Genomic DNA, 288,358 nt, shown 5'->3' with positions numbered 1-288,358 from the left:
ATAGGAGCTATCGGGAAAATTCCAACGGTTTTGTCTTAGTTTCGTCCTTCTGAATCCAACGAGGCCATCCGCAAGGTCGTAGCTCCCATATTAGCTGAGATCTTGCATTTTTGTGGCCCATTTTTGGGCTCAAAAACGGGGTCGAAAATTGACTTTTTTCCGAATTTTCAAAGAGCTATAATTCCACTTGTTCTGGTCGAATTTCGTTATAACCCGGTGTTTTCGTAATGTAGGTGATGGGAATCAGCCGCTGATATGGGTTTCTATAGCTATTTTTGGGTTTAAAGAAAATCGATTTTTCGCATGTTCAAAGTGCTATAATTCCCTTAGTGTTTATCGAAATTCATTATAACCCAGTGTTTTCTTGTTGTAGGTGATGGGAACAAGCCGCTGGTATAGTTAATTCAAATTCGAAAAAAATCAATTTTTGGTGAAAAATTCGATACGGGGGGGTATACCCGAAAAATGAAAAAACCCAAACTTTGAAGGCCTATATCTCGGCTTCTATGGGAGCTATCGGGAAAATTCCAACGGTTTTGTCTTAGTTTCGTCCTTCTGAATCCAACGAGGCCATCCGCAAGGTCGTAGCTCCCATATTAGCTGAGATCTTGCATTTTTGTGGCCCATTTTTGGGCTCAAAAACGGGGTCGAAAACTGACTTTTTTCCGAATTTTCAAAGAGCTATAATTCCACTTGTTCTGGTCGAATATCGTTATAACCCGGTGTTTTCGTAATGTAGGTGATGGGAATAAGCCTCTGAGAGGGGTTTCTATAGCTATTTTTGGGTTTAAAGAAAATCGATTTTTCGCATTTTCAAAGTGCTATAATTCCCTTAGTGCTTATCGAAATTCATTATAACCCAGTGTTTTCGTGTTGTAGGTGATGGGAACAAGCCGCTGGTATAGTTAATTCAAATTCGAAAAAAATCAATTTTTGGTGAAAAATTCGATACGGGGGGGTATACCCGAAAAATGAAAAAACCCAAACTTTGAAGGCTTATATCTCGGCTCCTATAGGAGCTATCGGGAAAATTCCAACGGTTTTGTCTTAGTTTCGTCCTTCTGAATCCAACGAGGCCATCCGCAAGGTCGTAGCTCCCATATTAGCTGAGATCTTGCATTTTTGTGGCCCATTTTTGGGCTCAAAAACGGGGTCGAAAACTGACTTTTTTCCGAATTTTCAAAGAGCTATAATTCCACTTGTTCTGGTCGAATATCGTTATAACCCGGTGTTTTCGTAATGTAGGTGATGGGAATAAGCCTCTGAGAGGGGTTTCTATAGCTATTTTTGGGTTTAAAGAAAATCGATTTTTCGCATTTTCAAAGTGCTATAATTCCCTTAGTGCTTATCGAAATTCATTATAACCCAGTGTTTTCGTGTTGTAGGTGATGGGAACAAGCCGCTGGTATAGTTAATTCAAATTCGAAAAAAATCAATTTTTGGTGAAAAATTCGATACGGGGGGGTATACCCGAAAAATGAAAAAACCCAAACTTTGAAGGCTTATATCTCGGCTTCTATGGGAGCTATCGGGAAAATTCCAACGGTTTTGTCTTAGTTTCGTCCTTCTGAATCCAACGAGGCCATCCGCAAGGTCGTAGCTCCCATATTAGCTGAGATCTTGCATTTTTGTGGCCCATTTTTGGGCTCAAAAACGGGGTCGAAAATTGACTTTTTTCCGAATTTTCAAAGAGCTATAATTCCACTTGTTCTGGTCGAATTTCGTTATAACCCGGTGTTTTCGTAATGTAGGTGATGTGAATAAGCCGCTGATATGGGTTTCTATAGCTATTTTTGGGTTTAAAGAAAATCGATTTTTCGCATTTTCAAAGTGCTATAATTCCCTTAGTGTTTATCGAAATTCATTATAACCCAGTGTTTTCGTGTTGTAGGTGATGGGAACAAGCCGCTGGTATAGTTAATTCAAATTCGAAAAAAATCAATTTTTGGTGAAAAATTCGATACGGGGGGGTATACCCGAAAAATGAAAAAACCCAAACTTTGAAGGCCTATATCTCGGCTTCTATGGGAGCTATCGGGAAAATTCCAACGGTTTTGTCTTAGTTTCGTCCTTCTGAATCCAACGAGGCCATCCGCAAGGTCGTAGCTCCCATATTAGCTGAGATCTTGCATTTTTGTGGCCCATTTTTGGGCTCAAAAACGGGGTCGAAAATTGACTTTTTTCCGAATTTTCAAAGAGCTATAAGTCCACTTGTTCTGGTCGAATTTCGTTATAACCCGGTGTTTTCGTAAATTAGGTGATGGGAATAAGCCTCTGAAAGGGGTTTCTATAGCTATTTTTGGGTTTAAAGAAAATCGATTTTTCGCATTTTCAAAGTGCTATAATTCCCTTAGTGTTTATCGAAATTCATTATAACCCAGTGTTTTCTTGTTGTAGGTGATGGGAACAAGCCGCTGGTATAGTTAATTCAAATTCGAAAAAAATCAATTTTTGGTGAAAAATTCGATACGGGGGGGTATACCCGAAAAATGAAAAAACCCAAACTTTGAAGGCCTATATCTCGGCTTCTATGGGAGCTATCGGGAAAATTCCAACGGTTTTGTCTTAGTTTCGTCCTTCTGAATCCAACGAGGCCATCCGCAAGGTCGTAGCTCCCATATTAGCTGAGATCTTGCATTTTTGTGGCCCATTTTTGGGCTCAAAAACGGGGTCGAAAATTGACTTTTTTCCGAATTTTCAAAGAGCTATAATTCCACTTGTTCTGGTCGAATTTCGTTATAACCCGGTGTTTTCGTAATGTAGGTGATGGGAATAAGCCTCTGAGAGAGGTTTCTATAGCTATTTTTGGGTTTAAAGAAAATCGATTTTTCGCATTTTCAAAGTGCTATAATTCCCTTAGTGTTTATCGAAATTCATTATAACCCAGTGTTTTCGTGTTGTAGGTGATGGGAACAAGCCGCTGGTATAGTTAATTCAAATACGAAAAAAATCAATTTTTGGTGAAAAATTCGATACGGGGGGGTATACCCGAAAAATGAAAAAACCCAAACTTTGAAGGCCTATATCTCGGCTTCTATGGGAGCTATCGGGAAAATTCCAACGGTTTTGTCTTAATTTCGTCCTTCTGAATCCAACGAGGCCATCCGCAAGGTCGTAGCTCCCATATTAGCTGAGATCTTGCATTTTTGTGGCCCATTTTTGGGCTCAAAAACGGGGTCGAAAACTGACTTTTTTCCGAATTTTCAAAGAGCTATAATTCCACTTGTTCTGGTCGAATATCGTTATAACCCGGTGTTTTCGTAATGTAGGTGATGGGAATAAGCCTCTGATAGGGGTTTCTATAGCTATTTTTGGGTTTAAAGAAAATCGATTTTTCGCATGTTCAAAGTGCTATAATTCCCTTAGTGTTTATCGAAATTCATTATAACCCAGTGTTTTCGTGTTGTAGGTGATGGGAACAAGCCGCTGGTATAGTTAATTCAAATTCGAAAAAAATCAATTTTTGGTGAAAAATTCGATACGGGGGGGTATACCCGAAAAATGAAAAAACCCAAACTTTGAAGGCCTATATCTCGGCTCCTATAGGAGCTATCGGGAAAATTCCAACGGTTTTGTCTTAGTTTCGTCCTTCTGAATCCAACGAGGCCATCCGCAAGGTCGTAGCTCCCATATTAGCTGAGATCTTGCATTTTTGTGGCCCATTTTTGGGCTCAAAAACGGGGTCGAAAACTGACTTTTTTCCGAATTTTCAAAGAGCTATAATTCCACTTGTTCTGGTCGAATATCGTTATAACCCGGTGTTTTCGTAATGTAGGTGATGGGAATAAGCCTCTGATAGGGGTTTCTATAGCTATTTTTGGGTTTAAAGAAAATCGATTTTTCGCATTTTCAAAGTGCTATAATTCCCTTAGTGTTTATCGAAATTCATTATAACCCAGTGTTTTCGTGTTGTAGGTGATGGGAACAAGCCGCTGGTATAGTTAATTCAAATTCGAAAAAAATCAATTTTTGGTGAAAAATTCGATACGGGGGGGTATACCCGAAAAATGAAAAAACCCAAACTTTGAAGGCCTATATCTCGGCTCCTATAGGAGCTATCGGGAAAATTCCAACGGTTTTGTCTTAGTTTCGTCCTTCTGAATCCAACGAGGCCATCCGCAAGGTCGTAGCTCACATATTAGCTGAGATCTTGCATTTTTGTGGCCCATTTTTGGGCTCAAAAACGGGGTCGAAAACTGACTTTTTTCCGAATTTTCAAAGAGCTATAATTTCACTTGTTCTGGTCGAATTTCGTTATAACCCGGTGTTTTCGTAATGTAGGTGATGGGAATAAGCCGCTGATATGGGTTTCTATAGCTATTTTTGGGTTTAAAGAAAATCGATTTTTCGCATGTTCAAAGTGCTATAATTCCCTTAGTGTTTATCGAAATTCATTATAACCCAGTGTTTTCGTGTTGTAGGTGATGACACATCTCGTGAGAGTTTAATTCAAATTCGAAAAAAATCAATTTTTGGTAAAAAATTCGATACGGGGGGGTATACCCGAAAAATGAAAAAACCCAAATTTTGAAGGCCTATATCTCGGCTTCTATGGGAGCTATCGGGAAAATTCCAACGGTTATTTTGTCTTAGTTTCGTCCTTCTGAATCCAACGAGGCCATCCGCAAGGTCGTAGCTCCCATATTAGCTGAGATCTTGCATTTTTGTGGCCCATTTTTGGGCTCAAAAACGGGGTCGAAAACTGACTTTTTTCCGAATTTTCAAAGAGCTATAATTCCACTTGTTCTGGTCGAATATCGTTATAACCCGGTGTTTTCGTAATGTAGGTGATGAGAATAAGCCTCTGATAGGGGTTTCTATAGCTAGTTTTGGGTTTAAAGAAAATCGATTTTTCGCATTTTCAAAGTGCTATAATTCCCTTAGTGTTTATCGAAATTCATTATAACCCAGTGTTTTTCGTGTTGTAGGTGATGGGAACAAGCCGCTGGTATAGTTAATTCAAATTCGAAAAAAATCAATTTTTGGTGAAAAATTCGATACGGGGGGGTATACCCGAAAAATGAAAAAACCCAAACTTTGAAGGCCTATATCTCGGCTCCTATAGGAGCTATCGGGAAAATTCCAACGGTTTTGTCTTAGTTTCGTCCTTCTGAATCCAACGAGGCCATCCGCAAGGTCGTAGCTCCCATATTAGCTGAGATCTTGCATTTTTGTGGCCCATTTTTGGGCTCAAAAACGGGGTCGAAAACTGACTTTTTTCCGAATTTTCAAAGAGCTATAATTCCACTTGTTCTGGTCGAATATCGTTATAACCCGGTGTTTTCGTAATGTAGGTGATGGGAATAAGCCTCTGAGAGGGGTTTCTATAGCTATTTTTGGGTTTAAAGAAAATCGATTTTTCGCATTTTCAAAGTGCTATAATTCCCTTAGTGTTTATCGAAATTCATTATAACCCAGTGTTTTCGTGTTGTAGGTGATGGGAACAAGCCGCTGGTATAGTTAATTCAAATTCGAAAAAAATCAATTTTTGGTGAAAAATTCGATACGGGAGGGTATACCCGAAAAATGAAAAAACCCAAACTTTGAAGGCCTATATCTCGGCTCCTATAGGAGCTATCGGGAAAATTCCAACGGTTTTGTCTTAGTTTCGTCCTTCTGAATCCAACGAGGCCATCCGCAAGGTCGTAGCTCCCATATTAGCTGAGATCTTGCATTTTTGTGGCCCATTTTTGGGCTCAAAAAACGGGGTCGAAAACTGACTTTTTTCCGAATTTTCAAAGAGCTATAATTCCACTTGTTCTGGTCGAATATCGTTATAACCCGGTGTTTTCGTAATGTAGGTGATGGGAATAAGCCTCTGAGAGGGGTTTCTATAGCTATTTTTTGGGTTTAAAGAAAATCGATTTTTCGCATTTTCAAAGTGCTATAATTCCCTTAGTGTTTATCGAAATTCATTATAACCCAGTGTTTTCGTGTTGTAGGTGATGGGAACAAGCCGCTGGTATAGTTAATTCAAATTCGAAAAAAATCAATTTTTGGTGAAAAATTCGATACGGGAGGTATACCCGAAAAATGAAAAAACCCAAACTTTGAAGGCCTATATCTCGGCTTCTATGGGAGCTATCGGGAAAATTCCAACGGTTTTGTCTTAGTTTCGTCCTTCTGAATCCAACGAGGCCAGCCGCAAGGTCGTAGCTCCCATATTAGCTGAGATCTTGCATTTTTTGTGGCCCATTTTTGGGCTCAAAAACGGGGTCGAAAACTGACTTTTTTCCGAATTTTCAAAGAGCTATAATTCCACTTGTTCTGGTCGAATATCGTTATAACCCGGTGTTTTCGTAATGTAGGTGATGGGAATAAGCCGCTGATATGGGTTTCTATAGCTATTTTTGGGTTTAAAGAAAATCGATTTTTCGCATTTTCAAAGTGCTTTAATTCCCTTAGTGTTTATCGAAATTCATTATAACCCAGTGTTTTCGTGTTGTAGGTGATGGGAACAAGCCGCTGGTATAGTTAATTCAAATTCGAAAAAAATCAATTTTTGTTGAAAAATTCGATACGGGGGGGTATACCCGAAAAATGAAAAAACCCAAACTTTGAAGGCCTATATCTCGGCTCCTATAGGAGCTATCGGGAAAATTCCAACGGTTTTGTCTTAGTTTCGTCCTTCTGAATCCAACGAGGCCATCCGCAAGGTCGTAGCTCACATATTAGCTGAGATCTTGCATTTTTGTGGCCCATTTTTGGGCTCAAAAACGGGGTCGAAAACTGACTTTTTTCCGAATTTTCAAAGAGCTATAATTTCACTTGTTCTGGTCGAATTTCGTTATAACCCGGTGTTTTCGTAATGTAGGTGATGGGAATAAGCCGCTGATATGGGTTTCTATAGCTATTTTTGGGTTTAAAGAAAATCGATTTTTCGCATGTTCAAAGTGCTATAATTCCCTTAGTGTTTATCGAAATTCATTATAACCCAGTGTTTTCGTGTTGTAGGTGATGGGAACAAGCCGCTGGTATAGTTAATTCAAATTCGAAAAAAATCAATTTTTGGTAAAAAATTCGATACGGGGGGGTATACCCGAAAAATGAAAAAACCCAAACTTTGAAGGCCTATATCTCGGCTTCTATGGGAGCTATCGGGAAAATTCCAACGGTTTTGTCTTAGTTTCGTCCTTCTGAATCCAACGAGGCCATCCGCAAGGTCGTAGCTCCCATATTAGCTGAGATCTTGCATTTTTGTGGCCCATTTTTGGGCTCAAAAACGGGGTCGAAAACTGACTTTTTTCCGAATTTTCAAAGAGCTATAATTCCACTTGTTCTGGTCGAATATCGTTATAACCCGGTGTTTTCGTAATGTAGGTGATGAGAATAAGCCTCTGATAGGGGTTTCTATAGCTAGTTTTGGGTTTAAAGAAAATCGATTTTTCGCATTTTCAAAGTGCTATAATTCCCTTAGTGTTTATCGAAATTCATTATAACCCAGTGTTTTCGTGTTGTAGGTGATGGGAACAAGCCGCTGGTATAGTTAATTCAAATTCGAAAAAAATCAATTTTTGGTGAAAAATTCGATACGGGGGGGTATACCCGAAAAATGAAAAAACCCAAACTTTGAAGGCCTATATCTCGGCTCCTATAGGAGCTATCGGGAAAATTCCAACGGTTTTGTCTTAGTTTCGTCCTTCTGAATCCAACGAGGCCATCCGCAAGGTCGTAGCTCCCATATTAGCTGAGATCTTGCATTTTTGTGGCCCATTTTTGGGCTCAAAAACGGGGTCGAAAACTGACTTTTTTCCGAATTTTCAAAGAGCTATAATTCCACTTGTTCTGGTCGAATATCGTTATAACCCGGTGTTTTCGTAATGTAGGTGATGGGAATAAGCCTCTGAGAGGGGTTTCTATAGCTATTTTTGGGTTTAAAGAAAATCGATTTTTCGCATTTTCAAAGTGCTATAATTCCCTTAGTGTTTATCGAAATTCATTATAACCCAGTGTTTTCGTGTTGTAGGTGATGGGAACAAGCCGCTGGTATAGTTAATTCAAATTCGAAAAAAATCAATTTTTGGTGAAAAATTCGATACGGGAGGTATACCCGAAAAATGAAAAAACCCAAACTTTGAAGGCCTATATCTCGGCTTCTATGGGAGCTATCGGGAAAATTCCAACGGTTTTGTCTTAGTTTCGTCCTTCTGAATCCAACGAGGCCAGCCGCAAGGTCGTAGCTCCCATATTAGCTGAGATCTTGCATTTTTGTGGCCCATTTTTGGGCTCAAAAACGGGGTCGAAAACTGACTTTTTTCCGAATTTTCAAAGAGCTATAATTCCACTTGTTCTGGTCGAATATCGTTATAACCCGGTGTTTTCGTAATGTAGGTGATGGGAATAAGCCGCTGATATGGGTTTCTATAGCTATTTTTGGGTTTAAAGAAAATCGATTTTTCGCATTTTCAAAGTGCTTTAATTCCCTTAGTGTTTATCGAAATTCATTATAACCCAGTGTTTTCGTGTTGTAGGTGATGGGAACAAGCCGCTGGTATAGTTAATTCAAATTCGAAAAAAATCAATTTTTGTTGAAAAATTCGATACGGGGGGGTATACCCGAAAAATGAAAAAACCCAAACTTTGAAGGCCTATATCTCGGCTTCTATAGGAGCTATCGGGAAAATTCCAACGGTTTTGTCTTAGTTTCGTCCTTCTGAATCCAACGAGGCCATCCGCAAGGTCGTAGCTCCCATATTAGCTGAGATCTTGCATTTTTGTGGCCCATTTTTGGGCTCAAAAACGGGGTCGAAAACTGACTTTTTTCCGAATTTTCAAAGAGCTATAATTCCACTTGTTCTGGTCGAATATCGTTATAACCCGGTGTTTTCGTAATGTAGGTGATGGGAATAAGCCGCTGATATGGGTTTCTATAGCTATTTTTGGGTTTAAAGAACATCGATTTTTCGCATTTTCAAAGTGCTTTAATTCCCTTAGTGTTTATCGAAATTCATTATAACCCAGTGTTTTCGTGTTGTAGGTGATGGGAACAAGCCGCTGGTATAGTTAATTCAAATTCGAAAAAAATCAATTTTTGGTGAAAAATTCGATACGGGGGGGTATACCCGAAAAATGAAAAAACCCAAACTTTGAAGGCCTATATCTCGGCTCCTATAGGAGCTATCGAGAAAATTCCAACATTTTTGTGTTAGCTTCGTCCTTCTGAATCCAACGAGGCCAGCCGCAAGGTCGTAGCTCCCAGATTAGCTGAGATCTTGCATTTTTGTGGCCCATTTTTGGGCTCAAAAACGGGGTCGAAAATTGACTTTTTTCCGAATTTTCAAAGAGCTATAATTCCACTTGTTCTGGTCGAATTTCGTTATAACCCGGTGTTTTCGTAATGTAGGTGATGGGAATAAGCCGCTGATATGGGTTTCTATAGCTATTTTTGGGTTTAAAGAAAATCGATTTTTCGCATTTTCAAAGTGCTATAATTCCCTTAGTGTTTATCGAAATTCATTATAACCCAGTGTTTTCGTGTTGTAGGTGATGGGAACAAGCCGCTGGTATAGTTAATTCAAATTCGAAAAAAATCAATTTTTGGTGAAAAATTCGATACGGGGGGGTATACCCGAAAAATGAAAAAACCCAAACTTTGAAGGCCTATATCTCGGCTTCTATGGGAGCTATCGGGAAAATTCCAACGGTTTTGTCTTAGTTTCGTCCTTCTGAATCCAACGAGGCCATCCGCAAGGTCGTAGCTCTCATATTAGCTGAGATCTTGCATTTTTGTGGCCCATTTTTGGGCTCAAAAACGGGGTCGAAAACTGACTTTTTTCCGAATTTTCAAAGAGCTATAATTCCACTTGTTCTGGTCGAATATCGTTATAACCCGGTGTTTTCGTAATGTAGGTGATGGGAATAAGCCTCTGAGAGGGGTTTCTATAGCTATTTTTGGGTTTAAAGAAAATCGATTTTTCGCATTTTTAAAGTGCTATAATTCCCTTAGTGTTTATCGAAATTCATTATAACCCAGTGTTTTCGTGTTGTAGGTGATGGGAACAAGCCGCTGGTATAGTTAATTCAAATTCGAAAAAAATCAATTTTTGGTGAAAAATTCGATACGGGGGGGTATACCCGAAAAATGAAAAAACCCAAACTTTGAAGGCCTATATCTCGGCTTCTATGGGAGCTATCGGGAAAATTCCAACGGTTTTGTCTTAGTTTCGTCCTTCTGAATCCAACGAGGCCATCCGCAAGGTCGTAGCTCCCATATTAGCTGAGATCTTGCATTTTTGTGGCCCATTTTTGGGCTCAAAAACGGGGTCGAAAACTGACTTTTTTCCGAATTTTCAAAGAGCTATAATTCCACTTGTTCTGGTCGAATATCGTTATAACCCGGTGTTTTCGTAATGTAGGTGATGGGAATAAGCCTCTGATAGGGGTTTCTATAGCTATTTTTGGGTTTAAAGAAAATCGATTTTTCGCATGTTCAAAGTGCTATAATTCCCTTAGTGTTTATCGAAATTCATTATAACCCAGTGTTTTCGTGTTGTAGGTGATGGGAACAAGCCGCTGGTATAGTTAATTCAAATTCGAAAAAAATCAATTTTTGGTGAAAAATTCGATACGGGGGGGTATACCCGAAAAATGAAAAAACCCAAACTTTGAAGGCCTATATCTCGGCTCCTATAGGAGCTATCGGGAAAATTCCAACGGTTTTGTCTTAGTTTCGTCCTTCTGAATCCAACGAGGCCATCCGCAAGGTCGTAGCTCCCATATTAGCTGAGATCTTGCATTTTTGTGGCCCATTTTTGGGCTCAAAAACGGGGTCGAAAACTGACTTTTTTCCGAATTTTCAAAGAGCTATAATTCCACTTGTTCTGGTCGAATATCGTTATAACCCGGTGTTTTCGTAATGTAGGTGATGGGAATAAGCCTCTGATAGGGGTTTCTATAGCTATTTTTGGGTTTAAAGAAAATCGATTTTTCGCATTTTCAAAGTGCTATAATTCCCTTAGTGTTTATCGAAATTCATTATAACCCAGTGTTTTCGTGTTGTAGGTGATGGGAACAAGCCGCTGGTATAGTTAATTCAAATTCGAAAAAAATCAATTTTTGGTGAAAAATTCGATACGGGAGGGTATACCCGAAAAATGAAAAAACCCAAACTTTGAAGGCCTATATCTCGGCTCCTATAGGAGCTATCGGGAAAATTCCAACGGTTTTGTCTTAGTTTCGTCCTTCTGAATCCAACGAGGCCATCCGCAAGGTCGTAGCTCCCATATTAGCTGAGATCTTGCATTTTTGTGGCCCATTTTTGGGCTCAAAAACGGGGTCGAAAACTGACTTTTTTCCGAATTTTCAAAGAGCTATAATTCCACTTGTTCTGGTCGAATATCGTTATAACCCGGTGTTTTCGTAATGTAGGTGATGGGAATAAGCCTCTGAGAGGGGTTTCTATAGCTATTTTTGGGTTTAAAGAAAATCGATTTTTCGCATTTTCAAAGTGCTATAATTCCCTTAGTGTTTATCGAAATTCATTATAACCCAGTGTTTTCGTGTTGTAGGTGATGGGAACAAGCCGCTGGTATAGTTAATTCAAATTCGAAAAAAATCAATTTTTGGTGAAAAATTCGATACGGGAGGTATACCCGAAAAATGAAAAAACCCAAACTTTGAAGGCCTATATCTCGGCTTCTATGGGAGCTATCGGGAAAATTCCAACGGTTTTGTCTTAGTTTCGTCCTTCTGAATCCAACGAGGCCAGCCGCAAGGTCGTAGCTCCCATATTAGCTGAGATCTTGCATTTTTGTGGCCCATTTTTGGGCTCAAAAACGGGGTCGAAAACTGACTTTTTTCCGAATTTTCAAAGAGCTATAATTCCACTTGTTCTGGTCGAATATCGTTATAACCCGGTGTTTTCGTAATGTAGGTGATGGGAATAAGCCGCTGATATGGGTTTCTATAGCTATTTTTGGGTTTAAAGAAAATCGATTTTTCGCATTTTCAAAGTGCTTTAATTCCCTTAGTGTTTATCGAAATTCATTATAACCCAGTGTTTTCGTGTTGTAGGTGATGGGAACAAGCCGCTGGTATAGTTAATTCAAATTCGAAAAAAATCAATTTTTGTTGAAAAATTCGATACGGGGGGGTATACCCGAAAAATGAAAAAACCCAAACTTTGAAGGCCTATATCTCGGCTTCTATAGGAGCTATCGGGAAAATTCCAACGGTTTTGTCTTAGTTTCGTCCTTCTGAATCCAACGAGGCCATCCGCAAGGTCGTAGCTCCCATATTAGCTGAGATCTTGCATTTTTGTGGCCCATTTTTGGGCTCAAAAACGGGGTCGAAAACTGACTTTTTTCCGAATTTTCAAAGAGCTATAATTCCACTTGTTCTGGTCGAATATCGTTATAACCCGGTGTTTTCGTAATGTAGGTGATGGGAATAAGCCGCTGATATGGGTTTCTATAGCTATTTTTGGGTTTAAAGAACATCGATTTTTCGCATTTTCAAAGTGCTTTAATTCCCTTAGTGTTTATCGAAATTCATTATAACCCAGTGTTTTCGTGTTGTAGGTGATGGGAACAAGCCGCTGGTATAGTTAATTCAAATTCGAAAAAAATCAATTTTTGGTGAAAAATTCGATACGGGGGGGTATACCCGAAAAATGAAAAAACCCAAACTTTGAAGGCCTATATCTCGGCTCCTATAGGAGCTATCGAGAAAATTCCAACATTTTTGTGTTAGCTTCGTCCTTCTGAATCCAACGAGGCCAGCCGCAAGGTCGTAGCTCCCAGATTAGCTGAGATCTTGCATTTTTGTGGCCCATTTTTGGGCTCAAAAACGGGGTCGAAAATTGACTTTTTTCCGAATTTTCAAAGAGCTATAATTCCACTTGTTCTGGTCGAATTTCGTTATAACCCGGTGTTTTCGTAATGTAGGTGATGGGAATAAGCCGCTGATATGGGTTTCTATAGCTATTTTTGGGTTTAAAGAAAATCGATTTTTCGCATTTTCAAAGTGCTATAATTCCCTTAGTGTTTATCGAAATTCATTATAACCCAGTGTTTTCGTGTTGTAGGTGATGGGAACAAGCCGCTGGTATAGTTAATTCAAATTCGAAAAAAATCAATTTTTGGTGAAAAATTCGATACGGGGGGGTATACCCGAAAAATGAAAAAACCCAAACTTTGAAGGCCTATATCTCGGCTTCTATGGGAGCTATCGGGAAAATTCCAACGGTTTTGTCTTAGTTTCGTCCTTCTGAATCCAACGAGGCCATCCGCAAGGTCGTAGCTCCCATATTAGCTGAGATCCTGCATTTTTGTGGCCCATTTTTGGGCTCAAAAACGGGGTCGAAAATTGACTTTTTTCCGAATTTTCAAAGAGCTATAATTCCACTTGTTCTTTTCAAATTCCATTATAACCCGGTGTTTTCGTAATGTAGGTGATGGGAATAAGCCGCTGATATGGGTTTCTATAGCTATTTTTGGGTTTAAAGAAAATCGATTTTTCGCATTTTCAAAGTGCTATAATTCCCTTAGTGTTTATCGAAATTCATTATAACCCAGTGTTTTCGTGTTGTAGGTGATGGGAACAAGCCGCTGGTATAGTTAATTCAAATTCGAAAAAAATCAATTTTTGGTGAAAAATTCGATACGGGGGGGTATACCCGAAAAATGAAAAAACCCAAACTTTGAAGGCCTATATCTCGGCTTCTATGGGAGCTATCGGGAAAATTCCAACGGTTTTGTCTTAGTTTCGTCCTTCTGAATCCAAGGAGGCCATCCGCAAGGTCGTAGCTCCCATATTAGCTGAGATCTTGCATTTTTGTGGCTCATTTTTGGGCTCAAAAACGGGGTCGAAAACTGACTTTTTTCCGAATTTTCAAAGAGCTATAATTCCACTTGTTCTGGTCGAATTTCGTTATAACCCGGTGTTTTCGTAATGTAGGTGATGGGAATAAGCCGCCGATATGGGTTTCTATAGCTATTTTTGGGTTTAAAGAAAATCGATTTTTCGCATGTTCAAAGTGCTATAATTCCCTTAGTGTTTATCGAAATTCATTATAACCCAGTGTTTTCGTGTTGTAGGTGATGGGAACCATCCGCTGGTATAGTTAATTCAAATTCGAAAAAAATCAATTTTTGGTGAAAAATTCGATACGGGGGGGTATACCCGAAAAATGAAAAAACCCAAACTTTGAAGGCCTATATCTCGGCTTCTATGGGAGCTATCGGGAAAATTCCAACGGTTTTGTCTTAGTTTCGTCCTTCTGAATCCAACGAGGCCATCCGCAAGGTCGTAGCTCCCATATTAGCTGAGATCTTGCATTTTTGTGGCCCATTTTTGGGCTCAAAAACGGGGTCGAAAACTGACTTTTTTCCGAATTTTCAAAGACCTATAATTCCACTTGTTCTGGTCGAATTTCGTTATAACCCGGTGTTTTCGTAATGTAGGTGATGGGAATAAGCCGCCGATATGGGTTTCTATAGCTATTTTTGGGTTTAAAGAAAATCGATTTTTCGCATGTTCAAAGTGCTATAATTCCCTTAGTGTTTATCGAAATTCATTATAACCCAGTGTTTTCGTGTTGTAGGTGATGGGAACCATCCGCTGGTATAGTTAATTCAAATTCGAAAAAAATCAATTTTTGGTGAAAAATTCGATACGGGGGGGTATACCCGAAAAATGAAAAAACCCAAACTTTGAAGGCCTATATCTCGGCTTCTATGGGAGCTATCGGGAAAATTCCAACGGTTTTGTCTTAGTTTCGTCCTTCTGAATCCAACGAGGCCATCCGCAAGGTCGTAGCTCCCATATTAGCTGAGATCTTGCATTTTTGTGGCCCATTTTTGGGCTCAAAAACGGGGTCGAAAACTGACTTTTTTCCGAATTTTCAAAGAGCTATAATTCCACTTGTTCTGGTCGAATTTCGTTATAACACGGTGTTTTCGTAATGTAGGTGATGGGAATAAGCCGCTGATATGGGTTTCTATAGCTATTTTTGGGTTTAAAGAAAATCGATTTTTCGCATGTTCAAAGTGCTATAATTCCCTTAGTGTTTATCGAAATTCATTATAACCCAGTGTTTTCGTGTTGTAGGTGATGGGAACAAGCCGCTGGTATAGTTAATTCAAATTCGAAAAAAATCAATTTTTGGTGAAAAATTCGATACGGGGGGGTATACCCGAAAAATGAAAAAACCCAAACTTTGAAGGCCTATATCTCGGCTTCTATGGGAGCTATCGGGAAAATTCCAACGGTTTTGTCTTAGTTTCGTCCTTCTGAATCCAACGAGGCCATCCGCAAGGTCGTAGCTCCCATATTAGCTGAGATCTTGCATTTTTGTGGCCCATTTTTGGGCTCAAAAACGGGGTCGAAAACTGACTTTTTTCCGAATTTTCAAAGAGCTATAATTCCACTTGTTCTGGTCGAATTTCGTTATAACCCGGTGTTTTCGTAATGTAGGTGATGGGAATAAGCCGCTGATATGGGTTTCTATAGCTATTTTTGGGTTTAAAGAAAATCGATTTTTCGCATTTTCAAAGTGCTATAATTCCCTTAGTGTTTATCGAAATTCATTATAACCCAGTGTTTTCGTGTTGTAGGTGATGGGAACAAGCCGCTGGTATAGTTAATTCAAATTCGAAAAAAATCAATTTTTGGTGAAAAATTCGATACGGGGGGGTATACCCGAAAAATGAAAAAACCCAAACTTTGAAGGCCTATATCTCGGCTTCTATGGGAGCTATCGGGAAAATTCCAACGGTTTTGTCTTAGTTTCGTCCTTGTGAATCCAACGAGGCCATCCGCAAGGTCGTAGCTCCCATATTAGCTGAGATCTTGCATTTTTGTGGCCCATTTTTGGGCTCAAAAACGGGGTCGAAAATTGACTTTTTTCCGAATTTTCAAAGAGCTATAATTCCACTTGTTCTTTTCAAATTCCATTATAACCCGGTGTTTTCGTAATGTAGGTGATGGGAATAAGCCGCTGATATGGGTTTCTATAGCTATTTTTGGGTTTAAAGAAAATCGATTTTTCGCATTTTCAAAGTGCTATAATTCCCTTAGTGTTTATCGAAATTCATTATAACCCAGTGTTTTCGTGTTGTAGGTGATGGGAACAAGCCGCTGGTATAGTTAATTCAAATTCGAAAAAAATCAATTTTTGGTGAAAAATTCGATACGGGGGCGTATACCCGAAAAATGAAAAAACCCAAACTTTGAAGGCCTATATCTCGGCTTCTATGGGAGCTATCGGGAAAATTCCAACGGTTTTGTCTTAGTTTCGTCCTTCTGAATCCAACGAGGCCATCCGCAAGGTCGTAGCTCCCATATTAGCTGAGATCTTGCATTTTTGTGGCCCATTTTTGGGCTCAAAAACGGGGTCGAAAACTGACTTTTTTCCGAATTTTCAAAGAGCTATAATTCCACTTGTTCTGGTCGAATTTCGTTATAACCCGGTGTTTTCGTAATGTAGGTGATGGGAATAAGCCGCCGATATGGGTTTCTATAGCTATTTTTGGGTTTAAAGAAAATCGATTTTTCGCATGTTCAAAGTGCTATAATTCCCTTAGTGTTTATCGAAATTCATTATAACCCAGTGTTTTCGTGTTGTAGGTGATGGGAACCATCCGCTGGTATAGTTAATTCAAATTCGAAAAAAATCAATTTTTGGTGAAAAATTCGATACGGGGGGGTATACCCGAAAAATGAAAAAACCCAAACTTTGAAGGCCTATATCTCGGCTTCTATGGGAGCTATCGGGAAAATTCCAACGGTTTTGTCTTAGTTTCGTCCTTCTGAATCCAACGAGGCCATCCGCAAGGTCGTAGCTCCCATATTAGCTGAGATCTTGCATTTTTGTGGCCCATTTTTGGGCTCAAAAACGGGGTCGAAAACTGACTTTTTTCCGAATTTTCAAAGAGCTATAATTCCACTTGTTCTGGTCGAATTTCGTTATAACACGGTGTTTTCGTAATGTAGGTGATGGGAATAAGCCGCTGATATGGGTTTCTATAGCTATTTTTGGGTTTAAAGAAAATCGATTTTTCGCATGTTCAAAGTGCTATAATTCCCTTAGTGTTTATCGAAATTCATTATAACCCAGTGTTTTCGTGTTGTAGGTGATGGGAACAAGCCGCTGGTATAGTTAATTCAAATTCGAAAAAAATCAATTTTTGGTGAAAAATTCGATACGGGGGGGTATACCCGAAAAATGAAAAAACCCAAACTTTGAAGGCCTATATCTCGGCTTCTATGGGAGCTATCGGGAAAATTCCAACGGTTTTGTCTTAGTTTCGTCCTTCTGAATCCAACGAGGCCATCCGCAAGGTCGTAGCTCCCATATTAGCTGAGATCTTGCATTTTTGTGGCCCATTTTTGGGCTCAAAAACGGGGTCGAAAATTGACTTTTTTCCGAATTTTCAAAGAGCTATAATTCCACTTGTTCTTTTCAAATTCCATTATAACCCGGTGTTTTCGTAATGTAGGTGATGGGAATAAGCCGCTGATATGGGTTTCTATAGCTATTTTTGGGTTTAAAGAAAATCGATTTTTCGCATTTTCAAAGTGCTATAATTCCCTTAGTGTTTATCGAAATTCATTATAACCCAGTGTTTTCGTGTTGTAGGTGATGGGAACAAGCCGCTGGTATAGTTAATTCAAATTCGAAAAAAATCAATTTTTGGTGAAAAATTCGATACGGGGGGGTATACCCGAAAAATGAAAAAACCCAAACTTTGAAGGCCTATATCTCGGCTTCTATGGGAGCTATCGGGAAAATTCCAACGGTTTTGTCTTAGTTTCGTCCTTCTGAATCCAACGAGGCCATCCGCAAGGTCGTAGCTCCCATATTAGCTGAGATCTTGCATTTTTGTGGCCCATTTTTGGGCTCAAAAACGGGGTCGAAAACTGACTTTTTTCCGAATTTTCAAAGAGCTATAATTCCACTTGTTCTGGTCGAATTTCGTTATAACCCGGTGTTTTCGTAATGTAGGTGATGGGAATAAGCCGCCGATATGGGTTTCTATAGCTATTTTTGGGTTTAAAGAAAATCGATTTTTCGCATGTTCAAAGTGCTATAATTCCCTTAGTGTTTATCGAAATTCATTATAACCCAGTGTTTTCGTGTTGTAGGTGATGGGAACAAGCCGCTGGTATAGTTAATTCAAATTCGAAAAAAATCAATTTTTGGTGAAAAATTCGATACGGGGGGGTATACCCGAAAAATGAAAAAACCCAAACTTTGAAGGCCTATATCTCGGCTTCTATGGGAGCTATCGGGAAAATTCCAACGGTTTTGTCTTAGTTTCGTCCTTCTGAATCCAACGAGGCCATCCGCAAGGTCGTAGCTCCCATATTAGCTGAGATCTTGCATTTTTGTGGCCCATTTTTGGGCTCAAAAACGGGGTCGAAAACTGACTTTTTTCCGAATTTTCAAAGAGCTATAATTCCACTTGTTCTGGTCGAATTTCGTTATAACCCGGTGTTTTCGTAATGTAGGTGATGGGAATAAGCCGCTGATATGGGTTTCTATAGCTATTTTTGGGTTTAAAGAAAATCGATTTTTCGCATTTTCAAAGTGCTATAATTCCCTTAGTGTTTATCGAAATTCATTATAACCCAGTGTTTTCGTGTTGTAGGTGATGGGAACAAGCCGCTGGTATAGTTAATTCAAATTCGAAAAAAATCAATTTTTGGTGAAAAATTCGATACGGGGGGGTATACCCGAAAAATGAAAAAACCCAAACTTTGAAGGCCTATATCTCGGCTTCTATGGGAGCTATCGGGAAAATTCCAACGGTTTTGTCTTAGTTTCGTCCTTCTGAATCCAACGAGGCCATCCGCAAGGTCGTAGCTCCCATATTAGCTGAGATCTTGCATTTTTGTGCCCCATTTTTGGGCTCAAAAACGGGGTCGAAAACTGACTTTTTTCCGAATTTTCAAAGAGCTATAATTCCACTTGTTCTGGTCGAATTTCGTTATAACCCGGTGTTTTCGTAATGTAGGTGATGGGAATAAGCCGCTGATATGGGTTTCTATAGCTATTTTTCGGTTTAAAGAAAATAGATTTTTCGCATTTTCAAAGTGCTATAATTCCCTTAGTGTTTATCGAAATTCATTATAACCCAGTGTTTTCGTGTTGTAGGTGATGGGAACAAGCCGCTGGTATAGTTAATTCAAATTCGAAAAAAAATAATTTTTGGTGAAAAATTCGATACGGGGGGGTTAACCCGAAAAATGAAAAAACCCAAACTTTGAAGGCCTATATCTCGGCTTCTATGGGAGCTATCGGGAAAATTCCAACGGTTTTGTCTTAGTTTCGTCCTTCTGAATCCAACGAGGCCATCCGCAAGGTCGTAGCTCCCATATTAGCTGAGATCTTGCATTTTTGTGCCCCATTTTTGGGCTCAAAAACGGGGTCGAAAACTGACATTTTTCCGAATTTTCAAAGAGCTATAATTCCCTTAGTGTTTATCGAAATTCATTATAACCCAGTGTTTTCGTGTTGTAGGTGATGGGAACAAGCCGCTGGTATAGTTAATTCAAATTCGAAAAAAATCAATTTTTGGTGAAAAATTCGATACGGGGGGGTATACCCGAAAAATGAAAAAACCCAAACTTTGAAGGCCTATATCTCGGCTTCTATAGGAGCTATCGGGAAAATTCCAACGGTTTTGTCTTAGTTTCGTCCTTCTGAATCCAACGAGGCCATCCGCAAGGTCGTAGCTCCCATATTAGCTGAGATCTTGCATTTTTGTGCCCCATTTTTGGGCTCAAAAACGGGGTCGAAAACTGACATTTTTCCGAATTTTCAAAGAGCTATAATTCCACTTGTTCTGGTCGAATTTCGTTATAACCCGGTGTTTTCGTAATGTAGGTGATGGGAATAAGCCTCTGATAGGGGTTTCTATAGCTATTTTTGGGTTTAAAGAAAATCGATTTTTCGCATTTTCAAAGTGCTATAATTCCCTTAGTGTTTATCGAAATTCATTATAACCCAGTGTTTTCGTGTTGTAGGTGATGGGAACAAGCCACTGGTATAGTTAATTCAAATTCGAAAAAAATCAATTTTTGGTGAAAAATTCGATACGGGGGGGTATACCCGAAAAATGAAAAAACCCAAACTTTGAAGGCCTATATCTCGGCTTCTATAGGAGCTATCGGGAAAATTCCAACGGTTTTGTCTTAGTTTCGTCCTTCTGAATCCAACGAGGCCATCCGCAAGGTCGTAGCTCCCATATTAGCTGAGATCTTGCATTTTTGTGCCCCATTTTTGGGCTCAAAAACGGGGTCGAAAACTGACATTTTTCCGAATTTTCAAAGAGCTATAATTCCCTTAGTGTTTATCGAAATTCATTATAACCCAGTGTTTTCGTGTTGTAGGTGATGGGAACAAGCCGCTGGTATAGTTAATTCAAATTCGAAAAAAATCAATTTTTGGTGAAAAATTCGATACGGGGGGGTATACCCGAAAAATGAAAAAACCCAAACTTTGAAGGCCTATATCTCGGCTTCTATAGGAGCTATCGGGAAAATTCCAACGGTTTTGTCTTAGTTTCGTCCTTCTGAATCCAACGAGGCCATCCGCAAGGTCGTAGCTCCCATATTAGCTGAGATCTTGCATTTTTGTGCCCCATTTTTGGGCTCAAAAACGGGGTCGAAAACTGACATTTTTCCGAATTTTCAAAGAGCTATAATTCCACTTGTTCTGGTCGAATTTCGTTATAACCCGGTGTTTTCGTAATGTAGGTGATGGGAATAAGCCGCTGATATGGGTTTCTCTAGCTATTTTTGGGTTTAAAGAAAATCGATTTTTCGCATTTTCAAAGTGCTATAATTCCCTTAGTGTTTATCGAAATTCATTATAACCCAGTGTTTTCGTGTTGTAGGTGATGGGAACAAGCCGCTGGTATAGTTAATTCAAATTCGAAAAAAATCAATTTTTGGTGAAAAATTCGATACGGGGGGGTATACCCGAAAAATGAAAAAACCCAAACTTTGAAGGCCTATATCTCGGCTTCTATGGGAGCTATCGGGAAAATTCCAACGGTTTTGTCTTAGTTTCGTCCTTCTGAATCCAACGAGGCCATCCGCAAGGTCGTAGCTCCCATATTAGCTGAGATCTTGCATTTTTGTGCCCCATTTTTGGGCTCAAAAACGGGGTCGAAAACTGACATTTTTCCGAATTTTCAAAGAGCTATAATTCCACTTGTTCTGGTCGAATTTCGTTATAACCCGGTGTTTTCGTAATGTAGGTGATGGGAATAAGCCTCTGATAGGGGTTTCTATAGCTATTTTTGGGTTTAAAGAAAATCGATTTTTCGCATTTTCAAAGTGCTATAATTCCCTTAGTGTTTATCGAAATTCATTATAACCCAGTGTTTTCGTGTTGTAGGTGATGGGAACAAGCCACTGGTATAGTTAATTCAAATTCGAAAAAAATCAATTTTTGGTGAAAAATTCGATACGGGGGGGTATACCCGAAAAATGAAAAAACCCAAACTTTGAAGGCCTATATCTCGGCTTCTATAGGAACTATCGGGAAAATTCCAACGGTTTTGTCTTAGTTTCGTCCTTCTGAATCCAACGAGGCCATCCGCAAGGTCGTAGCTCCCATATTAGCTGAGATCTTGCATTTTTGTGCCCCATTTTTGGGCTCAAAAACGGGGTCGAAAACTGACATTTTTCCGAATTTTCAAAGAGCTATAATTCCCTTAGTGTTTATCGAAATTCATTATAACCCAGTGTTTTCGTGTTGTAGGTGATGGGAACAAGCCGCTGGTATAGTTAATTCAAATTCGAAAAAAATCAATTTTTGGTGAAAAATTCGATACGGGGGGGTATACCCGAAAAATGAAAAAACCCAAACTTTGAAGGCCTATATCTCGGCTTCTATAGGAGCTATCGGGAAAATTCCAACGGTTTTGTCTTAGTTTCGTCCTTCTGAATCCAACGAGGCCATCCGCAAGGTCGTAGCTCCCATATTAGCTGAGATCTTGCATTTTTGTGCCCCATTTTTGGGCTCAAAAACGGGGTCGAAAACTGACATTTTTCCGAATTTTCAAAGAGCTATAATTCCACTTGTTCTGGTCGAATTTCGTTATAACCCGGTGTTTTCGTAATGTAGGTGATGGGAATAAGCCGCTGATATGGGTTTCTCTAGCTATTTTTGGGTTTAAAGAAAATCGATTTTTCGCATTTTCAAAGTGCTATAATTCCCTTAGTGTTTATCGAAATTCATTATAACCCAGTGTTTTCGTGTTGTAGGTGATGGGAACAAGCCGCTGGTATAGTTAATTCAAATTCGAAAAAAATCAATTTTTGGTGAAAAATTCGATACGGGGGGGTATACCCGAAAAATGAAAAAACCCAAACTTTGAAGGCCTATATCTCGGCTTCTATGGGAGCTATCGGGAAAATTCCAACGGTTTTGTCTTAGTTTCGTCCTTCTGAATCCAACGAGGCCATCCGCAAGGTCGTAGCTCCCATATTAGCTGAGATCTTGCATTTTTGTGCCCCATTTTTGGGCTCAAAAACGGGGTCGAAAACTGACATTTTTCCGAATTTTCAAAGAGCTATAATTCCACTTATTCTGGTCGAATTTCGTTATAACCCGGTGTTTTCGTAATGTAGGTGATGGGAATAAGCCTCTGATAGGGGTTTCTATAGCTATTTTTGGGTTTAAAGAAAATCGATTTTTCGCATTTTCAAAGTGCTATAATTCCCTTAGTGTTTATCGAAATTCATTATAACCCAGTGTTTTCGTGTTGTAGGTGATGGGAACAAGCCGCTGGTATAGTTAATTCAAATTCGAAAAAAATCAATTTTTGGTGAAAAATTCGATACGGGGGGGTATACCCGAAAAATGAAAAAACCCAAACTTTGAAGGCCTATATCTCGGCTTCTATGGGAGCTATCGGGAAAATTCCAACGGTTTTGTCTTAGTTTCGTCGTTCTGAATCCAACGAGGCCATCCGCAAGGTCGTAGCTCCCATATTAGCTGAGATCTTGCATTTTTGTGGCCCATTTTTGGGCTCAAAAACGGGGTCGAAAACTGACTTTTTTCCGAATTTTCAAAGAGCTATAATTCCACTTGTTCTGGTCGAATTTCGTTATAACCCGGTGTTTTCGTAATGTAGGTGATGGGAATAAGCCTCTGAGAGGGGTTTCTATAGCTATTTTTGGGTTTAAAGAAAATCGATTTTTCGCATTTTCAAAGTCCTATAATTCCCTTAGTTTTTATCGAAATTCATTATAATTCAGTGTTTTCGTGTTGTAGGTGATGGAAACAAGCCGCTGGTATAGTTAATTCAAATTCGAAAAAAATCAATTTTTGGTGAAAAATTCGATACGGGGGGGTATACCCGAAAAATGAAAAAACCCAAACTTTGAAGGCCTATATCTCGGCTTCTATGGGAGCTATCGGGAAAATTCCAACGGTTTTGTCTTAGTTTCGTCGTTCTGAATCCAACGAGGCCATCCGCAAGGTCGTAGCTCCCATATTAGCTGAGATCTTGCATTTTTGTGGCCCATTTTTGGGCTCAAAAACGGGGTCGAAAACTGACTTTTTTCCGAATTTTCAAAGAGCTATAATTCCACTTGTTCTGGTCGAATATCGTTATAACCCGGTGTTTTCGTAATGTAGGTGATGGGAATAAGCCTCTGAGAGGGGTTTCTATAGCTATTTTTGGGTTTAAAGAAAATCGATTTTTCGCATTTTCAAAGTCCTATAATTCCCTTAGTTTTTATCGAAATTCATTATAATTCAGTGTTTTCGTGTTGTAGGTGATGGGAACAAGCCGCTGGTATAGTTAATTCAAATTCGAAAAAAATCAATTTTTGGTGAAAAATTCGATACGGGGGGGTATACCTGAAAAATGAAAAAACCCAAACTTTGAAGGCCTATATCTCGGCTTCTATGGGAGCTATCGGGAAAATTCCAACGGTTTTGTCTTAGTTTCGTCCTTCTGAATCCAACGAGGCCATCCGCAAGGTCGTAGCTCCCATATTAGCTGAGATCTTGCATTTTTGTGGCCCATTTTTGGGCTCAAAAACGGGGTCGAAAACTGACTTTTTTCCGAATTTTCAAAGAGCTATAATTCCACTTGTTCTGGTCGAATATCGTTATAACCCGGTGTTTTCGTAATGTAGGTGATGGGAATAAGCCTCTGAGAGGGGTTTCTATAGCTATTTTTGGGTTTAAAGAAAATCGATTTTTCGCATTTTCAAAGTGCTATAATTCCCTTAGTGTTTATCGAAATTCATTATAACCCAGTGTTTTCGTGTTGTAGGTGATGGGAACAAGCCGCTGGTATAGTTAATTCAAATTCGAGAAAAATCAATTTTTGTTGAAAAATTCGATACGGGGGGGTATACCCGAAAAATGAAAAAACCCAAACTTTGAAGGCCTATATCTCGGCTTCTATGGGAGCTATCGGGAAAATTCCAACGGTTTTGTCTTAGTTTCGTCCTTCTGAATCCAACGAGGCCATCCGCAAGGTCGTAGCTCCCATATTAGCTGAGATCTTGCATTTTTGTGGCCCATTTTTGGGCTCAAAAACGGGGTCGAAAACTGACTTTTTTCCGAATTTTCAAAGAGCTATAATTCCACTTGTTCTGGTCGAATATCGTTATAACCCGGTGTTTTCGTAATGTAGGTGATGGGAATAAGCCTCTGAGAGGGGTTTCTATAGCTATTTTTGGGTTTAAAGAAAATCGATTTTTCGCATTTTCAAAGTGCTATAATTCCCTTAGTGTTTATCGAAATTCATTATAACCCAGTATTTTCGTGTTTTAGGTGATGGGAACAAGCCGCTGGTATAGTTAATTCAAATTCGAAAAAAATCAATTTTTGTTGAAAAATTCGATACGGGGGGGTATACCCGAAAAATGAAAAAACCCAAACTTTGAAGGCCTATATCTCGGCTTCTATGGGAGCTATCGGGAAAATTCCAACGGTTTTGTCTTAGTTTCGTCGTTCTGAATCCAACGAGGCCATCCGCAAGGTCGTAGCTCCCATATTAGCTGAGATCTTGCATTTTTGTGGCCCATTTTTGGGCTCAAAAACGGGGTCGAAAACTGACTTTTTTCCGAATTTTCAAAGAGCTATAATTCCACTTGTTCTGGTCGAATATCGTTATAACCCGGTGTTTTCGTAAAGTAGGTGATGGGAATAAGCCTCTGATAGGGGTTTCTATAGCTATTTTTGGGTTTAAAGAAAATCGATTTTTCGCATTTTCAAAGTGCTATAATTCCCTTAGTGTTTATCGAAATTCATTATAACCCAGTGTTTTCGTGTTGTAGGTGATGGGAACAAGCCGCTGGTATAGTTAATTCAAATTCGAAAAAAATCAATTTTTGGTGAAAAATTCGATACGGGGGGGTATACCCGAAAAATGAAAAAACCCAAACTTTGAAGGCCTATATCTCGGCTTCTATGGGAGCTATCGGGAAAATTCCAACGGTTTTGTCTTAGTTTCGTCCTTCTGAATCCAACGAGGCCATCCGCAAGGTCGTAGCTCCCATATTAGCTGAGATCTTGCATTTTTGTGGCCCTTTTTGGGGCTCAAAAACGGGGTCGAAAACTGACTTTTTTCCGAATTTTCAAAGAGCTATAATTCCACTTGTTCTGGTCGAATATCGTTATAACCCGGTGTTTTCGTAATGTAGGTGATGGGAATAAGCCTCTGAGAGGGGTTTCTATAGCTATTTTTGGGTTTAAAGAAAATCGATTTTTCGCATTTTCAAAGTGCTATAATTCCCTTAGTGTTTATCGAAATTCATTATAACCCAGTGTTTTCGTGTTGTAGGTGATGGGAACAAGCCGCTGGTATAGTTAATTCAAATTCGAAAAAAATCAATTTTTGGTGAAAAATTCGATACGGGGGGGTATACCCGAAAAATGAAAAAACTTAAACTTTGAAGGCCTATATCTCGGCTTCTATGGGAGCTATCGGGAAAATTCCAACGGTTTTGTCTTAGTTTCGTCCTTCTGAATCCAACGAGGCCATCCGCAAGGTCGTAGCTCCCATATTAGCTGAGATCTTGCATTTTTGTGCCCCATTTTTGGGCTCAAAAACGGGGTCGAAAACTGACTTTTTTCCGAATTTTCAAAGAGCTATAATTTCACTTGTTCTGGTCGAATTTCGTTATAACCCGGTGTTTTCGTAATGTAGGTGATAAGAATAAGCCGCTGATATGGGTTTCTATAGCTATTTTTGGGTTTAAAGAAAATCGATTTTTCGCATTTTCAAAGTGCTATAATTCCCTTAGTGTTTATCGAAATTCATTATAACCCAGTGTTTTCGTGTTGTAGGTGATGGGAACAAGCCGCTGGTATAGTTAATTCAAATTCGAAAAAAATCAATTTTTGGTGAAAAATTCGATACGGGGGGGTATACCCGAAAAATGAAAAAACCCAAACTTTGAAGGCCTATATCTCGGCTTCTATGGGAGCTATCGGGAAAATTCCAACGGTTTTGTCTTAGTTTCGTCCTTCTGAATCCAACGAGGCCATCCGCAAGGTCGTAGCTCCCATATTAGCTGAGATCTTGCATTTTTGTGGCCCTTTTTGGGGCTCAAAAACGGGGTCGAAAACTGACTTTTTTCCGAATTTTCAAAGAGCTATAATTCCACTTGTTCTGGTCGAATTTCGTTATAACCCGGTGTTTTCGTAATGTAGGTGATGGGAATAAGCCTCTGAGAGGGGTTTCTATAGCTATTTTTCGGTTTAAAGAAAATCGATTTTTCGCATTTTCAAAGTGCTATAATTCCCTTAGTGTTTATCGAAATTCATTATAACCCAGTGTTTTCGTGTTGTAGGTGATGGGAACAAGCCGCTGGTATAGTTAATTCAAATTCGAAAAAAAATAATTTTTGGTGAAAAATTCGATACGTATACCCGAAAAATGAAAAAACCCAAACTTTGAAGGCCTATATCTCGGCTTCTATGGGAGCTATCGGAAAAATTCCAACGGTTTTGTCTTAGTTTCGTCCTTCTGAATCCAACGAGGCCATCCGCAAGGTCGTAGCTCCCATATTAGCTGAGATCTTGCATTTTTGTGCCCCATTTTTGGGCTCAAAAACGGGGTCGAAAACTGACTTTTTTCCGAATTTTCAAAGAGCTTTAATTCCACTTGTTCTGGTCGAATTTCGTTATAACCCGGTGTTTTCGTAATGTAGGTGATGGGAATAAGCCTCTGAGAGGGGTTTCTATAGCTATTTTTCGGTTTAAAGAAAATCGATTTTTCGCATTTTCAAAGTGCTATAATTCCCTTAGTGTTTATCGAAATTCATTATAACCCAGTGTTTTCGTGTTGTAGGTGATGGGAACAAGCCGCTGGTATAGTTAATTCAAATTCGAAAAAAAATAATTTTTGGTGAAAAATTCGATACGTATACCCGAAAAATGAAAAAACCCAAACTTTGAAGGCCTATATCTCGGCTTCTATGGGAGCTATCGGGAAAATTCCAACGGTTTTGTCTTAGTTTCGTCCTTCTGAATCCAACGAGGCCATCCGCAAGGTCGTAGCTCCCATATTAGCTGAGATCTTGCATTTTTGTGCCCCATTTTTGGGCTCAAAAACGGGGTCGAAAACTGACTTTTTTCCGAATTTTCAAAGAGCTATAATTTCACTTGTTCTGGTCGAATTTCGTTATAACCCGGTGTTTTCGTAATGTAGGTGATAAGAATAAGCCGCTGATATGGGTTTCTATAGCTATTTTTGGGTTTAAAGAAAATCGATTTTTCGCATTTTCAAAGTGCTATAATTCCCTTAGTGTTTATCGAAATTCATTATAACCCAGTGTTTTCGTGTTGTAGGTGATGGGAACAAGCCGCTGGTATAGTTAATTCAAATTCGAAAAAAATCAATTTTTGGTGAAAAATTCGATACGGGGGGGTATACCCGAAAAATGAAAAAACCCAAACTTTGAAGGCCTATATCTCGGCTTCTATGGGAGCTATCGGGAAAATTCCAACGGTTTTGTCTTAGTTTCGTCCTTCTGAATCCAACGAGGCCATCCGCAAGGTCGTAGCTCCCATATTAGCTGAGATCTTGCATTTTTGTGGCCCATTTTTGGGCTCAAAAACGGGGTCGAAAATTGACTTTTTTCCGAATTTTCAAAGAGCTATAATTCCACTTGTTCTTTTCAAATTCCATTATAACCCGGTGTTTTCGTAATGTAGGTGATGGGAATAAGCCGCTGATATGGGTTTCTATAGCTATTTTTGGGTTTAAAGAAAATCGATTTTTCGCATTTTCAAAGTGCTATAATTCCCTTAGTGTTTATCGAAATTCATTATAACCCAGTGTTTTCGTGTTGTAGGTGATGGGAACAAGCCGCTGGTATAGTTAATTCAAATTCGAAAAAAATCAATTTTTGGTGAAAAATTCGATACGGGGGGTATACCCGAAAAATGAAAAAACCCAAACTTTGAAGGCCTATATCTCGGCTTCTATGGGAGCTATCGGGAAAATTCCAACGGTTTTGTCTTAGTTTCGTCCTTCTGAATCCAACGAGGCCATCCGCAAGGTCGTAGCTCCCATATTAGCTGAGATCTTGCATTTTTGTGGCCCATTTTTGGGCTCAAAAACGGGGTCGAAAATTGACTTTTTTCCGAATTTTCAAAGAGCTATAATTCCACTTGTTCTGGTCGAATATCGTTATAACCCGGTGTTTTCGTAATGTAGGTGATGGGAATAAGCCTCTGAGAGGGGTTTCTATAGCTATTTTTCGGTTTAAAGAAAATCGATTTTTCGCATTTTCAAAGTGCTATAATTCCCTTAGTGTTTATCGAAATTCATTATAACCCAGTGTTTTCGTGTTGTAGGTGATGGGAACAAGCCGCTGGTATAGTTAATTCAAATTCGAAAAAAATCAATTTTTGGTGAAAAATTCGGTACGGGGGGGTATACCCGAAAAATAAAAAAAACCCAAACTTTGAAGGCCTATATCTCGGCTCCTATAGGAGCTATCGGGAAAATTCCAACGGTTTTGTCTTAGTTTCGTCCTTCTGAATCCAACGAGGCCATCCGCAAGGTCGTAGCTCCCATATTAGCTGAGATCTTGCATTTTTGTGCCCCATTTTTGGGCTCAAAAACGAAGTCGAAAACTGACTTTTTTCCGAATTTTCAAAGAGCTATAATTCCACTTGTTCTGGTCGAATTTCGTTATAACCCGGTGTTTTCGTAATGTAGGTGATGGGAATAAGCCTCTGATAGGGGTTTCTATAGCTATTTTTGGGTTTAAAGAAAATCGATTTTTCGCATGTTCAAAGTGCTATAATTCCCTTAGTGTTTATCGAAATTCATTATAACCCAGTGTTTTCGTGTTGTAGGTGATGGGAACAAGCCGCTGGTATAGTTAATTCAAATTCGAAAAAAAATAATTTTTGGTGAAAAATTCGATACGGGGGGGTATACCCGAAAAATGAAAAAACCCAAACTTTGAAGGCCTATATCTCGGCTTCTATGGGAGCTATCGGGAAAATTCCAACGGTTTTGTCTTAGTTTCGTCCTTCTGAATCCAACGAGGCCATCCGCAAGGTCGTAGCTCCCATATTAGCTGAGATCTTGCATTTTTGTGCCCCATTTTTGGGCTCAAAAACGGGGTCGAAAACTGACTTTTTTCCGAATTTTCAAAGAGCTATAATTCCACTTGTTCTGGTCGAATTTCGTTATAACCCGGTGTTTTCGTAATGTAGGTGATGGGAATAAGCCGCTGATATGGGTTTCTATAGCTATTTTTGGGTTTAAAGAAAATCGATTTTTCGCATGTTCAAAGTGCTATAATTCCCTTAGTGTTTATCGAAATTCATTATAACCCAATGTTTTCGTGTTGTAGGTGATGGGAACAAGCCGCTGGTATAGTTAATTCAAATTCGAAAAAAATCAATTTTTGGTGAAAAATTTGATACTGGGGGGTATACCCGAAAAATGAAAAAACCCAAACTTTGAAGGCCTATATCTCGGCTTCTATGGGAGCTATCGGGAAAATTCCAACGGTTTTGTCTTAGTTTCGTCCTTCTGAATCCAACGAGGCCATCCGCAAGGTCGTAGCTCCCATATTAGCTGAGATCTTGCATTTTTGTGGCCCATTTTTGGGCTCAAAAACGGGGTCGAAAATTGACTTTGTTCCGAATTTTCAAAGAGCTATAATTCCACTTGTTCTGGTCGAATTTCGTTATAACCCGGTGTTTTCGTAATGTAGGTGATGGGAATAAGCCTCTGAGAGGGGTTTCTATAGCTATTTTTCGGTTTAAAGAAAATCGATTTTTCGCATTTTCAAAGTGCTATAATTCCCTTAGTGTTTATCGAAATTCATTATAACCCAGTGTTTTCGTGTTGTAGGTGATGGGAACAAGCCGCTGGTATAGTTAATTCAAATTCGAAAAAAAATAATTTTTGGTGAAAAATTCGATACGGGGGGTATACCCGAAAAATGAAAAAACCCAAACTTTGAAGGCCTATATCTCGGCTTCTATGGGAGCTATCGGGAAAATTCCAACGGTTTTGTCTTAGTTTCGTCCTTCTGAATCCAACGAGGCCATCCGCAAGGTCGTAGCTCCCATATTAGCTGAGATCTTGCATTTTTGTGGCCCATTTTTGGGCTCAAAAACGGGGTCGAAAATTGACTTTGTTCCGAATTTTCAAAGAGCTATAATTCCACTTGTTCTGGTCGAATTTCGTTATAACCCGGTGTTTTCGTAATGTAGGTGATGGGAATAAGCCTCTGAGAGGGGTTTCTATAGCTATTTTTGGGTTTAAAGAAAATCGATTTTTCGCATTTTCAAAGTGCTATAATTCCCTTAGTGTTTATCGAAATTCATTATAACCCAGTGTTTTCGTGTTGTAGGTGATCGGAACAAGCCGCTGGTATAGTTAATTCAAATTCGAAAAAAAATAATTTTTGGTGAAAAATTCGATACGGGGGGGTATACCCGAAAAATGAAAAAACCCAAACTTTGAAGGCCTATATCTCGGCTTCTATGGGAGCTATCGGGAAAATTCCAACGGTTTTGTCTTAGTTTCGTCCTTCTGAATCCAACGAGGCCATCCGCAAGGTCGTAGCTCCCATATTAGCTGAGATCTTGCATTTTTGTGGCCCATTTTTGGGCTCAAAAACGGGGTCGAAAATTGACTTTTTTCCGAATTTTCAAAGAGCTATAATTCCACTTGTTCTGGTCGAATTTCGTTATAACCCGGTGTTTTCGTAATGTAGGTGATGGGAATAAGCCGCTGATATGGGTTTCTATAGCTATTTTTGGGTTTAAAGAAAATCGATTTTTCGCATGTTCAAAGTGCTATAATTCCCTTAGTGTTTATCGAAATTCATTATAACCCAGTGTTTTCGTGTTGTAGGTGATGGGAACAAGCCGCTGGAATAGTTAATTCAAATTCGAAAAAAAATCAATTTTTGGTGAAAAATTTGATACGGGGGGGTATACCCGAAAAATGAAAAAACCCAAACTTTGAAGGCCTATATCTCGGCTTCTATGGGAGCTATCGGGAAAATTCCAACGGTTTTGTCTTAGTTTCGTCCTTCTGAATCCAACGAGGCTATCCGCAAGGTCGTAGCTCCCATATTAGCTGAGATCTTGCATTTTTGTGCCCCATTTTTGGGCTCAAAAACGGGGTCGAAAACTGACTTTTTTCCGAATTTTCAAAGAGCTATAATTCCACTTGTTCTGGTCGAATTTCGTTATAACCCGGTGTTTTCGTAATGTAGGTGATGGGAATAAGCCTCTGAGAGGGGTTTCTATAGCTATTTTTCGGTTTAAAGAAAATCGATTTTTCGCATTTTCAAAGTGCTATAATTCCCTTAGTGTTTATCGAAATTCATTATAACCCAGTGTTTTCGTGTTGTAGGTGATGGGAACAAGCCGCTGGTATAGTTAATTCAAATTCGAAAAAAAATAATTTTTGGTGAAAAATTCGATACGTATACCCGAAAAATGAAAAAACCCAAACTTTGAAGGCCTATATCTCGGCTTCTATGCTCCCATATTAGCTGAGATCTTGCATTTTTGTGCCCCATTTTTGGGCTCAAAAACGGGGTCGAAAACTGACTTTTTTCCGAATTTTCAAAGAGCTATAATTCCACTTGTTCTGGTCGAATTTCGTTATAACCCGGTGTTTTCGTAATGTAGGTGATGGGAATAAGCCTCTGAGAGGGGTTTCTATAGCTATTTTTCGGTTTAAAGAAAATCGATTTTTCGCATTTTCAAAGTGCTATAATTCCCTTAGTGTTTATCGAAATTCATTATAACCCAGTGTTTTCGTGTTGTAGGTGATGGGAACAAGCCGCTGGTATAGTTAATTCAAATTCGAAAAAAAATAATTTTTGGTGAAAAATTCGATACGTATACCCGAAAAATGAAAAAACCCAAACTTTGAAGGCCTATATCTCGGCTTCTATGGGAGCTATCGGGAAAATTCCAACGGTTTTGTCTTAGTTTCGTCCTTCTGAATCCAACGAGGCTATCCGCAAGGTCGTAGCTCCCATATTAGCTGAGATCTTGCATTTTTGTGCCCCATTTTTGGGCTCAAAAACGGGGTCGAAAACTGACTTTTTTCCGAATTTTCAAAGAGCTATAATTCCACTTGTTCTGGTCGAATTTCGTTATAACCCGGTGTTTTCGTAATGTAGGTGATGGGAATAAGCCTCTGAGAGGGGTTTCTATAGCTATTTTTCGGTTTAAAGAAAATCGATTTTTCGCATTTTCAAAGTGCTATAATTCCCTTAGTGTTTATCGAAATTCATTATAACCCAGTGTTTTCGTGTTGTAGGTGATGGGAACAAGCCGCTGGTATAGTTAATTCAAATTCGAAAAAAAATAATTTTTGGTGAAAAATTCGATACGTATACCCGAAAAATGAAAAAACCCAAACTTTGAAGGCCTATATCTCGGCTTCTATGGGAGCTATCGGGAAAATTCCAACGGTTTTGTCTTAGTTTCGTCCTTCTGAATCCAACGAGGCCATCCGCAAGGTCGTAGCTCCCATATTAGCTGAGATCTTGCATTTTTGTGGCCCATTTTTGGGCTCAAAAACGGGGTCGAAAATTGACTTTTTTCCGAATTTTCAAAGAGCTATAATTCCACTTGTTCTTTTCAAATTCCATTATAACCCGGTGTTTTCGTAATGTAGGTGATGGGAATAAGCCGCTGATATGGGTTTCTATAGCTATTTTTGGGTTTAAAGAAAATCGATTTTTCGCATGTTCAAAGTGCTATAATTCCCTTAGTGTTTATCGAAATTCATTATAACCCAGTGTTTTCGTGTTGTAGGTGATGGGAACAAGCCGCTGGTATAGTTAATTCAAATTCGAAAAAAATCAATTTTTGGTGAAAAATTCGATACGGGGGGGTATACCCGAAAAATGAAAAAACCCAAACTTTGAAGGCCTATATCTCGGCTTCTATGGGAGCTATCGGGAAAATTCCAACGGTTTTGTCTTAGTTTCGTCCTTCTGAATCCAACGAGGCCATCCGCAAGGTCGTAGCTCCCATATTAGCTGAGATCTTGCATTTTTGTGGCCCATTTTTGGGCTCAAAAACGGGGTCGAAAACTGACTTTTTTCCGAATTTTCAAAGAGCTATAATTCCACTTGTTCTGGTCGAATTTCGTTATAACCCGGTATTTTCGTAATGTAGGTGATGGGAATAAGCCTCTGAGAGGGGTTTCTATAGCTATTTTTGGGTTTAAAGAAAATCGATTTTTCGCATTTTCAAAGTGCTATAATTCCCTTAGTGTTTATCGAAATTCATTATAACCCAGTGTTTTCGTGTTGTAGGTGATGGGAACAAGCCGCTGGTATAGTTAATTCAAATTCGAAAAAAATCAATTTTTGGTGAAAAATTCGATACGGGGGGGTATACCCGAAAAATGAAAAAACCCAAACTTTGAAGGCCTATATCTCGGCTTCTATGGGAGCTATCGGGAAAATTCCAACGGTTTTGTCTTAGTTTCGTCCTTCTGAATCCAACGAGGCCATCCGCAAGGTCGTAGCTCCCATATTAGCTGAGATCTTGCATTTTTGTGGCCCATTTTTGGGCTCAAAAACAGGGTCGAAAACTGACTTTTTTCCGAATTTTCAAAGAGCTATAATTCTACTTGTTCTGGTCGAATTTCGTTATAACCCGGTGTTTTCGTAATGTAGGTGATGGGAATAAGCCGCTGATATGGGTTTCTATAGCTATTTTTGGGTTTAAAGAAAATCGATTTTTCGCATGTTCAAAGTGCTATAATTCCCTTAGTGTTTATCGAAATTCATTATAATTTGGTGTTTTCGTGTTGTAGGTGATGGGAACAAGCCGCTGGTATAGTTAATTCAAATTCGAAAAAAATTAATTTTTGGTGAAAAATTCGATACGGGGGGGTATACCCGAAAAATGAAAAAACCCAAACTTTGAAGGCCTATATCTCGGCTTCTATGGGAGCTATCGGGAAAATTCCAGCGGTTTTGTCTTAGTTTCGTCTTTCTGAATCCAACGAGGCCATCCGCAAGGTCGTAGCTCCCATATTAGCTGAGATCTTGCATTTTTGTGGCCCTTTTTGGGGCTCAAAAACGGGGTCGAAAACTGACTTTTTTCCGAATTTTCAAAGAGCTATAATTCCACTTGTTCTGGTCGAATTTCGTTATAACCCGGTGTTTTCCTAATGTAGGTGATGGGAATAAGCCTCTGATAGGGGTTTCTATAGCTATTTTTGGATTTAAAGAAAATCGATTTTTCGCATTTTCAAAGTGCTATAATTCCCTTAGTGTTTATCGAAATTCATTATAACCCAGTGTTTTCGTGTTGTAGGTGATGGGAACAAGCCGCTGGTATAGTTAATTCAAATTCGAAAAAAAATAATTTTTGGTGAAAAATTCGATAGGAGGGGGTATACCCGAAAAATGAAAAAACCCAAACTTTGAAGGCCTATATCTCGGCTTCTATGGGAGCTATCGGGAAAATTCCAACGGTTTTGTCTTAGTTTCGTCCTTCTGAATCCAACGAGGCCATCCGCAAGGTCGTAGCTCCCATATTAGCTGAGATCTTGCTTTTTTGTGCCCCATTTTTGGGCTCAAAAACGGGGTCGAAAACTGACTTTTTTCCGAATTTTCAAAGAGCTATAATTCCACTTGTTCTGGTCGAATTTCGTTATAACCCAGTGTTTTCGTAATGTAGGTGATGGGAACAAGCCGCTGGAATAGTTAATTCAAATTCGAAAAAAAATCAATTTTTGGTGAAAAATTTGATACGGGGGGGTATACCCGAAAAATGAAAAAACCCAAACTTTGAAGGCCTATATCTCGGCTTCTATGGGAGCTATCGGGAAAATTCCAACGGTTTTGTCTTAGTTTCGTCCTTCTGAATCCAACGAGGCCATCCGCAAGGTCGTAGCTCCCATATTAGCTGAGATCTTGCATTTTTGTGGCCCATTTTTGGGCTCAAAAACGGGGTCGAAAACTGACTTTTTCCGAATTTTCAAAGAGCTATAATTCCACATGTTCTGGTCGAATATCGTTATAACCCGGTGTTTTCGTAATGTAGGTGATGGGAATAAGCCTCTGAGAGGGGTTTCTATAGCTATTTTTGGGTTTAAAGAAAATCGATTTTTCGCATTTTCAAAGTGCTATAATTCCCTTAGTGTTTATCGAAATTCATTATAACCCAGTGTTTTCGTGTTGTAGGTGATGGGAACAAGCCGCTGGTATAGTTAATTCAAATTCGAAAAAAATCAATTTTTGGTGAAAAATTCGATACGGGGGGGTATACCCGAAAAATGAAAAAACCCAAACTTTGAAGGCCTATATCTCGGCTTCTATGGGAGCTATCGGGAAAATTCCAACGGTTTTGTCTTAGTTTCGTCCTTCTGAATCCAACGAGGCCATCCGCAAGGTCGTAGCTCCCATATTAGCTGAGATCTTGCATTTTTGTGGCCCATTTTTGGGCTCAAAAACGGGGTCGAAAACTGACTTTTTTCCGAATTTTCAAAGAGCTATAATTCCACTTGTTCTGGTCGAATTTCGTTATAACCCGGTGTTTTCGTAATGTAGGTGATGGGAATAAGCCGCTGATATGGGTTTCTATAGCTATTTTTGGGTTTAAAGAAAATCGATTTTTCGCATGTTCAAAGTGCTATAATTCCCTTAGTGTTTATCGAAATTCATTATAACCCAGTGTTTTCGTGTTGTAGGTGATGGGAACAAGCCGCTGGTATAGTTAATTCAAATTCGAAAAAAATCAATTTTTGGTGAAAAATTCGATACGGGGGGGTATACCCGAAAAATGAAAAAACCCAAACTTTGAAGGCCTATATCTTGGCTTCTATGGGAGCTATCGGGAAAATTCCAACGGTTTTGTCTTAGTTTCGTCCTTCTGAATCCAACGAGGCCATCCGCAAGGTCGTAGCTCCCATATTAGCTGAGATCTTGCATTTTTGTGGCCCATTTTTGGGCTCAAAAACAGGGTCGAAAACTGACTTTTTTCCGAATTTTCAAAGAGCTATAATTCCACTTGTTCTGGTCGAATATCGTTATAACCCGGTGTTTTCGTAATGTAGGTGATGGGAATAAGCCTCTGATAGGGGTTTCTATAGCTATTTTTGGATTTAAAGAAAATCGATTTTTCGCATTTTCAAAGTGCTATAATTCCCTTAGTGTTTATCGAAATTCATTATAACCCAGTGTTTTCGTGTTGTAGGTGATGGGAACAAGCCGCTGGTATAGTTAATTCAAATTCGAAAAAAAATAATTTTTGGTGAAAAATTCGATAGGGGGGGGTATACCCGAAAAATGAAAAAACCCAAATTTTGAAGGCCTATATCTCGGCTTCTATGGGAGCTATCGGGAAAATTCCAACGGTTTTGTCTTAGTTTCGCCCTTCTGAATCCAACGAGGCCATCCGCAAGGTCGTAGCTCCCATATTAGCTGAGATCTTGCATTTTTGTGCCCCATTTTTGGGCTCAAAAACGGGGTCGAAAACTGACTTTTTTCCGAATTTTCAAAGAGCTATAATTCCACTTGTTCTGGTCGAATTTCGTTATAACCCGGTGTTTTCGTAATGTAGGTGATGGGAACAAGCCGCTGGAATAGTTAATTCAAATTCGAAAAAAAATCAATTTTTGGTGAAAAATTTGATACGGGGGGGTATACCCGAAAAATGAAAAAACCCAAACTTTGAAGGCCTATATCTCGGCTTCTATGGGAGCTATCGGGAAAATTCCAACGGTTTTGTCTTAGTTTCGTCCTTCTGAATCCAACGAGGCCATCCGCAAGGTCGTAGCTCCCATATTAGCTGAGATCTTGCATTTTTGTGGCCCGTTTTTGGGCTCAAAAACGGGGTCGAAAACTGACTTTTTCCGAATTTTCAAAGAGCTATAATTCCACTTGTTCTGGTCGAATATCGTTATAACCCGGTGTTTTCGTAATGTAGGTGATGGGAATAAGCCTCTGAGAGGGGTTTCTATAGCTATTTTTGGGTTTAAAGAAAATCGATTTTTCGCATTTTCAAAGTGCTATAATTCCCTTAGTGTTTATCGAAATTCATTATAACCCAGTGTTTTCGTGTTGTAGGTGATGGGAACAAGCCGCTGGTATAGTTAATTCAAATTCGAAAAAAATCAATTTTTGGTGAAAAATTCGATACGGGGGGGTATACCCGAAAAATGAAAAAACCCAAACTTTGAAGGCCTATATCTCGGCTTCTATGGGAGCTATCGGGAAAATTCCAACGGTTTTGTCTTAGTTTCGTCCTTCTGAATCCAACGAGGCCATCCGCAAGGTCGTAGCTCCCATATTAGCTGAGATCTTGCATTTTTGTGGCCCATTTTTGGGCTCAAAAACGGGGTCGAAAACTGACTTTTTTCCGAATTTTCAAAGAGCTATAATTCCACTTGTTCTGGTCGAATTTCGTTATAACCCGGTGTTTTCGTAATGTAGGTGATGGGAATAAGCCTCTGAGAGGGGTTTCTATAGCTATTTTTGGGTTTAAAGAAAATCGATTTTTCGCATTTTCAAAGTGCTATAATTCCCTTAGTGTTTATCGAAATTCATTATAACCCAGTGTTTTCGTGTTGTAGGTGATGGGAACAAGCCGCTGGTATAGTTAATTCAAATTCGAAAAAAATCAATTTTTGGTGAAAAATTCGATACGGGGGGTATACCCGAAAAATGAAAAAACCCAAACTTTGAAGGCCTATATCTCGGCTTCTATGGGAGCTATCGGGAAAATTCCAACGGTTTTGTCTTAGTTTCGTCCTTCTGAATCCAACGAGGCCATCCGCAAGGTCGTAGCTCCCATATTAGCTGAGATCTTGCATTTTTGTGGCCCATTTTTGGGCTCAAAAACGGGGTCGAAAACTGACTTTTTTCCGAATTTTCAAAGAGCTATAATTCCACTTGTTCTGGTCGAATATCGTTATAACCCGGTGTTTTCGTAATGTAGGTGATGGGAATAAGCCTCTGATAGGGGTTTCTATAGCTATTTTTGGATTTAAAGAAAATCGATTTTTCGCATTTTCAAAGTGCTATAATTCCCTTAGTGTTTATCGAAATTCATTATAACCCAGTGTTTTTGTGTTGTAGGTGATGGGAACAAGCCGCTGGTATAGTTAATTCAAATTCGAAAAAAAATAATTTTTGGTGAAAAATTCGATACGGGGGGGTATACCTGAAAAATGAAAAAACCCAAACTTTGAAGGCCTATATCTCGGCTTCTATGGGAGCTGTCGGGAAAATTCCAACGGTTTTGTCTTAGTTTCGTCCTTCTGAATCCAACGAGGCCATCCGCAAGGTCGTAGCTCCCATATTAGCTGAGATCTTGCATTTTTGTGCCCCATTTTTGGGCTCAAAAACGGGGTCGAAAACTGACTTTTTTCCGAATTTTCAAAGAGCTATAATTCCACTTGTTCTGGTCGAATTTCGTTATAACCCGGTGTTTTCGTAATGTAGGTGATGGGAACAAGCCGCTGGAATAGTTAATTCAAATTCGAAAAAAAATCAATTTTTGGTGAAAAATTCGATACGGGGGGGTATACCCGAAAAATGAAAAAACCCAAATTTGAAGGCCTATATCTCGGCTTCTATGGGAGCTATCGGGAAAATTCCAACGGTTTTGTCTTAGTTTCGTCCTTCTGAATCCAACGAGGCCATCCGCAAGGTCGTAGCTCCCATATTAGCTGAGATCTTGCATTTTTGTGGCCCATTTTTGGGCTCAAAAACGGGGTCGAAAATTGACTTTTTTCCGAATTTTCAAAGAGCTATAATTCCTCTTGTTCTGGTGGAATTTCGTTATAACCCGGTGTTTTCGTAATGTAGGTGATGGGAATAAGCCGCTGATATGGGTTTCTATAGCTATTTTTGGGTTTAAAGAAAATCGATTTTTCGCATGTTCAAAGTGCTATAATTCCCTTAGTGTTTATCGAAATTCATTATAACCCAGTGTTTTCGTGTTGTAGGTGATGGGAACAAGCCGCTGGTATAGTTAATTCAAATTCGAAAAAAATCAATTTTTGGTGAAAAATTCGATACGTATACCCGAAAAATGAAAAAACCCAAACTTTGAAGGCCTATATCTCGGCTTCTATGGGAGCTATCGGGAAAATTCCAACGGTTTTGTCTTAGTTTCGTCCTTCTGAATCCAACGAGGCCATCCGCAAGGTCGTAGCTCCCATATTAGCTGAGATCTTGCATTTTTGTGGCCCATTTTTGGGCTCAAAAACGGGGTCGAAAACTGACTTTTTTCCGAATTTTCAAAGAGCTATAATTCCACTTGTTCTGGTCGAATATCGTTATAACCCGGTGTTTTCGTAATGTAGGTGATGGGAATAAGCCTCTGAGAGGGGTTTCTATAGCTATTTTTGGGTTTAAAGAAAATCGATTTTTCGCATTTTCAAAGTGCTATAATTCCCTTAGTGTTTATCGAAATTCATTATAACCCAGTGTTTTCGTGTTGTAGGTGATGGGAACAAGGCGCTGGTATAGTTAATTCAAATTCGAAAAAAATCAATTTTTGGTGAAAAATTCGATACGGGGGGGTATACTCGAAAAATGAAAAAACCCAAACTTTGAAGGCCTATATCTCGGCTTTTATGGGAGCTATCGGGAAAATTCCAACGGTTTTGTCTTAGTTTCGTCCTTCTGAATCCAACGAGGCCATCCGCAAGGTCGTAGCTCCCATATTAGCTGAGATCTTGCATTTTTGTGGTCCATTTTTGGGCTCAAAAACGGGGTCGAAAACTGACTTTTTTCCGAATTTTCAAAGAGCTATAATTCCACTTGTTCTGGTCGAATTTCGTTATAACCCGGTGTTTTCGTAATGTAGGTGATGGGAATAAGCCTCTGAGAGGGGTTTCTATAGCTATTTTTGGGTTTAAAGAAAATCGATTTTTCGCATTTTCAAAGTGCTATAATTCCCTTAGTTTTTATCGAAATTCATTAAAATTCAGTGTTTTCGTGTTGTAGGTGATGGGAACAAGCCGCTGGTATAGTTAATTCAAATTCGAAAAAAGACAATTTTTGGTGAAAAATTCGATACGGGGGGGTATACCCGAAAAATGAAAAAACCCAAACTTTGAAGGCCTATATCTCGGCTTCTATGGGAGCTATCGGGAAAATTCCAACGGTTTTGTCTTAGTTTCGTCCTTCTGAATCCAACGAGGTCATCCGCAAGGTCGTAGCTCCCATATTAGCTGAGATCTTGCATTTTTGTGGCCCATTTTTGGGCTCAAAAACAGGGTCGAAAACTGACTTTTTTCCGAATTTTCAAAGAGCTATAATTCCACTTGTTCTGGTCGAATATCGTTATAACCCGGTGTTTTCGTAATGTAGGTGATGGGAATAAGCCTCTGATAGGGGTTTCTATAGCTATTTTTGGATTTAAAGAAAATCGATTTTTCGCATTTTCAAAGTGCTATAATTCCCTTAGTGTTTATCGAAATTCATTATAACCCAGTGTTTTTGTGTTGTAGGTGATGGGAACAAGCCGCTGGTATAGTTAATTCAAATTCGAAAAAAAATAATTTTTGGTGAAAAATTCGATACGGGGGGGTATACCCGAAAAATGAAAAAACCCAAACTTCGAAGGCCTATATCTCGGCTTCTATGGGAGCTGTCGGGAAAATTCCAACGGTTTTGTCTTAGTTTCGTCCTTCTGAATCCAACGAGGCCATCCGCAAGGTCGTATCTCCCATATTAGCTGAGATCTTGCATTTTTGTGTCCCATTTTTGGGCTCAAAAACGGGGTCGAAAACTGACTTTTTTCCGAATTTTCAAAGAGCTATAATTCCACTTGTTCTGGTCGAATTTCGTTATAACCCGGTGTTTTCGTAATGTAGGTGATGGGAACAAGCCGCTGGAATAGTTAATTCAAATTCGAAAAAAAATCAATTTTTGGTGAAAAATTCGATACGGGGGGGTATACCCGAAAAATGAAAAAACCCAAACTTTGAAGGCCTATATCTCGGCTTCTATGGGAGCTATCGGGAAAATTCCAACGGTTTTGTCTTAGTTTCGTCCTTCTGAATCCAACGAGGCCATCCGCAAGGTCGTAGCTCCCATATTAGCTGAGATCTTGCATTTTTGTGCCCCATTTTTGGGCTCAAAAACGGGGTCGAAAACTGACTTTTTTCCGAATTTTCAAAGAGCTATAATTCCACTTGTTCTGGTCGAATTTCGTTATAACCCGGTGTTTTCGTAATGTAGGTGATGGGAACAAGCCGCTGGAATAGTTAATTCAAATTCGAAAAAAATCAATTTTTGGTGAAAAATTCGATACGTATACCCGAAAAATGAAAAAACCCAAACTTTGAAGGCCTATATCTCGGCTTCTATGGGAGCTATCGGGAAAATTCCAACGGTTTTGTCTTAGTTTCGTCCTTCTGAATCCAACGAGGCTATCCGCAAGGTCGTAGCTCCCATATTAGCTGAGATCTTGCATTTTTGTGGCCCATTTTTGGGCTCAAAAACGGGGTCGAAAACTGACTTTTTTCCGAATTTTCAAAGAGCTATAATTCCACTTGTTCTGGTCGAATATCGTTATAACCCGGTGTTTTCGTAATGTAGGTGATGGGAATAAGCCTCTGAGAGGGGTTTCTATAGCTATTTTTGGGTTTAAAGAAAATCGATTTTTCGCATTTTCAAAGTGCTATAATTCCCTTAGTGTTTATCGAAATTCATTATAACCCAGTGTTTTCGTGTTGTAGGTGATGGGAACAAGCCGCTGGTATAGTTAATTCAAATTCGAAAAAAATCAATTTTTGGTGAAAAATTCGATACGGGGGGGTATACCCGAAAAATGAAAAAACCCAAACTTTGAAGGCCTATATCTCGGCTTCTATGGGAGCTATCGGGAAAATTCCAACGGTTTTGTCTTAGTTTCGTCCTTCTGAATCCAACGAGGCCATCCGCAAGGTCGTAGCTCCCATATTAGCTGAGATCTTGCATTTTTGTGGCCCATTTTTGGGCTCAAAAACGGGGTCGAAAACTGACTTTTTTCCGAATTTTCAAAGAGCTATAATTCCACTTGTTCTGGTCGAATATCGTTATAGCCCGGTGTTTTCGTAATGTAGGTGATGGGAATAAGCCTCTGAGAGGGGTTTCTATAGCTATTTTTGGGTTTAAAGAAAATCGATTTTTCGCATTTTCAAAGTGCTATAATTCCCTTAGTGTTTATCGAAATTCATTATAACCCAGTGTTTTCGTGTTGTAGGTGATGGGAACAAGCCGCTGGTATAGTTAATTCAAATTCGAAAAAAATCAATTTTTGGTGAAAAATTCGATACGGGGGGGTATACCCGAAAAATGAAAAAACCCAAACTTTGAAGGCCTATATCTCGGCTTCTATGGGAGCTATCGAGAAAATTCCAACGGTTTTGTCTTAGTTTCGTCCTTCTGAATCCAACGAGGCCATCCGCAAGGTCGTAGCTCCCATATTAGCTGAGATCTTGCATTTTTGTGGCCCATTTTTGGGCTCAAAAACGGGGTCGAAAACTGACTTTTTTCCGAATTTTCAAAGAGCTGTAATTCCACTTGTTCTGGTCAAATATCGTTATAACCCGGTGTTTTCGTAAAGTAGGTGATGGGAATAAGCCTCTGATAGGGGTTTCTATAGCTATTTTTGGGTTTAAAGAAAATCGATTTTTCGCATTTTCAAAGTGCTATAATTCCCTTAGTGTTTATCGAAATTCATTATAACCCAGTGTTTTCGTGTTGTAGGTGATGGGAACAAGCCGCTGGTATAGTTAATTCAAATTCGAAAAAAATCAATTTTTGGTGAAAAATTCGATACGGGGGGGTATACCCGAAAAATGAAAAAACCCAAACTTTGAAGGCCTATATCTCGGCTTCTATGGGAGCTATCGGGAAAATTCCAACGGTTTTGTCTTAGTTTCGTCCTTCTGAATCCAACGAGGCCATCCGCAAGGTCGTAGCTCCCATATTAGCTGAGATCTTGCATTTTTGTGGCCCATTTTTGGGCTCAAAAACGGGGTCGAAAATTGACTTTTTTCCGAATTTTCAAAGAGCTATAATTCCACTTGTTCTGGTCGAATATCGTTATAACCCGGTGTTTTCGTAAAGTAGGTGATGGGAATAAGCCTCTGATAGGGGTTTCTATAGCTATTTTTGGGTTTAAAGAAAATCGATTTTTCGCATTTTCAAAGTGCTATAATTCCCTTAGTTTTTATCGAAATTCATTAAAATTCAGTGTTTTCGTGTTGTAGGTGATGGGAACAAGCCGCTGGTATAGTTAATTCAAATTCGAAAAAAGACAATTTTTGGTGAAAAATTCGATACGGGGGGGTATACCCGAAAAATGAAAAAACCCAAACTTTGAAGGCCTATATCTCGGCTTCTATGGGAGCTATCGAGAAAATTCCAACGGTTTTGTCTTAGTTTCGTCCTTCTGAATCCAACGAGGCCATCCGCAAGGTCGTAGCTCCCATATTAGCTGAGATCTTGCATTTTTGTGGCCCATTTTTGGGCTCAAAAACGGGGTCGAAAACTGACTTTTTTCCGAATTTCCAAAGAGCTATAATTCCACTTGTTCTGGTCGAATTTCGTTATAACCCGGTGTTTTCGTAATGTAGGTGATGGGAATAAGCCGCTGATATGGGTTTCTATAGCTATTTTTGGGTTTAAAGAAAATCGATTTTTCGCATGTTCAAAGTGCTATAATTCCCTTAGTGTTTATCGAAATTCATTATAACCCAGTGTTTTCGTGTTGTAGGTGATGGGAACAAGCCGCTGGTATAGTTAATTCAAATTCGAAAAAAATCAATTTTTGGTGAAAAATTCGATACGGGGGGGTATACCCGAAAAATGAAAAAACCCAAACTTTGAAGGCCTATATCTCGGCTTCTATGGGAGCTATCGGGAAAATTCCAACGGTTTTGTCTTAGTTTCGTCCTTCTGAATCCAACGAGGCCATCCGCAAGGTCGTAGCTCCCATATTAGCTGAGATCTTGCATTTTTGTGGCCCATTTTTGGGCTCAAAAACGGGGTCGAAAACTGACTTTTTTCCGAATTTTTAAAGAGCTATAATTCCACTTGTTCTGGTCGAATATCGTTATAACCCGGTGTTTTCGTAATGTAGGTGATGGGAATAAGCCTCTGAGAGGGGTTTCTATAGCTATTTTTGGGTTTAAAGAAAATCGATTTTTCGCATTTTCAAAGTGCTATAATTCCCTTAGTGTTTATCGAAATTCATTATAACCCAGTGTTTTCGTGTTGTAGGTGATGGGAACAAGCCGCTGGTATAGTTAATTCAAATTCGAAAAAAATCAATTTTTGGTGAAAAATTCGATACGGGGGGGTATTACCGAAAAATGAAAAAACCCAAACTTTGAAGGCCTATATCTCGGCTTCTATGGGAGCTATCGAGAAAATTCCAACGGTTTTGTCTTAGTTTCGTCCTTCTGAATCCAACGAGGCCATCCGCAAGGTCGTAGCTCCCATATTAGCTAAGATCTTGCATTTTTGTGGCCCATTTTTGGGCTCAAAAACGGGGTCGAAAACTGACTTTTTTCCGAATTTTCAAAGAGCTATAATTCCACTTGTTCTGGTCGAATATCGTTATAACCCGGTGTTTTCGTAATGTAGGTGATGGGAATAAGCCTCTGATAGGGGTTTCTATAGCTATTTTTGGATTTAAAGAAAATCGATTTTTCGCATTTTCAAAGTGATATAATTCCCTTAGTGTTTATCGAAATTCATTATAACCCAGTGTTTTCGTGTTGTAGGTGATGGGAACAAGCCGCTGGTATAGTTAATTCAAATTCGAAAAAAATCAATTTTTGGTGAAAAATTCGATACGGGGGGGTATACTCGAAAAATGAAAAAACCCAAACTTTGAAGGCCTATATCTCGGCTCCTATAGGAGCTATCGGGAAAATTCCAACGGTTTTGTCTTAGTTTCGTCCTTCTGAATCCAACGAGGCCATCCGCAAGGTCGTAGCTCCCATATTAGCTGAGGTCTTGCATTTTTGTGGCCCATTTTTGGGCTCAAAAACGGGGTCGAAAATTGACTTTTTTCCGAATTTTCAAAGAGCTATAATTCCACTTGTTCTGGTCGAATATCGTTATAACCCGGTGTTTTCGTAATGTAGGTGATGGGAATAAGCCTCTGAGAGGGGTTTCTATAGCTATTTTTGGGTTTAAAGAAAATCGATTTTTCGCATTTTCAAAGTGCTATAATTCCCTTAGTGTTTATCGAAATTCATTATAACCCAGTGTTTTCGTGTTGTAGGTGATGGGAACAAGCCGCTGGTATAGTAAATTCAAATTCGAAAAAAATCAATTTTTGGTGAAAAATTCGATACGGGGGGGTATACCCGAAAAATGAAAAAACCCAAACTTTGAAGGCCTATATCTCGGCTTCTATGGGAGCTATCGGGAAAATTCCAACGGTTTTGTCTTAGTTTCGTCCTTCTGAATCCAACGAGGCCATCCGCAAGGTCGTAGCTCCCATATTAGCTGAGATCTTGCATTTTTGTGGCCCATTTTTGGGCTCAAAAACGGGGTCGAAAATTGACTTTTTTCCGAATTTTCAAAGAGCTATAATTCCACTTGTTCTGGTCGAATTTCGTTATAACCCGGTGTTTTCGTAATGTAGGTGATGGGAATAAGCCGCTGATATGGGTTTCTATAGCTATTTTTGGGTTTAAAGAAAATCGATTGTTCGCATGTTCAAAGTGCTATAATTCCCTTAGTGTTTATCGAAATTCATTATAACCCAGTGTTTTCGTGTTGTAGGTGATGGGAACAAGCCGCTGGTATAGTAAATTCAAATTCGAAAAAAATCAATTTTTGGTGAAAAATTCGATACGGGGGGGTATACCCGAAAAATGAAAAAACCCAAACTTTGAAGGCCTATATGTCGGCTTCTATGGGAGCTATCGGGAAAATTCCAACGGTTTTGTCTTAGCTTCGTCCTTCTGAATCCAACGAGGCCATCCGCAAGGTCGTAGCTCCCATATTAGCTGAGATCTTGCATTTTTGTGGTCCATTTTTGGGCTCAAAAACGGGGTCGAAAACTGACTTTTTTCCGAATTTTCAAAGAGCTATAATTCCACTTGTTCTGGTCGAATTTCGTTATAACCCGGTGTTTTCGTAATGTAGGTGATGGGAATAAGCCTCTGAGAGGGGTTTCTATAGCTATTTTTGGGTTTAAAGAAAATCGATTTTTCGCATTTTCAAAGTGCTATAATTCCCTTAGTGTTTATCGAAATTCATTATAACCCAGTGTTTTCGTGTTGTAGGTGATGGGAACAAGCCGCTGGTATAGTTAATTCAAATTCGAAAAAAATCAATTTTTGGTGAAAAATTCGATACGGGGGGGTATACCCGAAAAATGAAAAAACCCAAACTTTGAAGGCCTATATCTCGGCTTCTATGGGAGCTATCGGGAAAATTCCAACGGTTTTGTCTTAGTTTCGTCCTTCTGAATCCAACGAGGCCATCCGCAAGGTCGTAGCTCCCATATTAGCTGAGATCTTGCATTTTTGTGCCCCATTTTTGGGCTCAAAAACGGGGTCGAAAATTGACTTTTTTCCGAATTTTCAAAGAGCTATAATTCCACTTGTTCTGGTCGAATTTCGTTATAACCCGGTGTTTTCGTAATGTAGGTGATGGGAATAAGCCGCTGATATGGGTTTCTATAGCTATTTTTGGGTTTAAAGAAAATCGATTTTTCGCATTTTCAAAGTGCTATAATTCCCTTAGTGTTTATCGAAATTCATTATAACCCAGTGTTTTCGTGTTGTAGGTGATGGGAACAAGCCGCTGGTATAGTTAATTCAAATTCGAAAAAAATTAATTTTTGGTGAAAAATTCGATACGGGGGGGTATACCCGAAAAATGAAAAAACCCAAACTTTGAAGGCCTATACCTCGACTTCTATGGGAGCTATCGGAAAAATTCCAACGATTTTGTCTTAGTTTCGTCCTTCTGAATCCAACGAGGCCATCCGCAAGGTCGTAGCTCCCATATTAGCTGAGATCTTGCATTTTTGTGGCCCATTTTTGGGCTCAAAAACGGGGTCGAAAACTGACTTTTTTCCGAATTTTCAAAGAGCTATTATTCCACTTGTTCTGGTCGAATATCGTTATAACCCGGTGTTTTCGTAATGTAGGTGATGGGAATAAGCCTCTGAGAGGGGTTTCTATAGCTATTTTTGGGTTTAAAGAAAATCGATTTTTCGCATTTTCAAAGTGCTATAATTCCCTTAGTGTTTATCGAAATTCATTATAACCCAGTGTTTTCGTGTTGTAGGTGATGGGAACAAGCCGCTGGTATAGTTAATTCAAATTCGAAAAAAATTAATTTTTGGTGAAAAATTCGATACGGGGGGGTATACCCGAAAAATGAAAAAACCCAAACTTTGAAGGCCTATATCTCGACTTCTATGGGAGCTATCGGAAAAATTCCAACGATTTTGTCTTAGTTTCGTCCTTCTGAATCCAACGAGGCCATCCGCAAGGTCGTAGCTCCCATATTAGCTGAGATCTTGCATTTTTGTGGCCCATTTTTGGGCTCAAAAACGGGGTCGAAAACTGACTTTTTTCCGAATTTTCAAAGAGCTATTATTCCACTTGTTCTGGTCGAATATCGTTATAACCCGGTGTTTTCGTAATGTAGGTGATGGGAATAAGCCTCTGATAGGGGTTTCTATAGCTATTTTTGGGTTTAAAGAAAATCGATTTTTCGCATTTTCAAAGTGCTATAATTCCCTTAGTGTTTATCGAAATTCATTATAACCCAGTGTTTTCGTGTTGTAGGTGATGGGAACAAGCCGCTGGTATAGTTAATTCAAATTCGAAAAAAATCAATTTTTGGTGAAAAATTCGATACGGGAGGGTATACCCGAAAAATGAAAAAACCCAAACTTTGAAGGCCTATATCTCGGCTTCTATGGGAGCTATCGGGAAAATTCCAACGGTTTTGTCTTAGTTTCGTCCTTCTGAATCCAACGAGGCCATCCGCAAGGTCGTAGCTCCCATATTAGCTGAGATCTTGCATTTTTGTGGCCCATTTTTGGGCTCAAAAACGGGGTCGAAAACTGACTTTTTTCCGAATTTTCAAAGAGCTATAATTCCACTTGTTCTGGTCGAATATCGTTATAACCCGGTGTTTTCGTAATGTAGGTGATGGGAATAAGCCTCTGAGAGGGGTTTCTATAGCTATTTTTGGGTTTAAAGAAAATCGATTTTTCGCATTTTCAAAGTGCTATAATTCCCTTAGTGTTTATCGAAATTCATTATAACCCAGTGTTTTCGTGTTGTAGGTGATGGGAACAAGCCGCTGGTATAGTTAATTCAAATTCGAAAAAAATCAATTTTTGGTGAAAAATTCGATACGGGGGGGTATACCCGAAAAATGAAAAAACCCAAACTTTGAAGGCCTATATCTCGGCTTCTATGGGTGCTATCGGGAAAATTCCAACGGTTTTGTCTTAGTTTCGTCCTTCTGAATCCAACGAGGCCATCCGCAAGGTCGTAGCTCCCATATTAGCTGAGATCTTGCATTTTTGTGGCCCATTTTTGGGCTCAAAAACGGGGTCGAAAACTGACTTTTTTCCGAATTTTCGAAGAGCTATAATTCCACTTGTTCTGGTCGAATATCGTTAAAACCCGGTGTTTTCGTAATGTAGGTGATGGAAATAAGCCTCTGATAGGGGTTTCTATAGCTATTTTTGGGTTTAAAGAAAATCGATTTTTCGCATTTTCAAAGTGCTATAATTCCCTTAGTGTTTATCGAAATTCATTATAACCCAGTGTTTTCGTGTTGTAGGTGATGGGAACAAGCCGCTGGTATAGTTAATTCAAATTCGAAAAAAATCAATTTTTGGTGAAAAATTCGATACGGGGGGGTATACCCGAAAAATGAAAAAACCCAAACTTTGAAGACCTATATCTCGGCTTCTATGGGAGCTATCGGGAAAATTCCAACGGTTTTGTCTTAGTTTCGTCCTTCTGAATCCAACGAGGCCATCCGCAAGGTCGTAGCTCCCATATTAGCTGAGATCTTGCATTTTTGTGGCCCATTTTTGGGCTCAAAAACGGGGTCGAAAACTGACTTTTTTCCGAATTTTCAAAGAGCTATAATTCCACTTGTTCTGGTCGAATATCGTTATAACCCGGTGTTTTCGTAAAGTAGGTGATGGGAATAAGCCTCTGATAGGGGTTTCTATAGCTATTTTTGGGTTTAAAGAAAATCGATTTTTCGCATTTTCAAAGTGCTATAAATCCCTTAGTGTTTATCGAAATTCATTATAACCCAGTGTTTTCGTGTTGTAGGTGATGGGAACAAGCCGCTGGTATAGTTAATTCAAATTCGAAAAAAATCAATTTTTGGTGAAAATTTCGATACGGGGGGGTATACCCGAAAAATGAAAAAACCCAAACTTTGAAGGCCTATATCTCGGCTTCTATGGGAGCTATCGGGAAAATTCCAACGGTTTTGTCTTAGTTTCGTCCTTCTGAATCCAACGAGGCCATCCGCAAGGTCGTAGCTCCCATATTAGCTGAGATCTTGCATTTTTGTGGCCCATTTTTGGGCTCAAAAACGGGGTCGAAAACTGACTTTTTTCCGAATTTTCAAAGAGCTATAATTCCACTTGTTCTGGTCGAATATCGTTATAACCCGGTGTTTTCGTAATGTAAGTGATGGGAATAAGCCTCTGAGAGGGGTTTCTATAGCTATTTTTGGGTTTAAAGAAAATCGATTTTTCGCATTTTCAAAGTGCTATAATTCCCTTAGTGTTTATCGAAATTCATTATAACCCAGTGTTTTCGTGTTGTAGGTGATGGGAACAAGCCGCTGGTATAGTTAATTCAAATTCGAAAAAAATTAATTTTTGGTGAAAAATTCGATACGGGGGGGTATACCCGAAAAATGAAAAAACCCAAACTTTGAAGGCCTATATCTCGGCTTCTATGGGAGGTATCGGGAAAATTCCAACGATTTTGTCTTAGTTTCGTCCTTCTGAATCCAACGAGGCCATCCGCAAGGTCGTAGCTCCCATATTAGCTGAGATCTTGCATTTTTGTGGCCCATTTTTGGGCTCAAAAACGGGGTCGAAAACTGACTTTTTTCCGAATTTTCAAAGAGCTATAATTCCACTTGTTCTGGTCGAATTTCGTTATAACCCGGTGTTTTCGTAATGTAGGTGATGGGAATAAGCCTCTGAAAGGGGTTTCTATAGCTATTTTTGGGTTTAAAGAAAATCGATTTTTCGCATTTTCAAAGTGCTATAATTCCCTTAGTGTTTATCGAAATTCATTATAACCCAGTGTTTTCGTGTTGTAGGTGATGGGAACAAGCCGCTGGTATAGTTAATTCAAATTCGAAAAAAATCAATTTTTGGTGAAAAATTCGATACGGGGGGGTATACCCGAAAAATGAAAAAACCCAAACTTTGAAGGCTTATATCTCGGCTTCTATGGGAGCTATCGGGAAAATTCCAACGGTTTTGTCTTAGTTTCGTCCTTCTGAATCCAACGAGGCCATCCGCAAGGTCGTAGCTCCCATATTAGCTGAGATCTTGCATTTTTGTGGCCCATTTTTGGGCTCAAAAACGGGGTCGAAAACTGACTTTTTTCCGAATTTTCAAAGAGCTATAATTCCACTTGTTCTGGTCGAATTTCGTTATAACCCGGTGTTTTCGTAATGTAGGTGATGGGAATAAGCCTCTGAAAGGGGTTTCTATAGCTATTTTTGGGTTTAAAGAAAATCGATTTTTCGCATTTTCAAAGTGCTATAATTCCCTTAGTGTTTATCGAAATTCATTATAACCCAGTGTTTTCGTGTTGTGTGTTGTAGATGATGGGAACAAGCCGCTGGTATAGTTAATTCAAATTCGAAAAAAATTAATTTTTGGTGAAAAATTCGATACGGGGGGGTATACCCGAAAAATGAAAAAACCCAAACTTTGAAGGCCTATATCTCGGCTTCTATGGGAGGTATCGGGAAAATTCCAACGATTTTGTCTTAGTTTCGTCCTTCTGAATCCAACGAGGCCATCCGCAAGGTCGTAGCTCCCATATTAGCTGAGATCTTGCATTTTTGTGGCCCATTTTTGGGCTCAAAAACGGGGGTCGAAAACTGACTTTTTTCCGAATTTTCAAAGAGCTATAATTCCACTTGTTCTGGTCGAATTTCGTTATAACCCGGTGTTTTCGTAATGTAGGTGATGGGAATAAGCCGCTGATATGGGTTTCTATAGCTATTTTTGGGTTTAAAGAAAATCGATTTTTCGCATTTTCAAAGTGCTATAATTCCCTTAGTGTTTATCGAAATTCATTATAACCCAGTGTTTTCGTGTTGTAGGTGATGGGAACAAGCCGCTGGTATAGTAAATTCAAATTCGAAAAAAATCAATTTTTGGTGAAAAATTCGATACGGGGGGGTATACCCGAAAAATGAAAAAACCCAAACTTTGAAGGCCTATATCTCGGCTTCTATGGGAGCTATCGGGAAAATTCCAACGGTTTTGTCTTAGTTTCGTCCTTCTGAATCCAACGAGGCCATCCGCAAGGTCGTAGCTCCCATATTAGCTGAGATCTTGCATTTTTGTGGCCCTTTTTGGGGCTCAAAAACGGGGTCGAAAACTGACTTTTTTCCGAATTTTCAAAGAGCTATAATTCCACTTGTTCTGGTCGAATATCGTTATAACCCGGTGTTTTCGTAATGTAGGTGATGGGAATAAGCCGCTGATATGGGTTTCTATAGCTATTTTTGGGTTTAAAGAAAATCGATTTTTCGCATTTTCAAAGTGCTATAATTCCCTTAGTGTTTATCGAAATTCATTATAACCCAGTGTTTTCGTGTTGTAGGTGATGGGAACAAGCCGCTGGTATAGTTAATTCAAATTCGAAAAAAATCAATTTTTGGTGAAAAATTCGATACGGGGGGGTATACCCGAAAAATGAAAAAACCCAAACTTTGAAGGCCTATATCTCGGCTTCTATGGGAGCTATCGGGAAAATTCCAACGGTTTTGTCTTAGTTTCGTCCTTCTGAATCCAACGAGGCCATCCGCAAGGTCGTAGCTCCCATATTAGCTGAGATCTTGCATTTTTGTGGCCCATTTTTGGGCTCAAAAACGGGGTCGAAAATTGACTTTTTTCCGAATTTTCAAAGAGCTATAATTCCACTTGTTCTGGTCGAATATCGTTATAACCCGATGTTTTCGTAATGTAGGTGATGGGAATAAGCCTCTGATAGGGGTTTCTATAGCTATTTTTGGGTTTAAAGAAAATCGATTTTTCGCATTTTCAAAGTGCTATAATTCCCTTAGTGTTTATCGAAATTCATTATAACCCAGTGTTTTCGTGTTGTAGGTGATGGGAACAAGCCGCTGGTATAGTTAATTCAAATTCGAAAAAAATCAATTTTTGTTGAAAAATTCAATACGGGGGGGTATACCCGAAAAATGAAAAAACCCAAACTTTGAAGGCCTATATCTCGGCTTCTATGGGAGCTATCGGGAAAATTCCAACGGTTTTGTCTTAGTTTCGTCCTTCTGAATCCAACGAGGCCATCCGCAAGGTCGTAGCTCCCATATTAGCTGAGATCTTGCATTTTTGTGGCCCATTTTTGGGCTCAAAAACGGGGTCGAAAATTGACTTTTTTCCGAATTTTCAAAGAGCTATAATTCCACTTGTTCTGGTCGAATATCGTTATAACCCGATGTTTTCGTAATGTAGGTGATGGGAATAAGCCTCTGATAGGGGTTTCTATAGCTATTTTTGGGTTTAAAGAAAATCGATTTTTCGCATTTTCAAAGTGCTATAATTCCCTTAGTGTTTATCGAAATTCATTATAACCCAGTGTTTTCGTGTTGTAGGTGATGGGAACAAGCCGCTGGTATAGTTAATTCAAATTCGAAAAAAAATAATTTTTGGTGAAAAATTTGATACGGGGGGGTATACCCGAAAAATGAAAAAACCCAAACTTTGAAGGCCTATATCTCGGCTTCTATGGGAGCTATCGGGAAAATTCCAACGGTTTTGTCTTAGTTTCGTCCTTCTGAATCCAACGAGGCCATCCGCAAGGTCGTAGCTCCCATATTAGCTGAGATCTTGCATTTTTGTGGCCCATTTTTGGGCTCAAAAACGGGGTCGAAAATTGACTTTTTTCCGAATTTTCAAAGAGCTATAATTCCACTTGTTCTGGTCGAATTTCGTTATAACCCGGTGTTTTCGTAATGTAGGTGATGGGAATAAGCCGCTGATATGGGTTTCTATAGCTATTTTTGGGTTTAAAGAAAATCGATTGTTCGCATGTTCAAAGTGCTATAATTCCCTTAATGTTTATCGAATTTCATTATAACCCAGTGTTTTCGTGTTGTAGGTGATGGGAACAAGCCGCTGGTATAGTTAATTCAAATTCGAAAAAAAATAATTTTTGGTGAAAAATTTGATACGGGGGGGTATACCCGAAAAATGAAAAAACCCAAACTTTGAAGGCCTATATCTCGGCTTCTATGGGAGCTATCGGGAAAATTCCAACGGTTTTGTCTTAGTTTCGTCCTTCTGAATCCAACGAGACCATCCGCAAGGTCGTAGCTCCCATATTAGCTGAGATCTTGCATTTTTGTGCCCCATTTTTGGGCTCAAAAACGGGGTCGAAAATTGACTTTTTTCCGAATTTTCAAAGAGCTATAATTCCACTTGTTCTGGTCGAATATCGTTATAACCCGGTGTTTTTGTAATGTAGGTGATGGGAATAAGCCTCTGATAGGGGTTTCTATAGCTATTTTTGGGTTTAAAGAAAATCGATTTTTCGCATTTTCAAAGTGCTATAATTCCCTTAGTGTTTATCGAAATTCATTATAACCCAGTGTTTTCGTATTGTAGGTGATGGGAACAAGCCGCTGGTATAGTTAATTCAAATTCGAAAAAAAATAATTTTTGGTGAAAAATTCGATACGGGGGGGTATACCCGAAAAATGAAAAAACCCAAACTTTGAAGGCCTATATCTCGGCTTCTATGGGAGCTATCGGGAAAATTCCAACGGTTTTGTCTTAGTTTCGTCCTTCTGAATCCAACGAGGCCATCCGCAAGGTCGTAGCTCCCATATTAGCTGAGATCTTGCATTTTTGTGGTCCATTTTTGGGCTCAAAAACGGGGTCGAAAACTGACTTTTTTCCGAATTTTCAAAGAGCTATAATTCCACTTGTTCTGGTCGAATTTCGTTATAACCCGGTGTTTTCGTAATGTAGGTGATGGGAATAAGCCTCTGAGAGGGGTTTCTATAGCTATTTTTGGGTTTACTGAAAATCGATTTTTCGCATTTTCAAAGTGCTATAATTCCCTTAGTTTTTATCGAAATTCATTAAAATTCAGTGTTTTCGTGTTGTAGGTGATGGGAACAAGCCGCTGGTATAGTTAATTCAAATTCGAAAAAAATTAATTTTTGGTGAAAAATTCGATACGGGGGGGTATACCCGAAAAATGAAAAAACCCAAACTTTGAAGGCCTATATCTCGGCTTCTATGGGAGCTATCGGGAAAATTCCAACGATTTTGTCTTAGTTTCGTCCTTCTGAATCCAACGAGGCCATCCGCAAGGTCGTAGCTCCCATATTAGCTGAGAACTTGCATTTTTGTGGTCCATTTTTGGGCTCAAAAACGGGGTCGAAAACTGACTTTTTTCCGAATTTTCAAAGAGCTATAATTCCACTTGTTCTGGTCGAATATCGTTATAACCCGGTGTTTTCGTAATGTAGGTGATGGGAACAAGCCGCTGGTATAGTTAATTCAAATTCGAAAAAAATCAATTTTTGGTGAAAAATTCGATACGGGGGGGTATACCCGAAAAATGAAAAAACCCAAACTTTGAAGGCCTATATCTCGGCTTCTATGGGAGCTATCGGGAAAATTCCAACGGTTTTGTCTTAGTTTCGTCCTTCTGAATCCAACGAGGCCATCCGCAAGGTCGTAGCTCCCATATTAGCTGAGATCTTGCATTTTTGTGGCCCATTTTTGGGCTCAAAAACGGGGTCGAAAACTGACTTTTTTCCGAATTTTCAAAGAGCTGTAATTCCACTTGTTCTGGTCGAATATCGTTATAACCCGGTGTTTTCGTAAAGTAGGTGATGGGAATAAGCCTCTGATAGGGGTTTCTATAGCTATTTTTGGGTTTAAAGAAAATCGATTTTTCGCATTTTCAAAGTGCTATAATTCCCTTAGTGTTTATCGAAATTCATTATAACCCAGTGTTTTCGTGTTGTAGGTGATGGGAACAAGCCGCTGGTATAGTTAATTCAAATTCGAAAAAAATCAATTTTTGGTGAAAAATTCGATACGGGGGGGTATACCCGAAAAATGAAAAAACCCAAACTTTGAAGGCCTATATCTCGGCTTCTATGGGAGCTATCGGGAAAATTCCAACGGTTTTGTCTTAGTTTCGTCCTTCTGAATCCAACGAGGCCATCCGCAAGGTCGTAGCTCCCATATTAGCTGAGATCTTGCATTTTTGTGGCCCATTTTTGGGCTCAAAAACGGGGTCGAAAATTGACTTTTTTCCGAATTTTCAAAGAGCTATAATTCCACTTGTTCTGGTCGAATATCGTTATAACCCGGTGTTTTCGTAAAGTAGGTGATGGGAATAAGCCTCTGATAGGGGTTTCTATAGCTATTTTTGGGTTTAAAGAAAATCGATTTTTCGCATTTTCAAAGTGCTATAATTCCCTTAGTTTTTATCGAAATTCATTAAAATTCAGTGTTTTCGTGTTGTAGGTGATGGGAACAAGCCGCTGGTATAGTTAATTCAAATTCGAAAAAAGACAATTTTTGGTGAAAAATTCGATACGGGGGGGTATACCCGAAAAATGAAAAAACCCAAACTTTGAAGGCCTATATCTCGGCTTCTATGGGAGCTATCGGGAAAATTCCAACGGTTTTGTCTTAGTTTCGTCCTTCTGAATCCAACGAGGCCATCCGCAAGGTCGTAGCTCCCATATTAGCTGAGATCTTGCATTTTTGTGGCCCATTTTTGGGCTCAAAAACAGGGTCGAAAACTGACTTTTTTCCGAATTTTCAAAGAGCTATAATTCCACTTGTTCTGGTCGAATATCGTTATAACCCGGTGTTTTCGTAATGTAGGTGATGGGAATAAGCCTCTGATAGGGGTTTCTATAGCTATTTTTGGATTTAAAGAAAATCGATTTTTCGCATTTTCAAAGTGCTATAATTCCCTTAGTGTTTATCGAAATTCATTATAACCCAGTGTTTTTGTGTTGTAGGTGATGGGAACAAGCCGCTGGTATAGTTAATTCAAATTCGAAAAAAAATAATTTTTGGTGAAAAATTCGATACGGGGGGGTATACCCGAAAAATGAAAAAACCCAAACTTTGAAGGCCTATATCTCGGCTTCTATGGGAGCTATCGGGAAAATTCCAACGGTTTTGTCTTAGTTTCGTCCTTCTGAATCCAACGAGGCCATCCGCAAGGTCGTAGCTCCCATATTAGCTGAGATCTTGCATTTTTGTGCCCCATTTTTGGGCTCAAAAACGGGGTCGAAAACTGACTTTTTTCCGAATTTTCAAAGAGCTATAATTCCACTTGTTCTGGTCGAATTTCGTTATAACCCGGTGTTTTCGTAATGTAGGTGATGGGAACAAGCCGCTGGAATAGTTAATTCAAATTCGAAAAAAAATCAATTTTTGGTGAAAAATTCGATACGGGGGGGTATACCCGAAAAATGAAAAAACCCAAACTTTGAAGGCCTATATCTCGGCTTCTATGGGAGCTATCGGGAAAATTCCAACGGTTTTGTCTTAGTTTCGTCCTTCTGAATCCAACGAGGCCATCCGCAAGGTCGTAGCTCCCATATTAGCTGAGATCTTGCATTTTTGTGCCCCATTTTTGGGCTCAAAAACGGGGTCGAAAACTGACTTTTTTCCGAATTTTCAAAGAGCTATAATTCCACTTGTTCTGGTCGAATTTCGTTATAACCCGGTGTTTTCGTAATGTAGGTGATGGGAACAAGCCGCTGGAATAGTTAATTCAAATTCGAAAAAAAATCAATTTTTGGTGAAAAATTCGATACGGGGGGGTATACCCGAAAAATGAAAAAACCCAAACTTTGAAGGCCTATATCTCGGCTTCTATGGGAGCTATCGGGAAAATTCCAACGGTTTTGTCTTAGTTTCGTCCTTCTGAATCCAACGAGGCCATCCGCAAGGTCGTAGCTCCCATATTAGCTGAGATCTTGCATTTTTGTGCCCCATTTTTGGGCTCAAAAACGGGGTCGAAAACTGACTTTTTTCCGAATTTTCAAAGAGCTATAATTCCACTTGTTCTGGTCGAATTTCGTTATAACCCGGTGTTTTCGTAATGTAGGTGATGGGAACAAGCCGCTGGAATAGTTAATTCAAATTCGAAAAAAAATCAATTTTTGGTGAAAAATTCGATACGGGGGGGTATACCCGAAAAATGAAAAAACCCAAACTTTGAAGGCCTATATCTCGGCTTCTATGGGAGCTATCGGGAAAATTCCAACGGTTTTGTCTTAGTTTCGTCCTTCTGAATCCAACGAGGTCATCCGCAAGGTCGTAGCTCCCATATTAGCTGAGATCTTGCATTTTTGTGGCCCATTTTTGGGCTCAAAAACGGGGTCGAAAATTGACTTTTTTCCGAATTTTCAAAGAGCTATAATTCCTCTTGTTCTGGTGGAATTTCGTTATAACCCGGTGTTTTCGTAATGTAGCTGATGGGAATAAGCCGCTGATATGGGTTTCTATAGCTATTTTTGGGTTTAAAGAAAATCGATTTTTCGCATGTTCAAAGTGCTATAATTCCCTTAGTGTTTATCGAAATTCATTATAACCCAGTGTTTTCGTGTTGTAGGTGATGGGAACAAGCCGCTGGTATAGTTAATTCAAATTCGAAAAAAATCAATTTTTGGTGAAAAATTCGATACGTATACCCGAAAAATGAAAAAACCCAAACTTTGAAGGCCTATATCTCGGCTTCTATGGGAGCTATCGGGAAAATTCCAACGGTTTTGTCTTAGTTTCGTCCTTCTGAATCCAACGAGGCTATCCGCAAGGTCGTAGCTCCCATATTAGCTGAGATCTTGCATTTTTGTGGCCCATTTTTGGGCTCAAAAACGGGGTCGAAAACTGACTTTTTTCCGAATTTTCAAAGAGCTATAATTCCACTTGTTCTGGTCGAATATCGTTATAACCCGGTGTTTTCGTAATGTAGGTGATGGGAATAAGCCTCTGAGAGGGGTTTCTATAGCTATTTTTGGGTTTAAAGAAAATCGATTTTTCGCATTTTCAAAGTGCTATAATTCCCTTAGTGTTTATCGAAATTCATTATAACCCAGTGTTTTCGTGTTGTAGGTGATGGGAACAAGCCGCTGGTATAGTTAATTCAAATTCGAAAAAAATCAATTTTTGGTGAAAAATTCGATACGGGGGGGTATACCCGAAAAATGAAAAAACCCAAACTTTGAAGGCCTATATCTCGGCTTCTATGGGAGCTATCGGGAAAATTCCAACGGTTTTGTCTTAGTTTCGTCCTTCTGAATCCAACGAGGCCATCCGCAAGGTCGTAGCTCCCATATTAGCTGAGATCTTGCATTTTTGTGGCCCATTTTTGGGCTCAAAAACGGGGTCGAAAACTGACTTTTTTCCGAATTTTCAAAGAGCTATAATTCCACTTGTTCTGGTCGAATATCGTTATAGCCCGGTGTTTTCGTAATGTAGGTGATGGGAATAAGCCTCTGAGAGGGGTTTCTATAGCTATTTTTGGGTTTAAAGAAAATCGATTTTTCGCATTTTCAAAGTGCTATAATTCCCTTAGTGTTTATCGAAATTCATTATAACCCAGTGTTTTCGTGTTGTAGGTGATGGGAACAAGCCGCTGGTATAGTTAATTCAAATTCGAAAAAAATCAATTTTTGGTGAAAAATTCGATACGGGGGGGTATACCCGAAAAATGAAAAAACCCAAACTTTGAAGGCCTATATCTCGGCTTCTATGGGAGCTATCGAGAAAATTCCAACGGTTTTGTCTTAGTTTCGTCCTTCTGAATCCAACGAGGCCATCCGCAAGGTCGTAGCTCCCATATTAGCTGAGATCTTGCATTTTTGTGGCCCATTTTTGGGCTCAAAAACGGGGTCGAAAACTGACTTTTTTCCGAATTTTCAAAGAGCTGTAATTCCACTTGTTCTGGTCAAATATCGTTATAACCCGGTGTTTTCGTAAAGTAGGTGATGGGAATAAGCCTCTGATAGGGGTTTCTATAGCTATTTTTGGGTTTAAAGAAAATCAATTTTTCGCATTTTCAAAGTGCTATAATTCCCTTAGTGTTTATCGAAATTCATTATAACCCAGTGTTTTCGTGTTGTAGGTGATGGGAACAAGCCGCTGGTATAGTTAATTCAAATTCGAAAAAAATCAATTTTTGGTGAAAAATTCGATACGGGGGGGTATACCCGAAAAATGAAAAAACCCAAACTTTGAAGGCCTATATCTCGGCTTCTATGGGAGCTATCGGGAAAATTCCAACGGTTTTGTCTTAGTTTCGTCCTTCTGAATCCAACGAGGCCATCCGCAAGGTCGTAGCTCCCATATTAGCTGAGATCTTGCATTTTTGTGGCCCATTTTTGGGCTCAAAAACGGGGTCGAAAACTGACTTTTTTCCGAATTTCCAAAGAGCTATAATTCCACTTGTTCTGGTCGAATTTCGTTATAACCCGGTGTTTTCGTAATGTAGGTGATGGGAATAAGCCGCTGATATGGGTTTCTATAGCTATTTTTGGGTTTAAAGAAAATCGATTTTTCGCATGTTCAAAGTGCTATAATTCCCTTAGTGTTTATCGAAATTCATTATAACCCAGTGTTTTCGTGTTGTAGGTGATGGGAACAAGCCGCTGGTATAGTTAATTCAAATTCGAAAAAAATCAATTTTTGGTGAAAAATTCGATACGGGGGGGTATACCCGAAAAATGAAAAAACCCAAACTTTGAAGGCCTATATCTCGGCTTCTATGGGAGCTATCGGGAAAATTCCAACGGTTTTGTCTTAGTTTCGTCCTTCTGAATCCAACGAGGCCATCCGCAAGGTCGTAGCTCCCATATTAGCTGAGATCTTGCATTTTTGTGGCCCATTTTTGGGCTCAAAAACGGGGTCGAAAACTGACTTTTTTCCGAATTTTCAAAGAGCTATAATTCCACTTGTTCTGGTCGAATATCGTTATAACCCGGTGTTTTCGTAATGTAGGTGATGGGAATAAGCCTCTGATAGGGGTTTCTATAGCTATTTTTGGATTTAAAGAAAATCGATTTTTCGCATTTTCAAAGTGATATAATTCCCTTAGTGTTTATCGAAATTCATTATAACCCAGTGTTTTCGTGTTGTAGGTGATGGGAACAAGCCGCTGGTATAGTTAATTCAAATTCGAAAAAAATCAATTTTTGGTGAAAAATTCGATACGGGGGGGTATACTCGAAAAATGAAAAAACCCAAACTTTGAAGGCCTATATCTCGGCTCCTATAGGAGCTATCGGGAAAATTCCAACGGTTTTGTCTTAGTTTCGTCCTTCTGAATCCAACGAGGCCATCCGCAAGGTCGTAGCTCCCATATTAGCTGAGGTCTTGCATTTTTGTGGCCCATTTTTGGGCTCAAAAACGGGGTCGAAAATTGACTTTTTTCCGAATTTTCAAAGAGCTATAATTCCACTTGTTCTGGTCGAATATCGTTATAACCCGGTGTTTTCGTAATGTAGGTGATGGGAATAAGCCTCTGAGAGGGGTTTCTATAGCTATTTTTGGGTTTAAAGAAAATCGATTTTTCGCATTTTCAAAGTGCTATAATTCCCTTAGTGTTTATCGAAATTCATTATAACCCAGTGTTTTCGTGTTGTAGGTGATGGGAACAAGCCGCTGGTATAGTTAATTCAAATTCGAAAAAAATCAATTTTTGGTGAAAAATTCGATACGGGGGGGTATACCCGAAAAATGAAAAAACCCAAACTTTGAAGGCCTATATCTCGGCTTCTATGGGAGCTATCGGGAAAATTCCAACGGTTTTGTCTTAGTTTCGTCCTTCTGAATCCAACGAGGCCATCCGCAAGGTCGTAGCTCCCATATTAGCTGAGATCTTGCATTTTTGTGGTCCATTTTTGGGCTCAAAAACGGGGTCGAAAACTGACTTTTTTCCGAATTTTCAAAGAGCTATAATTCCACTTGTTCTGGTCGAATTTCGTTATAACCCGGTGTTTTCGTAATGTAGGTGATGGGAATAAGCCTCTGAAAGGGGTTTCTATAGCTATTTTTGGGTTTAAAGAAAATCGATTTTTCGCATTTTCAAAGTGCTATAATTCCCTTAGTGTTTATCGAAATTCATTATAACCCAGTGTTTTCGTGTTGTAGGTGATGGGAACAAGCCGCTGGTATAGTTAATTCAAATTCGAAAAAAATCAATTTTTGGTGAAAAATTCGATACGGGGGGGTATACCCGAAAAATGAAAAAACCCAAACTTTGAAGGCTTATATCTCGGCTTCTATGGGAGCTATCGGGAAAATTCCAACGGTTTTGTCTTAGTTTCGTCCTTCTGAATCCAACGAGGCCATCCGCAAGGTCGTAGCTCCCATATTAGCTGAGATCTTGCATTTTTGTGGCCCATTTTTGGGCTCAAAAACGGGGTCGAAAACTGACTTTTTTCCGAATTTTCAAAGAGCTATAATTCCACTTGTTCTGGTCGAATTTCGTTATAACCCGGTGTTTTCGTAATGTAGGTGATGGGAATAAGCCTCTGAAAGGGGTTTCTATAGCTATTTTTGGGTTTAAAGAAAATCGATTTTTCGCATTTTCAAAGTGCTATAATTCCCTTAGTGTTTATCGAAATTCATTATAACCCAGTGTTTTCGTGTTGTGTGTTGTAGATGATGGGAACAAGCCGCTGGTATAGTTAATTCAAATTCGAAAAAAATTAATTTTTGGTGAAAAATTCGATACGGGGGGGTATACCCGAAAAATGAAAAAACCCAAACTTTGAAGGCCTATATCTCGGCTTCTATGGGAGCTATCGGGAAAATTCCAACGGTTTTGTCTTAGTTTCGTCCTTCTGAATCCAACGAGGCCATCCGCAAGGTCGTAGCTCCCATATTAGCTGAGATCTTGCATTTTTGTGGCCCTTTTTGGGGCTCAAAAACGGGGTCGAAAACTGACTTTTTTCCGAATTTTCAAAGAGCTATAATTCCACTTGTTCTGGTCGAATATCGTTATAACCCGGTGTTTTCGTAATGTAGGTGATGGGAATAAGCCGCTGATATGGGTTTCTATAGCTATTTTTGGGTTTAAAGAAAATCGATTTTTCGCATTTTCAAAGTGCTATAATTCCCTTAGTGTTTATCGAAATTCATTATAACCCAGTGTTTTCGTGTTGTAGGTGATGGGAACAAGCCGCTGGTATAGTTAATTCAAATTCGAAAAAAATCAATTTTTGGTGAAAAATTCGATACGGGGGGGTATACCCGAAAAATGAAAAAACCCAAACTTTGAAGGCCTATATCTCGGCTTCTATGGGAGCTATCGGGAAAATTCCAACGGTTTTGTCTTAGTTTCGTCCTTCTGAATCCAACGAGGCCATCCGCAAGGTCGTAGCTCCCATATTAGCTGAGATCTTGCATTTTTGTGGCCCATTTTTGGGCTCAAAAACGGGGTCGAAAATTGACTTTTTTCCGAATTTTCAAAGAGCTATAATTCCACTTGTTCTGGTCGAATATCGTTATAACCCGATGTTTTCGTAATGTAGGTGATGGGAATAAGCCTCTGATAGGGGTTTCTATAGCTATTTTTGGGTTTAAAGAAAATCGATTTTTCGCATTTTCAAAGTGCTATAATTCCCTTAGTGTTTATCGAAATTCATTATAACCCAGTGTTTTCGTGTTGTAGGTGATGGGAACAAGCCGCTGGTATAGTTAATTCAAATTCGAAAAAAATCAATTTTTGTTGAAAAATTCAATACGGGGGGGTATACCCGAAAAATGAAAAAACCCAAACTTTGAAGGCCTATATCTCGGCTTCTATGGGAGCTATCGGGAAAATTCCAACGGTTTTGTCTTAGTTTCGTCCTTCTGAATCCAACGAGGCCATCCGCAAGGTCGTAGCTCCCATATTAGCTGAGATCTTGCATTTTTGTGGCCCATTTTTGGGCTCAAAAACGGGGTCGAAAATTGACTTTTTTCCGAATTTTCAAAGAGCTATAATTCCACTTGTTCTGGTCGAATATCGTTATAACCCGATGTTTTCGTAATGTAGGTGATGGGAATAAGCCTCTGATAGGGGTTTCTATAGCTATTTTTGGGTTTAAAGAAAATCGATTTTTCGCATTTTCAAAGTGCTATAATTCCCTTAGTGTTTATCGAAATTCATTATAACCCAGTGTTTTCGTGTTGTAGGTGATGGGAACAAGCCGCTGGTATAGTTAATTCAAATTCGAAAAAAAATAATTTTTGGTGAAAAATTTGATACGGGGGGGTATACCCGAAAAATGAAAAAACCCAAACTTTGAAGGCCTATATCTCGGCTTCTATGGGAGCTATCGGGAAAATTCCAACGGTTTTGTCTTAGTTTCGTCCTTCTGAATCCAACGAGGCCATCCGCAAGGTCGTAGCTCCCATATTAGCTGAGATCTTGCATTTTTGTGGCCCATTTTTGGGCTCAAAAACGGGGTCGAAAATTGACTTTTTTCCGAATTTTCAAAGAGCTATAATTCCACTTGTTCTGGTCGAATTTCGTTATAACCCGGTGTTTTCGTAATGTAGGTGATGGGAATAAGCCGCTGATATGGGTTTCTATAGCTATTTTTGGGTTTAAAGAAAATCGATTGTTCGCATGTTCAAAGTGCTATAATTCCCTTAATGTTTATCGAATTTCATTATAACCCAGTGTTTTCGTGTTGTAGGTGATGGGAACAAGCCGCTGGTATAGTTAATTCAAATTCGAAAAAAAATAATTTTTGGTGAAAAATTTGATACGGGGGGGTATACCCGAAAAATGAAAAAACCCAAACTTTGAAGGCCTATATCTCGGCTTCTATGGGAGCTATCGGGAAAATTCCAACGGTTTTGTCTTAGTTTCGTCCTTCTGAATCCAACGAGACCATCCGCAAGGTCGTAGCTCCCATATTAGCTGAGATCTTGCATTTTTGTGCCCCATTTTTGGGCTCAAAAACGGGGTCGAAAATTGACTTTTTTCCGAATTTTCAAAGAGCTATAATTCCACTTGTTCTGGTCGAATATCGTTATAACCCGGTGTTTTTGTAATGTAGGTGATGGGAATAAGCCTCTGATAGGGGTTTCTATAGCTATTTTTGGGTTTAAAGAAAATCGATTTTTCGCATTTTCAAAGTGCTATAATTCCCTTAGTGTTTATCGAAATTCATTATAACCCAGTGTTTTCGTATTGTAGGTGATGGGAACAAGCCGCTGGTATAGTTAATTCAAATTCGAAAAAAAATAATTTTTGGTGAAAAATTCGATACGGGGGGGTATACCCGAAAAATGAAAAAACCCAAACTTTGAAGGCCTATATCTCGGCTTCTATGGGAGCTATCGGGAAAATTCCAACGGTTTTGTCTTAGTTTCGTCCTTCTGAATCCAACGAGGCCATCCGCAAGGTCGTAGCTCCCATATTAGCTGAGATCTTGCATTTTTGTGCCCCATTTTTGGGCTCAAAAACGGGGTCGAAAATTGACTTTTTTCCGAATTTTCAAAGAGCTATAATTCCACTTTTTCTGGTCGAATATCGTTATAACCCGGTGTTTTCGTAATGTAGGTGATGGGAATAAGCCGCTGATATGGGTTTTTATAGCTATTTTTGGGTTTAAAGGAAATCGATTTTTCGCATTTTCAAAGTGCTATAATTCCCTTAGTGTTTATCGAATTTCATTATAACCCAGTGTTTTCGTGTTGTAGGTGATGGGAACAAGCCGCTGGTCTTATACCCGAAAAATGAAAAAACCCAAACTTTGAAGACCTTTATCTCGGCTTCTATGGGAGCTATCGGGAAAATTTCAACGTTTTTGTCTTAGTTTGGTCCTTCTGAATCCAACGAGGCCATCCGCAAAGTCGTAGCTCCCATATTAGCTGAGATCTTGCATTTTTGTGCCCCATTTTTGGGCTCAAAAACGGGGTCGCAAACTGACTTTTTTCCGAATTTTCAAAGAGCTATAATTCCACTTGTTCTGGTCGAATATCGTTATAACCCGGTGTTTTCGTAATGTAGGTGATGGGATAAGCCGCTGATATGGGTTTCTATAGCTATTTTTGGGTTTAAAGAAAATCGATTTTTCGCATTTTCAAAGTGCTATAATTCCCTTAGTGTTTATCGAAATTCATTATAACCCAGTGTTTTCGTGTTGTAGGTGATGGGAACAAGCCGCTGGTATAGTTAATTCAAATTCGAAAAAAATCAATTTTTGGTGAAAAATTCGATACGGGGGGGTATACTCGAAAAATGAAAAAACCCAAACTTTGAAGGCCTATATCTCGGCTTCTATGGGAGCTATCGGGAAAATTCCAACGGTTTTGTCTTAGTTTCGTCCTTCTGAATCCAGCGAGGCCATCCGCAAGGTCGTAGCTCCCATATTAGCTGAGATCTTGCATTTTTGTGGTCCATTTTTGGGCTCAAAAACGGGGTCGAAAACTGACTTTTTTCCGAATTTTCAAAGAGCTATAATTCCACTTGTTCTGGTCGAATTTCGTTATAACCCGGTGTTTTCGTAATGTAGGTGATGGGAATAAGCCTCTGAGAGGGGTTTCTATAGCTATTTTTGGGTTTACTGAAAATCGATTTTTCGCATTTTCAAAGTGCTATAATTCCCTTAGTTTTTATCGAAATTCATTAAAATTCAGTGTTTTCGTGTTGTAGGTGATGGGAACAAGCCGCTGGTATAGTTAATTCAAATTCGAAAAAAATTAATTTTTGGTGAAAAATTCGATACGGGGGGGTATACCCGAAAAATGAAAAAACCCAAACTTTGAAGGCCTATATCTCGGCTTCTATGGGAGCTATCGGGAAAATTCCAACGATTTTGTCTTAGTTTCGTCCTTCTGAATCCAACGAGGCCATCCGCAAGGTCGTAGCTCCCATATTAGCTGAGAACTTGCATTTTTGTGGTCCATTTTTGGGCTCAAAAACGGGGTCGAAAACTGACTTTTTTCCGAATTTTCAAAGAGCTATAATTCCACTTGTTCTGGTCGAATATCGTTATAACCCGGTGTTTTCGTAATGTAGGTGATGGGAACAAGCCGCTGGTATAGTTAATTCAAATTCGAAAAAAATCAATTTTTGGTGAAAAATTCGATACGGGGGGGTATACCCGAAAAATGAAAAAACCCAAACTTTGAAGGCCTATATCTCGGCTTCTATGGGAGCTATCGGGAAAATTCCAACGGTTTTGTCTTAGTTTCGTCCTTCTGAATCCAACGAGGCCATCCGCAAGGTCGTAGCTCCCATATTAGCTGAGATCTTGCATTTTTGTGGCCCATTTTTGGGCTCAAAAACGGGGTCGAAAATTGACTTTTTTCCGAATTTTCAAAGAGCTATAATTCCACTTGTTCTTTTCGAATTCCATTATAACCCGGTGTTTTCGTAATGTAGGTGATGGGAATAAGCCTCTGAGAGGGGTTTCTATAGCTATTTTTGGGTTTAAAGAAAATCGATTTTTCGCATTTTCAAAGTGCTATAATTCCCTTAGTGTTTATCGAAATTCATTATAACCCAGTGTTTTCGTGTTGTAGGTGATGGGAACAAGCCGCTGGTATAGTTAATTCAAATTCGAAAAAAATCAATTTTTGGTGAAAAATTCGATACGGGGGGGTATACCCGAAAAATGAAAAAACCCAAACTTTGAAGGCCTATATCTCGGCTTCTATGGGAGCTATCGGGAAAATTCCAACGGTTTTGTCTTAGTTTCGTCCTTCTGAATCCAACGAGGCCATCCGCAAGGTCGTAGCTCCCATATTAGCTGAGATCTTGCATTTTTGTGGCCCATTTTTGGGCTCAAAAACGGGGTCGAAAACTGACTTTTTTCCGAATTTTCAAAGAGCTATAATTCCACTTGTTCTGGTCGAATATCGTTATAACCCGGTGTTTTCGTAAAGTAGGTGATGGGAATAAGCCTCTGATAGGGGTTTCTATAGCTATTTTTGGGTTTAAAGAAAATCGATTTTTCGCATTTTCAAAGTGCTATAATTCCCTTAGTGTTTATCGAAATTCATTATAACCCAGTGTTTTCGTGTTGTAGGTGATGGGAACAAGCCGCTGGTATAGTTAATTCAAATTCGAAAAAAATCAATTTTTGGTGAAAAATTCGATACGGGGGGGTATACCCGAAAAATGAAAAAACCCAAACTTTGAAGGCCTATATCTCGGCTTCTATGGGAGCTATCGGGAAAATTCCAACGGTTTTGTCTTAGTTTCGTCCTTCTGAATCCAACGAGGCCATCCGCAAGGTCGTAGCTCCCATATTAGCTGAGATCTTGCATTTTTGTGGCCCATTTTTGGGCTCAAAAACGGGGTCGAAAATTGACTTTTTTCCGAATTTTCAAAGAGCTATAATTCCACTTGTTCTGGTCGAATTTCGTTATAACCCGGTGTTTTCGTAATGTAGGTGATGGGAATAAGCCGCTGATATGGGTTTCTATAGCTATTTTTGGGTTTAAAGAAAATCGATTTTTCGCATTTTCAAAGTGCTATAATTCCCTTAGTGTTTATCGAAATTCATTATAACCCAGTGTTTTCGTGTTGTAGGTGATGGGAACAAGCCGCTGGTATAGTAAATTCAAATTCGAAAAAAATCAATTTTTGGTGAAAAATTCGATACGGGGGGGTATACCCGAAAAATGAAAAAACCCAAACTTTGAAGGCCTATATCTCGGCTTCTATGGGAGCTATCGGGAAAATTCCAACGGTTTTGTCTTAGTTTCGTCCTTCTGAATCCAACGAGGCCATCCGCAAGGTCGTAGCTCCCATATTAGCTGAGATCTTGCATTTTTGTGGCCCATTTTTGGGCTCAAAAACGGGGTCGAAAACTGACTTTTTTCCGAATTTTCAAAGAGCTATAATTCCACTTGTTCTGGTCGAATATCGTTATAACCCGGTGTTTTCGTAATGTAGGTGATGGGAATAAGCCTCTGAGAGGGGTTTCTATAGCTATTTTTGGGTTTAAAGAAAATCGATTTTTCGCATTTTCAAAGTGCTATAATTTCCTTAGTGTTTATCGAAATTCATTATAACCCAGTGTTTTCGTGTTGTAGGTGATGGGAACAAGCCGCTGGTATAGTTAATTCAAATTCGAAAAAAATCAATTTTTGGTGAAAAATTCGATACGGGGGGGTATACCCGAAAAATGAAAAAACCCAAACTTTGAAGGCCTATATCTCGGCTTCTATGGGTGCTATCGGGAAAATTCCAACGGTTTTGTCTTAGTTTCGTCCTTCTGAATCCAACAAGGCCATCCGCAAGGTCGTAGCTCCCATATTAGCTGAGATCTTGCATTTTTGTGGCCCATTTTTGGGCTCAAAAACGGGGTCGAAAACTGACTTTTTTCCGAATTTTCGAAGAGCTATAATTCCACTTGTTCTGGTCGAATATCGTTATAACCCAGTGTTTTCGTAATGTAGGTGATGGGAATAAGCCTCTGATAGGGGTTACACATCTCGTGAGAGTGTTTAAAGAAAATCGATTTTTCGCATTTTTAAAGTGCTATAATTCCCTTAGTGTTTATCGAAATTCATTATAACCCAGTGTTTTCGTGTTGTAGGTGATGGGAACAAGCCGCTGGTATAGTTAATTCAAATTCGAAAAAAATCAATTTTTGGTGAAAAATTCGATACGGGGGGGTATACCCGAAAAATGAAAAAACCCAAACTTTGAAGGCCTATATCTCGGCTTCTATGGGAGCTATCGAGAAAATTCCAACGGTTTTGTCTTAGTTTCGTCCTTCTGAATCCAACGAGGCCATCCGCAAGGTCGTAGCTCCCATATTAGCTGAGATCTTGCATTTTTGTGGCCCATTTTTGGGCTCAAAAACGGGGTCGAAAACTGACTTTTTTCCGAATTTTCAAAGAGCTATAATTCCACTTGTTCTGGTCGAATATCGTTATAACCCGGTGTTTTCGTAATGTAGGTGATGGGAATAAGCCTCTGATAGGGGTTTCTATAGCTATTTTTGGATTTAAAGAAAATCGATTTTTCGCATTTTCAAAGTGCTATAATTCCCTTAGTGTTTATCGAAATTCATTATAACCCAGTGTTTTCGTGTTGTAGGTGATGGGAACAAGCCGCTGGTATAGTAAATTCAAATTCGAAAAAAATCAATTTTTGGTGAAAATTTCGATACGGGGGGGTATACCCGAAAAATGAAAAAACCCAAACTTTGAAGGCCTATATTTCGGCTTCTATGGGAGCTATCGGGAAAATTCCAACGGTTTTGTCTTAGTTTCGTCCTTCTGAATCCAACGAGGCCATCCGCAAGGTCGTAGCTCCCATATTAGCTGAGATCTTGCATTTTTGTGGCCCATTTTTGGGCTCAAAAACGGGGTCGAAAACTGACTTTTTTCCGAATTTTCAAAGAGCTATAATTCCACTTGTTCTGGTCGAATATCGTTATAACCCGGTGTTTTCGTAATGTAGGTGATGGGAACAAGCCGCTGGTATAGTTAATTCAAATTCGAAAAAAATCAATTTTTGGTGAAAAATTCGATACGGGGGGGTATACCCGAAAAATGAAAAAACCCAAACTTTGAAGGCCTATATCTCGGCTTCTATGGGAGCTATCGGGAAAATTCCAACGGTTTTGTCTTAGTTTCGTCCTTCTGAATCCAACGAGGCCATCCGCAAGGTCGTAGCTCCCATATTAGCTGAGATCTTGCATTTTTGTGGCCCATTTTTGGGCTCAAAAACGGGGTCGAAAATTGACTTTTTTCCGAATTTTCAAAGAGCTATAATTCCACTTGTTCTTTTCGAATTCCATTATAACCCGGTGTTTTCGTAATGTAGGTGATGGGAATAAGCCTCTGAGAGGGGTTTCTATAGCTATTTTTGGGTTTAAAGAAAATCGATTTTTCGCATTTTCAAAGTGCTATAATTCCCTTAGTGTTTATCGAAATATATTTCATTATAACCCAGTGTTTTCGTGTTGTAGGTGATGGGAACAAGCCGCTGGTATAGTTAATTCAAATTCGAAAAAAATCAATTTTTGGTGAAAAATTCGATACGGGGGGGTATACCCGAAAAATGAAAAAACCCAAACTTTGAAGGCCTATATCTCGGCTTCTATGGGAGCTATCGGGAAAATTCCAACGGTTTTGTCTTAGTTTCGTCCTTCTGAATCCAACGAGGCCATCCGCAAGGTCGTAGCTCCCATATTAGCTGAGATCTTGCATTTTTGTGGCCCATTTTTGGGCTCAAAAACGGGGTCGAAAACTGACTTTTTTCCGAATTTTCAAAGAGCTATAATTCCACTTGTTCTGGTCGAATATCGTTATAACCCGGTGTTTTCGTAAAGTAGGTGATGGGAATAAGCCTCTGATAGGGGTTTCTATAGCTATTTTTGGGTTTAAAGAAAATCGATTTTTCGCATTTTCAAAGTGCTATAATTCCCTTAGTGTTTATCGAAATTCATTATAACCCAGTGTTTTCGTGTTGTAGGTGATGGGAACAAGCCGCTGGTATAGTTAATTCAAATTCGAAAAAAATCAATTTTTGGTGAAAAATTCGATACGGGGGGGTATACCCGAAAAATGAAAAAACCCAAACTTTGAAGGCCTATATCTCGGCTTCTATGGGAGCTATCGGGAAAATTCCAACGGTTTTGTCTTAGTTTCGTCCTTCTGAATCCAACGAGGCCATCCGCAAGGTCGTAGCTCCCATATTAGCTGAGATCTTGCATTTTTGTGGCCCATTTTTGGGCTCAAAAACGGGGTCGAAAATTGATTTTTTTCCGAATTTTCAAAGAGCTATAATTCCACTTGTTCTGGTCGAATATCGTTATAACCCGGTGTTTTCGTAATGTAGGTGATGGGAATAAGCCTCTGAGAGGGGTTTCTATAGCTATTTTTGGGTTTAAAGAAAATCGATTTTTCGCATTTTCAAAGTGCTATAATTCCCTTAGTGTTTATCGAAATTCATTATAACCCAGTGTTTTCGTGTTGTAGGTGATGGGAACAAGCCGCTGGTATAGTAAATTCAAATTCGAAAAAAATCAATTTTTGGTGAAAATTTCGATACGGGGGGGTATACCCGAAAAATGAAAAAACCCAAACTTTGAAGGCCTATATTTCGGCTTCTATGGGAGCTATCGGGAAAATTCCAACGGTTTTGTCTTAGTTTCGTCCTTCTGAATCCAACGAGGCCATCCGCAAGGTCGTAGCTCCCATATTAGCTGAGATCTTGCATTTTTGTGGCCCATTTTTGGGCTCAAAAACGGGGTCGAAAACTGACTTTTTTCCGAATTTTCAAAGAGCTATAATTCCACTTGTTCTGGTCGAATATCGTTATAACCCGGTGTTTTCGTAATGTAGGTGATGGGAACAAGCCGCTGGTATAGTTAATTCAAATTCGAAAAAAATCAATTTTTGGTGAAAAATTCGATACGGGGGGGTATACCCGAAAAATGAAAAAACCCAAACTTTGAAGGCCTATATCTCGGCTTCTATGGGAGCTATCGGGAAAATTCCAACGGTTTTGTCTTAGTTTCGTCCTTCTGAATCCAACGAGGCCATCCGCAAGGTCGTAGCTCCCATATTAGCTGAGATCTTGCATTTTTGTGGCCCATTTTTGGGCTCAAAAACGGGGTCGAAAATTGACTTTTTTCCGAATTTTCAAAGAGCTATAATTCCACTTGTTCTTTTCGAATTCCATTATAACCCGGTGTTTTCGTAATGTAGGTGATGGGAATAAGCCTCTGAGAGGGGTTTCTATAGCTATTTTTGGGTTTAAAGAAAATCGATTTTTCGCATTTTCAAAGTGCTATAATTCCCTTAGTGTTTATCGAAATTCATTATAACCCAGTGTTTTCGTGTTGTAGGTGATGGGAACAAGCCGCTGGTATAGTTAATTCAAATTCGAAAAAAATCAATTTTTGGTGAAAAATTCGATACGGGGGGGTATACCCGAAAAATGAAAAAACCCAAACTTTGAAGGCCTATATCTCGGCTTCTATGGGAGCTATCGGGAAAATTCCAACGGTTTTGTCTTAGTTTCGTCCTTCTGAATCCAACGAGGCCATCCGCAAGGTCGTAGCTCCCATATTAGCTGAGATCTTGCATTTTTGTGGCCCATTTTTGGGCTCAAAAACGGGGTCGAAAACTGACTTTTTTCCGAATTTTCAAAGAGCTATAATTCCACTTGTTCTGGTCGAATATCGTTATAACCCGGTGTTTTCGTAAAGTAGGTGATGGGAATAAGCCTCTGATAGGGGTTTCTATAGCTATTTTTGGGTTTAAAGAAAATCGATTTTTCGCATTTTCAAAGTGCTATAATTCCCTTAGTGTTTATCGAAATTCATTATAACCCAGTGTTTTCGTGTTGTAGGTGAAGGGAACAAGCCGCTGGTATAGTTAATTCAAATTCGAAAAAAATCAATTTTTGGTGAAAAATTCGATACGGGGGGGTATACCCGAAAAATGAAAAAACCCAAACTTTGAAGGCCTATATCTCGGCTTCTATGGGAGCTATCGGGAAAATTCCAACGGTTTTGTCTTAGTTTCGTCCTTCTGAATCCAACGAGGCCATCCGCAAGGTCGTAGCTCCCATATTAGCTGAGATCATGCATTTTTGTGGCCCATTTTTGGGCTCAAAAACGGGGTCGAAAATTGACTTTTTTCCGAATTTTCAAAGAGCTATAATTCCACTTGTTCTGGTCGAATTTCGTTATAACCCGGTGTTTTCGTAATGTAGGTGATGGGAATAAGCCGCTGATATGGGTTTCTATAGCTATTTTTGGGTTTAAAGAAAATCGATTTTTCGCATTTTCAAAGTGCTATAATTCCCTTAGTGTTTATCGAAATTCATTATAACCCAGTGTTTTCGTGTTGTAGGTGATGGGAACAAGCCGCTGGTATAGTAAATTCAAATTCGAAAAAAATCAATTTTTGGTGAAAAATTCGATACGGGGGGGTATACCCGAAAAATGAAAAAACCCAAACTTTGAAGGCCTATATCTCGGCTTCTATGGGAGCTATCGGGAAAATTCCAACGGTTTTGTCTTAGTTTCGTCCTTCTGAATCCAACGAGGCCATCCGCAAGGTCGTAGCTCCCATATTAGCTGAGATCTTGCATTTTTGTGGCCCATTTTTGGGCTCAAAAACGGGGTCGAAAACTGACTTTTTTCCGAATTTTCAAAGAGCTATAATTCCACTTGTTCTGGTCGAATATCGTTATAACCCGGTGTTTTCGTAATGTAGGTGATGGGAATAAGCCTCTGAGAGGGGTTTCTATAGCTATTTTTGGGTTTAAAGAAAATCGATTTTTCGCATTTTCAAAGTGCTATAATTTCCTTAGTGTTTATCGAAATTCATTATAACCCAGTGTTTTCGTGTTGTAGGTGATGGGAACAAGCCGCTGGTATAGTTAATTCAAATTCGAAAAAAATCAATTTTTGGTGAAAAATTCGATACGGGGGGGTATACCCGAAAAATGAAAAAACCCAAACTTTGAAGGCCTATATCTCGGCTTCTATGGGTGCTATCGGGAAAATTCCAACGGTTTTGTCTTAGTTTCGTCCTTCTGAATCCAACAAGGCCATCCGCAAGGTCGTAGCTCCCATATTAGCTGAGATCTTGCATTTTTGTGGCCCATTTTTGGGCTCAAAAACGGGGTCGAAAACTGACTTTTTTCCGAATTTTCGAAGAGCTATAATTCCACTTGTTCTGGTCGAATATCGTTATAACCCAGTGTTTTCGTAATGTAGGTGATGGGAATAAGCCTCTGATAGGGGTTTCTATAGCTATTTTTGGGTTTAAAGAAAATCGATTTTTCGCATTTTTAAAGTGCTATAATTCCCTTAGTGTTTATCGAAATTCATTATAACCCAGTGTTTTCGTGTTGTAGGTGATGGGAACAAGCCGCTGGTATAGTTAATTCAAATTCGAAAAAAATCAATTTTTGGTGAAAAATTCGATACGGGGGGGTATACCCGAAAAATGAAAAAACCCAAACTTTGAAGGCCTATATCTCGGCTTCTATGGGAGCTATCGAGAAAATTCCAACGGTTTTGTCTTAGTTTCGTCCTTCTGAATCCAACGAGGCCATCCGCAAGGTCGTAGCTCCCATATTAGCTGAGATCTTGCATTTTTGTGGCCCATTTTTGGGCTCAAAAACGGGGTCGAAAACTGACTTTTTTCCGAATTTTCAAAGAGCTATAATTCCACTTGTTCTGGTCGAATATCGTTATAACCCGGTGTTTTCGTAATGTAGGTGATGGGAATAAGCCTCTGATAGGGGTTTCTATAGCTATTTTTGGATTTAAAGAAAATCGATTTTTCGCATTTTCAAAGTGCTATAATTCCCTTAGTGTTTATCGAAATTCATTATAACCCAGTGTTTTCGTGTTGTAGGTGATGGGAACAAGCCGCTGGTATAGTTAATTCAAATTCGAAAAAAATCAATTTTTGGTGAAAAATTCGATACGGGGGGGTATACCCGAAAAATGAAAAAACCCAAACTTTGAAGGCCTATATCTCGGCTTCTATGGGAGCTATCGGGAAAATTCCAACGGTTTTGTCTTAGTTTCGTCCTTCTGAATCCAACGAGGCCATCCGCAAGGTCGTAGCTCCCATATTAGCTGAGATCTTGCATTTTTGTGGCCCATTTTTGGGCTCAAAAACGGGGTCGAAAACTGACTTTTTTCCGAATTTTCGAAGAGCTATAATTCCACTTGTTCTGGTCGAATATCGTTATAACCCGGTGTTTTCGTAATGTAGGTGATGGAAATAAGCCTCTGATAGGGGTTTCTATAGCTATTTTTGGGTTTAAAGAAAATCGATTTTTCGCATTTTCAAAGTGCTATAATTCCCTTAGTGTTTATCGAAATTCATTATAACCCAGTGTTTTCGTGTTGTAGGTGATGGGAACAAGCCGCTGGTATAGTTAATTCAAATTCGAAAAAAATCAATTTTTGGTGAAAAATTCGATACGGGGGGGTATACCCGAAAAATGAAAAAACCCAAACTTTGAAGACCTATATCTCGGCTTCTATGGGAGCTATCGGGAAAATTCCAACGGTTTTGTCTTAGTTTCGTCCTTCTGAATCCAACGAGGCCATCCGCAAGGTCGTAGCTCCCATATTAGCTGAGATCTTGCATTTTTGTGGCCCATTTTTGGGCTCAAAAACGGGGTCGAAAACTGACTTTTTTCCGAATTTTCAAAGAGCTATAATTCCACTTGTTCTGGTCGAATATCGTTATAACCCGGTGTTTTCGTAATGTAGGTGATGGGAATAAGCCTCTGAGAGGGGTTTCTATAGCTATTTTTGGGTTTAAAGAAAATCGATTTTTCGCATTTTCAAAGTGCTATAATTCCCTTAGTGTTTATCGAAATTCATTATAACCCAGTGTTTTCGTGTTGTAGGTGATGGGAACAAGCCGCTGGTATAGTTAATTCAAATTCGAAAAAAATCAATTTTTGGTGAAAAATTCGATACGGGGGGGTATACTCGAAAAATGAAAAAACCCAAACTTTGAAGGCCTATATCTCGGCTTCTATGGGAGCTATCGGGAAAATTCCAACGGTTTTGTCCTAGTTTCGTCCTTCTGAATCCAACGAGGCCATCCGCAAGGTCGTAGCTCCCATATTAGCTGAGATCTTGCATTTTTGTGGTCCATTTTTGGGCTCAAAAACGGGGTCGAAAACTGACTTTTTTCCGAATTTTCAAAGAGCTATAATTCCACTTGTTCTGGTCGAATTTCGTTATAACCCGGTGTTTTCGTAATGTAGGTGATGGGAATAAGCCTCTGAGAGGGGTTTCTATAGCTATTTTTGGGTTTAATGAAAATCGATTTTTCGCATTTTCAAAGTGCTATAATTCCCTTAGTTTTTATCGAAATTCATTAAAATTCAGTGTTTTCGTGTTGTAGGTGATGGGAACAAGCCGCTGGTATAGTTAATTCAAATTCGAAAAAAATTAATTTTTGGTGAAAAATTCGATACGGGGGGGTATACCCGAAAAATGAAAAAACCCAAACTTTGAAGGCCTATATCTCGGCTTCTATGGGAGCTATCGGGAAAATTCCAACGGTTTTGTCTTAGTTTCGTCCTTCTGAATCCAACGAGGCCATCCTCAAGGTCGTAGCTCCCATATTAGCTGAGATCTTGCATTTTTGTGGCCCATTTTTGGGCTCAAAAACGGGGTCGAAAATTGACTTTTTTCCGAATTTTCAAAGAGCTATAATTCCACTTGTTCTGGTCGAATATCGTTATAACCCGGTGTTTTCGTAATGTAGGTGATGGGATTAAGCCTCTGAGAGGGGTTTTTATAGCTATTTTTGGGTTTAAAGAAAATCGATTTTTCGCATTTTCAAAGTGCTATAATTCCCTTAGTGTTTATTGAAATTCATTATAACCCAGTGTTTTCGTGTTGTAGGTGATGGGAACAAGCCGCTGGTATAGTTAATTCAAATTCGAAAAAAATCAATTTTTGGTGAAAAATTCGATACGGGGGGGTATACCCGAAAAATGAAAAAACCCAAACTTTGAAGACCTATATCTCGGCTTCTATGGGAGCTATCGGGAAAATTCCAACGATTTTGTCTTAGTTTCGTCCTTCTGAATCCAACGAGGCCATCCGCAAGGTCGTAGCTCCCATATTAGCTGAGATCTTGCATTTTTGTGGCCCATTTTTGGGCTCAAAAACGGGGTCGAAAACTGACTTTTTTCCGAATTTTCAAAGAGCTATAATTCCACTTGTTCTGGTCGAATATCGTTATAACCCGGTGTTTTCGTAATGTAGGTGATGGGAATAAGCCTCTGATAGGGGTTTCTATAGCTATTTTTGGGTTTAAAGAAAATCGATTTTTCGCATTTTCAAAGTGCTATAATTCCCTTAGTGTTTATCGAAATTCATTATAACCCAGTGTTTTCGTGTTGTAGGTAATGGGAACAAGCCGCTGGTATAGTTAATTCAAATTCGAAAAAAATCAATTTTTGGTGAAAAATTCGATACGGGGGGGTATACTCGAAAAATGAAAAAACCCAAACTTTGAAGGCCTATATCTCGGCTTCTATGGGAGCTATCGGGAAAATTCCAACGGTTTTGTCTTAGTTTCGTCCTTCTGAATCCAACGAGGCCATCCGCAAGGTCGTAGCTCCCATATTAGCTGAGATCTTGCATTTTTGTGGTCCATTTTTGGGCTCAAAAACGGGGTCGAAAACTGACTTTTTTCCGAATTTTCAAAGAGCTATAATTCCACTTGTTCTGGTCGAATTTCGTTATAACCCGGTGTTTTCGTAATGTAGGTGATGGGAATAAGCCTCTGAGAGGGGTTTCTATAGCTATTTTTGGGTTTAATGAAAATCGATTTTTCGCATTTTCAAAGTGCTATAATTCCCTTAGTTTTTATCGAAATTCATTAAAATTCAGTGTTTTCGTGTTGTAGGTGATGGGAACAAGCCGCTGGTATAGTTAATTCAAATTCGAAAAAAATTAATTTTTGGTGAAAAATTCGATACGGGGGGGTATACCCGAAAAATGAAAAAACCCAAACTTTGAAGGCCTATATCTCGGCTTCTATGGGAGCTATCGGGAAAATTCCAACGGTTTTGTCTTAGTTTCGTCCTTCTGAATCCAACGAGGCCATCCGCAAGGTCGTAGCTCCCATATTAGCTGAGATCTTGCATTTTTGTGGTCCATTTTTGGGCTCAAAAACGGGGTCGAAAACTGACTTTTTTCCGAATTTTCAAAGAGCTATAATTCCACTTGTTCTGGTCGAATTTCGTTATAACCCGGTGTTTTCGTAATGTAGGTGATGGGAATAAGCCTCTGAGAGGGGTTGCTATAGCTATTTTTGGGTTTAATGAAAATCGATTTTTCGCATTTTCAAAGTGCTATAATTCCCTTAGTTTTTATCGAAATTCATTAAAATTCAGTGTTTTCGTGTTGTAGGTGATGGGAACAAGCCGCTGGTATAGTTAATTCAGATTCGAAAAAAATTAATTTTTGGTGAAAAATTCGATACGGGGGGGTATACCCGAAAAATGAAAAAACCCAAACTTTGAAGGCCTATATCTCGGCTTCTATGGGAGCTATCGGGAAAATTCCAACGATTTTGTCTTAGTTTCGTCCTTTTGAATCCAACGAGGCCATCCGCAAGGTCGTAGCTCCCATATTAGCTGAGATCTTGCATTTTTGTGGCCCATTTTTGGGCTCAAAAACGGGGTCGAAAACTGACTTTTTTCCGAATTTTCAAAGAGCTATAATTCCACTTGTTCTGGTCGAATATCGTTATAACCCGGTGTTTTCGTAAAGTAGGTGATGGGAATAAGCCTCTGATAGGGGTTTCTATAGCTATTTTTGGGTTTAAAGAAAATCGATTTTTCGCATTTTCAAAGTGCTATAATTCCCTTAGTGTTTATCGAAATTCATTATAACCCAGTGTTTTCGTGTTGTAGGTGATGGGAACAAGCCGCTGGTATAGTTAATTCAAATTCGAAAAAAATCAATTTTTGGTGAAAAATTCGATACGGGGGGGTATACCCGAAAAATGAAAAAACCCAAACTTTGAAGGCCTATATCTCGGCTTCTATGGGAGCTATCGGGAAAATTCCAACGGTTTTGTCTTAGTTTCGTCCTTCTGAATCCAACGAGGCCATCCGCAAGGTCGTAGCTCCCATATTAGCTGAGATCTTGCATTTTTGTGGCCCATTTTTGGGCTCAAAAACGGGGTCGAAAACTGACTTTTTTCCGAATTTTCAAAGAGCTATAATTCCACTTGTTCTGGTCGAATATCGTTATAACCCGGTGTTTTCGTAATGTAGGTGATGGGAATAAGCCTCTGAGAGGGGTTTCTATAGCTATTTTTGGGTTTAAAGAAAATCGATTTTTCGCATTTTCAAAGTGCTATAATTCCCTTAGTGTTTATCGAAATTCATTATAACCCAGTGTTTTCGTGTTGTAGGTGATGGGAACAAGCCGCTGGTATAGTTAATTCAAATTCGAAAAAAATCAATTTTTGGTGAAAAATTCGATACGGGGGGGTATACCCGAAAAATGAAAAAACCCAAACTTTGAAGGCCTATATCTCGGCTTCTATGGGAGCTATCGGGAAAATTCCAACGGTTTTGTCTTAGTTTCGTCCTTCTGAATCCAACGAGGCCATCCGCAAGGTCGTAGCTCCCATATTAGCTGAGATCTTGCATTTTTGTGGCCCATTTTTGGGCTCAAAAACGGGGTCGAAAACTGACTTTTTTCCGAATTTTCAAAGAGCTATAATTCCACTTGTTCTGGTCGAATATCGTTATAACCCGGTGTTTTCGTAATGTAGGTGATGGGAATAAGCCTCTGAGAGGGGTTTCTATAGCTATTTTTGGGTTTAAAGAAAATCGATTTTTCGCATTTTCAAAGTGCTATAATTCCCTTAGTGTTTATCGAAATTCATTATAACCCAGTGTTTTCGTGTTGTAGGTGATGGGAACAAGCCGCTGGTATAGTTAATTCAAATTCGAAAAAAATCAATTTTTGGTGAAAAATTCGATACGGGGGGGTATACTCGAAAAATGAAAAAACCCAAACTTTGAAGGCCTATATCTCGGCTTCTATGGGAGCTATCGGGAAAATTCCAACGGTTTTGTCCTAGTTTCGTCCTTCTGAATCCAACGAGGCCATCCGCAAGGTCGTAGCTCCCATATTAGCTGAGATCTTGCATTTTTGTGGTCCATTTTTGGGCTCAAAAACGGGGTCGAAAACTGACTTTTTTCCGAATTTTCAAAGAGCTATAATTCCACTTGTTCTGGTCGAATTTCGTTATAACCCGGTGTTTTCGTAATGTAGGTGATGGGAATAAGCCTCTGAGAGGGGTTTCTATAGCTATTTTTGGGTTTAATGAAAATCGATTTTTCGCATTTTCAAAGTGCTATAATTCCCTTAGTTTTTATCGAAATTCATTAAAATTCAGTGTTTTCGTGTTGTAGGTGATGGGAACAAGCCGCTGGTATAGTTAATTCAAATTCGAAAAAAATTAATTTTTGGTGAAAAATTCGATACGGGGGGGTATACCCGAAAAATGAAAAAACCCAAACTTTGAAGGCCTATATCTCGGCTTCTATGGGAGCTATCGGGAAAATTCCAACGGTTTTGTCTTAGTTTCGTCCTTCTGAATCCAACGAGGCCATCCTCAAGGTCGTAGCTCCCATATTAGCTGAGATCTTGCATTTTTGTGGCCCATTTTTGGGCTCAAAAACGGGGTCGAAAATTGACTTTTTTCCGAATTTTCAAAGAGCTATAATTCCACTTGTTCTGGTCGAATATCGTTATAACCCGGTGTTTTCGTAATGTAGGTGATGGGATTAAGCCTCTGAGAGGGGTTTTTATAGCTATTTTTGGGTTTAAAGAAAATCGATTTTTCGCATTTTCAAAGTGCTATAATTCCCTTAGTGTTTATTGAAATTCATTATAACCCAGTGTTTTCGTGTTGTAGGTGATGGGAACAAGCCGCTGGTATAGTTAATTCAAATTCGAAAAAAATCAATTTTTGGTGAAAAATTCGATACGGGGGGGTATACCCGAAAAATGAAAAAACCCAAACTTTGAAGACCTATATCTCGGCTTCTATGGGAGCTATCGGGAAAATTCCAACGATTTTGTCTTAGTTTCGTCCTTCTGAATCCAACGAGGCCATCCGCAAGGTCGTAGCTCCCATATTAGCTGAGATCTTGCATTTTTGTGGCCCATTTTTGGGCTCAAAAACGGGGTCGAAAACTGACTTTTTTCCGAATTTTCAAAGAGCTATAATTCCACTTGTTCTGGTCGAATATCGTTATAACCCGGTGTTTTCGTAATGTAGGTGATGGGAATAAGCCTCTGATAGGGGTTTCTATAGCTATTTTTGGGTTTAAAGAAAATCGATTTTTCGCATTTTCAAAGTGCTATAATTCCCTTAGTGTTTATCGAAATTCATTATAACCCAGTGTTTTCGTGTTGTAGGTAATGGGAACAAGCCGCTGGTATAGTTAATTCAAATTCGAAAAAAATCAATTTTTGGTGAAAAATTCGATACGGGGGGGTATACTCGAAAAATGAAAAAACCCAAACTTTGAAGGCCTATATCTCGGCTTCTATGGGAGCTATCGGGAAAATTCCAACGGTTTTGTCTTAGTTTCGTCCTTCTGAATCCAACGAGGCCATCCGCAAGGTCGTAGCTCCCATATTAGCTGAGATCTTGCATTTTTGTGGTCCATTTTTGGGCTCAAAAACGGGGTCGAAAACTGACTTTTTTCCGAATTTTCAAAGAGCTATAATTCCACTTGTTCTGGTCGAATTTCGTTATAACCCGGTGTTTTCGTAATGTAGGTGATGGGAATAAGCCTCTGAGAGGGGTTTCTATAGCTATTTTTGGGTTTAATGAAAATCGATTTTTCGCATTTTCAAAGTGCTATAATTCCCTTAGTTTTTATCGAAATTCATTAAAATTCAGTGTTTTCGTGTTGTAGGTGATGGGAACAAGCCGCTGGTATAGTTAATTCAAATTCGAAAAAAATTAATTTTTGGTGAAAAATTCGATACGGGGGGGTATACCCGAAAAATGAAAAAACCCAAACTTTGAAGGCCTATATCTCGGCTTCTATGGGAGCTATCGGGAAAATTCCAACGGTTTTGTCTTAGTTTCGTCCTTCTGAATCCAACGAGGCCATCCGCAAGGTCGTAGCTCCCATATTAGCTGAGATCTTGCATTTTTGTGGTCCATTTTTGGGCTCAAAAACGGGGTCGAAAACTGACTTTTTTCCGAATTTTCAAAGAGCTATAATTCCACTTGTTCTGGTCGAATTTCGTTATAACCCGGTGTTTTCGTAATGTAGGTGATGGGAATAAGCCTCTGAGAGGGGTTGCTATAGCTATTTTTGGGTTTAATGAAAATCGATTTTTCGCATTTTCAAAGTGCTATAATTCCCTTAGTTTTTATCGAAATTCATTAAAATTCAGTGTTTTCGTGTTGTAGGTGATGGGAACAAGCCGCTGGTATAGTTAATTCAGATTCGAAAAAAATTAATTTTTGGTGAAAAATTCGATACGGGGGGGTATACCCGAAAAATGAAAAAACCCAAACTTTGAAGGCCTATATCTCGGCTTCTATGGGAGCTATCGGGAAAATTCCAACGATTTTGTCTTAGTTTCGTCCTTTTGAATCCAACGAGGCCATCCGCAAGGTCGTAGCTCCCATATTAGCTGAGATCTTGCATTTTTGTGGCCCATTTTTGGGCTCAAAAACGGGGTCGAAAACTGACTTTTTTCCGAATTTTCAAAGAGCTATAATTCCACTTGTTCTGGTCGAATATCGTTATAACCCGGTGTTTTCGTAAAGTAGGTGATGGGAATAAGCCTCTGATAGGGGTTTCTATAGCTATTTTTGGGTTTAAAGAAAATCGATTTTTCGCATTTTCAAAGTGCTATAATTCCCTTAGTGTTTATCGAAATTCATTATAACCCAGTGTTTTCGTGTTGTAGGTGATGGGAACAAGCCGCTGGTATAGTTAATTCAAATTCGAAAAAAATCAATTTTTGGTGAAAAATTCGATACGGGGGGGTATACCCGAAAAATGAAAAAACCCAAACTTTGAAGGCCTATATCTCGGCTTCTATGGGAGCTATCGGGAAAATTCCAACGGTTTTGTCTTAGTTTCGTCCTTCTGAATCCAACGAGGCCATCCGCAAGGTCGTAGCTCCCATATTAGCTGAGATCTTGCATTTTTGTGGCCCATTTTTGGGCTCAAAAACGGGGTCGAAAACTGACTTTTTTCCGAATTTTCAAAGAGCTATAATTCCACTTGTTCTGGTCGAATATCGTTATAACCCGGTGTTTTCGTAATGTAGGTGATGGGAATAAGCCTCTGAGAGGGGTTTCTATAGCTATTTTTGGGTTTAAAGAAAATCGATTTTTCGCATTTTCAAAGTGCTATAATTCCCTTAGTGTTTATCGAAATTCATTATAACCCAGTGTTTTCGTGTTGTAGGTGATGGGAACAAGCCGCTGGTATAGTTAATTCAAATTCGAAAAAAATCAATTTTTGGTGAAAAATTCGATACGGGGGGGTATACCCGAAAAATGAAAAAACCCAAACTTTGAAGGCCTATATCTCGGCTTCTATGGGAGCTATCGGGAAAATTCCAACGGTTTTGTCTTAGTTTCGTCCTTCTGAATCCAACGAGGCCATCCGCAAGGTCGTAGCTCCCATATTAGCTGAGATCTTGCATTTTTGTGGCCCATTTTTGGGCTCAAAAACGGGGTCGAAAACTGACTTTTTTCCGAATTTTCAAAGAGCTATAATTCCACTTGTTCTGGTCGAATATCGTTATAACCCGGTGTTTTCGTAAAGTAGGTGATGGGAATAAGCCTCTGATAGGGGTTTCTATAGCTATTTTTGGGTTTAAAGAAAATCGATTTTTCGCATTTTCAAAGTGCTATAATTCCCTTAGTGTTTATCGAAATTCATTATAACCCAGTGTTTTCGTGTTGTAGGTGATGGGAACAAGCCGCTGGTATAGTTAATTCAAATTCGAAAAAAATCAATTTTTGGTGAAAATTTCGATACGGGGGGGTATACCCGAAAAATGAAAAAACCCAAACTTTGAAGGCCTATATTTCGGCTTCTATGGGAGCTATCGGGAAAATTCCAACGGTTTTGTCTTAGTTTCGTCCTTCTGAATCCAACGAGGCCATCCGCAAGGTCGTAGCTCCCATATTAGCTGAGATCTTGCATTTTTGTGGCCCATTTTTGGGCTCAAAAACGGGGTCGAAAACTGACTTTTTTCCGAATTTTCAAAGAGCTATAATTCCACTTGTTCTGGTCGAATATCGTTATAACCCGGTGTTTTCGTAATGTAGGTGATGGGAATAAGCCTCTGAGAGGGGTTTCTATAGCTATTTTTGGGTTTAAAGAAAATCGATTTTTCGCATTTTCAAAGTGCTATAATTCCCTTAGTGTTTATCGAAATTCATTATAACCCAGTGTTTTCGTGTTGTAGGTGATGGGAACAAGCCGCTGGTATAGTTAATTCAAATTCGAAAAAAATCAATTTTTGGTGAAAAATTCGATACGGGGGGGTATACCCGAAAAATGAAAAAACCCAAACTTTGAAGGCCTATATCTCGGCTTCTATGGGAGCTATCGGGAAAATTCCAACGGTTTTGTCTTAGTTTCGTCCTTCTGAATCCAACGAGGCCATCCGCAAGGTCGTAGCTCCCATATTAGCTGAGATCTTGCATTTTTGTGGCCCATTTTTGGGCTCAAAAACGGGGTCGAAAACTGACTTTTTTCCGAATTTTCAAAGAGCTATAATTCCACTTGTTCTGGTCGAATATCGTTATAACCCGGTGTTTTCGTAAAGTAGGTGATGGGAATAAGCCTCTGATAGGGGTTTCTATAGCTATTTTTGGGTTTAAAGAAAATCGATTTTTCGCATTTTCAAAGTGCTATAATTCCCTTAGTGTTTATCGAAATTCATTATAACCCAGTGTTTTCGTGTTGTAGGTGATGGGAACAAGCCGCTGGTATAGTTAATTCAAATTCGAAAAAAATCAATTTTTGGTGAAAATTTCGATACGGGGGGGTATACCCGAAAAATGAAAAAACCCAAACTTTGAAGGCCTATATCTCGGCTTCTATGGGAGCTATCGGGAAAATTCCAACGGTTTTGTCTTAGTTTCGTCCTTCTGAATCCAACGAGGCCATCCGCAAGGTCGTAGCTCCCATATTAGCTGAGATCTTGCATTTTTGTGGCCCATTTTTGGGCTCAAAAACGGGGTCGAAAACTGACTTTTTTCCGAATTTTCAAAGAGCTATAATTCCACTTGTTCTGGTCGAATATCGTTATAACCCAGTGTTTTCGTAAAGTAGGTGATGGGAATAAGCCTCTGATAGGGGTTTCTATAGCTATTTTTGGGTTTAAAGAAAATCGATTTTTCGCATTTTTAAAGTGCTATAATTCCCTTAGTGTTTATCGAAATTCATTATAACCCAGTGTTTTCGTGTTGTAGGTGATGGGAACAAGCCGCTGGTATAGTTAATTCAAATTCGAAAAAAATCAATTTTTGGTGAAAATTTCGATACGGGGGGGTATACCCGAAAAATGAAAAAACCCAAACTTTGAAGGCCTATATCTCGGCTTCTATGGGAGCTATCGGGAAAATTCCAACGGTTTTGTCTTAGTTTCGTCCTTCTGAATCCAACGAGGCCATCCGCAAGGTCGTAGCTCCCATATTAGCTGAGATCTTGCATTTTTGTGGCCCATTTTTGGGCTCAAAAACGGGGTCGAAAACTGACTTTTTTCCGAATTTTCAAAGAGCTATAATTCCACTTGTTCTGGTCGAATATCGTTATAACCCGGTGTTTTCGTAATGTAAGTGATGGGAATAAGCCTCTGAGAGGGGTTTCTATAGCTATTTTTGGGTTTAAAGAAAATCGATTTTTCGCATTTTCAAAGTGCTATAATTCCCTTAGTGTTTATCGAAATTCATTATAACCCAGTGTTTTCGTGTTGTAGGTGATGGGAACAAGCCGCTGGTATAGTTAATTCAAATTCGAAAAAAATCAATTTTTGGTGAAAAATTCGATACGGGGGGGTATACCCGAAAAATGAAAAAACCCAAACTTTGAAGGCCTATATCTCGGCTCCTATAGGAGCTATCGGGAAAATTCCAACGGTTTTGTCTTAGTTTCGTCCTTCTGAATCCAACGAGGCCATCCGCAAGGTCGTAGCTCCCATATTAGCTGAGATCTTGCATTTTTGTGGCCCATTTTTGGGCTCAAAAACGGGGTCGAAAACTGACTTTTTTCCGAATTTTCAAAGAGCTATAATTCCACTTGTTCTGGTCGAATATCGTTATAACCCGGTGTTTTCGTAATGTAGGTGATGGGTATAAGCCTCTGAGAGGGGTTTCTATAGCTATTTTTGGGTTTAAAGAAAATCGATTTTTCGCATTTTCAAAGTGCTATAATTCCCTTAGTGTTTATCGAAATTCATTATAACCCAGTGTTTTCGTGTTGTGTGTTGTAGATGATGGGAACAAGCCGCTGGTATAGTTAATTCAAATTCGAAAAAAATTAATTTTTGGTGAAAAATTCGATACGGGGGGGTATACCCGAAAAATGAAAAAACCCAAACTTTGAAGGCCTATATCTCGGCTTCTATGGGAGGTATCGGGAAAATTCCAACGATTTTGTCTTAGTTTCGTCCTTCTGAATCCAACGAGGCCATCCGCAAGGTCGTAGCTCCCATATTAGCTGAGATCTTGCATTTTTGTGGCCCATTTTTGGGCTCAAAAACGGGGTCGAAAACTGACTTTTTTCCGAATTTTCAAAGAGCTATAATTCCACTTGTTCTGGTCGAATTTCGTTATAACCCGGTGTTTTCGTAATGTAGGTGATGGGAATAAGCCGCTGATATGGGTTTCTATAGCTATTTTTGGGTTTAAAGAAAATCGATTTTTCGCATTTTCAAAGTGCTATAATTCCCTTAGTGTTTATCGAAATTCATTATAACCCAGTGTTTTCGTGTTGTAGGTGATGGGATCAAGCCGCTGGTATAGTTAATTCAAATTCGAAAAAAATCAATTTTTGGTGAAAAATTCGATACGGGGGGGTATACCCGAAAAATGAAAAAACCCAAACTTTGAAGGCCTATATCTCGGCTTCTATGGGAGCTATCGGGAAAATTCCAACGGTTTTGTCTTAGTTTCGTCCTTCTGAATCCAACGAGGCCATCCGCAAGGTCGTAGCTCCCATATTAGCTGAGATCTTGCATTTTTGTGGCCCATTTTTGGGCTCAAAAACGGGGTCGAAAATTGATTTTTTTCCGAATTTTCAAAGAGCTATAATTCCACTTGTTCTGGTCGAATATCGTTATAACCCGGTGTTTTCGTAATGTAGGTGATGGGAATAAGCCTCTGAGAGGGGTTTCTATAGCTATTTTTGGGTTTAAAGAAAATCGATTTTTCGCATTTTCAAAGTGCTATAATTCCCTTAGTGTTTATCGAAATTCATTATAACCCAGTGTTTTCGTGTTGTAGGTGATGGGAACAAGCCGCTGGTATAGTAAATTCAAATTCGAAAAAAATCAATTTTTGGTGAAAATTTCGATACGGGGGGGTATACCCGAAAAATGAAAAAACCCAAACTTTGAAGGCCTATATTTCGGCTTCTATGGGAGCTATCGGGAAAATTCCAACGGTTTTGTCTTAGTTTCGTCCTTCTGAATCCAACGAGGCCATCCGCAAGGTCGTAGCTCCCATATTAGCTGAGATCTTGCATTTTTGTGGCCCATTTTTGGGCTCAAAAACGGGGTCGAAAACTGACTTTTTTCCGAATTTTCAAAGAGCTATAATTCCACTTGTTCTGGTCGAATATCGTTATAACCCGGTGTTTTCGTAATGTAGGTGATGGAAATAAGCCTCTGAGAGGGGTTTCTATAGCTATTTTTGGGTTTAAAGAAAATCGATTTTTCGCATTTTCAAAGTGCTATAATTCCCTTAGTGTTTATCGAAATTCATTATAACCCAGTGTTTTCGTGTTGTAGGTAATGGGAACAAGCCGCTGGTATAGTTAATTCAAATTCGAAAAAAATCAATTTTTGGTGAAAAATTCGATACGGGGGGGTATACTCGAAAAATGAAAAAACCCAAACTTTGAAGGCCTATATCTCGGCTTCTATGGGAGCTATCGGGAAAATTCCAACGGTTTTGTCTTAGTTTCGTCCTTCTGAATCCAACGAGGCCATCCGCAAGGTCGTAGCTCCCATATTAGCTGAGATCTTGCATTTTTGTGGTCCATTTTTGGGCTCAAAAACGGGGTCGAAAACTGACTTTTTTCCGAATTTTCAAAGAGCTATAATTCCACTTGTTCTGGTCGAATTTCGTTATAACCCGGTGTTTTCGTAATGTAGGTGATGGGAATAAGCCTCTGAGAGGGGTTTCTATAGCTATTTTTGGGTTTAATGAAAATCGATTTTTCGCATTTTCAAAGTGCTATAATTCCCTTAGTTTTTATCGAAATTCATTAAAATTCAGTGTTTTCGTGTTGTAGGTGATGGGAACAAGCCGCTGGTATAGTTAATTCAAATTCGAAAAAAATTAATTTTTGGTGAAAAATTCGATACGGGGGGGTATACCCGAAAAATGAAAAAACCCAAACTTTGAAGGCCTATATCTCGGCTTCTATGGGAGCTATCGGGAAAATTCCAACGGTTTTGTCTTAGTTTCGTCCTTCTGAATCCAACGAGGCCATCCGCAAGGTCGTAGCTCCCATATTAGCTGAGATCTTGCATTTTTGTGGTCCATTTTTGGGCTCAAAAACGGGGTCGAAAACTGACTTTTTTCCGAATTTTCAAAGAGCTATAATTCCACTTGTTCTGGTCGAATTTCGTTATAACCCGGTGTTTTCGTAAAGTAGGTGATGGGAATAAGCCTCTGATAGGGGTTTCTATAGCTATTTTTGGGTTTAAAGAAAATCGATTTTTCGCATTTTCAAAGTGCTATAATTCCCTTAGTGTTTATCGAAATTCATTATAACCCAGTGTTTTCGTGTTGTAGGTGATGGGAACAAGCCGCTGGTATAGTTAATTCAAATTCGAAAAAAATCAATTTTTGGTGAAAAATTCGATACGGGGGGGTATACCCGAAAAATGAAAAAACCCAAACTTTGAAGGCCTATATCTCGGCTTCTATGGGAGCTATCGGGAAAATTCCAACGGTTTTGTCTTAGTTTCGTCCTTCTGAATCCAACGAGGCCATCCGCAAGGTCGTAGCTCCCATATTAGCTGAGATCTTGCATTTTTGTGGCCCATTTTTGGGCTCAAAAACGGGGTCGAAAACTGACTTTTTTCCGAATTTTCAAAGAGCTATAATTCCACTTGTTCTGGTCGAATATCGTTATAACCCGGTGTTTTCGTAAAGTAGGTGATGGGAATAAGCCTCTGATAGGGGTTTCTATAGCTATTTTTGGGTTTAAAGAAAATCGATTTTTCGCATTTTCAAAGTGCTATAATTCCCTTAGTGTTTATCGAAATTCATTATAACCCAGTGTTTTCGTGTTGTAGGTGATGGGAACAAGCCGCTGGTATAGTTAATTCAAATTCGAAAAAAATCAATTTTTGGTGAAAATTTCGATACGGGGGGGTATACCCGAAAAATGAAAAAACCCAAACTTTGAAGGCCTATATCTCGGCTTCTATGGGAGCTATCGGGAAAATTCCAACGGTTTTGTCTTAGTTTCGTCCTTCTGAATCCAACGAGGCCATCCGCAAGGTCGTAGCTCCCATATTAGCTGAGATCTTGCATTTTTGTGGCCCATTTTTGGGCTCAAAAACGGGGTCGAAAACTGACTTTTTTCCGAATTTTCAAAGAGCTATAATTCCACTTGTTCTGGTCGAATATCGTTATAACCCGGTGTTTTCGTAATGTAGGTGATGGGAATAAGCCTCTGAGAGGGGTTTCTATAGCTATTTTTGGGTTTAAAGAAAATCGATTTTTCGCATTTTCAAAGTGCTATAATTCCCTTAGTGTTTATCGAAATTCATTATAACCCAGTGTTTTCGTGTTGTAGGTGATGGGAACAAGCCGCTGGTATAGTTAATTCAAATTCGAAAAAAATCAATTTTTGGTGAAAAATTCGATACGGGGGGGTATACCCGAAAAATGAAAAAACCCAAACTTTGAAGGCCTATATCTCGGCTTCTATGGGAGCTATCGGGAAAATTCCAACGGTTTTGTCTTAGTTTCGTCCTTCTGAATCCAACGAGGCCATCCGCAAGGTCGTAGCTCCCATATTAGCTGAGATCTTGCATTTTTGTGGCCCATTTTTGGGCTCAAAAACGGGGTCGAAAATTGACTTTTTTCCGAATTTTCAAAGAGCTATAATTCCACTTGTTCTGGTCGAATTTCGTTATAACCCGGTGTTTTCGTAATGTAGGTGATGGGAATAAGCCTCTGAAAGGGGTTTCTATAGCTATTTTTGGGTTTAAAGAAAATCGATTTTTCGCATTTTCAAAGTGCTATAATTCCCTTAGTGTTTATCGAAATTCATTATAACCCAGTGTTTTCGTGTTGTAGGTGATGGGAACAAGCCGCTGGTATAGTTAATTCAAATTCGAAAAAAATCAATTTTTGGTGAAAAATTCGATACGGGGGGGTATACCCGAAAAATGAAAAAACCCAAACTTTGAAGGCCTATATCTCGGCTTCTATGGGAGCTATCGGGAAAATTCCAACGGTTTTGTCTTAGTTTCGTCCTTCTGAATCCAACGAGGCCATCCGCAAGGTCGTAGCTCCCATATTAGCTGAGATCTTGCATTTTTGTGGCCCATTTTTGGGCTCAAAAACGGGGTCGAAAACTGACTTTTTTCCGAATTTTCAAAGAGCTATAATTCCACTTGTTCTGGTCGAATTTCGTTATAACCCGGTGTTTTCGTAATGTAGGTGATGGGAATAAGCCTCTGAAAGGGGTTTCTATAGCTATTTTTGGGTTTAAAGAAAATCGATTTTTCGCATTTTCAAAGTGCTATAATTCCCTTAGTGTTTATCGAAATTCATTATAACCCAGTGTTTTCGTGTTGTAGGTGATGGGAACAAGCCGCTGGTATAGTAAATTCAAATTCGAAAAAAATCAATTTTTGGTGAAAAATTCGATACGGGGGGGTATACCCGAAAAATGAAAAAACCCAAACTTTGAAGGCCTATATCTCGGCTTCTATGGGAGCTATCGGGAAAATTCCAACGGTTTTGTCTTAGTTTCGTCCTTCTGAATCCAACGAGGCCATCCGCAAGGTCGTAGCTCCCATATTAGCTGAGATCTTGCATTTTTGTGGCCCTTTTTGGGGCTCAAAAACGGGGTCGAAAACTGACTTTTTTCCGAATTTTCAAAGAGCTATAATTCCACTTGTTCTGGTCGAATATCGTTATAACCCGGTGTTTTCGTAATGTAGGTGATGGGAATAAGCCTCTGAGAGGGGTTTCTATAGCTATTTTTGGGTTTAAAGAAAATCGATTTTTCGCATTTTCAAAGTGCTATAATTCCCTTAGTGTTTATCGAAATTCATTATAACCCAGTGTTTTCGTGTTGTAGGTGATGGGAACAAGCCGCTGGTATAGTTAATTCAAATTCGAAAAAAATCAATTTTTGGTGAAAATTTCGATACGGGGGGGTATACCCGAAAAATGAAAAAACCCAAACTTTGAAGGCCTATATCTCGGCTTCTATGGGAGCTATCGGGAAAATTCCAACGGTTTTGTCTTAGTTTCGTCCTTCTGAATCCAACGAGGCCATCCGCAAGGTCGTAGCTCCCATATTAGCTGAGATCTTGCATTTTTGTGGCCCATTTTTGGGCTCAAAAACGGGGTCGAAAACTGACTTTTTTCCGAATTTTCAAAGAGCTATAATTCCACTTGTTCTGGTCGAATATCGTTATAACCCAGTGTTTTCGTAAAGTAGGTGATGGGAATAAGCCTCTGATAGGGGTTTCTATAGCTATTTTTGGGTTTAAAGAAAATCGATTTTTCGCATTTTCAAAGTGCTATAATTCCCTTAGTGTTTATCGAAATTCATTATAACCCAGTGTTTTCGTGTTGTAGGTGATGGGAACAAGCCGCTGGTATAGTTAATTCAAATTCGAAAAAAATCAATTTTTGGTGAAAATTTCGATACGGGGGGGTATACCCGAAAAATGAAAAAACCCAAACTTTGAAGGCCTATATCTCGGCTTCTATGGGAGCTATCGGGAAAATTCCAACGGTTTTGTCTTAGTTTCGTCCTTCTGAATCCAACGAGGCCATCCGCAAGGTCGTAGCTCCCATATTAGCTGAGATCTTGCATTTTTGTGGCCCATTTTTGGGCTCAAAAACAGGGTCGAAAACTGACTTTTTTCCGAATTTTCAAAGAGCTATAATTCCACTTGTTCTGGTCGAATATCGTTATAACCCGGTGTTTTCGTAATGTAAGTGATGGGAATAAGCCTCTGAGAGGGGTTTCTATAGCTATTTTTGGGTTTAAAGAAAATCGATTTTTCGCATTTTCAAAGTGCTATAATTCCCTTAGTGTTTATCGAAATTCATTATAACCCAGTGTTTTCGTGTTGTAGGTGATGGGAACAAGCCGCTGGTATAGTTAATTCAAATTCGAAAAAAATCAATTTTTGGTGAAAAATTCGATACGGTGGGGTATACCCGAAAAATGAAAAAACCCAAACTTTGAAGGCCTATATCTCGGCTCCTATAGGAGCTATCGGGAAAATTCCAACGGTTTTGTCTTAGTTTCGTCCTTCTGAATCCAACGAGGCCATCCGCAAGGTCGTAGCTCCCATATTAGCTGAGATCTTGCATTTTTGTGGCCCTTTTTGGGGCTCAAAAACGGGGTCGAAAACTGACTTTTTTCCGAATTTTCAAAGAGCTATAATTCCACTTGTTCTGGTCGAATATCGTTATAACCCGGTGTTTTCGTAATGTAGGTGATGGGAATAAGCCGCTGATATGGGTTTCTATAGCTATTTTTGGGTTTAAAGAAAATCGATTTTTCGCATTTTCAAAGTGCTATAATTCCCTTAGTGTTTATCGAAATTCATTATAACCCAGTGTTTTCGTGTTGTAGGTGATGGGAACAAGCCGCTGGTATAGTTAATTCAAATTCGAAAAAAATCAATTTTTGTTGAAAAATTCGATACGGGGGGGTATACCCGAAAAATGAAAAAACCCAAACTTTGAAGGCCTATATCTCGGCTTCTATGGGAGCTATCGGGAAAATTCCAACGGTTTTGTCTTAGTTTCGTCCTTCTGAATCCAACGAGGCCATCCGCAAGGTCGTAGCTCCCATATTAGCTGAGATCTTGCATTTTTGTGGCCCATTTTTGGGCTCAAAAACGGGGTCGAAAATTGACTTTTTTCCGAATTTTCAAAGAGCTATAATTCCACTTGTTCTGGTCGAATATCGTTATAACCCGATGTTTTCGTAATGTAGGTGATGGGAATAAGCCTCTGATAGGGGTTTCTATAGCTATTTTTGGGTTTAAAGAAAATCGATTTTTCGCATTTTCAAAGTGCTATAATTCCCTTAGTGTTTATCGAAATTCATTATAACCCAGTGTTTTCGTGTTGTAGGTGATGGGAACAAGCCGCTGGTATAGTTAATTCAAATTCGAAAAAAATCAATTTTTGTTGAAAAATTCGATACGGGGGGGTATACCCGAAAAATGAAAAAACCCAAACTTTGAAGGCCTATATCTCGGCTTCTATGGGAGCTATCGGGAAAATTCCAACGGTTTTGTCTTAGTTTCGTCCTTCTGAATCCAACGAGGCCATCCGCAAGGTCGTAGCTCCCATATTAGCTGAGATCTTGCATTTTTGTGGCCCATTTTTGGGCTCAAAAACGGGGTCGAAAATTGACTTTTTTCCGAATTTTCAAAGAGCTATAATTCCACTTGTTCTGGTCGAATATCGTTATAACCCGATGTTTTCGTAATGTAGGTGATGGGAATAAGCCTCTGATAGGGGTTTCTATAGCTATTTTTGGGTTTAAAGAAAATCGATTTTTCGCATTTTCAAAGTGCTATAATTCCCTTAGTGTTTATCGAAATTCATTATAACCCAGTGTTTTCGTGTTGTAGGTGATGGGAACAAGCCGCTGGTATAGTTAATTCAAATTCGAAAAAAATCAATTTTTGTTGAAAAATTCAATACGGGGGGGTATACCCGAAAAATGAAAAAACCCAAACTTTGAAGGCCTATATCTCGGCTTCTATGGGAGCTATCGGGAAAATTCCAACGGTTTTGTCTTAGTTTCGTCCTTCTGAATCCAACGAGGCCATCCGCAAGGTCGTAGCTCCCATATTAGCTGAGATCTTGCATTTTTGTGGCCCATTTTTGGGCTCAAAAACGGGGTCGAAAACTGACTTTTTTCCGAATTTTCAAAGAGCTATAATTCCACTTGTTCTGGTCGAATATCGTTATAACCCGGTGTTTTCGTAATGTAGGTGATGGGAATAAGCCTCTGAGAGGGGTTTCTATAGCTATTTTTGGGTTTAAAGAAAATCGATTTTTCGCATTTTCAAAGTGCTATGATTCCCTTAGTGTTTATCGAAATTCATTATAACCCAGTGTTTTCGTGTTGTAGGTGATGGGAACAAGCCGCTGGTATAGTTAATTCAAATTCGAAAAAAATCAATTTTTGGTGAAAAATTCGATACGGGGGGGTATACCCGAAAAATGAAAAAACCCAAACTTTGAAGGCCTATATCTCGGCTTCTATGGGTGCTATCGGGAAAATTCCAACGGTTTTGTCTTAGTTTCGTCCTTCTGAATCCAACGAGGCCATCCGCAAGGTCGTAGCTCCCATATTAGCTGAAATCTTGCATTTTTGTGGCCCATTTTTGGGCTCAAAAACGGGGTCGAAAACTGACTTTTTTCCGAATTTTCAAAGAGCTATAATTCCACTTGTTCTGGTCGAATTTCGTTATAACCCGGTGTTTTCGTAATGTAGGTGATGGGAATAAGCCGCTGATATGGGTTTCTATAGCTATTTTTGGGTTTAAAGAAAATCGATTTTTCGCATTTTCAAAGTGCTATAATTCCCTTAGTGTTTATCGAAATTCATTATAACCCAGTGTTTTCGTGTTGTAGGTGATGGGAACAAGCCGCTGGTATAGTTAATTCAAATTCGAAAAAAATCAATTTTTGGTGAAAAATTCGATACGGGGGGGTATACCCGAAAAATGAAAAAACCCAAACTTTGAAGGCCTATATCTCGGCTTCTATGGGAGCTATCGGGAAAATTCCAACGGTTTTGTCTTAGTTTCGTCCTTCTGAATCCAACGAGGCCATCCGCAAGGTCGTAGCTCCCATATTAGCTGAGATCTTGCATTTTTGTGGCCCATTTTTGGGCTCAAAAACGGGGTCGAAAACTGACTTTTTTCCGAATTTTCAAAGAGCTATAATTCCACTTGTTCTGGTCGAATTTCGTTATAACCCGGTGTTTTCGTAATGTAGGTGATGGGAATAAGCCTCTGAAAGGGGTTTCTATAGCTATTTTTGGGTTTAAAGAAAATCGATTTTTCGCATTTTCAAAGTGCTATAATTCCCTTAGTGTTTATCGAAATTCATTATAACCCAGTGTTTTCGTGTTGTAGGTGATGGGAACAAGCCGCTGGTATAGTTAATTCAAATTCGAAAAAAATCAATTTTTGTTGAAAAATTCAATACGGGGGGGTATACCCGAAAAATGAAAAAACCCAAACTTTGAAGGCCTATATCTCGGCTTCTATGGGAGCTATCGGGAAAATTCCAACGGTTTTGTCTTAGTTTCGTCCTTCTGAATCCAACGAGGCCATCCGCAAGGTCGTAGCTCCCATATTAGCTGAGATCTTGCATTTTTGTGGCCCATTTTTGGGCTCAAAAACGGGGTCGAAAACTGACTTTTTTCCGAATTTTCAAAGAGCTATAATTCCACTTGTTCTGGTCGAATATCGTTATAACCCGGTGTTTTCGTAATGTAGGTGATGGGAATAAGCCTCTGAGAGGGGTTTCTATAGCTATTTTTGGGTTTAAAGAAAATCGATTTTTCGCATTTTCAAAGTGCTATAATTCCCTTAGTGTTTATCGAAATTCATTATAACCCAGTGTTTTCGTGTTGTAGGTGATGGGAACAAGCCGCTGGTATAGTTAATTCAAATTCGAAAAAAATCAATTTTTGGTGAAAATTTCGATACGGGGGGGTATACCCGAAAAATGAAAAAACCCAAACTTTGAAGGCCTATATCTCGGCTTCTATGGGAGCTATCGGGAAAATTCCAACGGTTTTGTCTTAGTTTCGTCCTTCTGAATCCAACGAGGCCATCCGCAAGGTCGTAGCTCCCATATTAGCTGAGATCTTGCATTTTTGTGGCCCATTTTTGGGCTCAAAAACGGGGTCGAAAACTGACTTTTTTCCGAATTTTCAAAGAGCTATAATTCCACTTGTTCTGGTCGAATATCGTTATAACCCGGTGTTTTCGTAATGTAAGTGATGGGAATAAGCCTCTGAGAGGGGTTTCTATAGCTATTTTTGGGTTTAAAGAAAATCGATTTTTCGCATTTTCAAAGTGCTATAATTCCCTTAGTGTTTATCGAAATTCATTATAACCCAGTGTTTTCGTGTTGTAGGTGATGGGAACAAGCCGCTGGTATAGTTAATTCAAATTCGAAAAAAATCAATTTTTGTTGAAAAATTCGATACGGGGGGGTATACCCGAAAAATGAAAAAACCCAAACTTTGAAGGCCTATATCTCGGCTTCTATGGGAGCTATCGGGAAAATTCCAACGGTTTTGTCTTAGTTTCGTCCTTCTGAATCCAACGAGGCCATCCGCAAGGTCGTAGCTCCCATATTAGCTGAGATCTTGCATTTTTGTGGCCCATTTTTGGGCTCAAAAACGGGGTCGAAAATTGACTTTTTTCCGAATTTTCAAAGAGCTATAATTCCACTTGTTCTGGTCGAATATCGTTATAACCCGATGTTTTCGTAATGTAGGTGATGGGAATAAGCCTCTGATAGGGGTTTCTATAGCTATTTTTGGGTTTAAAGAAAATCGATTTTTCGCATTTTCAAAGTGCTATAATTCCCTTAGTGTTTATCGAAATTCATTATAACCCAGTGTTTTCGTGTTGTAGGTGATGGGAACAAGCCGCTGGTATAGTTAATTCAAATTCGAAAAAAATCAATTTTTGTTGAAAAATTCAATACGGGGGGGTATACCCGAAAAATGAAAAAACCCAAACTTTGAAGGCCTATATCTCGGCTTCTATGGGAGCTATCGGGAAAATTCCAACGGTTTTGTCTTAGTTTCGTCCTTCTGAATCCAACGAGGCCATCCGCAAGGTCGTAGCTCCCATATTAGCTGAGATCTTGCATTTTTGTGGCCCATTTTTGGGCTCAAAAACGGGGTCGAAAACTGACTTTTTTCCGAATTTTCAAAGAGCTATAATTCCACTTGTTCTGGTCGAATATCGTTATAACCCGGTGTTTTCGTAATGTAGGTGATGGGAATAAGCCTCTGAGAGGGGTTTCTATAGCTATTTTTGGGTTTAAAGAAAATCGATTTTTCGCATTTTCAAAGTGCTATAATTCCCTTAGTGTTTATCGAAATTCATTATAACCCAGTGTTTTCGTGTTGTAGGTGATGGGAACAAGCCGCTGGTATAGTTAATTCAAATTCGAAAAAAATCAATTTTTGGTAAAAAATTCGATACGGGGGGGTATACCCGAAAAATGAAAAAACCCAAACTTTGAAGGCCTATATCTCGGCTTCTATGGGTGCTATCGGGAAAATTCCAACGGTTTTGTCTTAGTTTCGTCCTTCTGAATCCAACGAGGCCATCCGCAAGGTCGTAGCTCCCATATTAGCTGAGATCTTGCATTTTTGTGGCCCATTTTTGGGCTCAAAAACGGGGTCGAAAACTGACTTTTTTCCGAATTTTCAAAGAGCTATAATTCCACTTGTTCTGGTCGAATATCGTTATAACCCGGTGTTTTCGTAATGTAGGTGATGGGAATAAGCCTCTGATAGGGGTTTCTATAGCTATTTTTGGGTTTAAAGAAAATCGATTTTTCGCATTTTCAAAGTGCTATAATTCCCTTAGTGTTTATCGAAATTCATTATAACCCAGTGTTTTCGTGTTGTAGGTGATGGGAACAAGCCGCTGGTATAGTTAATTCAAATTCGAAAAAAATCAATTTTTGTTGAAAAATTCGATACGGGGGGGTATACCCGAAAAATGAAAAAACCCAAACTTTGAAGGCCTATATCTCGGCTTCTATGGGAGCTATCGGGAAAATTCCAACGGTTTTGTCTTAGTTTCGTCCTTCTGAATCCAACGAGGCCATCCGCAAGGTCGTAGCTCCCATATTAGCTGAGATCTTGCATTTTTGTGGCCCATTTTTGGGCTCAAAAACGGGGTCGAAAATTGACTTTTTTCCGAATTTTCAAAGAGCTATAATTCCACTTGTTCTGGTCGAATATCGTTATAACCCGATGTTTTCGTAATGTAGGTGATGGGAATAAGCCTCTGATAGGGGTTTCTATAGCTATTTTTGGGTTTAAAGAAAATCGATTTTTCGCATTTTCAAAGTGCTATAATTCCCTTAGTGTTTATCGAAATTCATTATAACCCAGTGTTTTCGTGTTGTAGGTGATGGGAACAAGCCGCTGGTATAGTTAATTCAAATTCGAAAAAAATCAATTTTTGTTGAAAAATTCAATACGGGGGGGTATACCCGAAAAATGAAAAAACCCAAACTTTGAAGGCCTATATCTCGGCTTCTATGGGAGCTATCGGGAAAATTCCAACGGTTTTGTCTTAGTTTCGTCCTTCTGAATCCAACGAGGCCATCCGCAAGGTCGTAGCTCCCATATTAGCTGAGATCTTGCATTTTTGTGGCCCATTTTTGGGCTCAAAAACGGGGTCGAAAATTGACTTTTTTCCGAATTTTCAAAGAGCTATAATTCCACTTGTTCTGGTCGAATTTCGTTATAACCCGGTGTTTTCGTAATGTAGGTGATGGGAATAAGCCGCTGATATGGGTTTCTATAGCTATTTTTGGGTTTAAAGAAAATCGATTGTTCGCATGTTCAAAGTGCTATAATTCCCTTAATGTTTATCGAATTTCATTATAACCCAGTGTTTTCGTGTTGTAGGTGATGGGAACAAGCCGCTGGTATAGTTAATTCAAATTCGAAAAAAAATAATTTTTGGTGAAAAATTTGATACGGGGGGGTATACCCGAAAAATGAAAAAACCCAAACTTTGAAGGCCTATATCTCGGCTTCTATGGGAGCTATCGGGAAAATTCCAACGGTTTTGTCTTAGTTTCGTCCTTCTGAATCCAACGAGACCATCCGCAAGGTCGTAGCTCCCATATTAGCTGAGATCTTGCATTTTTGTGCCCCATTTTTGGGCTCAAAAACGGGGTCGAAAATTGACTTTTTTCCGAATTTTCAAAGAGCTATAATTCCACTTGTTCTGGTCGAATATCGTTATAACCCGGTGTTTTTGTAATGTAGGTGATGGGAATAAGCCTCTGATAGGGGTTTCTATAGCTATTTTTGGGTTTAAAGAAAATCGATTTTTCGCATTTTCAAAGTGCTATAATTCCCTTAGTGTTTATCGAAATTCATTATAACCCAGTGTTTTCGTATTGTAGGTGATGGGAACAAGCCGCTGGTATAGTTAATTCAAATTCGAAAAAAAATAATTTTTGGTGAAAAATTCGATACGGGGGGGTATACCCGAAAAATGAAAAAACCCAAACTTTGAAGGCCTATATCTCGGCTTCTATGGGAGCTATCGGGAAAATTCCAACGGTTTTGTCTTAGTTTCGTCCTTCTGAATCCAACGAGGCCATCCGCAAGGTCGTAGCTCCCATATTAGCTGAGATCTTGCATTTTTGTGCCCCATTTTTGGGCTCAAAAACGGGGTCGAAAATTGACTTTTTTCCGAATTTTCAAAGAGCTATAATTCCACTTTTTCTGGTCGAATTTCGTTATAACCCGGTGTTTTCGTAATGTAGGTGATGGGAATAAGCCGCTGATATGGGTTTTTATAGCTATTTTTGGGTTTAAAGAAAATCGATTTTTCGCATTTTCAAAGTGCTATAATTCCCTTAGTGTTTATCGAATTTCATTATAACCCAGTGTTTTCGTGTTGTAGGTGATGGGAACAAGCCGCTGGTCTTATACCCGAAAAATGAAAAAACCCAAACTTTGAAGACCTATATCTCGGCTTCTATGGGAGCTATCGGGAAAATTTCAACGTTTTTGTCTTAGTTTGGTCCTTCTGAATCCAACGAGGCCATCCGCAAAGTCGTAGCTCCCATATTAGCTGAGATCTTGCATTTTTGTGCCCCATTTTTGGGCTCAAAAACGGGGTCGCAAACTGACTTTTTTCCGAATTTTCAAAGAGCTATAATTCCACTTGTTCTGGTCGAATATCGTTATAACCCGGTGTTTTCGTAATGTAGGTGATGGGATAAGCCGCTGATATGGGTTTCTATAGCTATTTTTGGGTTTAAAGAAAATCGATTTTTCGCATTTTCAAAGTGCTATAATTCCCTTAGTGTTTATCGAAATTCATTATAACCCAGTGTTTTCGTGTTGTAGGTGATGGGAACAAGCCGCTGGTATAGTTAATTCAAATTCGAAAAAAATCAATTTTTGGTGAAAAATTCGATACGGGGGGGTATACCCGAAAAATGAAAAAACCCAAACTTTGAAGGCCTATATCTCGGCTTCTATGGGAGCTATCGGGAAAATTTCAACGTTTTTGTCTTAGTTTCGTCCTTCTGAATCCAACGAGGCCATCCGCAAAGTCGTAGCTCCCATATTAGCTGAGATCTTGCATTTTTGTGCCCCATTTTTGGGCTCAAAAACGGGGTCGCAAACTGACTTTTTTCCGAATTTTCAAAGAGCTATAATTCCACTTGTTCTGGTCGAATTTCGTTATAACCCGGTGTTTTCGTAATGTAGGTGATGGAAATAAGCCGCTGATATGGGTTTCTATAGCTATTTTTGGGTTTAAAGAAAATCGATTTTTCGCATGTTCAAAGTGCTATAATTCCCTTAGTGTTTATCGAAATTCATTATAACCCAGTGTTTTCGTGTTGTAGGTGATGGGAACAAGCCGCTGGTATAGTTAATTCAAATTCGAAAAAAATCAATTTTTGGTGAAAAATTCGATACGGGGGGGTATACCCGAAAAATGAAAAAACCCAAACTTTGAAGGCCTATATCTCGGCTTCTATGGGAGCTATCGGGAAAATTCCAACGGTTTTGTCTTAGTTTCGTCCTTCTGAATCCAACGAGGCCATCCGCAAGGTCGTAGCTCCCATATTAGCTGAGATCTTGCATTTTTGTGGCCCATTTTTGGGCTCAAAAACGGGGTCGAAAATTGACTTTTTTCCGAATTTTCAAAGAGCTATAATTCCACTTGTTCTGGTCGAATATCGTTATAACCCGGTGTTTTCGTAATGTAGGTGATGGGAACAAGCCGCTGGTATAGTTAATTCAAATTCGAAAAAAAATATTTTTTGGTGAAAAATTTGATACGGGGGGGTATACCCGAAAAATGAAAAAACCCAAACTTTGAAGGCCTATATCTCGGCTTCTATGGGAGCTATCGGGAAAATTCCAACGGTTTTGTCTTAGTTTCGTCCTTCTGAATCCAACGAGGCCATCCGCAAGGTCGTAGCTCCCATATTAGCTGAGATCTTGCATTTTTGTGGCCCAATTTTGGGCTCAAAAACGGGGTCGAAAATTGACTTTTTTCCGAATTTTCAAAGAGCTATAATTCCACTTGTTCTGGTCGAATATCGTTATAACCCGGTGTTTTCGTAATGTAGGTGATGGGAATAAGCCTCTGAGAGGGGTTTCTATAGCTATTTTTGGGTTTAAAGAAAATCGATTTTTCGCATTTTCAAAGTGCTATAATTCCCTTAGTTTTTATCGAAATTCATTATAATTTGGTGTTTTCGTGTTGTAGGTGATGGGAACAAGCCGCTGGTATAGTTAATTCAAATTCGAAAAAAATCAATTTTTGGTGAAAAATTCGATACGGGGGGTATACCCGAAAAATGAAAAAACCCAAACTTTGAAGGCCTATATCTCGGCTTCTATGGGAGCTATCGGGAAAATTCCAACGGTTTTGTCTTAGTTTCGTCCTTCTGAATCCAACGAGGCCATCCGCAAGGTCGTAGCTCCCATTTTAGCTGAGATCTTGCATTTTTGTGGCATATTTTTGGGCTCAAAAACGGAGTCGAAAACTGACTTTTTTCCGAATTTTCAAAGAGCTATAATTCCACTTGTTCTGGTCGAATATCGTTATAACCCGGTGTTTTCGTAATGTAGGTGATGGGAATAAGCCTCTGAGAGGGGTTTCTATAGCTATTTTTGGGTTTAAAGAAAATCGATTTTTCGCATTTTCAAAGTGCTATAATTCCCTTAGTGTTTATCGAAATTCATTATAACCCAGTGTTTTCGTGTTGTAGGTGATGGGAACAAGCCGCTGGTATAGTTAATTCAAATTCGAAAAAAATCAATTTTTGGTGAAAAATTCGATACGGGGGGGTATACCCGAAAAATGAAAAAACCCAAACTTTGAAGGCCTATATCTCGGCTTCTATGGGAGCTATCGGGAAAATTCCAACGGTTTTGTCTTAGTTTCGTCCTTCTGAATCCAACGAGGCCATCCGCAAGGTCGTAGCTCCCATATTAGCTGAGATCTTGCATTTTTGTGGCCCATTTTTGGGCTCAAAAACGGGGTCGAAAATTGACTTTTTTCCGAATTTTCAAAGAGCTATAATTCCACTTGTTCTGGTCGAATTTCGTTATAACCCGGTGTTTTCGTAATGTAGGTGATGGGAATAAGCCGCTGATATGGGTTTCTATAGCTATTTTTGGGTTTAAAGAAAATCGATTTTTCGCATTTTCAAAGTGCTATAATTCCCTTAGTGTTTATCGAAATTCATTATAACCCAGTGTTTTCGTGTTGTAGGTGATGGGAACAAGCCGCTGGTATAGTTAATTCAAATTCGAAAAAAATCAATTTTTGGTGAAAAATTCGATACGGGGGGGTATACCCGAAAAATGAAAAAACCCAAACTTTGAAGGCCTATATCTCGGCTTCTATGGGAGCTATCGGGAAAATTCCAACGGTTTTGTCTTAGTTTCGTCCTTCTGAATCCAACGAGGCCATCCGCAAGGTCGTAGCTCCCATATTAGCTGAGATCTTGCATTTTTGTGGCCCATTTTTGGGCTCAAAAACGGGGTCGAAAACTGACTTTTTTCCGAATTTTCAAAGAGCTATAATTCCACTTGTTCTGGTCGAATATCGTTATAACCCGGTGTTTTCGTGTTGTAGGTGATGGGAATAAGCCGCTGATATGGGTTTCTATAGCTATTTTTGGGTTTAAAGAATATCGATTTTTCGCTTGTTCAAAGTGCTATAATTCCCTTAGTGTTCGTAATTGCGAATGATGGAATCGAGTAGTTGGAAGTACATTCACTCTTAAATAATTTTAGTTATTTGGTGATTACTTTCTTCTTTCCTTATTGCTTACCCACCTATCTGAGCCCTGCTGTGTTTTGTCTTTAAAAAAAAAGTCCTGTATTAACGCCACGATGAGAAGCGTGAGAGAACCTTGTGTAAGATCCCTAGTATTAATTATTCTTCTGCAATGCTTCTCTTTTATTCTGCTTCACTTTGTACATAACATTATTTTGCTAGTTACAAATAAAGCTATCTTTTTTTACTTTGACTTTTTTTCTCTTTTTTTGGAAGATGAAGATAATAATATACTGCCCAATTATTGTATACTTGGTTAAATGCTATATTACCAGCTCTTTTTGTTAGGAATGTGTTCCTATATTGGAACAATTGGCTAAATGGGACAAGCACAAGGCGAAAAAACGCAAAAAAAATTATATGATAGTTTTCTAATTTTTTTAAAGGACTGCTATTCTAGCACATTCAATGCTCTAAGCATATACAGTTCTGGCAACCCTGTAAACGGTTATCTCTCACCTAAATGTCAGTGTCAGATTTTGTTTGTTTACGTGTTTTTTTTTCATAACCTCACAAAGCAAAAAAGGGCAAAAACCCAAAATGTTCATTTTTTCCAATCTAAACAGTTAAAAAAAGTTTAATTATGAAAGTAATAGCGTACGAAATATTATCCCTGTTATGTGTGACTCTTATAGGGTCTGCGATGAACGTGGAATTAAAAAAACCGACGATTCTGGTGTCGGTTTTAGTGAGGAACAAGGGCCACATCCTGCCTTATTTTTTGTCCAATTTAGAAAGGCTCGATTACCCTAAAGATCGAATTTCTTTGTGGTACGTACTGATAAAATTAAAATAACATGCTTTATTATCATAATTACATAGTACTCATAGACAAAGCTTAGTAAGGTAAAAATAAAAATACAAAGTTAAAAATCTATACACACATACTTAATAAAATGTCACTTAAAGAGTTCACAGTACACAAAATTATGTTTAATTAAAAAAGAAACATAGAAATATACACTATACGTTTATCATACAATTTATATATACAGTTAATGCTGTCTTAATCTAATGCTCAGTTAGCTAAAAAATAGGTAATAATAATAATAATAATACCTCTTTATTTGCTCATATACATCCAACAGCTTAGCATCGTCAAAAAGTATAGACTGTCAAACGCCAATACTACAGTGCATAAAGGGAGACATTAATGTATCAGAGTTCTACCTACATAACATAGCAAACAAAAAAACTTACATTTTTTTCACAATATAAAACAAAATACAATTTTGGTTCGCATCAGAAATGCTCACTAAGTATGTATGAAACATTTGTTATACAGGTATGAAAGTATAATATTCGATAAATTTTGATAGACTAGGTTAAAGACTATTGTAGAATTCATCCAATGAGTATGGACAGATCTCCAAAATCAGGTTTTTCATTACTTGCTTAAATCTATTTAAATGTAGTTGTTTTGTGGTTTCAGGTATTGCATTAAAAAGTTTTATGGCATTAGTGAAGCAAGGTAGTAAAGTGATTAGTTTGTTTTTTTTAAACATTTTTATATTTCTAACTCTTCTATACACACCTACACATGAATACATACACACTCCTTCACGCATAGTTACATAGAATTTTTGCCCTAAAGTAATTAGGAACTAAGTATATGATCTTTTAGAAGCTTTTTAAACCCATTGACAGTCCTATCATTTTTTATATTATCAGATATTTTATTAAGTTTATTAAGACCCCTGTAAAACAGAGTTGTATCTTATTCTATTTAAATAGCAGCTATTATTCATGTTTTCTTGTCATTCATATTTGTTCTTAATGTTAAAAATTAATTAAAACATACTGGCATTAGAGCCTTTTAAGTTTATACAAGGCATAGGAAGAAAATATAATTATTAAAAAAAAATAGCAAAAAGTGGTTTTTTTTGCATTAATTGACTTTCATTTGTATTATGGGATCAGCTTCTAGGGAAATTACTCTAGAGGATTATTCCAGTCTGTATTCTGAGGAGTTTAGGGCAAGTTTACAACAGGTAGATTGGCATAACATATACTATTCTAATGACATAAATATAAAAATTCAAATATTCAATGAAAATATATTGTCCCTTAAAACCACTAAAACAAAGAGGGTCTAAACCATTATGGTTAACACATAATTTAAAAAAGATGATAGAGTTACAACATAAAGCTTTTAAAAAATATCTTTATCTAAAGACTGATGATAGTCGAAAGTATTACATCAATCTTAAGAATTGTGTAAATGTGGCAGTAAAGGCAGAAAAAAAGGCATATTATTCTCATGAAATTAACAAGTGTCAAGAACCACATAAAACTAAGGACTTCTGGAAAAAATCTCTAATTGGAAAGTCAATAACAATGCACCTGCAGAAATTCCTTCTAGTGTGCCTCAATTACAGATTGATCCAGATAATTTGGATACATTTCTTAATTCCTCAATCGATGGGGAGCCGTTTCATTTTAAACTAGTCTCTGAAAATGAAGTTTATAAAACCATAAACAGTATTAGAAGCAATGCTATTGGGGTAGATGAGATCTCTATAAAAATGTTAAAAGCTTGCATTCCTATTTGCCTAAAACCTCTAGTGAACATTATTAATAATTCTTTATCTTCTAGGTGTGTCCCTGACATCTGGAAAAAAGTCCTTGTTACTCCAGTACCTAAAGTGAACAATCCAACCAATATTAATGAACTAAGACCAATTAGTATTTTGCCAACTTTATCTAAACTAATTGAGAAAATTGTAAAAGCTCAATTGCTGGCTTATTTATTAAGCAGAAACATTATCCCAAAATTTCAGTCTGGGCTTTAGACCAAATTATAGCTGTATGACAGCTCTTCTAAAAATAACAACAGATATTGCTCTATCTCTGGCTAATGGACAATGTGGTCCCTCTGTTTTGATAGATATGACAAAAGCCTTTGATACTCTCAATATAGAACTTTTAATGGCAAAACTAAAGCACTACAATATTCAGGCAAATGGGTGGTTTAAAAGCTACTTTCAAAACAGGCAACAGACAGTAAAGCTGACTAATAACGAGGGTGTGGTAACTTCTGGGTGGAGAAATGTAACTCAGGGAGTCCCGCAAGGGTCGGTGTTGGGACCACTTCTCTTTATAATATTTGTGGCTGCCTTAATTCATAAAATAATTTACTGCAGGTATCACAAGTATGCAGATGATTCGCAAATTTATCTGCCATCATTGGTTGGTTGCCTGCCTGAAGCTTTGAATTTAATTAATGCTAACTTACAGAGGATCTCTGATTGGGCTGACAAAAACTCACTTTTTATAAATTCTGGTAAAACACAGGCAATCCTGTTGTCAAGAAATGAAAGTACCTTGAATAATGGAGCACCAAATAAATTAAATATTAAGGGTGTTGAATTGGAATGGGTAGATCAAGTAAAAAATCTGGGCCTTTGTATGGATAATCGAATGTCATTTAATGCGCATGTAAATAAGATCTGTCAACAGTCATATTATATGAATTTAGGGATATTTTGCCTGCTAGTACAAAAAAATCCTTACAGAGAGTTTAGTAAATATTGTATATGGTCCTTTTTTAACTGAACAAAATAAATATAAAATCCAGAAAATTCCAAATTCCTGTGTAAGATTTACTAGAAATTTGCCTCGGAGGGTTCATGTGAGTGAGCATGTAAAGCAGGTCTATAGTCTTAATATGGCCCAAAGAAGATTTTTGGGTATAGGCTGCACTGTACATAAATTACTTAATTTTCATGAACCAGAATATCTGTTAGAATTCCTTATTCAAAGGGGAGATAATGTAATTTCTATAAAAGTAATTCACTATAAAAGCACACTGGCAATCCCCCAGCATAAGACTGAATTTCTGAAAAGTTCTTTCATATATACTTCTGCCTGTATTTACAATACCTGCAGAAATTAAAGATTTAGGCATGGCATCTTTTAAGTCTAAATTAAAAAACATTTTGGAGACTGCTGATATTTTAATACGGGTATAACTTTGATACTGGTATGGTTGGTTCTCTGAATCATTTTTGTTCAAATTTTTATGTTTAAGAAAATTGTATGTTGAAAAATGTCCTTTTATTATTTATTGTGGTGGTTATTAAAACACGCCTAGCAGCACTCTTTACCTTTATATGTATATAGAATAGATGTAACTAATTTATTTGTTGCATACAATAAAGATTATTTTATTTTATTTATTTCATTTGTCTTGCAAAAGCTAGCATTAAGATATTTATGTAATATTGGCGATAGAGAATTCTGTAGAACATTTTTTGTTTCTGAAAAGACACCACCGTCAGTTTTTATTTTTATGAGACAGTTTGCCTAATGCACAGAAAATATTCCTTTTATTATCAATTCTAGCGACAACCAAACTCGTTCTTCTTTTAAAATTGATTTACCAATTCCATCATTAGCCTTGACATACAATTCAATTAATTATGTCAGTAAGAAATTATTTAATCACCTTCCTGTTGCATTAAGATTGCTATCCAATAAAACAAATTTCAAGAAGCAGGTTTGAAGTAGCTTTTTATGATGTTGAAGAGTATTTATTATGGAATTGTGAATGTGTGGGGTTTTTTATTCTTTACAATCTTTAGATAATAAAGGATATTTTGACTTATTATTTATATATCAAGCGGCAAGTTTCTACTGTAAACAGACAGCATGATGTTAATGTTTTTAAGTCTTTAAGTAAGGGCCTACATGTTTCTCTTGGGTTTTTGTGACATACAGACCTGATAGCCCTTTTTTGTAGTGCAAAAACAGAATGAAAAGATATTGACTGCAGCAGTCTCAAAGTGGGATGCCATAGTTCAAATGACCTTCTATAAGTGAATAATATACATCACAAAGAACATTAAGAACATCAACATATCTTTTGCCACAATCCTGATCAATCAATCAATCAATTCTAACCGAGGAGTTATTTAAAGTCTCTGGACTGCTTAACATTAGTCAACCGTACATAAAAAGCAGCATTCGATTCTACTGCAGAAATCTTCTTCCAATTTTTCTCTTCTGATAGATTCTAAAAATTATTGTAACTTTTTTGTAATGTATTAATTTAAATGAAATTAATATTTATTTTAAATTAGGAAGAAATACAAATCTTATGATTCATTGTGTCCTTGAATCAACTTTGTCAAATTATAATACATATCATATATTATCATTAATATATGTATCATCAATCACAATATATTTTCTACAAATTAAATTTAAAATAATATATTTTTTTCCATTTAACAATACTCATTTACATAAAAAAAACTAATAGTAAACATGGAAATAAAAAGAGATTCTGAGGTTCTAGGACTAGTGTGTTTTATATTCATTTCTAAGATAATACAGTGAATTAGAAAACCGCAATAAAAGTATTAATTAAATAATCAGTATTATATAAATGTAATAAATTAAAATCAAAGGAATCCAAAAAAATTATGGTATTCTAGATACAAATACTGTGGTACACAAGCCTTCCAATAAGTTAACAAAAATTCTTAAGGGCCAAAATATAGAAATGTGCATCCTAGATAAGATACCTGACACGTTCAATAAATATTTTTCAGACATCAGCTCAAAACTAGGATCTGATATTATTAAAAAAAATAATTATGATACAGTAGGTCCGTACATAAATGAGTGCTGCATCAATAGGATGAATTGTAGGTACTAAATAAAGGATATAAGAAAAAAAACGAAAAAATAAATAAGGGTCCTATTTATCCTAAATCTTTTTGCTAACCACTTTAAACCTTTGACAGTAAGGATTTCTGTGTCAAGAGACATTTAATTAAAACACTTATTATAATAATATAATATATGTATATGCAAGAACAAACACCCACATTATATATTTTTATGAACAGATATATTTATTACAAGAAATATTCCAAATTAAATTTATTTACTTGGCAATAAGTAGCATACCAATATAATATCCCATGTTTGTCTAATTCAGATCAATAAGATTAGAAATGTCAACTCTTGTGTGCTTGAAGATCTATTTCTTTAGATGTTTTTTAAATGTATAGTCTAGAGTACTTGGTAAGAATTTGTGACTTTGACTATGTGTTGTTGCAACCTTTAAACTTCTTGTTTTAACTTATTTTTTGTATCGGGTATCATAATGATGAGAAATTGATTCGAGAAAGAATTTGTCGTTGATATTGAATTGTTAGTATTCTAAATGTACATAATTGTTGTATGTCAAAAACCTGACAGTCCTTTTATATCTGTTCACTCAAATAAACAGCGTTCTTACCATTGTTTTTAAAAACAGTTTCTGAATTGTTTCTACTGTTGTTAATGTTTGTAGTATGAACCTTCTCAACAACTTATTCCCTACTGAATATGCGAACCAGCTAGAGCATAATAGATAAACATAACCTGAGGAACTTCTAGAATTTTTTTCGGATACCTAAATATGTAAAGGAAACATCTTAACTTGTTAATGAGTCTTTTCATGTATATAATATCCCATTTAAAAGATTTCTAAATTTCGACGCGAAGATACCTTATCTGATAAACCCTTTCAATGAAAATATCAACTGATGTTAAACTTCATTTAATTTAGTTATATTTAGGTACATTCCTGTTATTGTAACTATCAGCTACAAATTTGGTTTTGTCAAAGCCTGTTGTTAGCGAGATTGTAACAAACCAGTTTTTAATATCATAAAATCCCCTCTTTGCAATTTTTTTAACCTCTTCCCATGATTCACCTTCATACAAGACCACAGTAATAGCATACTAAGCAGTTTCTGTCTTAAATAAAGTAGAAATACTTTACATGAACTTTCAACTTATCATCAATGACCACTCCAAGAAACATTATTATTAATTCATCAGTTATTAATTTCTAAGGTTTAATTGATTATGACTATTTGATTGATACAGTTAAACTTGAATTTTAATAAATAACACTTAACCTTTATTAAATCTTTGGACACTGCTCATTAAGTTACAAGATTATTGTATCTTCCGCAAATACTGTTAGTGACCTATTAATTTATAACAAAAATAATATCCAAGCAGAGCAACCTGTGGAACTTCTTGTTCTATTGAGCATTACCTGAATTAATACAATATTTTAAACAACTACTCTATTATATTAGAAGCAAAAAAGTAGTTGAACTGATAGTTTCCCTTACATTAACAAATTTGCAATATATTTAAATAACATGTCCTATCTGTAGGATAAGAAGTGACCACAACTCGGATAACAGCATTGAAATCCTTAAATTTTGGATTACCTCAATCAAAGATCAATATCATGCGGTGTTTACTGAATTTGAAGAGGGCGAAAGGAAATATCCAGGTAAGTTTCCTTAAAAATTCTTAAAATTTAATAATAAACGTACTTCAGAAGAGGATGGAGTTGCTCATTGGACAGACCAAAGATTCAATCATCTGATGAACATGAGGGAAAATTCTTTAAACTTTGCCAGGAACATATGGGCAGACTACTATTTTGTAAGTAGCTTTTTAAGACACTCACTTTAATTTTAAACTGTATGATTCTTTTAGTCAATTGATTCGGATGTGATTTTGACCAACCCAAATGTATTAAACTACTTAATAAGCAAAAATGTACTTGTAGCAGCCCCTTTACTAAATTCCGCAGGTCTTTATTCAAACTTCTGGTCAGGAATGACAGAGGATTTTTACTATAAAAGAACCGAAGCTTATAAACCAATATTAAACAGAGAAAATGTTAGCTGCTATTCAGTTCCGATGGTTCATAGTTGTGTATTGGTCGACTTGAGGATGCAAGACAGTGATTTCTTGACTTATTTGTAAGAAGGAGGTTTTCAAAATTAAATTATTATGTTTGAAATTTAATTTTGTAGACCCTCAAATATTCCTAATTACATTGGACCTAATGATGACATAATAGTTTTCGCTTTATCAGCTTTAAGACGTAATATTTCCTTGCATATATGTAATGAGGACTTTTTCGGTTATATTAGTCAACCTTTAGAAGAAAATGATGATCTTTCATATGACTATCAGCACTTGTTGAATATTAAAATGCTTGAATTAAATAGAGGTAAAATTTTCATTTTTTGTTAAATGTCTCTAGAGGTTTAATTTTTTAGGGTTTTCTCTGTATTTGAGTGAAAAATTTACGAAATATGTAACTATTCCTCAAAAAGACAGTTTGGTCTTTGATAATATTTTTGTTATAAACCTAAAAAGACGACCAGATAGACGGGAAAGGATGACAAAGTGTTTTGACGAATTAGGATTGGATGTTGAATTTGTAGATGCCGTAGATGGAAAGTGGGTTTTATATATTTTTTTTTTCTGTAAATACTGTTACAAACTTAATTTTGTAGGGTATTAAATGAAAGCTTTTTACAACATATTAAGTTTATGCCCGACTTTAAGGATCCATACCATCAAAGGTAAACTTGTGTTTAAACCTCTGATGTTCCTTATTATAAAAACAATTTTAGGCCCATGAAGTTAGGTGAAATTGGCTGCTTCCTTAGCCACTACCAGATTTGGAAAAAGGTGAGACAACCATAAAATTTAGTAAGTAAAATATTCTACTAATTTTTTGTTTCTAACATTAAATTAACCTATATCAGTATTTTGAATTAATAATCATATAGAGTATGACATAGGCAGTTGGAGGATATACATTCATCCAGAGAGTTGAAGGTGATTTATAGTTTCTTTGAAACAGTTTCTTCCAGAAATGATATTAAAACGCCTAAAAGAGACCAGAAATATCTTTACATTGTTCAAAGAAACTACAAAAAGCGTTTAACTCAAAAAAAAAAACAAACACAAGTTCTTCAACTTCGATTGCTAAAAAGCTTGAAGTAATCTGAAATTATCTCCGCATCACCTGGAAGAAATTACAAAGAGTAACTATGAACTGCCTGGAATAAGTCATAGAAACTCGAAATTTAACTCACTGGAAACAGTATAAAATAAGTCTCAAATTCAAACATTATTAAAGCATTAGATGTAATCGAGTTATAGTGTGGTGTAGAAGGCAACTTACTATTAAAAAGGACCCCGAAATCCCTGAATTTATCTAAAAGTGTAAGTAGTTCTAGGTTCAAGTAATAGTCAGAGAATTTGTTGTTTTTTCCTTGTGTAAGACACAACAACACATTTTTTTATATTTAAATAGAAGTTATAATATAAATAGATTTACATTACGCCAATTATTAATTAAATTTGGGTTTGGTCCAATAGTCAAACAATCGTTAATAGATCCAATTTTTGTATAGAACTTTATGTCATCCGCATATAACAGATAATTAACATTTTGCGAACTCCCTATATCATTAATGAATAAGGTCAGGTGGGGTAACAGTGTACGCGGGGTAAGTGTGTACACAAATTATAATATAATAACTTTCGCCAAAACACCTGCGACATCTATGAAAAAAGTATTCAATCATATATCTCCACTAATCTAAAACATTAAATTGTCATAGATGTCATGTATTTTAACGTAGCGTGCTTTTTAAATTCGGAAGGCATTTTTTGCAACGTTAAATAATTTGAGTGCTATAGATTAATCCACTATCATCCGACGATCACAATACCATTTTCTGTAAGTATCAGTTTTGATAGAGATTAGAGGTATGTATTATTGTATATCTATTCATATTTTTAGTTTTTTTTACTACTAACCTAAATATGTTGTTTACTAAACAGCTGCCCCATGAAAAAAACGTATTGGGGCAATTGTGTAGTGATTAAGGCGGGCAAGTGTGTAGCATACTACACACTTACCCCTTTCCTACGATTAGCAAAATTCATTATTAATTACCTATATTTTTTCCTTATTTTCAGGCAAACATGGTTAGAAACTATAAACGAACTTCAAGTAGAAAAACTTCATACACTACAGATACATTAAAAAGGGCTTTAAATGAAATTGAGAGAGGTTTGATAACTCAATACGGCGCGCACAAAAAATATAACATTCCACAAATGACCCTGAGCTATCATCGAAGAGGTTATCGAGGTGTAAAGAGCTTAACGATGGGAAGAAGTACAGCGATTTCCAGCGAACAAGAAGAAAAGCTTGCTCAATGTTTAATAACAATGGAAAAATGGGGATGGGAACTAACTCGACGAGATTTATTTAATATTGTTGAAAAGTATGTCATTCTAAATAAACTTAAAACGCCATTTAAAGCAGGCCGGCCAGGTAAAGATTGGTTTATAAGTTTTTCGAAGCGCCACAATTTATCCATTAAAAAACCCCAATCAGTGGAGTTTGCTAGTAGGAAATGCTTAGATCCATTCGTAATTAATGGCTACTTTGATATTTTAAAAACACAGTTGGTTTCCCTAAATTTGCACGACAAACCACGGCAAATATGGAATCTTGATGAAACCAATTTTTGTCTAGATCCAAGCAAGACAAAAATAGTAGGCAAAAGAGGAGCTCCATCTTCTAGAACAACTGCAGGCAGTGGAAGGCAAAATATTACGGTCTTAATGGCTGTTAGTGAAGATGGGTTTAAGGCGCCACCGTTAATAGTTTTCAAGGCAAAACATATGTGGCAGGAATGGGTTGCTCCACGTGATGAAGAATTCCCTGGAATAACGTATGCCACAACAGCAAACGGATGGATGGAATCCGATATATTTCTACAATATTTTAAAAAAAGTTTGTTAGAATGCTTTGGCCCAGAAAGACCAGTCTTGTTGATATGTGACGGTCACGCGTCCCACGTGGATGAAAGAATTATTAGAGCAGCCAGGGAGAATGGGGTGATCATTCTTAAATTACCACCCCATTCATCCCATATTCTACAACCGCTTGACCTCAGTGTTTTTAAGTCTTTAAAAGTTAGATGGGAGTATGAGTTGATCAACTGGCAGAAGCATGAGGGAAGACAAATTCAAGTAGACAAAATTAGTTTGTAAAATATGGAAAGAAATAAACCACGAAATTATATCTAATGGTTTTAAGAAAGGAGGTATTTTTCTATTTAATGCATGTGTTGTTGACAAGGAAAAGTACGATCCATTATTTTACAAGAGATGGGAGCAACATCAAGGGGTACGAAGATTTCCTGATGAGTCGATGGATATATTGCAACCAGGACCCTCAAATCTAGGTCAAAAGGACAATAGTGCTATTGCCAATAATTTGAGACAACATTCCCTAAATATTAACAGAGAAGATACAAATCATCCTCATTTGTCAAGCTCTAATTCAAAACCAGGTCCAAGTGGATACCAAGGGCTACCAGAACAGCGATACTCTTTTGAAGAATTGCTATTGTCTACAGTTCAACAGACTAACGCACCCGAAAAAGTAAAGAAAAGAGAAGTGTGTTCTGGAGCCGAAGTTATAACTTCTGAAGAAGTTATGCGTCGCTTGATCGAAAAGTATTCGACTGTTTGTGTTAAAACAAAAATCAAAATCAAATAAAAATCGGCGCAAAAAATTTAAACCAAATTCCATGAATGAAGAAGAGGACATAAGTGATAAAGAAATTATATTCCAAGAGAGTGATGATGATATAATAGAGGAAGAGATGAGAAACGCAGAAGCAGTTGATGCATGTATGGAGCAAATCAGTAAGCCTTCTACAGATATACAAGAAGATGACTGGGTGCTAGTCTGCCTTTTAGGGAAAAAATCAAAAAAATATTTTGTCTGACAAGTAATCTCTCATAATAAAGAGGATGAAGAATTGGAAATAAAATTTACCAAAAGAGTGTTAACTTTAGACCCCTTGGCTTCTTCAACATTCACATGGAAAGATCCCGAAGAATGTGCTGTAGTTAGCAGAAGCGACATTATAAGGTCTCTCCCAAATCCCGTTTTAAACGGTCGGCGAGGTTTAATAAAGTTTGATGTAAATTTTTCTGCATATAATATTCTGTTTTCATTTTGTGTTTATAAATAAAAAATATTCACCTACATGTCACTTTGTGCCAAGTCTTAGTATTTTAAAACAATCGCAATATAGGTAAGTTTTACACACTTGCCCCAAAATAGAGAGGAAGTGTGTAGTATAGACTTTGTTTTAAAAAGAAATTATAGTTTATTCTAAAAATAAAAAGTAGGCGTTAGAATTGCGGTAATATATTAAGCAAAGCCGAAAGATTTTTTAAATAAAACGAGAAATTTGTGTTTGATTCTGCTTTATTTTTTATTAATAAATAAACCTAAACTTTCGCAACTTTACTAGATATTTACCCCACTTCACCTTATATTAAACAGTGGGGGACCGAAAACCGAGTCTTGAGGTCCCCCGCAGTGGCTGTGTATTCTTTTGATTGAAGCCCAATTGTAGCTACATATCGACACTGATTTTAAAAATTACATCTCAAAAGATTTATAAGCATTTTTACCAGTAGAAGAGCATGATCTAGTCTGTCAAACGCTTTTGAAAAGTCCAAATAAATAAAATCCGTCTGAAAAAAAAATATTTGAGACTGGTCATAATTTTGAATGCCATTTTTCTCACCTTTTTTAAATATAGGACAAACTTTATATTTTTTATATACAAGGTATCCGGAAAAAGGAGGCCAATCCGCCGGCCACATATGGGGTGGATCAAAATAATGCGACTTTCGTTATGGCATTTTTTAAGTGGGCGCTCGGTATTCAATATACAGGGCATCAAAATAAGAAATATCGAATCTTTTTTTTAAAATAAGTCGAGTGTTTCATAAGATATTAAATTAAAATTTGGTATGAGGGGGTTTTTTGGAACGAGAAATTGAAATCCGTTCGCGGATTTGCTATACCTTGCAGAGGGCGCCACCTGCGGTATGTTGCATGTGTTAAAAATACCAAAAGTTTTTTGTTTCCCTGTATAATAAAGTTCTAGTAAAAAATTCTAATTATCCAATATTTTCTTGTAAAAAAAGTATTCTTAGTAAATGTCGGCCTGAGAATCCGTTTACTAGATATCTTAATTTTAAAATCTAGGTACTTCTTTCTAAACAAATTGGCTGACCTCAGGATCCAGTAACTTTTTACGTACTATCAAAGTAACAAATTTAAACGCCTCTGACGCTCTTTACAAGCTTCTCAATTACTCCTAAAATAAATCTACGTTTTTTAATTACATATTGGTATTTGGTGTGTTTTCTTACAACTTATAAAACCATAATGACTCATAGACCAAGAAATGTACCCTTTTCCGAAATGGCGGATATGTTTTTGATGTTTGGCAAGTTTTAAATATTATTGTAAACGGTAAATACCTGTCAATTCTTAACTAGGAAAATGTGACTCCAATGCTAGTTTAGCCGCTAGACGCTATACCCAGACATTCCCAAATCGATTTCATCCCAAAAGAAAATATTTTTTAAATTTGATTAACTGCTTAAGGGAGACTGGAAGTTTCATCGAAAGACAGAAGGGTAATTGCGGCGGACCTCGTGCAGTGCAATTAGGGCAAGAGGAAGAAATTTTAAGAATTGTCGAAGAATCACCAAACAATAGCACTGGCTGAACGGGTGAGAATTGAGAAAACCGAGACACAAAATATTTTCCGGACAACTTTACCCATTTCATCTTCACCTGAATACCCGACGATCCCGGCGCAAATCTTGCTTTTTGTACATGGTTATGTGAAATGAATAATAGAAATGTGAATTTTATAAGGGCGATTCTGTTTGCTGCTGAGGCCACGTTCACGAGAAACGGTATGACAAATATCCATAACGCACACATATTGGCTGAAGAGAATCCTAGGGCCATAGTTGAGACACATCATCAAGTGGGCAGGTGTTCTGGATAACTTTCTTTTAGGACCTGTCATTTTACCAGGTAATTTGACTGATTTCTGTTGTTTCTACAAGAAATACTGCTCGATTTGCTTGATGATTTGCCTCTAAATTTAAGACAAAATCTTTGGTTTCAACTCGATGGCTCATTTTGCTATAAATGTTAGGAACTATTTACATCAAGTATTTTCTAATCGCTGGATTGGTAGGGGTCGAGATGCTCCTGTTCCGTGGCCACCCCGTTCGCCCGACCTTATATATTTGGATTTTTCAGTCTGGGGATGTATGGAAGACTTCATGATAATTTAAGGGAAAGAATCATTGCAGCTGGAGAGTATTTCAGGTTAAAACCAAATATTTTTCAAAGCCTTAGATTTTCATTAATAAAGAGAGCTCGTATGTATACACAAACAAATGGAGGTCACGTAGACAAATAATTTAAGGTATTTATTCTATGATTTTTATTATAATAAGTAATTTAGCATTAATTTAGAAAAAATAATTTACGTTTATTTTGTTAACATGTTAAAATGTATCTAGATTTTAAAATTAAGATATCTAATAAACGGATCTTCAGGCCGACATTTACAAAGAATACTTTTTTTACAAGAAAAGATTGGATAATTAATATTTTTTACTAGAACTTTATTATACAGGGGTACAAAAAAGTTTTGGCATTTTTAACACATGCAATATACCGCAGGTGGGGCCCTCTGCGAGGTATAGCAAATCCGTGAACCGATTTTAATTTCTCGTTTCAAAAAAACCCCTCACACCAAATTTTAATTTAATGTCTTATCAAACACTCGACTTATTAAAAAAAAACGATTTTATATTTCTCATTTTGACGCCCTGTATATTGAATACCGAGCTCCCAATTAAAAAATAGCATAACGAAAGTCGCATTATTTTGGTCCGACCTATGGAGAACCCTTTCACTAGGGCAGTTTAAAAGAATAGTTAAAATGTTTCTATTACGGTAAACTTACTATATTCTTATGACATTATTGCCATCAGGATTTGTTTCTATTTTTGTTTTAAGAATGTTCAATTTATATTATGTTTCTACTGTAATACTAAAGATTTGCATTGTGTAATTGTCTTTTATATTACTTTACACTCTATTGTTTAGATAAGTTTATTGATAAGCAATGATCTAAGGATGCACCAATATAGATATTGCATCTTTGGGTTTTTATAAATAATTTTCTTTCTTCTATATACAACAAAATTAATTCTTAAATTGTAGATTATTGATAACAACTACCAAACTTCCTTGATCCTCGAGGACGATGTCAGATTCGAACCGTTTTTCAGGCAAAAAGTTGAAAGAGTGATGTCCGAGGCGTCTAAAGTGCAAAATTGGGACTTAGTGTATGTCAAAAATTCCCATAAATGCCTTTATTAGTCTAATACATTTAATATTACAGGTACTTTGGGAGAAAACGTCTTAGGGATCAAGAAGAACCTTGGGTAGAAGGAGCCAAATATCTGGTCGAAGCTGGTTATTCTTATTGGACCTTGGGTTATGCCTTGAGCTTGTCTGGGGCACAAAAACTACTAGACGCTAAGCCCCTTACTAAATTAGTGAGTTTTTATTATCGTATTTTAAAATATTTACTTTGTATTTAATTTTTACTTAATACAATTAATCTTCGGTTATAACGGTAAAATCAAAATATTTGTCCTCAGTTTATTGTTGATGGATAGTTGGTCCTCATATTTTTTTAATACCTTGTGTAGTTTTTGTCCATCTTCCTCCACTTCACTTTCTTAATGCACTAGATGAAAACATACTTAGAGAAACATCAATATTTGTAAAACTATAAACTTATACACTTAACGTTTCCCTTCGATTTATGTTTCCAAATTTATTTCTCGGCTAAAACATTTAAAATGAATAAATTCGAATAAATTCTCAAACTTTGGTCTAAATCATCTGGAAAATGCTCATCAAGTCAATTTGCTTTTATTAAAATATCCTCTCTAAATAATTTTCGAAATATAAAAACCCAAACATTTTTGAGATGTTAGCATAAGCATTTTCACTTTTTTTGAGTTATCTCTTTCACTAAAAATACTTTCATTTTATTTATTCTCGTCAAATTGTGATTTTCATTTTTTTTCTTCTTTTACTATCTAATTTAAATGTGGAACAGTTTGGAAGTTTTTAACCACATCCCTTGTAATATACAGGACGTTCTCGTTGTTGTTAAACTTAATTAGTGAATCGTACAAATCGCTAAGCACATATCTATCGATCTTATCCTGTAGCGTTTTTATCGTTAGTTTAGGTATGAATTAAAACACTTGATTCACAAAAATGTTTAAGTGATTTAATACGCACCATTAAAAATATTTATTTACACTGTATTTATTCATAGACTCGCAGTAATGATTGTTAGACTTCGTGTAAATTAGAATACTTAACCTATAATAGCGACCGAATTAAATCAATTTTTGACCCATAGTCATATTTTGTACCACATAATGTTTCTTTCTAACAACTTTGAAGTAATATGGAAAAATGTCAACAAACAACAAATAAATTTTCAAAGTTTTCAATTTATTCCAAAACCCTCAAGCACTGGGTCATGGTCAATAAAACTGGCTCTAGTTGAGAAAGTATTAGACCGATAAAAATGGTTCATATATTAAATTATTCATCGGAAAACGTTCTTTCTTTAGAGATAAATATTATTGAAGTATCTAAAATGATATAATTCTCATAAAACTGGAAAATTTAGTGCGAAATGTATTAAATTATTTATCAGGAAATACTTTTTAATTACGTGAAAAGTCTATTTACGTATTTCGAAAATTATTTAAATAATCCTTAAAAAAAAACTAACTAACTAGGTCTTTAATTATACATTTAAATTTACTTTACTTATAGGCTTAATCCATCAATCTTTATCCTTTCTTTTAGGTTCCTGTAGATGAATACCTCCCAATACTATTTGATAAGCATCCCAGAGAAAACTGGAAGGGCTACTACCCAAAACGGGATTTAGTAGCCCTAAGTGCCGACCCTTTACTGATATACCCTACCCATTATACAGGGGAAGAAGGGTATATCAGTGATACCGAAGATAGTGTGGTGATTCCTGAGGAAATTATTGTCCGGGAAGATCTTTAAAAGCTTTAATAAAGAATCATTTACAGATCTGATAATTTGCTTTAAATTTTAGTGCCATATATTTATAGTCTTTATATTTGCAATTAAAAAAAAATTATAGTTCTTTTGCAAATTATATATTTATCGTTGTTTTATATTAAATGTAGTGCCATATTTATAACTTTTAGAAATTAGTGTTCACGTGCCTTCGCTATTAAGTTTTAATTAACCCCAATGTGTTCAAGTTTTTTATAATATATTAATTTGTTATGCAGAAATCTAGTTTTATTATTTATACCTATAAAATAATTTTTATTTGGATACCCTTGGGTGCACCCAGATGCTATTTTTAATGTCATCAGCCTGGATTTGTTGAGTTTTTTCTCTTTTTGATTCGTTTAATTCCTTACAGAAAAAATAAAGAAAAAGTTTAAGCAATTGGCTCCTAAAATCTAGCCTCTATAAAAAGGAAGAAATTTTTGAGTTTATAAACAGTTAAATCCATATTTCCTGGTACTTCTTCAATGTTTCTTATAAGTCATAAAAGCCTTTTTTTTCTGGAGTTCAAGATCATTTTTGATCTGTTTTTTTTTTCTAGGTAACTAAAATTCATATCTACGCTCTATTCTAGATAATTAAAAATGGTTGCTCGTTGGAATTTTATTTTCCGGTCCTGGAAGAAACCAAAATAGTTAAAGAGTGTTTCTGGTTTCTTGCAGGTCGTTCAAGTTCCTATTTCATCTAGGCAGTTGAAGATAATTTTCGACTTTTTCAGGCAGTTTACGGTCAATTCTGGATGAAATTTTATTTTCCTTGCTTATACAGGGTGATTTTTAAGTTGATACTTTTTTTCAACTGTGTATAGAACTCGGTAAAATAATTTTTTTTTCAAATAACTTTATTAAACAAAACGGAAAAATAAAAAAATGCATTGCCAAAACGTTATAAAATAAGTCCAATACGGTCCTCTCTAATTTAAATAAGTTGTTCAAAGTTGTCACCATTAACTTCAACACGATTTGCTCGACGTAACCACTGTTCCGTAACGGCACGCAATAGAGAAATCGGTTTTTGTCTAACTGTTGGCGCAGCCTGCTCAATACGTGCTATTAGTTCTTCTTGTGTGGCGATAGGCGTCTTGAAAACTAAACTTTTCATATACCCCCACAAAAAGTCACATGGACTTAGGTCATCCTTTCGGCCAATCCACCGATTTGGGTAACTTATATTCAAAAATTCGCTCACTTCTCGTCTAAAATGGGCAGGTGCTCCAGCCTGCAGGAGCCACATAGCTTGCCTGATATTCGAGTGGCATGTCTTGAGATTCAACAGACAGATTATTTTGCAAAAAGTCCAAATAAACATCGCCCGTCAAACGGTCTGGTAAGATAAATGGTCCAACAAGTATCCCATTCACAATTCCTGCCCACAAATTAGCAGAAAATCGGTGTTAAAAATTGGTTCTGCGAATTGCATGGGGATTATCAACATACCAAACATGCGTATTTCGAAAATTGTTAATTCCGTTTCGGGTGAATGTTGCCTCGTCCATGGCTAAAATTTTGTTCAAAAAATGTTGATCATTTTCATGTTGTTGTAGGAACCATTCACAAAACTGAACTCTGCGGGGGAAGTCTTCAGGCAGTAGCGTATGGACACGTTGAACGTGAAAGGGATTAAATTGATTCTCGCGCAATGTTGTCCATACTTTTGTTTGACTTAATCCGACCTGCCTTGCAACAACTCGAGTACTTGTTGTTGGATCTTCTTCGATGAGATTTAAAATTTGTTCTTCCCTATGAACATTTTCAAGTCTCCTTCCTCTTCCTGCATGCCCTCCACGATGTTTCCGTAAATTCGCCAGTATTCCTACCCCGTTGAATAAGATTTATGAAACTTCTGGGTGTAGGATGATTCCGCAAAGAAAAGCGGTCTGCGTATAATACCGAAGCAGCAGCAGCACTTTGAAGACACTCTCCATAAATAAGCAACATATCCATAAGTTCATTGTTTTCATAAAGATATGCCATTTTTAGGATTTGTAAATTTAAAATTAACAACAATAAATCAAAAGTGTCTAAGACTAACTGATCGGTACAATGCGTGATCGATAATACAAAAATTCGAGCAAAAACTAAACATCAACAGACGATGAAAAACAAACTCATATTCACTTTTTTTATTCTGTATGCCCCTTGTTTTTGAGTGTATCGAAAAAAGTTATTTGAAAAAATGTATATTTTAACGAGTTCATACACAGTTAAAAAAAAAGTATCAACTTAAAAATCACCCTGTATATTGCAGGCAGTTAAGGTAATTTAACTAAGATTAAACCTCAACTTCCTTGAATAATTAATTAATTAATTTTTTATGTATATTTAAGTTCAAATTTATATCACAATTTCAAACAGTTGAATTTTCTTCACTTTTTAGAGTTAAAAGACTTTTAATTAAAATTATGCCTCAATTGCTTGGAATAATGAATTAATTTATCACAATTTTTAAGTTAAAATTGTTTTACAATTCTAGACAGTTGATGTATTTTAATTAAACTCCAACTGCCTGGACCAATTAATTAATTAATTTTTTAATTGACATATAAGTTAAAATTTATTTTATAATTCCAGACAGTTGAATTTTATAAATTTTGATCCTTTTAATTCCAATTATCCCAACTGGCTTGAATAATTAATTAATAAAGTAACATTAAGTTAAATTCATTTTACAATTCCAAACATTTGAATTTCTTAGGACTTTTTCAATTTTAATCATTTTAAGTAGAATTTTGTCTCAGCTACCTGGAATAATTGATAAATTTATAACTAACGTTATTAATTTAAATATTTGAATTAAAATAGTTTTTCAATTCCAGGCAGTTGAAATATTTTAATTAGTATTAAATGTCAACTAACTGGAATAGTTAATTAATTAATTTATTAATGACATTAAAGTTAAAATTGTTTAACCATTCCAGTCAGTTGAGGCGTCTTAATTAAGATTAAACATTAACTGCCTGGAAAAATATTTAATTAATTTTTAATTGCTGTTTAAGTTAAAATTTATTTAACAATTCCAGATAATGTTCTTATTTTCTTAAAATTTTAACCATTTTATTAAATAATTAAACTCAACATTCTCAGGTATTTTTAAATTTAATCATTTTAGTTAAGATTAAGTCTTAATTACCTGAAATGCTTAATTAATTAATTTTTAATTGACGTTAAGGTTAAAATTTATTTTACAATTCCACGCATTTGCAGTTTTTAAGTTGTTGTTAAATTTTAACAATTTTAATTACAATTATGTCTCAACTGCCTGAAATATTGAATTAGTTTATAAATGACCTTAAAGTTAAAATTGTTTTACCATTTCAGGCAGTTTAATTAAAATTAAACCTCAAGTGCGACCTCAAGAATAATTAATAATTTAATAATGATATCAAAGTTAATTTTTTTTTACAATTTCAGGTAGTTGAGGCTTTTTAATTAGGATTAAACATTAACTGCCTGGAAAAATTAATTAAATAATTTTTGATTGCCGTTTAAGTTTAAATTTATTTAACAAATTAAGACAATTTTTTTATTTTCTTAAAATTTTAAGCATTCTAATAAAAAAATTATACTCGACTTTCTCAGGTATTTTTAAATTTTAATAATTTTAGTTAAGATTAACTCTTAACTGCCTGGAATGCTTAATTAATTAATTTTTAATTGACGTTTAAGTTAAAATTTATTTTACAATTCCACGCATTTGCAGTTTTTGTTAAATTTTAATATTAAATTAATTTTTTTTACAATTTCAGGTAGTTGAAGCATTCTAATGAAGATTAAACATTAACTGCCTGAAAAAATTAATTATTTAATTTTTAATAGACGCTTAAGTTAATTTTTGTTATTAAAATTTTAACCATTTTAATGAGAATTATGTCATTATGTCTCTACTGCCTGGCATAATTAATTAATTTATTAACGACGTTGATTTAAATTTATATTACAATTTCGGACATTTAAGGAATTTTAGTTAAGATTAAGTCGCAAGCGCGACCCTAAGAATAATTAATTATTTTATTAAAAAAAATTAAAGTTAAATTTTTATTAGAAATCCAGGCAGTTTAATTAAGATTAAGCATCGATCAATTGCCTAATTATTAATTAATTAATTAAGTAATGACGTTAAAGTTAAAATTGTTTTACAATTCTACACTTAATTTTTTTTTAATTTTAAGCATCTAAATTAAAATAACGCCGCAACTGCCTGAAATAATTTATTAATGACACTAATTTTAAAAATTGTTTTACAATTCAAGACTGTTAAGACACTTTAATTAAGATTAAGCGTTAACTGCCTCAAATAGTTAATTAATTAGTTTTTAACTGACGTTTAAGTTAAAATTTAGTTACAACTCCAAGCAGTTTATTTTAAAAAAATTCTAAAGAATTTTAATTAAAATTATGCCTCAACTGCCTAAAATAATTTATTAATAACATTAAAGTTATAATTCCAGACAGTTAGGAATTTGAATAAAAAATACGTCTCATCTGCCTTATATCATTAATTTATTTATAATTAAAATTTAAATTGGTTTATAATTCCAGGCAGTTGTGGCATTTTAATTAAGATTTAGCATCAACTTCCTGGAATAATTAATTAATTTTTATTTGACATCTAAGTTAAAATTGTTTTACAATACCAGACAGTTGAATTTTTTAAGATTTTTATCATTTTAATAACAATTATGCCTCAACTGTCTGAAATAATTAATTTATTATTGACGTTAAAATTAAAATTATTTTACAATTCTAGGCAGTTATTTCAATTAATATGAAACCCCATGCAACTGCCTGGAAAAATTAATGAAGTAATTTTTATTTGACATTTATAAGTTAAAATTAATTTTACAAATCTGTACTATACGTCTTAACAGGTTTGAATACTTAATTAATTAATTAATTTTTAATTAACGTTTAGGTAATTTTTTTACAATTCTCAACAGTTGAATTTTCTTATTTTTCAAAAATTATAAGCATTTTAATTAAATTATGCCTTAACTGCCTGAATTAATGAAATTAATTTATTACTGATGTTTCATTTACACGTGTTTACTCATGTTTTTACTATTTTATATAGTTGAATTTTTTAAAGATAAATTTTTTAAATTTCAAGCATTTTAAAATATAGTCAATAATATTAATTAAATAATGAAGCAAATATATATAAGCAATTAAATAAGTTTATAACTACTTATATCCTAAGCTGCGGACACCGCAATACAGTCTCAATATGCTCGGACAGCAGAGCTGCCATTAGGGCTATTACGGCCGCAAAGGTAAGCTCCAAGCTTGTACTAGAGCATAAAAGTCCTGAAAAAACTGGTACAGGTTGGCTGCAGGATCCAGCTCGTCTGGATACCTGGCCACGTAGGCCATGCAGGTAATGAGGAAGCGGACTCTCTCGCCAGACTGGGATCCGCGAATGTGCCGATGGGGCCGGAACCCATAGTTGGTATCGCCAAATGCGTTGCGGTCGCGTCAATGAAGGACACAGCGCACATAGGTGGGCCCTCTGCCTGTCTCACCAAAAATCTACTACGCCTAAAAAGACGCGAAATTCGGCTAGTCTAGTCAAGGTCTTTTAACCGGTCACTGGCACTTAAGAAGCCAGCTCCATACTATCGGTATTGCGGACAACCCGGAATGCTGATGGTGCTGTGAGGAGGATGAAACCGTTAACCATGTAGTCGGGGAGTGCCCAGCACTCACGCGCGCCAGGTTCAAATACTTGGGTAACACTTTCAGTCTATCGAGTGACTTAAAGTCCTTCAAACCAGAGAGCCTTATCGGTTTCTCTAAGGCCGTTGGGCTCTGGTAAACCCCGGTGGGGCATGACGGGTCCATCGGGAGACCTATATGCACAAGTGCCTTGGCAGCCCACTGTTACGACAATTCAATTCATTCACAATTCAACTACTTATATATATTTGCTATATAATAAGTTTATTGCCATTTATGGCTTGTTTTAGGAAATAAGATGTTTTCCTGGCAGAGTATATATAGTGATCTCAACTGCCTGGAAATGTAAATCAATTTTAGGTTTAACGTCATTAATAAATTAATTCCAAAACTCCAGGAAGTTGAAAATCATTTTCAAAAAATACAGAAATTACACTTTTAGTGTTGAAGAAAACACAACTGCGCCTCACCTACATGAAAAAAACCATCTATAGAAACCACACTATAGGCGAAATTAACCCAAAACCATCCTTATATGCCTAAAACAAATCAGAAATAACTTTGAACTGTCTAAAAGAACCTAAAACTACATATTTTCTACATAATAGATACTATAAAGTATATTGCCTTCTTGAACATTCCGGAATCATCTCATCCTAGACTCAAAGGTGCGATAAGGATGGAGCAAGCGGTGGAAATACCTCGTGACATCTCTGAACACACGTACAAAGTTAGCGAATACTCTCGCCGCTAGGAGGCTAGTGGCGCGAGTTTTAAATCGAAATAAATAGTGGGAAGTAAATATAGTATAAATACTTGTTTCTATAAGTTTAAGTTATTGAGTTTAGTGTGTACGTGTGTAATAAATCAGTTGTCTATTTTTGTGTATTGAATATTTTTAATTTACACCTAAACGAACGACATTGAGAAATTTCTGCCACCTTTAATGATTCTATTAAATTTGCACTAATTTTACGGCGCACATATTTTTTTTTCTTCGCCTCTAATCAACCAATTTAATTTCAAAACAACATTTTTAATAGTCATCAATATAAAACCTGTTGCCCGCGCACTTATTAATTTAAATTTCATTATCAAGAGTACGTGCTTAAGTCGTATCTACGTTTCCTCGCTATCTATATAACTAAAAAATCACATTGTCACAAGTACTTATTTTCGTAAAGCTTTGAAAGCCTTTTAAAAGGCATTTTTGTTGCAATGTTTGTTTGCCGTGTTTCTTTTTGTATAGTGTTTACCTTTCCCTGACACAAGTTGAAAATGGCCGAAGGGCAGTTAATGGACACAAAAAATGTCCATTTTTCCAGTAACCATCACTTTTCTCATAGAAATGAGAAACTAAGACCATTATCTCTCAGGAACGATAAGCTGATGTGGGTGCTGATTTGTTTGGTCTCCGTATTGCCTGTTGTGCTACTTTTATTGAAGTTATGTCGAAAAGGTAATAATAGATCTTAAGATCATAAATAATGTCCCACTGTTTTCTGAATTTGGGTGAAAGTAGGGTGGTATCTAAATTTATAAATAACAAGTTCTATATATGGGAATAAATAGTTGACATTCAGTATATGTTGATTTTGGGAGAATACTTGATAGTACCAAAACTTTTCTCTAGAAAAAATGAGTTTCATTTTTATTTCAGCTTCGGAACGTTATGAATCTCGAAGGCAACGAGAGCAACCATCAAGCAATCATCTCACAGGTAATTGTTGCAAAATCACCATCATAATTGTTTATTGTTCCTAAAGTGTATCCACTCCGAAAATTGCATATTGATTGTGATTGTTTTTTAATTAATCGTCAACATGTTTATTTGTTTGTTTTATTTTAGATTAGATTATAGGCTATTGACCAAATGCGTTCTTTATTTTGTCATATGATTTAGCCGATATGAATAGGGCTATTTAATTCTTTTAATTCTTTTCCAGACTCGTTTCATAGGCAGAGCAATTCCAGTGTTTACACCATAACGAAACAGGATTATTCTAATATGGCTCCTCCCAGATATTCCACTATTTCCATTTACCCAGTTCGGAGCACTTATGAGAAACCACCACCTTATTATAGCTGAAGTCTTTTGGAACATTTTTGGAATTTTAATTTCCAATTTTTTTTCCTATGGAAATCGAAAAAACTAATTCGCTTTACATTTAAAAAAATTATTCATTAAGGATTTTTGTATTTTTTTATTGTAAAAGAAAAAAAGTCAATCTCCTTTGAAGAAAATATTTAATAATAATAATAATGTATATTTGCTTAGCACTATATAAAAAGAAAATATTTTTAATGTAATAGCATACATAAATATTTAAAGAATACAATTAATGACATATGGTATAAGTATGTCAATATGGTAAAAATATGAAAACAAGAGAAATATATATATACAACAAACCAAAAATCATTATAAAGTGCATATATGCTTTATTAACAAAAATGTATATTTTTAAAAAAAATAAAGCACTTTTTGACTTTGACTTTAACTGAAGAAATTAGAATACAATTTCAGACAATAAATAAATGCATTAAAACTTTTAAATTTCTTAACATTTTTTTGGCAGCCGATTATATTTTAACAAACCTTTGTTCAAAATAGTGTTTAACATCTGTGCTTCAATCTACTAGGATGAAATTAGTACGGTGCTAGTATAGGGGAGTGTAAGGCAAAATGGCATGTCAGGCAAAATAACATACTTTCCCATTCTACGGAGATTTTAAATATATTCGGCAACACTGTACCCATTTACTATTAGCTTACTCGCGGATGCGACTATTAGTGTAATGATCCGGCCATCAAACAGGGTTGTAGTGCTTGTCAAAAAAAGTTTTTGTTTACACGTGTTGGAGCAGGCAGAAAAGATTAAGGTATGTTATTACGTTTTTGTCGCTTTTGGGCTAAATATAAATAAAACTGTTCACATTTGCATATAGTTTTGCGGCCATTATAGGGTTGTATTTAATGTAGTGAAGTAGTGTTTTAATAGTGTTTTGTTTCAATAGATTTTAATGAAATAATTTTTAATTATTTAATTATAATAATTTAATAAAATGTTACCAAGAGGCAAAATGACATATCCCTTTGGAAGGCAAAATAACATAGTATGTCGTTTTGCCTTTCAGTGTGAATATACCGCTGATTATTCATTAATACAGGAATTTTGTTTTAGAATGGTATCTAACTATTCCAGAAAATCTAATCGCCAATCCTGGTCAACGGCAGACGTGCAAAAGGCAATTGAGGCAGTTCGAGAAAAAAGAATGGGTTGGTTAAGGGCTTCTAAGGCATTCAATGTTCCACAGGCAACCCTGCGAAGGCATTATAATAACAAGAATTTGTACGCTCGTGAAGGGAAGTAAAGTCTGGGAATATTTAGAAAATCCTTAAATGAAGAAATGGAAAAAGCTTTATGAGAGCACATTTTGGATTTAGAGTCAAAATTTTTTGGGTTAACACAAATAGAGCTCCGTACGGTTGCATACGAGCTTGCCGATCGTAGTGGTATGCCACACCAGTTTAACAAAGTGAAAAACATAGCTAGCTGAGGGTGGTTTCGTGATTTTATGTCAAGACATCCAACAATATCGCTCAGAAAGCCAGAAGCAACGTCGGCAGCACGGGCCCGGGCCTTCAATAAAGAAGAGGTAGCAAAATATTTTCAGAACTTGGAAAAAATAATTAAAAAGGAAAAAATAAACCCGACGATGATTTATAACATGGATGAAAGTGGAATAACCAATGTCCAAAAAACTCAAAAGATTGTTGCCCAAAAAGGCAAGAAGCAAGTAGGGTCACTAACAAGTGGAGAACGGGGATTTCATACACCTGCTGTGATTTGCGTAAGCAGCATTGGTAACTATATCCCTCCAGCTCTAATTTTTGCTACCAAAAAGAAAAATGAACTACTTTATGATGGAGCACCTCAATAAACGCTTAAATCGTATAATAAACCTGCCTATATGATAAAACCATTATTTTTTAAATGGATTAAACATTTTGTTCAATATGTTAGACCCACTTTCGATAATAAAGCCCTGCTAATTTTGGATGGGCATACAAGTCACAAAGATTATAGTGCCCTAAAATATGCAAAAGAAAATTATGTAGTGATTTTTTGTTTACCAGCGCATTGTACCCATAGACTTCAACCACTAGATGTGTCATTTTTTGGACCTCTGGGATCCTATTATGATCAAGAAGTAACGAACTGGTTAAAAGCAAATCCTGGGAGGACAGTGTCGATGTATCACATTTCATCACTGTTTGAAAAGGCGTACAATAAAGCAGCCACTGTTGGAATTGCTGTTAGTGGTTTTAGAGCAACCGGTATTTGCCCACTAAATCCACAAATTTTTCCGGATCATCTTTTTGCCCCCAGTTTAGTAACATCACTGGTTGAGGATACCGAAAACACGGATATTGAAAATGCAGGTAAAAATTCACCTAACAAACATAATGATGATAAGGATGACAATAACCAACCCGGATGCTCGAAGGACAGCGGCTGTTCAAACTTTCGGTAAGGTCCCTACTTCGAATAATAACGGAAATAAAATGGCAAATATATCGAAAATAGATAAAATTTTAGAAGAAATACACCCCAAACCTGTAGCTAAGATAGCAATAAAAAAATCAAGAAAGGAGTCTCAAAGTGTCTTAACAATTTCTCCATTTATTAACGAGTAAAAAGAATTCGAAATAAAAAAAAGAGAAAGAGAAGTCAGGAAAAGTAATCGAGCCCGGGTTACCAAACAAGTTTTTCATGATTCAGATGAAGAACTTGAACCTTTTGGAAATGAATCAGAGGACGAGGATGATCCAGCGTGCATCTACTGCAATGAAGTTTTCAGTAGATCTAGGTCCAAGGATCAATGGATAAAATGCCAACTCTGCAAAATGTGGGCTCACACTGACTGCGCAGATGTGTCAAAAAAAAACCAAGTAATTTATTTGTGATGCATGCAAAGATTAGTTTAAGCAAATGTATTTTTTAAAGAGTGGGATCTTTAGAATAATGTTTTCCTTTTGTTCTTTATGATTTTATTTGTTTTCATTAAAAGTTTACTTTATATACATTTGTTTAATAAATGTTTTAAACCGTACATATTTTTTGTTTTGAAATTTAATGTCATTATGAATATGTATGTCATTTTACCTACCTGCCTATGTTATCTTGCCTACACAGTGGTGGGAAAAATGACACTTTGAGGTATTTGTTAAATATTTTATTTCTGGTGAACGTGACCTGCTTTTAGTCTTAAACTTTTTTATATATAGTTTACATACACCAATAATATTTTAAACATTAGAATAATGCGTTTAACATTTTTTGAAAAAAAATTATGCGGTCTTAAACACAAAGTATGCCATTTTGCCTTACACTCCCCTAATAGTCGTGAACATTCATAAAGCAATTAACCCTATTACAAATTTAGGTAGGTATTTTGCTTTACAGACAATATATATACGACTTTTAATATGGTTATCACAGGTATATACAGAATGTTCATTTGAAGACTTCCCACCACGGATTTATCGAAAACCACTGTTAAAAAAAAACGCCGAAATACGTCCAAAGGTTTGTCAAGGGGGACAACTTTCTAACCTAAAATTACTTCACCCCCTTTCACTCATTGCCCCCCAAGGTCATCCTCTTAAAAATTTTAAATGGCAAGGGGTATCAAGTAATAGCTTGTTAAAAGCGTATTGTAAGAACGCATCAAGAAAAAATGGTGGAGGTTCCGACTTGCGACACATAAACGCTAATAACTTTTGTTTAAAGGGTCTTTCGAAGTCTTTTATTTTGACGTTTGATTTTTTTTAATCGGTCGATTCGTTTTCGAGAAAATTAGAAAAATCTTTGTTATCTTAATTTCTTCAGATAGAAAACAAAAACATCAAAATATCAGTTTTTATTTCAATAAGTGTTCAAAATGTTGCCCGTTTTTGGCCAAACAATGATATAGGCGATGTTCAAATTCCTGACGGACATTTTCAAAAACATGTTGTGGGAAATCATGGCAGCCGTCGCACATAGGGGTATTTCATTAATCTATGCGGCCAAAATTTTTATTTTTTTGTTTTTATCTATGCCAAAGGATATTTTAAAGTAAATAACATCTTATTTTAATAAGTCAAGTATATTTAATATAAAAAAAATTAATGATAATAAAATTAATAATGATAAAAAACTAACATTCGTCAAATAAAATATCATCTTCGCTGTCTGATGGATCTGCAGTAGTTACGCTGTCTGGAGGACTGGCAGGCATCAGAAGTGTTATGGTTTCTGGTAGAAAAGATCCCAATTTTCTTCTGTTTACTTTCCTTATGCCACTTAATACCGGATCGGAACTTAAAAGAAGCCGATTAAAAATGTCCCTGTTGCTGTCCTTCCTGGAGAATTTTCGGGCAAAATCTTGACGGTATGCTCGGAAATGTTTATTTCGGGCTTCTGCAGCCTCTTCGGAGAGCTGTCCAATGGGCAATAATGCATTTTTTATTATAACTGCATCATGAATAAGTACTTTATGCATAGTTGGACTCATTGGGTGCCAAGGGTACAAACTAACATATAACCTAGCAGTTTCCAATGCATATATGTTGTATTTTTCATGATTAATTATATAACCACTTGAAATTACTTTCAAAATTACTTTTAGTCTATAGATTAGCTCATAGCTAATGCCAGTTATTTCTGATGACAGTTTTGGGTCCTCGAAAAACCTCCTGCTCGTGTTGCCGTCATTTGTATTGCCGAAATTAGCCTTTGGCATATCCACTAAGAGTCCAGTTTCTCGGCGAAATCTTTCCTGAATTTCCAGCTTTCTCTCCTTTTCCATACTTTTTTCTGTTTCGGTCTTTGGTTCTCTGTATTTTTTCACCGGCAATTTATATGCCAAGTGGAGGATAGTTTCGAAAAAGCGAATTCTCGCATGTAAAATTGAGAGTCCAAACTCTAAAGCTTCAGAACAGACTGGCTTTTCTAGATTTAACTAGTTAAATTCTTTGGAGGTTGCACCACATATATAGCACTTGCTGGTTGATTTAGTGCCTGTAGCTGCATTGCAGACCTTTCCATCCACCATTGTCATGATAAAGACATGCCTAACTAACAATTCTTTTTCTTGTAAATTAACACGTGTTGGTTGAAGTCCCTGTATAGACTTATTTATATACTCAATTTCTTCCTGCGTAACATCTGTACTTTCTTTTACGAATCGAAACCTTATTGGTCTACAGTACCTGGGAGATGAGGGAGTAGGATTTTCCCAGACTATATTTTTACCTTCTTTACCACAAACTAGTCTTAGAGGTACAAAACAGCTTTGAAATATGTTAGCGCCTGAGTCGGCGTCATTTTCAAATGTTTGTTTGAATTGACATTGTTGTGAGCCATCACAGCCCCATTTGCAAATAACCTTTAAACTGTCTTTTTCTTCCTCTCTCAGCGTTATTAGGACTTCGTTCAGGTAGGTAGATAAACGCATTACGGTGAGATCAACCAAAGCTTGCAAATTACTTTCGGCACTGCTATTGGTTACGTTGCATTCTTCTGTTGGTGGGTAACATTTTTGTTTTTCTTTTTGTAAAAGACTGTAACAAGGAAAAAACTTTTTGTTCGTATTTCGGATTACCTTATATTGTCTTCGAGTTAAATCTGCTTCCACAAACATTGATAGCGCCTCCAATGGAGCAAGTTGGGTAGGCTCTTTGGTTTTTGTTTCTGAAAACGCCTTCTTATATTTCGTAGCACGTAACGGGCTACTTGTGGTTATTTCCTTTAGTATGTCGGAAGCATCGCGTTTTCCGCTTTTTCGCAACTCAACCTGAGCAGCATGAATGATAAATTCCTTGGCTAATGAAGCCCGTATTTCTTCGGTTTTTCTTCTTTTAGTCCTTTCACTTGATTCTTCAAACATCTTAGGTGGTCGGCCTGGCCTTTTTTGAATAACCACGGGAATTTCAATAGTTCCTTCTAACCATGATTGATTGTATTTTAAAAACACGTCTTCCTTCTTATGGGCCTTTACCCACCTTTGCTTCGTTTGTGATTTAAAACGTGCAAAACTGGCTTTAAAACTTTCAATTTGATCTTCTGTAAAATTGTCACAGGACAAAATTTGATCCTTCAAAGAATTTAGTTTTTCTTCCAAACTTGGTAGACCCAGGGCCTGCATACGGTCGAACATGTTTCTACGGGTCACTAGTTTTACTCCCGAGGGACCTTGGCAATCTATAACAAAAAAATGTTTGCCTGTTATTACTCTTACAATAACAATGTTTTTATTTTATTTTTATTCAGATAAAAACAAATCAATTCAATGTGCCCTAGTAGTACTTATCCGCGCTTTTCCGCGACTAATTATAAAAACAATTACTTCTACAGGACTAAAACCTTTAATCGTAATAGAAATAATAGCTGGATCTAGGTGAAAAGTATATCAAATCCATTAGTAAGCAAAAATAATACCCAAAAAAATCTTCATAATACTTGTTACGGTTTAAATTTTATTAACTAAATAAAAATATTTTAGAACAATTTAAATTATATCGAAACTAGTGGATTCTTACCTGGTCTATCCAAATCCATCACTACCGCGTCCAAAATAAAGGCACAACTATTATTAATATTCACTGAAAGCGTAGCGAATTGAGAAAAATGCGAGAAACAAAAGTAACAGCACGAGCGACGGTCGACTTCAAACTAACGCTGGACGAATGGTGCGCACGGGAGAAAGGCGTGAAAGGTGGGGTGTTATTCTTGGATTAGATGATGGAATAGATTTCAAATGACCCCATAGAAAAAAGTCTAACGGCGTTATATCAGGAGAACTAGCAGGCCATTCTATAGGTCTCCTTCGCCCTATCCATTTATCTGGAAACTCGTTGTCTAGCCATTGCCGAACGGGAAGAACATAGTGAGGAGGAGCGTCGTCTTGCTGGAAATATATTTCAGCCTCATCAAGTATAGGGTTTCCATCATCATCGATTTGGTTTTCAATGGATTCAGTGATAAGCGGATTGATGGTATTTTCCAACATATCCAAATAAATGTTTCTATTTAAATTTCCGTTAATAAATAATGGCCCAATCACTTTATTTCCTAAGCCTACGCCTGCCCATACATAATTTTTTAAGGGTACTGGGTATGACCTTCTACAAATGCATGAGGATTTTCATTGCTCCAATATCTACAGTTATGCTTATTAGAAATCTATTTAGATAAAATATGCATTCATCGCTGAAGCAGATATTCTTTACATGAATAGTATTATCATTAATCGCTTCAGTTATTTTTTCACAAAACTCAACCCGCCTATCGAAATCGTCTTCGCTTAACTCTTGCAATATTTTTATTTTGAATGGATGAAATTCATGAAGTTTGATAACTGTGTGAACAGAGCCTAATGAAATACCAGTGGCAGCAACAATTTTGCGTAATGGAGTATTAGGATTTATTCCAAAATGACCCAAAACTTCAACTTGAGCGGCTTCGTCCAAAATTCGCCGATGATCACGTTTTTTATTTGCAACAGATCCAGTTTCGGTAAACTCAGTAACAAGGTCCAAAACATACCTATGCGAAATTATCTTCTCCGGATGTCTGGCGTTAAACGTGACGGCAGTTTGCGGAGCACATTGATTTTGGGTACCATAAATTAGAATAATTTCCACTCTTTCGGATAGTGTGTAAGCCATTTTGGAAGTAAAATCTTCAATTCAACAAATACATTTTCACTATTCCAAGACTGTCACAAATGTAACTGACGGCAAAATAAATTCCTTATTTTCCTTAGCAACTATAAATAACTAAGCAGGTATAACAATAAATACAGTTCGCCCAGGATGCGTATTTACGTTTCCGTGTTTATTTCAACACCGCGTGGTCGTGAAATTAGCACGGAAGTTTCTTAATATTGGTTTCCAAACCCGTGTTCATTTCAACTCCGCGCGGTCGTCAACTCAGCACGGAAATGAAGCGCAATATTGGTTTACAAACCTGTGTTGATTTTAAGAGCCTCGATCTCTAAATACGCACTACTTTGTATCGTGTAGCTGGTTTCAATTAATTTAGTTACGATTTTCTAAGAAGTATTTAATTGTTTTGAGCACTGCATGTTATTCATTTGACACTATAGCTATGCTTTAATTATTTAGGTTATTTTTGCGTATGAGATGAACCATATTTTTCAAAAATGATTAGCATAGTGTTAAATGAATAACATACAGTGCTCAAAACTATTAAACACTTTTTGGAAATCGTAACTAAATTTATTGAAACCAGCTATAACAAAGCAACACCTAATCCGTGTTAAAAATGGGAATTATTTATACAACTGCGTAGAAATATTGACATTTTAGACTTTTTAGGCGCGCCTAGGTAAACCATACTTTTCTCGCGATTAAAAAAAACACTTTCTACCTTGGTGTGTTATATACTATTTTTATTATTTAAAAAATAACTTTTAATATATAACTTAAAAATAAAAACAAAATAACTCATAACTTTCTCTACAGAACTCAAAATATAATATTAGGTACATTTACTAAGAAATATATATTTTCTCTAGTATTAGGTACGTATAAAAGGTATTAATGTTTTTTTGCGACAGGTTCATTGTTAATAATATTTAGAGAAATATTATGTAAACAGAGACGTTTTCGTTTTTGAGATTCTGCTTTTGTAGGTCTTCCTGACTTCTTCGTCTCCTTCTATTTTTGCGGCGTGCGATTGAAGTAGGTTGGACGTGAATTTTTCTGGATTTTCTTTTGTTGATATTCTTTTCACAAATAAACGATAATATTTTGGATGGAGTTTGTAGTTGAGACAAATTAGAAGCAAATTTGGTAAGTATGTTCGTATTAGCTGGATTGAAGTCATTTTCTAGAACACTACAGATTTTTGAAAATTCGGATTTAATTGTCTCAACTGTGTTCATATAGTCTTCTTTATTGCTCGCACTATTAACATCACTATTTAGTTCGGTTGAAACTAATGGAAGCTGAAATCCCTCAAGCGTGCATCCCTCAGTAAAGTCCAATTCAGAGATCTATTAGAATCTTTGATGTGTCGCAGATGCCGCACTAACTAGTCCGTGCGCCTATGTCGTATTTATTGTCGCATGATATACATGTTTAAATGGTAAGATTTTATATAGTTTATCTATGAAATCATTTTAAATATACGTAAAACCGCATGTTTTATACTATTTTTTTATTTTTCTTTCGAAAATGTCCAAGAAAATAATATCACAAGAAAATAATATCAAAAAATTGACCGCGGACTAAAACCCAAGCATCTTACAAAATATTTTAAACACTCCTAGCACTCACAGCCTTGTGACCTCTTTTTAGCCAGTCTATTAAACAAAGATAAAACATCTGCGTTCTGGTGATTCCTACTTTAGGCTGTGCAAGTAATTGTGTATCACTCTCTATCCCACTGATTTTGAGAATTACGGGGCCGTACCCAGATAAATTTATGGGCTGTTTTTGTATTACTTTTGACGTGTTTTTAAATAAAATCTTTAAGGATAGGTCTATCACCTTTAATAGTTGGGAGGGAGATCAGGTGAGGTCATTATTATTTGATGGGTTTTGCTGGTTTTCCTTTTTCCCCTTTTATGAAAGTGGTGAATTTAGAATTTAGCCTGTATTCGTCTAAATTTTTTGCAGTTTTTACTGTGAGGAAGTGTGTTTCTTTATTTGTGTTTGTGGATTTGTTTTAGTATTATAACTGCCCCTGTTTGCCCTTCAGTGACACAATTAAGACTACTTCTTCGACCTTTTTTCTGGGAAAAACCCTTTTTTGCTATTGTAAGAAAAACACTGTTTTTATTAAGAAAATAAGTCTAAAATTTTGTTTTTTACAGCTTACTTCCCTCTGTTGTGGCAGTTGAGGATCAAATTTCGTGTTTGTCTAGGAATTTTTTTTGACGAAGAAATTTACAACAAAAGTCATATTTTTTTCTTACTTAATAATAACCACAGTAATTTTTTCAAGAAGGAAAATGTCAAAATTTTGCAATTATTGATTTATGGATTATTCTGAAGTTTTTTTTAGTTTTTTTTAAAGAAATGACTAAAATCCACTAGCTAAAAGCCCAGAACATTGAAATTCCATCCCAGGAGTGCATGTGCGAAAAAAAACATTTGTCCCTTATTGGCACCCCAATATTTTAAAATCAACATTTTTTCAATTATTAATTTATGGCCATCTCTTTTCTGAAGAAATGATTGGAATTTATTCATTAAATGTCAAGACAATTTAATTTTCATTCCAGGAGTGCCTGTAAAAAATAAAATAATTTGTCCCTTATTGACACAATAATATCTTGAGTAGTCAAGATTTTGAAATTATTGATTTATGGACTACTCTGAAGGCTTTTTTAGTCTTTTCTGAAGAAACGCTTGAAATTCATTTACTAAAAGTCAAAAAATTGGATTTTTTGTTCCAGGCGTGCCTGTAAGAAAAAAAATAATTTGTCTCTTATTGGCCCGCCAATATCTTGAATTCTAGTAGTAAAAATTTCGTTATTATTGATTTATTGACTACTTTGAAGACTTTCCTAGTCTTTTCTATAAAAATAACTAAAATGTAATAACTAAAAGTCGGAAGAAAATGGACATTTTATTCCAGAAGGAAAAAATTTGTCTCTTATTGGCCTCTTACTTATACCTTGAGTTCTAACAGTCAAAATTTTCCCGTTATTGATTTATGAACTACTTTAAAGGTTTTTTTATTCTTTTTTGAAGAAAGGACTAGAATCCATTTATTAAGAGTCAAGAAAATTGCATTTTTATTCCAGGGGTGGCTGTAAAAGACAAAATAATTTCTTTCTGGTTAGTACCCTAATATCTTAGGGTTCTATTGATTTAATTTTGAAATGAATGAGTTATGGACTACTCTGAAGGCCTTTTTAGTTTTTGTTAAAGAACTTACTAAAATCCATTTTATAAAAGTCAAGTAATTGGAATTTTTATTTCAGGAGTGCCTGTAAAAACATAATAATTTGTCAACATTTATATGAGATAAAAGTATATTTATCTCATTCCTTTATGAGCTAGATAGAGATAAACTTATGTGCCAAAAAGATATTGATACATTTTAATATTCAAACGTTTTTTTCATAAATAATATTTAAATAATAGAGTCTTTATGGGTAAAAAAATTGAATGGGTTTTTAATATTGACCTTGATTAGTAAATAAATGGTGATCCATGTGAAAAAGTAACCCTAACAATATAAAGGTTTAATTAGATAATTTTAATAATTTTCTCCAATTGATATAACTGATATTGCAATAAAATATATCGAATAAACTTTCGTTGTAAAAAAAGACAAACTCGAAATAAAATTATATTACAGCATAAAAGTCACATGTATAAAATACGCATATAAAGCCTAAATCATGTAAATATAAAAAACAATTCTTTTTTTGTGCTTGAAATTGATTATAACCCAAACATAAAACTAAAAAACATCAATGCATGAAATAAATTTTATTACAAAACATTCTATATGCCTTGTACAAGAACACTTAAAATATAACTTACTAATATGCACATGATTATTACAGTACCGAATGAAACTTTATATACTATTGACTAATATTGTATGTACATAATGAAGCAGATTTGAAATTATGAAAATTAATTAAAACATTCACAATTATGAAAATTCTTAACCATCAATATGGTCCCTATCACATTTAAATTTTTCGTTAATTAAGACAACATCACAGTTTTTAACAAGGCGTAACTTATACATACAGTTTTAATGGTGCAAGTATACAAGGCAACTTCAAAGTTCTAAAAACACTATTTTTTAAAATTTCCATTTTAGTTGCCAATACGGATCTATCTTGTAAACAGTTTCATAAAACGGCACAGCGATAGGATCGTAGTAGGATGTATTTTTGCTTTATTTAGTTTTTTTTACAAATATCTTCTTCAAAAGAATGATTAATTAACTTCAAAGTCACCCTGTAAAGAAGACTTATTTGGAGCAACTCGATAGATTGGTTTAGAGTTTGACTTTTTGATTCCGTTCATATTAAATTTAATAAAAAAATTTAGAGCGGTACATGGACTGGCCAATAAATTACAAACCAAATTGCTTGATAAGCCTAAGCTGTAATTTAAGAGTAACTCTTAGTTAATTGCCGTGAATTAGTTAAAAATATAAATTTTTTATAGGCTGGGCTATGTGAAAACCATGATGATTTATTTAGGATAAATTCCTTTATTTATTATATTTAAATGTTATATTTAAATGGTAATAAAAAAGTGAAAAACATATAAAACTTTTTAATTTTTAAAATGTATATTTGAAACCGTTCTTGAAACCGAGATCTTACTCTTCCGTGAATTGTGAAAGTTTAAATCACGTCAGAAAAAAAACGAAATAGGTAAATTTCGGTTTTTTGGGCATATGTCCGGAATTACTCGGAATTTTAAAACTCTCTAAATAACATATTGTTAGGCTTAAAAATGTGCAACTTTACTCTAATTTAAACAAATTTGTATCTCTTTTAATTTCCAAGACCTCTATGATAGACCTCCTTATCTTGGATATGCTTTAGATTAGACTAATATATTTATTTGACAAAAATTTGTTATTAATTGTTCAAGTTTTTATATTTTTTAGAGCTGCCTAATTGTTTTTCTTGACCACTTAATTTTAAGAGTTAACCTGGAGGAGGGAAAAGGACCGCAGTATATTATAGAGGGTGTTTTCTTAAGTTAGTTAAAATTTGAGTTTCATCAAGATAATAATACGGTTAAAAAAATACGAAAATTATATCGCCTGATGTAAAATTGTGCTATTGATAGAATAAACTGTAACAGAATTAGAGACTATTAATTAATATGGAAAAAAGAGAAAAGAACATTTACTCGAAAATGAGACAAAATAAAATTGAAAGAGAAAAAGCTTAGGAAAATGGTTTTATGAAATATAATATAAACTTTTTATCTATCTGAATCAGTTAAAAAACCACCCTTCTTTGTTTGGTCAAAAACACCCTATATAATTTACCCCTCTTCAAACTATCGAGCAACCAAGTAATATTATCCACATATCTAATATTAGTTCCTGTTATTATAGCAGTGATATACTACGTTTAGTTAAAATTGCAAATACACCATAAATCGATATTCGAATCGATATTCTTAATTAAAATTATTCCACCCTTCTTGCTCTTATAAATAATATTCCAACCAATTTTAAATTATTATAACCTTGCCAATAAAACAGGTACTTTAAAATTCGATAAATCAGCAACAGAATAGTAATAACAAACAAATTAATCGTGAAATTCACAATATCTATAATATTTACATTAGCGGGTGACTCATATCAAAAAAATTGTCCTTGCCCAAACATATTTCAATGGGCCTCCCTGTATATATAGTCATAAGTTTAATATAAAGGTTATCCCTATAAAATGGTAATTATAAAGTGATTCACATTTAGCACAGACACTTACATATAATACTTAATACCATCGATATTATCATATAATAAATACAGATACATTCATATATAGGTAGAAAATATTTTTTATAATATATACAAAAATTATTTAAATATACTGTTTTATTGTATACTTGAGTGTAAATTTTAATTTTCAAAGTACCTATATTTGATATTAATAGATTTCGACTAACAGTTAGGATGTACATACATTATTAAGTTAAAATATTGCATATTTAATTTATAAATTAAAGCTAGGTTAATTTTATATTTAAGTGAAATACAAAATATGTTTTTTTTTTGATATTTAAATATTGTCTAATATTTTTTATTAGGATATTTTGATCAGTGTGGGACTATATATAAGCACTTTATACTAATAAACACCAAATAAATCAACTGGTGATCGGGAAACGTGTAAAAGCTCTCCATTGAGTTTGTAATTGAAATTCCATTCATTCAAATTTGGCGCCATAACAAGTTTTGAACCGCCGATCGTGACTGCTGTCCATGTCCGTTTCCTTACATATCATTTGACAGTTTGATATTTTATTTCAGTGTTGCCAGCTCGAAGGAAATTTTCCTTTATATCAGGAATCATTACTTTTGTGTCGTTTTCTAATTTGCTTACGTGCGATACTTAATATATTATAATTTCGATCAATACTTCTTTCGCTTAAGTAATTAAGGTTGCGATATACAGTATCGGACAAAATTAGAGAGACTCGACTACTTACGTCTTTTATGTAAGATAAAAATGATTAAATTCCTCTTTTTGTGCTGAAGGATGTTATGTTTTGAAGTAGTTTAAAAAGGCACTAAAATAAATTAAAAAAAAAAAAAACATTTCTCAAGATTTATTAGGAAAAATAAAAAAATGCAAAAAATTCTGTGCGACAAAATTAGAGAGACTTATCCTTAAAGTACATTTGTACCCTATACTAATGAAACTAACCTAATACTTTGTCCAGTACCCTTTATTCTGGATAACTTTTTCACATCTATTCGGCATCGATCTAATGAGATTCGAAATTACAGCCGGATCCATTGATTTCCAGGCATTCTCGATTTCTTCAAATAATTGAGCACGATTCCCGATGTTTTTAGTGCGAATCTTTTTCTCTATAATCTCCCAAAGATTTTCAATTGGGTTCAAGTCCGGCGATTGCGGTGGCCATTTTAAAACTTGAATTTTGTTAGCCAAAAACCATTCCTTCACAAGTTTGGCCGTATGTTTGGGGTCGTTATCGTGTTGGAACGTGAATCTTAGCGGCATTTCCCATTCGGCGTAAGGCAACATTACATCTTCCAGTATAGTCCGATACATAAATCTATCCATAGTGCCCTCAATTTTGTGGATAGGACCCATTCCAAACCCGAAAAACAACCCCAAACCATTAAATTGCCACCTCCGTGCTTCACAGTACCAGAAACATATTTTGGATCAAGCCTTTTGTTTGCTGGGCGATGTACGAACTGCGCTCCATCACTTCCAAAAATATTATATTTAGACTCGTCACTAAACAAAACCTTATTCCAGTCCTTAGCTGTCCAGTAACGGTGACGTGTTGCAAATAACATTCTAGCAGCTACATTTTTTTTTGATAGATGGGGTTTTTTTGCTGGTCTCCTTCCAGGACGCCCCGCCTCCACTAATCGCCGCTGCACAGTCCTGGATGAAACCCCAGGCGCCTCCAATTCAGCCAAAATCTGTGTTGAAGATAGACGCGGATTATTCTGACTTAGTCGTTTAATTCTCCTGTCCAGCAGTACTGAGGTTTTTCTCTTGCGGCCACCTTTTTTAAAGTTAGTCACTCTTCCACGGAGCTGATAATTTTTTATTGTTCTGGAAACCATTTGTTTACTGACGTTGAATTGCTCTTTTATTAATTTTTGTGAGCGACCTGAGTTATAGGCTTCTATAATTTTTTCTTTTAGGTCTATGGAATAATGTTTACCACGAGGCATTGCTAATGATATTCTCAAACTAATAAACAGAAATTAAACTAATCGCGACTTCAGCAAAACTAAATACAAAATGAGTCTCTTTAATTCTGTCGCAGTAATTTTTTATCAATGTTAAAAACATTCTTTAAATAAATGTAAACATGAGCTACAAAAATGAATTGTTGATAATAGAATTCTTGTCAACTCCGGTATACACTGCTTAACAAATATTAATATTATTTCAAGTACAAAAAATTGGAGTTGGCAAATAGAGAAGTCTCTCTAATTTTGTCCGATACTGTATGTATATACATCTACATATATCGCATGGTTTTTGTATGTAAGTACTTCTATGAGTTGTGGGTAGTGCTTTTGAGGGCACAACAAATAGAGCAGCAGGAATTTTTGTTTGAGGTGCCACGCCTTAACTATTCCACATTTAAATATAAAAATGTTTTAAAAAAATATAAATTAATTAAACTTAAAATGCAAATAATTTATTTTAAAATTACTTAACAAATCTTGACCAGTTTTTCGAGGACATAACGAATAAGTAGAAATAAAAAAAAGTAAAAAAATATTTTTAAAACCTTAAACTAAACAAAAAAAAACAAATATATAAAATAAAACCTTCTTCCTAAAAAGTAGGACAATCAAAACTAAATACATTTATGTATGTAATGTTATAGCAAAAATAAAATATCACTAAACTTTATTCATATTTTTGGCAAGATTTAACCTTTTTTAAAAATTTAGCAAGTTCTTTGCAACATTGGCTAAAATTATTATTGACCATTAAATATCGGCTTCTAATGTTTTTATGGCCCATTGTCTTTCTAATAACCGTGCTACGTGGGTATTGCTATGGAATTATTTTACACAAGTAAGGAAAAAACTTTTGCTGATATTCTGTGATGCTAAATACCGTCTATCTAAACACCAGTCTGGCAATATGAGAGTCCATGTCCTCTAACGAAGAATAGATAACCGCGTTGCCAGTTTATTTAAATATAAATTGGGCTTATTGCACTCAGTGCAGTCGATAATGCAACATTACTACTACATTTATTTTGAATAAGATTTTGCTCATAAAACTCCAACTGTTAGAAGTTGGAAATATCTTTTTGTAGCTGTGGAGAGCTTTTAAATAATTTTCAAATCATCCTGTATAAGGACAGCATCTTTTTATTAAAGGACGGAAAATCCGTAAATGTAATTTCCAAATATTGCACTTCTATAATTGAAAAAGAAAAAGAATATTTATTGCTAAATTTGTGCATTTATAATACAGAAATACGCTTTTGTGCATTAAGCAAACTAATTTTGGACAATTTGTAAGTAATGTGTATGTAAATATAGACTAGTTTTAATATAGTCAGTCTTTACATTCAGTAAGTTACAGGTATATTTTAAATTATTTATTACAAAATACTTAGGTTTTTTTAAAGCTCACAAAAAGGCGAATAATTTAGGTAATAAAGCTATTATAAAACTTATATAGTTTTAAAATAGCTTCAACTAACATAATGCTAAATTTAAGTTATAATAATTGTTCAACTGTATAGCTGAGATATTATAGATTACATATTTGCTATATTATATTTAGTAAAGCAATCAGTTGGTGATAAACGCATATATTGGTAAGACATATGAATTCGTCACAACAATGCAGATTTTACTTAAGACATATTAGATCAAAACAAATTATTTTTTTAATGATCCACTGATCATGGATGACGTGAATTTTAAATTTTACAAAAAAATATATTTTCAGTCATGGTCTTATATATCGAAATAAAAAGGAACACAGTTTTTACAATTATGTCTTAATAATATATAATTTGTTATTCTAGCGAATTTGATATTACATACTTTGGACCAAGTTTCATGCAGATTTAATTAAGTTGGGATTCGTAGTTGGGATATCAAAGTGTTCAGCCATCGAAACTTCAATAACTGAAAGTTAGATTAATTTTTTGCGTTATGTTATTGTATATAAGATGCGAGTTTGCCAAAAATTGTTTGTTCAATAAAAATTTGAATTTTATCATCGTGTCGATAGAATATATAAATTTTTACAATAATTGAAAATTGACTGTCAGAAATAAAAATAAATAAATTTAAATTTTTAAACGAAAGTTAAGATTTTAATGGTCCTTGTTCCTCTGAAGCAAAAGAAGATTTATGTTTTACACTAATAGATGTTGAAAGAGTCACTTATTATTAAATAAAACTTCAAGTTCTTTCATTTCTTTTCAACACCTACAGATAGAGAAAATAGAGAGGTAAACCAAAATAGGGCAGGAATGTGGTATATAAAAAGCATAAATATATCTTGATTGTCTCAAAAGAAATTCTCTGATAATGTTTAGTAAAAGAGTAAAAACAGCTTTTTATGGAATATCAGCTAGACAACATGTTTTGCAATAAAATGATTGAGTATAATAATAAAATGAGCCGTCAGTTTTTGATGGACGACAATTTCGATATTCATATATAAATCACCAGGATAACAATAAATTTTTTTTTTAATTCAGAACACTGTAAATTTGAATATAATTTGTAATTTATTGTACGTTTCTTCTACGTACTGGCCGAACATCGTTATTTTCATTGTTGTCCTCCAATTAGAAAACTTGACGTCAAGCCAGACATTTATTAATTTAAAAAAATCATAACTCCGTCAGTTCTGGATTAAATCCAAACACCCTGCTGAGCGACAATGCTCCCGTATGCAGTGGTAGAGCGTACCACTGATTCCATATCGCCTCATCATAATTCGTAAACTTCCCTACCGTTTGCACGAGAACTACTTCTAAAGAAAACATCTTATATAGAATTGAAATAATAATAGTGAAAATTTTACCTATCTGTGAACCTTTTGGTCCTACCACCCTCGTTGGCCCTCTGTGGACTGCAATACATATTATAACCAGGTATAATATGCACTCTTACGTCTCCAGAAGGTCTTATGCCCTCCTGTCTAGTTCTTCTTGAGAAGGTTACTGTGGTTTTACAACAGCAATACTACAAAAAAAAATTATCAATCGTACTAAAAATTGATTCAATATTTCATGGAATTACCTGAAATAAATTCACGTAGGCTCCGCGAAAATGCCTATTGAGAATGCCATATAAAATACTGTTAATGCAGGATTTACTTATGGCCAGCCATGCTAAATTGTAAAATACTTTTCCTGATACTTTATTAACATTGTCAATTGCCAGGATGACTCCAAATGGAACCCAAAAGAGAAGAAATGTGACAAAACTGTACATGTTGGATTGGGTGAGAGCGCAGTCCCAGCTAAATGTGATTGGTGCTTTGAAGTTTGGTCTGGATTTGAACCTAGCGAACAAATATATAACTTTTAGGATTTGCAAGTACGTATTTCATTTGAATAATGTTATTAAAAAAAAGTAATGTTCAAAATGGATCAGACAAAAATTATTAAGACGTCCATAAAAGGGCATATAACAGTTATTCTTCGATTTATTAAATTTTCTCAGGTCACAGCCGAACTTTCTACTATTTCAGGTACCAACCCGTTACCGATGTTGATAATTTTAATTTTTTTAGTAAGCTCGAAAAGGTTCTACTGAGCCTTTCCCAAACCAAGTCTGTAGGTTCGACAATTCAGACTTCCTTACTATAAAACATATATAGATATATACAAAAAATTATTTATTGTTCGCAAGTCATTATTTTTCATTAATTCCTGTCTCTTATACAGGGTTACTGGTAATTCGATACATTCCTTTGGAGATGTGATAGGGGAGGGGGTAAGAAGTAAATTGAACCCTAATATGATAGTTTTCGACATATTTAATTTTTTCTGTTTTTCTTCAAAATGTAGACCTTAGTGGTTTAAAAGGCAGTTTGCAGAAAATCCGCTGTATATTTTTTTAACTTTTTAGGCAAAATACATGCTCAACACAATAGTGTTACGTTTGTAATGGCAAAAGTCCCGCAAATAGTTGTAACCATAGGTAAATTTTCGATGCAAAGTGTAATTTTTTTTTCTTAAATAAAATACTACACTTTCTAGTGGATATTTTTTGAAAAAAAATTATGCTACATTCTTCAAAATTTACGTAAAACTTTCTTATTATCTAAGCTAACTCATAGGCTATAAATGCTACCAAAAATTTTAACAGAATTTTGTATTTTTATTATTAATAGTAAGAACGCACTTGAAAAATGCCAAGTGGTATTTACTTCTATGGTATTTAAGTACTATAGCAACAATTTGTTTTTTTAATTTTATTGTTAAAAATTTGATGTGTAGATAGTCTGACAGCAATAATTGTTGTGGAAAGTAGTTAAATTACGAGTTTCGAGTTTATTTTTCTCGTGTTTTCAAAGAAGGTATTCTATTGGTTTCTGCGCTATGGCCACGTTTACTAACGCTGAATATGCAGATATTATGTTTGTTTATGGGTTTTGCAATGGTAATGCCGCGGAGTCTCGCCGAGAATACCAACGTCGCTTTCTGAACCGCCGCATTCCAAATGTCCGTGTTTTCGCTTCGACCTACCGAGCTATCGCTGAAACTGGATCCGAAAATCCAAGAAGAGGTGACGCTGGCGCTCCTCGCGTATATCGAGCAGAAGATGAGGAGGAAATATTAAGACATTTTGAAGACGATCCAACCACATCCACTAATGCCGTAGCGCAGCAAACAGGATCATCGCAATGGAAAGTTTGGTCCACGATTCGGCAAATGGGAAGCCATCCTTACCATTATACGCCTGTCCAAGGATTGGAAGAAGGGGACCCGATAAGAAGGGTAGAATTCTGCAGATTTATTATAAATTCTGATGCAGACAATAGAACTTTTTTAACCGACATTTTGTGGACGGACGAGTCAAAGTTTAGTCATGAGGGCATTACAAATTTTCATAACCTTCATTTTTGGGCCGAATAAATCCCCGTTTAACAAGAGAAACCAGTTTTCAAAGAAAGTTTTCTGTAAATGTGTGGATGGGACTTATTGGCCGGGATGTAATAGGACCACATTTTTTCCCAGACCATTTAAACGGGGATATTTATGAAAGTTTTTTACGAAATGACCTACAAGATCTTTTTGACGATATTCCTCTCGCCGTTAGAGGACGAATGATATTTCAACATGACGGCTGTCCAGCTCATTTTCGGCGGTCAGTTCGGCAGTTCCTGGATGAACGTTTCCCGAATTGTTGGATTGGTAGGTCAGGTCCAATAGCTTGGCCAGCACGAAGCCCTGACTTAACCCCGCTTGATTATAGCATATGGGGTCAAATGAAAGCACTGGTTTATGCAACCCCAATAATTACCCGGGAAGATCTTATCCAAAGAATAACCAACGCTGCCCAGCAGATCAGGAATACCATAACAACTAGAACAACAAAGACTGAAATGAGAAGGCGCTGCCGAGCCTGTATTCGCAATAGAGGCTCTCATTTTGAACAAGATTTGTGAAGGTAAATACTGATAAATGCGTTACTTTACAATTTATAATAGAAATACAAAACCATGTCACCTAACTTTTAAGCATTTGTATCCTGTGAGCTAGCTTAGGTAATAAGGAAGTTTTACGGAAATTTTGAAGAATGTAGCATAATTTTTTTTCAAAAAATATCCACTAGAAAGTGTAGTATTTTATTTAAGAAAAAAAAATTATACTTTGCATCGAGAATTTACCTATGGTTACAACTATTTGCGGGACTTTTGCCATTACAAACGTAACACTATTGTGTTGAGCATGTATTTTGCCTAAAAAGTTAAAAAAATATACAGCGGATTTTCTGGAAACTGCCTTTTAAACCACTAAGGTCTACATTTTGAAGAAAAACAGAAAAAATTAAATATGTCGAAAACTATCAACTTTTGCATAATACATATTAGGGTCCAATTTACTTATTACCCCCTCCCCTATCACATCTCCAAAGGAATGTATCGAATTACCAGTAACCCTGTATAATATTAGGCTTTTAGTATTAAGCGCAATAAATTGGATAGTTTGAAACAAGGACCGAGGAAATAATTGGCGCGTTCAGGCTTAAAACTATTAAGGATAACGTTTTATGTCTATTATAAGCATTTTGTTCCACTACGACTACATATTATAATTTAAAGGAGAAATTAAAACACAGTTAGTATCTATTGAAGTTATGCATTATTTTTAATGCCAAATTAAGGCTTTGGATCGGGTTTTGAAGATTTTTTTATAGCCTTTAAGTTATATAACCACACGATACTTACTTTCTTACTTGATACCCCGTCCTAATGTAGCAGAATAGGGCAACCGATAGGGGAAAGAAGACGAATATCACACAAACCGTAGCTTGATAAGGAATCAGCCCCAAATCCATTCTCGTACAGTAATCGAAGGACAATTCCCTATAGAATTGCATTCCAGAAATACATCCGCACGTGGCCCAAATTGCTAACAGTAATATGGTAATTTTCCTAAAAAAAACCAAATTACAATAATATTGTCATATTAATAATCATAGTTATTCTCATACATATAGGGTGTTTTCACTTCGAGGGTGATACCCAGAGGAAACGCATGCATTATTACTGATTTAAGATTTTTGATATCACAATGATTTTTTTTTTTGCTAAGCATCATCAGTTTTCTTTTCTTATGGCCGTTATATTTAATTAAATGGCACTATACCAGATTAAAATTTTTTTTAATTGCGCTCTCAACATTTTAGGGGTATAAATTAAAAGTATCCCCTAAAAATCTTTGAAAGTATTAAGCTTTTTCATTACTTGTATTTACAAGAATATATTTAGGGATTTTTTCGGCGATCAATTTTATAGGCAATTAAAATAATTGAAATATTTATATCAGTTTTTTCAATATTAATTTTAAAGATTTTAGTAGAGCCTTCGACTGTGGCAAATTTTTTTATTCTATTGAAAAACCACTCAATAACTTCAAAACGGTTGTAGTTACAAAAAAAACTTGTAGGGATAATCTTTAGGCCAAACTCATCAGCTTTAAAATAACATTATTACGTGAAATTCTTAAACATTCTTCTGTTCTTTTTGCAAAGACTGATCAAGACTTTATCAAGATTTTTTCAATCTATTGAAAAACTACTTAACACCTTTAAAGCGATTGTGTCTTGTAAGGACATTTAAGATCAAGAAGTTAATCAACTTTTATATAAAACTAAAATTAATAAAATCGTGAAATTGGATCCATTGAAAACGACTCAATAACTTCAAAACGGTGATACTTACTATAGAAAACATGTGAACATCTTTTCGGTAAGAAAATTTATCAGCTTTCATACAAAAGTAAAAATCTATAAGATCTTTAAATGAATGTAACTTTTTGTAAAGCTTGTAATAATATCGAACAAATATCACAAAGTGGGTAGATAATATTTATTATAAATACATCGTTGAAACAGTCTAGTATAGTTTATGCTATCGGATAAGTAGAAAAATATTTGTAGTGCTCATAGATTTTGCTCTATGGCTTGAAACGATAAAATGACTTAAATTTGCTCCAATGGTTACCCTCGAATGGTTACCCAGTAAGCTAAAAGTAACTTACTCTTTGGTAAGTCTTTGATACACGTCAATAGAATAACACAGCCGAAAATAGTTTTCCCATGCTACAGCAGCATGTGACAATACAGTCACCAAGAAACACCAAGCAGCCAGGAACCATTGAAACTTGCAAACCGCTAAATCATCTTTAAAACCTGCAAGTATCACCACTGCTGACGCCGGGATCACTAGGCCAGTCACTAAGAGATCTGCTAATCCAATGTTTACTATAAAAGTGTTTCCTACAATAAAAAATTATTTGTTTTTAATTATTATGGGATGCGATAGGGACTAATGAGTAAACCGAAATACCGTATAAAACAAAAATTATTATCTAGATCTTGATTAAAGTTTTATGTGTAGTTCAACAGCTATTTTGTTGAAAAGCTTTATAACACGCGATAAAAGCGTTTATGGGATCTGGAAAATTAGGCCGAGCTGACTTATGCGAAATCACACTCTGATACCGCTGTGATTTCAACTCAACCTCTTTTGGGTTATTTCTGAGTGATTTACGATATTGTTAACTAGAGAGTTTGAATTAGCTTTTAATTGGTCTCTTTATAAAATACGTTTAAGGGAAAATTTCATTTTAAAATTGATATTTTGAACTTAAAACTACAGAAGATAACAATAATTAATTTTGCTATTTATTACGGGTAAATCGCACAATATTGGACGGCCAAATTAATTGGCAATTAAGCGCAAAACTGACGAGTCAAAAATAATCAAATTTCGTTGATTAAAACTCGAAAGCGATTTGGACGAGCACTCGATTATTGGTAGATGGAATTTTTTTCTCGTTAAAATTCTCTATTTATTTGGAAAACCTCGACGAATCGGAAAATATTGGATGAACTCGCAGTTACTTAAGAAAGTATTTTAATTTTTTATTGGTTATTGACTTTATATTTTAGCAAATGTAAAATACAAACAGTGTTTATATGGTTACAATCGAAAATGAGAATTTCTTATTTATGAGTAAGAAGAATAATAAAATTTATTATTATACATATGTGTATTATTATTATATTCTGTATATTGGTTAAAGCCATTTGTAATCTTTTTCTAATATTATGACTTTTGACTTTTTTTGTTATATGAATTTAATTCTTAAATGATTATTATTATAGTTTGTTTTGAGTAAATTAATTTCATGTAAAAAATCTTATCAAGAACAATTTTGGTTTGGGGGTATTTTTTTTAGGGTATTTTAATTCGGGAACACACTTTTATTGTCAACGTCAAAAACACTAACCTATCTCGCCTTGACTGTCGTTTAATGGTTTCCAAGGTAAAAAAAAAACTGACTAAACAATTAAAACTGAATGAATTGTTACGAAGCGCGTCCTTTTTAAAACCCGATGGAACAGTTTCGAAATATTTAGAATTATCTTCATTGTTTTTGCCCAAAGAGACCAATAGGATTTAGGAGAATACTGACAGCCAAAGCAAGCAAGTATACAAATTCTAGAAAATTAGAACTACAGGGATTTACAATAATATAACCTAAATAACCTAAATTGGGGCCAAAATGGGGCAGCTCAAACAAGATGAACTACTTAAAAACTACACACTATAGATGAAAATAATAAACCAAACGTAAGTAGAACCCTAAAGAAACCCTACGAATCAACTTTAACTACAGAATACTAATAAAATTGTACAAAAACTAGCAGAATAATTAACGTATTTACATTTTCATAATACTGCTCCCCTCTCAAGTTTGATCGTCCCGATCAAACATGGGACCATCTGAGTCATGATAGGGCGCTAGCCGGACGATGTTTACAATTTTCATCTTCGCTGTCGGATGTCGCTGGATACGGTACACCACGTCGTTGATTCTGGTGACCACATTGAATGGACCTTCCCAATCCTTCTGGAGCTTTGGTGACTTGCCCTTCGTCCTCCGTGGATTGTATAACTAGACTTTATCCCCAGGATTAAAACCGGTAGAATTTGCCTTTATGTCATAATGTGATTTCATTCTGTTACTTTCTGGATGAAGTTTATCCCGTGCTTGTTCGTGAACAATTTGTAAACGCTCTTGTAAATGGTCGACGTACTCCTCAAGGGTTTCAGACTTATGGGGTCTTCCAGTAATAATGTCCAAAGGTAAACGAAGTTCATCACCGTAGACAACTTTTGCCGGGCTTTTTCCAGTTGACTTGTGGATAGAAGAACGATATGCCAATAGAAATGGTTGTATACAGGTATCCCAGTCGGTTTGCTTAGAGTTTACTACCATCCTTAAATAGGTTTCAAATGTGCGGTTAAATCTTTCAACCATTCCATCAGACTGAGGGTGTAGTGGGGTTGTACGGGTCTTATTGATTCCCAGCAACTGGCATACTTGTTGGAATATTTGTGACTCAAAGTTCCTTCCTTGGTCTGAATGTATCTCTCTGGGTACACCAAATCGACAAATCCTGTTCTGGAACAGCACTTCAGCTACTGTCGTTGCTTCTTGGTTTGGAATCGGATAAACCTCGGGCCACTTACTAAAGTAATCCATAGCAACAAGAGCATATCGGTCTCCGGAGCTACTAGTAAGAAAGGGTTCTGCTACGTCTATGGCAATTCGTTCAAAGGGTGCACCAACAAGATACTGCATCATCTTTCCTCTTGTCCGGGTTCTTGGGCCCTTGCTTGACGAACACTGCTCACACTGTCGGCAACAGCGTTCAATATCTTGATGACTGTTCAGCCAGTAAAACCATTCTCTAACTTTTGCCAAGGTCTTACTAACTCCAAAATGTCCCCCACCGACATGAACCATGAACAGTCATGAACAGCTTCAAGAACTTCCGGAATCCGTTTTCGAGGAAGGACTGTCAGATATGTCTTTTCTTTTCCATCTACGCTCTCCCAGACTCTTTTTAACAATTCATCTTTTATAACCAATAAATTCGATTGAGACCAATAAGCTTTAAGTTCTGGAGATTTGTCAGAAATGTCTTTCCATTCTGGTTTTGAATATTCTCGAGATTTCAGTTCGTAAATAAGGCCAAATACCGGGTCATCACACTGATCTTGGATTAAACTAGCTACATCCTACTCTTTAGAACTTTGAAGGCCAATACGATTACAAGTAAATATCTCTGGATGCTCTTTTGATTCCTTTTTAAAACAATGTTGACATGTTTCAATACAGGGTATTCTCGATAAAGCATCGGCATTTTGGTGATATGCGCCTTTCCTATGTTCTATTGTAAAGTCATACTCTTGTAATCGTTGAAGCCACCTTGCTATTTGTCCTTCGGGGTTTTTAAACTGAAACAGCCATTTCAACGAAGCATGGTCGGTTCTAAGGATAAATCGTTGACCATACAAATATTTATGGAAATGTTCAATAGCTTTTACTACTGCCAATAGCTCTCGTCTGGTGACACAATAGTTTCTTTCTGGTTTTGATAACGTTTTACTGAAATAACCTATCACTTGCTCGCCATCTTCATATTTTTGTGATATAACGGCCCCAATTCCAACATTACTCGCATCGGTATCCAAAATAAAAGTTTGTCCAGGAATCGGATATGTTAAAATTGGAGATGTGCATAGTGCTCTTTTTAACCGTTGAAATGCTTCTTCACAGTCTGTTGACCAACTAAATACCATTTTGTCCTCCGTGTGCAGCTTGTTTTGTCCAGCTTGTGTAGAGGCTTTGCAAGATTAGCAAAATTTCTTACAAATCTTCTGTAATAGGTACAAAGGCCCAGAAAGCTTCTTAACTGGTGTTTGTCAGTGGGTCGTGGCCATTTTTCGATCGCCTCTACTTTATCTGGATCAGTCTTGACACCTTTTTCTGATATTACATGGCCAAGGTATCGAACTTCTTTTTAAAATAAGCAACATTTTTTAGGACTTAGCTTCAGGTTGGCCTTTCGCAGTTTAACAAATACCTTTTGAATAATCTTTAAATGATCTTCAAATGTTTTCCCCAATATGATAACGTCATCCAGATAAACTAAACATGATTCGCAAGTCATTCCACGTAAAACTGTGTCCATAAGTCTCTCAAAGGTAGCTGGAGCATTGCAGAGTCCAAAGGGCATTACTGTAAACTGCCAAAGTCCTGTTCCAGTCGAGAATGCGGTCTTTTCCTTATCTTCTGGGTGCATCTTTACCTGTCAGTATCCACTGTTTAGATCGAGTGTTGAGAACCATTGTGAACCTGATAGCGTGTCCAGAGTATCGTCAATTCTTGGTAGGGGATAACTGTCTTTCTTGGTAATATCATTCAGTCGCCGATAGTCTACACAAAATCTAGTGGATCCATCCTTTTTCTTCACTAGCACAACTAGAGATGTCCAAGGACTCTGAGAAGGTTCTATCACTCCTTGTGTCCTCATTTCTTGAAGCATTGAGGAAACTTCTCCTTGTTTAGCTATCGGAATTCTTCGAGGTGCTTGTTTAATCGGAGCATTGTCTCCAGTGTTAATTCGATGCTGCACCAAATCAGTTCTTCCCAGGTCTTTATCGTGCAAGGAAAACACATCTTGATTTTCTTCAAGAAGATGTCGCAATTTACTACACTGGTCCATGGTTAAGTTGGCAGAAGATTCTTCAAATAGGTTTTGTGAACATACAAGAAAAGGTCTGTTTGAATAACGACTTCTATCAGCATTTTTCATGACTGCCACTACTTCAGAGCATACGCCAATGTTCTCTCCTTGTTTCAGGTGTTGATCATATCCTTTTAAATTTACCATTCGAACCAAAACAGTAGATTTCTTCTGCATAGATAACGCCTTGGCTGGAAAAATTCCTTGACCATATAGTTTGCAGTTTTCCATGGGCTCAATCAAAACAGTTTCTCCCTCTTTTCCTCCAGTTGTAGCATTAACCACCACCTCTGAATTTCCTGGTATAGTAACATCCTTGAATAACTTAACGACTCTGGTATTTACTTTATCTTCATATAGGTGGTGCATAAAATTCTCTTCATTTCTCGTCGTCAATATCCGGTTATATACATCCATTTTAAACTGCTGAGCATTCATAACATCTAATCCTAATATGACATCATCCATGATTTCTGCCACTAGTACTGGCTGTTGGAATGTTGTTAAGCCAATTGTAACTGTAGCTTCATGCAATCCAAGAATCGGGATCATTTTTCCATTTGCAGACTCCAGAATTAAATTGGGTGGTGCTGAAAGCCTACAGTGTGCTACGATGTTCGGCTTCACGATAGTATGACTTGATCCTGTATCCACTACCATCTCACATTCACGGCCGCATATTGTTCCCGGTACTACCAAGCTCTCTCCAGGATGTGGCAGCCGGTTTAGTCATATACGTGGGGCTTGGTAGCACCCAGCCAGCTTGAAGTTGAAGTTTTCCTGGTTCCTTGGATCACTTAAAGGCATTGACGTTTAAGGTGCCCCTCCTCATTGCAATTCCAGCATTGCAATGGTCTTTTAGGTTTCCTCGCTAATAATGATTCAATCTTCTTTAGGCGGTTTTCGAGATCACTTTCCGAAGTTCTGATTTGTCTTATTCGTGTCTGCCTTCTAGTTGCTTGAAAAGCTGCCTCATACTCTAGTCCATGGGCCAAAGCTTCTGATATACTTTTATGATGAGCCATCTTTAGAGCGTAGTTAGTGAGTATCTGGATCTCGAACTCCGTCGATAAAACAATTTATAGAAATTTGTTCTCGAAACTCTGTTGGGGCTGAAGGGTAAGCCAGATTTACTAATCGAGCAACATCGGCCTCAAACTGTTGGAATCCTTCCTGGGGTTGTTATCTTCTAGATTTCAATTGAGCCTGGTACACTTGTTGTAGATGAGCTTCACCGTATCTCATCTCTAAGGTACGCACCAGTACGTCGAAATTGAGATGATCCTCAGATGGCACCATTCTTAATATTTCTGTAGCTTCTCCTCTAAAGCTTAGCTTATGATTGATTGCCTTCGTTATCCCAGCGATTTCCCCTTGCAGCGGCCTCAAATTGATTCAAATAGGTACTCCATGCTTCTTTGCCGTCGAATTTTGTTGGCTTTACTTTCATCATTATTTGAATTCCAGGATCGGGATGAAGAGGAGTCCGTTTTACTTCTTTTTTTTTGTTTTTCTTCTGACTCTTCTCCAGATCTTCTTTAAGTTGTAAAACTCGTTCTTCCTGCTCCTTTTTAAGATTATCTTTTAAATTAAGTAAGTCATCTTTCATGGTTCGAATCAGGTCTTCATTTTCTTTCTTCAGGTCAGATTTAATTGCCTTTAGTAAATCTTCCTGTTTCTTGTCTCGCTCTTCTTGTTCTTTTCTTTGTTTGCGGTCTCGTTCTTCTTGTTTTTCCTATTGTTTGCGATCTCGTTCTTCTTGTTCTACTTTTTGCTCGTCAAACTTCCTTAGTAGCAGCTCCATCAATTTCTCGGTCTCCATCTTGGCCTGACTTCTTGTTATAGGCATCCACTAAAATGAGCTTCCAAATATCCTTTATTTCTGACACCAATTGTAACGAAATTCGGGAACACACTTTTATTGTCAACGTCAAAAACACTAACCTAACTCGCCTTGACTGTCGTTGGTTTGGTGTCAATGGTTTCCAAGGTAAAAAAAACTGACTAAAAAATTAAAACTGAATGAATTGTCACGAAGGGATGAACTCGATGAACCCGATGGAACAGTTTCGAAATATTTAGAATTATCTTCATTGTTTTTGCCCAAAGAGACCAATAGGATTTAGGAGAATACTAACAGTCAAAGCAAGCAAGTATACAAATTCTAAAAAAATTAGAACTACAGGGATTTACAATAATATAACCTAAATAACCTAAATTGGGGCCAAAATGGGGCAGCTCAAACAAGATGAACTACTTAAAAACTACACACTATAGATGAAAATAATAAACCAAACGTAAGTAGAACCCTAAAGAAACCCTACGAATCAACTTTAACTACAGAATACTAATAAGATTATACAAAAACTAGCAGAATAATTAACGTATTTACATTTTCATAATAATATAATGATTATTCGGAAATTTTTTGAATTTCCTTAAATGAATTTTAAACTGAAAAATATGCTGGTTTTCTAAAGAAAAATTATACATATGAACTGTTTTTGTAGGTCTTATATATTCTGGGTTAAAGTTCCTGGTTCACCAGGTTTGAGGATATTGAAACTGAACTTTAAAGGTATTGAAGATATTTTTATAAAACTTCTAGACTATTATAAAAAGCTTTATGTGCGATCAATCAATCATTATTTTCTGTGGAATAGTTTTCATATATAGGCCACTGTTGTGATTTAAAAACCTTTTTAACCTACATCAATATCAATATATAACAACTAATCATTTAAAAGCAACGAACCAGGTAACTTACAAATTTCAGATTCCACCACTACTAAATTTAAGTCAAAGTCAAAAGTCTCATGAACTTTTAGAAATTTGTTAGAGATTATTAGAGAAAAAATTTTAAAGAAGTAAAAAAAAATGCAGTGGTGGTTCGTGGATTTTTAATTTGGGGGGCGGATATACAATATTACCAAAACCCATTAAAGAACTTCCAAGGATAAAAATAAGGAAAATTATTTGTAACTTGCCCTACTACATTTATGAATTATAACCATATTTTTCTAGGTCAAGACGTAGGATAAATATTAAGCTCTAAATCACCAACTTTCAGTTTATTTACTAAGCTTTTAAAATTAAAAAAAAAACCTGTATTAACATTAAGTCGTAAGACTTTTATTAATACTTTGTCTCCAGAATTGATTGCATACTATTCATGATTTTATCCATTTAAAAATGTCAACATTGCTGCCAAATTAACTCATATATTATGAGAAATGCGACCATTTCGAAAATAACGCCATAGCCGGCCATACATTAGCTTTTTCCAAGAGGTTATTAAAAGTTGCGTTACATACGGAAGACGATAATGACAAAATCTATAAAAAATCCTATGTATGACCTCCTGGGAAAACCTAATTTAATATTAAAGGTCACGTATTTGGTGAGGCCGTTATTTCAGGTCGAAGCTATATGCAAAAACTGTTTAATAACTTAAAACTTACTATTAGAATAACTCTCTCTATATATTTTTTCACACCATTCAGGTTTATTTATGTTAAAAGTAATATGAAAAATGAAGGGTCAACAACATTTCTTTCATAGGGTATACACACACAGTATATTTATGCTTAAAGAGCCAGTTCTATAGAGAATTAACGATGTTTTTTGTCACGTAATACATGGCAATCGTTAACAGAAAGTTTTAAAATAAACTACAAACATTTTTCAATTTAGGATAATTTGTCAGCAATTTACTTAAAATATGGATCATCAATGATGAATCCTTTGTTAATGTTATTTTTAGCCATAGACTATTTCAACCAAAATTGAAATCGGAGAAAGACAAACTATATTAGGAATATTTGAACATCTGGTTTCTCAATCGGCTTACTTAATATTGCCTACTTGACTCATATTACATATTCATCAGTCGTCAATAAAAAATCCAAATTTCAAGTAATAATAGTAAATTTACCTTTCTAGATTCAATTTATCGTCGGATCTATTTTTCTCTAACGTAATCTTATACTAATAGGAAGTTTTTCAAAATTTTTTTGGCCTAATAAAAATGTACTCCTAATGGTCTCAAAAAGAATTGGCCATTATTGTTAAACACAAAACTGTATTTCTGTTAAACCGTCTGCTTTTATTTCAAAATTTTTATTTTCTTGCCCTACGGGTAATTTTTTTACATTATTTAACGGTTATCTTAAATAAAATTCTTAAAAAACCGTGTAAAAAAATATCGTAAGTTTAATTAGGGAATTTCAGTTTGATTTATTAAGTACCACTATAATTATTAGAGTTACTTATATAAGAAAATAAGAAAAATATTCTTTTTTTTTCTGGTATTCACTAAATCATCCTAAAATTGTCGCTTGACTCTCCGATCGAATGGTTGAAAATAAAATTTTATTTTACAAAAAAAAAACTATTTTTTTTACATTGTATATTAATACAATTTGAGAAAAATGTTGAAAAAACAAATATCAAGAATTCCTAATTAATTACTATCATCGGACGTTGACTAAGTATCGCGTGACAAAATACTATATGAATTTCCTTGGTACAAATTTTTCACGTAAAAAAATAGATAGTTAATTTAAATATAAACCCTGAATGGGACTTTCTTGACCACATAGAAGTAAATAATACATTGACCTGTAAATTGTTAGATATAAAATACGAAAAATTATAGAGGAGAAAGCTAATAATATTCAACCAAAATAAGTACACACAGTGTAAGTAGACCATAGAAATTCTTGCTATACTTATTTTAATTGTATTATGGGTTAGTATAAATATAATACAAACACGAGAAATTATCTAAGGAAATAATTATCCTTACGTAGGAAGTATGGGTCAGTGTGCTACTCTAATAAGAGAGTTGACTTGGAAAGCTGGATTCTACCTACAGGATCTTTTTTCAGTTAAACTAAGTATATAATAAGTATACCTGATAGAATTCCTATACCCAATATAGAATTATGAAAATGTAAATACGTTAATTATTCTCCTAGTTTTTGTACTATTTTATTAGTGTTCTGTAGTTAAAGTTGATTCGTAGGGTTTATTTAGGGTTCTACTTACGTTTGGATTATTTTTATTTATCCTTACGTAGGAAGTATGGGTCAGTGTGCTACTCTAATAAGAGAGTTGACTTGGAAAGCTGGATTCTACCTACAGGATCTTTTTTTAGTTAAACTAAGTATATAATAAGTATACCTGATAAAATTCCTATACCCAATATAGTATTATGAAAATTTAAATACGTTAATTATTCTCCTAGTTTTTGTACTATTTTATTAGTGTTCTGTAGTTAAAGTTGATTCGTAGGGTTTATTTAGGGTTCTACTTACGTTTGGATTATTATTTTTATTTATAGTGTCTAGGTTTTTAAGTAGTTCATCTTGTTTGAGAGCCCCAATTTAGGTTACATTATTGTAAATCCCTGTAGTTTTAATTTTTTAGAATTTCTATACTTGCGTGCTTTGATTGTCAGTATTTACCTAAAATTATTGGTCTCTTTCGGCAAAAACAATGAAGATAATTCTAAATATGTCGAAATTGTTCCATCGGGCTTTAAAAGGGACGCACTTCGTGACATTTCATTCAGTTTTAATTGTTTAGTCAGTTTTTACCTTGGAAACAATTAAACGACAGTCAAGACGAGTTAGGTTAGTGTTTTTGACGTTAAAAATAAAAGTGTGTTCCTGAATTTCGTTACAATATTTTCCTATACTTTCCCAATATATTAAATATTTGTTAGTGGAATCTATCATTTTATCTCAGTTTGATAGCTGTGATATTGTATTCTATGTTGTTGTATTAGCAGGTTTCAAGAGAAAAATTGAATTAGGCCAAAATACTTGCATGTGGCTTATTTACGAAGTATGAAAGTTTCATCATATAATTCCTACATTATGTAACATATAAAGTCCTAAAATATAAATTTTGCGGTGGCCTTCATTTTGACTTGTGTGTGCATCGCAATTTTAAGAATGGCTCTCGATCCTATTGGATAGTATCTGGTGCCGATAAGTGTTCTACAAAAATTATAAGTCGGCATGCGTTTAAAATCTTTACTCTACAAATTACGCCATCTTTACTATTGCTGTATTTGTACAGTTTGTTTTAGTTTAATTTCGAACCTTCTATACATATATTTTTTGTCGTCTCTTAAATAACATGGAAGAACATTTTGTAAAAGTTTACGTTTCATATAATTGTACTTTATCATAATAAGTAAATGCATAATAAACGATTTTAAAATATTATAGTACCCGTGCACTAAAAAAATGCAGAAGAGGAAACGATAGACTCAACGGCTACCATTATTAGAATTTGAAAACTCACTTTCTCAATTAGTGTACTTACATAGTACATAAATTTAATCTGATTTTTTCACAATTAGGCTAATGTATTTTATTCTATGGATCTCGTAGGACAGAATAATAAATAAGAAGGGGAGCCCAAAGGACTTTGTAGTCGGATCGGCATACCTTTTTTATAAAGGCCATATTAGTTCATACCACCTCTGTTGGTGAAGGCCGTAGAGGACTAGTGAGAAGCCGCAGGCAATCCGGAACTGAGTCGATCTTAGGATGTGATGCAAATGTTTATCATCACATTTGGTGTAGCACCAACATGACTACCAGAGGGGAGTCACTATTTCAATTTATAAATAAGCTATTAAAAAAGTTATGACATATGAGAAGATCAAATGGGCCATCAACTCATTTGAGTCCTACAATTCTGCTGACCTAGATAGAATCATTCCAGTAATGATGCAAGAAAGGTCAGAAGTATTATTAAATAAACTGATTAAGTTTTTAAGGGCCAATCTTGGTAATACTAGTCCAAAGAAAATTTGTTACAACGATGAAAGAAAGAATGCAAACTGCTCTGAACATCGTCAAAAACTGGATAGAAAGGGAAGGTCTTAAGATCAGTAGTCAGTACTCTTAAATGCGCAATTATACGATTTACGAAAAGACGAAAGATTGAGGACCATAGACGACTATTCTTGCATAGTAAATAAATTCCTATGTTGGGCTAAAATATCTGGGGGGTTCTCTTAAACTCCAAATTAAGCTGGAACCAACATTTCGACAAAGTCACCAAGTGATCGGAATCAATTTTATTGATGACCAAACGCATGCATGGGCAAACTTGGCGATTACAGCCCAAATGGCACACTAGATCTACAGCAGAGTAGTAGTGCCCACTATAATTTATGCTGCACTAATGTGGTGGCCAAAAACCTTGCAAGTAGGAGCAAGGCTTAAGTTAAGTAAAATACAAAGGCTTGCATGTCTAGGCATAATAGAATCCATGAAATCTACACCAACCGCATCCATGGAAGCCCTTCTTAACCTCAATAGGCATCATTACACCTGGTGATTCAGGGAGAAGCAAAGCTGGGACTGGGCGTAATGAGAAATAATAGTCAAGTTAAGTTGACATAACACCAAAGAATATAAATAATCTGTGAGGCAATCAAATCGGAAATGATTTTAGATCATATGATTTTAAGATATTGCTTAAGTTGAGTATCCAACAAGAAAAAAAAATTGACAGTAACCACAGACCAGACGGAGATCTTATTTGGTACACAGATGGATCCAAGAACAATAAGAGAACGGAAGCTGGAATTCTTGAAAAAAAAACTAAGCATCAAACGTCCCATCCACTTGGAAGACATGCCGCAGTTTTTCAGACAGAAATATTTTCGATACTAGAATGTGCTAGGGGTAACGTTAGGAGAGTCTACACTAGTAATCAGATCCTAATAATAGAAGATAGCCAAGCTACCCTAAAGGCCTTATCGAACCCTGGGATTACATCAGAACTAATTTGGGAATGCCTCATAGAACTGAAAACCGTAGGGGACAGCAACTCAATTAGGCTTATATGGGTTCCGGGACAGATATTCCAGGAAATGGAAAAGCTGATGAAATTTCCTTCTTTGTCCTAGGTGAACTCTCTAAATGAAACTATAAATTAAAACTAACCTCTTTTCCTAAGATAGTCTTCGATCATCACAGCACTCATCATAAACACATTACCGACACTACCAACGGCCGACATAGAAGCCAGAAGTATCAGTCGGGTTAGTCTGGACCAATGGTCATTTAAGGTTACCGGTGATACCTCATCGTGTGGCCAAGCATAGGTCGTGTTGCGGATCATTACAAATTAATCTGGAAAATTTGAAATTTTTATTTTGTACTATAGCGAAATATAACGTATTAAGGAGAACAAGTTGAGTAATTGTAGCGCCATCTAAAACTCTTGTTCTAAGGCATAAGTCTATCTCACAATTGAATTGAATGATCTGCGCATGCTTAAAAAGTTCTTACGTATTTTATTTCTTTTTTTGAGATGTCGGAGGATAGGTGTGACCAGAAAATGCACATCTCAAGTTTTTCACTTTAAGATAGTCTTATGCCAAATTTACATTATGCTGGTCTACGCACTTGTTATAGAATATACTTTCCTTTAATATTCCCAAAATAAATAAAACAATAATAATAAAATATTCCGATAATAAATTTGCAAAAAAAACCTTCGTAAACGTTTCGTGTTAAATCTTCAATCGATATACCATCTTGCACGCTTCCTCTGACACAATCCGTTCACGCAATGACCCCATATAATTTAATTTTGTAAAAATATCTCTCAAAGCTAAATTCTAAAAGTTATACATCGTAAATATCTGGAAAAAAACTTATTCAAAGGAGAAAATAAAAAAGAGCTATACGTGCTACACGATTTCCTTTTAACATCAGAGCACGAGCATGCCAAATGGCTTTTCACCATATTCCCGCACGTGCACATAACATCCAGGACTATATATATTATGTTGCCATGGCGGCGGATAATTTGTGCACTTTAGAATTTACATATTTTCGATATTTTTTTCCTTGGTTTTAACATGAAATACAGGTTTCTAAGTAAATTGTGTTATTACTGAAGTTTTTAAATTTTTTCTTTAGCTATAGAATTTAGTAAAATACCTATATTTTTAATCAATTTCACATGTCAGAGTTTAGATAGGTGAGTCTTACAGTCAAGAGTTCAGATATTATGTATTTTATTTGTGGATATTTAAGACTTGTTGTTATTTCAGGCTGTAAAATATTCTCAATTTTTCGACATAACCTTATTTTTGAGAATCTTATCTTCAGAAAATATTTTAATATCTTAAAAAAAATCGTACCACAGATTGGACCAGTAACTATAATTGCAAGTTTCAGTTATACTTAGAGATAAGATTGTTATTAAATTTCTTTCACTGAAAATGTTAAAAAAGAATCAACATTTTTTTATTACAAGCGAAATTTAATTTTAAATAGCTTAACTGTGGTCAATTTTTAATAAATCCGAAGCCCTATGGAAATTCCATTTAAGTGCCTTGGAGCTTTAGAGAAATTGAGGTAAGTTGTTCGTTTAAGCTCCCGGCAAGGCTTAGATGTTTATTTATACCTTCATGGCTTAGCATACTATCTTAACTTCTTGTTTGTAAGAATTTAATTAAAAGAAGTTTTTTTGAGAATTTATCAAAAAAATTAAACAAATGAGGGATGAAGAGTAGATACATACCTAACGTGAAAATACAGTACGTGCCAAATATTATGTATTTTAGCAAAGTAGTAAAAATAAGTAAACTCTCACTTTTTTGGCACAAATCACTTTAAAAAAATATTCAATTAACTTATAAACGTACTTCTGCAAAAACGTATGGCATATAAAAACTAGGTACGCGTTTTTTATTTCAATTATGCTTATTAAAAAATAACATTCTTGCGGACCAACAAAACATGTTAAACCCGTAATTGCGTTTAAAAATAGCAAACTCCACCACTATAATCCATTTTCTTTTTGAAAAGTTTACCAACTTTTTAATCGTTTATACTCAACCGAATTGTTCTAAATTTAAACCTTACTTACTGCATATACCTGACGAAATAAAAAAATTCAAAAAAATAGAATAACTGCAATGCTCCTTAACCTAAAAAATATACAAACTAGCATTAAGATTAATTGTTGAATACTTATACTTATTTAAAACTTAATTATTACGTGCAAGTCACGTAAAATTATGTCTTAGATTTATTAAGCTCAGACATATTTCTTATCTTCCCTCGTAGCTTTAATGTAAATCTAAGTAAACGTAGTAAATTTTCTAAGCATAAACATCTATAAAGCCTAAAACAAATACTTCAATCACAAAGCGCTGCTAATCGTATGGTGCTTTTGATTTATGGCTAGTAAACTATAAACATAATTTCGATTGAAAAAAAGAAAGGAAAATATATTTCCTAGGATCTAAAGTGATCCCATACTCAGTAAAAGATGCTATTTATTTACAAACTAGTTAGTTTCTTAAAAAAATAAAATATTAGTGAAGAAAATTATAGTGAAATTCTGAGTATTATGTATGAATTTTTATTTTCATTCACAGGCCAATTACTTAAAATAGAGGAGAAGAAAAAATTAATTCCAAGATATTGAAGCCACAATCCTGCTAAATGGTGAACGATTGAACATAAGCCATGCAGATAATACTGTTATTTTTTAAGACAACCAAGCTTCCTTACAACTTCTAAAGGAATTATGGTTCACAAATAAACGCCAACAAAACAAAGTTCATGATATGCAGTAAAAACCAAGACACCTGCGGTATTTTATTGGTTGACGAAATTCCTCTAAGAAGTTAACAAATATACTTGGGCGCGAACATAAATGATAACTAAGACCATTCTGTATAGATTAGAACATGTATACTAAAAGCCAGAACAGCATTTGTCAGTAGGAAAAGTCTTTACTACCGAGTACTTATAGCCATCAACGAAAATTCAATTCGCCTATTGCGATGCTACGTGTCTACGCTCGATCCTTTTTTATGGGCAGAAGGAGAATATCGTGGTTGATAACATTTAAGAACATGGTGCCAACATGATAGCCGAAATGGACAGGCACTCTAAGAAGAAAAAGAAGGAGAAGAAGAAGAAAAAAAAGAAAACATTTACTACCTTATTTCAAATGTGAATTAAAACTGTAAAAAATTGAAATTTTCCTTTATTTTTAATATTTGTCTCATCTCGCATTCAAATGCCTTAAAGAATCGTCACTAAATGCTGATTTTCTCCTATAGAATACAGGTTTCTGTTATAAAAATGATATTTTATAACAGAAACTAGTCTAAAGGAAAATGCAATGAGATATTTTCTGACCATTTTGGCGTTTTTTGTGAATTTAATGTGACGGAGTCTATTGTACAACCGCACATTGTATCTTATAGATCCTTAAAAGATATAAACCTAAACAACTTTCAAGAGGATTTGGAGGCTGTTCCATTTCATTTAATATATGAATTCGAATCCATAGATGATAAGATACATTTTTTAAACAATAATTTACTCAAATTATTCGACAAGCATGCTCCTATTAAAACTATAGTTGTTCGAAAAAAAAAAGATTCTCCGTGGCTGACAGATAATATTAAACTATTGCAAAAATTAAGAAATAAGGCATTAAAGGATTTTAAAACAACTAAACTGCCAGCTAAATGGAATTATTACAAACAGCTTAGAAACTATACAACAACAGCGACTAGAGCGGAAAAAGGGCTTTTTATAGTGATAAATTTGAGAATTGTACATACAAGGACAAGTGGCGTGAACTAAGAAAAATATTGCCATCAAAGCAGAAGCAAATTCCTAAATCTTTTGTAAATACCAACAATTTTAATTCATATTTTATAGATAGTACAAGAGTGACAAATATTGATAATTATGATGAGTTAATTAATTTTTATGATCAGAATGCATTACCAACCTTAAATAAGTTTTCTTTTCATCCCACTAATTATAATACTATTTCTGCAATTATATTACGTATTAAGTCTAAAGCATTCGGGGTGGATAATCTTAATATTACGTTAATTCAACTATGCTGTCCTTTTATTACACCCTACATATTGTTAACGAGTGTATTAATAAAAACTACTTTCCCAAATGCTGGAAAGAAGCCTTTGTGTTGCCATTGCCGAAAGTGCATAATCCAACAGATTTTAGTCAATTTAGGTCTATCAGTATTTTACCAACGTTTTCAAAAATTCTCGAACGCATTCTAGACTCTCAAATTCGTAGTTTTCTTAATAATAATGATATTTTACCACCTAAGCAATCTGGATTTAGAACAAATTATAGTTGTACTTCGGCTATGGCGGATGTTATTGATGACGTAATTCGGGCTAGGGATGATGGTAAGATTTCTGCTCTGGTGTTGTTGGATTATACTAAAGCTTTTGATTTCGTTAGCCACTCAATTTTAAAGTCTTTGTTTCATTATATTGGCTTTTCTGATGCTGCTATTAATTTAATTGCCTCTTATTTAAATAATAGGATTCAACGTGTTAAAATAGATAACGAAATATCTGATCCTTTGAAAGTTGAAAGTGGTGTGCCTCAGGGTAGTATTTTAGGACCCTTGTTTTTTATCATTTACACGTCTAGATTTTATCTTCAATTAAAGCATTGTGCCCATCATTTTTACGCAGACGACACGCAGTTATATTATTCATTTTTACCAGGAGAGTTTAAAATGGCTGAGTTTAAAATTAATCAAGATTTACAAGCTATTTGTGATGTTTCTTCAAAGCATTTATTAAAATTAAATCTTTCGAAGTCATCTATAATGTTCATAGGTAATCGAACAAATGTAAATAATATTTTAAATGGTATAAACATTAAATTGGGGGACGAAAGAATTCCAGTTGTTGACAAATGTAAGAGTTTGGGCCTTATAGTAGATAATAATATTCGTTTTTAACATCACGTGTCTAATATTCTTAAAAAGGCATATCTTGCTTTGAAATTAATTTATTTGCATAGACACTATTTGAGTAAAGATATTAAGAAGCTTTTATGTGATTCATTAGTCCTTTCACAATGTAATTACTGTGATGTAGTGTATGGCTGGTGTCTTGATTATGAGGATAGGGGTAGACTGCAAAAGCTCCAAAACTCACAACTTCACGAACTTGGATGGCTTAATATGCATAATCGAAGAATTGCTCATTCTTTAACATTTTTTTATAAAATTTTAATATATCGTAGTCCGCCCTATCTCTATCAAAAAATAACTTTTAGAAATGATGTACACCATTTAAATTTAAGAAGAAATACTATTCTCATTCCGACACATAAAACACAGTTATTTAAACGATCATTTTCTTACAATTTTGCTTATCAAATAAATTCTTTAAATTTGGATCCGGACCAATTATCAATTTCTTGTAATACTTTTCTTAGGAGGATGATTGTACATCTAATGAATCAGCAGGGTATATAATTTAAGTTGTTTTTTTTTTACTTTTTGAATGGTTGTTTTCTTGAGTAATTTATTACAATTTTTGGTATTGGGATCATTTTATTTATTTATTTATTGTCTGCAATAATTTTTCTATTTTTTGTTATTTAACAAAAAATTTAATCTGTTTTTTGGGTATTTGCAGTGTGTATTGTTTTGCTTGATGTTAAACTGTCAAATTTAGAATTTAGAACTCTTATATGTAGGTTTATTAGGTATATGATTAAAGAAAAAGCTGTATTTAATCAGTTATTAGTTAAGCGTTACTGTTAATGAGCGTTACTGAAATTACCATTTTTTTTTAATGAAGTGTGGGGCCACAATGTTGAAGATCAGAATCTGCCATGGCAGAATTCTGAATTTGTAGGCCTTTTATTTGCGTAAATTTATTGCTAGATTTTGTAAACTTGTATTTTTGTTGTTTCTTCTATGCAAATAAAAAATATTTATTATTATTATTATTATTATTATATAGATAAAAAAAATGGCACTTTTAAAAAATTGTAAGCATTGAAACTCATCTCAGCTCTAAATGGTTTAAAGAATCATAATTATCTGGTAATATTTTATGAAAACTAGGGCAAGGAGATAAATTGCGATAAGGATATAAATTGCGATAGATATAATACACCTTTAAAAAAATGCACTTTATCTTATTATAGCTTTAAAATTCATCATCGATTCATTCGTTCGAGTTTCAGTTTCAAATATCTGAGAAAATCGTTTTTAAATACGGAGACGCAAAGAAAATTAGAAAAACTAAGCAGATTAAAATCTACTGCTGGACATAAGCCTCCCTTGATTGCCGTTTTTAAAAAACCAACAAATCCAAATCCAACGTGTAGACTCATTTGAGCACAATTATGTAACAAGTATGTAAAATGATACTTTTTTTGTGAATAAGGCATACAGGAAAATATAAAAATTCAATAGAGATAAAAAAAATCTTAAAAAACATCAAAATGATTTTTAATTTTTATGCATTGAAGCTTGCTTATCTCAGTTTTAGTTTCAAACACCTGGAAGAATTATTTTTACACATTGTTTTTTTCCTAAAAAATAACGGTTTTCATAATAAAAATAATATTTTATAACGATTGGGTAATCCACATCGAAATAAAATGCAACAAGACGTAAAGAAAAATTGATAAATTCCTTGGAGAATAGTCAATAAATATTATTTTTACTGTAGACGGTGATCGTATTGATTTATTAAATTTAAATTATGGATTTAGGTGTTAGGTGAGTTTTATGATATAATTATTTAGTTTTTGAAATTATAAATTTAAGAATGCAGTTATTAATTTTTAACAGATATTTGACATTTGCCTTTCAGGTCACGTGACCACGGTAACTTTTTTTGCTATTGGTCTGATTTTGTTAAAATTTGGTATTTGGGTTTTACTTAGGATTTAATTCATAAATATTGATACATTTTTGACACATTACACACTCTTTTTTTTGCATATAAACTTTAGCCTTCCCGACTAGTTAGACTTAAGTACACTTGATATTTTGTTTTTTTTTTAAGAACGCCTTTATGGCTCTTCACAGACAACGCCGAAAGATTTCAAATTATATTATTAGTATTATTAATATTATATTATTATACTGCAACCTTAAAAAGAGCTGACAGACAACGAAACAGGGCGCTGAAAATGATATTTATTTTATTTTTTTGAATAGACTACTATCATCCCCTTTAATCCTAGATACATACTTCCTAACTCCTATATACATACCTAGCAGGTTCCAAAAGAAATAACCAATTTACACATCAATATGTATAAGAATGGTATTAATAAAAAAAACCAAAAATAAATTAAGTACCAAAAGACTTAATAGTCACATGAGATTTAAGTCATAAAAACGTACAATTCGGGATGGATTTGATGTAAATTCGTACGAGACGTATGCCAAAATCGAGTCCCGCCCGTGTTCTACACTTTCCTGGAAAAAAGGACGACGTGCCGGAGCCAACTGAACGTTCCGGAGTTTGAGCCGTCGATTGAGGGAGGCGTCGCACACAGTGATGCCGGAGTGCCCTTAAGCCCAACGTAAATTTAGAAAATGTTAAATATCCGAAAATAACGAGGTGTGTGAAATGAACGATGAAGTTCATTCCTAACAATATTTACTAAATCGGATTGATATTCCTGGGTGCCTATTGGTAATACGCCATTCTGGTTTAATTGAGTTATGATGTAACCCATTCTACTGGAACCTTTCTCACTCTATTATTATCCAGCTTTTTTCAGAAAATAGAATAATTTGCTAAATCAAATACTCGTGAACAATCAAAGAAGGCTTCCACTGTTACAGATATGTCATCTAATCTTTCAATCACAAAATTTACAATGGATACAATAGCTTCTGCGGTTAAGGAGCTCAAACTCAAGGAATTGTAGCCACACTGCCCAATTAGAATAATTGAGTAGTAATTAAATCCGGAAAAATTATTTAAAATATTATTGGCATTCACAATTACCCAGATTTCTGTAATAAGGATTAAAAATCATCGAGATATTACTCACACTGAATAAAATTTCTATAACCATCAAACCTTTAAACCACCAAACCCAGTTAGGTCTCCTAGATTCATCTAGTTTTCCCTCAATGGACTGGAAAAACTCCAAGTTTAAAAAAAATATTCCAGACAATCAAAATTATCCTCATTCTTGGAATATATGTTTAAGTATTCATATATCAATTTATTATTCTTGAGTAGACGATATCAGACCTTGACCAACTAATTTGGGGCAACAAGAGTAGATTGGTATATGAAGCAGTGCTATATGGTTCATGAATGAATCAAAATTATCCTCAATAATGGAATATACATATGTTTAAGTACCTAGATGTCCCTTGCAGTGACTAAGCTTTTTAAAGGAACTACAAGATTATTTTATAAGTTATTCCAAGACTCAAAGCTACCCAGATTTCTAAAATGAGCCTTAAAGTACCTACATGTGACTAAGATTCCTGAAATCTTTAAATATCTAAAACAGTTAAATTCTACACTCACAGTTCATGACTGATCCAATATACCGTCAATAGATTGGAGGAATTGCACAAATATTTTATAAATTATTCCATGCGTTCAAAGTTACACAAATTTAGGAATAAGTCTTAAAGTATTTACATTTTACTTACTTACTTAGTTAACGACTAAGATTTTTGTAATCAAATCTTCAAACTACCTAACCCAGTTAAATTGGAGGGAATTGAAATTATTATTGAAGAATTTCTTGACTATAAAAATTATTCAGATTCCTAATAAATAATTTTTAATTACCTAGATGTTACACGCAGATTTCTAAATTTCTCAAATATCGAACACAGTTACATTATAAATACACAGTTCGCGACTGATCCCATTTAGCTTCAATGGACTGGACGAATTGCAAGAATAAATTATTACAAGCCCTCCAAGTTACCCAAATTCCTGGAATCACTCTTTAAGTACCTATATGTGACCCATAGTGAACAAGATTCCTGTAACTCTTAAATTCTCAAACTATTGCACACTCAGTTAAATTACACTACATTTTTATGCACAAACAACATAAACATTTTTTTATAAACAAGGGTCTTCTGGTTCTCAGGCAAAAGGGCTCAACTTTTGCAACAACAACTAATAATTTAATTATAATGACATTTTACTGTTTTCAACCTTGTTTGTCGAGCGATACGAATATTCTTTAAATAGCGCAACATATTATAGTTGTTATGATTTTTTTGTTTGGCCGATAATGCATGTCATAAATAATTAAACAAATAAAATAAAGATGGTACACACATTACGTACACTAAGTGAATAGGATCTGCTGGCGCTCCCACTGAAGGAGCTGATCTTATTCGAAAACGGATTGAATTGATAGGGACCGGGGAAGCACAATAGATCAACAGGGTCGCAGTGCAAAAATTACTACTCAAACTCCTGGAATAAATCTTTATTATCTTATATTATCTAGATATTACTCAGGATGACTAAGATTCGTGTTCACTATTCTTCAAATTGTCAATATATATAACAATAACACAGCTACATTTCAAACGGACAGTCCTAGACTCACATAATTTACCATCAGTGGACTAAAAGACCATTTAAAATTATTTAAAAAAATATTTCAGGCACCTGAACTTACCAAGATTCCTGGAATATAAGTCTTAAGGTACCTTTATGTGATTAAGTGACTCAGATTGGAAAAAAGCTTTCTAAAAGAACTGTAATCTGGACACTACCCAGGAGTAGCGGATTAAGATAGCCAAATTTAAGATTTAACCAAAGAGTTTTTAATTGCCTGGAAGATGTTAGTCACATTGGCTCACATTCCTGATATCTTATCTTTAAAGAGGTAAGTTGGATAAATGGTAAATTAAAATCTAAGATCTTCAAACATTTTTTTCTTCTCTTGCCAACGTTTCGGTCTATATTAGGCTCATTATTGTTGTTACACCTGCAGTTATATTTCCTCAAAAACGAATTAACTAAATGGAATCATTTTAAAAATACAGCTGTTGCAATGTTTCATTTATCACAATCTAACGAGAAGCTTTGTATTTTCTGTTAGACCTGAAAAAGGCTTAAGAGGGCCAAAACGTTGACAAAAAAAGAAAAAAACTTTTAAAGAGCTTAAATTTTATTTGACTCTTTATCCAACTTAGCCCTTAAAAGTTAACAATATCAAGCTGGGTCATTAAAACAACACACAAGCAAAGGTTTAAGAATATTCGGCTCGAGACCTTTATCCGTGCTGATTACTAAAAAATTACTTTTTTAATTACCCAAGGAAGACTTATAGAGTTTCTTTAATAGAATTAAAAGTTCTAGGACAGAAGCAACTTCAAGAATATTAGGAAAAAATATTCCAGGAATTTCAGAATATTCAGATTTCTGTAATATTAATCTTAAATTACTTAGATGCCACTAAGAGGAAATTACATTCCTGGAAAAAGTGTCTAAAAGAAATGTCGCTCTGGAAACAATCTAGGGTTTCCTATTGGTTGGTTTATCAAACAAAGTCTCAGATGCAGACAGAAGGATCTTAAATTACCTAGATATCTCAGTCATAATGGTTCATCTTTCTGGAATAACTGCTTAAACCCTTAACCTACTTTACATATTCTTCTCAAATCACCTCAAGATCCATGCGGTTTACAGTTATGTAATTTTAATATGATTTGATTTGATGTGTTTGTTGAAAGATCATTCGCAAAAAGAGGCAGCGGAGATACAGAACGCTTTTAGTGGAATAATTCAATTTTTTTCCTATTTTGCCACATGACCATTTGAATTTGCTACGCTAATTTATTTTATACTCCACTCGTTTTTCAAAATCAATCAATTAATTCAAAGTTATGTCAACGTTATCTGGCAAACATTAACCTCCAGAGCGCAAGCCGATATCGATTTTTCCCTCAAAGCAAAACCGGGAAACAAGAGAAAGTATGCAGTAGAAACCCTTTCCCATCGTACCCATAATAACTTTTATGGCATTTATTTAAATATTGCGATTGTGTCGTTAAAAATGTCGGTTTTTATGACTTTTCTAAAGCAGAAAGTCATTGATTTTCCCGAGTGAGGTGCATGTTTTTTTTATATAAAGTGAAGATTGACCTTTATCTACTACGTAACTATAATAGAAGTTTTGAAGAATTGATTTAATTAGTTAGGTAAGCATTGCAGTGAAAATCATTATAATGATAAACTTAATCTCTAGTTATACTCTCGGAAAATAATGTGTTTATTAAATTGCCACTATTATGCGCTCTATGTAATATCATTGTTAGGAAACCTTGAGTATTCTTCTGATAAAATGGTGCCAAAAATAAATATCTTTTTAACATTATCATAACTGATAAACCATAAACGTAAATCATTGAAAATTCATACTTAAATTGCCCAATATTCAAGTTTATTTGGAAAAGTTTTCGTTACACTGATTTAAAAGAAATATCAACGTAACCCAAAAAACTTGTATCCTTAAAAATTTGTATAAATTTTGCATTATTAAAGTTATTATAGATTCCCCATTTCAATATTGTTTTTGAATATACAAACAACTGAGAATTTTATCTCCAGTGAAATGGTGAACTTTATTAACATGCCCATAGATCAAAAGCCAAGATCTTTGAAACTTCATTATTCAAAAATTGCCCAATTAAACTTAGTACACACGTATTTTCGTATTTTTTGAAAAATATACAAGTGGTGGTTAGGTTTTTTTCATTAATTAGTGATTTAAAAAGTATCTTACTTGTTTGTAAGATATTTTTATCTTACTAACAAATCCTGTTGGATCATAACCCAAATATCAAGAAAGTTAGACCCTTGAAAATTCAAATATTTTTATGATAGTAATTTGAATATTTTTTGAAAAATATCCGAAAAAGCATTTCTAAAGTTAGAAAAAATCTTTTTTCATGGTCATAACTCAAAGTAAAATTCTTATTCTTCTTCAGGTACTTCGTAACCGTTTCGGATGTTGGCAAACATGCTGGTTTTTTTCACTTTGAAACAGTTCTACTAAGCTTTTCCCAAATCAGATCCGTAAGTTTCGCAATCATGATGTTCTTCTTCCGGGCCTTCCTTTACCCAATTATTATATATAATTTTTGTATTATGATTTGCAGTAAGGAGTATCGACTTCTATTTCTCTATATCAGGTATTCTAGATTTCTAATTTTTTTTAGCACTTCTGTATTTATAATGTAAGCTGTTCATGATATTCTGAGTGTTCTCCTCTATAGTCACCTCTTAAATACTTCCAGATTTTTAATGATAGCCTATGTGAGTGTCTATGTCTATGTCTCTTTTATATATTATTTCATTTCATTCTTATTAGTGCTAACATGATTTTTCCGTTAGTGACTAAAAGTGATGTGTTTTCCCTCTTTTTACTTGGATTCAGGATTTTTGGGGTATGTCCTTCTAATAATATATTTATTATGCTTTATGCAGGTCAGGGGTCTTATTATGCTGTTAGGGGTTCTTCATTGTATGACAATTATATGTTAATATAATTTTAATTTGCATTATAAATTATCCTGTCCTTGTATATGTCAGGTTTATTTCAATACTTCATGATAAATTAAAAAAAAATTGATTGTTTATTAGTAGCGATTTCAATTTTAAGTCAAGTTTTATTATTATTATTATTGTTATTATTATTATTATTATTGTTAAATTGAGGGGGTTTAATTATGGTAACTAGGATAAGAATAAATTTTAACAAGTTTTATAACGAAAGTTCTTGAGCAATATGTTTATAATAAATTAAAAAAATAAATAATATCTTTTGGGGGCATATAATATAATATGGAATACTTTTGGAATATTATTATTTTGTTTACATCTGGTTTTTTGCGCGGTAGGAAGTGGATAAAACTTAGAGACCATCAGGCCACATTTTTTTCTTATTATATGTTTGCATATTACCATATAGTCGACTGTTTTTTTTGTGCATTTTTTTGTGGAATGACATGGAATTTGGAGGGATGGGGCGGTGGGGCGGTTTGGCACGGGTTGGGGTGGCGAAGGGTTGACGTATACAATGGAGGATAGTTTTGAAATCCTGCAGGATCGGCAGTCTGAGGCCAATTTCAGTGTTGCTCATTTAAATCTTTGCTCCATAAAAACCGGTTTCGATGAATTTCTAAATTATGCCAGTGAATATGACTTTGATATTTTGGGAGTTACAGAGACTTGGCTTACACCAGATGATGATAGCTTGATTTTTAACATACCTAATTATAATTTTATGAGGAAAGATCGGAATGGGCGGGGTGGCGAGGTTGGTATTTATGCAAAGAAAGTCATTAAGTTCTCTTTAGTAACATTTCCCCATATAACTGATGAGTTTGAGTATTTAAATATAAGGTTTATTGCAAATAAAAGAAATATTTTATTAGTAAATATGTATAGGCAACCCTCTTCTAGCATGCCTACATTTCTTGAACTTGTTGAAGAAATTTTTACTATATCTGTTCCATGCTATGATAGTATAATTTTTATGGGGGACTTAAATATAGATTTACTTAGACCAACTGCAGCAACTCAAAACTTTAAGTATCTTTTGGAAGTATTCGATCTTCGGCAACTGATTAATAACCCTACTAGAATCAACAATCGGTCTAATACCCTTATTGACGTCATTGTAGCTAGCAGTAACATCGAGTGTCTTAGCTCTCAATCTACCTGTATATCGGAGTCCATATCTGATCATAATCTAGTTCAAGCGATTTTAAACTTACCAAAATCTAAATTATGTAAAAAAGTTGTTAGGTCCAGGGACTACAATAGTATTAACATGACTTCATTTGGGGAGGAGGCCCAGCAGCTACAGTGGCATAATATTTATTATATTTCTGACATTAATCAAAAAGTGTCATTACTTAGCAATAATATTTCCTATTTAATAAATAAATACGCTCCGTTTAAAACAAGACTATATAAGGATAGACCATTTACGCCGTGGATAATGAGTAATATTAAACATCTAATTAAATTAAGAGACAAAGCTCGGAAAAATATACTCGACAAAAAACTCTCGTGAATTTGTCATATTACAGGCAATTAAAGAATTATACTAAACACGCAATTAATCGCGAAAAAATTACTTTTTTCAAGCAAATGTCTATAGAAAAGGGTACAGAATTTTGGAACAAAGCAAAAAAACTGAATTTTACTAAAAAAAAGATTGACCCTATTCCTGAAAATCTCAATTTACCCGAGGACTTAAATAATTTTTTTCGAACACCGTGGGCCCTACTAATTCAACATCATTAGAAAAACTTAACTTTTATAATTCAAATACATTTAGTCACTTTGAGACGGAATTTAATATAAGTCTTATAACTGAAAATAAAACTGTCGATATTATAAATAAAATAGGGTCAAATGCAATAGATGGTGATGGAATTTCCATTAGAGATCTTAAACTATGTCTTCCTTTTTGTCTTAAGCCATTAGTCAATATTTTAAATTCCTGCATCTTAGAAAACCAATTCCCCGATGACTGGAAAAAAGCGATACTCATTCCCTTACCAAAAATACCTTGTCCAACAGATTATAAAGACATTAGGCCAATAAATATTCTGCCTGTCATTTCAAAAATCTTAGAACGTCACGTATATAACGAAATAGCTGACTATGTTTATAATTTAAAAATTATTCCTGATTGCCAGTCAGGATTTCGTAAATCTTATAGTACTATAACAAGTCTTATCAGTATTGTTAATGATATCAGGTTTAAAGAGGATTCAAAGGAAATAACTTAACTCTTTTAGATCTAAGTAAAGCATTCGATACCATAGATCACCAAATGCTTTTGGCAAAACTGCACTATTATGGTTTTTCGGCAAATGCCATAAATTTTTTTAGCTCTTATCTTAAAGATCGGTTACATTGTGTCCGAGCGGTGAATGATGGTGAATTTAAATTTTCAAGGTTTTTGTCATTTAAAAAAGGGGTGCCTCAGGGTTCCATATTAGGCCGCTTACTTTTCCCTTTATATGTTGCTGATATGAATAAGTGCATCGAAAATTCTAAGCTGCACCAATTTGCTGACGACTCCCAAATTTATAATTCTTTAAAAATATCAGACGTTCAGGTGGCACAGAATAAAATTAACTTCGACTTAAATTAGATTGCTTTGTTTGCTGAAAACCATAACCTCAAATTAAATGCTTCAAAGTAATGTGCAATGTTTTTTTCACAAAATAAGTCTCTCTAGGCCTCATCAGTCATGGCATCTTCTAGTTCAGTCATCTTCTAGATTGCATGGAAAATTTTAAAATTAATATTAATGGAACAGCTATACCAACCGTTGCGGAAAAACGTAATCTAGGGGTTATATTCGATTCAAATCTCAGCTTTGCCTCCCACATTAAGAACAAAATTAAAATTGCTTACGGTCGTTTAAAAAACTTATATCAATACAAAAGTCAGTTACCATCAAACACCAAATATTTGCTTTGCAATTCGCTTGTACTGTCTTTGGTGGATTACGCGGACATTGTATATAGCGACTCACTAACCGTATCTCTGTCAAGGAGGGTGCAAAAACTGCAAAATAGTTGTATGCGTTTTTCCTTTAATATATCGTATAGAGACCACATTACTCCTTATCTAAATTCACATTTTATATGAAATATGAAAAATAGAAGGAAGTGTCATATGTATAATTTAATTTACAAAATAATTAAATCAGGTCAGCCGCCATATTTAAGGGCCTAATTTTTCACCATGATTATATACACAATGTAAGAAATCCAAACTTAATTAGAATTCCATTTCATCGAACATCAGGTTTTAAAAAATCATCCCAGTATGTAGGCATTCGTATGTGGAACAAGTTACCGGATTACATTAAAAATAGTTCACCAAAGAAATTTGTTGCATATGTTAAAGAAATTCTTCTTAATTCTCAACTAACATAGGCATTTTAACAAATTCACACCACCAAATTTTTTTTAAAATTTTTTTATTTTAAAAATATAGTTTAATTATTTTTATTTAATTGCAACCAAATTATTTTTGAGTTCTTACTTTTTAAATCAACACTGGTCTTGTTGATCCTGCAGGCATAAAAATAAAATTTTAAATGGTTCATTTTGGAATATCTATTCATTTTTGCGTCGTGTTGCCCTGGTTTTCCAGCCTCGGCTCGTGTTTTTTGCCGCCCTTCCTCCTCTCTGTCTATTGCACAGATGGTACCTATATTAATGTAATTGATATAGTAAATTATTACACTATATTTTTTTTTGTTTTTAGCTTTTATATGTTTTTAGGGCTTAATGACTTATTTTCTTAATAATTATAATTGGGAAAGTCTTTATTCTTCTTTTAGTTGTAATTAGGCTAGTATGTTTTAACGGTCTGAGCAGCACATGCGCGCTAGCTCGTGTATGTGTTATCGGTTGTTTTTATAATCGCAGTTCAGTCCGCATTACTCTTAGCATTGTGTAAATTCTTGTAATAAAAAAATGTAATTTTCTATGTACAATGTTTAAGTGGTAATAAAAGTCTTTTTGAATTTGAATTTTGAGTTTTGAATATATGGGATTCTACGCTATATAATAAAATAGAAAAGACATCATAAGCATCTTAAGGTCCTTACTTTCTTTGCAAGAGATATGTTGTGAGTTTTGAAGATGGCACTTATTTTGTGATACCGTCCTTGCATTTCCTACATGATATGTTATTAATTGTGCACTGTCCCATTGGTCATTTATATGGTTCCAAGATAGCAAAATTGTTGCATACTCTCAATTTATATCTCTTTTTCTAATGATAGAACTTAAACTCCAAAGGGTTGGTTCCGACTGAATTTATAAAACCAAATTGGTTCTTGAATATTCTTAGAACATTGAAAAGCTAGAATTAGTAAAGAACTTTATTTGAGTTCAACATGTGAACAGGGGCAAGGGGGTGTTTTCTTTACAAACATATTCATCGATTCGCTATTGCCAAGTTTACACGCATTTTCAAAAGAGGAAATTTTCAGCTATATATCAATACATATAATATCGTTAATTTAATTTATTGATGTTAGATTTTGATTTAAAAATAAAAAGTAGAAATAGATATATGTTATTTTAAGCAAAAAAATTAACATTCTTATTCTAAAAACCGTTTCTAAAAAATCTGAAATGACAATACCGCAGGAAAAATCTGATGTCATCTTGACCAAAACTAAGGAAAAACCATAGAACTTTACAAATGATGAATATAAACATAACATCGTTTGACAAGATGACATCTTGCACGATGACATACCATTTCAAATTTTGTAGAAGCGATTTTAGGAATAAGAATGTTAATATGAGAGATATATCTATTTCTACGTTTTTTTTTATCCAAAATCTAACATCAATAAGTTAAATTATTTTTATCATATACGTTGACAGCTGAAAATTTCGTTTTTTGAAAATGTGTGTAAACTTGACGACGAGAATCGGTTTATATTTTTGTAACCAAAACACTCCCCTTGCCCCTGTGCACATGTTGAACTCAAACAAAGTTCTGGTTTACTAATTTTAGTCTTTTAATGTTCTAACAATACACAAAAAAGCGATTAATGGATTTTTAGGATCTTGAATCTATCCGCATTAAAATTAAATAAATTACGTTAAAATATTTGTTTTATTTATATAAAAAAATAAAATATTATTTTTAGTTTCTCTAACATAATGGGAAGTCTCCAAACTTTCTCACCTGCCATAACCCATTGGTCTTTCGGCATAACACTTCTGGTAGGCTTAACCTCTTCAGAATTTTCCGCCGCCGAGACGTTAATTGGAATATTTGTTGCTGGATGTATATCTACATTATCAGGTTAGTAATTATCCTGTCTAAAAATCTTAGGATGCTTAACTTAAAAATGTAATCTAAAACGTTTTTAGTCACACACATACGCATTTTTTAGAGAAATAGTTTTTGACAACTCTGACAACACTTTTTGACAAAAAACGTTTTGCTCGAGACTCACGACTTGATAGAAAAGTTAATTCAAAAAGTTAACTTTTGTCATGCATTTTCTTGGTCCTCTACCTTGATAAAATAAAAACAGTTGGTCGAAAGATAAAGGTATAGAAGAAAATGAAAAAGAAGAAGAGAAAGACAATGAAGAAATAAATGAAGCTTCATCTTCATGGCATACGACTGAGATAGAGGTTTTGACCAAATGATTTGAGTTAACTAAAGATGTATGTAATCACGACACAATGCACTGATTAAGAAGAACCTGACAATTTTTTATTATTTTAGATAAACTATTGATTACTTTAGATTTCTGAAAAACATGATTTTTTTTATGCCTAAAAAATATTCATAGCATATGAGATCAAGTGCCTAAAAAACTTAAAAAATTATTTTAAATTCCAGGAAACAAACAGTGTGGCTATTAAATGTCCCTCTCTCTCCTCTTATGTTTTAAATGTGCAATAGATTTTGAAGCGTTTATATAAAAAATTTGAAAAGGCAATTAAGCTCCAAACTCTTAAATTCTTCTAAACTAAAATAAAGAAAAGTGAATCAAGTATAAAGATTATTAAAGAAACGACCAGCAAAATTTTAGAGACAGCTGCTCATATCTATTTTCAATAGGTACACCATTTTATTCCAGTAATATGCTCCTGTACTACAGTGACCACAGATATAGAAATCTCCAAACATAAACGTGTGGCCAACCTCCTAACTTTCTTAATAATATGGCAAGATATATTCACGAACCTAGTGGCTGCTGGCACTTCTGCCAGATTAGCCAGTGCCACAGTGGATTACATTAGCAAGGGGCATTTCAGAGAGTTTCTCTTTGGATTACAACAACATTCTCTGGGTGAACCTTGGCCTGACGTCTTGGGAGTTACCATTATATTAGTTGTAACTGTCTTGTTCATGATGGGATTAGAGGTAAGAATATTTAACAATGGTATGCCCAATCGATAGTATGGTTGTTTTCAGAAATCTGCTGTTCTTTCAATTTTGCTATTTATGGCCCTTTTTGCTAATTTTGCTTCGTTTACTTTTATTGGAAGTTTTCATACGGTGAACTCATTTAGTAGTTGGGTAGCTGGGCTGAAAATTCATTCACCAAAAGGGGTAGGTATTTTCAATTCGAATTATTGTTATTATTATTATTATTATATAATTTAAGATTCTTAATGCGGCAGCTCTATGCTCATTCGCTTACGCTAACCGAATGCCAATGACTTCGAAGAATAATTGCTTAAAATTGTTAACAATTTTCTTTATTCCATGGTTGTTTTATACCGTTCTGGCAATTGTGTTTTCCCTTATGACAGGTTACCGGTAAGCTAAACATATAGTTATAATCTATAATTTTATTATCCTAAATATTTTAGGGAGCTGAATGGTACTGCGATCCCACTAATTCAGGTTTTCCAAAACCGAGATGTGGACTGGGCGAGGCCGGTGATTGCCGTTTGTACCATTTGCGTGGCATGTCTGCTTTTAACAGAAGTTTTACCTAACGTCTATCTTACTTTTGTCTGTCTTGCTGGTAAAACTTGGAAACTCTTTATTAGCTCTCTTCAGTATCAGAGTGGTACTACTGGGGCTCCGGTACTTGCTATTTTTGGAGCCGGTAAATATAGAGATCTAAGCAATAAATATGCTATAAGTCTAAGCTGTAAATATTATTACCTGCTTTAAATATCAGCAACATCTTAATTACCGTCTGAATCTTCCAGAAACTGTTTTAATTTTAATACCATTATTGGTGATACTTATTGGAGATATCGGATGGATGATTGATCGTCATTAAATATTAACGAGACAAAATTTCTTACATTTGCCTTGACCTGACTTTCATAAATTAAAAATCCACAGTGTAGATTATAAACCTTATATGGGTGTTTGTGGGGAGGAGGAAAACATGAAGTATATAAAATATTGGGTATCTATATAGATGAAAATGGATTAAACATTTGGAGTATGTCACTACAAAAATAAAAAGGTATACAATTCTGTATACTTTTTTATCGCAACATTCTGGCTTTTAAGCTACTAAAAACAATTTACTTTTCTCTTATAGAGTCTCTTATCAATTATGAAATAATTGTTTGGGGTAGTGCTTGCAAGAAAATTTTAAATAGTTTAGACGTTGCTCAAAAATATATAATAAAAATAATTATGTTTAAGACAAAAAGATAACAGCCAGCAGATAAGAGGCAATTATTATTTCAAGAAAGTAACCTCTTAAATGTAGAACAACTATTCATTAAAGATGTAATAAGATTTATACTTAATAATGATTATTATAAAGATGTTATAACGCTTAAATTCTGTACAAATCTCCAACAAACACAGATCCTTGATCCATATTGTTGGCAAAATATGTTTAATATTAGGTAAAAATGATGTTGTAAGAACCTTGTAATGTTATTGCTCTGAATGTGTATCTGTATCTAAATAAACAATAGAACAATAGAGGTCTTCTCTCTAAACAAAAAAAAAATAAATTAATTAAACTAACTTAAAAAAAAAATAAAAATAAATTATATATCCCTTTACAGGATGGTCCGGAAATCACATCTCTCAAAATTTTTAATCATCTTCCATGTAGAATAAAGAGAGCGAAGACTTTTCCAACTTTTAAGAAAACTCTTAAGACCCTGTTAGCTGACTGTCCTTTTTACTCGTTGACAACTGTAAATTTATTTACTAAATTTAGTTAAAATTGTTTCCTTTCATATCTTTGTAATTTTATCCTATTTTTATTAGCATTTTAGTTTTTTATTAACAATTTCAATATATTATGATGTCGATGGAAATAAACGATTTGATTTGAAAAATTTACGAAAAAATTGGTGAATGCACCAGAAAAGTGATACAAACAATCTTGAAAAATTAATGAGATTTGATTATAAGTGAAATTATTTTTAAACTGATTAATAATTCAAAGGATCAAAATACACAGGGTATCTTCAATTTTCATAAATTTAGTGGCATATAAACAGAAATTTTTCACAGAAAATTAAAATTGTGACCGTTGCATTCTTAATTTTTCTTAAAGGTTTTTTTAATTTATTCCAGTTACGGATGAATGATTTTTACTTAGTGCTCTCTGCCTTTTTTAGGTAGCCTGGCGGCTATTTTAGCATTTGCTTGCCCCCTCTCTCATCTAATCAGACTTCTTAGCGCCACTACACTTATAAAAGGCATTCTAAACTCCTTTTTCTTAGTTTACGTGAGATACAGACCAGACATTATTTTCAACGAATCAGAAGGTAACACAACTCATTACCTTTTTCAATCATAATAAATAAAATAAATTATCTGCGATTTAGGCAGTACATCAACAAATATCCAATACAGCAAACTTACCCAAAACACTAACAAATCAACGAGACAAGTTAAATACACAATGAAGGATAAAATTAAAGGCCTATTTGTGAAAACCCCTCAGTACATCCATAAGTTAAGTTCACCCAAAGGGCCTGTATGTAACGTACGAAAATTGCCCGTGATCAAGAAGCAAATGGGTAAAACTTTAAAATATGTTTAATTAATTAAGGAATTATTCAGCACCTTTTTGATCATTTAGATGAACAAGAATGCTTACTATTTGAAGAATATGTCAACAAATCTATTAACAACGATATGGCGGACGACAGCAGCTCAGAAAATGAAGAAAATGAAATGGAGGTTATGCCAAGAAGTGAAGACGATGAGCATTCTGATAGCTCTACTGATATAGATGTTATTGTAGAGGAATATCGTGAAGGCTTAAGAGTAAGTATTAAGTTTTAAAAAATTCCTATAGTTAAAATTTCTTTTATCTTAGGTCGCAACTATCGGGAAGTTTAACGAGAGGAAACGATCAACAAAAACAACATCCTTAATAGTAATAATATGCCTAATTTTAATTTGTGCAGCTTCTGTTAGTATTTCCCTTTGCATCTTCGATATAGTCCAATTTTTTTGGTTGGACGTAATAGGTAAGCTTTTAATGATTAAGGAAATCCTAAGCTTTGTACATTTCTTTACTAGGAATTTTGGCTTGCGTTTTGATTATCACAGGCCTCCCAGAGAATTCTTCAGAAAAATCAAAACCCTGCTTACTACCTTCTTGCTTGTTTGCTTTATGCCATATCTTATCGATGTCTGTAAACATTATTACAGTATCTATTATAATGCCCATGGTGTGGTATACTGTGTTATTCTGGGCAATTGCAGGTAAATTTTATTAACGGATTCATAGGAAATATTACTAATATAGTATATTCATTAAAATCAGGTTTGATTCTCTATATGAGATTCGACTGCTGCCAGTGTGACATTCTGGAGCCTCTAGTGGTTAGGGCAACCTCTAAAGTGGAACCCGAGCATTTCACTTACGAGTTCAAAGATAGTCTGACAGATCGAATCGTTATTGCCAGATGACATCCGGATTACTTTGACGAGGAAGGTTTTATTACTGACTCGGACGATGATAATTGAAGAAAATTATTCATTTTGAGGTTATGTAGAATTTCGGGAAAAACGGGGGTTTTTGATCATTTTATTTAATTGTAATGTGAATTTCAGGAACAAACTCGTATTATTAGAGAAAATGTTATTGTTTTGATTTACAAGCGGCAAATTTAATAATATTTTTTTAAAGGCACAAAAAGTAACTTGAACTCCTTTGAATACGCCTAAATAGGAAATTCAGTATCTTTACTAGGAGTTGTTGGATTTCCAAAATCTTAAAAAAAGAAGAAATTTATTAATTTTCGTAATTTGCGATGGAATATTAGAAATTTTTATATTTGTTTGCAAACCAAACAACTCATACTCATAACTTATGCTAGGATCTATAGGCGAGAGCTTTATAAATTTTTTTTTTACTTCTTTACATTAACATAAGTTAGATCCTGACCGTCCTGAACAAACGTAAGCAAAGCAGAGCAATTTTATTGATTTTAACTGAACGCCTTTGTCATTCTTGAAAAGAAACCTAAGAAGCCAGATTTAAATTGTTTGCTCCAAGTAGATAAGTTGATGAAGTGAAAATAATGATGATGATCAAAAAGTCTCTATAATTAATATGTAACACTAGTCTATTTGGGAACAATTATAGCATTAATTTTGCTTTTAAAAAAATGTATGGATTTTTCTTCTCTATTGCAATTCATTGCGCTGTTGTCTGCATAATGTCGAAATTGTATGTAATTTGCATATTTTGGCTCAATACACACAATAAGTATTACTTCGTTGCAATTCTGTGGTACTGACTCTTGGCTCTGAACTGAGTTATTACGTTCGAAAATAGAGAAAACTGGAATTCTTAATATCTTTCATCGTCTTTACTTCTCTTTTTCCTAAATAAATCCCTTCTATGATTTAGAGGATTTAATGATTACTAGTTCAAAATTAAATGCCTTTTTGCAAAATGTTCAGTATTTGAACAATTTTTCAGTATTTAAATTAATAGATTATATTATATATTGTAATATATAATATGTAATTTATATTTAATTATTATTAGATATAATATCAATTTTCCAGAATGACATAAAGTCCAAGATTAGAATCATTCTACTTTTACACAGTAATTTCGTTCAAATTCTCTTGAAATTAATTGAATGATTACTCCTGTTACAAGGTTTCAGTCTCTTCAGATGGTGAACTGAAGATAGTAAATGGACTTGTTTGTAAAAAATCTTGTTTTTTCTGGGGTTAAAGAATCTAGAATGAGAGTGCAAACCTTTGGACCATTCTGCCACAGTATAAAATGGACAATCTATATCGTAAATTTCATCAGTTGCCTAAATATATCAAACATTAATGGAACTTATTTTTCAGAACTGGTTAGAGAAAAAAAAACGAAGTAATATAATGAAGTTCTATGGGTTTTTTCTTGGTTTTTGGCATCTCAAGTGCTCACTTATTATAAATAATCCGTTTTTGAGCATATTATTTTTTTATTATTACTCAGAAATTATCAGTTACTTCAGTGATGACTTGTAAAATTCATGTTCTTTGTCATTTTAATTTTAAATATAGTAACGGTAAATTTCTGGGAAAGAGAAAAGTTGGAGAAGTTTATTTCTCCAAACCTTTAATTTCTAATAGTTTCTTCTTTGATCAATTATTTCCTAGATTTCAGTTTTCAGAACTGCTTGTCGAAATAAATTCTGTAATGATTCATCTAAAACGAGTATTTACATAATATTGATAAAACTCTTTAACGGAAGTTTTTGATTCAATGCATAAGCTCTTTTTTCCCATAGTTTTACTTCTAATAAAAATAATATAAAATTTGAATCACAAATAAAAAACCAGGGCAGAAAATATAAGGGAAAAGTTTGTCGTTAAGAGATAATAGTTCCTTATGTTATGAGAAATAATATATTTTAGTCGATTTAGTAAACCTACCTAGCTTTATAAATGACAACAATACATTTAAATAATTAATTTATCAATAAAAATTAATTAGATAGTGTTATTGCTAAGATACTCATGTAATTAATACGTCCTCAAATAGCTTTAAATGCGATCTATGTATATTAAGCATCTGGCTTATCAAAAGGTGCTGTATTCTATGCATGTTCCAAAAAAATATTTTAGTAATATGTACATAATAATTATGCATACAGTATGGCAGAACGAGCCTAAAGAGACATCCTAAGTAATTTTATGTTGAAGACCGTACTGTATAATAATATATATTGTGAAAAATTCGTCAATTGTACATCTCTGTTAAATAGCCTAATAAATGTATTAATAACTTATAAGCTGGTTATAAAAACACTATAAATATTGTTCTATATGTGTTCCTACTCACGCTACTTGTGAAAACATCTTTAATAAATTTATTGTTGTTTTATAAAAGTTGTGTGTTTTTGTGATTCATTGTATCTTATATAGAAACAAATGTTACGAATATCAACTATTGTTCAAAAATAATGTTTTTGGTACGGCGTTTAAATTTTAAAAGTATATTAAACCCAAGATTAACCGAATTGATTTTTTCAACCCCTTTATATATATACCATGTATATATATCAACCCGAGATCCACTAAATATATGGTGAAACTCGAGATTCAACCTTGTATATCATTCAAGTCACCGCATAACGTGAGATCCAACGATGTTGCCAGATCAAATATTGCCATTTTGTAAAACAAAATTAGGTTTTGTTAATCTTTTATGTTTACCTATAAACTATTTCTGTATTAATACAAATGGAAACTATAGAAGAACGTAGAGTAACAACGAAAAACTAAGAAGTAATCAAAGAGGTCTATACTGTGACGATAATGTACCTGACGATAATTAAGTAATTTAAACAGAAAATAGGACTATATTTTAAAAATCTTCCGCTTATATTTTATATTTCTTTACGGCTATATGTATTAGATAGGTGTGCCACAATATTAAGGGAAGAGGTCGGATCCCATAAAAGTCTATGTGTTTGGATTGATGATTTTTTTTTTCTTAATGACGGCAAACTAAACAAACTACTAATTTCTTTTTTTTAAATTAGTTAAATATATTAATCTCGTAAATCTGTGGTATTTTGGTTATTGGTTCATTTCTTTCATAGAATATTAGGAATTCTTTATGGTAATTAAGGATTACCGTGAAAATAAGGAATATTATTGGCTTAAATATGAAGTAAATTTATATGGCGACTCATTTATTGACGTAGCTTGATTTTTCATTGTATTTATTACTCGTAAATTGACTTCTTTAGAATTTTCTTCTGGTAATAAGTTATTTGCAAGATTTTAGATTAATTTAAAAAAAATTATACTCTAAAAATAATATTTTTCTCACAAAAAAATTGGTCAATCAGAATAAAAGATATCTAATCATGAGTACTCTTGTTTTAGAAATGTTATATATTGGAAATTACGTACTGGAAGTTTAAATATTTTAATTATTGCTGATATTAGTTATTAAATGTTTTGATAATTACGTGTGTAAAATATAAAAATACCTATTAATTTTAAAGTAATAGAAAAAAAGGAATTGTTACAATCGTTTGAAATGTTTGGATTTTAAGTAATAGCCGGGATTCAGGGCGATCAATGTTCTACTCTAACAATACTTTTTTACACGTTTTCGAATTATCGAACTAAAATTGAAGTTGGTATTTTATTATCCCACCGTCTTCGAGAAAATATGTACTTTTCTGATTAATTCATAACATTCTAATAATAGGCGTTATTCAGCATTTAAGTCAATTGAAGAAGTATTTTGTCACGATTTTGATGACGTCACAGAATGCAATTTGAGATTATCGACTTAGGTGTATTTTCAGTCCCGTCGAGTCGAGATTATTATACGGCATAAGGTTTTTGGGGCTTGTGTAGTCAGCACTCTCTTCTTGGCTTTTCAAAAGTGTGTTAGTTTTAAGGAGAAGATTTTGTATATTGCTGCTAATTTAGTATTGCAAATGCCCCATTCTACGTTGATTAACAAATCAATCATGTATAAAATTAAAATCTCTATAATCGTTTACTGGAACACATTTAACAGCGCTTTTCTCTTTTCTTTAAGCTATTTCGGAAGAAGGTCTGAAATTTTCTCCTTGGAAGTGTTTAAAATAATCTGAATGAGTTTTATTGTGATAACATTTAAATATGATTGATTCCTTTCAAATGTTTGTATTTTTATTATTTTAATTAAATTTAACACTTTTAAGAGTTTTTTAAAACAATTTTTTATTTCAAAACTTCAGTCTACTTATTGTTAATGGATTTATACTATGTGTGCTTTGAAAGAATACCTTCTGCTGGCCGAGCAAAATGGAGGTTGTTATTTTTAATTAAATTACAAAATACAAGATAGATATTCATATTAATTACATTGCTACTGACTTACAGGTTCTCTATTCAAATATTTAGAAATCAAGATTAATCAAACGTCGTTGTGTGTTCTAGTTTCCTCATCACAGGATAGTTATTGTTTCGATTCTCTAAGTCTGAGTTTAGTGTATTGTAAATATTTTAAATTAACAATCCAGTTGAAACTTTTAAATAATTAACACTTATTTAAATATATATACAAATATTTACAGAGATACAGGTAATTAAAATGATTGGTTATATAGTGCATTTACGATGAAAGGAACATATTAATTTTATATTAAGATATTTTTTTCTTCTTTTTTTATTTGGATACATCGATTAGTATTGTCACTTGGGCATTTTTTAAAAAAAAATTTTAAAGAAATAAATGAAATTTTATACAAGGTGCCAAGTAGAAACTAAGGCGTCACCCTTCATTTTTCTAAATGGAATATCATGATATTTTACAATTCTATGATATATTTTGAATACTTTTTGTATAGCATACCATATATCTAAAGAAACATAAGACATTAAAAAATAAAAATTAATTCTAGATTTATTGCGACTACTGCTCAGCTGTTTTGTTTGTCATGTATAGGATAGTTTACATATGCTTTCCCTAATATAAGGAGCATGTGAAGCGGTTTTTTTTTATAATCGATGAACCGTCCTTTTTGTTATGCTGCCTTCTTTTTTCTCTTTTTTCATAAAGCCTATTCTTTTTTTTCTTTTGACAAATTAACGATTTGTATTGTAATATTTAATTTGTTGTCCATTTGATTCAATACGTCCTTTGCAATGAAAATTTTAGTTACTAGTTCTCAAGTTGAGACGTTAACCCAACTCACGTTAACAGGGAAAATTGCAAATATTGGGCAACCGAAATTCCTCATTTGACCCAACAATACCATATACAGTGCCCTCATAAATTTAATATGTGGGCAAGTATTGTGAAATATCGAATCTTTGGACCCTTTCTTTTCGAAGATACAATACAACGGAAAGCGCTACTTAGACTTTCTATAGTTTGGACTTATTCCTGCTTTAGTTGTTTTATTCCTTGATCCACAAGAGGCTGACATACCTAGTAACGAGCGAGATATGGTTTCAACAAGACGGGGCACCTCCTCACTTTGCCATTGCTGTTCGACAATTTCTGGATGCAACTTTTTCTAACAAATGGTGGCCACCCGATGTAACCCCATTATACTTTTTTAATAGGGATATTTGAAATCCCAATTTGATGTGAATAGACCAAATAATATTGATGATTTAAAACCAAGAATTTAACAAGATATTAGACTTGACTTCGAAAATGCATTGAATTGACAAAAAATTGAACATCAGTTGAAATAAATATTGTATAAAGTTTTATTTTTTAATAAGGTATGTTTCACTAGTCTATTATGTCAAATTTCACAAACCGCTGACTTTTATGGTGTGCTATGCAAAAAATATTCAGGGTATATCGTAGAATTGTAAAATATCATATGCAGGGTATTCCATTTAAAAAAATTAATGTTAAGGTACCCTGTATAGAAAATTTTTATTGTAAAAAACGTGCAAGCGACAATGCTAATCGACGTGTCCGAAAAATAAAAGAAAGAAAAACTACCTGAATTTTAAATGAATTTGGCCTTTTCATCGTGAATGAACTATATAATACATAAATGATTATGTAGACATAAATAATTGGTTTAAAATTATCTTAATGGCAGTCACTTCCAGCATTTGATAAAATAAATTTTAAGAATATGCAATATAATTTATTAATTTCTGTTGCAATAAAGTATTATAATTATTATTTAAACATAATTATTTCGTAAACAGTTGAAGATAGGTATAGGATATTATTTATAAAACATGTACAAAATTATTCGGTGAATTTGAAAATGCAAACATATACCAGAGGTTTCATTTAAGAAAAAAAAATATATCAAACTTGTTCAAAATATGTTTGATTCCAAAATATAATTCACGTTACCTAAAAGAATTATAGGAATTATTACCTAAAAGAATTATAGGATTTTTATATTTTTGTTTATCAACTTACAAACTTAATAATAAGTTGAATCAGATGGATATTCATGTTTATGTTTTGTATTTTTTAAAAGACTTAATATCTTTGTTTTAAAAGGACTTATCTCTTTCTTGCTACGTATACAAATATCGTGAGAATCGAATATCGTCAGAAATGCATCTGGGCAAACAAACAGATTCGAGATCTCAGCTTGTGGAGAAAATATACTCATTTTAAATTTCCACTGTGATGAGTCAGCGTAGTGGTCAATAGGCAACATTTTAGATTGCTTCAAGAAATATTTTAAACTTCAAAAATTGCTAAACTCGGTCAAACACCTCACCTCCAGTTAACCTCACTTTGATATGTCATATGGAAACCTCCATCGTGTGACACATCGTTGTAAGCAGCATGTAAAATGTTTATTCAACAGTGTCCAAAAAAAAATGTGTGGTAAGAAAAGACATTTTATCAACTTAAACTTTAGTAGGCCAAATGGTTACTCTCATTGTGTCACACATTATTTTAAATGGCAAACACTTTTCCATTTTACTTCGCCAAAAAAAAAATTGGATGCAAGTTGAAGCGATTTACTAGTAAAAATGTATGGTAATAAACTGTTCATTAAGTCCAAATAGTCTATTTTTTTGAAAATACAATATATCCTTGAATCGTCCAATCTTTGGAAAACCAAGTGGATATCTTTTGATAAAATAATTTGTATTTACAACAAGATCCCCCGCGCTACGCTTTGACAATTCGAGAGTAGCTTAATAAACAGTTTCCAGGGATGTATATTGATAAAAGAGCGAATAACTCGCGAATATAGAGATATTAGCGGACAAACACTTGCCAATGTTCGTGAGAAATTTCAAAACAGACGTTATTAGGGTCTCGCGAATGACAGAACAGATTTTGAGCACTTAATAAAATAAATTCTGTGAACTGATTAAATTGTTTTTTAAGCACCTTTTCACACCTTTACTCTTTATAGTGTATAAGTCTATAAACTTACATTTTTATACACGATTATAGGATACCCATATGACATACCAAAGTATGACTTCGATAAATATTCACTATTACCAGACATTTTAGCTCATTATTCGCTGGTACTTCATACGATTTAATTTTTTTGGCACTGTTGAATAGACATTTTAATGCTGCTCACAACGATGTATCACACGATGGAGATTCCCATTTGATGTATCAAAGTGAGGTTAGCTGGAGGTGAGGAGGTAATTGACAGAACTTTGTCAAATATAAAATTAAATGTCAACCCTCTATATCAACATTGACGTGTGTTATTTTTTAAAGAAGTGTTAAAAAGAAAACGAGAATATTCTAACATAAGTGTTCATTTTTTGGCGTATTTACTTGATTTCTATCACAACCCATCTAACTGTAACTTGACATTGTTTTATTTAAAATTTTCTAACTTTAAACATACCATAAAAAAATTAAATTTTTAATTTTGGAAAAGAGTGCTATGAATAAGCTAAAAAAAATTAAATTTGGGTCAGTACCTACATACAATTTGACATTTCAAATTTTGTTATTTTCTTTCTCTGCAGTTATTTGTTGGCGGATTCTAATAAAAGCTGCAGCGTATAAGTTAAAAATGTTTTAACAGTTAATTTTTTTGACGTTATGCAAAGAAGTTCTATACTCTATTTCAGAAGTGTATAGAGCAATAAACTGGGGAATTCCGTTCTGTTTGGCTACATTTCGTGGTAGTTCATAGGCGCAGGTGCTTATAATATTTATGAATTTAATTTTCACGGATTAAATGCAATTGACGAAAAGCAGTCCAGCATGTAATTAAGCAAGAGGACAAAATGTGGGATCTTGACAACCTCATCGATCAGACAGTCGATCCTTTTATTATAATGTCAAGAGGTGATGACAGTTCGTCCGATGACGAAGAAGACTACAATCTATTATAATTTAAAATTGTTATACACTGTTCAAAAAGTGCCAGATCCAAAAGTGACATTTTCAACTGTTTTACTCTACATATTATGTTCAATAAATTTGTGAAACAAATATATTATTCCATTTAAACAAAAGTAACTTTCTAAAATAAAATAGCATTTAAGTACATTAATTATAAGGTAAAAAACAAGTCCCAGTTGCACGCCTTTGGCGAACCGTTTTCAATGTTTATCAGTGGGTAACAATGGGCAAAACTCATAAATTGACCCAAAACCGGGTGGCACTACCTGCAATCAACGAAAAGAAAGAATTTTACATTGAAACTAATACCCAACTAAGGTAGTGGCATAAAATATTGGTGGATCACCAGGTACCACTTTTGCATACCTAATGAGGTTTTATTGCTCTACACACTTCTGAAATAGAGTATAGTACTAGAGAATCGAAGTTTATTTCCTCTATTTATACTTTTATCACCTGCTTAAAGACATTAGTCATGCTGGTCTGATGGATCTCGTCTTAATCGTAATATACTTTAGAAAACGCTGGCAACTAAAAGTAATAATTTATGTCCCTATATATTGCAAATCATCAAGTTCAAGACAAAACTCATTTTCTAATGCCCCATAAAAATCCGCGCCTGCAGTTAAAAAATAATTCATCAACGTTGCCGCGATTGACGGATCTCGTCTTAACTGAAATACAGCACACAGAGGAAGGCGGCTTGAGCGCCACCTAGAGATTTAGGACGGAACACATGTTAGTATATAATATACATAATCGTGCCAAACGAGATCCGGACAATTTTTTGAAAAAAGTCGTTTAAGACCTTTAGCATTCAAATGCGACCTATATACACGTGTTACAAGGCGAGATCCGAAATCGGATCTCGGGTTGTTGATCGTATAACAAAAATGGATCTCAGCTTGTAATCGAGATATATATAATATATATATATATATATATATATATATATATATATATATATATATATATTTTTCAAGGGACAATAACAAAATTTACATGGAAGGGTTTATTGAAAAAAAAAATGTTAAAATAATGGAGTTGCTATTTGAAAAAAAAGTTAGGGGTGATTGAAAGAGTTTTGTTTAGTGGTAAAACTGTCTCGTAATTTGAGTGTAACACCAGAAGTTCCAACCCTATGACTATATGGTATGCTATACAAGTATTCAGAATATATCCTATAATTTTAAAATGTGATGGTATACTGGGATGTTCCATTTTATAAATTAATCTAACGCCATAGTTTCTACTTGAGGTGCCCTGTATATAAAATTATTATTGCAAAAAACGCACAATTCATAATGCTAATCGACGCTTGAAAAAGAAAAAACCCTGAATTTTAAATGAAGTTAGTTCTTTTATCGTGAATCCACTGTATTGTAAAAAGTCTTGATACAAATTTTCTACTTTGGGTTATCTATCACCTTTAATTAAGATAGGAGACAAGAAGAGGAACAAGAAGCAGATGAAGAAAACAACAACGATCATCATCGATCGTACCCGTCTACCGAGCGATCAAAAAGTGCCATCAACATAATCACCAAACGCGCTTAACTTTCTCCTTCGCAAAAGCGTCGACGAAGCCGATTCAACCTGTTTCCGCTTTTCACTTGTAAAATAATTGTAAACGCGCCAAGAAACTTATTTTTTTAAATATGTTTGTGAACTTTGGCATACAAGTGTGACAAAAGGCACGTTTTCTATCCTGCGACCTTTGTTGGGTGGCATTCTTCACACCGACATTGACTCCGATCAATGGTCAAATCCGGTGACGCACCGATCAAGAATGTTGACCTGTGCAAGTGTGATTTCTTCGCGCGGGAAGAAGTTGTAAAACGTTATCAGTGGTTGGTGATTTGATAAATGTACGAAAGTGAAAACGCAAATATTGTGTCTGTGTTGTTTCATGTGTGGCATCTTCGGATGAAAGTTGTTTAATTTTAAAACAGGATTGTCTACATAGAAAATTGACAAACGCAGTTATAAATATAGACAAATTGAAATCCGATGGCATATGCTTTTATACAGTTTTTTACACGGTTATAGTTTAGGTAAGTGTACAGAATAAAATAATTTGTAAAAGAATACAAAATAATATTCGGTGATTTTGGTTCGTTGCTTAACGCTATACTTTTTCATTAATCTCCCAGGTTCAGACTTTTTATAGGCTTTTCGACTACTAGAGCATTGCACTAAGTGGCAACCTAGTATAACGTCTAAATATTTAATTCTCGTTTTTAAATATACATTTTTTTCACTATCAAAATACATTTTTTTAGTTCCAAGCCCATAAAGAAAAATGGGACTTAATGCCAAATTAATCTCAAGTTATTTTCAAAAAAAATTCTTTTAAGGAGGTTTTTAGGCTAAAGACCGAAAATATCCTTAATTAATTAAATTATGATTAGTTAATTCATTCATAAACAATAACCAATTTAGCAATAAAAATGAGAGAACTATACGGAAATCATGAGAATGCAAAAAAAAATCACATGAAATTTAGTGTTAGATGAATATTAAATTAAGTTTTTTAAAGGATTCGACCTTGAGTGGCACGTTTAGCACCATCAAATTATAACAAATTAAGACTGGAATGTTTGTTTCTTTTTTCAATGCTACTTCTTCGTTCGACAAAATTCCATCTTCAAGGCTTCATTTCCTTAAAACTAACGACGATTCATTATGTGGTGCTGCGACGTTGTTCCTTACTCGAAACAAAAACACGATCAAGTTTATTATTGCACAATTTACCTAACCTCTGGTTAATTTAAAAAGGATCTCGCAAGGTTGCTGTCCGTAGCGAACTCGCAAAGTATTTATTAGTTACCATTTAAATTATATTTAAAATACGAGGGTTATTTTGAAAAAATATTTCAAGGAACATTTTAGGGGTCGAGCTTTGGTTCAGGAAATTAATCTGTAATGTTTTAATGTGCAGCTATATGTTAGTATGCAGTTATACATATAGGGTGGACCAAAGAAAACTTAATAGTGAAACAGTGAAAAGTATTCTGAATAAATGGACAATTTGTATTATACAAGTTTCTTTTTTTCTTTCATTTATAACGTTGATTCATTGATTCAGCGCCATATATATCTCTTATACTCTGAATCTACGTAAAACAAAGGTAGGTTTAAATAGTAGGTTAAAGGCAAAGATAAATATAAATGTCTTTAGTTATGAGTTTGGTTGTCATGTGTTGATGCAATAGATTAAAATACTTAACCACTGTGGTAAACGTATATGCTGCATTGTTCCTAGTTAGTAAGAAATGAGTAAAGTTATCTGCTAAGAAGCCAATGTGAGTGTAGATAAGGTTAAACTAATTATGCATACAGGCAGAAAAGATATTCCCCTGTATAATCCTTTTTTTAGACTTGATTTCTTTACAACACTACATTATACGTTGTCTTTTTTGCTATGTTCTAAACAGTCCTGGTAGATATTGCTATTGTTAAAGATCTATAAATATTCTATAAAAAAAACAAACAAGTCACTTAATGCATTCGGTCATGGTTACCCTTGAATGTTGAATATCAAATAAAGGTTCATATTAATTGTAATTGTGTTAAAAGGAAAAATTATGATAGTTATATGAAAATCTTCACCAGCAAGGACATATGTAACGTAGTTTGTACTTATTATTTTACCATAGGCTGTTTTTTTTTGCTGTAATTTTTTCTTATGTTTCTTATTTTAATTATATATGCGGGTTTAAAATAGGTTAAGTGCAGGCGCTTAGTATGTTTTATTTGTCGGCTTTTGTCATGGTAATTTAATGGTATGGTTAAAGCTTGTTAGCTTGCTTGTAATGGGTATTCTTTACAAGTGGCTTAAGGTAAGTTGGCTTCTTTTAAGTAGAACAGCGAAGACGGTGATTTATTGTACAAATTATTTTCGTGTCAATGTTTAGAGGTTTCTTTCTAGTTCAATAATTTATTAAATTGAGATTTTAAGGTGGAATATTCTTAGATCATCAGGGTCATTGAACATCGACGAATTACGAAGATCCTTTAATAAGAAAAATATTGTAGGAGATTTTTTGATCTTAGGCTTTACTTATAATTAATAATAATCTACTAAAAGAAAATGTTAATAATAATTAAAATATTATTGTGATGCATATATTATGATACACGAGTTCTACTAGGCTAATGTAATTGATTTGATGCGGCGATGTTGAGCAAACTGTAAAATAACTCGCTAAAAATATTTTTTTAACGAATTTCTTTAACTTTAGGGATTTATTCCCTCGGGATATTCATATTTCGACGGGGTTAGCCCACACTGTATAATGTTAGTGATAAAGGAATATTATAATTGATATAACCTTTTAGGGAAAAAGGATATAAACTGGAAAAGTTATAATTAGACTTAAAATAACATTAAAAACAATTATCATAATGTACGGTCATATAATATTAAATAGCGAATAACATATGCACGCACCATAAAAAAAAAATTATCTGATCAAGAAACACAAAGAAACGAGTACCTAACGAATCTTACTTAACACCAACTCTTAATTTTAATTAAGGGAAGTATGCTTAATTTAAAACTTGCTTCTAAAATAATTATCACGTAGAAAATTGCTTATTATTAAAAGTTTCGTTATTAAAGAGAATCAGAAGATCTTGAAGATTTTGTTCTTTTTTTTATTAATTAAAGTGAGGTGAGGCGATAAATTTTAGAAAAGTTCTTGAAAATTAAAATCTTGTTAATTTGTTTGTATTTTAACGTTATTAAAAGGCTTTAAATTTCATTACTAATGAATTTTAATGGTGTTTGAACTACTCATTATTTCTAATTTTTCTTTTCAGTAATAACATAATCTTCTTTAAGTAATAACCTGTAATTTTTTTATTTTAAAAATTTGTTTTAAATACTTTTTATTAAAAAATTAAATTTAAGAAAAGATCAAGATTTTTATAATTAGATAAGACCAAAGTTTTTTTTAATTATTATTTTATTTATATCTATTGGGTAAAAGTAAAGCAACTCTTATGAAAATATCAAATATTATTTATTAAAATTAAAATTGGCATTAGCGAATTATATATACCTACTTTGTTATTGTTGTTGTTGTTGTTACTAAACGTCAAAGAAGAAGCAACATTTATGCAATTAAAATTTTATTTCATTTAACGACAAAAAAAACAGAAAGAAACACAAAATGTTCCCAATAAGATTTAAATCCGGTGAGTGTGCCGGCAAGTAGAATATTTATATATTGTTCACTTAAAACTTCTGAACAAGACGAGATGTATGCTGTGATTTGTTGTTTTGCTATAATAAGAGTCACAAAGTATTAACTGGATACCTATAATACCTCATTCCATGAAAACTGTTTCATCACTGAATTATTTTTTGTTCTAATCTTGAACTGTCCGATTTAAATGACAGTTGTGCACTGAACCAAAAAGGTACGTAATATTAATAAAAAAGTACGTTGAATCAACAATTACGAACATTAAAATCGGGCCGGTGGCGGGTAACATTGTTACAACGTTCAGTTGTTCATCAAGCTACGTAAGTTTATGTTCTTTATATTATAGATTTTGAACATCAAATCATGGACAAATAATCCTAGACTAACGATTCAGCAAACACTAATTTATGGAATGCGTACGTTGAATTAACGATTAGTGAACATTATTTGACTTTCGCTGGTTGTTAATATAACTATCAGTGAACATTGGTTTAAAGACGTGGTATGTTGTATTAACGATTAGTGATCTTTAATTTGTGGTTATCGGTTATTATTTTAACTACGGCCGTACATTAGCCCGTGGATGCCGAACCTTGATTTAAGGAGCAATGGTGGTTATTTGATGTTTGTCTGTTATAAATGTACTACCATCAGACATTGGCTCATAGACTGCTGAAATTAAATCAACGCATAGCAATCATTATAGTTATTCCCAAAAAACATTAATATGTGAAGCGTGTACGTCAATTTTTAGGGAGATGATTTAAATACGATTATTTTTGTTATATTATTATTATTATTATTATGATTATATTTTAGATAATTATATTATTATAATTAATGTAATATAATTAATACTATTTATAATTAATGATTTTTAAGCGTATTTTAATGTTTATCTAAATTCAGTTTAGGTATACGTTTGTCAAATTTGTATTGAACAATTTTTTTTTAAATAAATACACATTTATTTTTTTTTTTATTGTGGCAAATATTCGCACAAAATTTGAACTTTTGGACTTTCCAAAGTAAGGTAAGGTTTATCACTATAAAAAGCCTTTTCAATAAAATTCCAAAACATTTTACTAGGCTTTGGAAAGTCCTAGTTGAAGAGATACATTATTTTAAAACATACGTCTACAGCCTTAATTAAATGAAAGCATTTGTAACGACCATCATCAAAGTACACACAAATGTTTGAAATGTTGTTAATATTATCCCCAAGACACATTATAAAGGGTTGAATGGCCGTTTCTTTAGTTTTTAAATAAATGATGTGTTCTTCAGCCTCCTGCTGGGTTTTTCCGCAATACAAAAACGATTCCTGGGAATCCTTGATAGTGTATTTTGTACACGTCGATTTTCCATTAACTCGTTTTTTGTATTCTTTTGCGGAAGGCACAAAATAGCCATGGAATGCCCATAGGACTGCAGCATATCTTCCATCTAAAAATAATTAAAATATTATTAAACTGGGAAAAAATAAACAATATTTTTTTTAACTTTACAGTTTTATTTAAAAAAGGAAATACTATCACATTTTTTGAACTTATAAAATTAAACTTCTTAACCTATTGCCAACGTTTCGACACCAGCCTAACGTACATTAGAAACGCGAACCTGTGTCAAGTTTTCGTAAAAATATTAATGCTGAAAACAAAATTAAGCTAATTCTTTTGTTCTGAAATCACCGAATCAAAAGAAGTTAGCTTGCTTTTGTTTTCGGTATTTAATTTTTAACGAAAAAGTGACACAGGTTAACGAAAATTGCACAGCTCTATCTTCCAAAGCAACAAAAGTGTCGATATTTAATATCTAGCCCTAACGAAAAAATAAGCCTTTTTTGTTTTTACTTTAAAGAATTAACTTACTTTCATCATCTGTAGTTTTATCTATGTTTGTTAAAAGGTCTTTAGAAGATTTGTCCTTTATGTGGCCATCTTTTTTTAGAAATTCTATAATTTGTGGTAAACACTTTTCCCATTTGCTAAGTAATTGTCCACTTTCAAATGCCACTCCATAGTTTATATCAATCTATAAAGAAGGAAAAAAAAGCTTAAATAAGCTCTTAGATTACTATAAAATATCCGAAAAAATAAAGAAATAAAATATTTTTGATTTTTTTACAATAGGGAGCCTCCATTACCATAAAAATGTAAATTATTTTTCCATAAATTCCTCTGAACAAAGTTTGTAATCGAAGAATTATCTCTTTAAAATGTTATTCAACATTGTTTTTAACCTATTCTCTTTTTCAAAATATTTTTTAAATTGGAACTTAAGAGGCATTAAAATTCCCTTTATATCACATTTATCAATATTCAAGCAACCTTGTTTATGCTGTGTGGATATAGCACTATTTATAACAAACTCTTTAATGTCACCTTTTAACTCATTTTCCTGTAGCCATTTTTGCACAAGATGATCGGTCTGAAAAGGCTTCAAAAGGTTTTTAAAATCTTCTAAAAAACTGAAAAATTCATTATAAACACCTATGTCTTTTTTAAGAAAAAAATCCATTAACGATTATATTGCCTTTATAAATGGTTCCACAATATTTTTTTCTAATCCAGCTTGAATATCCAAAACATCTTTCCTAGTAAAGTTGTCATTATCGTACAAGGTTAAAAAAAATCTGCCACCGAAATATTTACTTTGTTAATAATATCTTTTTTACAATATTGCATGTTTGATTCATGAAATATTTCTGTTTCTGTATTAATATCTACAGAGCCTTTTGCATCATTAATTAGAGGAGTGGCTATGCTTACATCATCATTAACAAACTTTTCATTTAATTCGATATTGACGTTATCGCTGTCTCTAGAAAGTCCCTGTTTTTCTAACTCGATAGTTAATTCATTAGCACCGGAAACTATTTAAAATGGATAACTGATGTTACTATACATATAAGTGCTTGCTACCAAAAAATAATTGAAATAGCACCCCTCTAAGGAGTAGTTTGTATTTATCAATGTCTAATAAAAACGTGCTACTTCAATTATTTTTTGGTAGCAAGCACTTATATGTATAGTAACATCAGTTATCCATTTTGAATAGTTTCCGGTGGTAAATAGCTTCGGTAGCACGTTTTTATTAGACATTGACAAATACAAACTACCCCTTAGAGGAGTGCTATTTCAATTATTTTTTGGTAGCAGGCTGTCATACATATACTGCTATTAGATATTAAGTTTGAACAGTTTTTGTCTGTAAATAGCTTTGGTAGCACGCTTTTATTCTTGGTCAGCAAATTACACACAACCGAATCGTTGTATTATGGACCAATTCATAATATTAATGTTCAAAAAATTGATGTCCGTTTATCGTTGATTTTACGTGCAGAAATTTTTTCAGTGTGACTGACTTTTAAGTGACAAAACTTAAGTGCAAACTCAAGCCTCGCAGGACCATTTCTTTCGGAAACCAGAGGTTTCTCATCTGGACGTTTGTTGTAAAGCTTCGCTTCAACTAACCTTCGATAAATAATCTTCGAATTTACGTCCAGTTCAGGAATTCCAGCAATTATTCTTGACCTTACAACGACGACTTTCTTTATTCTTTTATCAATCCAAAATGTATTTTCACAAAAGAAACTGCCTGGAAATATCTACCAAACGCTCTAAGAAATCAATGCTAAACTAATTTTCGAAAATTTAAGGGTTTAAAGATGAAAAAGTTTACTTCATATGTGTTTCTGTAAATTCGATGTTTTTATGCTAAGAGTTTTTTCTCGGGCGATTATTTACAAAATTCAATAAAATTACAAATACATGAGAAAGCGTTAATAAAAAAGAAAACATAAGTCTGGCAGTTCTTTCTCCTTAAAGCTGTCGACCAAATTTGGTTTCTTTGGTTGACACCAAGATTTGTGCTTCTATACCTCTAGAAAAAGCAACTTTAAGGTATTCGTCCGAAGATAGTTAAAATAAGCCGCAGATCACTACAATTTAAGTAGATTTTTAACCCTTAGGTTTTATTTTTTAAATGTGTCCTTAAAGGGTACATTTTACGAAATTTTTATCTAAAAAATACATATACTATGAATATTTTGTTTTTTTTATTATAGATTTTTATTTTGTGAAATCAAAAAAAAATCAGTTGAAACAAAACTAAATTTTTTTAAAATAATTATTAATTATTTAATTCTAAAATAATTGAAAATATAAAAATTGAAATGAAATATGAAAATATAAGATAAAATACATATAAAATTTAAATTTTAGTTAGAAATTAAACATTTATAAAAAAAAATAAGAATTTAATAAATTTTTATAAATTTTATAATTTTTTTTAAAAATATTTTAGTATAAACTATGGATTTTTTGGTAGCTTTATATAGTAAACAACTTTTTTGTTCTAGAAATATATGGCTCAAAATATGTTCTCCATTAGTTTCTTTTTAAGAACATTATGTTTCTTTCAAGGATTAAGCAAAGTTTACTGAATAAAATACTGTACTGTATTCATCATACTGTACTGTATTTTATTCAGTAAACTTTGCTTAAGTTAACCTAAAAGTTACATTTATCTTTAATCGTATGTAATTGATAGTCCCAGAATAATTTTTTTTTATTATAATTACAAATTACATTTTTAAAACAATTACAAAATAAATGGATCGCGATGTTTATTATGATAAAGGAATAACTTCGTTTCGTAATCTATGTAGAAATATTCTTTCTCGCGATTGTTTTGACGTAATTACCTCTAGCGCCATCTGCAAGTCTTCTTAACATGAATTAAAGTCACTAAACAGGTAAACTATTTAAGCAAATATAAATGGAAGCAAATCCAATTGAAAGTCATATAAAAAGTATAACTTGCGTTTAAAGATAATTCAATTCAATCGAAAACATTCATTAAAAGATAATCACAAAATATCTGCTAAAATTTTGTACCGACATTTTAGATACGCCCTTGGACGGCCTAACTTACTAAATTAATGCCTTAATAACATTAATCTTACTTATTATTAACTAAAATCTTTTTTAACGGCAAAAATTATCCGAGAAAATAGCAACCGAATGGCGTTGCGGCCTTACTCAATTACCAATTGAACGCCCACTTGCGCACTCTTAAAGGTGATTTCACGCCGATTTTTTAAAATCCTTTAAATGGCTGAGAACCATTTGAGCATGACCGAGTGCACATACACACGTTATCCAACTCATTTATGGCCGGGTAAACATTCACAACGTGACGAAAATATTTTATATATGGGTAATTTATGGTAGGAATTAAATTGCTATGTGATTGGCTTTTTTAATTGCAAACGATAAATTATTTATTTATTTATTACAGTGCATATCAACATACAAGATCTTCTTGGACTTAAGCAATAACTATAGTACCTCTATATATTTTATTTAATTAATATATGTATATATTATAAAACACTTGTAAAGGTCAGGGTGTAGTTACTCTGACGCTTTGTAGATTTACTTATAAAATAATAAGTGCGGGTAATATGTATATTGGCGTAATGGTTGTAACCTTTATAAAAGCTATTTATTTTCAGATACAACAGAGATTACAGGAAACGTTTATTAGCGATAATGAATCGCTTGCACACGCTAGAACTAATGAGCGAAGGCCTGCATATCCTTTTCTTTTTATATGAAGAGAGAAGAGAAAGATAGCTGTTTTGTGCTTTTTCACTTTGATTGTAGTTAATCTTAAGCAATAAGGTCTTAAGGCTATCTTAGAATAATAAATTCTATAGTAAAATTCTAAATAAATACTAAAGTATGGAATAAGCTTCTACCAGACAAAGAAAACAGTTGTACTTTACGAGTATACTATTAAAGAATAACAACAATGTCTGCAATTTTATGGGCTTTATGAATTCCCAAGTTCTTCATTACTAACGTTTCAAAGCTAATTATTTAACACTTAAAAGTTGACATTTCTTTTCCCACTCGTAACGTCACAATTCTATGTGTCTTAGCTGCATCTACGACTCGTCTCCATCTATCTCTGTCCAACCCATGATCTTCCTAAAGATTTCTTTTAAACTCGAGTATTTCTCTCATATCCTTTTGAACACTTGAACCTCTTAAAAACGTTCATTCGGCGATTCCTATATCTGTTTTGTGCTGTTATTTCGATTACTAAACTCATTTTTTTGTACATGTTCTTGAACTCCTCATTTGTTCGTATTTGATATTGATCAGTGTTTTTTTTCTATCCTAAATATGGCTTTAGAGTTTTCTATACATATATTGGTTAACTTTATAATCTTTTCTGGTACCCATATGCCTTCCAACGCTTGCGAAATACTTTATCTGGTGATGCTATCATATGTCTCGCGGAAATCTTCAAACAATTGGTGGACCTTCCTATTAAACTCCCAGCTTTCTTATACTGAATATTTAATTTTGTTGATTTCTTCGGACGGAACCCATAATGGTAGTCCCCAAGTTGTCTTCTGTCTCTGTCTGATGATATGCGTCCTCTTAGCATTTCATTTCGAAGAATACTGATCGCCTTTTTTGAACCACAAATAGTACACTTATTAGACTGTAAACTGTCCTATTTTGCTTACTTTAAAGCTAATAAAATGGTAGCAGAAATTTGCTATCAATCACTTATGCTATATGGCAGACAGTTTAGCGCCATATAAGGTGCGGTAAAATTCGTTAAAGTCAAAGAAAATAGAACTCTTCATTGATACAATCGTATCCCGCTTTATTTGGAAAAAAAAGCCAGGCAGCATTTCTCTTCCAAAAATCTAGAATTTTTAGTTCCTTGCAAGTTATGCACTATTCGTTCATACTCGTACCAGAAATACCAGAATCCATGTATTTTGTAATTATCATGTTAAAATCTGAATAGTATTCATAGGTAAATTATAACTTGTAGTAACTATAACTTTTAGGTTAACTTAAGTCATAAAAGTATTATTTTAACTTTTAAACTATTAAAGTTACATTCTGAAACACTGAACAAAAATACTTCAAAAACAAACGTGAGAAATGTCGTAAAAAATGCACATAAATGCCGTCAAAATTGTAAATTTGGCAACATCGGATATTGGTAATAATTTGAGTCTACCGCTGTACGACCTTGCTGGTACGAGAAGCCGGAATCGATGACTACTCGCGGTACTGCGAATTATTTTTATTTATTTTTTTTTCGCGTAAAATACAAGCGCTAAGACATTCTATACTGAAAAGACCAGTTTATGCAGATCCGGTACTTTGTCCGATAGATGTATCATTAAATAGTAATATTATACTGGGCAAAAATCATTTTATGATTATTCTTCATGATTATTAATTGGTCAAACCCACTTTTTTACTAGGAATTTTGCTTATGCCATCAACATCATTGATGCTCCATGAACTGCTCAATACCGTCGAAGGGCAAAGGAAACGGTAAAACATATGTTGGTAAATGCTAGAATTCATGGATGAAACCATGTTGCTTGAATAAACTATCATCTATAAAAACCTTTTGAAAGAAGACATAAAACGACTGGTGCTTGTGGTGATTAATTTCGGGGGCAATCAATGGCAACTAGGAAGAATAGTCCCAGCATCTGATTTTATATTTAATTTTAATTGTTACTTTTTAAGTTTTACGTATGAAGCCTTTGGATTTAAGAGGAATAGAATTTTATAAGGACTTTGGCGGTTAAGATTCTTCTTTATCAAAGAAGATTCTAAGCTCACTCACCCACCGATGTATTATTATCGCCAGTTTTAAGAAATAGCAGACATTTGTTCCAGAGAATTTGGACATTTGTTTCAGAGAAAAGGAAAGTTAGTATCAAAATTCTGTGCTAGTCTTAAAGTGCCTTTTTTCTGAGCTTACACTTCAGATTTCATTACCTCATTTACATAAATAATATAACTAATGTAATAGTAAGTAAATAATATAAAGTGAACTTGCGTATTTTAAAAGTCTTGTAGCACATTGATGAACGTCATAATTCTTGCTTTATAGCCTTTTGCTAGTGTCATTTCACTTGAATTTTTTTAAGATCCTTTAACACTAGTGTTTGTTTAATTTATTAATTGTATTTTAGATTTGGTAGGAATGCTTCTGTGAGTATCATGTTTTTAATTTATAACTTTAATTCGACTTCATCCTAGGGCAGAATTCGATAAGCTATCCTGTTTCCGTTTTCAATCAAAATATCTCTTTAGGAATTAAACAGATGGGGCGTATCTTATATCTATATCTATATCTATAGCTAGAGGGTCTTCTTTACATAGATCCCTAATACAATGCTTCTTAATCTCCCAATTCCCTATACTTTTTTCCCTTTTCTGTTGAAAATATTATGGATTTGATAATCTTGAATTTAGCTGCCGTCATTTGAGATTAGTTCCGGTATTTCAGAGGTGTTATGTGCTATATGTATACGTGTACTACATACAGTTATCTTTTCATTAAGAAAATACGACTTTTTACGATTAATCAATACATAAGTGTTAAATCTACCAGACTAATATTTAGACTTTATTTGTAGGGATTCAGCTGTACAGGTCTTAAATCATGTCGATTTTTTTATGTATATTTGCAGCGTTTGAGTGTCCGTTTATGTGTGAATTAAACCACTCGATACACAAAAATAATCAACTGAATTATTATACACTTATAATACACACATTACACCCGTATTCCTACTATTAATTTTGATTTAAAAGTCGCGCCAATATTCAGATTTCAACTGAAATTTTAGCAGCGAAGCCATTTTTCTGGAACATTCACCAACTTTCCACGTGTGTCCCGAGATATCACGAGGTCTGCCCGCTGCTCGCTCCATCCTTACCGCACCTTCGAATCTAGGTAACGGATAAAAGAAATAAATAAATAATGTATTTATTAAATTAAAATGTACATAGGCGAAGTCTAGCATAGGGCTAATCCCCTCAACCTACAATTTTAAGAACAAAAATTATGCAAAGCTGTATAGATAGCAAATTTGAAAATCGTGAGATCAATGAAATTTGTTTTGAGTTGGAATCTCATCATATCTGGTTTAAATTATAAGGAAACTTCCTGTAACTTGAGGAAGTGTGATTTTGATTTTATCTTGTTTGGAAGTATATTTATTATACACTTAACACCGTTAAAAAGAAAGCATCTGTGAAATAATGCCAAACGATAACGAGTAGCCGATAAATTAACGTCGTGCACATCTCTTCGAAAACCGAATTTTTTACGAAGTTAAGCAGGGGAAAAGGTACCAAGCAATCGATGCACAAGAACAGCCAACTGCTGAAAAAAACGTTTTTTTACACGCAACCACCCAAGAGTACAATTTTTTTCTGAAACTCCCTCATATTTTCATAAGTTAAAAATAAATCACACACACCAGGTTTTGAGTTTATGTCAGTAAATATATTTTATTTATTGACATAAAAAACTCTGTTGTGTATGACCTGTATGAATTTTAAACATTTTATCTCCCTGATAATGGCATCTTGGAAACCGCTGTATTCGAACCATGTTGGGAATTTTAAACTTCATGTAAAATGAACAAGTGGAAGGAGACTGTGTGTTTTTTAACTTACCCCGACTCTATCTACGACTCCATTGAAAGTAGGGAGTATTATTAGAACATCATATGGGTGCGGAGACTTTTAATTATTTCTTTTTTTTTTTCACTTAAATCCTTTAAAATTCATAGTTTTCATACACTTAAAATGATCAATCTCTTTCTACAATTTTCCATGGTACTAAACAGACAGAAAATTTAATCATTACGATAAGTAGGTTCTGAAGAACCCAGAAACATCCTGATTGCATATACATACATCTCCGGCTACTAAACGGCTGTTCAACTAACAAAATAAAAATACGCTAACCATCTGGCAGTACCAAAATCAAAGTAGTAAAGTGGCAACGCGGCTTTCTGGTCACGTTCGGCCTTGGGTCCCCTTCCTGCTAGCCAATCATGGCCAAGTGAGGCTCAAGAAGCGAATCTCGATTGTTTTTACTGTTCCTGCCGAGCTCGGTACGCTCGATTTAAAACTGGCTTTGGGAAAATTCACTAGAATCTAAATCGGTACGTCCGTCGGTAGTCCGGTGGTGCGATCGTTCGTTTAATAGCTCAATTAATAATCGCTACTTTTGTGTGTGTTTTAAAATAAGTTGCGATCGCTTTTTTTTTAGTTTTTTTTCGTTGGAAGTGACGTCTTTTTCCTGCTTTCTATACGTCTCTTTTTAAATTGTTGCGATTAAGTGGTTTTACTGATAATTATTGTGGAAAATGCGTTGAAGTCCGGATTTGGTTGTTGGACTTATTTTATTTGTGTAACATATTAACGGTAAGTTGATAATAGGAAAAAATGTCCCAATTAGCATATTTTTTTCTTTAAATGTGATATTTATGAATATATATAAAATAATTTTTTCGACGAGTTGTAATTGAATCCATTTCTGCGCATAGTTAGCCATTTCAGAAGTCATATTCTGCACCTGTGTGTATTACTAGTTGACACAGGTCACGTTTAAAAACTGTAATGCAACAAGTCTTAAAAATTGATATTTGCTCCTTATTTAAACATAATTAGCCGTCTTATATCAAAACTTTAATAACATTAAGAAAAAATATTATTTCAAGATAACAATCAAAAATAAAATTAGATGAAATTTCAAAAAATTGACTTTTTACACCCAAGAATCATATTTAGTCGTATTAAAGTAATATAATTCGCCTACACTCACCAAAGCTACATTATAGGCCGTAATAAAAAAATTAAATGCAGTATTCTGGAATACTGACTTTTTAACCATTTTTGGACACGATTTGGCATCTCACACCCAAGAATCATAGGCGATCGCAATAAAGTGATATATTATCTTATATGCAATGAATAGAAGAAGATAATAAAAATATAATTCCCAGATATGATTATAAAATAAAATACGGTAAAATCAGAAAAAAATTACATTTAATGACCCAAGAATCTGTATTAAAATGATATACTTTGCCTAATGACTAAAACAACATAATAACATTTCAAGATAATGCAGACCATGATTGATAAATTAAAAGCGGTAGAAGTCCATGAAATTTACATTGTATACATTCAATATATTCACAAAATTACTCAAGAGTAATTAGTCATAAGTATACAGGGCAACACAGAAAACACTTAATAATTTTTTTATATTGCAAGATAAACAAATAGAACTTGATGTACCAACAAAATGGTTATACATCTTTCGACATATAGTCACAAAAGTAAGTCAAGTAAACGCAAAATGTGATTTATTTTATCCATGTTTTTTTTCAAATACTTGTCACAGTTTTGTAATGCAAACTAAGTTCCTCTCCAGCACTTTTGCTCGGCGGTGTTGAAACCAAAACTAAAGCACTACAAACCATTTCTTTCCCCGTTCTCTAATACAAGTGTCTACGTAACAACTTTTCCGATGGAGCGCACTGTTTCGCCCCGTCGCCTAATCGTCCCGTGGCCTCGTCGATTCATTTAAATATGTATGTAAGAAAACACCGAGTTTTAGTTAAATTATGATTTAATAAAACGAAAAATCTTAAAATAAAACAGAACAAATTTCTCTTCAGAAATAATGCGTCGCAGACGCTGTCTAAAATTCGAATATCCCCTTTTCTTTTTAAATGCAAAACTCTTACTTAAAACTTAAAACTAACACAAACACTCCGCATCCATAAATCGTCATCATAAAGTGTCCCATAATGTCAAATAAATAAAGGTAATGGCTCGGGTGACGATTTCATAAGGAGGGCCCTATTGAGTTTTGAATCTAGCTGGTCTGGCACGGAATATATTCTCACACGGCCAATCCTGACACTCAATTCGTTCTCGAATTGAAACAAAAATCCAATGTTAACCTGGAACAACAAAACAAACGCCAGCCAAATTTTGCCAAAGTTATTTTGGTTTAAACTATTTAGTGTGGAAGCATATTATATGACACAAAAATACAAGAACTTCGTCTTTCTTTTTAACATTCTTTTTCAAATTCCTTTTTAATAAACATTTCTTTTTAACATAGCGTGAAAGCTTTCAATGTTATAGCAACATCAGTGTGAAGCATAAGCTCTTAACGTAATTCAAACATTGTTGTAAAGCGTTAAGGCTTTCAACATAATTCGTAAAGCGTAAAAGCTTTCAACATTTCTTTTAAAATTGCTCTGAATACATCTGGTTTGATTGATTTGTATTGTTTCAACATAATTCGCAAAGCGTACGAGCTTTCAACGTCATAAAAACACTAATGCAAAGCGTAAAAGCTTTCAACATAATTCGCAAAGCGTACGAGCTTTCAACGTTATAAAAACACTAATGCAAAGCGTAAAAGCTTTTAACATAATTCGCAAAGCGTACGAGCTTTCAACGTTATAAAAACACTAATGCAAAGCGTAAAAGCTTTCAACATAATTCGCAAAGCGTACAAGCTTTCAACGTTATAAAAACACTAATGCAAAGCGTAAAAGCTTTCAACATAATTCGCCAAGCGTACAAGCTTTCAACGTTATAAAAACACTAATGCAAAGCGTAAAAGCTCTCAACATAATTCGCAAAGCGTACGAGCTTTCAACGTTATAAAAACACTAATGCAAAGCGTAAAAGCTTTTAACATAATTCGCAAAGCGTACGAGCTTTCAACGTTATAAAAACACTAATGCAAAGCGTAAAAGCTTTCAACATAATTCGCAAAGCGTACAAGCTTTCAACGTTATAAAAACACTAATGCAAAGCGTAAAAGCTTTCAACATAATTCGCCAAGCGTACAAGCTTTCAACGTTATAAAAACACTAATGCAAAGCGTAAAAGCTTCCAACACAAAATAAAATAAAGTAAATACTGAAATATTAACTTGTCAAACCAATTTGCTTCCACATATCAAAAACAAAAAAACAAAATATTTTCCAATTACCTAAAATAAACAAGCAGAAGAAGTAATAATGTATCTCAACATTCTGAAAGTTCGCCTGGCCAAACTCGGATCATGTCTCTAGCAATAACTCTTTTTCGATTAGTTGACAGATTTTTTAACTCAAACCTGTCATTCGGCAAAATAGAAATAACTTCAAATGGACCTTCGTATTTCTTGTCCAACTTTGCTAAATGACTGTCACCCGACGGATGAAAGACAAGATCGCCGATTGAGATTTCTTTATTGAGCCTTTTTGTTTTGTCAAATAAACTTTTTGCATAATTCGCCTGTTTTCTCATACGTCCGTATGCCAGTTGCCGATCTTTCTCTAAACTCGCCGATGCATTAATTAAAGGGAGAGACTCAGTTAGGGTTCGTACATCGCCATTACTACCTTCTAGCCCAGTTAGTAAATAAATTGGTGAAAATCCCGTAGTTTTTTTGTACCGTCGTGTTTAAAGTGGTTTGCAACTTTATAACATGCTTTGACCATTCGCACTTAATTTCAATTTCTGTGCGTAATAAATTCAAAACTTTAAACGCAATTAAGTGTTGACGTACGCCCAATTCTAACAACATCTGTTTTACAGACTTATCCGTAAAATTAGTGCCTCGATCACAAATCAAAGTTTTTGTGACACTGAACATACTTAAATACAATTTAAGAGCGGCACTTGTCTCGGGGCCAGAAAGGGATTTAAGCGGCACTAAGATTTGTATTTTGAATGTATTTTCTAAAGGAATCAATGATGAGTAATAAATGTTTAAACCCCTCGATAGACACAGGAAACGGACCCACACAATCAGCATGCACTGTCTGAAAAGGAATCGGTTTTTTGTCAATAGGACGTAGTTTGGTATGTTTGGGGCCGGTGTGACCTTTACCCACTAAACATTTTAGACAATGATCGCAATATTTCTTCACAAATTTTGCCATTTTTGGAAACCAAAAGAAATGATTTATCTTTGTGAATGTGCATGTTGTAAAAATTAACCTTTTCGATACTCGATATCAAAATTAAAACATTGCAAATAGAGCCACCATCTAGCTACTCTAGGAATAAGTTCATTTTTATTCTTTGACAGTTTAAGGGAGTTACAATCAGTTATTAATTTAAAATGAATTCCCAATAAATAGACGCGAAAATGTTTAATGGCATAATAAGCAGCTAGGGTTTCAAGTTGATAAGAATGGTATTTAGATTCCTCATTAGAGGTGCGTTTCGAAAAATAAGAAATTACTTTTAACTGTTTATTTTCGTGACGCTGAAACAGTATCGCGCCGAAGCCGACAGAGCTAGCATCGGTGTGAAGTTCTGTTTCTAAGCTTGGGTCAAAAAATGATAATAACGGCCTTTGGCTCAAGAAAGCGCAAACATAGTTTTTTGCTATTTTTTGATCATCACCCCAAATAAATTTTTTATTATTTTTCGTTAGTTTGGTTATACATGCCGTACGAGAAGACAACTCGGGTATAAATTTGCGAAAATAGTTTGCTAGTCCCATAAACTGCCTAACTTGTTTAACATTTCTTGGATCAGCTGCTTTTAAAAGCGCTTCTACCTTAGCCTTCCCTGGTCTAACCCCTTTTTCGGAAATTTCCTGTCCCAAATATTCCAGTTGATTTTGAAAAAAGTTACATTTTTTAGATTCAAAGAAAATCCAGCTAAAGAGAGTGATTTTAAGACACGGTCTAATTTTTCTAGTCCTTCAATGACAGTTACAGAGGGAATTAAAACGTCATCTAAATAAACTAATGCATCCTTGTCTTTTAAGTCACCCAGTGCCTTGGATATAGCACGCTGGAATACCGCGGGAGCATTGGCCAAGCCAAAGGGCATCCGCAAATACTCATAATGGCCATCTGGGGTCACAAAAGCGGTTTTTTCAATAGAATCAATAGCAATTGGTATCTGATGAAAACCAGATGCCATGTCCAACGTTGTAAAAAATTTATTACTCTTTAAATTATCAATCTGATCCTGTATTAACGGCAAGGGAAACCTTTCCTTTTGTGTGTTTTTATTAAGTACCCTAAAATCAACACACATTCGCGCGGACCCATTTTTTTTTTATAAACAAGGACTATTGGACTGGCGTATGGTGAATGGCTCTCGCGAATTATTTTGTTTTTAAGTAAGTCTTGTACTATTATTTTTACTTTTTCTCTTTCACATAATGGCATTCTATACTATATAATATAATATATTCACATAAGGACAAAAATTTATAATCGTATCGTCTTTTAGTTTAATATTTAAATCAGCAGTAGTAATAGCAGCTACTGAATTTCCCTGCGTAATATTTTGTTTATATTTAGAAAGTAAAGTTATTAAATTTTGCAACTCGATACCAGTTAATGGTGTGTTAATGGTTTCTGAGGGTATTAATAATTGATTAATGGTTTTTGGAATTAAATTACTGTTATTATTCAAAAACAATCGAGTTCCGGTGTGATCTGTGCGTATTTCTAGATCTGTGTAATTAAATAAATCTCTTCCGACTATAGCATCAGGGCCAATTGTGGAATCGTCGACAAGATAAAAAGAAATTTCAAATGCAGTGCCATTATTTTCTAATCTCAATTCAGTTTTACTATTAGCAAAAATTATATTATTCCCTATGCCCTTCATAGTAATAAGACAAGGTTCTAAATGACAGTTTAGCTTATTTGCGATTTTTTGGGACAATAAGCTACATTCCGCACCTGTATCTATCAAGCAGTTTACCTCCAAACCTTGGATGAAAAACTTCGTACAAAATTCCTTGTCCAAGTTGATAGAAAAATAATTAACTTGGGAAGTCGAGGGTCGCTGGGATTCTTTTTTAAAACATTTTGATTCAGAATGTCCGCGTTTTTTACAATAGTTGCAAATAAGTTCAGATTTATTTGCCAATTTTATATGGTCATTATAAGATTTATTTTCTATAGCTTGTCTCTTAAATTGATTATTCTGACAATGGCGGCTGATATGCCCAGTTTGGTTACAGTTGTAACATTTCTTTGAATTATTGTCAAATTGATTTTTAAAATGAAAAGGAAAACTTCTTTTTTGGCCTCTTTTATCAGAAAAATTACCCGGGCTAGATTTATTATAATCACTTAAAAGAATTAGTAATCCACTAACTGAGTCTAGGTTGCTATTAAAATCAGCGGTTCTGACATGAATGTCTTTGATATCACCAATGACAATTTCTAATAACTGACTATCAGTTAGATTAAAATCTAGAGAATTTAAAAGAATAATTTTTTTTTGGCATACTCACAGTACGAGGTAGCGTCATTGCTGGTGTACAAACAGGCTCTTCGCAACTTTTCGCTTAGATTTCTCTTGGCCGGATAAAGACTACATAACTCAACAAGTCCTAAAGTCCTCCCAGGTTCGCTGTAACGGCTTCCAAGTCGACAACCAGTCCCTTGCTTCTCCAGCCAACCCACTCGAACCTCTGGCAAGTAACTCATGATTAGACCACTTAAAAGTTTCACCCAATTTTTCCAATTCGTTACACCACCTTACCGCACCGTCATCGTCATTTCCCGGATTAAACCTCGGAATGTCCACTAACGTCGACACAGCACTTTTGTTTTCATCTCTAAGCGCTTTTAGAGAGTCGGTTAAAATTTTCGCGAATTCATCCATAATTCTTGTATCCACAAGACGCGATTAAGTTTTTCTTTTATTTTACTGATTTAAAGCCGTCCACGAAAACAATATCGAACAACAAGTGGTACTTTTAGTAAGCCGATCCCACTTCTGATGTAAGAAAACACCGAGTTTTAGTTAAATTATGATTTAATAAAACGAAAAATCTTAAAATAAAACAGAACAAATTTCTCTTCAGAAATAATGCGTCAGTACTTCAGACAGCGTCTGGCTGTCTAAAATTCGAATATCCCCTTTTCTTTTTAAATGCAAAACTCTTACTTAAAACTTAAAACTAACACAAACACTCCGCATCCATAAATCGTCATCATAAAGTGTCCCATAATGTCAAATAAATAAAGGTAATGGCTCGGGTGACGATTTCATAAGGAGGGCCCTATTGAGTTTTGAATCTAGCTGGTCTGGCACGGAATATATTCTCACATGTATTTGCACTTTATTATCCTGTATTATATTATCCTGTATTGATTGTATTTAGATATTAGGAAGCCGAACGGAATGGTTGTTTTGATTTTGATAGATTTAATTATACTGGTGACACGTTATTGAGTTATTTTACGGATATACCTGGTAGTAATAAAATGTTTTGTTTTATTACTACATGCCTACCTTATAAGGGGTTTTTAAAGTCTAGTCGGATCCGTCGATTTTTGTTTCGAGAGTGTGGTATTTACTTTCATACTCTTTGGGACAGTATTTTATCTTTTGAAAAATGTTTTTAGGAGCGTCTTTTGGGGGCCTATACCATAGCCTATACCATATTTACATCTGTGCCTAAACCTATATCTCATTAATAGGAATTCCTACTGACGAGATATACGCCCCTTTAGGGAAAAAAATAATAGATAGGTAGATAGGTAGGTACTTTTTTTTTCTCGCACTAAGGCATGTCGCATTTTTCCTTAAAAACCCTTAATATTTAAATAAAAATTATATTATTTTTATTCCCTATACAGTGCAAAACTATAATGTGTGTAACAAATCCTAATAACCGCCTCAAGGATGTTTACCAATTTGTTGTATTGCCGCATTTGCAAAAGTTTTAATTTCTAGAAATAGACGACAAAGATTTATTAAATAAACTTCTCAATAAATATTCAGCATATATTTATATACCTACTTCGGTACTTTAGTTGTATCAGCATTTTTTTTTGTATGACTTTTGCGCACTTTTGGGTGTATGAAAATAAAATTAGATCATTACTCGTCCAGACTCACTCTTGTCATTAGTGATGTCGTCTGTCTTAGTACGTCTGTCTTAACGAATATTGGACTTATTGGAAATCTAAAAATACCACCCTATAGCACGGAAAAAGTAGAAATGTAAAAGCATACATACATTATTTTATAATTGGATAAAACATAAGTTCGGAAAAAAAATCTTTCAATCGGAATTTTTTAAAATTTTTTAAATACAAACCCACTCGTATATTGGGTAAGGTTCAAAAATATGCAACTTTTTTCCTAATTTAACCAAATCTCTACAAATCTATAATAGTCCGTAACTATTAACTATTCCCCATGTGTTGACCCACGAATTTGGGACATCCTATAAATATATATCTTCACATATTTTTTTATAGATAACTTAATCATTGACTACAATGAGGATGAAGAAATCCGAAATAATCTAATAAAAGCTGTAAATAGTCAAAATGTGGACAAAACCCTACAACTTCCTGAGAGGAAAAACGAACTTGTACTAAAATTCCAACAGTTTATTGAAAGCGCAGATACTGCCGAAGAAGTGGACGAAATAGAAAAAACATTGGTGGCATTGGATCCTACATTGCGAGCTATTAAAGAGAGCCAAATAAGAAAAAGAAAAAATATTCCATTTAAATCTACTGCTCACCCTAATAAGAATATAGAGCCACAAAGACGGCTGTTTAAAACGAGCAAATCCAAAAAACGAAAGCCCGCAAATTTAGCTGCTCCCTCTACGGAGGATATGGATAATGCGGCTTTGCATTTACTATATCCTTCAATTCCTTCATCTTCATAACTTAAATAAATATATTACCTATGCATTTGATTATATTTAGTTTTTTTTTAATCCCCTTTTATGAGCAATGTACTATCCTCAGCAAAATTAAGTGGGACAGTCAAAATTATGTTTGAACTCGAATTCATTTCAACTTAAAATATCGAAAAAAAGTGTTTTTTTATTTTTGCATTTTTTATTCAAAGTTAGTATTATTTATTTTTGCATCTATTTTTTGACTTCGACATTGTCGAATGATTGTTGAGTAAACCAAAAAGAAAACGAAAGTTGATCCAAAAAAAATCCTAAATAACATAAAAATTCCTATTATAATGCCTGTTGTTTACGTTGATTCTATATACCTATAGGTATCTGAACAAGATTTTTTCCGGGCATGAATTGTGCAGCGGCCTTAAGAGCGTAATCCAATTCAGCCAAGAAAATTTCAAAAATAGTATAGAAGGGTTCAAAGTAGTACAGAAGGGGTGACGTTTAGTACGATCGATTATCAATCAACGATATCGATTAGCAATCACTCAACGATATTAGAATTTAGCCGGTAAAAACTGCGTTGAAAGCCTTTTCTGGATAAATGAGATCTAAGAAACTAGCGCTTTTTAATATTATTTTTTTAGAAAATTGTTAGTTAATGGATTAATCTAGACATCTGTAGAATCAATTTTTTGAAATTTAAATTCTAAACAGCTAAAATATAGCGTTGAAAATTACCTTAATTTTCTGTATGTTTAAGCATTGTTTTTTATTTGATTTTAGACCTAATTAAAAAAAATAAAACTACAGAAGTCTAGTTTTGTCCTTTCTGAATAAATATTTTAAAACCCCATATCAAAAAACCCAAAAAACCTTCTAGATTCTTAGATCTCATCTATCCAAAAAAGCCCTTTTTTGGCCAATTTTCGCAGGCGTATGAAGCCTCTTTTTTTGGGCGACTCTCTGTTTGTAAGGTTGGCGCATCAGCTATAATTTTTTTTGGCGAATCTGCACCTCACGTTATTTTAATAAATTGTTAAAAGTTGATCCAGAGGTCATAATTTTATTTAGAAATACTACCTACATATTTAATATATCAATACCAAAAGTAGATTATTATATTTTATTTTCTGGTTTTTGGCTTGTCTTTTAATTAGCATTTTATTACTTTTATGACTGCACAATTTCACCTGGCCGAATGAAAAGGAGGTATTTTATTAAATTTGTCCTTATTCTAATTAAAAAATCATAAAGCTATCTCCTCCCTCTATTAAGGTACCTACCTAGGGGTTGTTGGTTGCCGATGCCGGGTTAATTCCATAAGGTTGGTGAATATAATAATATTGTATTGTCATAAGACAAGAACCCAATATTTGTGTAAAATTTTGTTACAATCGGTTAAGTAGAAGTAGTTCAAAGGTCAAAAAGTTAGTGCAATATTTGAAACAATCAAAATGTACATATATTTTAGATACGGGCCAAAGATGAATAAAACTGTTAAAAAACAGATTTTATTAATACTAATATACCTAAAATAACTCAATTAACGTGTCACCAGTAAATTTGTCTAAATCAAAACAACCATTTCAGCTTTCAGCCTCGAAAAACGTTTTATTTATTATACAGGTAATACAATTTCAGCGATGGCTTGACGGGGCTACGAGGTGATAAGGCAACGGGGCAATACCAGTGCGCTCTATCTGAAAAGTTGTTACGTAGACTCTTGTTTCTCTAATCTCCTGAACCCTTTCAATAGGTAGTTCTTGGGTTTTAATGTGCCAATTTCTACATTCTTGGAGGCAAAAAGATATCTCAAAATTTGACAGAATATTTAAAATAGTTTTAGCAATCGGTCTATATTTTTAATATTTTCTGAGAATAAATCTTTGACTTGATACTTTGCTGAAAGTTAGTATTCCTTATGGAAAGCCCGAAAACAAAAAAATGCGATCCTTTCCCCCGTACTTTTCGGAAAACTCTAAATTTTTTGGTAATTGATTTTTTGCTAAAACTGAAGGTTTTATGCACTTTATTAAATATAATCATTACATATATATCAAATATGAATCAGTAGATCTCGTAAGACATCACAATCCAAAAAAATTTTAAGTACCAAAAATAACCCAAGGAGGGGGAAAATGACATAATTTTTTGGTAAATAACATGCTCCGGAAACATCGAGTAAAATAGAAAAGCCCCTTATGAAACGTAAATTATTATGTGTCATTCATATTGATATAATGCGTTTCTTGGAAAATAAACGTGCTGTATCTCTAAAAACCTACGTAAACTCTTACTCACAAAATATGTATCGCAATTCGCTCGTTTATACAAATAGTCACATAGGTCCCTTTTATAGCATTTCTTCATTTTCATTCCTTTCACAACAAATCGATGCTATTTCTGTCCAACCCATGGTACATGGTATAGTAAGTGTATTGATGGTATCCTTGACCATCACCTTTCTTTGCGTATTGCCTCAAGGTACACATACACACACGAGTTATAAATCAGCTGTAATAAAATACCAGTGGCGGATTTATAATTGGTATTTACCACATATTTGAGTACTTTTTAAAAATATTAAATGAATATTTACTTTATATTTCTTGCTGGTGTACAAAGTTCGGTTTCAGTTAATTTCTATTTTAAGTTTATTTTTAGTTTTGTTAAGGCCATATATTTTCACTATATGATTGCTTTTTATTATTATCTCTAGATCTATCAACTATTTGTAAAAAATGAATAAAATAATATAAAACCGCAAGTAATAAAGCTGTAATGATACCGAATTGTTTAAGATACATCATCTTCAAGAAGGAAGAGGAGAAGGAGAAAACGATCTTCGGTTTCTGAATAGCTTCTTTTGTTTTTTTTTACTGATTAATTATTTCATGTATTTGTGTGTTTAAAATGATTCACTTATTTATTGTTTAAACTTCTGAAACTATAAATCCCTCTTATTTTCTTATTTTTCTCCAATTCGGATTTCACTCTACGCTACTGTATAATAATCCAACATACAACCTCTAATATACCATTTGGGTGTGCCAACATTTTAAAAGAACTTGAGGGTCTTGGATACACTGTCATACGCCGGGTATTTCCGTCTATTTTATTTTTTTGTGCATGGTTCAAGGTGATATTTAATGACATTTTTGAACTTATTGTATCTTTTCTCATGCTAATACTGTATATTATTTCCTAATTAATGAATACTTCCTGGAAGGATTAGATCGAGAGTAAATTTAAAATAATAACAAGTGATCAACATATCACTCAATACAGTAAAATAATAAATGTAGTACTACATAAGAAGCATTATTCATAAGTGAGTTAGAGATGAAAGAGCAATAATTAGTATATTTCTACGAGTATATTTCTTTTACAAACGTGAATCAATAAAAATTTTTGATTAAAAATGTTGACATTTTTTGAAAAAGACGATGAAAGAAACCCAGCTAATAGTATTTTACAGAAATTAAAGAAGGCTAGCAGCAATAACGACAACGATATATAAAAGAACCCAAAATCATTGCAGTTTTTGTTTTTGATTTTTTTCCGTTGCTCGTGAATTATTTTGAGATTTTGTTAGAACATTTTTGAGTTTATTGGGCGTTTTTAAAATTTCTTGTGCAAATAAATCGAAAAAAAACTGCATAAATTTAACATTCTTAAAGAAAAACCACAAGAATTCACAGAAACTCGATAAAACTAAAAATCTAAGAAATTTAAAGGAATCAGGAAAACTACGCGAGTCACAAGTACAATAATACGTAAAATAGACCTGTTTTTTCTTGCTCAAAAATTATTTTAGGATTCCCTGGATAAGTGAGTTGAAGGAAACTTTGTAAATTTAACTCTATATAGCGTCAAGAAACTCAAGAATACTATAACATTGCATTTAAAAAAAACAACCAGAATTATTCACACAAAACTGAAAATCAAGAAAGAACCACATTTTTTTTTCAGTGCTCTTGAATCATTATAAGATTTTTAAAAATTTTCTTCGATAGCTTTATTTATTTTTATTTTTATTTATTAAGATTTTCCCTGAAGAAGGAAAATATTTAATAAAATTGCGACAAGTCAAAAGCACAATCACACACAAAATAAGTTAAATCATTAAATTAAAAAAAAAGTAAAATTTTTGGGATTTCTCGGATTTTAGGTAATTTTTTTGGGAAATTAAGGTCACAGAAACCTCATGGCTTTAATCCAACTTTATAGTACTCATAGCAAGTTAAGAAAAGTAAAAATCCAAAATAAACCTAAAATTAATATGAAAAAATAATGTGTTCTAATGAAGAACTCTTGAGTTAAATTTGATTTTTAATAAACATTTCCTTTTGGAACTTTCCAATAATCAAGAATAAATTAAAAAACACACTTTTGAAAACAGTTTAATAATATTTAAGGAAAATTTTGATTTTAAGTTTAAAGAAACTTTATAGATTTAACGTAAGCTTAAGGCCTACCGCACACTGGCAACTTTAGATAGGCAACTTATTAATCATAAAAATAGAACACAATAATATTTATGATCTGCCGCACACAGGTGATTATTTAGTTGCGGCAACTAAAAAATTCCAACCTGTTGGATTCTTTGAGAGACGAAACAGTTGGTGATAAAATAGAACAAGCTTGTTTTAAACGGGATCGCGCTCACTGGTGATTTGCTTTGAAAAAAGTTGCTTTGTAGTTAATATTTGTCGATAAGCCGGCAAATTACAACAAAAATGGCTGCTATAGATGTTGAATTGTTTATTACTGAAGTCGAAAAACGACCAGCATTGTACAATACGAAACAAAAAGAATATTCAGATAAAAATCTAATGAAAAAATTATGGACTGAATTATGTGAAAAATTCATTAAGAATTGGAATGAACTTGGGGATAAGGAAAAGAATGAAAAAGGTAAGTTTTACCAAATAATTTTATGTTTATCAAGTCACAGATTCAACATACCTACAGAATTATTCAAACATATACAGGGTGTTTTTAAATTTGGGGTTTACATTTTAACACTATATAGAATGTAAGAAAATAAAAACTTTTATAAGAATAAAATTTTGTCCAAAAAGGTCTTGATTCTGAGATACAGGGTGTAAAAATTTTTCATTTTGCTAGGAGACTAAGCAATTTAGGTCATCTGTTTATAGGAACTTTTTTTTTTTGACCTACAAAATGTCGTTTTTAAAGCACAAATTATAAAAGTTTTTTTTAACAATCGATTTCTCGGTTATGAATGAAAAAACATGTTAAATAAAAATGGCCTAAAAAATTACAAATTTTTGTTCTGCCAAATAATAAAAATATTCATTGCATTTAAATAAAAAATAAAGTTTTTTATAATCACATTTTTTATCATCGAAATTGCTTTCCTCCAAAATACAGTGTGTTTAAGTTAGCAAAATGTAAAACGTGAAGACCCTGTATCTCAGAAACAAGACAATTTAAGACAAAATTTTATTCTTATAAAAGTTCTTATTTTCTTGCGTTCTATATACTTAGTGTTAAAAGAAAAACCTCAACTTAAAAAACACCCTGTATATTCACAAAAGACCAGAACATAAATTTTTAAATCTTATCATATTGCCAAGGAACAGACCCTTGAGGAGAAATAAAGTAATTTGCAATATAATCTCTAACTGTATACCCTTCATTGTTGCTCCTTAGTCCAAGAGCAGGAATATCTTCCAATGGACATTCATAAAAGATTTCTTTAAAATTTAGTCCATCAAGTTTTCTCACATAATTGTGTAAAATACAGCATGCTTTTGTAATGGAGTCGCTAAATTCAACTTGGGTATCTAGAGGCCTGTGGAGTATACGCCACTTGTTGGCTAAAATTCCAAATGTACATTCTATCATTCTACGTGCCCTCGAAAGTCTATAATTAAAGATTCGTTGTTTTACGGTTAAATTTCTGCTTGGATATGGCCTCAAAACGAATTTTGAGAGAGCAAAAGCTTCATCTCCCACGAGCACAAACGGCATAGCTTTTCCATTTTTATCATTAGGAAGATTTTTTTCATTCGGAATATTTAATTCCTTCTTGTCAAGCAAATGCGAAAATGCCGATTGTTTAAATATGTTGGAATCACTTGTCGATCCATAAGATCCTACTTCAACATATATAAAATTATAATTGGAATCTGCAATGCCTAGAAGAACAGTAGAAAAGAAAGATTTATAGTTAAAAAATTCGGACCCAGATTTATCAGGTCTTTTTATTCTAATATGTTTCCCGTCTACTGCTCCGATGCAATTGGGAAATTGTGTTTTCTCATTAAACTCATTGGAAACTCTTATCCAGTCATCATGATCCGGTTTTGGCATATAGAGTGGCACCAAACATTCCCAAAGTTTCTCACATGTGTCTTTTACAATTTTTCGTATCGTTGTAATTCCAAGTAAATATTCATAATGTAGTGATGCAAAGCTATTTCCCGTTGCTTAATACCTAAAAAAAAATTGTCTAATATACATCATGTTTTATACATCATATCATATACATAATGTTTTTTTTAGGTAACGAGTTACAAAAAAGATGGAAAAATCTTAGGACATGTTTTAAAAGAGAGTACGATGCTCAAAAGAATATTGCCTTTGGTTCTGGGGCTAAAAAGAGAAGGGAATATCTTTACTTTGAGCAGCTTTTATTTCTGCGGGATTCTATAGAAAGCAGAATTAGTTACAACAGTCTCGAACAAGGTACTGATGATGTGGAAGATAACACAGAAACCAGAGAGGAAGAATCAGAAGCTAGTGAAGCTACGCAACTTCGTACTGGTGCCAAGACTGACCATTCTAGAAAGAAAATTTACCAAAAGAAAACTCATCAGAAAACATATGAGGAATCTCTGCTTCAGATTTTGAGGGAAAAAAAGGATACAGAGAATGAAATTGACGAAGATAAATATTTTCTTTTGTCTCTACTCCCTTCATTAAAAAAATTTAATGAAGACCAAAAATTTATTACACGAACGGAAATCCTGAATGTGATAAGACGCGTTCGTATGTCGGGAAGCGGCCAAAATCAAATTCCCCATGAAGCAAATGCTTTGCACCACCAAAATACTGTCAAAAGTCTTGCTGTAAATATTCCTTCAACTAGTGCAGAAGGATCATATTATGGAGATGATAGAAATAGTTCTTTGCACTCGCCAACATATTCCTACCACCAAGAAGGTTATAACAATGTTATACAAAGCAGCAATCGCAATCCAAGCTATACTGCAGCACAATATATTTCAGACTTTTCCGCAGGACAGGTACAGGTTTATGCAAATACGTCCCAACAGCAAATTGATGATGAGTCAGAAAGCTTCGTATACTCATACGGAAATAATTAAAAAATTTATTTGGATATTCCCTCAAAGTGCTGAACAATTTATAAAATTGCCCATCTAGAAGTCTTTTACTTATCAGAGGATGGACCCAAAATTTTCGCTTTCCTTTTTGACGACGTTTTTTTAAAATCAAAGCACAAACGCACGCTGTTTCTAGGAAATCCATTTCGACTGAGGTTGCGGAGCAACTATTCAGTCATCATTGGGCGTTGTAAATAGATTTGCAATAATTTTTAGTGACTAAACTATTTAATCGCCGAGATTAAAAAGTTGCCAGTGTGCGGTAGGCCTAACTTAAATCATAAAATCATTTAAAAGTTTCATTAATTTTTTTGTAAAATATTTTCAGTATATACGAGAGTTGGCCACCTTATTTAATTAAGTTAATTAGATAAGTTTTTCTTATAAAAATATGTAGACAAAAATTAGTATGTACTTGGACAAATCGTTCTTGTTTATGGAATGTTGTTTACATGCTATTCTTAATAAATGTACATAAATTATACCAAATATTGTTATAAACCCATTAACTAATGAAGTAACAATATTAACCAGGAAGTTGCACTAACAAAGAAAATATCAAGGCGAAGCAATAATGTTAATGGAGTTGAGAAATCCAACTGCACTCTCTACCGGCATTAGTTTGTTTTACTTTCAGTGTTCTATATGTAATAGCGGCAATTCACACATACTTCGCCTTGGTTACCATTAATATTAACATTTAATTTGTAATATAATTAAATATCGGTTATAATTACAGCGTAAATATGCGTAAAGTGGCAATTATGTCAAGAAGCTGCTTAAGGGGTTTGCTTAATTATACCTCGTTAAGTGATCATTTTATGTAGAATTTTTGGACTATCTAGTTAGTAAATCTAGTTAGTTAATTATGAGCTTTATTAGTATTGTCAAATGCTTTAATACAAAAAAAATTCTTCTCCACAAGGTTAAGTGTTGAAATAAAAATATTTTTGGTAAATCCTGAAAACATTTTTGAGATTAATTACTAATACATTAACGTCACAGAAAACAGAGTTTAAGTTGCTGACCTTTACATCCAACTATTATTTTTCTATTTGTACTTTCTGCGGTTCTCTTGAGTTCTATGGTAGATTTGCGGTTTTTTGGATTACATTTATGCCTTTACAGAACATTTTTCCTTTGCTTATTTTGAAAAACATTCGCGAAGTGAAAGTTCATCTATAGCAGGGCATTTTGATATAATTTTTTACATTTTCAGAGTAATTTGAAATTCAATTCTAGGCATTTAAAGTGCGTTTTATTCCAGTGGCCCGAGGATAATATTATAGAGGTCCAAACGTTGACACAAAAAAAATCAATAAAAATCCTAATTAACCTAAAAAAGAACAAAACTAAAACTAAAAAGGGTAGAAACAAAAAATGGCAAAGCAATTTGGCTGGCATGCGATGGAAGGTAACAAGAATAGACAAAAAAGAACCATAAAAGAAAGATTGGATAGGCCAGCTTATCTTTGGTCTTAGTTGATTTTGCAGTTTATACTACTATGTATCTACTACTAGTCATACTACTAGCACAGATATAACTAGCTAACGCAAGTTGCGTTAGCTAGTTATATCTGTGCTACTAGGCATCTCGTTGGGAGTCGAGAAGAATTTGCTTAACCTTGGTGTAAAATTTATTAAATGACAAATCTTTAATATTATTTGGCAAGTTATTCCACATTGTAACTCCGACAACCGAAAATGACTTGTGGAAGTTACTTGTTCTATGTTGAGGTATCCTAAAATTTCCAACATTACGAGTATTGTGTAAATGCGAGAGAGTAGTAAATAACTTATTTAAATAAGGGGGTTGACCCGACTTTATTATTTTATATATAAAGGCATATATGTGTAATTTTCTTCTCCTTTCCATATTTAAAATAGAATTTATGTTTAAATAAGGTGTGATATGCTCCCGATAGGCAGCGCTATAAGAAAATCTTATACAGCTATTTTGCAATTTTTGTATAGATCTAGAAAGCTCAGATGTTATAGAATTAGAATATACGATATCACCGTAGTCGAGTAAGGAGAGAATGAGGCTATTGCAGAGATAATATTTGGTTTTACTCTTTAAGACATTTTTAAATCTGTACAGATTTCTAAGACGCATATAGCCTATATTTAATTTGTTTTTAATGTGTGTCTCAAAACAAAAGTTAGAATCTAAAGTCAATCCTAATATTTTCACTTCATTGACAACTGGAATTTTTTCTCCATTAATCTCAATATTTATACTTTTATACAAGTGTCTCAGAATTCCTGACTTACAGCCATATAAAATGATGTTAGATTTAGCAGGGTTAATTTTTAAGTTATGCTCATTGGAAAAATTAACTATGTTTAGTATATCCGATTTAATTTTTTGCTCAGAAATATTAAAATTTAAAAAATTTAATGGCATGTATATTTGAGAATCATCAGCATATTGTTGTAATTTACAATGTTCAATACAGTTAGGCATATCCGCAACATAAATCGAAAATAAAAGAGGTCCCAATATGGAGCCCTGAGGAACACCAACTTCCAAATCAAGATACCCTGAGTGCTCCAAACTTCCATTGTTGGTTTTTAACAACACCGAATGTGATCTATTTTTAAGAAAGGAATCAAAAAAAGAAACTGTAGATTCGGAACAACCAAAATATCCCAACTTTGCAAGGAGCATTGAGTGATTTATAGTATCAAATGCTTTGCTAAAATCAAGCACCGCCATGCAAGTACTTTGTTTATGTTCTTCGTTAAGTCTTATATTATCTAACATTCCCACCAGACTAGTAGTTGTACTATAATTCCTCCTAAATCCCGATTGCGTATCTGGAAGTATACCAAATGAGTTAACAAAATTATAAAGTTGTTGGTGAATATGCTTTTCTAGAATTTTAGAAACTACTGATAAAATACTTATAGGCCTTATGTCTTTTAGTTCTTTCGGATTAGAGATTTTTGAAATAGGTCTTATAAGTGCTTTTTTCCAGATATCAGATATACATTTGTAAGAATGCAAGTATTTAAAATGTTTAGAAGTGGTTTTTTACAAAAAGGTAGGCAAAGCTTGATATCATTTATACAAAGTCCGTCAGCTCCTATAGCATTTGATTTTATGGTCTTAATTATACTGTTAACCCTTTCTTCATCAAGAAGACTTAAATTTAATTCTTGAATACTATTATTCCATTTATTTTATTGTAAAAATTTAATTTGGTTTGTGATATATTATTGTTAATTTGGTTAACGCATTGAGAAAAATAATTATTTAGGGCTTCTGGATTACTAAAATTACAAGGCAGATCGGTATTCTTTGATTTAGTTAGATGTAGTTTATTAGCATTTATCCAAAAATCACGATTTTTTTTGTAGAAAGTGTGTTAAAATATGATATTTTTTCCCGCTGAATAGCATGTTTTGTATAGTTTCGCAATTGCCTATAATAGTTTAAATTGAGGTGTTGTTTGTTGAGTAATTATTATTATTATTATTTACTGTTGTCGTTATTATTGCTAAAATTGTGTTATTATCTTCAAATATGCCTGGTGGTCATTATAGTCATAGAGAGAAGTTTGACATGCTGTCATGCTACATTGTGCTACAAAAATACTGTAAATACAGCAGCAATGTATCTTAATAAATTTCCAGATAGAAACCAACCATGTAAATCCATTTTCTTAGAGTTGGCTCGAAATTTAAAAGAATATGGTTTGTTTAAAAAGCCTGTTTTATCTCGAAAAAAGGAATCTCTTGAAGAAACTCAAAATAATGTTTTACAAGCAGTTATTGAAAACCCCGAGATATTAACCAGGCAAATTAAAAAAAAATGTAGGAGTGGCCAAATCTACAGCTCAGTTTATTATACGTAAAAACAGATATCACCCCTACAAGTTTAGAATTTGCCAAGGACTTAAACCTGGGGATTTCGAACGACGTCGGCATTTTTGTGAGTGGTATACACGTGCCTGTGAAGAGGATTTTAATTATCAAAAATAATATGGTCCGACGAAAGTATGGTCACTAATAATTTATATATGGTTACTAATAATTTATATATTTATATATTTATTTAAATATTAGGATCGATTTATCACAGATTTACTGGGATAATATTTATTATCTTGAGGACATAAATAAAAAAGTTCAATATTTAAAACAAAATATTAATTATTTATTTAATATTCATGCACCCTACAGAACTATAAGAGTCAGTAAAAAGCCAGCTCCCTGGTTGACAGACACCTTAAGACTTATTTTAAAGGAACGTGATAAGGCTTTGACTAAATACAAAAATCACAAGTGTTTAGAAAATTGGAGATATTACACGTAGTGTCGTAATTTTGCGTTGGCATCAATAAGACGAGAAAAAGCTGCATATCTTGCAAGCTTGGAGAGTGACAAAACTGGTAAAAAACTTTGGAAAGGTCTAGAAACTTTAAATATTAAAACAACCAAGAATATTAACGAGCTGCCGTTTAATATATCTGATCCAAATCAAATAAATGATTTTTTTGTAAGTGTTTTTAATAAATCTGATAAATGTGTAAACAAAATTAACTTCTACTCCAGTAATAAACTTACCGAGGATAATTTTCATTTTTCTTTAGTAGACCAAAGTACTGTCGAAAAAACTATAAAAAATATTAGGTCCAATGCCTCTGGTGTGGATAACATAACTCGACGTATGTTACACTTATGTCTCCCTGATATACTGGATCATGTCACTCATATTATAAATTGTTGTTTGGAGGTAGGATATTTTCCTACGGCCTGGCGTGAATCAGTGGTATGTCCGATTCCCAAATCCTCCAGTCCTGAAAGTATTCAAGATTTGCGTCCTATAAGTTGCGGACGCTTAAAATGCTTCCCGTAATCTCCAAAGTTCTCGAAAGAATAGTCTATATGCAGCTGTCATCATTTTTAATGTCAAATAATATCCTCCCTTCAATCTGGTTTTAGGAAACATCATAGTACAGCTAGTTCACTTCTAAACGTCACCGATAATATCATGCGAGCTCTTGACAAAAAGATTTCAGCCATTATGATAGCCCTTGATTTCTCGAAAGCATTTGATGTCATCGATCATGATTTGCTTGTAGCGAAACTGAAATATTATGGCTGTAGTGAGGTTGTTTTGTCCTTTTTTAAAACTTACTTATGACGTAGAACCCAGAAAGTGAGGGTGAATAATGAATATTCTGCTTCGAAAAACATTATTTCTGGTGTCCCACAAGGGTCGAACCTAGGCCCATTATTATTTCTTATATATACTTCAGATTTACCCGGTCTAGTTGAAGATTCTGAAATACATCAGTATGCTGATGATACTCAATACATACATTATTTTGACTCTGCTAATTTTGATAACGTGGCTGATACTATTAACGCTGATCTGAACGTAATAAATCAATTTTCAAAAGAGCATAACCTTGTCATTAATCCTAATAAAACAAAAATGGTCTTGTTTTCAAACCGAGGATCACATAAAAATATAATGAAAACTGTTCACATTCAATTGGATAACGAAACTATTTTGTTCTCTGATACTGTGAAGGTTCTGGGACTTACAATAGATAATTTTTTAAGGTTTAAGGAACATGTTAATACTTTTCTGCAGAGGTGTTATTTACGCATGCGTATGCTTTATAGCAATAAACACATTTTAAATTTTAAAACTAGGAAAAAACTTGTAGTGGCTCTTGTTTTATCTATTCTAAATTATTGCCTTATAGTTTATTATCCTTGCTTAGACCAAATAAATCGTTACCGCCTGCAACGCGTGCAGAATACTTGCTGTAGATTTATTTTTAACCTCGGAAAGTTTGATCATGTATCAGACTCTATACTTCAGTTGAGGTGGTTAACGCTACCTTACCTATTCAAATTCTTCACTTCTACTTTCCTTTATCGATTATATGTTAGTCAAAGACCTGAATATCTTTTGGAAAAGTTAATACCAAGAAACCATGTTCACACTTGAAATATTAGATACAATATCTTGACCATGCCGCACCATTCCACAGCTCTATTCGAGCGATCTTTTACTTATAATGCCGTTAAGTTCTTTAATACTTATAAACCAATATTTAATACTTTGTTAAATGTGTATAGGAAATATTATAAACTTTTGTTTTTAAATCAATCCAAAATATAGTCTAGTATTCTAGAAGATAAATACTTTATATATACTTGTTTTTTTTTCTCGTTTTCTCCATTTAAACTGTGAATGTTAGGAAGGTTAAGAGTTAAAGAGTAGCTTTAAGCTAATCTTCGCCTTCTTGGCAATGTAGTATTAAGTAATATTGTAAGATTAATATTGCTTTTTTTTAATAAAGACATATTATTATTATTATTATTATTATTATAATGGTATCTTTAACCGTCGCAATAGTCATTACTGGGTCCAACAAAATCCGCGTGTTAAGAAAATATCTAGACATCAACAACGTTTTGGGTTTAATATGTGGTGTGGAATTTTAGGAACCAAAATACTAGGTCCATTTATTTACCATTATTCATTAACAGCAGAACGATATCTTAATTTATTGCAAAATGATTTAGAAGACTGCTTAGATAATTTACCACTGGTACAAGTCAATAGCTGTTGGTTTCAACAAGACGGGGCTCCTGCACATAATTCTGGGTAAGTTCGACAGTACCTTTCGCAGCGTTTTCCTGAAAAGTGGATTGGAACCTCCAGTGAAGTGTCTTGGCCAGCGCGATCCCAGGACTTAACCCCTTTGGACTTCTTCCTTTGGGGATTTATTAAAAACCGAGTCTATCAACATTCTTTTGGAAATGAGCAGGAGTTACGAGAATGTGTGACGGCCGATTTTCAAAGTATTACGCCAGAGATATTGCGTGATGTTTTAACTGCTACTGTAAGAAGATCATACTTATGTCTAGAAAATAACGGAAACCTGTTTTAAATTAAATTTATAAAATGCGTTAATTTATTTGCTTTTTTCGTTATTTTTAAAATGTATTCATTATTTGTTGCATATCGTTAGAAAAATCATAAAACATTTGTCTATTACTGGTTACATTTTTTTATTTATAAGTAGTACAATGTACAATGCAAATCAATGCTTCATTTAGCTTCATTACTCTCTAAATAGATATTAAGAAAAATGTGACAGATCGGTAACAGGTATTTACATACGTCAAAGCATTTGTTTCCAAAGCTTACTTAAAAAGTATGCTAAAAAAATAGAAAATTTGCATTTTTCCTTTCAACTAACAAAAAAAATGTGACATGTGATACATCGTTGAATTTGTAATAAAAAATGGAATCAGATACAGGGTGTACTTTCTTTTCGCGCCATATAAAAAAATAAAGTTGATGGTGGTTTCTCGAAAACGAAACGTCGGATATAAAATTTAAAAGCGCCATCACGTCCTACATCAAAAGTGTCAATAGTTTTTTGATATCTTTTAAAATAAAGCCAGGAAAAAATAAAATCGATATTGGCAAATTTCCGTTTTTTCCAAATATCTCAGCAGGCCATGAAAATTTTTGAAGTTTCTCAACGGTATGTAAATACGCTTCAAAGTGCATAACTTTTTCCTAATTGAACCGAAGCTGTATCTCCAACAGGTACCGAGATCCCCATGCTTAGGATCCTTATCTTGGACACCCTGTATAACGATATTGAGTTGAGTGATCCATTGGAAATTTCAAACGTTTTGCATAGGTGTTTACTCAAAGTTTGCAAGATATTTCTTATGAAAAGTCGGTGTACTCCAGGTTCCTGTTACTGATTTCTTTAATGGGTTGAGTGAGTTAAAACCGAGTCTTGGTCCTGAGTCAGATGTCCTCGCTGTGGTTTTCTAGCAATCATATAAAATTGTGAATTGTAAAAAAGTGTATATTTTAGATCTTTCAGGCATTTCTTTAAAAGATTCTGTTTCTCAAGCATTTAAAAAAAATATATTTCTTTTAAGTTTTTTTGTGTCTCTAAAATTTAGATATTATTTTTTATGCATTAGATTATTTTATTTTTTTATATATCAGTACTCTTGATAAAAAAATAGAGAGAAAGAAATGTGTTACCTTAAATTCAGCAGTCAGGCGTTTATTCAATAAAAAGCGAAATAAGAAACATAAAAAAATTTGAAAAAAAAATTATTCTTCTCTATAATTTTTCTATCTATATATAAAAAAAAAAATATACTCGTATCTGGTCTTTCATAGTAATTTTATGTATTTTTGTTTATCTTGTAAGCAGTAGGTTTCGTAAATTATATAATAAAATTTAGTATTTTTATCGGCGATCTTCTTAAATTAAAATTTTAAAACAAATAAGCCATTTTTATTATATGTTTTATTGGTCATAAAATATAACACCTATACATGTAAGCTACTATTTTAAAGTAAACATGTTAATATGAAAGGCAAATAGTAAAAAGTTTACGAGTTTTTTTATATTTAAAACGGGTAATCTTAAAAGATTAATTTATCCAGTAATTATAGCGGATTATTGTTTTAAACGTGAAAAGAAACTGGTTTTTGACAATTTAATGGATTTCTGAATCTATTAGCAACCAAAATTGTATGTTGAAGCTGTAGGAGTTTGAATATTAAATTGACTATTTTTAAACAGTTTTCGAATTTAGATCTTTTATACAGAGTGAGTTTTTTTGAGAGAAAATTTCCATTAAAGACAATATATATCTTTAGATCAAGTGTAAAAATATCAAGATCAAGTGTAATATATGTAATTTTATACATAAATTATTCTTATTTTAGGATTTTTTTTTAAATTTAATAAATCAGTTTTTATAAACTAAATTTTAAAAAACTAAAAAGTTTTCAAATATTAATCTTGCAACTGCATTTCTTTGCCTATTTAAACATTTTTATATCGTTTAATATCTGAAATGCACGAACTAAATTAATTAAAAAACAACTTAATTTCTGTACAAGACAATAATAATCCATAGCCAAAGAGTACTAAAATATCACAATATAAACAAAGAAACTTCTCATAAACAATGAAGCATCCCAAATCATTAATTATATTCAATTAAACAATTTTAATTATTATGTTGTTATCTTCGCATACTCACGGTGTTTTGCTTATTAAATTTTTTTGTAACATTAACCACGCTATTTGGCAACCCATAAATTATCTACTGAAAACAATGACATTTGACTCTAGGCCAAAAATGGTCTTTTCGTGAAAATTTCGAAACAATACCATGATTGACACTTGAATTAAAAGTCAAATTTAATAACTGATATCGAGATGTTCATCTTGAGGTAGAATTTTATGGCCTGAGGTAATGATTATTACGTGGATTATACAACAACAACCTTAAGTCTTGAAAGGTAAATAAGACGATATTATAAAAATTAAAGAATCCAACTAAAAAATAAGATGAACCTATAGAAATTTATTTGAATTAATTGTCAAGCTGTCTGTCTCCAATAAGAAAATTGAAAATGGTAATTATATTATAGCGAGGTTCTTTCAATATATCATAGAAATATCAAGAAATTTAGGTTTTGTAAATTGAAGAAATCACTTTGAAATTTACTTGAAAAAAAATCTGCAACGTACCGCGCATTTTTTTTTAATGTTTGAGGCGAAAAATATGATTGGATCGGATCAATCTTCGGATATAGGTCGATCTTATCTGTAAGTTTAAGAAGAATTACAATAAGTTACATTATCATCATGTATCATGATGTCTTGATATATAGCTAGATATTTCCTCTTTTGAAAATGCGCGTAAACTTGACTACAGAGAATCGATGAATATGTTTGTAAACAAAACATCCCTCTTGCCTATGTGCAAATGTTGAACTCAAACAAACCTGTTGTTTACAAGTTCCAGCGTTTCAATGTTCTAAGATAACAAAGAAAAATGTATTCAAAAATTTGATATTTTTAAATTTTAGAAAGGCTTTCAAGAAGATAAATATAAATCTTAAACTGAGAAAATTATAAGAATATCAAATTACAATTATTGTATTAGGTCTTATGCCTTTTCTACTGCATATTAGTAAAATCATGTAGTAGGGAAACTGATAAAAGTAATTGTATTATAGCGAGTTTCTTTTGGAAAGCGGGTTTCTTTTTAGAAAGGTAATACTTTATTCTTTGAAGCATAGTTCACCCTGTATAGTACCTATATGCGTTATTTTAAAACTGAAAACTAAGGCACCAATATATCATAAAGAAATTTGGACTTGCTTTCAGAGCTAATGATCTTAAAAGTCCATCTTATCTGTAAGTTTAATAAGAATTGGTAAGAATTTCCCAGAAACGTATTCCCATCTTTGTATTCAAAGTAGTTTTAGTGCTTGTTTAAGGATAATCTATAGGCAAAGATAGACAAAAAGGGGTACATTCAAAAAAAATATTTTTTTTTCATTTCAGAAGAACATTTGAAACGACAAAATAGAAATCTTTTACTAATTCAATGGTGTACGTAGTAGGAAAGTATATAAATAAAATAAAAGAATACTTACGGTTGAAATAATATATATAGATTGACTATATATGGGATTGATTGAAATGCTAATGAACAACCAAATAATGACAATAAAATTTAAAAAGTTATTTATATAGGTCAATAATCACAGATTGCTTGCAATTAGAATTGCTAATAATATCTGTCAACACTTATTTGACTTATAAGTCAAATAAGTGTTGCAGTTCTCGATTTCTCAAAGGCCTTCGATACACTTGATGATAAAATCTTACTCGCTAAACTGAAGTATTACGATTTTAATTCTTTTTCGATTGAAAGTAACTGCACATCCAATGGTCTGGATAAGGAGCTCAGACCCAAGCATACGCGGATGATACTCAAAAAAAATTTTTTTTTTAATTAAAAGAAGGCTGATAAAGTTGATGCTGAATTTTGAAATAATAAAAGAACTGTCTGCTAAACACAATTAAAATTTAAATCCAAAAAAAAATTATATAAAAGATAACTTACAATTTATTGTTAAAAGTCTTATATCAGAATATTTTCAGAATATTTAGAAATTAATTGGTGTAGTATTCTATTTCTGGGGGAATGGCATTTTCCTTTTTCCACAATCATCTCTTGATCGCATTTCGATTTTTTTTGTGTAAATGGGGTGAATATGAATTAATGGACGTGTAAATTAAAACATTCATACAAAATGTGATAAGTTAAAATGATAGTATATAAATATATAAACTTCCATTTAAAAAAGGTAGATCAACAAATATAAATAGGCAAGAAGAAAAAAAATTAAAATATTTACCTATAAGAAGTTTTAATTATTCCAAATAAGTTCTAAAGATGATTTTCTTATAAAATATTTTTGTTTATAATATCTTATGTCATGGAGCTTAATTGGTATTTAAGTTAACATAAACGCAACAATGTAAACTAAATCCGACATATATATGCATGTATACCGTCACAAGTATTTTAAATATCAAAAAGTACATTTGAAATGCTCTATTTAATTTGCGGAGCGATTACGGAGGCGATTTTTTGCTTTCGCTTATTTAACGTACATATAAATTGTTATATCAAGATTCGTAACGGTTATCAGTGGAATTATGCAAAAGTATTATTTATATCCGTCGTTAATTTCGCAGATTTTTCATTAGCATATAAAGTACAACGTGCATTATGCAATACGCGACCTCTCTTAACGCAATTGTATAATAATGTGATTATAATAATATTTTTCTTTGTTTTTAAGGAATTTGGACATGAAGGGCTGGTTCGATGCATTTAGAAACGATGGAGGACCCACCCTGTACAATTTTAGTAATAGAACTGCCGTCACTGGTGACGTGCCGGTGATCACTTTTTTGGTGATATTTGCCACCCTGTATGTGGCTTTTTTGATTATATTTCCTGGGATACGCAAAGAAGTAAGTTGTATAATATGTAATTAATTAAATAGTTATTAAAATTATTCCATTATATTGGTCCGACAAAGGAAGGTGAGCGTGCGAAATAAGAGTCTAAGTCACAAGTTAAAAAGAATCCTGTGTTAACTATAGTCCAGCCAAAATTAAATGAAAATAGCTGTTATAGGTACGTATTTTTGCATTTCCACTCTAAACAGCAAGTGGGAATCGTTAAAGCATTGTCGTTCTCTCTTTAGTTTAAATTTTTGTATATTCTTATGAGCATTGCTCGCCTTTTACAGTACTCGGACATTCTCGATGTCTTAAATTAATAAACAAGATTTACAGATGACACAAATAAACTGATCCTAAGTATATCGTTTATATATTTAAAAAAATATAAGCCTAGAAATTCCCTTTTTATAGTTTTTCAGCCCGAAAATTTTAGTTCCCTGAAATAATCGCAAACATCTTTCTTTTAGATCTGGAGTTTGCAGAAACGGGTTTCCAAAATTAATTTTAAAAACAATTATTTTTGTTTTACTTATATGCAATAATTTGTACAAAAAAAAGGTTATATTTAAACATATTTAAAATTTAAAAAAATGATCTTTCACCAACACATTATCTTATGAGAATTAATATAATAATTAAAGCTCAATTTAAATCTAATACTAGTAGTACTTTTCATAATTTTAAATATTCGCCGGAATGCGTCATAAGGTAACATTTAAAATACTACAATAAATTAATTATCTTAGCGCTTTAAATAAGAAAATGTGTTTCATGCATCTAGTTCGGATTTTCATCTGACCAATATCTAATTATGTTGTTTTGCTATGTCATTCAACATAAATGTCATGTGATCTATAATATCTGTAATATAAATAAAATTGTACGACAGGAGTAGGTAGTGGCATATGGGTAATATTTTTTTCTTGTTTCCACTAGCCTCTAAATCTAAATTTATAACATAACACGCTTCAATAGAGATATTAGATGCTCTAGTAGGATAACAATGCCTCATCATCGGACTGCTACGTTTCAGCGCTCATTTTGTTGTAATACTATAAAGCTATACAACTTATTGCCTATTGAATTAACAATACTTATATATGAATATGTATTTTCTTTGTAGTTTTTTTTTTTGCTTTTTGTTACTATTTAGTTTGAGTCAGCCGAAAAAGTGGGGTTCGGCAGAGTAGCTGCCTTTAACTACACTGCGCCTTCCTTATTTTATCGTAATTGAGTACTTTGATAAGTTACTATTAAATTTTTACAATACATGGTATCGGTACAATCCGCATATAGCTTTTATGATGTATTAAAGAAGGAAAAACTTATTATATTAATATCCATGTTAACAGCTGATTTTGGAAGTTTTTGAATGCATTACATTTTATTTAATTTTTGAATGTGCAGCAGCCCCCATTTAACTAACCTCGATAGAATTTCCCAAAGATTTAAAATACCATTTATATAATGAAATTATTATACCAGCATGTATTTACGAAATTTAAAACAATTATCATATTTTTGATGCATAAATTGTGAAAATATTCATACAATTATTTATACCATCATTTAATAGTGAATCCCAATAATATACAAAAGAAACATTTATGATTTATGACAGTACTATTTCTAGCAGAACTGATTAATCTACATAGCCCAAATTACTTACTAGATCAACCGTAACGATAAAATTAGTTATAAATTTATTTAATAAATACCCCATGACGCAAAAAACAAGCAACAAACCTTTAATCTTAATAAACATCAAGATTTAATTTAAGATAAAAACATTTTTTCCATCTTAATTATTTGAAATTGTGGTACATTAATGGTCTGAAAAATCGGTTTCAATTTGTATTTCTTTAGAAACCTAATAAATTAATTCACAATAAGGAGAATAGTAGTAGGTATAAAGTGATATATCTGCCATATGTTGCACGTTTTGTTATGCGGATTATGAAAGTTATATAAATAATTAATTGTTTACTGAATTGCGTATAATGATTGACTGTTTGTTTTAAGTTAGAACGATATATTTACGTATAATTATACAATTTAATAAGTTTTAAATGTGTAAGTTGTTTATTTTTTATATCGGAATGCATTTAACTACAATGATGTAAGGCACCTCAGAAATGTTCAATCGTGTTTAAAAAAATACATTATCATGGCCATTTAAGTATAGTTATGTTTTTCTCAGGAGAAACTAAACTCGACTTTAATCTTGATTAATCTTAACTAAAGCAATATGAGAAGTATCTTCTTATCTCATCTCAAGATAACAAATGATTAGAGATGTTGAAAAAGTAACTATTCGTTACAGGAGTACTCGTTACTCATTGATACCCAAAGTAACGAATACCGAATTCAAAAACATATGATTACTTTGATTACTACCTAATACCTATACTCTATACTATTTATACATCAGCATCAACCGCAGACCACCATACGTATGTATGCACGTTTTAAAGTTTTTTCATCAGAACATAATTTCAATTTGCCCAAAGAACACTTGGAAACAGAAGTAGCTCGGATGACAGGTGCAGAACGCCGGGATTTACCACGTGAAACTGAGCATCTACTAGAAAAAGCAGATTCCGAAACGGAACAACAGAAAACTTTAATTTGGGCAGATTTTGATAAAATTACAACTGCGCGAAAAGAAATTGATGCAAAAACAGCAGCTATTTTAGAATGTCACTCTTATATAGCTGAGGATCTTTTGAACAGAAAAGAAAATCCATTAGACTGGTGGAAAGCTAGAACGGCAATATATCCTCATCTTTGTAAATTAGCAAAAAAATACTTATGCATAGTAGCAACATCAGTCCCATCTGAAAGGACATTTTCCACCGCAGGACAGATATTGTCAGAAAGGAGAAACAGGCTAAAAGGTGAAAATGTAGAAATGATCATTTTTTTACATAATAACCAACAATTATAAGTTGTATTTTTCGAAATGTTACGTTTTGTTGTTTTTTTTTATAATAATAAATATTTTTTAAAACAATATATTTTAATTAATAGGTAAATACCAAATCAGCATTTTTATTTTTAATTAAATTTTAATTTTTTTATATTTATTATTAATTTTTGTGCATGATTATTGTCAATCGATACCGATAGCGGTATTTTACATGCAAATACCAATAAAAGTAACACAATCAGTATAGTGATCATAATAATCAAAGTAACGAATACTTTAAATGATTACTTAGTAGTCGAGTAACGATTAGTAACGAGTAATCAAAAGTAACGAACATCAACATCTCTACAAATGATACATTCTCGCTCATCAGTTTTACTGTTCTGCTTCAGTTATAACTCTTTTTAAATTTAGACTCATTCATTTTTGCTGAAGCCAGTGGTTATCATGAATAACGTATAGTATTTTATTGTAGAGGATGATTCATTAACACTTTTTGTTGATCTAGTTAAATTGATCAAAGTATTCTTCCAGGAGATATCGAAAGGTCTAAGAAAAATCATGAGAGATGTCTGTCTTAACCTTGTGGATTTTGCGATAGTTTTATTTTGCTTTAAACGATCTATATAAGATTTCAATATACACGTACGTTTCTTTCGTGCTGAAATACCCGTGCATAAATAGGCAACAGAAATTCATAGGCAAAAACTGTCAAATTAAAGAGGCTTGTCACAGCCATTAAGTTTTTTTAACTTAACTCTCTTTCATTAATGTCCGCATTCAAAACCTTTATTTGTCGGACGTGTATTTGTAAATAAGTGCGTTTACAATTTTCAGGCTGTTTTTTAAGATAAAAACTTTTTATTTATTTTCAGAGATTCACCACATTCTGCGCTGTAACCCTTTCACTTTTAGTAGGAGCGACAATAATGGTATCACTCTTCGGTTCGTGCTGGCACATTGCCGAAGCCCCAGTAGTAACTACTTATAGGGCATTTTCAAACGAGAAGATAACTGCATCCCTTGGGGCATATGTTGGGTTGAAACACGTTAATATCACTTTACAAGGTGAAATAAAACATAAAATAGCTATTGAACAAAACAAAAACATTCATTCATTTCAGCAATCTCCTCTGCAAACTTATCAGTTGACATTGACTACAATGAACGATTTGAGTGGATCGATGCTTACCAAATGAGTGAAAGCTTTCGAAATGCTTTAAAACGTGGACTTCCGTTTCCTATTTTGACTGTAGCGGAGTATTTTTCGGTTGGTCAGGATGGACTTGGATGGGGAGGCCAGTATCGGGCAGCAGGGTATTATGCTTTCATCATGTTGTGGTAAGGATAATTTTACTTCTCATTATTGCTTTTAACTTCATTATGAACGAAAAAATTACAGACGATATGCCCCCTATACTCAACATCTTATCATGTTTATACTCGGAACAGGTCCGTTCCAAATATGAACATGACATTTTTGTATGATCTCTTTTTCTGGGTTAACTGTCTAGATTTTTTTTTAGTACTGTCTGATCCAAAGTTAATAGGTTTGGCAATTCTGTCTATTATTACGATTAAAAAATATTTTTTATCGTAAAAAGATTTTAACCATCGATTCCAAATATTAGACTCTTTTCCAGATCACCAAGTTGTATATTCTATGTAGAATGGATGGTAGATAATCCACGCTGGATCGCAGATTATACTTTCACCCTTTATTATAAAAAAATCTTGTGTACACGACGTTTCCATTTCCACCTGTTTATGGCGTCATCAGATCTGCAAATTTTCTCTTTTATGTCTATAAAGTACATCGCGTAGTTTAAGTCACCTTTCACGTCTGCAAAAGTCACATTTACACTTGTGACAGTAAAACAAAAGAAAGCTTAAGAAGCATTGTCACGTAGATTTCGCTTGAAATGTACCAATAACTAATTATATTATCATTTGGAAGTAATTTTTTCTAAGTAACTTTCATGGATTTGGTGTATCTATGCTCCAGATTACCTATACTTAAATAATATCAAATTATCTTGGATAACGCTATATAATGTCTAACTCATAAAACTGAAGCTGACTATATTTTAATCAGGCATAAAAGTTTTGAGTTCTGTCATGAATATTTTGTGCAAAGTGAATTTATGTATTCTTAAGTACCTTTTTTTAAATTTTTTAGGACATCCTTTGCATGCTGGTTATTAATGAACCTAATGCTCATAGTTGTACCTAGATACGGTGCCTTACTAATGACCACATGCGGTTTTCTCCTATTAGGAACCGTATGCGGATATTTTGGTATGATCCCTGAAAACCCTCTAATAATCCACATGGATGGCACCAGTATAGAATTCAAGTTTGGATGGTGCTTTTGGTTAATTTTAATTTCTGGTAAATAATATAAAATAATTGTAACTTGTATTTTTGATGTAATTGTATGTTTATAGGTAGTATTTGCCTGACAGCGGGTGTTATAATTACGACCATAGAAATAATAAATCCTCACAGTTTTTCTACAATTCTTGAGGTAGATTATGACACGCCCTATGACAGACACATAATAATAGAAGATAGTAAAGGAAGGAAGTATCAGAAGAAGAAAACTAGTAGCGGTAGACTAGAAGAGCCTGAAAGTATTGGACATAAGATACTTAGGTACGCATTTATTTAATGGTTTAGGTGGAGAGTGGTTGGGTAAAGGTGAATAGAAAATAAAACACAGAAAAGCTTGTTTTTAACATCCTGAGTATGACCATATCACTACTGCTCTTTAAATTACTAATGGGTTAGGGTTACTAAGTTTTCTTCTGAAGTAAAAATGTATATTTAATTAAAATTTAAAACTAACTTATAGACGACTCTCTTCAAAACAAAAAGAAGACAAACCATCGTCTTCAAATGGCAGTCACCTGAGCCCTAATGACATAGGGAAGCAAAACTTCGAACTAGCAACCTCCCTACCTTGGAGGTACCCGAGTGATCGACATATTACAGTTGACCAGCATGACGTAGACTCCATTATGTCAGCGTATTCAGTAGAGAGATCGCCTAGGAATAATAGTAATAATTATAGGTAAGTTAGTGTATTAGTTTCTGTAGTAAAGATTAAATTCTTCTTGGTTTCTTTATCATTTTGTAGGTACCATCAACGACGCCACCAGAAGACTGAAGTTCCAATGTGGTAGTGACAATTATTTAGATATAGAGAAAAATTTAGTGCAATTACCCTAACTCAATTTTATCTCAAGTTTAAGTGATCATATAATTGTGATATCTTTAGTACTTAAGTAAACAATTTGCTTCATCGATATACGGCCATATTTATGACTTAATTTTAAGCAGTTTTATGTAGATCTTTTTTTTATTTATTCAATGATTTTTACCTTGATCTCGTAGTTTTATTTTTAACTCAGGACATACACTATATATTTAACAAAATTACATTTCTCATAGATGCTAATGACTTTAGATAATACAGACCAGAGAAGATCTAAAAAGATAATGTATAAACTTAAAAAACTTCTATTTACAAAGGACACGGGCTTACATATCTAATTTTAGAATCAATTACTACACCTCAAATATTTGATGAAATTCTTCTGAAAAATCAATGTTTTTGTCCTAAATATTTATATATCAAATTGTATTAAATTTAAATAAATAGTGTAATTAAATTAAATATTGAACATATATTTTCTATAAAAACATTATTTTTCATCAACACAACCCTTACCCATCGACACCCACCCCAAACATTTTGCCAATAACAAATTCTTTTTTACCATTTTTTGTCCTTAATAATCAATCTAATAGCACTGTTTTTATATTAATTATTCATTAATATACGTATAAATAATTATATCAAATTTAAAAGGATAGAGTTAACAAAAACAGAAAATAATTGCCTGAGAAAAAAAATGTTTTTAAGAAAATTATAAATGTTAAAAAAATCGATAGTTTTTGTATCTAATATACTTTTCTTATATAACCTTAAGGTTTTCGAGTAAAATGTGAAGAAACTCTATTTTATTTCTCGAAAGCAAGGCATATTGCTATGAAAGTTGCAGTAGTTGTAGCTTTTTTTTGCAAAATTCATTGCAAATAAATCGATATTTAGTTTTTTTTTGGTTATAGACAATTTTTGATTATCTAGATTTGATTATCAAAAAAACAGTTTTTAAAATAAAATTATCGGTATATTTGCCAACCGTATATGGACGAGGTATAATTATTAAACTGTAGGTTATAAGTATATCATATACGATTGGCAGGGAATGTTGGATGTACACAGAATAATATTAATATAATAATAATAATATTTGTCGATTAGCGTGAAAAGGAAAAAACATTGTACGGCGTTATTGGGGACGTTAAAATTGCAAGCAAATTAAGGGTTAAAAGAAAAGTTCATTTCACCAAGACATCGGACTATGTTAAAAATGAATAAAACTGATGATGAAATTGATTAAATTGAACAAGGAAAGAAATTTTCACTTAAATGAAGAAGATTAGATTGCCAAAACTGAGGCCTATTTTGGAAGCACAGGGAAATTACTATACAAAAAAGGCATCGAAATATATTTAAAATATATCACCTTTGAAGCGGAATTTGGAGAGTCAAAGTTAAGATTGTCCGGAAAAAAGTCCTTTTTCGAGTTTTTTTGGTTATATAAAGACAAAAAATACATAACTAGAACCACTAATATTATTTATTTAAGGTACCTAAATTTATTGAAAAAATCACACATTTAAGCAAAAAAGTACAGAATTAACAAAAACACGAACGAGTAACCACGTTGTGATAGCGCGCAGTATCATTAATTTTCCTCTACATAAAGAAACGACTATGTTAAAACTACCATTATATGCGTTCTGTATGTGAAAAAAATATTTTATTTAAAATTAAACTAAGTAAGATACCCAAAAATAGACAGAGAGAGAAATATATAATATGTTATATATTTAACCCTGTTTATTTACTTTTAAAGTGATTAAAATATGGTGAAAAAGGAAATAGAAAATAATAATTTTTCCCTATTGCTGGAAATTCTTTTGGACATTATTACAGTTTATTGTCCTCCTTGGATGGAGATTAGAGAGACCTTCCATCCACCATATTTTAAATTAACTTTAAATATTAACAAAAAAATTATTAACCATTGCTCCAAATATATTGCCACGAGTATAACAACAATTGTAGCATTTTGTAAATTAAAAATAATATTGAAAAATACAATACAATAGGGTCAATATTATTAAGACTTAATTAACCTGTCAATAATATTTTACAAATTTTATATAGGATAGAGTTTATTTTTATTAAAAATTTTTACATTTAAAGCGACAACGTTTATCTTAATAAACTTATGGAATGAATACTGACTGAATTACCTTAAAATGTATTCATCTGTGATATGGGGCTTTTGCTCATGAAAATAATATTGCAAGGGGATTCCATGGAAAGGGGAGAAATTTATAAAAAATTGCAATTTGTTGATATTGAAAGCGCGCTTTTTTGTGCGTAATCCCCAAACTGATATTTTTTATAAAAATTAAATTAAAATATAGTGTCCTTTATAATATATATAAAGAGTGTTTGTGAGTTCGTTTAACCAAAATATATGAAAAATTATTTACGAATAAAAGTTAGAGAAGGCGTCGTTTTCAAGATACAATCTGTTAAGTTTAAAAAAAAAACAATTTTTTATTAATAACTTTAAAATGCTTTTACCGGTTTAAAAAAATAGTTTATGGTTTATTTAAATAATTAACACACATCTGCTGGCCGTTTTTCTTAGTTGCCTAGAGGCCAAAGAAGTCAATATGAATACATGTTGGTTTTCTTTAAAAAATTAATGTTACAAACTTAAATCTTTTGTCTGGCTCCAGACCTTTAATGACATTTTGCATTTAATTTAAATTTTTTTATATCTTCCAGGAATTTCATATTTAGTCAAATGGAAATTATATCTCATATTTATTGTGAGAGACAATAAAAATGTTAAAGTTGAAACAAAAATATTTATTTAAGGAATAAAAGGCATTAGTACTTTGAAACATTTTGAGACTTGTTTTTAAAGAATTAAAACAGACTTTACAACATCTGGCAAAATATTGAATTGTTTAATACTGAGAACCCTTTCTGCACCTTTGTAAACGTAAATTATAGGGTGAATGATAAAGTAATAACTGATTTATGAGCAGCTTGTAGGTACTAGCAGCATAAAGAACTATCGCGTGATCGTCATAAGAAAGCATATTTTGCAATAACCCTAAATAATATGGATCGAGTGGTCCTTATGGGACTCCAATGTTAAGATCCTTCGTTGCCGATAGACCACCAGCCATCTGCAACTATGGAAAGAGTCAATGAGTTTTTTACTACCATATTTAAAGTTATGATAGCTCTTAATAAGTTTCTTAATAATGAATACAATTAAAGGCCTTGCTGAGATGCAGAACAAGACACTGCCATGTTGCTTTCTATGGAAGTCTCAATCACATTAGAGGCAAGGTTTGTTATGCTGATGACGTATCTGTGAGTTCTGTGCAATCAAACTGTCACTGATAATTCATATATTGGTTTTGAATGACTACCATAGAGCCGTACCGACACACATAGTCTTTTGTATCCCATTAAACTAACTTACGCCATTACATTACCCATAAGCTTGCATTATTTCATTTATCGATTCACCAAATTTTGTATATTTCACTACTATCCTTATTAAGAAAAAAGTTCATAAAGTGACTAAATGTCGCGATATTTCGACCTTCAAGTCATAGTGATTTTGTCAAGACCAACTTTGCTCATATATTAGATATCGAATATCAATATATCCGTTGATCATACATTAAATTTATAAGAAAACAAATGTGTAATTTGGATTCTTATCCATTAAGATTATTAAAGGATTTTTTTTCATTAAGTGACTAGATCTTGAGATCTTTCAACCTTCAACTCAATGTGGTCCTATCAACAGCAATTTTGCCCAATATATATATATATAACATTGCAACAACAATTATTTAACAAATGTGTAGATTAGACATTTTTCTATCAACAAATTGATTATAAGCATTTTTCTAGTAAAGTGACTCGATCTTGAAATATTTTGATTTTTAAATCACTTAGTTCTATTTTTGCTAAACTTAAATATCAAAGTTTTTTTAATACTCTCACAAAAACTGTAGGGTGATCCAGATAAAATCTAATTGGTTTATTGCCTATTAATTGCCATTTAATAAATTATTAAAGTTTAAAAGAGCACAAATGTTTTAAATTTATGAATAGAAACTATTCATTTTTAAACTTAGCATCCTGTGTCTTAGAAATTACGTATTTCTACATCAATATCCGTAAGAAATATTTTTATATCTTGATCGCAACAACTCTGAAACACCTATAATATTTTAAACTATGGAAACCCTTTATGAATGTTTTTTTTAATTACAAACTGTTTTTTGATATGCAAAATGTGCCCCAACAAAAATCAGTCCTAAACAGCTTTTATGTCCCAATTCGTACATTTTATAATATATTCTAAAATATACTAAATTCTATGAAGTACTATTAACACTTAAGTTTAGGTCTATCAATAACAATATTTTTTTTGGTATATTCTGAGTGTCCTTAAAACTTTCGTACCGCTCAGAAAAGTTTTAAGAAACAAAGTTATTTGAAATTTTTTTGACAAAAACTTGATTAATTTACAGAGAAAGCATATACAATACATAAAATTAGATGAGAAGTGAAACGAAATGTTTGCTTAATTTAAACCTTACGTCCTACAGTTGATTAAACTGTTGTTTGTTGTTTTTTGAGCTAAAATGCGAAAGAAGCAAAAATTATTTACTATTTACAAATTAATGAACCGATGCACGCCGACTTCTTATCCTTATCACAAACTTAACGACTTATAAATAATATTGAAGCCAATTAAAAATGTTAACCTAAATATCATATTATATTAGTACGGGGATCACACGCTACAAATTTCATATTTTTTTCCGATTTTAAAATCTAAAACAGCGTTTTTAAACTTTAGGCATAACTTAACGTCGACGCTAACTTGAGTTTACTACTTTGAGCCTCTAATCGCGAAATTATGGCCGATTTCACGAGAAAGGTCCATTTACAACAATGCGTAATATTTTTTTGTTATTAACAAATAACAGACTTTATGCTTGGATATTATTATTTTTTTTAAAGATACTTAAACAACAATCTATTTATGTGGAGTTGGTATATGCAATTTAATGATGATTTTGTAGCTGGATTTTTTACTGGTACAACATCCGTATAAATTTATTATGATGAGATGAATACAAAATCAACTTTAAATTTTCCACGGCTGTATCATTTTATTTATTTATTCTATAGTAAGTAAGTTGAGGCGTTTACGATCTGTCACAGCAAAGCCTTCTTAAGAGCTTCTCTCGACTTTCTCATAAAAAAAAAACAGAATTTAAATAAAAATTATATGGGCCTTTGCTGGTCGAGTCTTGGCAGTTGTTAAAAGCCTCTTCACCTTATTTTTGAAAGGATTTAATCGACCATTAGTTCAAAATGGACGGATCCTCTCCTGTCTGCTTTATCGTGCTTGATGTTTTTCGCCCACGCTTTGCATTCGATATTAATCAGGACGCCACCTGGAAAAAATAAAAAGATCTATAGTTATTGGACAAATATTGTTAACAGGAGCAAACGTTTCAACGGTATTTTAGTACAGTCGATATAATTTTTTCTCCATGTCTCCATTTCCGTCGATTAAAACATTTTTAATGACCACTTATAGATTAGAGTCTCCTTTATCGAAATAATTCTAAGCATTCTTGCATAGAGTAATGGTTTTTCCCAAGATATCTGGACTTTAAATCACAGTCGTCATGTCAACACCATGTTTGCCAAATATCTCCGTTTCTGTTTGTAATACAAATAACAAATTTATCAATTGGACTTTTCTCAATCTAAATGATTTTAAGGATTTTTCATATACAGTAACCAGATATTTATCGATTTTTAAATCACAATGGTTCTCTCAACACCATTTGTACCAAAAATCTTATTTTCTGTTGGTCATATGAAAGAATTAGGAAGTTTTAAATTGAACTGTCTCGGTCCAAATTATTCTCAATATTTTTAAATAAAAGTTACAGTTTACTTTACAACTTTTTACAACTTTATAAACATTTTATAAAATTATGATGTCAGCGACATTAATTCAGCTAATAACTTTGTCAACCGCTATTTTTCCGACTTTAATTAATTTTCCCTATTGGAATTTTAAGCTCGTTATACCCCTGGCTGAAATGACTCAATTAACTTAATTAAATGAGATAAAACTTTATTTGGCAAACCGTTTAGTATGGCTATTATGAGTGCTTTGTTGGCAATAATTTTAGTTTTACTTACGTTTTGGCTTTTCAAAATGTACAGCTACAAGCGGGCTAAGATACCCCTCCTGATTCAAATAAGGGAAGTACTGAGATGGGAAACCTTTCTGTGGAATATACCTTATGGGACCGATATGTTCAATATCGGCAGTATTCTCACCTTCACAGGTTACCCACACGATTTTGTTATTCTAAAATAATTTCATAAATTATAAATCTTCTATTTAAATGATTTACATCAACTCACCGGGGCTGACCTAATTTCTTTCTTAAGACTTTCTTTCATGGTTGGCACTTGGTCTATGTTGGAGTCGTTGTAATATTCTGGCAACCAGTTGTAGATCTGAACAAATTCAATACGTATAACATTAACCAGAGTGATGAAATTATAAACACTCTTACTCTGTTAAGCTTGAGGAAGATACATGGACCACCATCTCGCGATCCATAGTTGAATCCTTCGCCTGGATAGCAGGGACCCCAAGTATGATCCACCTGGACATTGCAAACTTTTCCTGGAGAAGGTCTTTGGTGTGGAGGGCAGTCTTCTAGCTTGTCAGCGTGGGGGTTGTTGCTTTTGTTGTAATCTGGAAAAAATAGGTTAATATTACCGTTAACACCTACCGAAAACTGTATAAAAATTTAACACTCACGAACAAGGAATTTATTAAGTTCTTTCTGCCAGTACTGTATATTTCCAATGTCCGATGGTTTGTACCAAATTAGGGTACTTTCAATGTTACTCTCTGGTGGCATTGGTCTGAATCCAAGACCTAGAAGAACCATTAATAAATGCAATTTAAAAAATTTAAATACGATTTAAAAATTTTTATTAATCTTATCATAATTAGTGGGATAAAATGGTACAGAAAAAATTTACTATTTTGAGCAGTAAAATTAAACATAGTTATTTAGGAGACTTTATGTGAACATAGTAATTTAAGAGACTAGGAATGAGGTTATGTAAAAAAGCAAACACCAGTCATCTGCCTCCCTGCAAATAAAGTTGATAGACTTAAAGCTTGAGGACTAACTACGAATGAACATATTCGTATTCTTCCTGGGAAAGCCTCAATGATAAGCCAGCATCCTAAGGAATTTCCTCTGAACCCTTTAATTTTTCATAGTCTAAATAGCATGCCACTGAAACTACAGTACAAAGCAGTACTCCAATACTAAATGGGTAAAACAGCAGTACAGTTTTAATATGGTTCTTACATGTGACTCCAAGGTTTTTAATTTTGATGGACAGTGGAAGAGGTATAACATTACACTAATCTAAATTCTGTTCTGATCTTTTCGCAGACTGTGCATTATAAGCAGAAGAAACAAATTCGAAAAATATTATGTCCTCTGAAAACAGCAGAAGTATGCATAGCCTCGACCAAAATAAGAAAATATAATAAATATTGAAAATAGAATTGATCCTCCATGAGATACTTGGGATACTTCTAGTAGAACCTTAATTGTTTCGTAGACTGTTTGACTGAGTGTACTGCATCTCCAACACATAATTCGAATTCATTTTATTGTAAAGTATAATAGGATCTTACCAAATTTGACCTTTGTATGGTCTAAATATATAAATTCTCTCTGTCTACCTCTCTGTATGCCATGACTAATAATTCTGCATGAAAACTCAAATCTCATTCAAGATCATAAACTATGTTTACTCGCTAGTGAATCCAGCATTTTTGAACGATGATAATTTGTCACATAATTCTTATTATCTAACTTAAATAATAGCCTTAGAGTATAGTGTTTTAAGGCAAAATGACATTCACCAGAATTCAATGAATTGTTAAACAACAAATGAAGTGGATTTCCTAAGAAAAAATAAAAACATACCATTAAGATCTAAGGGAATATGGCAAAGATAAGAGAAACTATACTTGATAAAATCACACTTGTCTGCCAAATCAGCATAATTCATATCATTTGAAGAATACACTGAAAGAATAAGCAAACAGATATTATTATATCAGTAACGTTTTTACTTACTATACAATTAAAACTGTAGTTGTTGTCCTTTTCTACCCTATTCTCTGTATACAAGAGTTTTGAAAAAGAAACAATCATTTGATTGTCTTTTCTTTTTTCCTAAACTTTTAAGCAGTTTCAAAATACCTTCAGTGAAAAATGATGATTTACAAAATGAACATCATCATATCATGATTTCTTATCTAATTTATGACTATTCATCTCATATTTAATCAAAAACATTAAAAATTCATGTGACATTCAACTTACCTGGGTTACTTCCTATCAAAGAACTATCCAGTTGCCACTTAGGGACCTTGTAATCCAGTGTCTGGAAGAAAACTACCAACATCGCTGAGAAGAATCCAATCAGAACGATATAGAAGAGGATGTAAAATAGGAGAATTTTCGCTAAAAGAAATAACGTGTTGATAATATTATTTCTGATGAAGTAAATTGTAATGTGCTATAGATCTATAATTATTCTTAATGTTTTTTAATTAATCCTCTTCTACAATCTTTGGTTAGTCATCAAATTTAATAACGAAATATCCCACCTCCCCTAAAAGTTATCTTAAAATTGGATCTGAGAGCTCAATATAATTAATCATTAATCAAGTTCCTTTCGGCAAATCATCAATCGCACTTCCAATCTGAAGGGTGCCTTAATGAATTTTGTTTAATTTTCCCGTTAATGAGAAAAACGGAACTGGCCAAGTTGGATTTATTCCAGGCAGCTGATTAATTAGATAAAAAATATTTCGAAAAGATTCACTTTTTTACAGGAGTGCAATACACGAGGATTTCATATAAGAATAATAAAATTAAACAGAATCAATCGTTGTGTGTGTCTTATATAAAATCCTTAATCTTGTTATAAGTTTATTCTAGTCAGTTGTATTTTTGAGGTAATCACATTAGATAATTATGAAGAAGTTATATGATGCATGAATGATGGACAGAACACAATGGAGAAGGATAAGATGCATTAGAAAGGTGTGTTAATCATAATAGGCACTTAGATCAAATTGAAGTGAGAGTAGTTAAATGTATAACAAGAAAGTGGAGTAAGGATAGTCTTCTTCATGTTGATCGCTATATGTGATATTTAATGGCAAACCATTTTGTTTAGTCTAAAAACGCCTGTAACAAGAATTTTGATCTTATCTTCTATATCATGAATTTTAATGATTTCTTTAGTCATTGTTCAATATATACAATTCTCTAACTGCAATTGAAGAAATCATTCAAAAACCGCATCATGTTAATCTCGCATCTTGAGCATAGAAACACCTAATAACAAAGTCTGGTAAAAATTATAGATTAAGGACTTATTATTTCTTCAATTATAGTTAAAATATCTTATAAATCAAGAACCTCGTCATCTAAGACTTAAGTTTCATAAATAACCTTAATGAAATTATGTTAAATGGCGTATAAAGAGGCCAAATCATCCCAGAGACAGAGTTTATTGATCTAACAATATGGCTCAGAATCTATTTTTAAAATAACTATTTGAGGACACAAAATAATCGTAAAGGCATCATGTTAATTCTGACCATGCGATATTCCCTTAAGTTAGACCATTTGAAAAATTGCTTCAAATTATAGGCTGGCTTATACTGACTAAGTGGCCCACTTATGGAAACTGACATTAACATAAAAATGACAAACTTTTTATCAATCGCCTGCAAATTAGTTGAGCTTCAGAATGTGAAACTCTCATACGATAGTAATGACATAGAACCCGTGAAAAAATTAACTATATGGGGACTCGATTTTGTGAAAACAGGACTTTAGACGTAGAAATAAAATCTCGAATGGAAAAAGTAAAGTCTTTTACTAAATGACTTCATTTTCAGGATAAGATTTACAAATTGTTATGTATGGTCAGTACTGTTGTATGGTATGGAAAACTTTGAATGTCAATAAATAAGTAAAAATTGTCCGAAGCCGAAGTAGAAGAAAAAAACAATTCCTTATTCTTTATTTAAAATTGTCCTTTAATAGGACTGAGATTTAAAGAATATGTTAGGTTCAATCTTCAATATTTTACTCCTGTAGGACTTTAATAATCCTGGCAGTATGAGCAGGCAGACACAGAATCACAGGTACAGTAAATAGAGAAAAAAGAATAAGTTTAACTTTCTAGAAAGTCACCTTGATCTTAAACACCTGACTACGCACTCCTCATAAATTATTAAAAAGGGTCGAATATTGCCCAACAAAAAAAAGGAAAAAAATTAAGTTTCTACTTCTCTCTCATTGCTTCGGGCTGTATCAGGCGCACGATTCGTATCTGGGTCAGTGACGGGCATAGGGTTGCTTTTCCCCACAGATAAATACGTAAGAGAACAGGGGAAGTGGAGGGATCTATCGATCAATGCAGCACCCTTGACGACAGACGGCGTCGTCGGTTACGTTGGCGCCGTTTTTAAATGTCAGTTAACGGAGGAGTTTTTTTCTTTGATAGGTGGTTGGTTAGTCGAAAACCATATTAAAAATTATTGGAAAATTCAAATTACAAAGAAAAACAATAAGATGTAATATAAAACTGACTCAAAAACGACTATGAGACCATGTCGTTTCTTGGTGTAAGCTTCTTCTAAATCTGTCCATGCTCTTCTATCCTTAAGATAGGATTTCCGGCTTCAATTCCAACGTTTTGAATATCGTCTCGCTATTGTCGCTGGGGTCTACCGATGCTTCGTTTAGGTCTCTCTTGTGCGCCAAATTAATATCCTATGCACCCATCTTTGGTCATCCTCCCTTGCTCCCGGTCATATACCGAGGATGATCCATTTCAGTTGCACCACAAGCCTTAGTACATCTCTCTGATTTTCCTCGTTACCAACTTTATCCCTTAAAGTAATTCCTATCATAGCTCTCTCCATCGCTCGTTGAGTGGTCTGCAGCCTATTGGAAAATTTGCGGGTAATTGCTATTGTCTCGAGTCCAGATGTGAACAGCAGCATCAAACAGGAGTTAAACACTTTCCTTGTCAATCTGAATTTTGTGACGCAAGTAAATATATTCTGAGATAGGTTGGGGTTGATCGTTAATAGTTACCTAGATATCTCAATTTGTCTATCAATTTGAAGCGATGTTCACTGAAATTTTCGAAACATGTTTTTAAGCTGTTTGCCAGTGTTGACAATGATTAACCACGTATTCTTGCCAATTAAGTTTTTTGAAGACATCCTTTAAGCCAAGGATAAAAAGTTTTGGTAAATTGTTGTCTTTTGATTAGAATCTTGTTTGTTTTTTAATCATCTTCTATTTTTACATGAGTGAAAGCGTTATTATATCTAAAGTCGATCCTTGCGTTGTCTAGGGATTTTAGAGTTACCCAATTTTGATAGAGTCAAAGCTAAAACATTTTTATATTATACTCTGTGGCTTTTTTAAGTAAAACTTCTTTACGCTAACTTAAGTTGGGGAGTAACCTGGCGAATGCGTTACGAAAAGTGTTATCGGGTGAGGCGAACGGTAGTTGAGAAGCAGATATGAGCTAGTAGAGATAGAAAAAGAGTGAGATATGGTTCCAATATTATTGTAGAAGTAAGAGAGAGTATATTATATATACGTATGAATGGAAAAATATAAAGATATTTACTAATATAGAAAATGAGGTTGATTTTGTTGAATACACGAACTCCTCTAATAAAAATTCTAATTTCTTACTTCCTACTGCAATAATTTTTTGAATCATAGTTAACGAATCCTGCAGATCAGAAACTGCATAATATTTATAACCAAATGACCAAATAAATTATATTGGGGACAGCAATGGGACCGTAAAATTTTAAAAATTTAACATTTTTCATATTTTAAGATGTCACAATTAAATTTGTTTCTTAAAGAATTTTAATGATTCTTTCAATATTAGTTAAAAATTTTTAAGGAAACCCACAAAAACAGCATCATATTGATCACCAAGATATGTAGCAGATGGGAGTGATTTTGTTGAATACAGGATGTCCTGTAATAAAAATTCCAATGTCTCATCATCTACTGCAATCATTTCTTAAATTATAGTTTATCAATTCTTCAGATTGAAGCCTGCATAATATTTATAATCAGATGGCAAAATATTTACTGATTTCAATAAAATGATATTAAGAGCAGCAGCGACACCATAAGGTTGAAAAGTGTAACATTTTTTATATTTTACGACGTGGCAACTTTTCTTAGATCAAATATTATAAAGGATCTTTATGAAATAATGCTTACAGAAAAAGGATAATCAATTTACGAGGAAAACATATTAAAGTGATTCATATAATGAAGGAAAATCTCAGACTTAAATATGTTTCCTGAAAAATCTGATAAGTGATTCCTTTTTTCGAAGAAATGATCGTCAGAACAGCAATGATAAAGTTAAAAAATTACAAAAGTTTCATATTTTAAGAAGGTATAAGTAAGTATATCACCCAGTATCAAGATTTTTATTGATGAAAAAGAATTCTATAATATAAATTTCAATATGTTTCCTTCTACTGCAACAATTTCAATATGTGCTTAAATCATCATTAACAGATCCGGAAAATCAAGAACTGTTCTTAATACTTAAATTATAAATGAATACTTATCCTGAGTTGCCGCATATTTACTGATTTCAAAAAAATGAGGTTGAAAAGTTTAATACTTTTAATTTTTTTCAGACGTAATACTTTATTTCAGACTTAAATATCATAAGATGTTTATCGATAAGATTTATGAAAAATGCTTATCGAGTGCAAATTAATAGAAAAACTTATCATTTTAAGAATATTCAGACTATATTAACAAACAATAAATAAAAGTTGAAAAATTCAACATATCCTCTTTTACTGTAGTAATTTTATTACCTTCAATATACCTTTAATCATAGTTAGAGAAGCCTTTGAAATATTTTGAATTCAAGAACTACATTAATTAATTACTAGATATTGTTTAAAGCACAATAAATGAACGATTACGTTAAGTATAGCAACTTTCGTTCTAAAAACTTTAATTTGACATCTTCTACTACAAGAATTCGAAGAATTCAATTCCATTTGTGCAATTCAAGAGCCACAAGATGTTGATATTTTGTGATCCAAAAGGTGAGTTCTACCTTAAGAATGCCAATGATTGCTTCAGTAATAGTCGAAGAATTCTATAATTAAAGAGCCGCATAATGTCTATCTATAAATGGCAAAATATCTACTGTTTTTGAAAAAAATATGTTGAGTACAGGTACGAAACCATGAAAAGTTACAAAAACAAAAATTATTCCATTTTTTCAAACATCGTAGATAATTCATAGATAAAATAGAAAAATCAATATATAGCAGAAAGAAAGCTGAGGCAGATAAACTATAAGCCACAACCTTGATATTTTTTAAAAGTTATTTTGCCTTTCATTTCCCTGTATCCAAAAAATGTTATGCGACGCTTGTGATATTATGTGTTAAAATACCATTTTGAATAAGATAATTTTATCCAAAATGTTCATTGACTAAAAAAAATTGTTTACAACAAATATGTTTGTTATCTTATAAATAATAAATAATCAACTGACATACTCTGGAAGCTTGTTTTAATTATTATTCGTGTATAGTTTAATCTCGCTCTAATAGTTTCCGGAAGTAGTTGTTACGTATCGCTTGTAAATAATAAAGAAATATAGTTTGCATTTTATTCTGTTATAAAGTGACCTAATTAGACTTTTCCTGTAAAATATAATAATATTGTCAAAGACTAGAGGTCAATATTAATTAAACATTTCTATTATTGTAATATAAAATCAATGATTTTCAAATAAAACATATTTTCACTAACCAGGAGAAAATTTTTCCCTCGAAAAAATGCCTTACGGTACGTCTAGGATGGACCATCCTGTATAATATTAATAACGCCCCTATGTTTTTACTGCCTTTAACTTGCAGGGGTATACATTTAAAAGAATCAGGTTTCTGTAAGCTGACATATCCGGGGGAGGATAAGGTATTTCTTACAGGAAATACAATATTGACTTTTTTAAAGTGTTAGTTGCGATGAAAAAATTTCAAAATTTTGTAAATGTTTTTCTTCGTAATAGCCCGCAAAAACCGTGTCAAAAAAAAAGACTTAAGAGTAGAACTATTTCTTCCTCATATTATATAATTTAAGAAAGGAATGTGCTTATGTTGGGTGCCTCTACTGCCAACAAAGAACTATAAATAAATCAACCCCTTTCGTGTCCTAAAACCAGTGGAAATCCAGTAAATCATATAAAAGATCCTTTGGAATGATAAATTTGCTGGCAATCGACCAATAAAATTCCAATTTCCGCGCTAAAAGATTTCCAACCGACCCGATTTTCGTATCGATCTGTTTTCTTTTATTTTTGTAGGCCAATATGCTAAAAGAAAGTTATATACTATAGGGTAATTTAAAAGCTTCTCAGTCTTTTTTGGCGATTTAAATAGACTAAATTAGATTGAGTTATATTTTAAAATTTGTTCGAACCTATTATCACCGAAAACGCAGCTATTATAAAAAAGGCTTGTAGTTAGCAGCAAGTATTATTACATTACTAATTTTGGTTGTATTTAACACAGTCTAAGCCTTTGAGTTAAGGATTTTTTGAAATTAGACTATTTTTCCAATTTTAAAAAGAACATAATTGACATTGTATCTAAGTTGAAAAATACGCAGATTTTACATGCAAGGTTTTAAAAAATCCAGGTCAACGAAACCGGGTGCTATATCTCTTTCAAATTTCCGGTGAAAACAACATGGAGTTCCTTTTTTTCTTGTCTAAAAAGCTTTTTGGAAACTTAACATTCATTGAAAATCGGGAAAGTCAAATGGAGTAAAAACGAAGACCAGCCTTACATAAAAGGCACCCTTTTTTTTTGACAACTTATACACCAAATAGGACGTACATCGCCCACTGAGCATTAAGATGCGATTGTGAATTTATTTATCGAGTTTAGCAGTTGATAATAGACCAGATATCTCTAAAGTTCTTTCAGCAAAAACAGTAAGGCAATCTCTAACTGGATAATGGCCAACAATTACAATAGTGCTTATCTGCTTTTTTTAAGGTTTATATTACGTGACAGTGTCAAATTTATCTGTTACTATGATTGAAAACCAGATATTGTGTTTAATTTTTGAAAAACGAGAAATATATTGCCTGTGGACATTTTAAATTTACCACCGTCACAAGCTGCAACCGAAAAAAGCTTTAATACTTATATATTTATTCATCGACAAAGAAGAAACAGATTTACCATATAATAGGCCAGAAAACTAACTTATGTAAATGAAGAAGATCACTTAAGATCATATGACTAAATGAAGATCATATAAATAAATGAAGAAAATCATTCAAGAATAGTAGATACTACTATTCTGTCAAAATCAAAGAGAATAGAAAAAAGTAAATATCGCTTTCAAAGTTATAAACTCAGTTATTGACAGAGAAAGAAGAATCACATAAGAAATTTGGGAATGATGAGGATGATTCACTATTATCCACTTTATTACGTAATCCATTCTAACTGACTAGTTTTAAAAAAATGTTCTAGTTGTTTTTTTGTAGTTTTAAAGTTTTTACAGTTATCTGTAAAATATATAGAGGGAGAGACTTTATATGACAATTGTGTATATTTTATTCATTTAGTGTAAATTAAAAATAAATGTAAAATAGAAAAAATATATATATATTTAGTTTTGAAAAATCAATGAAAATCCGAACTTCAAATAAAATAATCGATTAGAGTAACTGGTGGACTACTTTAATCAACCTTGATATACAAATCCCTTTGTTCGCCCATCTTAAAACATCAAACTTTACTGCATAGCATTAAACAAAATATGACGAAATTCTAAAAAACATAAGAAAGGTACTTTTCCAGATTGAACAGTGAATGTGAGCAGAGAAAACTTTACCATCACCACCTTAACAGTTGAAAATCCGGTTATAAGTGCACATAAATTAATTTAATGTCTTTCTATCTGACCGAAAAATTTCTGTTGATTGTACTTCTACACACTGTATATTTCATTTACTTAGTGTGAATTAAAAAGAAATTTAAAATAGACAAGAAAAGTTTTTTATATTGGGAAATCAATAAATCTCACTTAAAATAAAATAAAATAACTCGATAGAGAAAAAATTCTTAGGGCACTTTAATCAAGCTTAAACTAATGAATTTCTAAAGTATTAATGAAACTCTCAACAAACTATAAATTTAATAAATATATAACCCGCGGTTGCATAAAAATTCCTTTGTTCACCCAAATCCCATCTTGAAACACCAAATTTTACTGCATAGCAACAATCAATAATGTACATTCACCGCTCAATATGCAAAAGCCTTCTAAATTAGACGACACAATCAAAGTGCAACACGCAAGAGGGCTGAAAATAAAGATACCATTTAATATACAATGCACCCGTCCTAAAAACCAACCCTCAGCCCGTTAAGCAAAATGGGACTTGCATAACGGGCGTCGTCCCTCTGAAATCTAAAAGGACGCCGCGGCGGCGCCATCTCCACCAGCTTATTTCCTTCAGGATATGGGTCTCTGGATAAGGACATCAACCCTTATCACAAAATATTTGAATATACAACATGCTTAGGAATTATTTGCTCCATTGGGAGAAAAGGTCTTATATAATGTCAAAAGGTCATGGGGAGGGGTAGGGGTAGGGGGAGGAACTAATGCACCGGAGGATAAAGGCTTTAGCATGACTATAAAATGGTGCGAAAAGGTCAAAGGGTTATTGCATCGGATTTTCCTTTGGAAGATAATATATATGCAAATGATTATATCAGAGAAAAGAGATAGTTCTACATTTGGTTAACAGTTAAAGACTTACCCCAACTGCTTCCGGTTCTTCCCAAAAACTGTCCGGTTTCCGAATTCCAAATAAAAATCCGTAACGATTCCCATGTTCCTAGTTTTGGTGGCCGGGTGTAATACTGATTTTCGGGTTTCTTGTCGGCCATTTCCACACTATCCTGCTGGTTGTGGCACTGCTCCTGCAAGAAGGGGTGGAAAACGGAGGTATAAACCGGAGTAGAGATATCGAGTTGCGCGACAACGCGTCTACAATTTGCGACGCGACGCGTCGACGTCGCTTGAGAGTCGATAGAAGGCGTCTCTCTCTCACTCTTTTCGCGATTCGAGTGGCATCTCTTGCAAATTCGCGAAAATTCAGAACTGTGAGTGCAAGAGAGAGAAAGGGGAGGGGAGAGGATCTCTGATGGAAGGTCATAGTTGAATCTATTGATTGAATGTTTATTAATCTTTGTTTTATTGATGTTATTTGTTGTAATTGAACTGATTGCGAGTATTAAATTTGAAACATTTTTTTAATAATTATGGTTCTTATTTAAATTGAGTATTACGAGTATAACATACGAGAATTTAAATTTATAAAAGCTTATTATAATAAATAGTTGGCAGAAAGTTGCTTCTGTGGGGGTACAACCATCTGAGTAAAACTCACATAACAACATAATAAAGCAAAAAGGATGTCATTAAAAATGGTGTAAATAAATTTGGAGTGATAGTACTCGTAAAAAAAATATGCGGTCTTATTGCTTTATTTATTTTACATATATGCAAAAAAAAATCTGGTTCATAAGTATTTTTGTCAGTTTATTGTTATTGAAGTGCGCGAAAGTGTAAAATTTGAAAATTATGGAATACACCGTACAATACAAGAACGGAAGAGTAAACGGAAACGGTCTTTTGGCTAAACGCTTATATGTCTAAAAATATAAGAAGAATTGCAGCACGGAAAAACGTGAGTCACCATTCTATGTGAATGACTCGACATACTCAACTCCTGTATGCATATCACATCCAACGGGTACAAACTTTTGCTCCCGCAGACTATCCCGCTCTAGTCATCGTCTATCGTTGGTTATTAAGAGCAATGGCATGAGAATTTTTTTTTGGAAAATGTTTTATACACGAATGAAGTTAAGTCTATAAGAAATGGACTGTTCAATTACTATAATACACATCACTAGTACGAGAAAACTCTTATGATGTTGTGGAAAGTCGACACCCAATTCGATTTAGGCTCAATGGTCAAGTCACTTTAATTTTCTAATGCATGATTTTCAACCAGCACTTTTGGAGCAAGTTCCCATACCACTGAACTAGTGCACCAGTTCGTTTTCCGCTAGCGGTGAGTAATCATTCAAACCAAATTTTTGTGAGGCGTTGGATAGGAAGCGGTAGTCCACAAGTTTGACCAGCAAGTTTACCAGATCTTAATCCACTAGATTTCTAATTCTAGGGGCACCCAGAATAGGATACTGCAAAACTCTGACTTACTAAAGACCAACTATGTCAAAGCATTATTAGACTTTTCCAATTAAATTCGTTCAACACCAGGGATATTTCAAAGGGTACCCAGATCGTGAAGAAGATGAGCAGATGTTTGCATTGAAATGAATGGTGGTCACTTAATGAACATTTACTATAAATGAATTATTGAATGCATTATTTCAACAAGAAATTTTAGTAATTAGTTTATTTCGTTTTTTAAAGCAATAAGATGTTTTAAAAATCATGACATTTTGATAACTACTTGATTACTTTTGAAACACTAACAACAGCTTTCATAAGTTTTTATCAACTAACCAGTTAGCAACCCATGATGGCCTTTAATTTTCTCGAAAACCACTGCTGTGAGCGATGTGCAATACAAGTACCTTTTTTGTAACAAAATGTCTGTTATTTGAAAAACATGAACCCCCGTTAGAAAAAAAATCAGCAATTTAAAAAATACTGTTTCTTAAAATTCAACCTATCCCTTACAATGCATTTTTTACTACTAAATTTTTTTCAACTCCCTTAATATGCTTTTTTTGCCCTATACTTTTATGAACTATTTTTAGAATTACTATCAGCTCTCGAATTTTTCTACACTATTTCAATGACACCCTGGATAAATCAATTAAGGATTTAAAAAGAAAATGAGGTAGAAACTTAAAAAATACCCCATTGTATTAATTTTTTAGCATAATTATCCAACTCTTAAAGAGCTCCTTTAAAATCATGCTCATCGTTTGTATGCATCGCAATTCAGGTCAGGTTCCGCAGATCAGGAATATTGGAAACGATTAATGGAGGCACATATTCAGCAGTAGACACTACAGCTTGTGTGATGATGATTATGATGCTGATGAAGAGAAGTAACATTTAACGATATCTTTAGTTGCTGACCTGGATTAAGGACTGATGTGATGCACACTGACTTTGATTTAATATATTTTAAATACATCAATGAGTTGACCTTAAATATCAACACATTATAATAATATAATAATCATAAATGCTATGCTTTATTTACTTACAAAAACTATCACAAACCCAAGAGGAAGAAAAATGTGTGGCGGTATCCCAATATATAAACATTGAAAACTTGCATAATGCAAAGTCAATGACATGCATTAGAATAACAAAAAAATGCTTAGTTTGCGCATGCATAATAGCCACTAACTTTAGTTTTATTTTACTTCGGAGTATTTTTTTTTTATCTCTGCCTGAAGTGATTGTGACAGTCTTAAATGTAGTTTTTTTTTCCAATTTTAAAATGCATGTTTCATTTCAAAAATCAAATTTTAAAAATCGAAAATACCCTTCCATAATTAAAAATAACTTTTATTTCCTTCCATTTATTTTTCATTATTATTCCAAGTATTTATTGAACTTTTTTATGTTTGTTTAGGAAATGGAAGCAACTTTTTCCTTTTTCCGGGCTTTTAGAGAAATATATGATATCTTTCTAGGTAATGGAGTCGTTTTGCTTTTCGACATTTTTATGTGTCATCTTAATCATACTGGACTTAATGATAATAATAATTTAATAATATTAATTTTTCTTATAATAATTATAGTAATGATTTTAAAGTTTTTCAGGCATTTAAAGATGAGGGATAAACAAACACATCTGTGACTGGATCAAAACGGTATTGGGAGACAGCAGCATAAATAACTCTCTACAAGGGAAGATGCTCATAAGAAAAAGTTTTTCCTCCTCTGTTGTGTTCGATCAGTCAAGACAAACAATGAAAATAAAATCTCTTCAGTCTCCGAAGGATAATGGTGCTATTCACCATTTTACAAACACGTGACGACTCTATCAGATACTCAGACAAAAGTCTAGTCTAGCAAACCACAGACCTACAGCTTCACGGAACCGCACAGATAACGTATAGAAAAAAGTCCTGATAATGTATTTAATTAAAGATGAAACGAGGAATTTACTATGAAATGACTACGAATTGTTGATAATATCATTTAATTGTCGATATATATAAAGGAAATACACGACTAAATGCCTAAGCCAAAAAACTACAACAGATTTGTAATTCTTACATAATAAGAGATTTAAAATTACATACTCTACAGATTTACAGCTACTAAACGCATTACAAAGAGCTACAATAATGATTTCTTACGGTAAATTTATAAATAAATGTCACAACGCATTAAAAAGATTGTGGTGCTTACAATATTGTCATTGAATTATAGAAATAAATTTATTAGTTAGCCATTTAAAAGGTTTAAACTTACTTATAACTAAAATAATAATAATACACAAAAATCACAGAATAACATAATTAAATAAAAAATAGCTTGCTGGTCACAAAATTAACAGAAATTAAAAAAAGTGTACAGTTATATTCGATACAATTTACGGATTTTTTTTAATAAAGTTAAATCCCTGAAATATCGATATTGCTTGAAATTACCCCTTGAACTGCTTAACTCGAACACCCTGTACACCTCATAAAACAATGACAATGTATCTTAGATTACAAGTTTTGTTGCTTCGTAAATTTATTAGTCCCTATAAAATACTAGTAACAGCATGATGAATATTTGTATAAAAGTGTATTTAACGAAGACACATTCGGGCAGTATTTGACTGTTTTATCTTATATAGGTTATAATATGTGAAACCAAGCAATGACAGGGTGGCTTTAAAAAGAAAATTGAAGAAGTTACTCCTGCCTGCAAAAATATAGTTTAGTCAATGAGCAATTCAAAATGTACAGATCCCGATCGTTCCGATCTGCTATATTTGATGTTTTTGGCCCACGCTCTGCACTCCACGTTGATTACTATGCCAGCTGAAAAGAAAATATAAAATTAGTTAATTCACAAACTTTATTGGATTAATAACATTTTAAGTCAATTTTTAGGTATATTATTTAAAAGCAAAAGGTAATTCCGAAGCAATTATCGGCCCAATTGCATTTTAATTACGGATTAGCCTTAGGTTAATAGAACCTAGTAATGTAAATATGCAATATTAAACACAATATTAAACTGTCCTATTAAAATTATAATGTAATAATATCTATGAGAAGGGCGAAATTAGTTCTCGTAAGTGAAAATTAATTTAATAAAGTTGTAAATTAAGTATTAATATTGCCATGAATGTAGTGTGCATAATTTAATTATACACTATAAACGAGTGCTTTGGCAACACGAAAGATATATCGTAATTTTATATAGAAAAAAAGAAACTGTATTCAATAGTTTCCTTTAGCACTTGACCAATTGACCCACAAAACACCACATCTGATTATTACTGATCATATGTTAATATACCAAACGTACTCAACCATGAGCCATACTGCAAAATTAAAAAAGCGAAATTGTTTCATAATAACATAAATAGTCAAAAGTGTATTTTTGTGTATAACTTAATTTTTCAAATTAAACAGTTTACTTGACGATATAAAAAATATCTTAAAGGTTGCTTTCACAAAAAAAATCTTATTATTGATTATATAACCGTGAATATACGAAACTTGCTTCACCTTAAGCCGCCATAAGATTTTGTAAGCTTTAATTCTGCAAAATTCAAATGTACTCGTTAAACGAAAAATATTGGAAAATACTATAAATATTTATGAGAAATATTTGTAAGCTTCTATGAGATAACCCCAAACGTGGTCAATTTTATTTTTTACTTAAATTTGGGTAAATTATACCCTATTCAGCTGCATATTCGAAACACTGGAGACAATGATTAAGTCACATTAAGTGGAGACACCTTAGACACCGTCTATAGATTACAACAAGTCAGACCACTTGAGCGGCCCTGAAATCGATTGCCCCACCCCCCCGTTCCTCACCTCGCCATGCATCGGCTGGGTAGAACCCAGGTTTAGTTTTCGCAAGTACGTTAATTTGCGTGCATCCGTTTCGCGAGAGAGTTTTTGCTTGTAGCGTTTTAGACAATAATTTGGTTACATACTACTTGTATACATATAATTACCCAACAATAAAGTAGTATGTATTTCATCCCTATATGTTAAATATTTTGTTCTGTATTTTGTGTTTTACATAAAAGCATTACAATCTTAAAAAATAGTTTATTATTTATTTTCTCCCTCTAATGTTACTGGAATAGTTTTAGCCGATTTTTCAACCTATTATCCCAAATCAACACACCCCACTTCTTTTTGTCGGCCACCAATGTCGGCGTTTAAGACCCGGTAAATTTTGATATTTTAACATATTTTATATATATTTACTATAACCACAAATGAATACAAAGTATATAATTTACAAAACTACTTATTTACGCTTATTATGATAATTGTTTGTTATTCGTTTGCGCTTTTGTATTTTTAAAACGACCTAATTCAAAAATTAAAATAACCCATACCGTATTAAAATTATTTTATATTTTTTAGTGCATTTAAATGTGTTTTTTAATTGTTTATTTATTTTAACTTTAGATTTATTTTTTGAATATTCATCTCTAAAATTTCAACAAATATTAAGTTAAAACTTGTATTTTTTGATAAGACTCCTAAAAATGTAGCAAATTTAAACAATTCAACAAGAAAGGTTTTTTTCAAATTCCCTTTTTATATATTATATTTGACTTAAAAGGCAGCCATTTTGAATCCGCCATATTAAACGCTTCCAATTTATTTAAAAGTTCAAATTCATTGAACTGATCAAAACTTCTAGATACATCAATTTTAGAAAAGGGAAACTCAAAAACATTTTAAAAACTGTCCTTGTTATCGAAAGCCAAGCACCTACAAAACTTGAAAACAATCTGACAAGTAGAATTTATAGTTTAAATAAAATTCTTAGATTTGTTATATACATACATACAAACATTGCTACATAAAGGCAAAGAAGTGAAGGTAATATAAAAAATGTGTAAAAACGTTAATAATTAAGAAACACTGTCATATAAACACATTCTATTCCAGTCCTATAAAAAAAGTTCTTATTTTATGACTTAAAATACTTCTTATAAGTACTCCTCGTATAAAAATAATCAGCGCGCCTCAGAATTTGCTTTCATTGATATTTACGATAAACCCTGGTAAACGCTCGTACGCAGCAAACAGCGAGATTCAAGGTCAATTTTGCTTTAACACGGGCGGTATATGAAGTGGTCTGACTTGTTGTAATCTATAGACGGTGCCTTAGACTCCTATCGGATGAGTTTCAGGAAATATAAATAAATATAAATAGTGGTACTTTTGGCACCATACGGCCGAGTATCCCCGGCAATTCTTTTCAAGAAAGATGTATGACCTTCAGCCACCCGAAGACCTAGCGTTTAGTAGTTTTAGTTTTAGAGCCTAGTTTTAAATCTAATGTCAAATGGATGCATCTCCCTCAGAGACCACCCACAGGCACGCCAATTGTCCCACGGAAAAAGAAATTTCCCACAGGGATCACCACTATCACTTCGGCTATTTGCTGTTTATAATGTATCATCCAGGGAAATAATAAATCATCCAGTAGAAAGGGAGGTGCAACTATTAAAGTACGCCGACGATATGGTGTTAATAGGAAGAAATCCAGAAGTCCTGATTTTAATAAAATAAGAAACTAAATGTATAGATATTTTCTTTCAGCTAACAACACAAATATTCCTAAACTTTATGGCCTTCTTAAAGTTCATAAATCAGATATACCTGCTTCAATGCCCATAAGACCGGTGGTAGCATACACTAACTCTCCAACATATAAACTAGCTAAATGGCTTAATAATCACTTAATTACTACTATAGATTGTCATTTTCCCTACACTATAAAAAATAATATTCAACTTGTGGACAAAATCAAAGATATCATTATCCCTGAAAATGCCTTTTTTATCTCTCTAGATGTAACAAATCTCTTTACTAACTTTCCTATATTCGAGGTAGTGGATAATATTATAAACAAATTATTTAATTCTACATTGACCAATATCGAAACACAAGAAATAATAAATATCCTAGAAATTTGCTTAAAACAAAATTTCTTTAATTTTAATAATGAAACCTATATACAAGAGGATGGCCTAGCCATGGGATCTCCATTATCCCCCTCTTAGCTGATACATTTATGAATCACTTCAAAAGTAATAATATTTTGAATTTTGAAACTTTCTATCATTTATTAATAACATTCATCCAAAAATTAAATTTACATTAGAAGTGGAAATCAATAAAACCATAACCTTTTTAGACTTACTTATTAAAAACGTAAATAATAAACATGATTTTGAGATATATAGAAAACCTAGCCACACTGGAACAATCATACGCAATGAGTGATTCCATCCTTTTTCACATAAAGTAGCAGCTTTAAATAGTTATGTAAATAGAGCACTACAGATTCCTCAAATAACTGAAAGCAGGGAGAGAGAGTTGAATATTATCAAACAAATTGCCCAAACTCATAATTTTTCTCCCAATTTAGTAGACAAAATAAAAAATAAATGTCTATTACGTAATGCGTTCCAAAATATCTACATACCACATCAAACAATATTAAGTAATCAGACAGTAAATAAGTTCATTTCACTTATATACAATGGAGCAGTTTCTTATAAAATCCAACGAGTTCTAACTTCTTTAAATGTTAAGGTTGCCTTTAAACAGAGCAATTAAGTAGGTAACTTATTGATTAATAATAAAGACAAAACGGATCCGTTATCTTGTAAAGGAATTTGTAAGCTTTATTGTGAGTGTGGTTATTTTTATGTAGGTAGAACGAAGCGTAGTTTTAAAGCTCGGTTTAGCGAACATGACCGATGCATTAGACAAAGCAATCCTGAGTCATTATTTGCTAAGCATATTATGGAGACCGGTCACCTATCAAATCTACTAAATAATTACAAGATCTTACATAGAGTTCAGGACAACATAAATCTAAATAATTTTGAATTACTCGAGATAAAAAGATCTCTTAAAAAAGAATATGATAAATCTCTTAATATTCAGATTAACATTCCTGAAACTAATTTAATTAATATTTTATTTGAATAACTCCCTTTCCGGTTAATTTATTTTAATAAAAACTCCGTTGTTTTCTTAATATAAACTGGTAGAGACATCTGTTTAACAGTTTTAAAGTTACTGTGGGTACCGCTATCTAGTACCCATTCGGTTATATGATATAAAATATAGATTTCTTTGTAACGTTCTTTCTTAATTATGAAAACTAGATATAGATAACTCTGTTGGTCAGATTAGTTTGAATGGTGGTTATCATAGTTTTTAGATCGTTTTGTCTATTGTGTTGTAACGGTGCTTTTTAGATGTTATTGTTTTGAACCTAAGTGTATTATTTGTTATCTTATGATAAGATTTACTCGCTTAATTTTAACTGTACCGTTCTATATGTACTTTTGTTTTGTTTTGACAAATCTCGTTTTTAACAATGTAAGTACCCTTTAAAATTCGTTTTTATTCAGCATTTTACCAATTTTTGATAAGCGTAGTATCTATGTAAATTGTGTCTTTTACTTTTAGTCCTCGACCTGATGATGCGATGATATTGTAATCGCGAAACCGGTCGTCATAATAAAAGGAATTTCTGGTGAAATAAGACCTTTATTTTCTACCGTGTTTGCTGGCAAATACCTATAAAAATACATCCCAGAACATGGACGCCATTCTCCAAACTATAAACTAAATGGACTCTGAGATCCACTACAAATAATAATAAAAAAACAACTTACCAACAGGTCTTTCGAACCTAACAGCCACCAAAGGGCTTAAATACCCTTCCCTATTCAAATATGGGAAAAAGTATCCGGGGAATCCCTGAACTTGCTTGGGGTAATAAGTGACACTCCCGATGTATTCTTTATCCGCTGGAGTCTCTCCTTCGCATGATACCCAAACAGTTTTCCTCTAAAAGGTAGGTAAGATGAATAATTAAAAAAAAAACTCTTTTTAGTTTATTAAAATACCATGTTAAGTGTCGGCCCTTTAAAACTTTTGATATGTTCCTGTAAAGCCTTAGGCATCTCTTTAGGAATCTCTTCATCAGTCATGTAGTATTGTGGCTGCCACCCATAGATTTTGTTCAGTTTTAAAAAGATGCAAGGAGAACTCCTGAAATGTTAAAGAGAATCACGCCTTATATATAATCGATGGGTAAATTTCTTAAAAAGCCTTATTACCTATGATAATCATAAAGATGATCTTTAGTACATTCTTTCCAGTCACGAATTTCAACTTCACAAACCTCATCATTACGAGGGAAATCAGAATGAGTGCAAGGTTTTACGGTTCCACTGCCCTTGGCAATTTTTGTTGGTGTATAATATCCTGAAAAAAACACATTAGTACTATAAAAGAGAATATTCTATTAGTATTTAACTTACTATCTAAAAATTGATTAAGATTGTCCACCCATGGTTGATAGTTGGTCTTGTTGGATCCCTTAAACCAGATCAAGGTGCTTTCCAGGTTACTGTTAGGCATCGGTCGGAAACCCAATCCAGGATTCGTCCCAATGATGGATTTTTCTAGTTGCCATTTTGGAATTCTGGGGTCTAAAGTGTGCAGGAAAGCCCACATGCAGATGGCTACTAGAGCAGCTAGCATTCCATAGAATATGAGGTAGAAAAGGCCAATTTTTGCTGAAATAGGATATGGTTACTGCTATGTTTACTCTAAAGTTTTTAAGATGATTTAGACAGTGGTTTAAAGGAGTCTTAGACTCTACTTATTATGATAAAGTTTCGGTAATTTCCGTAGACGTCATATGAAATTTTATAAATAATTTTTGTGAAAGTTGCGAAAGTCTTCAATCCCATTTTATACAATAAATTTATATAGTATTTGTGAAAATTGGGCAGCTTTGAAATTAACAATATTTGTTAATGTTTGTATAATTAGGATTACTTCAGCAACAGCTAGTGGGCATTTAATAATCATTTTTCCTAAAAGTTATTAGTTGTTAAAATTCCACTGGTATTCAATTGATAGTCTTCCTGAAGTTTCAAAAAGAAAAACAACTTACGTTTTACTACGTTTAATGGAATTTGGAAGGAAACTAACAATGCTTGGACATTTGAGAGTTTCAGGTAAAAATATTCTAAAAGATTTGACTGATTTGGACATTTAATATAATGCAAATATTTTACCTAAAAGTAAAAGATGAGCAATTTTATTTACAACGTTTAATGTCATTTTGTAAAACCCTCTATATCTGGAATTTCAGGCTAGAATATTGAATGCAAATTTGATAGCTTCCCCGAAAATCCGCTTTATAAATGTTGATAATTTCTATGAAAATTTGATAAAATTACGACTCCTTTCAATGAAACTAAGTAAAATGTATAATTATTCTAGTTTCTCCGTAAGTTTTATATTCAAACAGCATTTTTTCAAATTTTCAAATAAGTATAGCCACATACGTGATGCAAGTAGTACAACTAGTAGAAAATCTCTGTCTACGACGTTTTCAAGGAAATTTGGATGCTCTTTGCTTTTCAAATAAAATAATAACAATTTCGCCCTTTAATGCTCTATGAAATTTTATTAGTTTCTTTAAAAGTTGGACTGCTTTAATCTTTCAGCTAATTAAGTGAATTTTGAAAAGCCGCCAATTTCTAGAGATTACAGATACTCTAATTGATGACTACAAAAGTAAATAATAAAAAACCTTTTAGTTTAATTGATTTTTATATATTATAATTTTTAAATGTACAATAAAAAGAAAGAAGAAGATTGCTATTAATAAACTCTCTCAAATGTCGATACACCTTGCCCGTAACATGTTTATTACATATTTTTTGAAATTACATGGAGACATAGCATGTACAACTGCAGGAAAATCATTTAGACCTTTCGCAATAAGATATGAAAAGGATCGTTTGAAGAGGAAAATAAAATGCACCGGAATTGTTAGCTTAGAGATTTAAGTAATAAGACATTGTTATATAAACACACCATATGTAAACATCTGCTCTCACTCATAGACAACCACCCTGATTGGTTGAAAGCCCGGCTGATATTTTCCTATTTGCAAATACCAGATATTGAGTAAATACAAGAATTTTGTAATTTCTTTATTCGACTCGATACAGGTGCAGTTAGTTATACAGGGTCCATAAACAATATCACAGTAGCATGAATGTGATAATATTAAGGAGTCGCACAACAGAATTTTAAGTTTTCTATTGAAAATATGCCGTTGTTGATAAAGTAGTTTTAAATTGAATTTTGCTTTTTGTAGGGATTAAATCAATATTCGTTTCTTAACTGATTATTGCTAAATTGTCTTTTAATAAGTCGTGGAATCGAAAGGCGGATGGTACTTACTTCTTGGTTTATATTTTTCTTTTATTTTTATATTTGAAATTCTGACGCTATGGTTTCTTTTTTATATCTTTTATGCTAAAGTATAGTTTATAATTAACAAAATAGTTAAATATAAACTAAGGCAAAAGCAACTTGTACCAGTCATTCATAATCTATAAATTTAATATTTTGCATATGGCAATAAAATTATTAGTTTCTCTAGAATTTCGAAAATTACTTGTTTTTCCTTTTTTTATTTTTAAATAAATGCATTCTTGATAAAACTGGTTCAATTGTATTTAATAAAATTAAAAGTTGAAGAAGAAAACCAGTTTATTACAAATGCAAAAAAACTACAAAGATCAGAAATGTTGGAAGTTAAAGGAGGAAATGTGTAATAAATATTTGATATTTTCTAATTAAACCAAATAATAAATATATATTATTCTATATTTATTATAATATATATAATATTCTAAATATTTTTTTATTCTATGTTCCCAGTGAAAAACCATAACTTTACCTTACTTATGTATTATCTTCGGTTAGATGTTTCCATTTTACTTCTTTAATTAATGATAAATTACTCATACATTTCCTAGATAAACTATACGAGCTCTATCACTATATAATCACGTACTCAACGTTAACAACACACCCAAATACTCCCGCCATTAACAATCAGACTTACCACATCTTTCCGGCGATCTAGAACACACATCTTTAGTACTTGGATCAAAAAGTTTATTCCTATAGTAATCAGACTTTGAATAAGTACGTTCACGGGTCATCGTCACAAATTAAAGATAAATAAATAACACACGTGTCCGCCACATAGAAAACCGCACAAACAAAACCTTAAATTACAAAATACAACCACACACACCTTTACGTTCAGGTAGTACTGTCAACTGAATTAACTTTTGGCTTTGGTCTGACCATTAGGATCACCTGTCTTTATTTATTTCCAGTGTGTTGAAAAAGGAAGAAATTTGTGACCAAGACGGTTAAGCGAACCAGCGGGGCCATTCTATGGTAGGAATGGACGAAAATTAAAAGCTCAATGTTAATGGCGATAAAAATGATTTTGTTTATGTTATGTTTATGTTTTTACTTATAGGTTAGTTTTGAACCACTGTAAGAATGCAGCCATGCCTCGACTGAAGTAAGTATTTAATTGCTTATTGGTATCGTCCATGAATCATAAATTCATACACGAGTCTCAATTTAGGCCACTTTTAATATTGACTTCAGAATTATCGAATAATTTTGATGGAAAAAAATCTTTGAAATTCTTGCCGCTAGAAGATTATTGAAGCCCTAGTTACCTATGTTTAATTCAATATAGCGGGTCAAGATTATGAACAAATATAAGTACTGAAGAGAGAAAAAATTAGGGAAAAACCAAGAAAGTTATATAAAAAAAGCCAATTTGTCAGCTTAATCAATGTAATTTCCATATAAATTGAGTTTACCTAAGCGCTTTCAGGATTAAGAATATCAATGGCGTCGCCTATAGCAGTCCACAATTGACTAAATACCCCAATAATTACCGAGTGACGCATTTGTGACCAGCTCTCGGCCATTATTCCAGTGGCCCGTTTATTGTTAACGACTCGAGAGAACATTACAAGTCTACCAAATTATCCAATTTTAAACCCAAATTTATTTTGGTTTATTCTAGTTTTCATTTTAAGGTTCTTTTCAGGATTCATTGTTAAATAAGAACGCAACAATACGTTCAAAGAGAGTAATAAATGGCTTTACTTATATTTATACAGAAAATAATAATACTCATCATATAAAACAAATAAATATAAAGTATTATCCAATAGTCACTGAATCTAATAATAATTAAATTAACTTTTATAATACCGATTAACTGATACCGAGGGAAAGTAAGAAATTATTAGTCTTTCTATTATTAGTCTATTATTAGTTCTTCGTCTAGTAGTAAGTCTAGTACTGCAAATTTTTTTTTTAAATTAGGTGATTTTAAGGGCTGTGGGGATGCTTAGGGCTGGAATGCGTCAAATTGATATAGCCAATGCTGAATTCATAATGTGACTGTTTCAAGACATACCATTTACAGAAGGTTAAGAAAAGATCATGTAGTAAACCGAAGGCCTTGGAGACGCCAAGCCCTTAAACCGAGGGAATCGCGCCAGTCGACTAGCTTGGGCTCAGGAACATGTCACTTGGGAGTAAAATCAATGGCAAAATTTATTTACTGATAAATCTCCATTTGACTTGGATCCAGATTCTCGAAGAGTAGGTGTATGGAGAACACTTGGTGCAAGAAATCGAATCCATCATACGCAGGAGGTTCATAGTTGTAAAGGAGACTCAATTATGGTATGGGCAGACATTTCTCTTGGGAGTCAAACTAAGCTCGTTCTTATAGATCGTTTCTTATAGTTCGTTAGTTCTAGAATCTATTGTACTTCCATATGGCCAAAATATTGGTGCAAATTTTATTCTAATTCATAATAATGCTACTCAACACAACTAGAATGTTACTAATTTTTTTGGAATAGTGGAACATTCCAAAAAAACAAACAGTGATGGAGCTGGCCAGTCTAAAACACGACTGGCCAGCTCCATCACTTAATGTCAATCCTATAGATCATGCTTGGGGTATGCTTCAGCGAAAAGTTTTTCAGGTTCAGAATCAGTTTTAAGACCCAGATCAGCTCTTTCAAACTCTTCAACAGGATCCGGATAACCTAATCCTTAGCATGGAAAGCTGTTGTAGGGTTACAATCAATACACGAAAAGTTTATATTCTATAGGATTAATTTTTTTCTTTTCTATTTTTTTTTGTAAAATTGTTATTAAAAATTCTTCGTTGTTTTACATACATATATTGTAAATAAATTTCAATTTTTCTAACTAAAATGAGTCTTTTGATATTACGTTATAATTAATTTGTTATATTGGGTTATCTCCACTTATAATCGTTACAAAAAATATTTAATATGAACATTTAAAACCACTTTGTAATTAAAATAATTTAATATTCCTATATTTCGAGCATATGTGTATGATCAAACTTACGAACAGCATAACTAAAGTTTATGCATGCATTTTGAATTTTTATTTTGCTCTAGGGGATAACTTATGATTAATTACTTTAACTTACAGAGTTTAAGCCATTATGTAACAGTTTGTTTTCTAATAATAAGGTAACTTTTAAATAATCATAGAACAGAATGAAATGAACAGAATGAAAATCCTCAAGACTATAATATTTTAAATTAGTTAATGAAAGATGATGTGCTACGGTATCGAACACTTTACTAAAATCGGAAAGAATACGGTAAATACATAAGTTTGAATCCCAAGCTCGAAAAATGTTATTGAAATTATCATATCCTGTAGACTTAGATTTAAAGCCAAACATGATCTTGAATGCATGATGAACACATAGAGAAAAAATTGAGTAAAATTGAGAAACCATATAAGTCTCTTTTATATCTCCAAAAGCAGTGATTCCCGTACCCGCTAATTACAAAATTGATAGATCTACACTTACACCAGCTTAAACCGGTTCTGCCCATAAACTGCTTAGTTTCCGGATTCCAAATGAACAGTTTAACTGTCTGCCATTTGGTAAGTTTGGTTTTTCTCATGTGAAAGTGGCTGTCTGCTTCCGCTTGGATTTCTTCTTGCTTACTCATTCTGGCTACTATCGATGGTCGCTGCTTGGTACTGGGTTTGGACATGTCGGTGGTGCTTTCTGTGGATGGATGGGTTCAACGACTTAAGTTACCTGGAATGGAATTTTAAATTTTTAATACACAGATACAATAATAAAATTCTATACGATGTTGAATCCAGTTTTCATAAACTTTAATGAAAATTACTTAGTAAAAGCAAGTTAAAGAGCTCTTTTCTGTGGCAAGATCACGATTTCAATTAACTGAGTAGAATAGAAAATAAAAACATATATTTACATTCACCCGGTAGTCAAGAGAATTATTTTTAGTTGAGGTGTCTTCAATTTAGTTATCAGCTATTAAGCAATAAAAATAACTGAGATATCAAGAAAATTTTGTATAACAGAAAATTAGAATTATTATTAGATAAACTTCTACCTTTCAATTCATACCCTTTTTAGAATTGATTTTCCATCTTAAGTTTAAGAATTATAGAGGATAAAAATATATTGGTACTTATTAGTATATTGAGTGTAGTATTTTTTTCTTCATTTAATTGTTAAAGAAGTAACTGTTATTAATATAGATTATTTAAAACTGTTTCTACTTTAGAACTAGAAACGATAAAATAAACTTAAAATGACTACAAGTCTGGAAAAGTAAACCTAATAAAATTACTCCAAAGACTTAAAGGCAGTAAAAAGTATTAAAGACATCTAAAAATTGCCTAAAAGACTTCCAGAACATAAAAAATTACTTCCTAAAGTATAAAACACAAATAAAAAATTTATCGAAAGGCATGGACCAAAAATGATTTTAAAAAAATTCCGGCAATAAAATAAAAAATCAAAACTATAAAAAAATGCATTTAATATTTACTAAAAGACATAGAAATTAAGTCAAATTAATTTCTGGATGATATAACAAAAACTATTTTAAGAAGCTGGAAAATAGCGAAAAAATATTAAAACTTTCTGAAAAATAAAAAATTACATAAAATACCTGAAAGATATAAAAAAGTATTTTAAAATCAAACAGACAAATTTATTTTCAACTGCTCGAATACAAAAGATTATTTAAAATGACTGAAATTAAACTAAAAATTACTTTAAAATCCTAAAAAATATGAAAGCAATTTCCAATTCATGAAAGATAGTGAATAACTGAAACAAAATTAAAAAAAATTTAAAATCCTAGAAGAAAAATTACTTTTAATATCTAGGAGGAACAGAGTACAATTTAATAGTCTGGAATATACTAGAAACGACTGATAATGAGAAGAAGAACCTTTTAAAGGGAGAGAAATCACTTTTAATATTTAGGGGGGATTTAAATCGAGTTTACATACTTGTAACAGGAACAAATTCACTATTTTCTACGTAAAATATACTTTTTGAATACTATATTCAAGAACATTTTATCCTAATTTAAATTATCATAGTTTTTGATGTTGGTTATAATATTGTTAAGCTTCAATAAGACTCTTTGAAGGATTGGATGGAGCAATCAGTACGTATTATACCAATTTGTGAGATATTGCAGAGTATCTCTGTCATTTTTTAACATTACTTTTGTATAGGGCAAAAACAAAAATGTTTACTTTTGGAGATGTTATTATTTCTCAGGCCGTGTATCTGGTAGAAAAAAATTAAAACTGCTTATTATAATTATTTTTATATAAAACGCTCAGTTTTATTCTAATTTTTTTAATTTAAAAAATACCGCTAAAAGTCTGTGCATAATCTTAAAAACAGTGCTCTAAAAGAATTTTAAATACGCCCATGACTTGATGTAAAATTATCTATTATCAACAGTTTGAATTTTCTTTCATCTTATGCAGGGACTGAAAAATAATCTCCAAAAGCAAACATTTTCATTTTCGCCCTGTATTTCAGGAACAAAAGTAGTTGAAATATTTCTATTTATGACTTTAACAGTTTTACGAAAAAGTGATACAGAGTCGCGAAAACCGCAAAGCTATATCATAAAAAATCACAGAGATATACCACTGTACATCTCCAAAAACCTTCAGGCTGCTAGTGATAATTAGGCAGCATTTAGTGTTTTAATTTAAAAACGAAGAAATAGATATGAAACATAGTCTTTTGATAGACAGAAAAAATACCTAGGCTACTTAACATCGGCACAAGCGGAGTATACCGATTACATTTAAGAATCAGCCCGATTGATTTATTTAGACTCGCCCTACTTAATCAAGTCTATATCGTGACAGGTTAAATAGTAAAGTGGAACAATACTGCCCTCCTTAGTTAAAACGTCCTAACTACAAAATTATCTTTTTTTGGCTTATTACATTTTATTGACCTATTAAATGTTATCTATCTCCTTGGCTAAATTAGAAAGTCCTAACTACATTTTTCATGCCTTAAATTCACCTAAATATATTGTTCTATGTGCAGAAAAGACCTAATCCCAAATTAAAATGTCCTATCTATCTATTTCTAAGTTAAAATGTCCTAAGTAGCTTTCCGTTTGTAGAATATTCATTGATGAGACAAGAGGGACACAGCTTGTTTATTCAGAAATATAATATAAGGTTTAGCCTGTCAATGGCTACTCTTATCCTAGATTTTTGACTCTTAAGTCTTTTTTTTTATATTTAGGGGTTTCAGTCTCTGGAACACAAGAATCTAAAAGTTGTTCAAAACAGGAGGCATAATGTCAAATTCTTTGGAACGCAATAACTCAAATTCGAAACTTTCAAACCTCTTGAAATTTCCAGGACTAAAAGTTCAATGGAGGCTTGAGAACTGTATGGTTTTTGGAAAAAATCGGTATACAGGAAGGGTTGTTTAGAGCCAACAAAAGTCAGGAGAAAAATTCTACGAGTCGTAAAAAAAGAGCCTAATGAAAATATGGCTGAATTTATAGTCCAGGTTTCAAACTCTATGAAATGCTTTCGAAAACGCCAGTAGGGGCATATTCGAAAAGTGCTAATCAAAGGGGTTGCGGGTCGAAATAAGGAAAATTTAATTTCAACTTTTTTTTTAAATGTTTTGTTATATAACAGAGACTTATGTTACGATCCGGCTAGACAACTGTGCAGCTCAAAACAAAACGTGGGATTTATTTTTTTTTGTTTACGTTGTAAACTCTACCGAGCCTGAACTGGAGAATTTGGGAATAAAATACTTTCAATCTGGTCACACTTTTATGTCCGCAGGCTCGTTCCATCACCAGGTGGAACAATTATTGAAAAGGTACGGTAAGGTGATCGATTTTAATGATTTTAAATCGGCTGTAAAATAGGCAAACTCATCTAAGGTCAATGTAAAAGAGATGAACACACAACAAAACTTTTTTGAATGGAAAGATTGTTCATCCAAGTTTAAGCTTCAAAAAAATGTTCTCAAACCTTACTTGCAGAATATGATACATTTGCACTTTAAAAGGGGATAAAATGTGTTGTACTACAAAAATGCATTTTCGGAAGAACCAAAACCTTCTTGCCAAACACAATGTCGAGGTGTAAAATTAAAAAGAAAGCAAAATTTGTTTTCTAAGCTACGACCTACTATTCCGGCTAACCGAATGATATTCTGGAGGAATTAGCCGTTTCCCAAAATAATGATACTGACAATAAAGAAAATGTAGATTTTCACTAAGATTTCATTATTTACTTTCATACTTTTTTATCGTTCTAATGTTTTATTAGTGAGTAATTTAGTTATAATGTTAATTTGAAATGTAACTTCTGTGTCTGTAATAAAAATCAGTCCAAATATATATATATATTTTTTTATTATAATTACTTTAATAAGTTAAAAAGTCCTATCTAACTTTTTTTTTGAAATTTCGCCAAATATTGAATCTAGTCCCTTATTAAACTTTACCCACAAATGTAAAAAGTAAATTTCTAAGAATATAAAAGGAATCAGATAATTAATTCAAAATATGAAGACTGCATATTAGTTTTCATAAAATCTCAATTTTTTCAGCTTTATCGATTTGCGAGTTAGGATGTTTGAACTAAGGACGGCAGAATACTGCAAATGGGGTACGTAGAGCAATCGTATTGTAAGCAGTAAGTTAGTATGCATTGACATCTACTAGAAAATCCTGATAATGATAAATTATTTCTAACTCTTAGAAAGTGTCTTTAACAGCCTTGAAAATAGATGTAAAATTATAATATATTTAGGAGGAATCTTAAATGACTTCATATACCTAAAGCAGAATGCAATTATATGATTTATATTATAAAAATATTCTAAAAAGTCTCGTCATATCTAGGCGGATCTTAAAATGACTTTAAGTCCATAAAAAATGTTAAAATTACATTCAGGATATCTAGGACCTATAATTACAAAAAAAAATCATCTATACATGTAATGCATTAATTAAGTTGCTGCTAATTATTTCTTTAACCTCCCTATCAAACAACTTCCGAACCACCATTATAGATATACCAAATTTAAATATGAATTTATCCTAACTGCCATATTTTTTCTAGTTTTACTATTTTTCATATAATCGGGATGCTACAAACTCTGTTTTTATTAACTATAAAACTATATATTATTATTAACAGTGTGATTAAAACTTCGACTAGTTGTCCAAAAAAGCATGGAATAATTATGCACCTAAAAATCGTAGATTTATTGTCAAAAATGAAAATATTTACATGATATATAACTGCATTTAAAGGCAATAGTTATGAAATGAAATACTGTAAAAACTGAAAAAAAAAATAAAAAATTAGTATTAACGCAAGACTCGTAATTACGTAAGATGAATAAGTTATCTCCAAATCGAAGTTCTATCAAATTTCCTTCCTAAAGCATTAACTAATTTTAAATTTTCTAAAAAGTAAGCCGCCTATAAGTAATTAAAAAACATTTTTACCTTAATTAGTCATAAAACACGAAATTTCCCGTATACTTGAGTAGCACGCACCAGGACCGACTTAAAAGATAAGAAAAAAATTGCAGAGATGAAACTAATGTGGGGTAGATAGGTCGGACAGTAGGTGGCATGCCGGATATTAACAATTTTCTGTGTGAATACGTTCATCCTTGCCAGTGGTCCTCAATAAAGCATGTTCTTTATTAGAGCTTCAATTTTACCAGTATAGATAGGTCAAATAAAGCAAGTGTTATCTACATTTCACTTAATTGTTTGAATAGTTTAAAAAAAATAGTTTTTTTTTTTAATTTAAGTGTAAATCTCTATATTGCAACTAATGATAATTTTTGATTGTTTGAGAACGGCTAGCATAATTTTTGCATTTAAACTAAAAAATTGCTTTTAATCTCTTTTATAATTTTTTTCTTTTCCTAACCTTGATGCATTTACAAGTACCCTCTGGAAAAGTAAGTACTTGTAAACCTGTAGTAAAGTTTCCGTTTTCATAGAAATATACACTTGAGGTAATACCTTACAACTTTATAAGACACTGCTAAAATGACCTTGCTGAATAGCCCGTGCCAAAATGGATGCTCCTTGAATATTTTATCTAAACATTCTCAGAATATACCACGAATGAACAAACATTTTGTAAACACTCTCAAATCCTAATGGAATGTGGAAATTCTTCTTTTTTTTGTTCCGTATCATCTTCAATGAAAGTGCCGTTCTAAGAACTTGCTTAAAATTCAGGACTGTTCAGTTTTTGATGTTTCGCATCCGGCACAATTGTTTTCCCAATTTTTTTCCCAAATTCCTTTTTCCTTCTAATTGAGTAGACGATCTAAGTATACTATTTTTGTTTCTTTTATTATATAAGTATTTCACCGTCGATGCAATAAGACCGGTCTTCGTTTTCTTAATGTTGATCTTCATTCGATAGTTTGAGCATGGTTTTTTTGTAGTATCGTATCATCAGCATCTTATGCTGTTGACGGTTTTCCCATTTACATTGATTCCATCTGAAATATTCTCAAGTGCAGATTTAAACAGCTTTGGAAATGCACAGTGTATTGAGCCTTGATGATTTGTGGTAAATTAGCGAAATAAACCTAAATTTATTTTTCATATTTCATATTATTTTCATATTGGGTCTTTTAATATTAATATAACATGACCTATGAATTAACATTTCATTAGATATTTCTGAAAAGTCTTCTAACGATATTTTCGGAATATCCCTCTAATGATCTATAACTACTCATAGGACCTAGTGAAATATTTAAATTAAATAAATTTACCAAAAAGAGAATAATTAACGAAAAACAAATAAAAACACAAAGTCACGGTCTCACAACATGTAATTAAACGGGCTACACGTGTTTCGCTCTAGTTAGAGCATCATCAGGCCTAAAATTAAAATATTACGTAAACAAAACTAAAAACTTACATAAAACAATAAAAAACCTTTAAAAGCCATCCACACACTTCACAGTACATAAATAAACAATAATTTTAAGGTTATAAATTGTACAAAGCAGAAATTAAAAAATTAAAAAGTGGAACGCAACAACATAGACTCAACGAGAATCGAACCCGGTACAACAAGGTTATAAGTATAAGTGTAAAACCTCTCGGCTATACGGACCTAATACTAAAACAACTTAACACGTTAGGAATGTAAATTGAAGAAAGTGACTACCAGGAAAATGTTAAACGATACTTAGCTAAATTAAATTGTTAAAAATTAAATTAGGTTCAAAAGTAAACACGAAATTCACACACACGAGAACAGGACTCTTTTTAGCTTTTGTAATTTCCATTTTCTCCAGAAGGTCAAGCTTCTTACCTTTAGGGCATTCATGAAGCATTTCAGCTCCCACCCCCGGAGAAAAATTATGAGTAGAGGCCAGCAAATGATTCGCAAACGCTGATTTGGTGTTACTGACATTGGTATCTTTAAATTTTTCAAAAAGCGCTACGTGTTCTTTAATGTGTGTAGAGATTTTTCTTCCAGACTGGCCAATGTATACTGCGTTGCAATCGTCACATTTTAAAGAGTAAACTCCCGATTTAGAAAGGGTGCCTGCCTTGTCCACTTTACTGACTAATTGGTTCTTTAAATTATTGACTGTCTTAAACGCGATTTTTACATTTAGGGATTTAAAGAATCTTACTAAATTTACGGAGATAAAACCAAAAAAGGTTAAGGATCTAAAGGAACTTATTGAGTCGTTATTATGAACAATATTGTAAGTCAATTTATATTTATTTAAAAATTTGTAAAAAATGTTGTCTATTAAATGAAGGGGAAATCCGTTGTTGAGAGCAATATGTTTTATAATATTCAATTCTTTAGCGAAAGTTTCTTTTGACAAGAGAATATTAAACAATCTATAGAAAAATGAATTAAAGGAGGCAAATTTATATGAGTAGGGAGAATTTGAAGAGTACTGAATTACATTATCGGTGGTAGTGGGCTTACGATATATTTCAAAAATAAGTTTATTGTTGCGTTTCTTAACTAGAAGGTCAATGTACTGTGAAGTGTGTGGATGGCTTTTAAAGGTTTTTTATTGTTTTATGTAAGTTTTTAGTTTTGTTTACGTAGTATTTTTATTTTAGGCCTGATGATGCTCTAACTAGAGCGAAACACGTGTAGCCCGTTTAATTACATGTTGTGAGACCGTGACTTTGTGTTTTTATTTGTTTTTCGTTAATTTTGTATGTTGGTCTCTTAGAGACGAATGGATGAGATTTTTAAATTTAAAAAGAGAATAATACAAAACAATAAATTATAATTTTATAAAAAAAAATATAATAATACCACATATCTAATCAAAATTATAAACAAACTTCATTAGTTTGTAAGACAAAGTTATCCTAAGATTTGGAAATAGTAATGAAATGTTCCAAGAATATACGTTATTTCAATAAATATTCCAGAAAATTTTTAACTGAAATCTTTCCAGAATATTCTAGTAATCTAATTTTTTAGAAATGTCTTGTGCTACTAGGGAAATTAAAAATTGTACACAATAATCTATAATTAAGGTAATTTCTATACATAATGAAAATCTTATATTTTTTTATTATTTCTTTTGAATATTTTCATTTGTACGTTTCTTTTTTTACTATAAACTTTCTTAACAAATTCCAAGATTTTGCAAAATATTTTAATTATCTTTTATGGTAAATATATAAGAGAAATACATAAAAATATAAGAGGATAAATTGAGGAAAAAAGAAAAAAAACGATATGTGCATAACTTAAAATAATACGATTCTCACTTTTTTAAATGCGGCGAAATTTTACATACGCCATGTCTTATTTTATATTTATTATATATTTTATAGATTTTTCCTTTTTTCTTAAATACTTAAATTATCCTGATAGTTATTCATCAAAGTAACAAGAACCAGTCCATCCCAACCCAGTAATGTAGTGCTAAATCGATTTTTCCTCATATTAAGCTTGTCCATATGAACAATAGCAGGGAATGAAACAACAGCAGTATGAAAATGTATGAGGAAAAACGTGCCATATTTTAGCCATAGGATTTATAATACAGATAATTTCTCCTTTAAATTTTTAAAGCATTGCAACAGCTAGTCACCAAAGTATTAAAATCATTTCTATGTCAATCCATTAGCCCAATGATGCACTCTTAAATTGATTTGTTTTCAATATGGATTTACCTTTAATTTAAAAAAAAAGGTTTCTTTAAAACTGAATAAACACAAAAATGTGCATAAACCAACTTAATATGATACTTACTTTTTTGGTGTTATTTTTCTTTAATTTGATGCTTTTAGGTCTTAAAAGACAAACAAATATAAATACTTATAATATCTTTTACTCATCTTAGCTATAAAATATTATTATTTAATTAAATGAAAAAACAGTTCATTTAACTAGACATTCATTCACCAAACTGTCAAGATCCCGTCCATCCAAATGATTAGCCCATTGAGGCACTGCTAAATCGATTATACTCTCACAGTAAGCTTTTCCTCATAGATCTACCTTTCTATGTTAAAGGAAAAAAAAGTTTTCTGTAATATTAAATTAGGAATGACAACCTAACTGGCGTGATAAATACAAACTTCTAGTTTTCCGTCAATACGGTCTAAGACGTAGATCACAAAGTAGCACATTGCATAACTTTAAATGTTTTTTCCTCTAAAGACTTTGATGTGGTGCGTAAAGTGGTTTCAAGTATGTTTAATTGTATATTAAGTATTGTCTTAGTTTAATATTGTGGTTTTAACATATATAGAAGCACAAATAGTTATTATGTTTTTTTCTATGTGGACTTATAATGTGAAATTTTAGTTAAATAAACTAAGATTTATTTTTCGTATTCAGAATTAATTTTTTATGAATAAAACAAAAATATTTTTAACAAAAAAATTTAACAAATAAGGAATAATGTATTTTCTTCTTGGATTTTATTAGATTTTTCTCTGTGGATTTCTATGGGTTTCTATAGTAGCCTCTTGGCTAAGACGTACGTAGTATATCCAAAATATTAGAAAAATAATAAATTTCCGATAAAACTGTTGTCAAAGAAAAAATCTATCAGCAAATTTTTAGCACAAAAGGCATTTTCATATCATATCAATCTGAATGTAATATTGGTATACTATATTTTGTTATCGAGAATGTATAGCAAAAAACATTTCCACCATACCAACTGTTCCCACGATATTCCTTAAATATTTTGCGCTAAAAGTAACATAAATGCCTACAAAGAATATCGCATACGTTCATCTATATGCACTTTTTAACTCGAAAGAGCTAATCTGATTTTAATGATTTTAAGCTCTTTTTAGAAGGAAGAGTCACTTTTAAATGCTGAATGAACCTTTATTTTTACCAGATATCCGTTTTTTAGCATTATTACAACTCTCTTTATTTTCAGATTATGGATTGAGCAAGCCTTGACCTTTTTCTACACCATTTCTATCCAAATGATTCCAGGAACGGCCGTGGAGGTCGCCACAACTGAATATAACCGCTATTACGTCACTAAGACCGTTTAGACAAAAATGCGAAAAAAAAATGTAAATTTTAGAAAAATCACGGTATTTAAGATTAATATCTTCAAATCGTAAGCCTATAAATTGGCAAAAGGTTCTAAATATTATTTTAATATAAGGTTTAAGCGGTCTAATTTTAAGAAAACAAAAACCTACTCCATACGAAGAGGCAAATCAATATTTAACATGTAATGAACACTTTTAAAGGCTGATTTAAGTTTTCAACTAATAAAAAAATTATAATTATATTCTTAAAAAATTTGAAAACGCAACTAAACTAATCTTTAAGGCTTCAAATAAATAAATATGAAAAACCCAATTAGACTCCGACAACGAGAACCGCCGCCATATTAGATCCGAGAACGTAATTTCGTTTGGAAGTCGCAAGAGTAAAAACCTCGTAATTGAGGCCCTCAGGGGCTCAAATAAGCTAAACCCCACGTCAATATATGGATATAACTTTAGGAAAATGTGGAAAATGTACTCCTATTGGAAACTATGAAAATTTTACCTGAAATTCGTATTTGAGAATATGATGGGGAACGGTTATTGATCGCGGCACAACATGCTCGCGATGTGCAAATGCCACACCGAGGAAAGCTTTGGGATTTTTTTAAGGGTTGATTTTATTATGTGGTTATATGTATATTAAACATTTCTTAAATAAATAAATAAAAATATGCGAAAAAAACAAAAATATGCATAACTTACCATAAAGCGATGCCTATTTTTTAAGGAATATTACGAAAAAAATATTTTTTAACCTACTCTGGATTATATCCAAAATGAACTTGATACTGTTGAACTTTTTGATGATTTCTTAAGAAAATTAAAATTATATCAAAAGTGTTTTTTTAATTATTTTAAGGGATGCTTAAATAATATTACATATCCACATACAGGGTGTCCCAGCGAAAACGAAACAGAGGTATTTTTGGTATGAAAAAAATTTTTTTTTTACAAAAATCTCGAACACGTCGATTTTATTTTCGAGGGGAACAACTTTTCCTTATCAAGGCATCCTCATACCAGTAACCCTCTTCGAGGGGGTGGGATCACCCCTAAAATCTTAAATAGAAAGAGGGGTCGTGTGATACCTTATTTTAAAGGTCTTTTAATTCTGAATATAACTGCCAAATTTAAAGGGGCTAAAATTTTTTATCCGGATATGACAGCTTGTCAAAATTGTAGAAACAGCGAAAATGAAAAAGGTATTTTGAACTCTGTTTTGGATAATATTTTTAAAAGAATAAGGAAGTCCTAATTTCAAAGGGGTCACTTATTAATTAAGAGGCCACCCTAATACCTGAAACCCTTTACGAGGGGTTGAAAGTACCCCTTAAATCTTAAATAGAAAAAGGGGTCGTGTCATTCCTTATTTTGAAGGCCTTTTTACTCTGAATTTAAATGGTGACTTCTGAGTGACTGATGGATATCTTGTGGATATAAAAATAGCAAGAAATATCTTTACTGCCAGTAAAAGTGGAGAGATAAGAAATACCTACCCTTTCCCTTTTGTGTCTTTTAAATAAAACAAGTTTATTTAAATTACGTCAATTTATTAAATGTTTAAATTGTGCCCCGCCTACTTCCATGCAGGAATACAGGTTTTGCTCAAAACGATGCCTGACGTTTTATAGAACTTCAGGTGTTATCATCTGACACTCATTTATAATTCTCTGGCGTAAGTCTTCTAGGGTGTCTGGTTGGGTAGCGTAAACTTTTGTTTTTAAATGCCCCCATAAAAAAAATCTAATAGGGTTAAATCGGGTGACCTAGCTGGCCATTCCATAAAAGGTCCTCTCCTTCCAATCCAACGATCAGGAAATATCTCATTAAGATATTGCCTCACACCAGCAGCATAATGTGGAGGCGCTCCGTCTTGTTGGAAAACGACTTGATCATCATCAGAATGATTTCCGCCTTCCATTATTTCTACTATTCTTGGATATACGGCATTTTCCAAGAGATCTCGGTACATTTCTCCATTCAAATTTCCGGGCAGAAAAAACGGATCAACAATGGAGCCGCCCAAGATTCCCGCCCAAACATTTAACTTCTCAGGGAACTGGGTATGAACTTCACGAAACTGGCCCGGATTTGCATTTGACTAGTAGCGGCAGTTATGACGATTTACGTTGCCATTAAGAAAAAAAGTACATTCATCTGAAAAGCAAATGTTGTAAATAAGACGCGGATTAACAGTTATCATATCACTAAGCGATTCACAAAATTGCACTCATCTGTCAAAATCGTCCTCATTCAGTTCTTGCACCAGATGAATTTTGTAAGCATGGAATTTATTATGCTTAAGTATCCTATGAACACTACTTTTGCTTACTCCTGTATTCGTCGCCAATTTTCTAACACTTATTCCTGGCTCGGCATGAAGTTAGGACAGTTATTTGCATTGCTTCATTGACAACAACAGCATTTTGAACCTCACGCTTTTTATTTAAGA

General features: G+C 33.9%; 9 protein-coding genes and 1 long non-coding RNA gene across 18 annotated transcripts in view; 5 read left to right on the top strand and 5 right to left on the bottom strand.

Annotated features, from left to right (window-relative positions):
* Positions 1-104,229: 104,229 nt before the first annotated feature.
* On the top strand, positions 104,230-120,855 carry LOC126739926 (glycosyltransferase 25 family member). 2 transcript variants are annotated; one of them, XM_050445755.1, is made up of 11 exons: positions 104,230-104,511; positions 110,925-111,046; positions 111,098-111,201; positions 111,256-111,524; positions 111,579-111,778; positions 111,828-112,011; positions 112,068-112,136; positions 112,188-112,245; positions 118,709-118,833; positions 118,890-119,046; positions 120,389-120,855. In XM_050445755.1, exons 1-11 carry the CDS (start codon positions 104,324-104,326, stop codon positions 120,596-120,598), a joined length of 1,686 nt encoding a protein of 561 aa, XP_050301712.1. In that variant the 5' UTR covers positions 104,230-104,323; the 3' UTR covers positions 120,599-120,855. The 2 variants fall into 2 exon arrangements, with proteins under 2 accessions (XP_050301712.1, XP_050301711.1); XM_050445754.1 differs by having other exon boundaries at positions 111,095-111,201.
* Positions 120,856-127,428: 6,573 nt separating this feature from the next.
* LOC126739932 (uncharacterized) lies at positions 127,429-131,426 on the top strand. Of its 2 annotated transcripts, XR_007661734.1 has the most exons (4): positions 127,429-127,765; positions 127,967-128,026; positions 128,253-129,189; positions 129,492-131,426. XR_007661734.1 is itself a non-coding variant. In XM_050445760.1 (3 exons), exons 1-3 carry the CDS (start codon positions 127,585-127,587, stop codon positions 128,393-128,395), a joined length of 384 nt encoding a protein of 127 aa, XP_050301717.1. In that variant the 5' UTR covers positions 127,464-127,584; the 3' UTR covers positions 128,396-128,801. The 2 variants fall into 2 exon arrangements, 1 of the variants encoding a protein (XP_050301717.1); XM_050445760.1 differs by lacking the exon at positions 129,492-131,426 and having other exon boundaries at positions 127,464-127,765; positions 128,253-128,801.
* Positions 131,427-131,550: 124 nt separating this feature from the next.
* Positions 131,551-136,030, bottom strand: LOC126739931 (uncharacterized). The gene is made up of 2 exons (XM_050445759.1): positions 134,897-136,030; positions 131,551-134,558 (listed from the first exon to the last, which is right to left on the bottom strand). Exons 1-2 carry the CDS (start codon positions 134,913-134,915, stop codon positions 133,318-133,320), a joined length of 1,260 nt encoding a protein of 419 aa, XP_050301716.1. The 5' UTR covers positions 134,916-136,030; the 3' UTR covers positions 131,551-133,317.
* A 10,139-nt stretch (positions 136,031-146,169) lies between these two features.
* Positions 146,170-177,620, bottom strand: LOC126739615 (melatonin receptor type 1B-B-like). 3 transcript variants are annotated; one of them, XM_050445371.1, is made up of 7 exons: positions 177,468-177,620; positions 163,847-164,035; positions 151,310-151,547; positions 149,995-150,201; positions 146,835-147,099; positions 146,617-146,777; positions 146,170-146,565 (listed from the first exon to the last, which is right to left on the bottom strand). In XM_050445371.1, the coding sequence occupies exons 2-7, from the start codon at positions 164,022-164,024 to the stop codon at positions 146,523-146,525; spliced, it is 1,092 nt and encodes a 363-aa protein (XP_050301328.1). In that variant the 5' UTR covers positions 164,025-164,035; positions 177,468-177,620; the 3' UTR covers positions 146,170-146,522. The 3 variants fall into 3 exon arrangements, with proteins under 3 accessions (XP_050301328.1, XP_050301330.1, XP_050301329.1); XM_050445373.1 differs by having other exon boundaries at positions 146,170-146,562; XM_050445372.1 differs by lacking the exon at positions 177,468-177,620 and adding an exon at positions 172,507-172,887.
* Positions 174,674-188,550, top strand: LOC126739614 (probable cationic amino acid transporter). 2 transcript variants are annotated; one of them, XM_050445369.1, is made up of 12 exons: positions 174,674-174,887; positions 181,394-181,551; positions 182,342-182,628; positions 182,680-182,817; positions 182,873-183,027; positions 183,081-183,322; positions 184,818-184,967; positions 185,028-185,222; positions 185,285-185,472; positions 185,525-185,678; positions 185,731-185,916; positions 185,978-188,550. In XM_050445369.1, the coding sequence occupies exons 2-12, from the start codon at positions 181,407-181,409 to the stop codon at positions 186,121-186,123; spliced, it is 1,986 nt and encodes a 661-aa protein (XP_050301326.1). In that variant the 5' UTR covers positions 174,674-174,887; positions 181,394-181,406; the 3' UTR covers positions 186,124-188,550. The 2 variants fall into 2 exon arrangements, with proteins under 2 accessions (XP_050301326.1, XP_050301327.1); XM_050445370.1 differs by lacking the exon at positions 174,674-174,887 and adding an exon at positions 181,002-181,148.
* A 7,857-nt stretch (positions 188,551-196,407) lies between these two features.
* On the top strand, positions 196,408-243,783 carry LOC126739166 (dual oxidase maturation factor 2). Of its 2 annotated transcripts, none has more exons than XM_050444726.1 (8): positions 196,408-196,554; positions 237,298-237,472; positions 241,271-241,463; positions 241,520-241,736; positions 242,575-242,786; positions 242,843-243,050; positions 243,250-243,468; positions 243,535-243,783. In XM_050444726.1, the coding sequence occupies exons 2-8, from the start codon at positions 237,308-237,310 to the stop codon at positions 243,578-243,580; spliced, it is 1,260 nt and encodes a 419-aa protein (XP_050300683.1). In that variant the 5' UTR covers positions 196,408-196,554; positions 237,298-237,307; the 3' UTR covers positions 243,581-243,783. The 2 variants fall into 2 exon arrangements, with proteins under 2 accessions (XP_050300683.1, XP_050300682.1); XM_050444725.1 differs by lacking the exon at positions 196,408-196,554 and adding an exon at positions 209,658-209,996.
* Positions 200,694-204,768, bottom strand: LOC126739169 (uncharacterized). The gene is made up of 3 exons (XR_007661563.1): positions 204,422-204,768; positions 201,585-201,747; positions 200,694-201,159 (listed from the first exon to the last, which is right to left on the bottom strand). It is a non-coding gene; the product is annotated as an uncharacterized LOC126739169 (long non-coding RNA).
* A 1,303-nt stretch (positions 243,784-245,086) lies between the features above and the next one.
* On the bottom strand, positions 245,087-260,915 carry LOC126739167 (sodium/potassium-transporting ATPase subunit beta-2-like). Its single transcript, XM_050444727.1, has 7 exons — positions 260,611-260,915; positions 252,042-252,182; positions 250,445-250,564; positions 250,194-250,378; positions 250,039-250,134; positions 249,811-249,982; positions 245,087-249,047 (listed from the first exon to the last, which is right to left on the bottom strand). Exons 1-7 carry the CDS (start codon positions 260,738-260,740, stop codon positions 248,944-248,946), a joined length of 948 nt encoding a protein of 315 aa, XP_050300684.1. The 5' UTR covers positions 260,741-260,915; the 3' UTR covers positions 245,087-248,943.
* Positions 260,916-264,037: 3,122 nt separating this feature from the next.
* Positions 264,038-280,990, bottom strand: LOC126739709 (sodium/potassium-transporting ATPase subunit beta-2). 2 transcript variants are annotated; one of them, XM_050445503.1, is made up of 7 exons: positions 280,855-280,990; positions 275,865-276,101; positions 270,406-270,663; positions 270,202-270,349; positions 269,989-270,133; positions 269,755-269,929; positions 264,038-264,889 (listed from the first exon to the last, which is right to left on the bottom strand). In XM_050445503.1, the coding sequence occupies exons 2-7, from the start codon at positions 276,052-276,054 to the stop codon at positions 264,786-264,788; spliced, it is 1,020 nt and encodes a 339-aa protein (XP_050301460.1). In that variant the 5' UTR covers positions 276,055-276,101; positions 280,855-280,990; the 3' UTR covers positions 264,038-264,785. The 2 variants fall into 2 exon arrangements, with proteins under 2 accessions (XP_050301460.1, XP_050301461.1); XM_050445504.1 differs by lacking the exons at positions 275,865-276,101; positions 280,855-280,990 and adding an exon at positions 273,021-273,241.
* A 3,983-nt stretch (positions 280,991-284,973) lies between these two features.
* LOC126739652 (uncharacterized) overlaps positions 284,974-288,358 on the top strand; it is a 17,788-nt gene continuing 14,403 nt past the window's right edge. For both annotated transcript variants that reach the window (XM_050445426.1, XM_050445425.1), the window contains exons 1-2: positions 284,974-285,073; positions 285,780-285,921. The gene's annotated coding sequence lies outside the window, so the exon portion shown is untranslated. The remainder of the gene's footprint in view (positions 285,074-285,779; positions 285,922-288,358) is intronic.

Source organism: Anthonomus grandis, chromosome 8 (genome assembly GCF_022605725.1).
Source record: "Anthonomus grandis grandis chromosome 8, icAntGran1.3, whole genome shotgun sequence".
Classification (NCBI taxonomy): Eukaryota; Metazoa; Arthropoda; class Insecta; order Coleoptera; family Curculionidae; genus Anthonomus; species Anthonomus grandis.
This window is presented reverse-complemented; position numbering and strand designations above follow the sequence as displayed.

Excerpts from the sequence above, each read along its gene's own strand:
- LOC126739926 (XM_050445754.1), top strand. The coding sequence starts at position 104,324 with ATGAAAGTAATAGCGTACGAAATATTATCCCTGTTATGTGTGACTCTT. Across the intron at positions 104,512-110,924 it reads AAAGATCGAATTTCTTTGTG|GATAAGAAGTGACCACAACT; the intron begins GTACGTACTGAT and ends TCCTATCTGTAG. Across the intron at positions 119,047-120,388 it reads CTAAGCCCCTTACTAAATTA|GTTCCTGTAGATGAATACCT; the intron begins GTGAGTTTTTAT and ends CCTTTCTTTTAG.
- LOC126739932 (XM_050445760.1), top strand. The coding sequence starts at position 127,585 with ATGGCCGAAGGGCAGTTAATGGACACAAAAAATGTCCATTTTTCCAGT. Across the intron at positions 127,766-127,966 it reads ATTGAAGTTATGTCGAAAAG|CTTCGGAACGTTATGAATCT; the intron begins GTAATAATAGAT and ends TTTTTATTTCAG. Across the intron at positions 128,027-128,252 it reads ATCAAGCAATCATCTCACAG|ACTCGTTTCATAGGCAGAGC; the intron begins GTAATTGTTGCA and ends ATTCTTTTCCAG.
- LOC126739615 (XM_050445371.1), bottom strand. The coding sequence starts at position 164,024 with ATGATCCGCAACACGACCTATGCTTGGCCACACGATGAGGTATCACCG. Across the intron at positions 151,548-163,846 it reads AGACTATCTTAGGAAAAGAG|GAAACACTTTTATAGTAAAC; the intron begins GTTAGTTTTAAT and ends TTTTTATTGTAG. Across the intron at positions 150,202-151,309 it reads TATCAAAGACTTACCAAAGA|GAAAATTACCATATTACTGT; the intron begins GTAAGTTACTTT and ends GGTTTTTTTTAG.
- LOC126739614 (XM_050445369.1), top strand. The coding sequence starts at position 181,407 with ATGGGAAGTCTCCAAACTTTCTCACCTGCCATAACCCATTGGTCTTTC. Across the intron at positions 183,028-183,080 it reads TCCCTTATGACAGGTTACCG|GGAGCTGAATGGTACTGCGA; the intron begins GTAAGCTAAACA and ends TAAATATTTTAG. Across the intron at positions 185,223-185,284 it reads CGTGATCAAGAAGCAAATGG|ATGAACAAGAATGCTTACTA; the intron begins GTAAAACTTTAA and ends TTGATCATTTAG.
- LOC126739166 (XM_050444726.1), top strand. The coding sequence starts at position 237,308 with ATGAAGGGCTGGTTCGATGCATTTAGAAACGATGGAGGACCCACCCTG. Across the intron at positions 241,737-242,574 it reads TATGCTTTCATCATGTTGTG|GACATCCTTTGCATGCTGGT; the intron begins GTAAGGATAATT and ends TAAATTTTTTAG. Across the intron at positions 243,051-243,249 it reads ATTGGACATAAGATACTTAG|ACGACTCTCTTCAAAACAAA; the intron begins GTACGCATTTAT and ends ACTAACTTATAG.
- LOC126739167 (XM_050444727.1), bottom strand. The coding sequence starts at position 260,740 with ATGGCCGACAAGAAACCCGAAAATCAGTATTACACCCGGCCACCAAAA. Across the intron at positions 252,183-260,610 it reads AAGAACCGGAAGCAGTTGGG|CGAAAATTCTCCTATTTTAC; the intron begins GTAAGTCTTTAA and ends TATTTCTTTTAG. Across the intron at positions 250,565-252,041 it reads TTTGATAGGAAGTAACCCAG|GTCTTGGATTCAGACCAATG; the intron begins GTAAGTTGAATG and ends TGGTTCTTCTAG.
- LOC126739709 (XM_050445503.1), bottom strand. The coding sequence starts at position 276,054 with ATGTCCAAACCCAGTACCAAGCAGCGACCATCGATAGTAGCCAGAATG. Across the intron at positions 270,134-270,201 it reads CATCTTTATGATTATCATAG|GAGTTCTCCTTGCATCTTTT; the intron begins GTAATAAGGCTT and ends TTAACATTTCAG. Across the intron at positions 264,890-269,754 it reads TAGGTTCGAAAGACCTGTTG|CTGGCATAGTAATCAACGTG; the intron begins GTAAGTTGTTTT and ends TTTTCTTTTCAG.